This window comes from Dama dama, chromosome 14 (genome assembly GCF_033118175.1).
Source record: "Dama dama isolate Ldn47 chromosome 14, ASM3311817v1, whole genome shotgun sequence".
NCBI classification, from domain to species: Eukaryota; Metazoa; Chordata; class Mammalia; order Artiodactyla; family Cervidae; genus Dama; species Dama dama.
Genome location: NC_083694.1, coordinates 23,982,532 through 24,265,454, shown reverse-complemented (window position 1 = coordinate 24,265,454; position 282,923 = coordinate 23,982,532). Strand labels below are relative to the sequence as shown.

The 282,923-nt window shown below is 39.4% G+C and overlaps 1 protein-coding gene across 11 annotated transcripts; it reads right to left on the bottom strand.

The window, feature by feature from the left end:
* Nucleotides 1-44,285: 44,285 nt before the first annotated feature.
* DISP1 (dispatched RND transporter family member 1) lies at nucleotides 44,286-272,029 on the bottom strand. 11 transcript variants are annotated; one of them, XM_061160103.1, is made up of 15 exons: nucleotides 271,133-271,247; nucleotides 257,782-257,853; nucleotides 255,576-255,632; nucleotides 254,710-254,804; nucleotides 252,733-252,794; nucleotides 252,269-252,378; nucleotides 242,824-242,967; nucleotides 231,284-231,346; nucleotides 112,978-113,503; nucleotides 68,377-68,406; nucleotides 59,261-59,384; nucleotides 58,301-58,428; nucleotides 57,847-57,944; nucleotides 55,729-55,826; nucleotides 44,286-47,916 (listed from the first exon to the last, which is right to left on the bottom strand). In XM_061160103.1, exons 7-15 carry the CDS (start codon nucleotides 242,909-242,911, stop codon nucleotides 44,305-44,307), a joined length of 4,767 nt encoding a protein of 1,588 aa, XP_061016086.1. In that variant the 5' UTR covers nucleotides 242,912-242,967; nucleotides 252,269-252,378; nucleotides 252,733-252,794; nucleotides 254,710-254,804; nucleotides 255,576-255,632; nucleotides 257,782-257,853; nucleotides 271,133-271,247; the 3' UTR covers nucleotides 44,286-44,304. The 11 variants fall into 11 exon arrangements, with proteins under 11 accessions (XP_061016086.1, XP_061016089.1, XP_061016088.1 ...); XM_061160106.1 differs by lacking the exons at nucleotides 252,269-252,378; nucleotides 252,733-252,794; nucleotides 254,710-254,804; ... (1 more) ...; nucleotides 257,782-257,853; nucleotides 271,133-271,247 and adding an exon at nucleotides 271,414-272,029; XM_061160105.1 differs by lacking the exons at nucleotides 252,269-252,378; nucleotides 252,733-252,794; nucleotides 254,710-254,804; nucleotides 255,576-255,632; nucleotides 257,782-257,853 and having other exon boundaries at nucleotides 271,133-271,228.
* Between the last annotated feature and the right edge of the window lie 10,894 nt (nucleotides 272,030-282,923).

The window sequence follows — 282,923 nt, the reverse complement described above, 5'->3', positions numbered from 1 at the left end:
GTGGGGCAGAGCTGACCGTTGGTGGTGACTCACGTAGCTGAGGGGTTGCAGTTAGGGTAGGGGGTCAAGGACCAGCTCCGCTTCCAGTTTCAGTTTCAAGAGTTCTAGCCCAGAGGTGAAGGCCAGATCAGAGTGAAGGTCTAAATTCTACAAGACAGCTCTGGAGATAAACTGGAGCCAGTGTCAGGGGAGGCAGTGAGTGTAGGCGCGTCCCCAGGAGCTCTGGGGTATGTCACAAGGCGAGGAGCGGGAAGGGCAGGCAGCCTGGTCCTACTGCTTTATGGCTCAGGTGGGAAGTAGCCCTGGGCCTGGGCCTCGTATGACACAAGCCAGAGCCAGATTCTACATCTACAGCCGTCCAGATGTGCGCCTCTGTACACAGCTGCCCCTCTCCCTGGAAAGCCAGTGTCATCCTCCATTTCCCTCCTGTTCATAGTCAAGTAGTAGATGCCTGTGTTTCTTCTCAACTAGATTCTGCCTCCAAACAGCAGAGAGCATGTTTTATTCATCTTCGTATCAGCCACTCATCATTAACCTTTGTCATGCATTAATAATTACATTAATAACAAGACAAAGATGAACAAGTTCTGAGTGCCAGGCCTTGGCTAGGTGTTTTACATTAAGGATCACATTGACTGCTCAGAACCATCCTGGGCCAGAGGAATCAACACATCCGTTTCAAAGATGAGACGACTGAGGGGGGAAGAGGTTTAGCAAGGTGACCTAGTCCTCCATCTGGTAAGTGGCAGACCCTGGCTTCAAACCAAACACAGTCAGTACTTAAAATAGGGCTGACTCCACAAAGCAATCTTATTTCCAACTCTGGGCAAAAGGATGAGAATCTGGCTGCCTGGGGAGGTGTGAGGGGGAAGCCAAAGGGACTACGAGGTTTGATTGGAGAGTCAGAGGAAGTAAGACACAAATATTCTCCTTCTCTGAGAAATATCCAGACACAGCATTCATTAGTGAGAGGACAGGCCTCCTCCTGCCTCCAGACCTCCTGGAACTGCCTGCTGTGGGTCCCCCATGATTCTCTCAGAGCCCACAAAATTGCCCTTGACCTTCCTTGGAGAAGCCTAGTGCCTGAGAAGCAGGGGTGGAGATGCCCAGGCCACACACCTCAGTCGGCCCCAGCCTTGTGAAAAGGGCTCAACCATCTCTACTGAGCCTGGTGAGCTCTAAAAGGGGGGTGGCCCTTTAGTTCTCAGGAATCCCTTGTGAAAATACAAACAGACAGGATAACATGCAAGGTGAGCCTCCAGCTTGCCTTTTTAAAATAGGGATGCCTCTTTATTATTATTATTTATCTTTTGGCCATGCCAAAGGGTATGTGGGATTAGTTTTCTGACCAGGGATCGAACTCATGCCCCCTGCATTGGCAGAATAGTCTTAACCATTGGACTGCCAGCTTGTTTGACTCCTACACAGAAACCCAGCCAGACTCCTGACACGTGAACCAGGTCGAGGGACAGATGCCCGTACAGCTCATGACAGGGTTCACAAGCTGCCCTTCCAGTATTTTGCACACACTACACAGCAGCCCTACATGCTCAGATCACTTGTAGATTTGCATCCCTGGGTCACAGAGGAAGAAAATCAGATTCAGAGACCTTCCCAAGGTCATACAGCACATATCTGACGCAAGTCCAAGTCCACCAGTCACCCCAGCACTTTGCTGGGACAAAGCAAGGAAGGGTGTGGACTCCGTGTTGGGATTAGAAAGGTTCTCTGAGGCCATGTCATCCACCCGCTCCCAGGCTGGAGTCTCCCGGGCTCTGGGCCGAGAGGCATCGCCCAGCGCCCGTTGCTCCAGGGTGCTCGGCCGGCAGAGTCAGCATCCAACGGGACAACCCACAGCATCGCGGACGGCACACGTTGTCACAGTGCTCGTCCGCATTTATTCATTTGGAGCAGAGCTCTACTTGAGGCTCAGTTGACTGAGTCACTCAGAGCTCAGGTTGGACTGCAAAGCTCTGGGAGAACAAGAGGACAGGCCACCCAGGATTCTGACAAATAGGCCACAAAGACACCCATATTAGTCTCTTGTTGAGGGCAGGCTCACTGGTTTGCTCCCTAATCCAGGATCCCTACTCCTTGGCCTCTTTGTGATGATGGGCAGTGAGGGGCAGACCTAGTTCTACTGTAGATGGAAAATATCTACCATGTGTATAACAGGAGCATATGAATACCCAGAAGACAGGAAGTGCTCTACAAAATCAGTGTGAGAAAGCCAATCCAGTAGCATAAAAACAAAGGATGTGAATAGGTGAGCACAGAAGAGGCCATACAAATGGCTGATTAATACACAAAAATATGTACAACACAAAAGGAGTTTAATCTCCCAGTTACATGTTATTATTCATCAGTTGACAAAGGTTAAAAAGTGTTGGTGACAGCAACCTAAATGTCCACCGGCACAGGAATGGATAAAGAAAATGCGGCACATACATGCAATGGAATATTACTCAGACATAAAAGGAACAAAACTGTGCCATTTGCAGGACGTGGATGGACCTAGAGACTGTCATACAGAGGGAGGTAAGTCAGAAAGAGAAAAACAAATATCGGAAATTAATGTGTACATGTGGAATCTAGAAAAACGGTACAGATGAACCTATTGCAAAGCAGAAATAGAGACACAGATATAGAGAGCAAACGTGTGGATGCCAAGTGGGGAGAGAAAGGGTGGGGTGAGTTGGGAGACTGGGACTGACAGACATACACTACTATGTCTCAAAGAGATAAGTAGTGAGAACTCACTGCAGGGCACAGGGGCCTCTGCTCAATGCTCTGTGTGACCTCAGTGAGAAGTAAACCCAAAAAGGTGGGAGGATCAGGATGGCTGATTCACTTTGCTGCACAGCAGAAAATAATGCAACATTGTAAAGCAACTGTACTTCAACAGGCTTTTTTTAATAAAAAGTTTTGGTGAGGCTGTCAGAAAACAGGCACTGTTTGTAAGAACGTGTGCTCACACAGACCTCTTGGAGAACAGTTTGATTGAATTTACTGAAATTTAAGGCATATGCTGGCTTAGACCTATGTTATCCAACATACAAAAGCCACTAGCTATGTGTGCTTGTCTAAATTTAAATGTTAATTAATTAACATCCAATCCCAAAGAAAGGCAGTGCCAAAGAATGTTCAAACTACCCAGCAATTACACTCATGTCACACGCTAGCAAAGTAATGCTCAAAATTCTCCAAACTAGCCTTCAACAGTACATGAATCGAGAACTTCCAGATGTTCAAGCTGGATTTAGAAAAGGCAGAGGAACCAGAGATCAAATTGCCAACATCCGCTGGATCATAGAAAAAGCAAAAGAATTCCAGAAAAACATCTACTTCTGCTTCATTGACTACACTAAAGCCTTTGACTGTGTGGATCACAACGAACTGTGGAAAATTCTTAAAGAGATGGAATTACCAGACCACCTTACCTGCCTCCTAAGAAATCTGTATGCAGATCAAGAAGCAACAGTTAGAACTGGACATGGAACAACAAATTGGTTCCAAATTGGGGAAGGAGTACGTCAAGGCTGTATATTGTCACCCTGCTTATTTAACTTATATACAGAGTACATCATGCAAATTTCCAGCCTGGATGAAGCACAAGCTGGAATCAAGATTGTTGGGAGAAACAGCAATAACCTCAGATATGCAGACGACACCCCCTTATGGCAGAAAGCGAAGGGGAACTAAAGAGCCTCTTGATGAAGGTGAAAGAGGAGAGTGAAAAAGCCGGCTTAAAACTTAACATTCAAAAAACTAAGATCATGGCATCCAGTTCCATCGTGCTAAGTCACTTCAGTCATGTCCAATTCTGTGTGACTCTATGGACTGTAGCCTGCCAGGCTATTCTGTCCATGGGGATTCTTTGAACATGAAGACTGGAGTGGGTTGCTGTGCCCTCCTCCAGGGGATCTTCCCCACCTAGGGATCAAACCCACATCTCTTATGTCTCCTGCATTGGCAGGCAGGTTCTTTACCATTAGCACCACCTGGGAAGCCCAACACTTCATTGCAAATAGATGGAGAAATAATGGAAACAGTGACAGACTTTATTTTCTTGAACTCCAAAAGCACTACAGATGCTGACTGAAGCCATGAAATTAAAAGACACTTGCTCCTTGGAAGAAAAGCTGTGACAAACCTAGACAGCATATTAAAAAAGCAGAGACATTACTTTGCCAACAAAGGTCTGTCTAGTCAAAGCTATGGTTTTTCCAATAGTCATGTATGGATGACCATAAAGAAGGCTCAGCACCAAAAATTGATGCTTTTGAACTGTGGTGTTGGAGAAGACTCTTGAGATTCCCTTGGACTGCAAAGAGATCAAACCAGTTAATGTTAAAGGAAATCAGTCCTGAATATTCATTGGAAGGACTGATGCTGAAGCTGAAGCTCCAGAACTTTGGCCACCTGATGTGAAAAGTTGACTCACTGGAAAAGACCCTGATGCTGGGAAAGATTGAAGGCAATAGGATAAGGGAATGAAGAGGATGAGACGGTTGGATGGCATCGCTGACTCAATGGACATGAGTTTGAGCAAACTCCAGGAGATGGTGAAGGACAGGGAGGCCTGGCATGTTGCAGTCCATGCGGTCACAAAGAGTTGGACATGATTGAGTGACTGCACAACAACAAACACAATTACAATTTCACTTCCTCAGTTGCACTAACTACATGTCAAGTGCTCAAGAGTTAGATGTTAGCAACCATCTTGGATAACATGGAATAGAACAGTTATATCACTGTAGAATATTCTATTAGCCAGCACTACTTAGATGCAGAAATTTCACTTGAATGTGTGAAATCTTAAAGAAATAATAATGCATGAACCCACATGCAAAATTGTTTCCTGAAACATTGTTTGCAATAAGAGAAACTAGAAAAACTGGAAACAAGGACCACTAAAAGAAAAGGAATGGTTAAATCATGGTACATCCATACTATCCTTAGTAATTTTCCATTTTACTAACATGAAAATACCTCTTAAGTATAGTGTTATGTAACAGAAAGCCAATTATAAAATAATGGTAGTACCTATTTGCATTAAAACTCTTATAAACCAAAATTGCAGGGCTTCCCTGGTGGCTCAGTGGTAAAGAATCCACCTGCCAATCCTGAGAAGATCACACAGGCCACAGAGCAACTAAGCCCATGCATCACAACTACTGAGCCTGTGCTCTAGAACCCAGGAGCCACAACTACTGGATCCACGTGCTGCAACTACTGAAGCCCAAGTACCCTAGAATCTGAGCTCCCCAACAACAGAGGCCACCACAATGAGAAGCCCATGCACCACAACTAGAGAGAAGCCCACCCAGCAATGAAGACCCTGTGCAGCCAAAAATAAATACATTTTTAAAAATTGTACATTTCTGTTAGGTGTGTGACTGAATACAGAGAAAAAGATCTAACTACAGTGAGTCTCCCTAGGAAGAAGGTAGGGTTGGTAGAGGTCAAAGGAAGGAGGGGGGGACTTTAGCTTTATCTGTCATATTTGAATGTTTTTAAACAAGGACAAAATTTTAAAAACTGACAAAGAATATCAGTGACCCAGGATTGGAGGAGAAGGTTGGATCTGCCTTCAGCACAGAATGTGGTGCTCCCTGGGCTCTGTCCTGGCCCCATGGAATCACCTTGGGGTCTAGGCCAGGTCCCCCACATATGAGGCACCTAAGTGTAAAAGCACCAGTGTGCTTGATGGCGACACCAATGGCCTTGGCAATCACCAGCCATCACCAACATGACAGCAGCAAAGGTCAGCTGTGTCAGACCCTCCCCACTGGCACCAGCAGCCCGCAGCCAGGCCTGCTGAGCGATGGGGTGGCGGCAGCAGCCTGGCCAGTCTCTTCAATTCACGCGGCTTCAAGGTCGGCTGAGATGTGAAACATCACAACAGGTAGGAGGGTGGATGGCCATCGGCTCAGGAGGTGAGATCAGGGGGAGACATCTGTTTAGACTCCAGAGAGATCTGGGCAACTGAAGGACAATTTGGGGTGGGAATGAATGTGGAGAAATTATGCTTTGTGACTGTGAACTATTTTATTCTCAGACTGGTGTGTTAGTCTGCTCGGGCTGCCACAACCAAACACAGCAGACTGGGTACGGTGAACAACAGAAATACATTCTCTCACGGTTTTGGAGGCCAGCGTCCATGAGATCAAGGTGTCAACAGGGCTGGATCCTTCTGAGACCTCCTTGGCTTGTAGACGACTGTCTTCTCCTTGTGTCTTTTTATTTTTTTAAGGATGTGAACTCTTTTTTTTTTTTTAGTATTTATTCATTTGGCTGTGTTGGGTCTGAGTCTCAGTGCGTGGACTTAGTTGCACATGGGGTCTTAGCTCTCTGACCAGGGATGAAACCCATGTCCCCTGCATTTGAAGGTAAATTCTTAACCACTGGACCACCAGGGTAGGCCCTCCTTGTGTCTTCACACAGTCTTCCCTCTGTACATATCTATGTCCTAATTTCATTATAAGGACATCGGTCATCATGGATTAGGGTCCACCCTAATTACTGCATTTTACTTTAATCACCTCTGTACATGCCCTGTCTCCAAACACAGCCACATTCTGAAGAACTAGGGGTTAGGAATTCAACCACGGGTTTGGGGGAGGGTGGCGCAATTCATTCCACAAGACTGGTATTTCTCAGGAAACACCAGTTGCTCATTCAGTCAATCTTTTGTTCACTCAAGAAATATTTATGGAGCATCCTCTCTGTGGCAGGCACTGTAATTTGGTGCTGAGGATAAAAAGATGAACAAAACATAGGCTTGGTCCTCAAGAAACTTGTAATAAGGAGACAAGTGTGCAACTAACTCAGTACAATACAGATCTGCCTTCCTGAGTCCGGCTACCAGCTGTCTGCTGACCTCATTTTCCAAGCCACCAACCACCGTGGAGCCTCCTAGGCTCAGCTCTGCTTCCTGGCTGGGACATCTGCCACTTGATCTCCTTTAACACAAACTCCTTGCCTGAACCAGGACCAGAAATTGCCAGCATGGAACATCATCCATGATTCATCATCCATTCATTCAAGACTCATTATCAAGCACTTATAATAAGCCCTGTTCTGAATACTCAGAGTTACAATCAAGCAGACACATCCCTAACCTCAAGGAGTGAGTGAGTGAAAGTCATTCAGTCATGTCCACCTGTCTGTGACCCCATGGACTCTACAGTCCACGAAATTCTCCAGGCCAGAATATTGGAGTGAGTAGCCTTTCCCTTCTCCAGGGGATCTTTCCAACCCAGGGATCGAACCCAGGTCCCTCGCACTGCAGGCGGATTCTTTACCAACTGAGCTATCAGGGAAGCCTGACCTCAAGGAGTATATAATCTAAAATAGGACAACATATGGTGATCAATAAAACAAGTAAGCATACTCACTGTGATGAAAATAAACTCGTAAAACATAGATATTTATATAGAGTGATTAGAAGGGTTATTTTAAATAAGGTGGTGATGAGGTGACTGTTGAGCAGACAGACCTGGGAAGGTGAGCCTTTTGGGTGGGTGTCTGGGAAGAGTGTTGAATCGGGCAGATAAAACAGCAAGTGCTCAGGATGGGAGCATGGACTATTTGGGGGAGAGCAGAGAGGTCAGCGGGCTGTCACTGCATGGGGAGATGTGATCTGGCACAGAACAGAGGAGGCACTTTCCTGCAGGACCTGGGAGGAAGTTGTGCTCACTCTGTCTGTGGTGGGAGACAATCCCAGGATTTTGAGATTGATTGCTCACACTGGCTGTGTGGAGGGGAAATGACAGCAAATGTTGGGCAGCTCTACAAGCACCCTGGGGAGAGAAGACAGGGTCTAGCCCTGGGGGTGGTAAGAAGCAATGAGATCAAAGGTAGAGCCAAAAGATGATAAGGTGAAAGATTCAAACTTGCTCTCGATTTAGTCTAGAAATGAACAGAGGATATAAAAGCAGGGTCAGTCTTGATCCTAGCTCAACTTGCTAGTCCAAAATCAACAGTCAGCATCATGAGTGGGGCCAGTGGTGATACTCAAGAAAGGCAGACTGTTATTAAATATTGTGAGCAAAGTGATGGAATCACATGGAAACAAAGGTATGGGCACCATCACAGTACAAACGAATTTGCTCTGAGTTCAGCCAAAGACCAGTCTGAAGCCCTTTTTTGGATCTGATGGCCAAAATCACTGTGAAAGACTCAAGCCAAGGACTGATGTGCCCGTCCTACAAATGGGGCCAGAGGGGCAGAGCTGTGTTTGCATTCTTCCCGGTCCTGCTGGACAGAGTGCTGGGTTTTGAGAGTCTCTGAAACGGTGACTGTCAAAGAAAACAAAACCATTTCAACTCAAAATTTCTGATCACAAAACTGAACATTTAGGCCTGAGGTCAAGCACTAGCCCAGCCTGGTTCTACCCACTCATGTCTCCGGGCCGCCTGGCCCAGGGGACTGGGCAATGGTAGGCAGCACAGATTCTGGCCGTAGCTTTGCTTTGATTTAATGCTGTGACCCAATTTCTCCATTTATACAGTAGTAACAGTATCTTCCTTTTCCTTCCTTGCTGAGAGATGAAGGCCCTAGCTATATCCAAGAGGCTAATGCAGTGTTTGGCAAGACCTAACAATGCTGATTGGATTGCTCTCTCAGTGCAGGGAAGATGGGATTGTGTGAGGTTGAACACAATTACTTTACCTTACACAATAATAGTGCTTTTATCATCAAAGCACTTTCTACCATTATTCTGGAGAAAAAGACAAGGAAGCCCACTGTCACCACTTCCATTTAACTTTATGCCATAAGGCAAAAGAAAGAAAAATGAAGAGACTGTTCAGAAAAGAAGTAAAACTACCTCTGTTAGCAGCTGTGATTGTATATGTCAAAAGTTCAAAACAATCTACAATTAGAATTAGAAGTTCAAAACAATCCACAATTAGAATTAGAATTAATTAGAGCTAGATTAAAAAGAATTAATAAGTGGATTTAACATCACTGCATAGAAAGTCAATATAAAAATTTAATCATATTTCCAAATATATGCTAGCAACAAAGAATTGGAAAAGAAAATTTTTTACGGAGATATAGTTGACTTACAATATTATATTAGTTTCAGATGTACAACATCACTCAAAATTTTTATAGATTATACACCATTTAAAGTTATTATAAAATGTTGGTTATATTCCCTTTGTTGTGCAATATATCCTTGTAGCCTAATTATTTTATACATAGCAGTTTGTAATCCTTAATCCCTTACCCCTATCTTGCTCTTCCTCCCTGATAATTACTAGTGTTTTCTCTATATCTGTGAGTCTGTTTCTGTTATGTTCATTCATTTTTCTTTCATATTCCACATATGTGATATCATGCAGTATTTCTTTTTCTTTGATTCATTTCACTTAACATAATTCCCTCCAAGTCCATCCATGTAGCTGCAAATGACAAGATTTCATTCTTTTTTTGTGACTGAGTAGTATTCCTTATGTATATATATACCACCTCTTTGTTACCCATTCATCTGGTGATGAACCTGAAGTTGCTCTTATATCTTGACTACTATAAATAATCTGCTATGAACATGAGTTTCCCTGGTCACTCAGCTGGTAAAGAATCTGCCTGCAATGCAGGAGACCTGGGTTCAGTCCCTGGGTCAGGAAGATCCCCTGGAGAGGGGAATGGCAACCCACTCTAGTATTCTTGCCTGGAGAATCCCATGGATTCTCCCTGGCAGGCTACAGTCCATAGGATGGCAGAGAGTTGGACACAACTGAAGCAACTTGGCACACACGCATGTATGAACATGGGGTGTTGTGTATCTTTTCAAATTAGTCTTTTTGTTTTCTTCCTATATAGACCCAGGAGTGGAGTTGTCAGATCACATGGTAGTTCTATTTTTAGTTTTTTGAGCAACTTCTAAACAGTTTTCCACAGTGGCTTCACCATTAGCTCGAGTAAAACGTTGTTCTGCAAAACACAGTCTCAGAGGTGCTGACTTGGAATGATATGCTTAAAAGTATAATTAGTGGGACTTTCTTGGTAGTCCAGTGGTTAGGAATCTGCCTTGCAATGCCTTGCAATGACACAGGGATGGTGATACAGGTTCGATCTCTGGTTGGGGAACTAAGATCCCACATGCTGTGCAGCAAGTAAGCCCACACTCTGCAACTCCTGCGCCCACATCGCCACATTCAGAGAGCCCACGCATCTCAGCAACAGATCCTACCTGATGCAGAGAAGATCCTTCATGCCGCGACTAAGGCCCAACACAGCCAAATAAATCAATAAATGTAAATATTTTCTAAAGTATAACTCAGTTCAGTTCAGTTCAGTCACTCAGTTGTGTCCAACTCTTGCGACCCCATGAACTGCAGCATGCCAGGCTTCCCTGTCCATCACCAACTCCCAGAGCCTATTCAAACTCATGTCCATTGAGTCAGTGATGCCACCCAACCATCTCATCTTCTGTCGTCCCCTTCTCCTCCCTCCTTCAACCTTTCCCAGCATCAGGATCTTTTCAAATGAGTCAGTTCTTCGCATCAGGTGGCCAAAGTATTGGAGTTTAACTAGATTCCAAGAAATTACAGAAGTCATGATTTTGTCAGTGTGTCCGTTGGATCATTCTGGGAAGCAGACTCTAAGATGGAGTTAGAAGTGCAAGAGGTTTATTGGGAGTGATGCTTGTGAAAGGCACAGGGAGGAAGGAGCAGGCGTAAGCCTCCCCAGTGTGAGGGCTGTCATAGGGAGAGGACCGGGGAGGAAGAAGAAAGGGGTAGGAAATGCCTTCAGCTGCTGCGCAGCTCCAAGGAAATCTTGGCCAGTCCAAAGGGGAGCTCTGGCAAAAAAGTGTCGTTAGTAGAGTCCCAGGTTGGACACAAAGAGTCATTCCCTGGGACCCTCACCTTTCTCTGTTATTGCCTGGGGGCTGCTTGGGAAGCGTGTGGCGTTAGCTCAAACATTGCCACCAGAGGCTGACAGCTGGCTGCACACCTCAGAGCTGACTGGCAAGTCCTTTCTGAGAGGGAGATCCAAGTGGCATATTTCCAAGGTTGTCACAGGAAGCCTACAAGGTCTTTAGGAAGGATGAAACTTCCTACTGCTAAATTCAAGAAGAAAGTATGATACAAGCCTTTTATAAGGGACGGTGAAAATATAACAGATACAGGAGACATGAGCAGGGCATTATTTGGTGGTTTACGAGAGAATTTGTTTTCAGCTTTTAAATCCATCTTGTCAAGAACTGTATTACTTTGATTGAAGGATTCCCTTACTATTGGCTAGGGCAGCGGTCCCCAACCTTCTCAGCAGTAGGGACTGGTTTCATGGAAGACAACTTTTCCCTGGACGGCAGGGGTGGGGGAAGTTTAGATAGTACTGCAGGCCTGAACTCAGGAGCCACAGAAGCTTCTTTCTTTGCTTACCCGCTGCCCACCTCCTGCTATGCAGCCAGGTTCCTAACAGGCTGTGGACTGGTGTGGGCACACAACCCAGGGGATATATTCTGGGTATATCCTGTAAATGTAGTCCTGGACATTAACTTGGAAAATTTGATCCTTCCACTGATCCGTTAGCACCTCCAAACTCTCCTGCAAGTACAAAGAGGACTTAAATGACAAGACCCTTGGCCACATAGAGTCTGAGACCAACATTGGCTTCCTGACATCACAGCTGGGAGTTAATAAGTCCATGGGAGCCTCGTGGGTTCTCCAACTCCTGTCCAATCTCCAGAGTCTCCATTATGTATTCACACATGACTGCTCACTGTTTCTAGCTTCTGAAAGAAAACCTCTGGAGTCCAACCCTCCCACTCACAGTTTCCATCCTCTATCTAATGAAACCTTTCTTTTTCTCCAGGAACATTGTCTCTTCTCCGCCTTCTCTTATGTCCCCAAACCATTTTATTGCTCAGAGTAACACCCATGTTTTATGTGGAATGAGTCCTGGGTATGTGAGATTAGAATGTCTAATGTAACTGATAAAAAAGGAGCCTATTAAAAGAAGCACAAAATAAAAAGAATGCTACAAAAACAGGGAAACAAATGAATACTTGACAAATAAATAGAGCATTTGGAATGGTAAGACATTATGCTGAATGGAACTTAATTACAGAGGAAAGGGTGTGAAAGTTTTAGGAAAATTTATTCTGTTACATGTGGAAGTAATGAACCATGAATCAAAGAACATGTGATTTCCATTTCAACACCTAATTTCCTAAGTATATCCCCCAAATAATATGGTTTGCTTATTAGATTTCAAGAATTAATCCAAGTTGGGCTTCCAAATGCACGTTTTGGAAAAAGTGAATAATAAGAAAAATGCAATAAAATGCAAGCGTTCCTTTGCTGGCTCAGACAACAGGAAAACATGTCCACTGCTGAAAGGCACAGAGTTAACTAAAGTCCCGAAGGGTTCCACCACCCACAAGTGCTCTTCAGAGTTCTCATGTGGGTGTCTTTCCCTTGAGGTCCATCCTTATACACATCCATGCACTCTAGGACTTCCCCCTCACTCCAGGAGACTTCCTCTTTTATGTGGAAATATTCCCAGACTACATGATTTCTTGTCTCTGGACAGGTGGTCATCTTCTGCATAAGCAGGACACCAGCTGACCACCTAAGATGATGACACCAACCCTGAAGTTTTAGTCTGGAGTCCAGAGGAGTCATTTCCCCTCGGAGGTGCGGCTGGAGGCTGAGCTGCAGGTATTGACTGGGAAGGGGCCTGAGGGAGCCTTCGTGGGAGCTGGAAATTGCATGCCTTGATTTGGGTGGTGATTGTATCTGTACAGTGTCACTGGACTGTACACTTTAAGATTCATACGCTTAAGATATGTGACTATCTCAAAAAAAAATCAGAAAAGAAAAAAGAAAAAGAATGGGATGAGATGAAGGGGGGATGGCAAAGAAAGACTTGGGAAAAGTTTTGCTGTAACAGGAAGCAAAGAAACGGGTCAGTAGCTGGAAGCAGATATAGATAGGGTTAAAGGAGAGTTGTTTAAAGTGAAAGATATTATGGCCTGTTGCAATGCAATTGTAAGGATCCAAGAGGGAGGGGAGGTTGATAACAAAAAACAGAGTGGGTTCAGTTGCTGAGCAGGGAATCTAGTACAGAAATGCTCCACTCCTAGGGTCTGGCCTAGGAAGCCCACCTCACCTTTACCCCTGCCAGGGCTTGGGTAGACCCTCAGGCCCACTAGGTCATCAATGTAGACACTGCACCCCAACCCCCGCCTTCCTGCAGCTCTTGGGAAAAGCCATGCTGTCTTCCCTTGCCAGGTCTTGAACAACAGCCTGCTTTTCCTGCGGTGGAAGACCAGGAGCCTGACATAGTCAGTATCTACTCTTATCATCAGCCCCCCACCACTACCACCATCCCAGGATAGAGGCCAAGGGTGAATGACTCCTAAAAGGCCCTCGAAGGAAGCAGACTGCATCGCCCAAGGCCTCTGAGGTTGGTTAGCAGAAAACCAACAGGAAACTGGCATTAAATCCTTGTTTGAGGTATGATCTTGGGCAACTCACTTCTGTTTCCTTCTTTGTAAGATCAGCTGGCTCCCAAGGTCCTTTCAGTTCTGACTCTCTGAGTCAGTGAGTCTAGGTGCAGAAGGGTCTGGGTGCCATGGGGGAGACAGCCAGAGGCAGCTGATACCCCATTCCTTGCCTCTCAGGGTCTCTTTTCCTTTTGTTTGCCACACAAAGGATGGTAAGCCAGTGCTTCTCAGAGGCTCCCTCAGGGCCTCCCAGGAGCAGAATCAGAACCCACAGTCTACCAAGCATAATAACTAGTTGATAAATTAAGAGCAGGGAACTCACAAGCATTTATGAACAAGGCAGGACGCTTGACTGAATGTTGATGAACGGGTCAGAGGCCAAAGCTGTGGGTGGAGAAAGCCAGACACACGACAGCAGAGGCCCAGGAAGGACCGGCCTGCGCTCAGGTAAACACGCTGACAGCCTCAGTGCCTGAGCCTGCCAGGTGGGGAAGAAATGTGAGGAGGAACTAAATGGGGACTTTATTGGGTGTTGGGCTTAGGGACTGTTTTTGTTTGGGGTCTAGTCATAAATTAATCCTACATGTAAGTGTTCCCAGAAAGAGAACCCAGAAAAAATATTTCAGTTTTAGTCGATGGAATAAATCTTTGGGTCTCCAAGGCCCAACCAAGCTCTCCTCCCTCTCAGGCTCCCCCTCACCCACTCACCCTCTGGTGAGACGCCTGGAGTGTGAAGACAGGACCCTTTCTTCTTGGAGAGAGAGGAGGCTGAGACAGGAAGATAAGCAGTGATTAAGGCTGAGGGAGGCAGATAAAGCTCTGTTTAATTTGGCTCTCCTTGCTCAGCCCTGGTTCCTGCCCAGATTCTCAAAAATAGAACTGCCAGCCCGGTAGAAGGAAAAGGACAAACAGCAGAAATGCATGTAAACAGATTTAAGGAAAATCCGAGAGAGAAGAAATGGGCTGGGCTGGGCTGGGCTGTGTGGAGAGTCCTCCTCCCACAAGGCCGGAGGGCACAGAGCCCAGGAGCCTCTCTGGGGTGTCCCAGATCCCACCTCAGGCCCCATAGTGAGGAGCTGAGCCGAGCCGTGGGAGGTAGAAGCCAAAGTTCTACAAGTGACAGAGGTCCCCAACCAGGGCTTCCATCCTGTCTCCAAGTGCAAACCCTCTGCGGGGACCATGAGCCACTGCCCACTTCACAGCCACTTTGTCCTTGGGCCAAATGAAGCCTGGTATCCCTGCCACCTCAGACAAGAAGTCTTCCTGCCCTGAAACCCATGCTGTAGAGGACCCTTCCCAGGGCTTCCTCGGACCACAGCCCCCTGCCTGGAGGCAGAGTCAGTGTGACCAGTGGGATGGCCCTGCCCAGAGCCAGGCTCTGCCTTTCGAATTTAGAACATTCTCGGTGGACCCAGGGCCCCCATATGTCCTATCCAAATGGTCCTGAGCTGCTTCTAGAACCATCACTGGACTCTGCCTCTGGCCCATCTCTCACAAGGGATGGCCAAAAAGCAGTCATCTGTGGGAGACAGAAACAAGGTAAGACCCTGGGGTGGAGGTGGGGGCACATTATGCCTGAAAGGCCCTCCACAATGCAGGACAGGATGAGGCTGAGAAGGGAAGGGGTGGGCTTGGTGGGTTCTCTGAGCATCTCTTCCTTCTGGCACAAATGCCAAAGAATTCAAAATTCGTAAAACCTGGCCATCCAGTTGTTACGAAGGTATATTTATCAAGGTTCGAAAATAAATAAAAAATAAAATACATTATAGTTTATGGTTTGTTGGCTTCTTAGAACTTTAAAATATTTAGACCTATGGTATATGGGACTCTTGCCCTGAGTCCCACAAACACAAGAGTAAATCTGCCTAAAAATGAGTAAAAGGTTTGTCTCTAGAGTCAGGTGCACCCTTTTGTGTGGTTCCTCCTCCTGCTGGTTCAAAGTGTCAGATTAAGACAAAGGAGATTCTTCAAGAATGAGTTTATGTGCCCAGAGAGACCTGAATCTGATCATGTTGTGGCATGCTTACGAGCCTCCAGTGCCCCTGGATTCCAGAAAAAATTCTTTGGAGCAGCATTCAGGCCTCTTTGTGCCTTCTGCCTCCTCACACTCACCCCTCAGCTTCCTCTACACACCCCCTAACTCCCCCACCCTCTGCGTCCAACGCCCTGTTTCCTCCTCCTTCCACGATCCCAGGATCTCCTCCTGCTTCGTGGCCAGGCCACCTTCACTTTGCCCTTCCTCACTCAGCTGAATTGTCACCTCCTCCAGAATGCCTTCCTGGATTTGGTGCCCTCTGGTTCCTATAGCATTTCTCTCCTGATCCCCCAGCAGTTTCTCGGTTTCTCTCTCCCAAGATGGGAGCACCTGGAGAAGATATGGGGTTATTCCTGTGCACCAGGCCAGAGCTGAACACTTGTAATCCAATGCCTGCTTGAAAGCGAATGCACACATATCTGAACGAAAGTCTGGATAGCACACGCACAGAGAGACTAGGGGTGGTGGGAGTTCAGTCCTAGACTCCACAAAGCTAGAGGAGAGTGTTATCTTACAGGGCTTGATTTTCATCTTTAAAACAACCATAATAACATGAATGCACCTAACATCACAGAGTACAGGACTGTTCTTGCCATCTTGATAAGCACTTAGCCATCTTCCTTTCACCCAGAACTGGAGCAGCTGGGATAGGGTGGTAAAAACCAGAAGACATCAAACCAACAAATCGAAAATTCCACAGAATGGTCCCAAATGACAAGGATCTGTGTGTGGAAAGCCTAGAGTCTGAACCCCCGCCCCACGTCCCACCACCCACCGTGAGTAACATCATTTATCCCACAGCATTTAAGAACTAGGAGTCCCCAGGGAACAAAAGTCACCTTTCCAGTGAACAGGAGGAAGCTGCCTCACCAAGAAGCGGGGGCTCTGGCATGTCCTTGGGAGTTCATCTGTGAGAACTTAGAGTTGGACGCAGTTCCAAAATCCCCTCTTCCAGAGAGAAAGAAAGAAAGTGTTAGTTGCTCTGTCCTGTCCAACTCTTTGTGACCCTATGAACAGCAGCCCACCAGGCTTTTCTGTCCATGGAATTCTCCAGGCAAGAATAACACTGGAGAGGGTTGCCATGCCCTTCTCCAAGGGATCTCCCCAACCAATGAACACATGTCTCTGCATTGCAGACAGATTCTTTACCATCTGAGCCATCAGGGAAGAGGGGAGAAATCCCAAATATTCAAGCCCAGTTGTGGGAAATGTATGAAACAGGTAGGAATGCAGAAAAATGGAAGAAAGCAATGCCAAAGATTTCCAGGAAAAACCAGGAGTCACAGGACTCCTCCAAAGTCCCAGTGGCTCAAGGGCTCCCAATGGCCTTGACAAGCCTACCTTAGACTGCACAAGGTCAAGGACACGTCCACCCAACTTGCCTTCCACTCCTCTTCACTCATGGTCACACTTGCATTGTTGCCTGAAGACTCTTCCAGCCTTCTCAGTCCCCTCCTTATTTTCTCTCAAAGGCATTTCCCTTAATAAAATATATGCACAGTTAATCCCATCTTGTTACATGGTTTTTGGAGAACCCAGACAAACACTCTGACCTTTGGTGAGGGGCTATCTCAGGACCCATAGATCTCATTTGCTGTGTTAAGACATGTCAGACATTTTTATTTAGTGCACCAACTGATGAAGGAACCCATATGATGTTACTGGTTGAGTATACATGGCCAGATAAAAGATGCTGAAACGAATTTACAAATAGACCCAAAGCAAGTCAATAATCAATTGCATCCTACTATATACAACTAATTTCCTTTTTTTTTTTCCCGAGGGGGGAGAGAAAAATCATTTGCATTATTAAGCTTTCTACAATTTACAGAGCTGTAGCAGGCGCACTAAATAGGACACTCAGTAATCACTTGTTTACCCATTTCAGGCTTTCATATTTTTTCCTGACTGGAAAGAACAGGATTGGATGAGATGATCTCTGGAGTTTTCCATAGCCCATATAACTGTGCTCACTTGTCATAACTGAAATCTGGTCCTTTTGCACACTGCTGGAGCCTCCCACCCTGGAAAAATCAACCAGTAGCCTTTCTCTGAGCAGGGCCCCCTGATTAGGAATTGGCATTCTGTGGGTTCTGGATTGAATATTAATTGGTAATTAGGAATAAAAACTGTGGTGCTGAAGAAGACTCTCGAGAGTCCCTTGGATAGCAAGGAGATCAAACCAGGCAATCTTAAAGGAAATCAGTTCTGAATATTCATTGCAAGGACTGATGCTGAAGCTGAATCTCCAATATTTGGCCACCTGATGTGAGGAACCAACTCATTGGAAAAGATCCTTATTCTGGGAAAGATTGAGGGCAGGAGGAGAAGAAGGTGACGGAGCATGAGATGGTTGGATGGCATCACCGATTCAATGGACATGAGTTTGAGCAACCTCTAGGAGATACCAAAGGACAGGGAAGCCTAGCGTGCTGCAGTCCCTGGGGTCGCAAACAGTCAGACATGACTTTGAACAACAACAGAGATAAAAAATTATGGAGAGTAGTCATCCTTTAAAATTGAAAGGAAACTTACAGGATGAAAAACACTCATCAGTGTTTTACATTTTAAACAATAGAAATGGTCTCTAATTAAGCAGAGAAGGACCAGTAGCTCACAGAATTATGGGAAGCCTGGGGCATATGTCTGACCAGGAAATGAGGGGAGGGGGGCATCCAGCCCAGGGCCATTATAATCACCTCTGCATGCTTGACCTTAACACGAGCAGCAGTTGCTGAGCCATGAAACTCTCCACAGCCACCATTAAAAAGAACTCTCTAGGACCTCCCTGTGGTCCAGTGGTTAAGAAATTGGCCTGTCAAGGCAGGGGACATGGGTTCAATCCCTTCCCCTCAGGAAGATTACATCTGCTGTGGGGCAACTAAGCCCATGCACCCCAACTACTGAACTCACACTCAGTAGTGCAAACCATTGAGTCCAGGGGCTGCAACTATTGAGCCCACACACCTAGAACCTGTGCTCTGCAACAAGAGAAGCCACCGCACTGAGAAGCTCTTGCACCACGACCAGAGGGTAATCCCCGCTAGTCGCAACTAGAGAAAGCCTGTGTGCACCATTGAAGATCCAGTGCAGCCAAAAATAAATAATTTTTAAAAAAATCTCTAATTGATCTGGAGTCTTTATTTATTTCTTCAAAATGCAGAAACAGCAGCAGGAGTCTATGATTGACTGTCCTTAGGGAATATCTCCATGGTCAGCCCTTTCTTAATTTCTGGTGGTGGGCAAGTAATATTTGATGTTCCTTGGGTTATAGATGCATCAGTCCAATCCTCCATCCTCCCATGGTTCTCCTTCTGTCTCACTCACTCCTCACATGGCCATCTTATTAGGACACCAGTCACACTGGATTTTGTTGGGGGCTCAGCCTACTCCAGTGTGACTTCACCTCAACATAACTGAGTGGAGTGGAGTCTTTATTTCACTTTTCAACTTTATGTGTTTTTGTATGTGTTCATTGATATGGTTCTCACAACATCAAAGAACTGGAAATGATCTAACAATCCATTGTAGGAGACTAGTTAAAACTATAAATTGTGGTTTATCCACTGGGTAGAGTACTATTCAGTCACAGAAAAGCGAGATAGATCTATAGACGTTGATATAGAACTTGCTAAAAAGCTATGTGAGGAAAACAAACAAGATGCAGAAGAGCCTTATAGTTCGCTGACATTTACATTTCAGAATTATATTACAATGTTATGTATTATATAAATGTTCCATATATGTGTGTATATATATATATATATATATATATTGCTCATGCATGAAAATTTCTAGAAGAATGCTTTTGCTACTAGTAATTAACTGAGTAAGGAGGCTGATTAGTTCTGGGACCTTTGAACTGACTGCTTTTTAGAAATGAGAATATATATTTTTTGATGTAGGGATTTTTGTTCATTTTGCTTATTTGTGTCTTTAAAGATGAAAGGATGAGAGGAGAAATGTCAAAAGAGAAAGCAGACCTATTTCACAGCCATATTATGTGGTCGCTTCAGTCCCACATTCAAGGCCAGTGATGAAGTATAGGAGCTGGCACCAAAGGAACAATCATAACCTATCTCGACAGAACACCTGTTACCTGTACCCCCACCTCAGCCCTGCACCACCTCAACATCTTATGCAATGGTTTTATTACTTCTCTAATCTTCCTCTCCACAAGATATTGAGTAATAGGAGTAAGAACTAGTATTCTTACTAGTTTTTTTCCCTTATTAGAATACTAGTAAGAACTAGTATTCTCCCTCCTGGGGGGAGGGGAAGCTGAGTCCAGGACAAGCCCTGAATCCTTAGGGAGCCAACCAGGCACAGATACCACACTTGTCTGCAGCTCCACCTGGACAAATAGCTCACTTGGGGCCTTAGGAACTTCTAGAGCAGGAGTTCTCCTGTCAGTCATCTCACGTCCCACGACTTGGAGAGCAGAGCAAGTCCGATTTCCAGTGTAGCCTTGAGCACGCTTCTACTCGACGCTGGACATCAGAGAGTTCTCAACATACTCTACATTCTTGTGCAGATGCCAGGCATAATGCCTGCCTTCAGGGTGAAATTAACCCCTAACCTCCTCAAGCTCGATCAGATGCCAGTCAAGACTCACATCAAAACCAGCAGTAATAAACCACAGCCTCTGGGCACGTGGCAGGAAGTGGACAGATGAACCGCCTCCTTCTCAAGATTCACTGCATTCACGTTCACTCCTCCAGATGAAGACAAAAGAGTGTGAAAGGGACGCAGACCTCAGCCCGCACCTGGCTTCGTTAAGAATGACCTCTTAGCAAAACTGCTGAGGAAATTTAAAGATCTCTTGTTATTTCCATTTGGAGATATTGCTCTCTGAGTTTTAGTTGCGTTTGGACCTTCTTAAGGTAGAAGCTCCGGAGTCATCCTCCATGTCTTTGTGTCTTACCTCCTATATTTGATTCATCTGCAGTCTCATCAGTTCTGTGCTCAAAGGCCTCCCCAAGTACATGTGCTGCTCCCCGGGCTCACTGCCACCACCTGAGTCAAGGTTACCACTCCCTCTCTCGTTTCCCCCTACAATGAAGTTTTCTACCAACAGCCCAAGAAGGTAAGCCAAGGTGAGTTGGAGCAGGTCACGCTCAGAGTGTAAGCGCTTCTAAGAGCTTCCCAACAACACTTAGAGTCACATCCCACAAGCTGCTCTTGATGCCTCCCTCAGCCTTGTCCTCCTCCCAACCTGGCCCTTGTTTGCCAGCAACACACCAGACCCTTCCTGTCCCTTGAGCATGAGAAATGTGTTCCAGAGCCTGGGGTCCTCTTTCTGGTGTCTTTCCATGGCTGGATTTCTTTCCTGGCTCCTCAGTTCAGGTCACTTCCTCAAGAAAAACCCTTCTTGGTCACACTTCTGGTCTTTTGCTGCCCCTATACACCCAGTGTCTGGTTTTCTCTTCCTCAAAGCACTTAGCATGGTCTGCAATTAATGCATTATTTTTTAAAATAATTTTATTTATTTATTTATTTACTTTTGGCTGTGCTGGGTCTTCATTGCTGCGTGAGCTCTTCCCTAGTTGCAGTGGCAAGCGGGGACTACTCTCTAGTTGTGGTGCTTGGGTTTCCCATTCCAGGGGCTTCTCTTGTTGTGGAGCACGGGCTCTAGAGCGCTTGGGCTTCAGTAGTTGTGGCACATGGGCTCAGTAGGTGTGGCTCCCAGACTCTAGGGCACAGGCTCAATAGTTGGGGTGCACAGGCTTAACTGCTCTGTAGCATGTGGGATCTTTCTGGATTAGGGACTGAATCCTTGTCTTCTGCATTGGCAGGCAGATTCTTTACCACTGAGCCACCAGGGAAGCCCTAATGCGTGATTACTTTTTAAAAAATATTTATTCTATGTATTATTTATCTGGCTGTGCTGGGTCTTAGTGCGGCACTCAGGATCCTTAGCTGTGGCACTTGGGTCTTCGTTTTGTCATGCAGCATTCAAACTTGTTAGTTGCAGCATGTGGGATCCACTTTCCCAACCAGGGGTCAAACCTGGGTCCCCTGCAACGGGAGCATGGAGTTTTAGCTGCTGACCACCAGCAAAGTCCCTGCATTATTTTATTTAGCCTCTGTGTCCTGGTCCCCACAAAGGTAGGCTCTGGGACAGTGGGAGCCTGCCCTTTGTCGGCTTACTCACCTTTGTGTCCTGGAAAGCCAGATAGCACCTGGTCTCACCTTCGGGATTGGTTCAATGAATGGGTCATCTTTCCAGAGGGGAAATGGCATGAATGGAACCATCCACATTCTCCTGCTGCTGGGCCAGGACTGGTGTCTCCCCTGAGATGGGATGACTCTTGTATGAAGCTAACATGTCAAGGCAGGAGGCTGATCAGGAGATGTGGCCTGATTACCCTCCGTCCAGACCACTTTCACCAGCGAGATTTCTTATCTATGTCAGACACATACATACCCTCCAAGCGGCAGAAAGAGAACATGGAAAATCAAGCACTGGCTCTGGAAGTTTCTGCCTGATATAACACAAGTCACCTCCACTGACAGCTTATGGGCCAAAGTAAGTCATGTGACCAGAGCTTCATGGGGACCAAAAGAACTAATCCTCCTCTTTGCATTTTTCTGTACTTCACTGTGTTCCCCATTTATTATGTTTATAGTCTGAAAACAACACTCTATTGGATAAAGAATTGTTGGAAACCCTCCCTGACAAAGAGTGCTTTGTCCTTTCCTTTAGATTTCAAGCTTCCCTCATAGCTCAGTTGGTAAAGAATCTGCCCGCAATGCAGGAGACCCTGGTTTGATTTCTGGGTTGGGAAGATCCCTTGGAGAAGGGAAAGGCTACTCACTCCAGTATTCTGGCCTGGAGAATTCCATGGATACAGTCTATGGGGTCGCAAAGAGTCAGACACGACTGAGCAACTTTCACTTCACTTTAGCTTTCAAGCAGAAGTGGTGGGGAGATGCCAGATTTGGGATTTAGAAAGTTCTCCCTGCTGATTGGAGGGAGTGAAGGGGAGTGAGTGGGACTGGAGAGCAGGAGATCAATCAGGAACTGAGACAGCTATTCAGGTGAGAAGGAAGGAAAATGAGTCCCAGCATCTGTTTCGATCCATTGGGTGAGTGGATATTGCCCTTCCCTGAGATGGGGACACGGGGAAGTCACCACTGTGGGCCCATGGAGCTGTCCCATCGGGACAGGTGCATAAAACCAGGGCAAAGACTCCACCTGGCCCCAGAGGCCATGACACACCCCACCCATGCTGTCACTTGGAGCCAAAGGAGTGGCCGCTGGGTCACCCAAGACAGCCAGCAGGGCCAAGGTTGGGAGGAGATGAGTGAGGCACAAGTTTCAGGAGGTGCTCACTCCTAGGTCTTGAGACCCTGCGAGAGCAGGGTCGGTCCTGAGCGTGATGCTTCCTTAAATTTTATACCCTTAAACCTCCCCCACCTCTCCCTAATCTCTACCCAGACCAGAGGACATGGTCTCAGACACCCTTCCCAGGACCCTGTGAGCACCATGTTCTAGCCTCCACAGGGCCCCCTGTCTGCTGAACACTGACCCAGCCTTTCTGGTCCCCACCACCACCCCTTCCAGGGCCCTATTTCATCTAACTCTGACGTCTTGTGGATTCCCATGTCCACATGCCTGGTCCTTACTGAGCCACCTGGACATTATCGGTCTCTACTGGACGCCACATGCACCTCTGGGCCCCATAGGCCCAGCCTTGCTGCTGCTGGCCAAGGATCACAGTCCTGTGGAGGCCGCTCATCGCACAAAGGCCGTCTGTGAGCCGCGCAGGAAATGCTCAGGGGCAGCCGACCAGCATTGGGCCCTGGGGGGCCCGTCCTCCACACACAGCGGAGGCGTTTACACAGGCGGGCTGCCCCCCTTTCCTGAATCTGGAAATAGGTCTGCCTGGTTACAGGAATCCCACAAACATAGCAACGCAGAGAGAGGCGGGACCGGAGAGGTAGAAGCCACCCAATTTTGTCTGAAAGCAGAAACACCCAGTTGAAAAAGCCACAGGGTGAAACGTGCAATCACCCCTTAAGAAGCTGCAGAGACTATGTTTGTAGGAGATGGAGGAGCCAGGGGAACTTTAGGAAGATTCGAGGGTAGAAGCTGAATGCCCTGAGCCAGCCTTGCACAGTCCTGCTCCAGAGGCTGTTCTTGCTCAGACAAGGGCTGAAAGCCCCAGGCCGTCACCTCTAGTCCAGAGGGGATGAGATGGGGACACAAGCTCAACACTCCTTCCCTGGCCCTGCTCCGTCCCTGGAATTGCTTCTCTGGAAGGAGTTGTGAGCAGACATAACTGTTGGCTCTCCCATTGGGTGGCACTCATCCCAGTCTCATCCAGGGTGCAGACCCCAGAGGTCTCCCACCGGGACCCCCTTCTCCATCCTCTCTCCGAGAAAGCAACCACCTCAGGGCTTCAGGGGGCAGAGGCAGCAGCATTGTGTTTCACCCCAGCCCTGCCAACCGTGGGATCTCAGCCCCCAGCCCTCCTCACCTGCGCCTGTGGATAGACAGGGACCAGGCTGGGCGAGTTGGGGGGCCTCCCTCCCCCTCCTCTCTCATTCCTCTCTTTCCTCCTGCACCCCCCAACCCCATCTCTCCTTTCCCTGCCCGAACCTCCAGTTCGCCTCCCTGCTATGACTCTGGGCAGGGCCAGGCAGCCAGGCAAATAGCAGGACTCCTAGTCAAATTTGAATGTCAGATAAATAATGGATTTGAGGGGCTACAAGTAGGGCCCACATTGTATTAGCTAGGTGGCCGCCAGTGGGGAGCCCCAGGGCCCCCGGCCCCTCTGCCCCTGCTGGTGACAGGGGCTGGATGATGTCTGACTTGCTATGGTCCTTCCCAGGCAGCTCATTGTGCTCTTCCCAGAGAGGAGTGAGCACAGAAAATGGGAGTAAGATGGGGAGGGGGAGAGGAGAGGAGCCCCTAATGGCTTCAATATGGGAGCGAGTGAGTGGAAACCAGATGAGCTGTGCACACAAATCCAGGTGCAAAGCCCAGCTCCAACTCTCATTGTTTCTGTCCTTAAGGAAGTTGTTTAACCTCTGAGAGCCCCAATTTCCTCATCTGGAGATGGAAATTCTATTGCCCTAGTTGAATAATTAGGAGCCACGGATATAAAGCGCCAGGTAGGCAGAGACTCTGAACAAATAGTAGCTGCAGTCATGTTGCTTGTTCACTCGTTAGTGGTTGCCTTGTGATGAACGGGGTGTCCAAGACCCAGCATTGCCCCTTCTCTCAAGGAGTTGATGGGCATCAAGCAAGTCCTGCTCCATGAAGGCCCTTGCTGGGCAAGCAGGCCTAGAGCCTGGCCCTGGGGGCAGAGGGTGAGCAGGCCTGGCTCCGGGTCTGGCCAAGCGTGGGGAAGCGACCCAGAGCCACCGTGGTTGCCTGGGAGACCCTGGGAGGTGTGGGTGTGGTGCTTTCGTGTCATCCACATGGCAGGTGCTGCCCTGACACCCTCATACCTCATCTCCCCGACCACGTGTTGGTCTGGTCACTGGAGAATTCCAGAACCACAGGAGCTCCTAGCAGGCCTGAGAAGCCAGCCTCGGGCTCAGAGACGGAGCCTGCTGGGGGCAGAGCTGACCTGAGTGTGTCTCCTAGCCCAGAGGCCTCTGGGAAGGCAATTCCACAACCTGGGGTCTTAGGGAGAAGGAGGGGAAATATTTGTGCTGGCGAATGCCTCTCAATGGGGTCCTGGTTCCACTTGGTATGGGGAGGGCTGGGTCTGGAGGTGAAATGTCAGGCCAGCCTGCCCCACACCCCCAAGCCTGGGACTTCTGAGAGGTGGAGGCGAGGTTCCAGTTGCCTTTGGCTCTGTTTGACCCAGGACCGGATGTGGAATTCGCAACAGTGCTGAGAAGGGCCTGCGCAACCCCCCGAGGGTCCACAGTGCTCTTGTTCCTGCTTCTGCGGTATGTGACCTCTCTCCCCACCAACCCTGCCTGTTCTCATTTCCTTCTCCAGGGGATCTTCCCCACCCAGGAATAGAACTCTGGTCTCCTGCACTGCAGGCAGATTCTTTATCGACTGAGCTACAAGGGAAGCCCCCTCTTGGCAGCAGCCGCTGTTATTTCCCGATAGAGCATCCAGCCTAAACTTAGACAAGCATCCGCCCTTCACAACGCTTAGTTATTACGTTCTTTTGAAATGGGGAGGAAAATCTTCCCAACCATCTGAAGTTCCTCGGAGGAAGAGAGGACAGACCAGCGATTACTGCCATGAACTTGACTCCTGGAAAGTCTCTGAGGGGCCTGGGAGTGTTCAGCCCAGGACTCCAGCTGGGAGAGTAGGGCACCCAGAAACCGCAGGCAGGCTGGCACGGAGGATGACATGGTGCAGGTCTGCGAAGCACCGGAACTTGTTTGCCCCTGGGCAACCTGCTCCTGGGCCACCAGCACAGGCAGCCCCATCTCCCTGCACTCACCCCCACCCGCCCCTGCCAGACCCAGGACTGAGCTTGACTTTCACTTTCCACAATAGGGTGAGAGCGTTTCTTTCCAGGAAGGAAGGGCCACTAGGATATGAGGTTTAAAAACACAACTTTCCTCCCATCCCCAGGAAGGAAGACAATTACAAGGAAGTTGCAGGAAATAAGGTGACCAGACTCTGGCGGCCTCTTGGATTTTTCCAACATCTGTCTGTGACAGGCCTGCCTCCAGGCCCTGGAGTCCTGAGCATGGGGGATTCTGCAGGGAAGGGCAGAGAGAGGCAGCGCTCTGCAGTGGCCACAACAGTAATGCGAGGCCCCACTGCCCACGTCACGGGCTGAGGACACACCAGATAGTCTCAGGCTTGCTGAGTCCGTAGGAGGAGGCCGACCAGTCTGAGGGGATGCTGAACCCTTCTCTGATGCTTGTTGCCAAGGAGACAGAACATCTTGGGTGTGGAAGGGGGAACTCCCTGACCCCCTCTGCCAGAGGAGTGAGCCCTGCTCCATTTAGTCCAGGGCAGCTCTCGAGTTCTTCCCTACTGGGCAGTTTCACTCTGGTGCCCATTCGCCATCCACTACAGCCCAGAAGAAGCAGATCCTGTTCCCTGCCCCCGCCCCCAGCCTCCCAGATCCCAAACCCACAACTGTGCCCATGACCCTGGCCTGGAGACCCAGTGCACCCCAACTTTCCTCCTGACCACCGCTACCCTCGGGGGTCACTGCATTGCCTTGGGGGCTTTAAAAAGCTTTCTGCAAATTGAAATTGCAGAAGAAGGTAAGCTTCCAAACTCATTCTATGAGGCCACCATCACCCTAATTCCAAAACCAGACAAAGATGCCACAAAAAAAGAAAACTACAGGCCAATATCACTGATGAACATAGATGCAAAAATCCTTAACAAAATTCTAGCAAACAGAATCCAACAACATATTAAAAAAATCATACACCATGACCAAGTGGGCTTTATCCCAGGAATGCAAGGATTCTTTAATATCCGCAAATCAATCAATGTAACACACCACATTAACAAATTGAAAGATAAAAACCATATGATTATCTCAATAGATGCAGAGAAAGCCTTTGACAAAATTCAACACTCATTTATGATTAAAACTCTCCAAAAAGCAGGAATAGAAGGAACATACCTCAACATAATAAAAGCTATATATGACAAACCCACAGCAAGCATCACCCTCAATGGTGAAAAATTGAAGGCATTTCCCCTGAAATCAGGAACAAGACAAGGGTGCCCACTCTCACCACTACTATTCAACATAGTGTTGGAAGTTCTGGCCACAGCAATCAGAGCAGAAAAAGAAGTAAAAGGAATCCAGATAGGAAAAGAAGAAGTGAAACTCTCACTGTTTGCAGATGACATGATCCTCTACATAGAAAACCCTAAAGACTCTACCAGAAAATTACTAGAGCTAATCAATGAATATAGTAAAGTTGCAGGATATAAAATTAACACACAGAAATCCCTTGCATTCCTATATACTAACAATGAAAAAACAGAAAGAGAAATTAAGGAAACAATACCATTCACCATTGCAACAAAAAGAATAAAATACTTAGGAGTATATCTACCTAAAGAAACAAAAGACCTATACATAGAAAACTATAAAACACTGATGAAAGAAATCAAAGAGGACACAAACAGATGGAGAAACATACCGTGTTCATGGATTGGAAGAATTAATATTGTCAAAATGGCTATTCTACCCAAAGCAGTCTATAGATTCAATGCAATCCCTATCAAGCTACCAACGGTATTTTTCACAGAACTAGACCAAAGAATTTCACAATTTGTATGGAAATACAAAAAACCGCGAATAGCCAAAGTAATCTTGAGAAAGAAGAATGGAGCTGGAGGAATCAACCTGCCTGACTTCAGACTCTACTACAAAGCCACAGTCATCAAGACAGTATGGTACTGGCACAAAGACAGAAATATAGATCAATGGAACAGAATAGAAAGCCCAGAGATAAATCCACGAACCTATGGACACCTTATCTTTGACAAAGGAGGCAAGGATATACAATGGAAAAAAGACAACCTCTTTAACAAGTGGTGCTGGGAAAACTGGTCAACCACTTGTAAAAGAATGAAACTAGAACACTTTCTAACACCATACACAAAAATAAATTCAAAATGGATTAAAGATCTAAATGTAAGACCAGAAACTATAAAACTCCTAGAGGAGAACACAGGCAAAACACTCTCCGACATAAATCAAAGCAAGATCCTCTATGACCCACCTCCCAGAATATTGGAAATAAAAGCAAAACTAAACAAATGGGACCTAATGAAACTTAAAAGCTTTTGCACTACAAAGGAAACTATAAGTAAGGTGAAAAGACAGCCCTCAGATTGGGAGAAAATAATAGCAAATGAAGAAACAGACAAAGGATTAATCTCAAAAATATACAAGCAACTCCTGCAGCTCAATTCCAGACAAATAAATGACCCAATCAAAAAATGGGCCAAAGAACTAAACAGACATTTCTCCAAAGAAGACATACAGATAGCTAACAAACACATGAAAAGATGCTCAACATCACTCATTATTAGAGAAATGCAAATCAAAACCACAATGAGGTACCATTACACGCCAGTCAGGATGGCTGCTATCCAAAAGTCTACAAGCAATAAATGCTGGAGAGGGTGTGGAGAAAAGGGAACCCTCTTACACTGTTGGTGGGAATGCAAACTAGTACAGCCGCTATGGAAAACAGTGTGGAGATTTCTTAAAAAACTGGAAATAGAACTGCCATATGACCCAGCAATCCCACTTCTGGGCATACACACTGAGGAAACCAGATCTGAAAGAGACACGTGCACCCCAATGTTCATCGCAGCACTGTTTATAATAGCCAGGACATGGAAGCAACCTAGATGCCCATCAGCAGATGAATGGATAAGGAAGCTGTGGTACACATACACCATGGAATATTACTCAGCCATTAAAAAGAATTCATTTGAACCAGTCCTAATGAGATGGATGAAGCTGGAGCCCATTATACAGAGTGAAGTAAGCCAGAAAGATAAAGAACATTACAGCATACTGACACATGTATATGGAATTTAGAAAGGTGATAACGATAACCCTATATGCAGAACAGAAAAAGAGACACAGAAATACAGAACAGACTTTTGAACTTTGTGGGAGAATGTGAGGGTGGGATATTTCAAAAGAACAGCATGTATACTATCTATGGTGAAACAGATCACCAGCCCAGGTGGGATGCACGAGACAAGTGCTCCGGCCTGGTGCACTGGGAAGACCCAGAGGAATCGGGTGGAGAGGGAGGTGGGAGGGGGGATCGGGATTGGGAATACATGTAAATCCATGGCTGATTCATATCAATGTATGACAAAACCCACTGGAAAAAAAAAAATAAAAATAATAAAAAAATAAATAAATAAAATAAAATAAAAAGCTTTCTGCAAATTGTGCCCTTGCTCCTTGCTCTCTAGTTTTTCTGCTGTTGCCTGTGTTCCGCTCATGAGCTATGAAGGATTGGAGTGTTCTGATTCCTCTTCACCCTCTTGAAGCTGAATCAGTGGTATTGTTCAGACGAAGGACTGAGAGAGGGTATGAGTGAGTCAGTGAGCTTGCATGTCATTTCCTCCAGAAGGATTTTCCTCTAGACCAGTGGTTCTCATCTTAGCTGTGTATTAGAATCACCGTGGGATCTTTTAAACACCCTGGTGCCAGCCACATCCTGATCAATTCAATCAGAATCTATGGGGAGGGACCCAGCCACTTGTATGTTTCCAAGCTTCAGGGCAGGATGAAGAACCCGTGTATCAGGCTGGAACTTCACAAACATTACAGCATGTGTGAGAATCCTGTGGGGATCTTGTTGAAAGGAAGAGTCTGAATCAGTATGGAGAAAATAGGGCTTGAGATTCTACACTCCAAACAGGCACCAAAGTGGCCTGCTCCGGCTGGGTCCACAGGCTCACTTTGAATAACAAGACACTAGACCAGTGGTCCCCAACCTTTTTGGCACCAGGGACCGGTTTTGAGGAAGACAATTTTTCCATGGATTGAGGTGGAGGGGGGTTGATATCTGGATGATTCAAGTGCATTACATTCATTGTGCACTTTATTTTCTATTGTTACATCAGGTCCACTTCAGTTCATCAGGCATTAGATCCCGGAGGCTGGGGGATCCCTGCACTAGATTGCACTTGGAACTTTGGGGAACTGTCCTGTGTATAGCCCCAGCTGGACACTCTTACACTCTGATTGCCCATTACCTTCTCACTAGACTGCAGGCAAGGCCACAGCCTCTCTCGCCACTGTGTCCCCACTCCCCCACCACAACGGTTCAATCACTGTGTGCATGCGTACATCAAGTAATTAACTGAACAGAATGAGTTTCAAAGTGCGCAGATCCACAGTCCTAGCAGACCCAGGTGCTTCTTGCTTGTTGGAAGCATCCAACATCCTCTCCATGGACAGCCCAGAGCCCACCTGGTTGCCTGAACCCACTGGCCACATGGGGCCAGAGCTTCGAGGCTACTAGACTCACAAAGCATGTCCTGTGGCCTAAAACGCACACCAGCTGCAGCCGTCCTGTGTTCCCTAAGGAAGGGTGGGCCCAGCAGAGAGGAGAGGAGCCGGAAGAAGGAAAGGGCAGGGCTGAGGGCTGGCCCCGGGGGAGATAAGCCTCTAATGACGGCAGCATCTGATCTGCCTCTCCTTCCTGCTAATCCTAAATCACAACAGTGTGAAATCTGAGCAAGTGTGAATGCCTTGGGCTCCAGCTGTTTTTCATGTCAGGCCTCCATCCTAGCCTGTCACAGCAAGAAGCCTGAGGATGCAGTGGTGAGATGCTGTGGGGCGGGGGCCCCATCCCTGCAGGAGGGGAGGGGGGACACTCCAGGCTGGGGTGCACTGTGGGAACCCCCGCCTGGTCTCTGCTGCCTGGCTGCCCCCGAGGCTCTGGGTCAGCCCCCAGTTACTGTTCCCCCCTCTCTCTCTGCACTGCCTCCTTCTGCCCCCAGGGACCCCTCTTCGGCCTTCCTTCCCCTTGTGAGTTTCATGGGGCCTCTGGGATGGAAACCAGGGACCGATGGATGGACGGGGGCAGCTGTCTCCCTGGGCAGCGGGGACCCGGGGAGACAGCCAGCCCCAGCAACTGGGAGCTTGGAGACGGACCCCGACCAGGCCAGGCGACAGACCAGGGAATCTGGTGCAGAAGGAGGCTCAGCGGCAGGGGCCTTGATTAGGGAGCGATGACAACCATGGCGACTTCAGGCGGTCTTCAGCACCCAGATGGGCTGGTCCCTGAACACAACCTGAGCAACCCTCCGGAGGAAGTGCTGGGGTCAGAACCCGGGGATGGGAGAGCTGGGGGCCGATGACCTGTGGGTGGAATTCACTCCTCGAATAGCGGCTGGTGGGAATAAGGGAGCCACAGGCCAGAGCAGTGGGCTTCCTGCTGCCAGAAAAGCGAGGCCCGGCAGGACCATCCGCCCCACCGCTCTGCTGGTCTTCCAGGCCTCTCTGGGCCTAGCCAGCCTCCTGACAGGTAAATGTAGGTAATAGCTCTGCGGTGTCAGAGCTGAAAGGGTGTTGGAAGCTGCTGGCAACCGGCTTCACAGAGTTGCCTTCACAACACTCCTGCCCCTGCCAAGCTTGCACATGCTGCCCGGGGAGACCAAAGCCATGTCCTGGTGGCCTTCCTCCCCGCAAGCTGACCGAACAGGGGGTTTGCAGGCTGTCAGGTTTGCCGTTTGCCACCAAGACTCCAGGAACCCAGGGCAGGGAGCAGCTGGAGCTGTGGGCTCAGGGAAGAAGGCCCACTTTGGAGCAGCCCCGACGGGCCTGGGCAAAGGGCAGAGGGAGCGGATTCACACTGAGGGAGAGGAGAAATGGAGAGAGGCCGGTGCACAGACAGGCGATCCTGTCGCCCCAGAGAAGTAGCCATAGAGCCTGGGGAGAGCCTGGCTGCCAGGTCCTCTTGGAAGCCTGCCCTAGGTTGCCATTTGGTCCCCCAAGTCCTCTCACAAAAATCTTTCCACTGAATTTGAAAGAGATCAAACTGGTCTGTGCAAGCCGGTCATTCATGTAAGGTCAGGTTGCAGGAGAAGGCCAGGCCAGGCCAGGCCAGGCGGTTCCACAGCCCTGATCCCAGAGGTCAGGCCAGCTCCAGGGGTGCACAGCCTTCTTCACCTGGAGGAGGCCTCTCAACTCACTCCACGAGGGTCCTGGGAGCTGAGAGGAGCCCAAGGATCACAGGCTGACCTGATTTTGGTCCTAGCTCCAGGGCGGCGTCTGGATCCCCTTAGGTCTGCTGGCTGCCTCCTTCCTCAGGAATCCCAGGCCTCCTTTGGCCCCCTGACCTCAGCACACCCACCACCCTGGGCCATCAGACAGCTCAGAGCAGCTAGTCAGAGGTGAGGCTGCCGGCCGCCTCCCTGGCTCCTTCACCACATCAGGGAACAATTGTGCTTGGGCCCTGGAATAGCCCAATATCCAGTTTCCAGGAAGGTGGACTGCATTATTTGAACCTGAAACACACCAGGGGTAATAAGATCACTCTGAGAAAGCTGAGAAGCCTATAATTTATTGAGAAGAGCTTGGCAGACAGAAACCACCAGCCTCCACTGTGACCCTGGGGAGGGGGTGGTGCTGGGATTAAAGAGTCATCTCCTCACTGCAAAGTGATTCCCTCTCACTCGGGAAGCAGGGACCTGGGGGCCCTGGAGCAGGGGACGGATGGTTGCCAGACTTCACGACGGGGCCCAGACTGACACCTCCCCCTGGGCAGTTGCCAAGACACAGTGGCTGTTGCTGAGGTCCTGGGGCTTCAGAGAGCTGCTGCCAGGTTCTGCGGACAGCCTGTCATTCCCCACTTTACCCTCGTCGAATGCCTGGGCCATTGGGATGTTTCTGACTCCCTTGATCTACCATCATGGGGGGATTCCCCACCTCCTGGAGATAGTCCAAGGCAGGACTCTCCCCAGCCCAATCCTCAGTTGACCTGCTAAGCCCTTTCTTATGAAAACCCCAAAAGTTTAGAATTCAAAGATGTTGAAGGGCACGTAAAGGCAGTATTCACAGTGGGGAAAAGAGGATGCTGGCTGGTGGGTCTGTGATCAGACTAGGTGAGAGGTATGAGGTGAGATGCTGAATTTACAGGGGTGCTAGTTTACCAGAAGGGGCCAGAGGAGAGCGAGGGACAGCTGGATGCTGATATGAACCCGCTCTTTTTGGATTCCACTGTGTGCCACTGAACGCTTGCAGATGTTTTGGATTGTACCACTGTTTTTCAGCCGCCCAGTCAAGTCCTACTCTTTGCGACCCCATGGACTGCAGCATGCCAGGCCTCCCTGAGTTTGCCCTTACCATCTCCCAGAGTTTGCCCAAGTTCATGTCCACTGCACTGGTGATGCCATCCAGCCATCTCATCCTCTGATGCCCTCTTCTCCTTCTGACCTCAATCTTTCCCAGCATCAGGGACTTTTCCAATGAGTTGGCTCTTTGCATCAGGTTGCCGAAGTATTGGAGCTTCAGCATCAGTTCTTCCATTGGGTATTCAGGGTTGATTTTCTTTAAGACTGACTGGTTTGATCTCCTCGCTGTCCAAGTGACTCTCAGGAGTCATTTCTAGCACCACAGTTCGAAGGCATCAATTCTTTGGTGCTCTGCCTTTTTTATGCTCCAGCTCTCACAACTGTACATGACCACTGGGAAGACCATAGCCTTGACTATATGGCCCTTTGTTGGCAGAGTTATGTCTCTGCTTTTCAACACACTGTCTAGGTTTGTCATTGCTTTCCTGCCAAGTAGCAATCGTCTTCTGATTTCATGGCTGCAGTCATCATCCACAGTGATTTTAGAGCACAAGAAGAGGAAATCTATCACTGCTTCCACCTTTTCCCCTTCTATTTGCCATGAAGTGATGGGACCAGATGCCATGATCTTAGTTTTTTTAATACTGAGTTTTAAGCCAGATTTTTCACTGTCCTCCTTCACCCTCATTAAGAGATTCTTTAGATCCTCTTCGCTTTCTGCCATTAGAGCCATATCATCTTCATATTTGAAGTGGTTGACATTTCGGATGAAGACACTGAGACTCAGAGAATTAGTGTCCATGCTCACAAGTCTGTCTAGCTTCCCCCACTCAGGCTGAGTGACCACAGTCTGGCCTCCCCACCCCAGCCCTCCACCATCAAGCCTGCATCACAGTCCTTTAGCACGCATTCGTCTATTCAGTTAGATTTGCAGAGAAGAATGGAAACTAAGCGATGGAGGGAAAGGAGAAAGAAGAGGATGACAGAGAAGGCTGAGACCTGGGGAGAAAGGAAGGAGGGGGAGGGGAGAATGGACAGAGGTTGAGTCAGTTGGGATGACTCACGCCCCTCAGGGCCTCTCTCCCTACCTGCGACCTGCGGAAACCCAGCCCCTTCTCACTGAGCTGCTCAGGTGATGCTTGTTTTTATGCAAGTTTGAGAACCGGTGATGCCTAGGCTGGATTGTCCACCGTGGCAGCCGCTAGCCTTTTGGGAGGAATTAAATTAAAATTCAACATTCAGCTCCTCAATCACCTGAGGTTGGTTTCCAGCTCTGCCCCGTTGCCCAGACACAGAAGAGGTTCATGTCCCCTCCTCAGGGATCCGGTGCCAGGCGGTCCTTCCTGCATCCTCAGAGGGCCCCCCTGCAGCCTTGATGGGGATCTGTGTGTATCTCACAGGGACCAGTGACACTGGCTCACTCCCAGCTGGTATCCCCAGCTCCACTCAGGCTCCAGCCCAGACCTGCATCTCCTGGTCACCAAGTGGCCACCATGTCCCCTTAGGCTTTGTCCTCCAGGGTCTCAGCAGAAGAGGGACCAGTGTTGAAAGACCAGGTGCCTTGGGACAGGTGGTCCCCCATTCATGTCTCTGCCCTCATAGTCAAGCCATTGCTTCTGAATGATGAGAGAACAAGCCCATAGTTGCCTCAGAGAATGTCCATTTGGGGCCAAGGTGACACACAGCCCGAGGAGGCCAGGGGTGCTATTCCCACTCACCACCCAGACCCAGGCAGGTGAAGCGATGGGCTTCAGGTGTCACCAGTGAGGGGTGGGGGCCGGCCTTGCTCTCGGGCCAGGGCTCTCGGGCCCTTGGACTTGCTCTGCTCCCTTCACGCCTGGCCCGGGAGTGTCCTGGCCTTCAGTTCACAGGACACAGCCCGTGTCCCGGCCCTTCCTCCTGTGGGTCTGGAAAAGATGCCGAGCAAGGCCCATCTCACCGATCAATGTCAGGATATCCCTTCTTTTCAGTTAAAAAGGAATACCGAGCTCAGGAATTTCCAGGGCTGGACGGCCTCCTGTTTATTCCTCTCAACCTGCTCCAGCCGCAGATAAGGAAGAGCAGCCCATTCTCTGCCTGTGTCCTGCGTGCTTCCTGCCGACTGCAGGCAGCCACTTCCCAGTAGGCTTTTTCCCAAGGGGTGGGGTGGGTGTCACAAGACCTTTAGCATGAGAAGGCAGGGGACAGGGAGCCCGAGGGAAGTGGCAGCAAGCAGGACGGTGGCAAGAAAGGGCCCAGCTGACCTGGCCCCAGGCATCCTGTAAGAACGAACACATGGGAAACCATTTCACTTTCTGCAGAAGACAGGCCCCTTCTCCCCACCCAGGGCCCCCTCAGCTCTGCACTTGATGGCAGCTGAGATGAGAAACCAACTAACCCACTGGCCACCCAGTCAGTTGACACTGTGACAGAGAAGAACGAAGCTGACTCCATACTGGATTTATTTTTTAGTTCTAATCTGGTGCTCTGTAGCCTGTGCTTAGTCATGGTGGCTCTGCATCTTTTGTATTAATAAAAGAATGTTGCCTATAGCCTGAAATATACAGGATAACCCATTCTCAAGGCTCTGACCTTTAAAGGTATAACATGTTTCCATTCATAAAGAGATAAAAAGTTGCAGAACAGAGAATAACAATTGTCTTGATGGAGGTTTATAGGAACATTATGACCAGCTCCACCTGAACAGCTGCAAGAAAAAAAGGATTCCTTTGCCAAGAAGTTTGCAACAACCAACCACACTCCCTTCCTTTTAGTAAAAAAGAAGCCTAAATTTTAACTTCAGTAAGATGGTTCTTTAGGACACTAGTCCACCATCTTCTTGGTCTGCTGCTACTGCTACTGCTAAGTCACTTCAGTGGTGTCCAACTCTGTGTGACCCCATAGACGGCAGCCCACCAGGCCTCCCCGTCCCTGGGATTCTCCAGGCAAGAACACTGGAGTGGGTTGCCATTTCCTTCTCCAATGCATGAAAGTGAAAAGTGAAAGTGAAGTCACTCAGTCGTGTCCGACTCTTAGCGACCCCATGGACTGCAGCATACTAGGCTCCTCTGTCCATGGGATTTTCCAGGCAAGAGTACTGGAGTGGGTTGCCATTGCTAGCTTTCAAAATAAAGTGATTGTTCCTTACCCCAACAAATTGTGTCTCAATTTATTGGCTTATGGTGCAGCTCACAGTACAGGCTTGGACTCAGTAACAGTATCAGGCAGACCTGGCCAGGCAGTGGTCTCCCTGGCTGGTGCCTCCTGGATGCAGCAGAGACAGATCCCTGGTGCTCCAATAGGGCACTGCAGTTCTCTGCCTTTTCCTGCCAGCCCAGTGTCTGTACCTTAGGGAAGCTGGTGACCCCAGTCTCTGCTTTCTGAATGTGGTAAAGAGAGAGGTCACACACTCTTGGCTCAAAGGATCTACCCCATTTCTTGTCCTCCAGAGCTTCAGCTGTTCGCATTCTCCTTTTTCAGATGGGTAAACTTCATGGGGAAGTTGCTGGGGGAATTAGGCATAGCCCTGCAGTTACCCATTTGGGTGGAGTTGTTTCCACTATGAGCATTTGCTGGAGAAGTGGATGTTTCAGAGGTTATGAGGGCCAAACATTATTATTAGAATATTGAGCATACTTGTAAATATGTAAAATACGCAATGGCTTCTGGGTAGAACTTAAAACACCAGAGTAAATCCTAAACATGAACTCACTGACCTCAGGGATGTGAAGACCACTGTTGGCAGAGAGGCCAGTGCCCCTTATGTTTATTTCACTTCTGGTTCATTCCTTGTATGAAGCTGAAACTGATGAGATTGAAAGAAACCTCTTTCTCTCTCCTTAGAGTTCACGTTATTGATCAGAGTTCTGAGTTGCAGGCAACAGAATCTACTCTAGTAGTCTACAAGTGATATTTTTACCAGGTCTCCTCTCATTTCATACTTGCAATCCTATGAGGTAGGTATCATCAGCTTTATAGATGGGGAAGCTGAGGTATTAGACAGTGATTGGCTTCACTCTTCAACCTAAGTCTTTGGATTTTAAAATTCAAATCCCTCAGGATGTTTTAAGGCCTTGTTGCTTCACACCAGGATGACTCTAAAATGATTGAGACTACTTAGATCCTAGTTTCAACATTTTTCATATCTCCCACTTAAAAGAAGTCTTACTTGTGGAGTTGCTTGTAAATTCCTTTCTCTTGGAGGGTATCCATTTTGCTTTTTAAGGATGGTAGCTATCTTGAAAGCAGAGGTTCTTCATCATTAGAGGCCCACCACTGTGTCCCAAATCCAGTGGACTTTGGGTGAAGTTTTGTTACTTCAGCACAGCAAGGTGCTGAAGAGTGCCTGCTCTTAAGGGCTTAGACTAGTGAGAGAGGCAGGTAACCAGACAATGAAAACAGTAGGTGATGGATGATGGTGGTGAACCTCGGTGTCAGAGAGACTCCCTACTCTAACAGAAATGTGGAGTTTGAGCAAGTGAGGTTACCTGCAGTTCTCTTCAGAATGGCCCAAACTGCTTAAAAAGATTCATTAGGCTGATTCTCTCAAGACCCACATAATGACATCACAACACAGAGAAAATGAAACTTTCCCTCCATCTCTGAAGGGGCTCAAGATGAGTTCCTCCAGCCCAGAGGGTTTTTAAAGAATCAACCCACAGATGAAAAAAATCACAGTTTTTGTTTCCAAGGCAGGATTTGTGCCTAAATTAGTTTTCTAAATCATAGTGATTTAGAGGAAGGATTGAATTTTGTCTCAAAATGGGCTTTTCTAACCTCTGCTTACTCTCTGGTAACGTGTAGATATTTACCAAAGTGCTGTATAATTTGTCATGATTGGCAGGGAAGTCATTCACTGAAGGAAATTTACTGCACCTGTCAATCACAGCCTAGGGTTCTTTTCAGGGTAGGGCAAAGAAATTCAAGAAGGGATCTGTGAAAGAATTATTAAAACAATTCAAGATTATTCAGTGTCTATCTCTCCCGCCTGCTATATGTGACTAATAACACATACACTCTTCAGAACACTGAAGGTAAAGAGATCAAATTGTAGAAAAGGACAAACATCAGTGGACTTAAGTCTGAGGGAGGGTGTTGCCAGAGATTTGCGTGTTTCTCACAGCCTTTCCTCAGATCTCTGCAGGAAAGGAAATTTTGCCAGAGGGAGGATAAAGCTTGTGGCTTTACAGATCCCATCCTTTAAGGCTACATTGATTTAAGCACTTCCTTACTGCCAAAATGCAGAGAACTAGGTCACCCTGCAGACCAGAGAGTTTCCCAAGGTAGAACAATGGTTCTCACGGGAGTGGGGAGCATCCAACAAAGATCACATTTAAGACATTTAAAAATAGATATTATTTAATACTCTCAACTAGTATTGAAAACATCTGGTAAAGTTTTGCCTAGAGATAGTCCCACTAGACCTTTTTTTTTTTTTCAAATCAAAGAGATTTGTAAATGACCATGTTATATTGCAAAGGCAGTAACACTACAGTAGTTTTTTAAACTCTTAGAGGTTTGTTTTCCTAAGCAGGATGAACAGGTTCTTTGTAATCTTATTTAGATTATTGATTTACATAGTAAATCCTTTCCCCTTTAAATAGTGGAAGTCTCAAGTCCAGTTCATTAATCAAAAGCGTCCAACTAGTGGATAGAGGTTGAACAAATTTCATTCTTTTTGTTACTTTGTTGCAGGTTAAAATCAGCTCTTATAAGAGCTGGTTCCAAAAGAAAACATATCTTCCTGTAAAGAGTCTACCCTTCACTTTTTAGGAAGGTGTAGATTACACTGCAGAGTTACATGGAAAATGTTTGATTAGAAGGGTAAATGTCATAGTATAGGTATTCCAGTTGATCTGATGACATCAAGTGTAACTCCAATTTCACTGCACTAGTCACAGGGTCAGGGATACCACAGAGCTATTTATAATAAGCACAAGATCATGAAATTATCCAATTTTAGGTGTCAGGTGAGAAGAGTGGAGGGGTTGACCACTGTTTCAAACCTTTGCTTAAAACCCCTAAGAAGAGGGTACATGCTCTACAGAATTCCTGTCAACAACTTAGGCCACTGACTTATCTTCTTACTCAAAATTAAAAGTATATGGTTCCTCTCCTACACTGTTGGTGGGAATGTAAATTGGTGCAGCCACTCTAGAGAACAGTAAGCGGTTCCTTAAAAAACTAAAAATAGTATGATCCTGCAATCCCACTCCTGGGCATATATCTGTAGAAAAACTTGATCCAAAAGGATACATGCACCCCAGTGTTCATTGTAGCATTGTTTACAATGGCCAATACATGGAAACAACCTGTATGTCCATTGACAGAGGAATGAATAAAGAAGATGTGGTACATGTATACTTTGGAATATTACACAGCCATTAAAAAAAAGAAGTGCCACTTGCAGCAACATGGATGGACCTAGGGATTGTCATACTGACTGAAGTCAGTCAGACAGAGAAAGAGAAATATTGGTGTGACTTCCCTTATATGTGGCATCTAAAAAGAAATGAAACAAATGAACTTATGAAATAGAGACTCACGGACTTAGAGAACAAACTTAAGGTTGCTGGGGGGAAGGGTGAGGATGACCCACTATACAGCACAGGAGAACATAGCTCAGTTATGTGACGCCTGAACGGAGGGGGAGTTTGAGGGAGAACGGATACGTGTGCATGTATGGCTGCGTTCACTTTTCGCCTGAAACAATCACAACACTGTCTGTTAATTGGCTACACCCCAATACAAAATAACACATTTGAAAAAAGGTATATGGTTCCCAAGTTTTCCTGAAAGAAAACCCTAGAGGAATATCCAGGCTTGGAGGGGCCATTCCTTGTACTATGCTTTCTCAACTCAGAATATCATTGCTTTATTTCTTGCCCCCAACTTAACACAGCACTCTCATGCCTCAGACATTAGAATGTCAGACTTATGGGCAACAAATATCCATCAGGCTTTGCTGAGTTAGGAAATCGTGTCCTAGTTGACACTTGTGTTGTCAGGTTCATGTTCTAACTGATGGACTATGGGAGTTGACAGAAACTGTGTTGATCTCGGCTACTTAATGATTTGTTTTTAAGTGTGCATGCTGTGGTTTCTACAGCTGATGAAAAGAGAAATGACACTTTTCTCCCCATGAAAAATCCAAAATGAGGGCCCTTATAACATTGTTAAGAACAAAAGGCACAAGATTCCACTAGTCAGCCATGAATATTCATTGCTCATCTTTTTTTGTATATATTTAATGAAAAGATAGGAAACCTCTTAGTGCACAAAATCAAACATTAATTAAAGTGGCTGTCTCACAAAAAACATTGTAGATTAATATAACAACTGGAGATAAACAAACTAAACACTAGCAAACATTTTGGAAAAATCCACTAGGGTATAAAGGGTATTTGAACATGATAGTTCTTTCTGCATTAAAAAAAAAAAAAATCCCCTCATGAGTCAACAAATTTCTCCTTTCATGGCCACGTCTGAATCTTATGAAGAAAACCCAATGGAATCTTCAGATTTTTTTTTAACATAGGCTTAACTTTTTTTTCTAAAATGACTCTCATTAAAAAGATGCAGCTGTTTTCAAAGTCATTGTTTCCTCATATTTCCTTCAGAATCTGTCCTAAACTGCTGGCAGAAAGATGGTTTCCATGTGAGACAATGTGAGTAAGGAACATTTCCTAATCTCCTGTAAGACCACATTTGTAAAACTACTCTTCAAATCACCCGTTGCAAAAGTTTTAACATTGGGAATGATTAAGGCTGGGGCATAGATTATCATCATGAAATTTAATATAATAACAGCTTAGCAAAACTTCAAAGAACATTGTTTTAGGAGGATGTGCATTTTATAACAATGATACACAAATGAATATCCGCAGACAAGGCTGTGCAGTTTATTTCAAACAATATAGCGCTTCTCTGTGAAAAACTGTGTTCTTGGCCTATTCCACTTTTCCATCAAGTAGGGATTTAAAACCCTGGAGAAGGAAATAGCAACCCACTCCAGTATTTTTGCCTGGGAAATCCCATGGACAGAGGAGTCTGGTGGGCTACAGTCCTTGGGGTTCAACAGTTGGACATGGTGACTACACCACTACAAGAGGGATTTAAAAGTGACCTTGCAAGGAAGAAGTCAGGGACAAATTTGGTAACATGGAATCAAATCTCAGAGGTGTGTTCTGTTGCACAAGAGAGTAAGAACATCCTTTTCATAAGCAAATACCCTCCAAGTTACAAATATTTTTCACAGTAAAAGGGCTCTTTCCCCCTATGTACGAATTAGCCTCCTCTCTGTTTTGCAGTCCCTCTAGAAGAGGACAGTGGACAAAATGTCTTTGCGAAACGTAGCTACAAACAGTGATTCTTTGCTGCCCAGAATGAGGAATAATTAAAAATAAAACAACTTTCTAGTCCCAGCTAACAAATTCTCTAGAAAATTCTTGCATAAAAAATACAGTCAATTCACAGTTCATAGTCTGTAGATGAAATCAATGTGAAAAATTTCTGACAGCATCCAAGGTTGAGGGTGATGAAGCAGAGGGGGTAGTGTGGGAGGGAAGAGAGGCCGCTCCAGCCCCCCGAAACCAGAGCAGGTGCAGGGGCAGATCAAGAGCAGAGCTGGACCAAGGCCCAAGGGAAAAGACAAAGGACTTCTCTCCTCCTCCTAAGTCCCTTTCGTTCCAGTTTTTAATTTTTACATGAAACAGCACTTAGCTCACAGGAGTCTTGTGGGTTGGACTCCCGGTAAAGAAGTTTGCTTCTCTTGCCCTTTAATTCAATCTGTGTCCCTGCTCAGCATACAAAAAAAAAAAAGTGCCTTCAGATCACTACATTTTCAGTGGCCAACTTTATATTTATACGTTTCAGAAGGAAAACAAAGGATATAGTGTTGGGGATTGTGAGTTCTGTTTTTCAGTGTTCCCTTATCTTCCTTGGATTTTTCTAAGGCAGCTTGAGTGCACTGGGTATGCACATATGATCCCTAATATCAGGGTCAGAAAGGAACTGGTCTGAAGGGGCAGCTTGGCAGCAATACAGGAGAGAGACTTAGTGGGCTGAGGTTCCTCAAAGCTGCAACGTGAGGCAGCTGTCAGGCCTGAGCCAGAAGTTATTTCCATCTCTAAGTGAGCTACCAGAAGCACCATCCTGTCTCCCTGGGGTTGGCCCTCCTTCCTGTGCTCTATTGGAGTCTGTTTGGGTCTGGTATTTGGGCAAGGAGTTCAACAACTTTACTTATCCAGAGACGGTAATTACTCAATCACTTAAGACCTGGTCATGAGAAGAACAGTGGAGTGAACTTGGGATGTGAGTGGGAGGACAGGACTACTGTTTTCAAATCTCTTTAGGGATGCCATCTGGCAGAAAGAGGAGAGCCATGTGTTTCCACTTCAGAGAACAGAATGAGAACCAAATAGTGCAGAAAAACTATGGGACAACAGATTTGGGTTCAATCAAGGTAGTCAGGTGGGGCTTCCCAGGTGGTGCTAGTAATAAAGAACCACCTGGCCAATGCAGGAGATGTAAGAGACACAGGTTCAATCCCTGGGTTGGGAAGATCCCCTGGAAGAAGGCACAGCAACCCACTCCAGGGTTCTTGCCTGGAGAATCCCATAGACAGAGGAGCCTGGTGGACTACAGTTCATAGAGTCGCAAAGAGTCAGACACGACTGAAGTGACTGAGCAGGCACGCAAGGTAGTCAGGTAGTAAGTTTCTTGTCACTGAAGTATTCAAGCAAAAGCTGGAAAGTTACTTCACAGAAAGGTGGTTTGGAGGAGGTGGAGTGGAGTCAATGAACCATAAGACCCTTTCCAACTCTTGACAGCTTTTTCAGGTCCTGAATATCATGCAGATCTAAGATGGAAAACCATTCTGAGAAAATAACAGAATTTTTGGAAAGAACATTGTACTTAGAAATATTCCCTACAGTTTTCTTCAGAGGATCAAACTGGAGGCCGAATCCAGAAGGAAGAATGCAGTGGAAGGCTCCCTGCCTGGGACAGGAATGCGTACTGTGTCAGGTGACAGCATGAAAGGAGGTTCTGTCCTCTGAAGAATTACCCAGAAAGCATGCTCCGACAGCTCACGGACTGGAGCTTGATCTAACACAAGATACGTGAGTGTCAGTTAAGATGCTGCCTGCAGGTTCAGCATTTCTGGGTGTTAGTTGCACAATGAAATCATCCATGCATATCCCAAGACACCTTAGCCTGGGAGAACGCAGCCCTCTGAACACATCCCCTGGGGTCTGGGCAGAGATTGAAACAAAACTGCATGGAACAAGTTCTCCTACCCTGACTGTTTCATCTGACCTGGGGCTCTCTTGGTCAAGATGAAACTTATCATTTCAGGTGATCACCTCTCTATATCTGTGCTCTTCCTTCTGTGGCCCTAATATTGTCACCAGACACAAGATGATGCCCATGACTCCTGAGTGAACAGGTGTAACCATGGAATGACTGTACATTTTGGCTAATGTGGAAAGAAAGACACCAGTTGGATATACATGGATCATTGGCTTTATGGACAGTCTACCCATGCAGACAGGTGGAAGGCACTATTTAAATGCTTGGCAATTCATTTCTGAATGAGGTCTCATCAAAATTAGAAATTTTAAAGTTGTTTAGTTCCTGAATCCCAACTGAAGTAGCTTTCTTAAAAATCAGTATTTATCTTAAGTCATCAAAAGCCCTAAATACTGACAACCAAAGGCACCAGAATAAGGGTTATCAGGTAAATACAACTGCCAGGGAGAAATGAAAGTTCTAGATAATTCAGACTCTAAATCTTTGACTCACTGCTATGAGAGGGTAGAGAAGCAGGCAATAACTGTTCAAGTTGAGTATAAATGTCAAAAAACAACTGTACTTTTTGAAAATATAAAACCCCAAACGGCTAACACTCTTAACACTCATTAGATATATGCATTTGTTGACTGTTCATATGGAATCTAAAATTACTTCATGATTTTTGACAAAGTGAAACATGCCTGTTCCTGTATTTTCAGACTCTGTTTCTAAACTTCCAGATTTCTATTTCAAAGGAACGACTGAGGCGCTGGTTTAACACTATATTTATTAAAGTGTTTTTATTAACAAACTTTCGCCAGAAAGTTCCGAGGGTGTTAATAGAGCAGGCACATTGGCTTCAATGTTTGGTATTGGACAGTCCACAGAATTGCACTTCACTCTCACAAGTCTGCCACGGCTCTGTGGGTTGTTTGGGCAGGACATATAACCGGCCTCCCCTATTAAATGGTTAAATAGAAATTTGGGTTCATTCTGATTTAAATGTTCCGAGCTCACAATGACATCAGTCTGTGATGGGCTCGGCTCCACCTGCCTTTCTGCATTGTTGGTCTGACTCACTGAAACGGAGTCCTTGGCGGCGGCCCCGCCACTTCCCTCCATGGTCCCGAGGTCTCTGTTTTTACAGAGTCCCCTTGGGTGAGTCTCAGGACCACAGCAGGCTTTGTGTAAGGCTCCGGCACTTCTGCAAACCAAAGATGATGGCTCTACCATCTTTGGAAGATGCTCTTCGAGGCTCTGAAGACTGTGTACACTGGTCTTAGTGATTTTTTCTTGGGCCTGAATGTGCTGCACTGGGTGGAGGAAGAAACTCCTGGGCAGAGCATTCTGGGCTCCAGGCGGTTTTGCCCTGCACTGTCGGCCAGGACAGGGGTGGATGCGAGGGACCGGATGCACGAAGCCCTCGGGGGCTTGGTGTGCGGTCTTCAGAGGCGCCAGGCCGTTCTGGACGTGCACAAAGCTGCTGGCAGTGGGAGCGCACTGGTGGCACAAACAGTCGCCCATCTGCTGGCAGCAGGGTGGGCTGTATTTCAAATGTTTGTAGGCATTTGGGCAGCTGCATCTCTGATTCAGAGAGAAGAAGTGACACATGGTGTGCTGTTCAAGAGAGGCCTGCAACAAGGCAGGGCTCATTTCATTTTTGGTGCTTTTGTTGGGTTCACTGTTGTAAGCTGCATGGACAGGCAGCCCTAAATGCCTCGCCTGGCTGCTGAAAAATTCAGAGCAGATGTGGGTCTCTTCGTAAGTGGTCTTCTCAGATGCTGCACAGCTGTGGGCTGCCAGAGGTTCCAATTCATAAAACTCATGTTCCATTTCTGATGTCTGGCCCCTGGGATCTAAATGATAAGCATTCAGGGTGTGTGTCTTGCTTGGTCCCTTGTCACTGGGACTTGCAGACAAGGCGTGGGAGAAGGCACTGCATTGGAGTTTTTTAGGTAAAGGGATCTGACCGCAGGTCCCCTGCGGCCCAAGGCACCGGCACATGCACTGGAAAAAGAAGGTGGCGAAAGCCCAGCTAATACACATGATGAGCATCATGAAGGTGCCTAGCTGGGTGTAAGCCAGAACCGTAGAGGGCATCATCATGGCCCCAGCCACAAAGGTGGTCAGTGCGGCCATGGCGATGGCAGAGCCCATGCGACTCAGAGAGAAGATCACCTTCCCTTCTCGGTCAGCGTCTGGGGCCAAGCGATAAGCCACCCCATAATGGACAGCAAAGTCTACAGACAGGCCCACCGCCACCGAAATGGTGACTGACTCCAAAACGTTCAGCTCCCAGCCCAGTAGGACGAGGGAACCCACAGTGACAAATATAGTTCCGGCAATCGAAATGATGGCGTAAAGGCTGATGATTATGTTCCAAGTGGTCAGCAGCATCACACTGAAGGCCACGGCCACGGACAGCCCCATGGCAATGAGGGTGCCATCGGAGAGGCTGTCCTGGAGGTCATAGAACTCCAGATTGCTGACAAACCAGCCATGGCTGAGGCCCTCAGGGGCAGAACTCAGCTCGTTGGAAATCCATGAGTCCACCTCTTTATAAAACTGATGCATTTTTTCATAAGCCAGGGTGAAGAGGTAGGTACTCTGGAACTCTAGCACAACTGCCCTGATGGTGTCATTGATGTCAAACCTCGGCCCCGGGGTCTTGCTGTCTAAGTGGTAGCCTGTGCTCCTCTCCAGCTCCATGATGGCTCTCTTGATGCACAGTTCGAAAATCTCCTGCTTGTAGGGGAAGCTCCAGTGGCTGCAGCAGGGGTATAAGGCAGGCTCATCGCAGTCCTGGTTTTCCATCCACTGCTTAAATGTCTCGATGAAGCAGCTGGTGAAGTCCTGTTCATCGGTCTGGTAAAAGAAGGTCTGATTTCTCAGTTTTTGACAGAAGTGCAAAATCCAGACCTGTGAAGCCGGACTAGCGATGTTGAAGGCGCTGTCCAAGGTCAGCTTCCCTTTGCTCTTAGGGTTTAGGGGGTTGCCGTTGTCCTCTGGGGATACACCCCAGATGACCGTGATGGGCATGTGGAGCTCCTCTCCGTGGTGGACGCGCTCGAACATGAACAGCTTTTTGTACTCGGCGTCGTAACGTTCAAAAGGGTGAGACGACCTGAACACCTGAAACTCGGAGAGCTCCAAGGAGGGCAGCTTCATCTTTGGGTTTATGCAGACGATGTAGGCCCCGCCCACCGTTAAGGCCAGGAACCAGAATACCCAGAGGTAGCGAAACTTAATAACGATGCACGGCAAGACTTTTTCAAAAAAAATTCGAGATGCTTCTGAAATGGCAAAAAGGACTTTGTGGCACTTCTGACAGGCCACCGTCCAGCAGCTTTTGTTGTCGTAAATCTGCTGCTGGGGCTTCTTGAAACAGCTGAAGATATTAAGCAGATACCGCTCGTGCAGGACAACCACCGCCGGAAGCCACGTGACCATCAGCACGTAATTGACGAGGATGGCTGTCCCCGCATACACCCCGAAGCATCTGATGGCCGTGATGTTGCTCACGTAGTTGGCGTAAAAGGCAGCTGCCGTGGTAAAACTGGTGACAAACATGGACAGGGCAGCGTGCTGCAGCGTGATGCTCACTGTCTCTGATGTTTCCGCGTGAGGCTTGTCAAATTTGGTGTAGTTCCAGACGTCACATAGGACGAAAGCATCGTCTGCTCCAATGCCCACCAGAATAATAAGCGCGGTGAGGTTCATAAAAGGGAAAAATTCAAAGTTAAACACCACGCGGTAGAGAAAATAGGCCACGATCAAAGAACTGATAATGGCAAACATCGTCATCAGGGTGATGAACATGGACCTGGTGTAGAGGCACATGACTAAAAGGACGATCACCATGGCGATGGCGGGATACACGGTATCCATCAGAAGATAATCCTGAAACAAGCTGTGCTTGATACCAAACTCAATGCCGGTGACAGTGGTGACGCCGTCGGATGCGTTCCAGTTTTCGAAGTTGTCCAGGTAGATGTTCATCATGCTCTCGCCTTTCTCGGTGGGCGAAAAGAGCATGCTGTATTTCAGAGTGGGCGTGGAATCGGCTGTCTTCGGGGCCATGAAGTCCTTGTCCACCAAGTAGTGGAGGATCTGGTACACGGCGTTGTACTTGGTGCATTTCCGTGGCACGTTGGTGCACTTGAGCTGGTCCTTCCTCCGGGCTGCCATATCCCAGCAGTCTGGCTCCAGGGTGCCGTTCTGGTAGTGTTTGGCGCAGGTGCGGAGAAGCTTCAAGGTATGAGAAACATCGCGCTCCACGATTTTCTGACAGGATGATCTGTTGTTCAGAATAGCGATGTAGTTCCCCAGCGTCCAGCTGGGGCAGCAGGAAGCAGCCGTGGTCCTCTGGCAGAGATCGCCAAACTGCGGATGCGATCGGATCTGCGGAGACAGAGACAGGTGGAAGGACTGCCATTTAAAATCGGTTCATGGAAAGGTCTGAAGGACGGTGGCCTTGAGGGGCAGGAAAGTTACCGGAGTAACAGAATCATCCTCTGGAGCTGTCAGTTTGACTACAAGGTGAGATTCCCTCCCCGACCCCACCCGACCCCGGTGCCCAGTCTGCTTTCTTCAGCTACAGAAGGTTCACTTTGTTGTTCCCTTGCTCAGTCTGACTCTTGGTGACCCCATGGACTGCAGCACATCAGGCTTTCCTGCTAGGTTACTTCATTTTGAACAGTAAACTACTATTTGGGGATGACATCCAAGTGTGAAACAATTTCAATCAATGCCAGTTTGGGTTCAAACAGGAGGTAAAATTAACACCTCTTTGGTAAACAAGCCCTTTCAAAGTCACTTTAAAAAGCAATTAAATGGATAGGCTGTGAAGCATATGTATAAACACCTACTGGATTAATTAAGAGAACAATTGCCCAATTGATATATGAAATGAATTTGTGGCTTCACCTAAAATTTCTGGTGATCAGCATGAAATATTTGGTGACAGAGGTACTATATTTCAATCATCTTAGGTGGAGGCAAAGGTGATATTCTCTAGGAAACTGTCAGTGAATCAAAAAGTGATCCTGGTAATATCAGAAGCAGATGCTAAAGATACATGAAAAACCTGGAATAAAATGGTTTCCTGATATATAAGTAGAAAGGGGAAATGTTTCTAAATTAAAATGATATATGTATGATTTTAAATAAACATATACAGGTAATAAAATACTTAAGTGGGAATTTATTTCTTCCACAGCCTTCAAAGTTTATTCAAGTTGGCTAACCACCCCTCCCGCTTTGGGGAACTTTCTGTTTGGTAAACAGAGGTCTGCTGCATATTAGTAAGTCTAACAACTCTGGATTTAATGTGGACAGTATTTCATTTGGAACACTATTCCTGGAGAAGGCTTTTCTTCTTATGGCTCTTCTTCTTATAGAAAATTGAAATCTGTTCCAATGCCAAAGGTGGCATTGGTAAGGTTAGAATGAAGCCTGCACAATCCTATTGCTTTAAAAATCTATAAATTACATGAATGTCCCCTCTACCCTGAGGCTGAGAGTATGAAATATCCCCCTGCTCTCGAGCCTGTCCAGAGACTTCTCTGGAAGCACCAGGGCTAAAGACGACCCACTTCTATCACTTTCCTCATTTCTATCTACCAAATGTTGTTCCAGGGAAGAAACTCCAAAGTTCAAGAAGGGCTCATGGTATTTTTTTTTCTAATGAGATTAAAACTACCCTTTCCCTTTTATTGAAGTATGTGTGTATGCTCAGTCATATCCGACTCTTTGCGACCCCTTGGACTGTAGGCCGCCAGGTTCCTCTGTCCTTGGGATTTTCCTGGTAAGAATACTGGAGTGGGTTGCTATTTTATCAATCATGCACTGAAATATTTTCTCAAAGTAGAGATGTTGGCACAAATCATCTTTAGAACTCAGACTTATCCAAGAACCAAGTTACTTGTAACTCACTAAGCCCTGGTGATCAGCATACTTTACTGGGACTTATCTTGCAAGGGCCAAAGAGTAGATGAAAGGAGATTGGCCATATACTGGGAACTGCTGAAGTTTGGTGACCTGCACATAGGGATTCATTCTACTATTCTACTTTTACATCTGTTTGATAATTTCCATACTAAAAAGTTATTTTTTTTTTTAAGATACTCTATTGGGAGTTAAAAAAATGAATCAAAGGGTTGTTATACAATATACTAAAATAATGCTGATTTTAACAAAGGCTTGATTTTCAAGCTCGTTTTTAGAGAGTGATAATTACTGGGCATTTCATAAAACAGGATGATTAACATTTAATTGTTTCTATGTAAAAACATTCACATAAGCTCACTCGGGGGAACTGAATCACCTAATAAATAACAGGAAATCCTGGAATAGCATCTCTCAGATAACCAGTTTTATCCCATAAAGAAATAATAGGCAAGTCCCTGGGCTCAGCCTACTGAATTGAAAGAAAGGTAATGCATGGTGTCTGACAGTTTTCAAATGGAAGAAAATGAACCGTATCCATTAAAAAACCCACTATCAGCTAGAAAGAACATATCTGTACTTGTCCAAATAACCAAATGCCAAAGATAAAGGAAACAGGGTTGCCAGCTAAAACTGGGGGAAAAGGCACAGAATTCTGTCCTTGACTAACCTTTTAAAAGAATTGCAGAGGGTTTTTTATGTGTGTATCTGACCAGAGATTAAAAAGTTGGACATGACAAACACAGACCAAATACTACTTTGATGGCTGCTATCAAAAATAAATGCTAATGAGCCTCTGGAGGGCCAATCCTCACATTCAAAGGTGATGCTGGCTGATGTACAACCTTTGGAAAACAGTTTTTGAGGACTGTTTTAGAGGGTAAAAAATAAGGACAGAAAACAGACATTTATCCTGAGTTGGATGCCAGTGCCCTGGCATGGAGCTCAAGGGTCATTTAGGCTTTCAGGGAGTGATGCTGTATGTCCCCATCCATCCATCCATCCATCCATCCATCCAAAAGAAAAAATATTTATTGAGCACCCATGCAAGACAAATAAGGCAAATTGGTCCTGCCCTCAAGTTGCTCATGGTGAGGTGGGGAAATCAGACAAGAAAAGCAACAATGACAATTCGCATGAGAAGCAACATATTATGTTTATGAGTCTATGTGAACCTGTGAACAGAGTGCCAAAGTCTGTAACTGCAATGAGAGAGAAGCACGGCTTAGTCATCTGGGACGGAGACAGCGCGATACAGAGTGATATGTTACACTGTGGGGCTGAAAGGGCTTGGCAAGCAGGTGTATCTTCATGCAGAAGGCAGCTGCAGCTTTGCATATTTTTGCCATCATAGGAATGATTTTGAAATCTTTGAAGTTTATAAAAATAAGGATGGAGTTTCTGAGAGCCATTTCTTGCAGCTCTCATGAGGGAACGCCCTTTTCATTCTAGGTATTCACAGATGGGAGTTTTAGGAAATCATTTTGCTTGTGTGGTAATAACACGCCTTTGCACACTTCCCTGGTCAGATGGGAGCAGGGGTGGAGCTGTCTTCACATAGAGAAAAAGAAGAAACCAGCAGAGTTTAAATGATACCTTAACTTTCAAATCTAATGGCCAAGTTGGAGACATGGTAAGACGTGGAGAAAACAATAAAGGCAAGAAAATTAAGTCCTTAATACCAGGTTCAATCAACGGCTGGACTCTCACTCCCCACGTGACTAAGTTCCTCACGTATAAAAGTTGAAGGGAGCCTAGAGATGAAAGAAAATGCAAGGGCTCCAGAGCTTTCTTTAAAACAAGCATCAGGGAACTTCCCTGGCAATCCAGTGGTTAAGACTCTGAGCTTCCACTGCAGAGGGCTTGTGTTCAATCCCTGGTTGAGGAACTCAGACCCCCATTACATGCTGCATGGTGTGGCCAAAAAATAAAACCAAACAAACAAAATCTCCAAGCATCAGGAAACACATTTCTAGAGTCTTCTAAGCTTCGGAGGAGGGAGGTGCATTCCAGCTGTCCACAAAAGCTACGTAAGTAAAAAGGGTACCAAATTTCAAATCCCTACTACAAGCTGATTCCTCTGAGCACCAACTTCTACAGTGCACAAAGATTAAAAACAGGGTAAAGAGTTTCCAGCAGTCAAGATTAGACATACAAACGTCTTTGTTACTAATGACTCTCTGCCAGCATGCCCTACAGGAATGCAAAAGCGCAATAAAAAGTAATGGAGACAGTCGGAGGAAGCAACTGAGTCCCCTTTTGAGAGAGTCTAAGAAACCAAGCATTCTGTGACGAGACAGACACAGCATCAGAAACAGAAGCTCTACACTCTAGAAACCAACACCCATTTAAACTGTGAGTACAAGTGGTATGTAATTTAAATGGGAACTGGTGTTTGAACTCAATGTGCTATCAACACAGGCAGGCAACAACCAAAACACCTGGTCTCATGGTGACATTACACTGATTACCAGATGCTTTCTGGAGTCAACTGACCAACGATGAAGCTCTTCTGCTCTGTATCATTTCATATGTGTCTCATTCAACTTGATCATTGTTAATAATCAAGTGCTTAGGTATGATAGTGAGGATTTGAGGGGGGGAAAAAGGAAAGACTGTCAAGTAGCCTCAGGACACTGTTTGCTCAAAGCACCATAACAAATAAAAATCCCCGAAGGGTCTTGGGCTGGGAGATTCAAAAAGGTACAGTAATAATCTGAAATCTGAATCGTTAACCACTAGATATTATTCCCTGATGGCTCAAGCAGTAAAGAAGCTGCCTTTAATGGAGGAAACAAAGAAGGCGTGGGTTTGATCCCTGAGTTGGGAAGATCCTCTGGAGGAGGAAATGGCAGCCCACTCCAGTATTCTTCCCTGGGAAATCCCATGGACAGAGGAACCTGAAGGGCTACAGTTCATGGAGTCAAACAGAGTCAGACACAACTGAGTGGGCACAAGACATCACTAAATATATTATCTCTGTGAGAAACACATTGTTCTAGGTTCACAGCAAGAGTTTGAGGCTAGAATACAAGGGTATTTGCAATTGGCAAAAATAGCATTTAATTTAAAAAGCTCAAATTACAACCATACTCCTTGAGGCAGAATTTCAGGGCCTTGGTTATGTTTACTCATTTACTGGTATGCATCTGTAAGTGGCTTGACCATTCATTCAGATGTGTCTTTGGGTCTGTTCCTCACATTTTCACAAAAGTACTACAGATTGTTACATTCTTTCAAGGAAGTGAGTATAGGCTTGAACTCACAGCTAACCATTGTTATTATGAGCTCAGTAGAGAAAAAACGACAAGCAAAGTACATCTACTTTTTTCAGTAGTTTAAATTTTGCAGATGCTTCAAGCCAAACCATTAGAAACCATGGTATTGAGATTTCATTGCTTTATCCCTTGTAGAAAATCTTCTGGTATATCTCAAGTACCAACCTACTTGAGATATGGTTTACAAACCAAGTAAGAATCAGCACTGTACCTCTCATAAACCTGCTAAACCTGCTGTTAAGAACTTTCTTCAGAACATCATACTTCTTTTGGAAGTATGGGAACAATCTTTTCCGGTCTTAGTATGAAGGCAAGATGGGTTTCTTCTAAAAAACAAATCTGTAGCTCTATTTAAGTGACTTTTGTCTCTGACCATGAATTCCTCTGCGCTGGTTGCCAGGGAAGTTAAAGACAAATTTGAAGCTCACCACCATGCAAATACACAGAATTGTGGGGTATGCATTATTGTATGTCCAATCTCATCCTTAGCTTTATTTTCCACCCACTATTGTCCCTTCAAGTAATTCATTCAATTATTTATCCTTTCTGTATGCCTTTTTGTAAGGTTCCTACTGGTGCTGATATTTTATCATCTGAAATATACACATATATGTATATATAATATACTCTTCACTTATGAAAGCTATAATGGCACAGTACTGCTTACTGGTTTTAGAGTTTTTGAGTTCATTAAAAATCTAAGATGTACTCATAGAATAAATTGCTAGCTTTTTAAAAGGTACTTTTTCTATTCTAGGCCATGATGATTCTTTGAGGTTCACTTGAGTGGGAAATGGTATATATAGCAAAACAACGCAAAACATAAATGGGAGAGGGAACAGTAATCTGCATTATGGAAGCATAAAGAATGGAGGGTAAAGGCACAGACTCTAGAATTAGACTTTTGTTGTTGTTTAGTTGCTCAGTCATATCTGACTCTTTGAGACCCCACAGACTGTAGCTTGCCAGGCTCCTCAGTCCATGGGATTTCCCAGGCAAGAATACTGGAGTGGGTTGCCATTTTCTCCTCCAGAGGACATTCCCGACCCAGGGATCGAACCCACACTGCTTCTATTGGCAGGTGAATTATTTACCACCGAGCCACCTGGGAGGCTCTGGAATTAAGACTTGGCTGGGTTCAAATCCTGCATCTGTCACTTGCCACCTGTGTGAACTTTCTCATCTGCAAAACAGGCAAAATAACAGTGTTTCATTCCTAAACTGTTGTTAGAATTAAATGAAATAATTCATTAAAGTATTTAGAATACTTCCTGACAAATATCAGTAACACTCAAAAAACATCAGCTGTTAATCAATTGAGTGAATTCAATCACTTTAGTGTCTTCAAGGGAGGGAAGGTCTAAAGATTAACTGCAAGGGTAGGAATAACAGGGTCTAAGAGGTTAATGAACTGTTTTCATCCAAGGTGTGATTATAAAGTAACCAGACTGGCTTAACTTCTCTAAGCTTAACTGCTCATCCATTAAAAGGTATTATTCCAAGGTCACAGGTCTACTGTGAGAGATGTAAAATACCCAGCATAAAGCCTTGCACACAGCAAGTGCTCTCTAAAGTTAACTTTAGAGTCAACTTTCTGTATGAGAACGGTTGTAACCCATAACAAGGAGAAATATGCTCATAGTAGCTTTCAAAAATCCACTGATCATTGTAGAACAGAACAAAATATGACCAAAATGGCTCACTGATGAAGAAACTGTAGGCTGTTTACAGATGGTTTGTGACTTTGGTCTATTTGGAGTTGCAGAGAGACAAGATGGCACTCACAGAAAATCCTGATATCCTCATCCATGCAAAAGTTATTTTCAAAATATGTAAATGGCCTCTCCGAATGAAGAATGAAGTCAGAAGATCTGGGACCAACTAACTAGGTGACCTGGGTAAGGCACTCAGTTCTCAGAAGGTCCTTTTATCAGCACAGGGACAGTGCTGGTCTGAGGGTGACCTCAAAGGGTCCTTTCTACCTCCTATGCAGTAAAGAATCCTGTTAGTAGAACAGGTGATTTATTTCCCTGGATTGTCAGTCTAGCTCTTAGAGCATGTGATTAGATTTTCAACTGACAAGTGATTTTACATTTTATTGGGTTTCATGCTGGAGTTTCTCACTTGACAATGCTCCACGGTCAGGTAGACCAGCTGAAGTTGGTAGTGATCAAGTCGAGACATTAATTGAGAATGGAATTATGCCCAGAATACAAGTTCCTCTTCTGCCTTGTTACTGTGCTTGGATGAGGCCATTAGTGATCTTAGTGACCAGCAGTTTCTACTTGGAGAAACTACGTCTGAACACATGAAATAGACTGCTCTTCCAAGCCTGGTAGTTGACTTTATATTTTCTGGTGCTCTACAGAAGATTAGGAGTGGAAGTACCTGTCTTCTTATATCCTTATGTCTTGTTAAAGCATCAAGGTGTTCAGAATTCAGAACAATCTGGATTGGATTACTCAGGCCATTTCCATAGATATTGTATTTATGCTCTTTGATGTCCTCTTTCCTAGCCTGTGCCCTAAGTTTTCCTTTGAGGTCACCGGCCAAAAGGATCCATTGATTGCCAGAAAGGTGAGCATTTCATTGCATAATTAAGATGCTGACAATTGCCTCAGGGGGAAAAATGGAGTGAACAATGAAACTAGGAAAGAGAAAATACAACAAAAGAAGAAAAAAAGGCTTAACTATTATCCTGAAAGGAAATAAGCTGTGAAATAACACAAAAGACTATGAAGGACAAAGAACATGAGTGGGAAAGAAAGAGATCTTTATTAAGGAAGATGGTATGTTTTAAAGGTGGGGAAACAGAAACACTTTGATCCTGGGGTCGAAAGAATGCAAAGCCATTCTCCTGGTGTTTATTCTTCAGTAGGTAAGCCACTTAAGTGCTTTCATCTGATCAGGCACCAGGCTCAGCAGTAAAAGGAGTTTCAGAAATACAACCTTATTTGTGCTGAACAGATTTCAGTTTTACTTTACATACCCTTGAATTATCTACATTGCACATTGATTTAATTGCAGGTAAATTCCACAATGTCTCCCCTCCAGCTGAAGTAAATACTACTCTGGAATATCGGTCACCTGGTGACAGGGGAAAAAAAAAGAAAAAGGTTTATAAATTATTAATTTATTTCAGAAGACTAAGCATTCAGAAATAATTCAAACTGGGAAACCACATGGGCAATTCATTAGCAGTGGGGAATCCTGTCTTTCATTAAATTCCAGGAGAAAAATGTAAAAAAAAAAAAAAAAAAAAAAAAGATTTTTTTTTACATATTGCTTTAGCTCAAAGCCTTTGTCGACTCACTGTATCTTAAAAATTGTAGCAGTTATGTGACATATCTAGTTCTGATCAGACTGTAATTAGGAAGAACAATCCATAAGAACTTTTGGCAGAAAATCAATTGAATGCCTCCCTCTTAATTTCACAACATATCACCACAGTGGTATATAAAATCAAAGAATGAGGCACCAGGGCATATCAAGAATGGATTATAAGGGTGTTCTCAAAAAAAAAAAAAAAAAAAAAAAGGGTGTTCTCTGTGGCAGCTAACTAGAGAGCAAAGATGGCAAATGATCAATGTTAAAGCACTAACTAAAGTCAACTAAACACAGAATGCTGGCCAGGATCACAGACTCACTCCTCATTCTTGCTGAGTGTTCAGAGTTCTAGAAAAAATATTTTGAAAATCATACTGTTACAAAATATATTTCCGAACAAGGGAGGCTGTGTGATATCCTGGAAAGAACATGGTCTTTAAAGTGAAAACTGGGTTGTAACCAGCTTCTGTCATTTACTAGCGAGGTGATCTTAGGCAACTAACAGCTTTCCTGAGCCTCAGATCCTCATCTGTAAAATAAAGACAGCAACACCTTCTCAAGTAAGTGTTGAGAATTAAATGAGATACTGAAAAATAGGTGCTCAATAAGTACTGTTTCTGCTCCCTTACCCATTAAAAAATTAACATAAGTGAACGGAAACAAAGTAGGTTAATTTTATATGATCGAAATGCCAAATGGTACAAAGAAAATCATTTTGCAAATTTATGAATAAAGCTTTATTACATGAGCATTTATTAATGGTCACAAAGTTTTCTTTAGTAAACTTCTGTCTTCAAGACAAAGACCCTCAAGTTTGAATAGATATAGAAACACCTAAGACCCAATCAGGTAGGTTCCCTAGTGATCTAAGAAGATAAGAAAAAAACACATCTTAGAAGGATTTTCAACAACAAAAAAAGCTGAAACCAAAGAAGCTTCACTGTTAATATTCACTTAATCAGAGATTGAAGTTATCACAATTCCCCACTTGTAACCATGAGGGCTAATCAGTGACACGCAAAGTTAAACATGTTTCTCTGAGGCCCTGAACTCTTCTTTCCTGGCAGCTACAGAGGAACCAGGCTGACTCTAGGCCACAGCCGATTCTGTTTAGTGAATTTGCTGCCAACATTTAGAGATCTGTGATGCCATACTGAAATCAGGATTCCTGGCCTCTGGGAATTTCTTACAATATTTGGGCCCTCATTTTTTCAAGGCCATATTCTGCCATATACTCTTCAATCACCATCACTTCCTGCTGTCTTAACTCAGTTCACTTATCTCATCCATACATGAGCTGGGTCATTGAGGCATGCAAGCTTTGAACCTCTGGACTTTAATTGTTCGTCTTTCTTCCTCTAATGCCTAATGACAAGGCAGGCACAAGAAGGCTATTAATACAGGTGTTTTGACAGTAGATTATTTCAGGGTTCAATCTAAAAATATGTGCAAGGAGTTTTTTTAAATGACTTAAAATATTGAGCAAGGTCAATAATTTTATTAGATTTATATCTTTCTTAAAACCGGCTATAACTCAATCCTCTCTTATTATTTTTTTCTTTTTTGTTCATTGTTTTTTTTAATTATAGGTAAATAAATTCAGATTAGTGGTTGACTAACCTAGAGAAGTAAAATTACAAGTTAATTAAACAAAATCTCTTGAAGCATGACAGAAACAGTAAAGCTGTGTGACCAGTCACATATACCCAACAGTCTAGGTTATCAATCTCGTTCAATCTCAGGAAACTCTGAGAGGTTTGTCATCTATGATGCCACTCACTTGGAACGTCACAGAAAAAGCTGTCCTTGTGGAAGTTCCAGTCAACTTCTCTCTTCTCTCTTTCATAATGATCGTCTGACCATCTATCATCCCGATGGCTGAAATGGAACACAATTTGATCTTCAGTCAAGTCCTCACCATTCCAAGGATGAGAAACCTACCGGTTACAGTACTGCCTCGAAGTCATGACCTATTTAGTGCTTGGTATTAAGTTGGATGGATGGGCATAAGCAACCGCCATTAATTTTCTCACTTCTGAAAAAGGAAAAAAAAAAAAACCCAAACCCAAACCTTTACTAACAGACAACACAATCTTAAAAGACAATGACAATTTTAACACGTTCAGTGGTAAAGATTTTGAGCCACACATTTCAGATGGAATTGCTTTGCTCAGGCAGTGTTTAGAAGTGGAATTCATTAGCAGTGTTTTGTCTAAAAGTTAATAAATGGTTACCTTTTGGCTTGTTCATCTGCATATTTAAAGGGGTAATTTGCTAATGTTGCCTTGTATCCTGTATTTTTCACCATGTTATTCCATGTGACCAGTCTCTGGCCTATTGCAGTCCCTCTTGGTTCAAAACCCTAAGGCAAAATATTACAAATTCCCATTAGTGTACTTCATTTCAGGCTAAGTATAGTTATAACAGCTTGGGAAGGCAATGTCAAGGTGATGGATAGCTTTCAACAGAAAATAAATACGTTCCTCACAGCTACTCCAGAGGTGAACTGCATTAAAACAAGATGATTCGACATAATAATGATCACCTATTTACTGTGACAAATCAGCCTGATTCTTTGGTATGTTACATATCTCAGGAAAAAGGAGGATAAAAAACTTATCTGAAGCTTCTCTTCTATATGCATCCCTAGCATTTAGTAAATACCTATTTTTATGTTATAAAACATCATGGTCAAATTAAATTATGTTATGCATGTTTTACAAAGAGTTTATCGTTATAATTATCCTCATTCATATTTTCCTCCCTATTCCACACCCGAGGGACATCTATCAATCCTTAAAAACAGACCCTGCTCTCTCTTAGTAACACTGAAATTCCTTTAACTTCCTCAGGAAAAAAAAAGTGACATTTTGGTTTTAAAGATTTTGTGAAAATGTTTTTATAGTCTGCAGATTCTCCAATTTACAGCTCTTTAGGTTAACATGGAGACCAAGAAACAGGTTTCCAGATTTTTGATGGTGAGCAAGTTCCTTGACCCCCTTTGAGAACCTGAGAATGCAGACAAGTCTTCCCTCTTTCAGAAAATGACTGTACTTACTGATGGCTTGAGAAGGTTTCAAAAGAGAGGGTACTAGATAACATAAGACAAAGTGTCTTAAAGTGCTTATTTTTTTGAGATGATCGAAGGCTAAATAAAATAGACCAGCAGATTCTATTGGCTCAGTTTTCCTTACCAGCAATGGATCAGAGAAATCGGGAAGCTCTGGCACTAATACTCCAACCAAGGCACAGACCACGATGAACACCGTGCACAGGCCCAAGACGACCACAGGCCAGTCTGCTATCAGGGCTGCGTAACTACAAGAGCAGAGAGGGATCACAGAGAAAGCCGCTTAGAAGCAGAGTAAAGTTTTTTCACTACCTAACAGAGCAATTTGTTCATTCTTCCTACTTCAGACCTGGTACAGGTATTTGTCAATGAAAGATCTAATGAGATTATAAACTGTTGTTTCTCAGTTGCTAAGTCATGTCTGACTCTTTGTGACTCCATGGGCTGCAATATGCCAGGCTTCCCTGTCTTTCACTAGCTCCTGGAGTTTGCTCAAATTCATGTCTGTTGAGTCGGTGATGCTATCTAACCATCTGAAAGTGAGCATAATGTCCATTTCTGACAAGTAATATTTCATTGTTAAATCTGTGCCTGGGAAAAAGATCTTGAATCTACACTTTCTATGTGGAAAGAAATATATTTTAACAGAGGCTCCATCCTTTTTGCAGTCTCTTCCAGAACTTTTGTTTCTCCAGTTACTCCTTTCTCCCTACTTTCACTCCATCACCTCTTGAAAAAGAACCCAGCCCATAAACAGGTTCAGGTAAAGCTTTAAGAATTGTTGTTTTAGATGCTAAGTCAAGTCCAACTCTTTGTGACCCCATGGACTGTAGCCTACCAGCCGCCTCTGTCCATGGAATTCTTCAGGCAAGAATACTAGAGTGGGTTGCCATTTCCTTCTCCAGGGGATCTTCCTGGCCCAAGGAACAAACCTGCGTCTCCTGCATTGGCAGACAGATTCTTTACTGCTGAGCCACCCAGGAAAGCCTGTAAGTCTTAAGAATAACCAAACCAAATTGAAACCTCCCCATAAACCTATTAACCTTCCTTTTAGTTAAAACAAAAAGTTGGACACGGAACAACAATAATGAACTTATCCACTGGACTGTGAGCTACATGAGGGCAGAGACTTTTGATTGATTGAGTGGTTGATTTAGTACAGTATTAGTGCCACGTTCTTTTTGCTAAACACTTATATACTTTCTTTTTTGAAAATTATTTTTTATTGGAGTATAGTTTTTTACAATGCTGTGTTTGTTTCTACTGTCCAGCAAAGTGAATCAGCCATACAGATACACACATTATATCCCCTCCCCTGGGAATCCTTCCCGTTTCAGGCCACCACAGTACATTAAGTAGAGTTCCCTGTATGTTCTCATTGGTCCTCTAGTTTACACAAAGCATCAGTACTATGTACATGTCAATCCCAATCTCCCAATCCCTCCCACCCCCTCTTCCCCCTTGATACCCACACAGCTATTCTCTGCATCTGTGTCTCTATTTCTGCTGTGCAAATACAAAAATGATACAGAAGATCCTGTCTGCAAAACAGTGCCTTTTAAAAGGTGCTTGGTCACTGTCTATTGATTAGATGAACAAACACCCATGTGTCTATCTTCCCTCAATTCTCTAATCACCATGGCCTGGCTGTGTTTTCTTACTACACCTCAGAAACTCCTGTTACCAAACCCACAGTCAAGTCATTTCTCATGATACCCTTCCCATACCCTCATTCACTATCTTCCACTGAAAGACCTGTTTCTGGGCCCTTCCATCAGATCCTGGACCAGGCCTTCCTAACTTGATGCTTGCAGATCTAGCTAACAACTTAGTGCTTAATTGAAGTTGACTAAATTGAACTCTTCTAAAATTCAAAATGTATTCTGCCAACTTCAGGTTTCTTGAATTTTTATTAGAGAAGAAAAGAAACATCTAACTTCTGGACAACTACTCTTCAAGTCTCAATAGTGTTAGCTCATTGGGCTGCTGTGATGGCTATTTCTGGCTCATTTGAAATAGACTTCTTGCTCAGATATTTTTAGTTTTTTCTTCAAAATCATGCTGGCAGTTCAAGGAAGCTTGTGGCTCTACAATTCTGAAAAAAGCTACAAGATGTCTCTAAGAATAGATGGCTGATTTTTATATTCTGATCGCTAAACTTCATAGATCTGGCTTCATGGAGATTTTCACATTAAATTTTAATAAGAAAGTTAAAATATAACATAATTATGTTTTAAGGGTGTACTTGCACAGGCATTTTTCATTATTTTTCTTTTAAAAGCAACCTTAGGAGAATAAAGAATAGCTTGCACCCACTAAGAATTCCAGTTGCTCTCATGCTTTACATAGATTATCTCACAGAATTCTCACAACAACTTTATGAGATGAAACTGAGGCATGGTCAGGTTGAATAACTTGTTCAAAGTCACAAGCTGGCCCTGGTCATGAAACAAGTATGTCCTGGGGATGTAATGTACAACACAGTAACTATAGTTAATAATACTATACTGTATATTTGAAAGCTGCTAAGGGAGTAGATTTTAAAAGTTCTCACTACAAGAAAGAAAAAAAAATTTGTAACTGTGTGTAGTGATGAATATTAACTAGACTTATTGTGGTGATTGTTTCACAATACATATGAATATCAAATTATTATGTTATACACCTGAAACTAATATAATGTTACATATCAACTATATCTTTAAAAAAAAAGTCACAAAGCTAGGAAGCCAGGTAGTCTGGTTTAAGAGTCTGGCTTCTTAGTCACTATGATATCATCTCTTGATTCGAATACAAGAGAGACAAAAGACATCAAGAATAAGTCAACTTGCCACAAACAGATGCTTTCCAAAACTGTCATTTAGAATTAAATTCCTAAGCCACACTCTTAATTTCTCTGTGCAAAATCATGTAGACCCAAAGGACTTAGAGTTTGAACATGATTCACTAGACTGTAAATTCTGCATTTAAAAACTCATTAAGGAAAAATTATCCTAGATAAGGTGGAATAATTTAAGAATAATTCTGAATGTATTGAAAACACATAAATCACAATATGCTGATTGTAGTTGTTCAAATGTAAACACCAAGTGGTCAGAATCGTTCATATTTCCAGAACACACCCAATGCTTATATTTTCTATACTTTATTTCCTTCTCCACCAAATGCAAACCAAGATGAAAGTAACTGGTCTGAAGCAATAAAATCCTTTGTCAATAGTGCATTTGAGACTTTCTGTTCATTGCTTCAGGCTTAAAAAAAAAGTCCTTTACATTTTAGACCTTTAAAATATCAGCCCTATGAAGTGAAAAGGGCTCCAGGCTTACACAATTACTCATTATACTTTATATTAAATGGATCAATTTTCTTTCAAATAAACCAAAAGTTATGCATTTTTACCTACAAACATGTTATCAATAGAAGGCCATGGGCCCCAAATTGCTTAGTTTTCATACTGTGGTTTAATTTACCTATATAATGACTTTTTGTTTGTGTTCTTGAAAAATGTGCACACATGCACAGCAATCTTAAAAAACTCATTCAATAATTGCTTTTTCTTGCCTTTGAAAACATTTGGTTTTGATTTTACAGCACTGCTCTCTACCATATCCGTGTACTGACTACATATGGAAACTTTACGGCATTAGTGATTTCAGCACATTTCTTCCAAACATGTTTAACCTTACCCTATTACAAGTCCACTTCTTCACACAGCACATGTTTCACATGCTAACCTTTCCTAGAGACAACTGTTCACACTTAAGAAATGGAATCACTATCCTGAGGACATAAAGCACCATGGGGGGAAAGCCCTAACTCTTTTGAGTAAATATCACTCAGACAGTGGTTTCTCCTAAATATCACTCAATGACTGAGGCTATTTCTGCTTCCTGCTGTCTATGCTACGATGTTGTGTAGCTATGGGCACCATGTGGGAAACAAAAGTTTCATGTATAATATGAAACCCAGACAATGGTTGTAATATTATGACAAAAATCTAATAAAGCAGGAAAACTGGAGAAGTAAAGGAAATTAAAAATGACCTATAAATCTTTCAGCTATATTTTTCTAGCTAATTCCCTTCATGATGCATCTGAGTTCAAGGTACATATTCTAAGTTTAAATTTGAATAAAGGACCTGCACATTCTTTTCTCTGAAAAGTCAACTACACATGCATTGGAAGAATTTTCCAAAGGACCACTCTTTTACTATAATATGTTCCTCTGTATACCATGTAGTAATTGTCTTTCATCTGCCTGATCTAATTTTGTACATCTTTAGACCACGCTACAACATAATTGTACATGCCACCCACTCCTCCAACTCCTGGATGACAGCAGGCAGTCATTTCTTAATGACTCACTGACCAGGTGACGGTTTTCCTCAAGGCCCTACTGCTGTATCAGCTGCTTAGGTTAGGCCCGCAGCACTACCCATGGCACTGTTGTATTGGGTTGGCCAGAGTTTGTTTGGGTTTTTCTATATGACGGTATGGCTAAACCTGAATGAACTTTTTAACTAACCCAATATAAAAGAGCACATCATCATCTCAACAGGTCACATATCAAACAGTACAGATATGAAGGATTCATTCTCCTTCTATAAAATGACAGATAACAGGAGCAGGGTGAATGGATTGCATTTGTGGGTAAACTGCAGATCTAAGTGAGTGGGCAGGCTGCCTAGCACCCTGATCCAGGCTGTTCCTGCCCTGCTAAAGTTTTCAAGAGGTATGGACCTTGATGGCTCAAGTGGTAAAGAATCCTCCTTGCAGTGCAGGAGACCCGGATTTGATCCCTGGGTCGGAAAGATCCCTAGGGGAGAACATGGCAACCCACTCCAGTATTCTTGCCTGGAAAATCCCATGGACAGACGAGGCTGGTGGGCTACAGAGAATGGGGTTGCAGAGAGTCGGACATGACTAAGCACACACGCATACATGGCAAGTCCCTCAACAAACATACTCACAGATTCTCAATCACCTTATTATTGGGTTTACTCTGGAAAAAGATCAGCAATAACTATTAAAACAAATAAATTAAGTTCTTACAGGGCGAACTTATGCTCATGTGACATGGGGGACCTGTTTTAAATGGACCATTTGTATTACAATAAGACCCTCTGTAGTAAACTTTCCTCTCTTAGTTTACAAAGATTTTTTTTCTTTTGACCTTTGCTGCCTTTCTGGAAACCCTCTCTTCTTTCTCCCCTTCCTTTCTGAGCAGAGAGCTAGGCTGTAGAGAGTATGAGTACCTCGGACCTCAGGCCTCTTTTCCTGACCAACTACCCAGTCCTTAACCCCTGAGAGCCTGGCTTTTGCTCTGGTGAGTCTTCTGAAACTGCCAATATCAACTAACTGTCTTGGTTTTCATCTTCTTTTACCTAAGCAATATTTAACACTTTAGCTATTGCTTGCTTCCTAAAAAAAATCTCTTCCTCCTATGTTTCTTCCCTTGTTTCCTTTAATATATTTTCCTTATCCCTCTTCTCTTTTAAGGGTAAGCATTTCTAAATGTTATTAATCCTAACTTTTCTAGTGGCATCAACTATCAATTTAGTGGAATATTTGAAGCTTATGGAATTTCACAGAAGAAAACAGTATCGAACTCTTTCTTGTGAAGTAATAAACTCATTCAACAGTTAGCATTACATAGTAAGTATGCAGGTTTTCTGGGAATCAAATCATAGCAGATAACCACTGTCTGAGTGATATATAAAATCATAGTAGATATCGTAGAGGATATGAGTAACTATCCTCAAGGAAGTTAGAGCCTAATTCAGAAAATCAGACAGGTACACAAATACCTACAGAACTAGGTCAACAGAGGTGTATTTTTACAGGGATACAGATTAAAAAATGTTGTGAATTCTATGAAGGAAAAGATTACTTCCAGCTAGGGTGGGAAAGGGGAATCAGAAAAGGCTAATTTTAGGAAGAAGTTGTATTTACATGTGCATCTATTGAAAAGAAGAAATTAAGACTTTTAAAAATACAAATCTTTTAATAGAGAAAAATACATATGACTCTTTCAAAATATAAAACTTTTGGTCATTTAAGAAGACCCTATTATTTCTAGAAAAATGGAAATTCATTTTCTTCATGTGTCATATTTACTTGTATAACCTCTTTCCTTCATCTTTTTTCCATAATTTTTTTTTTTTTAATTTTTATTATTATTTTTTTTTTTCCAGTGGGTTTTGTCATACATTGCTATGAATCAGCCATGGATTTACATGTATTCCCAATCCCGATCCCCCCTCCCACCTCCCTCTCCACCCGATTCCTCTGGGTCTTCCCAGTGCACCAGGCCGGAGCACTTGTCTCGTGCATCCCACCTGGGCTGGTGATCTGTTTCACCATAGATAGTATACATGCTGTTCTTTTGAAATATCCCACCCCCACATTCTCCCAGAGAGTTCAAAAGTCTGTTCTGTATTTCTGTGTCTCTTTTTCTGTTCTGCATATAGGGTTATCGTTATCACCTTTCTAAATTCCATATACATGTGTCAGTATGCTGTAATGTTCTTTATCTTTCTGGCTTACTTCACTCTGTATAATGGGCTCCAGCTTCATCCATCTCATTAGAACTGATTCAAATGAATTCTTTTTAATGGCTGAGTAATATTCCATGGTGCATATGTACCACAGCTTTCTTATCCATTCATCTGCTGATGGACATCTAGGTTGCTTCCATGTCCTGGCTATTTTTTTTTTTTTTTTTAATTTTTATTATTATTATTATTTTTTTTTCCAGTGGGTTTTGTCATACATTGATATGAATCAGCCATGGATTTACATGTATTCCCAATCCCGATCCCCCCTCCCACCTCCCTCTCCACCCGATTCCTCTGGGTCTTCCCAGTACACCAGGCCGGAGCACTTGTCTCGTGCATCCCACCTGGGCTGGTGATCTGTTTCACCATAGATAGTATACATGCTGTTCTTTTGAAATATCCCACCCTCACATTCTCCCACAAAGTTCAAAACTCTCCGACATAAATCAAAGCAAGATCCTCTATGACCCACCTCCCAGAATACTGGAAATAAAAGCAAAACTAAACAAATGGGACCTAATGAAACTTAAAAGCTTTTGCACTACAAAGGAAACTATAAGTAAGGTGAAAAGACAGCCCTCAGATTGGGAGAAAATAATAGCAAATGAAGAAACAGACAAAGGATTAATCTCAAAAATATACAAGCAACTCCTGCAGCTCAATTCCAGAAAAATAAATGACCCAATCAAAAAATGGGCCAAAGAACTAAACAGACATTTCTCCAAAGAAGACATACAGATGGCTAACAAACACATGAAAAGATGCTCAACATCACTCATTATTAGAGAAATGCAAATCAAAACCACAATGAGGTACCATTACACGCCAGTCAGGATGGCCGCTATCCAAAAGTCTACAAGCAATAAATGCTGGAGAGGGTGTGGAGAAAAGGGAACCCTCTTACACTGTTGGTGGGAATGCAAACTAGTACAGCCGCTATGGAAAACAGTGTGGAGATTTCTTAAAAAACTGGAAATAGAACTGCCATATGACCCAGCAATCCCACTTCTGGGCATACACACTGAGGAAACCAGATCTGAAAGAGACACGTGCACTCCAATGTTCATCGCAGCACTGTTTATAATAGCCAGGACATGGAAGCAACCTAGATGCCCATCAGCAGATGAATGGATAAGGAAGCTGTGGTACATATACACCATGGAATATTACTCAGCCATTAAAAAGAATTCATTCGAACCAGTCCTAATGAGATGGATGAAGCTGGAGCCCATTATACAGAGTGAAGTAAGCCAGAAAGATAAAGAACATTACAGCATACTGACACATGTATATGGAATTTAGAAAGGTGATAACGATAACCCTATATGCAGAACAGAAAAAGAGACACAGAAATCCATAATTTTTTTTGTTGCAAAATTGGGTAAAAAAATGTAGTATATGCATACCATGGAATATTGTTCAGTCTTAAAAAGGAAGGAAATTCTGACGCATGCTACAACATGGATGACACTTGAGGACAACATGCTAAGTGAAATCAGAGAGTCACAAAAGGACAAATGCTGTGCTTTTCCACTCATATGAGATGTTAGAGTAACAGAATTCATAGAGACGGGAGCATAGTGGTTGCCAGAAGCTGGGAGGAGGAAGAAATGAGCTATTACTATTTAATAAGAACAGAGGTTCAGTTTTGCAGGTTGAAAAAAGTTCTGGAGACGGATGGTGGTGATGCTTGTACAATAATGTGAATGTACTTAGTGCCACAGAAGTGTACACTTTAAAATGGTTAAGATGGTAAATTTTATGCTATGTCTATTTTATTACAATTTAAAAATTAATATTTTTAAATATAAAAGAAATTTACTAATTAAAATTTATGTAGCAATCTTACTCCAAAGAGAGAATAACTCTCCTGAGGAAGGCTTCAGAGCTATCAGCATCTGAGCTTCCTTAGCAAATGAATTTCAAATATCATGAAGAATTTCTTAATAACCTCATATCTGGAATCACCATGCACAAGGACATCTGATGAGACAATGCTTTTTTTTCGGAAACACTTGTCCATTTAAAACTTTGATTTTCTATTAAAAAAAGAAAACTTAAAAATTTCCACATAAAAGAGTACCTCCATCTTAACATGATAACAAAATTTTTATAAAGAGACATGGACAAGTCATCTGAAATAACTGCTGTGAGCTCAAGTCATGGCAGTTGACTGGATGGTTTCTCTCTCATCAATAAGTAGGACATTGAGAAGCCAAGCCTTACAGGAAAGAATTCAAAATAATCATGAAAATATAAATGCTCAAAGTGAAAGTGAATGTTGCTCAGTCGTGTCAGACTCTTTGTGACCCCATGGTGTACAGTCCATGGAATTATCCAGGCCAGAATACTGGAGTGGGTAGCCTTTCCCTTCTCCAGGGGATTTTCCCAACCCAGGGATAAAACCCAGGTCTCCCGCATTGCAGACAGATTCTTTACCAGCTGAGCCACAGGGAAGCCCATAAGTGATCAAACCCAACTAGAATTTAAAGGCTAAAAGACTCCCTTGGGATTAAAACCACTTTTGGGAGTTGAGGATTCCTCAAGCAGCCAAATCTGAGGAAATATAATTTTCCTTCACAAAAATACAAATGAGGAAGGCAAAAACAGCAGCAAAATGTAAAGAAAATACTAAAATGGGAAAAGCACATACTTATTTCATAAGATGATCCAGACTACTTTACCTTTTTGGTAACTTGAAAGGTCTGGATGGTCTGGAAAAAAGCAAAGGAAAAACAATCAGAAACAAGGCATCATAATATAAACAAATGCTTTATACATTTAACATTTCACTTATTATCTCTCCTTATGAAAGAATCCTTGAAGAGTTAAAAAAGACATTTCTATTTGAGAGATTTTGGATTTAATAATGAATGTTGAACACTTTGTATGCCAGTAGGTGGCATATTCTCAGATGTTCATCACAACCTCCTAGGGGAATCATAGTCATACCAGACATTCTCCAAACCTATAGCTACAGATTCCCTCATCTCTCTCACAACAGGAAGCCACATACCTGTCTCCAATCCGAGCTGCTTCTTACTTATCAAGGATCCCCCAACATCTTTTTCTTTTAACTTGGACATCAACACCTTCTTCAGCTAGAAACATCATATCGCCTCTGCAGTTACAAAATTCACTGCTCATGTTTCACCATTCTGGAAGACAATGGTTCTCCCCGTGTGGGATGAAGACCCCTGGGAGTTCCTCATATCCTTCACAGGGTTTTTGAGGGCCTCCCTTTTCCAACCCCATATCTCTTTAAGGCTGGGTTTCCTCCATAATATATATTTCAACCAAATAGCAGACTGCAATAGACTGACTGCAGAAGCAAGTATGAGAAGCCTGCTGTCTCCTATTAAACCACACATCAAAGAGACTTACAAAAATGTGAAACAGTGCTAATCACCTCACTAAAGTTTTTTTTCATTTTGGAAATTATTTTTCATAACTTATGTTAACATGTAAAGGGCTTACAGTCATTATTTTAAAAGAATTAAATCAAAAAATTTTAATTTCTCAGTTTCAATTCCAATGTGGTACATATCAGATATAACACATAAAATATTAATACCTCTGGATCCTTAATAATTTTGAAAGTGTGAAAAGGTTGTAATTCAAAAGGTTTGATAACCACTATAATAATACTGAGAGGATACTTAAATATTTGCTTAGTAAATGAGTAATTTCCTACCGTGGTGTACTCTCTCCTAATCTGAAATCTGCCACCAGGCTGTCCCATACTTTGAGGAAACAAAGCCAAATGAAACATCTATTTTTGGTTTTTCTACTTCAGTCTATTACTCTTTTAGTAGTTAGACCTCTGTTAGGAAAAGACCCTGATGCTGGGAGGGATTGGGGGGCAGGAGGAGAAGGGGACGACAGAGGATGAGATGGCTGGATGGCATCACCGACTCGATGGACATGAGTTTGAGTAAACTCCGGGAGTTGGTGATGGACAGGGAGGCCTGGCATGCTGCGATTCACAGGGTCGCAAAGAGTCGGACACGACTGAGCGACTGAACTGAAATCTAAAGTTTCCTTTCTTATTTTTCCCTCTCTATTTATATGTCTCACTAATATATATGTGTTCATTCTGAAAAAAAAAATTTATTTAACTCCTGGTATTGCCATGAATGAGACCAACAGGGTCTCAAACTTCATGGAACTCACATTCCCGAAAGTACTTTGTATTTATCTGCTTACAGAAAAGATGCATATGTTCTAAATTTCATGTTTTTTGTACATGTCCTCATTGATGACTTTAAGCCCCTTAAAAATATTATATTCAAGGAGATGAAAGAACCCCAGAGATTGCAAGCACTGGAAACAGTCTTAGAGAAGACATATCCCAATTTCCATTCCAGTCCTATTTTTAGAGATGAGCCTCTGTTTGCCTTTGGTCATTCAGGGTCTTAGGAACAGAGCTGCAGAGAGAATTCATGTTTCCTGATCCCCAATTTGCTGTTCTTAGCCTTGTGTGTGTCAATCTGTAATACCAAGGGGGAAAAATGACATAGGGATAATCATAAAGTATTCATCTGTCATATATGAAAATAAGTAGTATTTCTTTGGGGAGATATGGAATTTAGAGTTTCCAGTAAGAAGAGCATAAGAGACCTTGTTGCCTCACAAATAAATATGAGACTAAATATCTGTGAATATTCTTTAGCATTACTAAAGAAATTAACCCTAAAATATATTCTTTTTAAATATATATACAATAAAGAGAATTCCCTTTAAAAGATAAAAACTGACATTAAAAGCATACACAGGGACCTATCTTATTTGTGCTCACATCTTCATAATCTAGTATAATGCAAGGTCCCTTGTAGATGTCAGATCAGAGTTTTCTGGATTAATGAATTAGTTAATTAATGAATCTTTTATTAATGAAAATTGATGAATCTTTCATTACTTTTCTCAGGTTCAACAGATGTGAAATCAGTAGTCAATGGACAGCAAAAAGATGAAGACATAAATATCAACACAAGTAAATTTAGCTCTATTTTCTATTTGTTTATCTACCTGTTAAACATACACATAGACACAAACACACCCTCTGTAACTTCAACACATTCATATCTGCAAATCCTAAGCTCCTTCACCACTTTACTACATTTTGCAAGTTTTCACTTGTGTCTCTGAATCTTATAATAGAGGCCCTTTTATTTGATGCTGCAAGAATCATTAATTTGGTGGCTAATCAGAAAGGTTAAAGTAAAAACTTCTTTAATGGTGCCATAGACATTCCTTACATATCTAATTGTAACTTATGCTCAGTCATCTCTGACTCTTTGTGACCCCATGAACTGTAGCCCATCAGGCTTCTCTGACCATGGAATTCCCTAGGTAAGAACACTGGAGTGGGTAGCCATTTCCTTCTCCAGGGGATCTTCCCAACCCAGGGATCGAATCCAGGTCTCCTGCACTGCAGCCAGATTCTTTACTGTCTGAGCCACCAGGGAAACCCAAATGCATACACAGGTGCCAAGGGAAATCTACCAAGGGAAAAATCCCTCAATCTTCTCAAATATAATTATATATTGATATTTTAAAAATATGTTTTACTGAGATATAGTTCACATTTGTTGCTGTTCAGTTGCTAAGTCATGCTGATGCCTTGCAACCCCATGGACAGGAGCACATCAGGCTCCTCTGTCCTCTACTATCTCCTGGAGTTTGCTCAACTCATGTCTGTTGGGTCAGTGATGCTATCTAACTGTCTCATCCTCTGCTGTCCTCTTCTCCTTTTGCCTTCAGTCTTTCCAAGCATCAAAGTCTTTTCCAAAGAATTGGCTCTTCCCATCAAGTGGCCAAATTATTGGAGCTTCAGGTTCAGCATCAGGCTTTCCAATGAATATTCAGGGTTGATTTCCTGTAGGATTGACTGACTTGATCTCCTAGGTGTCCAAGGGATTCTCAAGAGTCTTCTCTAGCACCACAATTCGAAAGCATCAATTCTTTGGCGCTCAGCCTTCTTTATGGTCCAACTCTCACATACATGACTACTGAAAAAACCATAGCTTTGACTATATAGACCTTTGTAGGCAAAGTGATGTCTCTGCTTTTTAATACACTCTCTAGGTCTGTTACAGTTTTCCTTCCAAGGATAATTATTCCATTTAAAGTGTACAAGTTAATGGGTCTTAGTCCTTCCACAGAATTGTGTGACCATCACCACAACCACACACTGCTTTTTAAAGAACATGCTACCTGAACACCAATGATGAAGCTATCAATGAGCTTTGCAAGAAAATTTATTTTTACAGAGACTAAGACAATGACCAAAGAAGCCAGTCACTTAACCTGTACACAAAACCTTAATTTGTCACTCTCATTTTTCAAGTTATACATTCTCAAAACTACCCCTTGAATTTCCACAAGAAATTAACAGATTTTGCTGTCTTTAGACTGAAGGTGATCCCCAGAGCCACAGCTCTGGGCTGGATTATACCCAGCAGTTGCAAAAAGAAAAGATATTTTATTATATACATTTTGGGTTGTTACAAATATAAATATTTCTTTCCCTCCTATTCACCCCCATTAACTTTTTTTTTTAAACTGAGAAATTCATGGATCTACAACTAATTTATTCCCAAGGGACAGAAACAACTATATATTCATCACATTCTTTCTGCTTGAGTAAAAAATAAAAACTTCATTTTATGTTAAAGTTGAGACAATAAGAAGAGATTGTTGACATCAGTTGAGAAAGAAAAATTGAGGTTACTGCAAAGATACCTCCTGGGAAAACATTAGATCCCTTTGAAGTTTTTATACTAATGGACATGACAAACAGATGTTTGAAACACCAAAACCACAACTGCAGGTAAAACATGAAACTTGTTTGATTTACGGTTTAAGGTGTTGCCATCTTGAATTCTGCCCTACAATCTCTTACCAGAACATAGCTGCTTAAGGAGGCAGGGAGGGAATCCACCACATACTTTCATGGTCAAAAACAGTCTTTCTTCATTTGTACCATCTTTCTGATTTGCTACTTTTAATAGCTATCTAATAAAATCTGCAGAATAAATTTTTTCCTCCTAACCTCAGTCTTGTGTTGCTAAATAACAACTGGTAAAAACAAAAAGACAGAAACAATGTTTTTCCAAGGTTCACTCACCTTTTAATAGCATCTGGTCAAAACACATGCCAAAAAAACAAATAAAAAATAATAATCTTAGGTGGAAACATCTGCTTGTTCTTTGGTTAGGGTTGCAGACATTTTCTTTTCTGCTGAGAAAAAGCCCCAAGGTGGATGACATTTGCAGGCTCCACAACGCAACTCCTACAGGCTGTAGGGTAAATAAGCTTGGGTTGTGCACAATCCCCAGATGACTAGCTGGAGTGTCATTCTCTCTCCCACTCAAGAAAACATTTCTGTATGTGACTGGGTAACAGTGACATGACTGTAGAGCTAAATTCAACTCTTCTTTCAAAAAAAAAAAGAAATAAAGCACTTGCAAACTCAGTACTCATACTAAGTAATTAATTGCCTCTGGCACTTCACATTTGAGAACTGTATAATAGCAGTTGAGAACCTTGGCTCCAGCTCAGATGACCAGTGAACTGTGGTATGTGCACATATATTGGTCAAGGGACCAACTAACGAGAGTGTAAAGTTCTCAGGAGAAGGGAGGGTGGGGGGTACAAAGAAGGGTAATCAGGACAATGGGGGTTGGGAGAAACACAGAAAAAAGGAAGATCTTTTAAAAAGGTCATAAAAAAAGTATGGGAGAGAAAAAGCTAACAGGAAACAGGAAGGAATGTAGAAAAGCTACAAATGGTCTATTTCTTGGTTTCCCTCACCTTTCCTCTTTCTTTTGGTAATTTTTGGGAAAAGAATGGCAGATTGTAAGGTGAGGGTAATGGGGGCTGCTAAAACATGAAAACATTCCACCCATCTAGAGAGCTCAATTGTTGAGGTAACTGCAAAATTAATGTAACAAGTTAGAAAGGGACAGTATCAAGTTTCATAAATTCCAAATAGCTCTTCCTAGCATTCAGGAAAACCAAAGCTATGGGAAAAAAAAAGAGTTCTGTATATTTCTGAACAACTAAAATGCTGTGAAGGAAATACATTTTCCACTTCATGGTAGTAACCAAATTTAAACAAGAAAACGCTTAAAGTAGCATATTTTAGTCTCAGTAGTCCCATATTTTAGTCCCACAGGATTGTGCCACATTGCCTTTTTGTAAAAGGGGTATTCTGCAATTAATAACTTCAGTTCAATGCTGGCATGTTACAAAGAAAGTATCTGAAAAGAAAGAATCCACACTTTCATAAGCATTCTTTAAAAGATTTCCAACAAAAACAAAACCAATCTTTATCACTAAGTATTTCCATGAATCATCAGTGGCATGCTTGGGGTCTAACGTGAAGATGAAACAGATACCCTGTAGACAAGCTAAGCTTGGCCTCTAATTTATCTTCATGCACCAGAGCTAAATGTTTATGGTCTGTGTCAAGTGATTTGAAAGATAACAATAACCACAACTACTTGCATAATGCATGTCCTGACTGCTCAAGAAATGTTGACTCAAAAGTACTGGTCACTTTGACATCTCAAACTACTGTAACTGACCAGAGTCCCACTACCATCAAAAATATAAACTAGGAGAGGGACTTCCCTGGCAGTCCAGTGGTTAAGACTCTGCTCCCTAAGCAGGGAGTTTGAGTTTGATCCCTCCTCAGGGAGCTAAAATCCCACATGCCTGGGGGCCAAAAAACCAAAACATAAAAGTAATATTGTAACCAATTCAATAAAAACCTTAAAAATGGTCTACATCAAAAAAATGTTTAGAAAATAAACTAGGAGAGCAAGGAAAAGGTTGGATGTGGACTAATATTTAGAGAGCATGTAACAAATACACATCTCTTTATAAATGTTAAAAAAGAAATTGAGCAGAAATTAAATATTTGAGTATGAGGCAACTGTCTTTAAGAAAACAGGTGAACTTAGTAATCAAAAAATGTGAGTTAAAACTGATAAATAACTAGGTCCTACTGGATAGCACAGGGGACTATATTCAATGTCTTATCACAATAAACTGTGGAAAATTCTTAAAGAGATGGAAATACCAGACCATCTGACCTGCCTCTTGAGAAACCTGTATGCAGGTCAGGAAGCAACAGTTAGAACTGGACATGGAACAACAGACTGGTTCCAAATAGGAAAAGGAGTACGTCAAGGCTGTATATTGTCACCCTGCTTATTTAACTTATATGCAGAGTACATCATAGGAAACGCTGGGCTGGAGGAAGCACAAGCTGGAATCAAGATTGCTGGGAGTAATATCAATAACCTCAGATATGCAGATGACACCACCCTTATAGCAGAGAGTGAAGAGGAACTAAAAAGCCTCTTGATGAAAGTGAAAAAGGAGAGTGAAAAAGTTGGCTTAAAGCTCAACATTCAGAAAACAAAGATCATGGTATCTGGTCCCATCACTTCATGCCAAATAGATGGGAAACAGTGGAAACAGTGTCAGACTTTATTTTGGGGGGCTCCAAAATCACTGCAGATGGTAATTGCAGCCATGAAATTAAAAGACACTTACTCCTTGGAAGGAAAGTTATGACCAACCTAGATAGCATATTAAAAAGCAGAGACATTACTTTGCCAACAAAGGTCCATCTAGTCAAGGCTGTGGTTTTTCCGGTGGTCATGTATGGATGTGAGAGTTGGACTGTGAAGAAAGTTGAGTGCCAAAGAATTTATGCTTTTGAACTGTGGTGTTGGAGAAGACTCTTGAGAGCCCCTTGGACTGCAAGGAGATCCAACCAGTCCATCCTAAAGGAGATCAGTCCTGGGTGTTCATTGGAAGGACTGATGCTGAAGCTGAAACTCCAGTACTTTGGCCACCTCATGCAAAGAGTTGACTCATTGGAAAAGACCCTGATGCTGGGAGGGATTGGGGGCAGGAGGAGAAGGGGGCGACAGAGGATTAGATGGCTGGATGGCATCACCAACTCTATGGACATGAGTTTGAGTAAACTCCGGGAGGTGGTGATGGACAAGGAGGCCTGATGTGCTGCGATTCGTGGGGTCACAAAGAGTCAGACACAACTGAGTGACTGAAGTGAACTGAACTGAACTGAAGGAAGTAATGCAGAAGACTAATGAGGACTAAAGTGTAATGCCCTTTTGTTCATAAGCATAGTGAACCTTTATGATTTACTTTACAAGATTCAAATGGCACTTGCTACTAGCTGAATATAATAAAAATAAATGGTATCATACCCACAAGCCTAATTAAAACAAGAAAATTGCTGGAACTGTAGGAAACTCTGAAAGTCTTCCTTCTAATCTTTGTTTTCCAATAACAAAGGAGAAAAAGGTACAAGGTTACAGAGAAAGTCAATGAAGAGCCAGGTCTAGAATGTGAATTTTCTGCCTTGATCCTATACTTTTGGCCACAACCTGGAAAAGAGTACACTGATGGAGGTTATGAGATACTACTTGTGAACCAGAAATGGAAAGGAGGGTAGAACAAGATCTTATTTAAGAGCAAATGGTATATGTTCATAAGCGTGCATCTCACTGAGGTGTGGTTTACAGTAAGGAAAAAAGTGACAGCAATGTAAAGGCCCATTTATTAAAGAAGGATGCTTATTAATGGTAGTACATCTATACTGTGGAATACTGCACAGAACAAATTCTCAGAGGTACACTTACACAGATGTATACTGATACAGAAAGGGCGCCAAGACAAAGTGAGAAAGTTCAATATAATTTCATGTGGCATTTTTGAGAAAAACTATATAAAATATGTAAATGTACATTAAAAATTCAGAAGGGAATATGGCAAATCAATAGCCTTGTTTACCATGAGAGAAGGAATCCAGAGTGAGTTTTACTTTATATTTTTGAATCCTTCATGAGAATGTATTCATATATTCATTGTACAGTTACAAAGAAGTGGAAAAGAACTTTACAGAGAGAAATTGCATACTTATTCATTTAGGTACACATGACTGAAGTATTTTATTTGAAAATTTCTCTCATTGACATAGACTTTAGGAAGAATGAAAACATCCCAGCTAACTATATACTAGATGAAAATAGCTAACACTATACATAGATCACAAATTATCAAAGAACTTAAAACAAAATACATTTAATACAAAATCTACAGTTAATTTTGTTCAATTCAAGTATTAACTGCACAGTTTAAATGACACCATGTAATCTGATCTTCACTGGAATCACCTGGGTAGCTTATTTAAGAAAGAGATTTCCAGTGTCCTCAGGGATCTGGTTCAGTAGGTCTTGGAATAGAGCCTACACAGAGTTTGAACCACTGCTTAGGACAATCTGCCAGGAAAATGTGACTTCCAGACAAGAAGCAATTAGAGAATAGTACAAGAAAATAATAAAAACTTAAAGGTATAGTACAAAATATTGAGTAGGGGAGATAATATTGGAACAGAGTACTCCACAAAGAATAGCAACTGAACTCGACACAAGTAGAATTTGAACTAGGTCTTCAAGGATAGTTAAGATTTCAGACAGATAAATGGGAGGCACAGTTTCCTTGAAACAAACAGTACTAAGTCCTGTGCCAGACCCCTTCCCACAGCAGCATGAGCAATGGCAACTGGACTTAATGAGGGAACAGTACGGAGCTAGTGCAGTGTTCTAGGTGTACAGTGTGGAGCGGAAAAGAAACGACGAAGAGTTTAATCTTCCTTTAATGATTCAGAAAGCCTCTAAGAACCTTATACATACATATGTGAACCAAAATGTGAGTATCTCTTGTCATAAATATATTATTATATAATATATAATAAGATTGGGATTGACATATACACACTACTATATAGAAAATGGATAGCTAATAAGAATCTACTATATAGCACAGGGAATTCTACTTAATGCTCTAATGACCTAAATGGGAACAGAATCTAAAAAAGAGTGGATATTATGGGCTGCCCTGGTGGCTCAGACAGTAAAGAATCCGCCTGCAATGCGGGAGACCTGTGTTCAGTCTCGGCTGGGAAGATGCCCTGGAGAAGGGCATGGCAACCCACTCCAGAATTCTTGCCTGGAGAATCCCCACAGACAGGGGAGCCTGGTGGGCTACAGGCCATGGGGTTGCAAAGAGTCGGACATAACTGAGTGACTAAGCATGCATGCACGCACGCACATGCACACACACACACACACATATATGTATAACTGATTCACTTTTCTGTACAGCAGAAACCAACACAACATTGTAAATCAACTATACTTCAATAAAATTAATTAAAAATAAATAAAAATTGAAAAAATAAAATAAATGATTATATAATTGTTATTAATTACATATTCATTATCTATCATGTTATGAATATAAAATATATAGATATGGCTAATATGTAATTATATAATCAATAATATTAAAATGTATATATATTACATGAAAAAAACTCTGGTGAGCTTTTGGATACATTTATATATTCTATGTACAACACACTTTCATACTCTCAGTTATTTAGAACCCAGTTCTCCTGCACTGCAGGTGGTTTCTTTCCCATCTGAGCCACCAGGGAAGCCCGTTAATATTTATTCAATATACATAATGATGAACTTTAAGTACAATTAGAAATGCCTAAAACTTCACTTATCTCTACATAAGGAATTAAAAATTGCTGCAGTACCTACTGAAATGAAGCTAGAGATAATTTGAATTACAGCACAAAGGGGTTGTCCAAAAGGTTAGTCTAGAAGTTGAGGGTATAGTTCTTTAAGTATATTTGAGAAGTTTACATTAAACCTGATTCAACAAATACACTTCATTACTTTCATTAAGGTAAGATACACAAACATTTCACCACTTTCAAAATTTTATGGATCTTGGCTTCCCTGGTAGCTCAGATGGTAAAGAATTCACCTGCAATGCAGGAGACCTTTGTCTGATCCCTGAGTGGGAAGATCCCCTGGAGAAGGGAATGGCTACCCACTCCAGTATTCTGGCATGGAGAATTCCATGGACAGAGGAGCCTGGCATGCTACAGTCCATGGGGTTGCAAAAAGTCAAACACAACTGAGTGACTTTCACATTCACTATCTGTAAAAAAGTAAAAATATTTGGCATTTTAATTACAAAGTATACAAATAAGAGTTTGTATGTTAATTAAAACCTCAGTGAGGTCTATTTGCATTCCTGAAAATAAGTTATCTATTAATATTTTATTACTAGGACAAGACCTTCATCAATTAGACTGGAGATCAAAAGTATAAACATAACCATAATCCACAAACTTGCCAATTATTTTCTCCAATACTGCTGGTTTTCAATTTTTAGTGTAACACATCTGCATTTTGTTCAATGTAAGAACTAAATATCTTACAATGAGCAAAATGTATTCAAACTCCACGTTAGAAGATTATTAATCTTTCTTAAATTCATTTCCCACATATTCTGGATTATTTTGGCCCCCACAAAATTAATCAAACAAGTTTGAGTTTGGAAGGTTAAAAGTCACACCTGCTATCAAAAACTTTGGGGGGAGGGTGGGGAAGTTTAAAAAAATAATAAAAATCCACTGTATCAAAATGAATTCCAACGGTGTAACCAATACCTTGCAGCTGTTGTGATATCTTCATTTTACTGGCCAGAAGAATAGACTATTCCCTCAACTACTATAGAAATTCTTTAGTTATGCTTTTCAGAACAACATATAGTGAAATTGATTTTTCTTCCTGAACTAAATTCTCTCATATTTATCCTTTAACTTAAAAAGTTACATTTATATAACTCAACAGTCTAGAAGCTTTACTAAAAGAGATCAAAGCAAAACTCTAACACAGTTTTTATAAAAATAATACTGACAGGAAAAGAGTCTTGTTAGCCAAAGTCGAGGTAAAAAAAAACACACACACACAACTCCGCTTAAAAGAATTAGACTGAGAAGAAATGAGAATTTTTGAAGAAATGAGGAAAACCCCAGGATGACGGGACCTTGTGCCCTCAGGCTGTGCTGAGGGCCTCTTTCCACTCCGGTGTTAGGGTGATCAGGCGCTGTATTCAGTTCATAATGGTTCAGATTCTGTCTGCAACCCCAAAACCTATCATACCAAAGACCATGAAAACAAGTTGAGGAACTTATTCTGAGAATAATGTATTAAGAAGACCACAGCGAGAAGTAAGAAGACCTGTTACTAACTTGGGGGATTAATCTTGAGCTTTAACTTCTCTGGCTTCAATTTCCTCATCTTTGAAAGAGAGTTGGATTTAAGTTACTTCTAAGGTCCTTTCCTGCTGTGAAATTCTATTGTACTCTCACGTGGAATTTCAGAGAATCCAAGTTATCACCTAAGTATTTCAATACACTAACATGCCAAAAGTTGGGAAGCCAAGTTACCCTCATGAAAATTCCCATGTTGAAATACTTCATGTGAATAATCAATTTAAAAAACAACACCCCTCCCCATAAGGTAGGTAAGAATGAACTTAGGTTTTAAAATGAATGCTGGCTCCTTACGTGAGTAGCTCGAGAGACTGGCCTTCTAAATAACTAGATAAATGGTTTAAGAAAAAAGGGTGTAGGTAGGAGGATGGGGCAGGGTGCTCTGGGTTAATGAACATGAAGACTGATGAGCTGTGATGCCAGTAATACATTTTTGCTAGTATGTGTCAAAGGAAGAAGAAAACACTGTAGGGAATCATGCCAGGTTATCAAAGATGCTGGTGGTTAAGAAGTGGTGAGGAATCACCTAGTTCACCAGCCTAATACATTTTACCAGAAGAACAAACATGACAAAGTGCTCACGTTAAAAGGGCTATTCTGAGGAGACATATCTTCTGCTTTAATGTTAGTTTTGTTTTCTGATTATAAAACACACACACACTTTTTCAAAAAATTCTGAAAAATGCAGAAAATTATGAAGGGACGAAAATCAGCCATATTCTTACTACACCAATCTAACCTCTGTAATTCTTTTTTATCTATTTCCTTCCAGTATTTTTTTCCTTTGTGCCTAAATATACACCTTAACTATGCACACAGTTAGGATCATACTAGATGCATGAAGTGTTACCACTTTTGATTATGAGTCTTTCCCATGTATCAATAATTAAAACCTTCTAAAAACAGGAAAAACATGATTTTAGTAGATGTATAATGTTTCATTCCCCAAATTCATATAACATATGCATATAGCTATAATCACATTAACATATTATTTTATGTCTCTTTTGCTTATATTAATATGTACCTTTCCTACTTATTTATAAAAGAGTATAAAAGCTCCAAAACATCAAAATTTTCCTAGTTTGTGATATGTTTTTTAACAAGATTTTTGATGTTTGTTCTAAAAATTTCAATGGCTGTATTTTCCTTTGTAATTTGGGTGACTACTTGTACAATTATAGAATTATTCTTAATTCAGATGTCAGTTTTTTCCAATTCCACTTAATGATAATCTAGGCCAGGCCTATTATTTTGTGATGCTTCAATTTTCATTTTCTACATGGTCTCACTTTAAGGGGAAAAGTAGAATCCAAAAATTCATTTTTATAAAATATATGGCATTTGATATTGTGAGAATAAGCTGATCATGGTACACCTGTTCAGCTAGGAGACTGAAATTTCCATGGTCTGGCTGAACCATCCATATCCATCCTAGTACATGGTTTGGTGCCATCTAGTAACAGTTGTTCTCTTGGGTTTAATTATCGGTGGGGACAAATATGGATTTGGAGCTTGACTGGTCCTTCCAGGACTATCATAGTGGTAATAGAAATCTCCCAGTTAGTTGGTGCTCATTTTGTTAGCTAGATGTGGGGAAACTGGGCTGAGAGAGAAACACAAATATAGAGATCTTTCACTTCCTGAAAGAGGGTTGCCTATGATCAGATGACAAGAATTTGAGTCTGGCCCTGTTTGAGAATAGGGGTTAGGTGGAAGTCAGGAGCTCACTGAGTTTCTAAGGAGTTTTACTTTATTAAAGTTTTACACATACTAGGGTCCATTTGGTCCAATTATTTCCATAGAATCACAATGTTTTAGTTACTCTGGTTTCAAGATACCCAAGTCCCAGGATGGAATATATTTAGGAAATCCTAATTTCCTTTGAAGAGCTAATAGATTCATAGTATTATTCTTGCATTGGTAATTTGAAAACAATTTCAGTTAGTGAAAGATCAAAAAAGATTTTTAAATGGGTCCCCAACCAAACACAGGAAACTTAACCCTACGATGACATACACATGCTAAATGATAGTCTAGAACAAAGATTCTAAAGGAAATTTCAGCTCATTTGGAACAACTTCATAACAAGACAATTGCATGAACCTCAAGGGCAGTATTACAGCAAGTTTCCCCTATGCTTTCCTTGGGCACAGGTTATTTCTTACAAAGTAAACTCACATTCAATTTTAAGTCAACTGAGCACAGTAAGTTTTCCCAGAACCTGACTTATGTCATAGGTTGAAGTATTTTGGAGGAAAAGGCTTACGTATGTAGAATCCAAGGGCTCTCTCTTGTCATAAATGTTAAAAACACCCTTTCTTTTCCTTCTTCCTGGCCCCAAATCTGTCTCTTCCACATGGAAAACAAATCTTTTTATAATCATGGCTTACCTCTATCATGAAATGTTTGGCAGAAGGCTGGGAAAGATGCTTTATTACCTTCCCTAAGGAAGACTGTCCAAGGACAGCCCTTGATTTTCTCAGCATTATTAAATCATTCATTTTGTTATCTTTTCTCCACCCTAGAAATTCCAGTCTGCTAAGCACTTTTGAGCAGTAAAAAATAAAAATGCAATTTATACTTTCAAATACCAAAATAGGAAGATGGAAGGCTGACAGAAGATACAAATGGGAAGCAAATAAGGCAAGGTGTGTGCAAGAACGTGATCATGTCAAAAAGACTCCATTTTTCAGATTCTGAAATAAAAATGCAGCTCATAGATTCAAAATAGATAACCAACAAGGACCTAGTGTATAGCACAGGGAACACTGCTCAATACTCTGTAATAACCTACACAGGAAAAGAATTTTAGAAAGAATAGATACATGTATAATTGAATCACTTTGCTGTATACCTGAAACTAACATAACATGGTTAATACTCCACTATAAAATAAAATTTTAAAAATAAAATAAGTATGTGAAAGTTCAAAAGTGCAGCTTAACTTTACTATCTTCAAATCAAGAGGAAAGAACATACATATTTAAACAGCAAGGTGGCAGCTCAGAGTGGAGCTTGGTTTATTAAGAAACTGCTGGGAGGAGGTGAGTATGGTAGCTGTTATTAAGCCTTCCTCCTAACCTCCAACCTCTCTCCCACTGCATAATCAGGAATATAAAATTTAAGAGAATGTTATCTCTGCTTCCAAGTGTATATATGGACTGGCCAAGAATGTGAAAGGATATTTTAGAATTAAAGGGGAGAGATTCTTAAATCCCTTATGTCATTCTTTTAAGCCCTTCCTATTTTACCAACTCTATTTTCAATAAGAGACACAAAGTTTAAGTGTTCAGTATGATGGATTTTACATCCATGGAACCACCACTCAGATCAAGACATAGAACATTTCCCAGAAACCCAAAAGGCTCTCATGTGCCCCTTCCAATCAATAATCGCAATCAGAAGTAGCCAACATGCAGGCTTGTATCACCACAGATAAGTTTGCCTAAAGTATCACCCTTTTCAAGACAGCCAAAGACAAAAGTTTAAGTAGAACCTTAGATAGCTAAGATTCAGCTTGGCTCAAGTTTGGGGAAACATATAAAAAGGAAGTTCCAATAACATTTTAAATGGGTAACTCCTGGATGAGTCATAAGTCAATTTCTTTTGAAGTTTTAGAAATATCTGTCCCAATGACTTATACGGTACAGACCTTAGATTACCTATAAATGGCCTTTGATGAGCAACAGAACTTCACTGATCTACAGCAAACTAGTCCTATACTAGTATCTGACGTTATGTTACTTTCGAGTAGATTATTTTTTCAAAACCCCTATTGCTCTGCTTCCTTACATTTTAGCTTCTTCCAAAGTTCAAGATCTTTCCTGAGTCAACAATATCTAGTTACAGTAAATGGCTATGCTTACTTAGGGTGCAAGTGCTTCAACTGAAGGATTATAAAGTACTCATCCTCGGACACTTTGGCAGGATATTTAAATAAAGATGTCTTACACGCTACTGTGAATTATGGGAATATCCATTACAGTGAGAACTCAGACAGGAAATGGGGATCTGAAATTTTTAAGTTGATAGTGGATGAAAAAACAGTGAGCAAGATATGGAAATGACAGTCATGTGAAAGAGTGGAAAAGGAGTCTCCATCAATAGTGAGAGAGGTCAGGATGGTCATAGTACATTGGATAAGAAGGGAAAGCATACAGTGATAGAGTGCAAAAAAGAGGACAGTTGAAGGAGGGATGGTAAATGGGAATTTCATGCTATTGAAGAAAGGAGGATAAGAAATGAATTTGTCAAAAGAGGTCACTGACCCCAGGACTGCCAGGAAAGGAGTGATGGCAAAAATTAGACTGCAAGGCATTAAAAAGGAAAGAGGTAATACAAAGTAAAAGCATTAAATATACTAATATTTAAAAAAAAAATAATAGTCAACATTTATAGAACTTCACTATGTGCCAAACACTCTCCTAAACACTTGACATATATTGAAGTGAAAGTGGCTCAGCTGTGTCCGACCCTTTGTGGGCCCATGGACTGTAGCCTGCCAGGCTCCTCTGTCCATGGAATTCTCCAGGCCAGAATACCGGAGTGGGTAGCTGTTCCCTTCTCCAGAGGATCTTCCCAACCCAGGGATTGAATCCAGGTCTCCTGCATTGCATGCGGATTCTTCACTGTCTGAGCCACCAGGGAAGCCTTGACATATATTGAAACATTTTTTAATTCTAAAAACAATCCTAGGCAGTAGATTTTAGAGATGAGGAAGTGGAGCACAGAAAGGTTAAATAAGTTGCCCAAACTCACACAGTAAGTGTTAGAGGCAGGATTCAGACCCAGGCAACTGACTTCAAGGCTCCCCCGTTTAATCTCAAAGGTGCACTCCACAGAAGTTTCCACTGTTTTCATAATGTAGTGGTCGGTGACGCTGCCCGTGGATCAGGGGCGGAGAGAGTCAACTATGGTTCGAGTAAATGACAGACAGAGGAGCATATGGAAAATGCTGCTGGAGAAAGTATATTTAGGAGTTAGCAGTGAAGACTGAGTTATTCCAGACTACATGAAGTCATAATTAGGAAGGGCTACAGTTTCCATCTTGTCTTAGCGAACACTGTTTGGCAGTCTGGGAGCCAGAGCAAAGGCATCCAAAATCCTGAAAATGATAGCATGGAGTGTGACATTTAGACTAGAAAATATGATTTAGGCACAAAGAAAATGTTACACCTAAAATGTGGGAAATCTATTTCTTACTACTAGCCTGTCCAAGTACCTGCTGTGTGTCCCCCTGAAAGTGTATGCTCAATTGCTCAGTCGTGTCTGACTCTTTGCGATCCCATGGACTGTAGCCCACCAGGCTCCTCTGTCCACAGAATTTTCCAGGCAAGAATACTGGAGTGGGTTGCCATTTCTTCCTCCAGGGAATATTCCTATCCCAGGGATCAAACACACATCTCCTGTATCCCCCTCATTGGCAGGCAGATTCCTTTACCACTGCGCCATCTGGGTGTCCCCCTATGAGTGGACCAGTAACAAACAGATGGGAGAAATCAAGTGGGATTCTTCCTTGGGGTCTGCATAAGGTACTGCTGTGAATATGTCCTTTCTGTGATCTAAAAAGGACTTGGAAAGCCCGGGGCAAGTCATCTGTGCTTCTCATGACTGGGATCTAAGATCTGTGCCATCTTAGCTCTGTGGTTTCAAGGATGAATCTGCACAGTGCTTACTATATAGCTCAGTTCAGTTCAGTCGCTCAGTCATGTCTGACTCTTTGTGACCCCGTGGACGCCAAGCTTCCCTGTCCATCACCAGCTCCCGAAGCTTGCTCAAACTCATGTCCATTGAGTCAGTGATGCCATCCAACTGTATAGCTAGCACTCAGTAACTGTTTCTTGAAGTACTGCTAAAAAAAATCAGTAAAAACAAAAACAAAATTCTCTCTTACATTTGAGCAGCACATAGATGTGACTAAGAAGACAGGCTTCACAATCAGACACACCAGACTCAATTCCAGGCTCTACTGCTTATCACTAACTATTTAACTGATCTTTTAAACACTATTTAATTTTTTCTAACCATAGTTTCTTCATCTATAAAATGGAAATAACAATAATGGCTCTGAATTCCTTGCGTTGTTTTCAGGATTAAATCAGAGAGTACGTGTAAAATATAGCACCATGTCTGATGTATAGTAAGGGTTCAGTAAAAGCATTAATACTGTTACTGTAAATTTAATTGAGACTTTATGCTATTAATGTCCATTTTTCTTCACCAAATACAGGTACAACACATGACCAGGTTAGTTCCAATTCACAATTAAAAAAAAAATTATTTACATTCAGAGACTATTATTCATTATTTTGGAATGTTTTACAATATTTGTAATAATAATAAAACTTACTATTAAAAATTCTTTGAACGATTATTTTATAAAATTACACAAAAGAGACACTCACGTGATAGCAGAATAAGAAATTAAGTGTAAGTGCTCGGGCCTGGTGCACTGGGAAGACTCAGAGGGATTGGGTAGAGAGGGAGGTGGGAGGGGGGATCGGAATGGGGAATACATGTAAATCCATGGCTGATTCATGTCAATGTATGATAAAACCCACTACAATATTGTAAAGTAATTAGCCTCCAACTAATAAAAATAAATGAAAAAAAAAAGAAATTAAGTGTAATCTAAATTGCAATACTGATAGAGAACTAAATATTCTTTAGTTGCTTACATGACCAGTCAGATACAGTCAAGTACTCCAGTAATATAGAAACAACTTACAGGTGATTATATTTCCATGCAAAACCTACATCTGTAGGTGAGAAAAGGAGATATACCTCTTCAAAATGTTCTTCGTCTCTCCCATTTTGAAACTGTGATGAAACACATATAATGTTCGGTTTAGGTGTACTCTATAATTTAAATTACAGACTTTATTCAGTGATGAATTGTTTTTCTTTTAAATCACGGTTTTTAAACAGAACATCTGAGATTAGTTTATTTTAAATAATGAAAAAAAATTTAATTTCTAAACTATGCAATACTAAAATCAGACTTACACCCATGTTGAATTTCTCTCTCAAGATATATCTAGACCCCTGACTATGACCATTCCTACCTTCAATAATAAATGTCTACACTTTGAATATAAAAATGTATGTCCTTTTGATAACTGACAGGAAAATGCCAGCCAAAGGCAGAAAACTGCTGAAATGTCCATGGATCATAGGCAATCCTACAGCTGAATTTCCTTTGTCATCTTTCACCTCCTTCTATTGCTTAAGCCATTGGTGGCTACTGATTAGCTAAGAAAAACTCACCTCCAATTTAGCTGTTAAATAATTTTCAATTTTCTCCCTAGAGACATTAGGAATACCTCAGAGATGTGATAAAAGATTGCTGTGAACAATGATAAAAACGTGCATTTCCACATACTTATAAATCCACATGCCAACTTTACTAAACTTGCTGGCAAAGACAATTATCTGATATTTAAGGAAGTTGGTCCAATGGGATCACTGACAGGCAAAACTGCCCTCTCACTGGATCTACTAGACGTCACTTCAATTAGTGATTGAGACTGGTAGCCCACACAGGCATTTCTGTGTGATGTTCCATAAGAAAAATATGCTTTGTACATAATGTACAATATTCCCTGTCTGTCCCACTCAGACTCAAAACCCTATAAAGCTGGAATGAATCAGACTTTCATGTAACAGCTTGAGTTCCAATTTAAGTTAAAAAGAAATTTTTCTCTTATTAGTAGAGCCTGGCCCTAATAAGCAAGAAAGAAATTATGTTATTTTTTCCCCGGTTATTGCAATAAATAAGAAAAGAATTGTGTTATATGGATCTGGGTGAGAACAGGGAGGGGGGTAATTTCCTCTTATATAATTAAATAATTATTTCTTCTTAAAAAGGTGGAGTTTTAGGCCTGGCAGATCAGTCATCAAAGGGCAGCTATTCTGTCGTTCACTGAAAGAAGAGGGAAGCATGGGAAATTCATTTTCAGACACATTTTGCCCTTGCCATTTTCAAATACATTTTGCCCCTGTAGTACTGGAGGCCAGAATTTCACATGGTTCTGGTCCTATGCAATGCACACCCCAAAACAGAAATCTAAGAATGATTTTAAAAGAAACAGTTTAAAACAATGAGCATTCTGAAAAAGACAACCGGTTAATTAAAAATATTTTTTAACGGTTGAAAAGTATCTTTGCTTAAAAGAAACATTCTTCCTCAGCCCATGAAGTTAAATTTGCATAGTTTAGCTGGAGTTATAAACTGAACAGCCCCATGTGTTACATTTTAAAGTTATACTAAATTATAAAGCACTTGCCCTTAAACTCAAGCCTTTCCATGCCAGACTTGCTGTAAGCCCTGAAACAAAACATGCTAAATGAGAGTATAGTATATACTTTTCTTAATAAGATGTGAATAATAATCACTAATAGCAGATCCAAGAAAAGCTCATAAGAAAGCCAGAAAAATCTTATTAAATTTAACTAACTTAAGAGGTTGGAATGCTGGAATGAAGTTTAAAATCCTCAAGCCAAAATACTCACCAGATACTAATGCTGCTCACTCAGAATTCTGAGCTTTGGGAGATGGAGGTCACGGGTAAGGAGGTTAAAAAAAAATTAATACAATTTGGAGCTCAAGGTAGGGTTTAATTCTGCATTAGAGGGAGACCTTTTAACAATCAAATAATGCATTTAAATAAATCTCTCCTGGGGACTGCTTTACAATGAAGTAGTTTCCGTTTCTAGTAGACAATAAGAGCAGCCAATGACAGAGAGCTAAAAACAAAGATCCAGAATATTTAGTGTTGACCAGGACCAAAAAAATTATCTGAGTCTAGTTCTCAACTACATATTAATATAAATGGAAATGGAGATACAATCATTGATCAGATTTCTGTTTACACTTCTAAAGTGCAGGGGGGAAGATATGATATAGTAATCTCATTCACTGAGATCTGTCACCTTCTTCCTGACCAGGGCTAGAAGATTCCTCCTCCCTGAGCTACCCTTCCTTCCCCCACAGAACACACTCCATCCCTTTAAAGGGACTTTCAGTGTCAAGCCAAGGAGTTTGGGGAAACTATGGAAGATTTCTGAGCAGAGCGGTGACATAATGAAAGCAGTGTTTCAGGGAGAGGGAGGTGGGCAGATCCAAGTGACCACAGGCACAGAAAGAGGGTCTGGAGGAATGAATGTGTTAACTGTCCATCCTTGCTTCTCAGTAGACACACAAAATAGTGTTTAGAAACAGTAAATTGCTCACATTCCGGTAGCAAGCATCATGCTTGAATCTCAAGCTATTTGATAACCATCAGAGAGCCCTGTACTGTTTAAATGGGGAAAATAAATTGATTTAACTAAACCAACAACTTAGCAAATTCACAGAGACTAAGGCATCAAATCTGGCCCTGTACCCTCTCATTTTATTCTAAGTCATAAAATACCTATGGACCAAAAAAAGCCCAAACTATTATTTAGGATTTTATGTTTCATCCATCAGTTCTATAATCTGCTGATTGCTTATAAAGTCACTTTTACAAGATTTGCAAATATCCTGAAGGTGGCTAGAGCTGAGCAAACAGAAAGGTTATTCTGGGCTGATGCTGACTCTCCCTGGGTACAGAGTCTCCTGGCACCACCCTGTCTTTCTCAAAAGGGCTCTAGAATCATTTATGAAAGAGGCTTAGGAGCTGTGTGTGGGAGTGAACTGGGTCTCTACCTTTCCTTTCTTTTTTTAAAAATTAATTTATTTTTTTACTGAAGGGATAATTGCTTTACAGAATTTTGTTGTTTTCTGTTGAACCTCAACATGAATCAGCCACAAGTGTACATATATCCCTTCCTTTTTCAACTTCCCTCCTATCTCTCTCCCCGTCCCACCCCTCTAGATTGATACAGAGCCCCTGTTTGAGTTTCCTTAGCCATATAGCAAATTCCCATTGGCTATCTATTTAGGGTCTTTCCTCATAGCTCAGTCAGTAAAGAATATGCCTGCAATGCAAGAGACCCGGGTTCGATTCCTGGGACGGGAAGATCCTCTGGAGAAGGAAATGGCTACCCACTCCAGTATTCTTGCCTGGAGAATCCCATGGACAGAGAAGCCTGGCATGCTACAATCCACGGGATTGCAAGAGTTGGACACGACTTAGTGACTAAACCATCTATTTCACATACGGTAATGTAAATTTCCATGTTACTCTTTCCATATGTTTCACCCTCTCCTCCCCTCTCCCCATGTCCACAAGTCTGTTCTCTGTTTCTCCATTCCTGCCCTGTAAGTAAATTCTTCAGTTCCAATTTTCTAGATTCTGTATATATGCATTAGAATACAATATTTATCTTTCTCTTTCTGACTTACTTCACTCAGTATAATAGGTTCTAGGTTCATCCACCTCATTAGAACTGACTCAAAGGCACTCCTTTCTATGGCTGAGTAATATTCCATCATGTATATGTACCACAACTTCTTTACCCATTTATCAGTCAATGGACATCTAGGTTGCTTCCATGTTCTAGCTATTGTAAATAGTGCTGCAATGAACAGTGGGATACATGTGTCTTTTTCAATTTTGGTTTCCTCAGGGTATATGCCTAGGAGTGGGATTGCTGTGTCATATGGTGGTTTTATTCCTAGTTTTTAAGGAATCTCCATACCATCTTCCATAGTGGCTGTATCAATTTACATTCCCACCAACAGTGCAAAAGCATTCCCTTTTCTCCACACCCTCTCCAGCATTTATTGTTTGTAGACTTTTTGATGATGGCCATTTTGACTGGTGTGAGGTGATAGCTCACTGTAGTTTTTGATTTGCATTTCTCTAATGATGAGAAAGGTTGAGCATCTTTTCATGTGTTTGCTAGCCATCTGTATGTCTTCTTTGGAGAAATGTCTGTTTAGGGCTTTTTCCCACTTTTTGATTGGGTTGTTTGTTTTTCTGGTATTTAGTTGTATGAGCTGCTTATATATTCTGGAAATTAATCCTTTGTTAGTTGTTTCATTTGCTACTATTTTAGCCCATTCTGAGGATTGTCTTTTCACCTCGCATATAGTTTCCTTTGCTGTGCAAAAAGCTTTTAAGCTTAATCAGGTCCCACTTGTTTACTTTTGTTTTCATTTCTGTTACTCTAGGAGGCGGGTCATAGAGGATCTGCTTTGATTTATGTCATTGAGTGTTCTGCCTATGTTTTCCTCTAAGAGTTTTATGGTTTCTGGTCTTACATTTTGGTCTTTAATCCATTTTGAGCTTATCTTTGTGTATTGTGTTAGGAAGTGTTCTAATTTCATTCTTTTACATGTAGCTGTCCAGTTTTCCCAAAACCATTTATTGAAGAGGCTGTCTTTGCCCCATTGTATCTTCTTGCCTTTTTTTTTTTTTTTAATAAAAAGTAGGGTACCCATAAGTGCATGGGTTTGTTTCTGGGCTTTCTGTCTTGTTCCATTTGTCTATATTTCTGTTTTTGTGCCAGTGCCATACTGTCTTGATGACTGTAGCTTTGTAGTGTAATCTGAAGTCAGGCAGGTTGATTCCTCCAGCTCCATTTTTCTTTCTCAAGACTGCTTTGGCTATTTGGGGTCTTTTGTGTTTCCATATGAATTGTGAAATTTTTTGTTCTAGTTCTGTGAAAAATGCCATTGGTAATTTGATAGGGATTGCATTAAATCTGCAGATTGCATTTGGAAGTATAGTCATTTTTACAATATTGATTCTTCCTACCCAGGAACATGGAATATCTCTCCATCTGTTTATGTCATCTTTGATTTCTTTCATTAGTGTTTTAAATAGAGGTAGATGAAGAAGATCTATATACATTAAAGATTAACTGCAAGGGGAAAAGAACAGTAGGAAAAGCAAACAAAGGAATAAATGCAGAAAAAATAATAACAGGTTTAAAAAATTAAAAATTAAAATTAAAAAAAGAGAAAAGTAAAAAAAAAAAACAGACAACTCCACAGAACTACAAAAGCCCAATGTAGAGGCAGAGGTTTATAATAGCAATAAAAAATGTGGTTGAAAAAAAAAAAGAAAGAAAAAAACAAGATTCAAAAGCTTAATTAGATTTCATAGTGCCAATAACATCGACAAGTAAAACAGAGGGCGGGGGGGGGGGGGGAGGGAGGAAAAACAAAAAGAAAAAAAAATCCAAAAGAATCTACAGAACAAGTTAAAACATAAGAATAATAAGTGTTTTTCTTGAGTCACTGCTGTCAGAGTCCTTTCCCTCACTGGGAGTTACAGGCCACCTCTCCTCACAGGCCAGCCCTCCAACACTGTGCTGATCTCTGGACCTGCTGTGGGGGCAGCTCAGTTTCTAATCTGGTCCTACTCCTGTGTGTTCTTGCCTCCAATGTCCACAGCCCTCAGAACTAGTGTGTTTTCTTTTGTGGGAGCTCTCAATGGCCTTTTATATATTCCATAGAGTCTGCCTAGCTGATTGTGTGGATTTAATCTGCAGCTTGTACAGCTGGTGGGAAGGTTTTGGGTCTTCTCTCTAAGCCACACTGTCCCTGAGTTTCAATTGTGGTTTTATTTCCACCTCTGCATGTGAGTCATCCACTGGGGTTTGCTCCTGAGTCTGCCTTGGAGGACTTGGGTTTGCCCCTGTGAGGGCCAGGTGTGGAGGTGGTGCAGCTGCTTGGGTCACAGGGGTTCTGGCAGCACCAGGACTCAGGGGAGTTGGCGGCTAGGGCAGCAGGAAATATAGTGCTCTAGAAGGGTAAGGCAACCAGTATTGGCCAATACACTCCAGTATGCTTGCCTGCAGAACCCCCTTCCCTGACAGAGAAGCCAGGCAGGCCACAGTCTATAGGGTTGCAAAGAGTTGGACACGACCGAAGTGATCCTGCATGCATAGAGGCAAGATTTTTTTTGCCTGTGGCAGCTCTGCCCCAGTGAGAGTTGAGCATGAAGGTGGTGCAGCTGCTTGGCTTTCAGGGATCCTGGCGGCGCCCAAGTGTGTAGGGACATGGACTGCCTCCACCCCAGGAGTTATGACCCTATTAAGAGTCTTTTTTCGAGCCTCCTGTAGCTGGCAAACAGAAGTCCTCTTTGGCTAGTCTTTCTCCGTAGCTCTGACCATTCAGGCACTTAGGGGTCCTTAGGGGTCCTTCTCCATTGTTTGGCAAGCCAGGCACATAGAAGGATCCCCCTGGCTGGGGTCCTACTCTGTAGATCTGCAGTGCATCACTCACTTAAAGGGGCACCCTGGGTGGGGTCCTGCTCTGTAGTTTGGTGAGTCAAGCCTTCGATGGGCCAGCCTCTCTATTGTTCAGCTTCAGATGCTGGTATATGGGGAAAGAGAGGCTATGGTGATGGCTCCACCACCTACACGTGACTCAGCAGTATCACCTTGCTTCCATGGCTACCTGGCTTTTCTCCACAGGCATTTCCCACCACAATCTCCTCCCTCACATCCCCTCCATCCCTCTCTGCAGTCAGCAGCAGCCCTCGCCCTTGGATTGCTCCACAGTCCCTAAACTCCAGCTCCCAGTTGCTGCGCCTTTCAGGGGACCTGCATCCCTGCCCTGGGTATGTTTGGCTGCAGCAAGGACTGTCTGATTCTCATTCCATTTAGGCTGCCACAGATCAGCTGTTTCACTCTCATCCTTAAATGTTTCTCCTGTGACTCAGACAGTTCCCTGATGTGGGGATAGGACCCATGCTTCAGTTCCCCCACCTGCTGAGGGCAGGTCAAGTCCTACTAGCACTCCTGTTTTCCCCTCTAGTTCCTTCGTCCTACCGAGCTTTATGTGGTTCTATAGGTTCTTTTCCACTAGTCAGGTACTCCTGTCCGCTCTCAGCTGGTGTTCTGCGTGCACTTCTGGGTCTGAAGGTGTATTCCTGATGTATCCGTGGAGAGAGATGTACTCCATATCTACCTACTTCTCCGCCATCTTGTTCTACCTTTCTTTCTTACTTCTTCATGAATGAGGCTATAATCTTTTTTAAAGTTAGAAACCAATGCATTGAGGGGGGATTTAAAGGACAGGAGGTGATATCCCCCTAAAGAAACTTAAAAATTAATAAAATAGGGTCTTTAAGGGAATGAAACGTTTTTAAACCTTTTGCTGCTGTGTGGGAAATACCTTACTCCAGGAGACCAACGTGTCTGGTTTTTCATTATCAAAGTAAAACATCATAAAATCAAGCTCCACATAAGAAGGACTTGCCTAGTGTTCAATTATTTATTCATTTCACTCAACAATTTCCAAGTCTTCACTAAATGCTAGGCATCTTGGTAGATGGTACTCAAAAGCAGTACTAAACAAATAGTTCAAGAAGCGAGCCTAAGGAAATAGGGCATCAAAGATATCGGTACTACAGACATCACTGCACATAAAGTACTCAGATACTTCCCAAGTCCTTTATGTTGACTCCACAACATTTAGAATCCACTGTTTCAGGAGAGCAGTCTTTGACAAACTATAGCCTATTGTTATTCAAAGGTCAAATGAAATAAACCCAATGGTCACAATGTGCCGCCCGCTCTGGGCTCTTCCCCAGACAGAGGACGCTGCTTGCCAGGCTGCCCTCACACTCTCATCTCCTCCCAGCCTCCTTTCCCATATTTTGGACAACTGGTCTCCTGTCTTATTTTTGAAAGACTTTGCATCTCCCAAGGCTGCTTCTCTAAGCTATCTTATGACTCCACCTTCCTCTTTGGGACTCACATAACCCTCTAAACTCTGATTCTGTTTTTCAAAGACTGTGGTTTTTTGTTGCTGCTGTTGTTGTTTAGCTGTTCAGTTGTGTCTGACTCTTTGTGACCCTATGGACTGTAGCCCACCAGGCATGGGATTTTCCAGGCAAAAATACTGGAGTGGGTTGCCATTTCCTCCTCCAGGGGATCTTCCTGACCCAGGGATTGAACCCCACTCTCTGCGTCTCCTGCATAGCAGGCGGTTTCTTTACTGCTGAACCACTGGGGAAGCCAGTGGTTACTTTTGCCCCAATCGCTCTCCTATTAGATAATAAATGGCTTGATGGCAGTGACCAATCTGGCTTTGTGAGGTTTTTAAAAAATTTAAGCTTTGTCAATTTTTCACAATTAAAAAGAAGATGCCCTGAGAATTGGGGGCAGGGGGGAGACAGTAATAAGTCATTCAATAAATATTTGACTTCCAAATATGTCCCAGACTAGGCTGTATTTCAAACTCTAAAAGACTAAGCAGCTGACTCTGGTTTGTGTTTCTTAAGATACAATTTTGTAGAATCAATTTTGCTGAAAAGACCACAACATAGTATAGCAATGAAAACTTTTCCTATAAATGTTAAGTTCTTTCCTTTTTAAGATGTTTTCTACATCTTTCTTTTTAATATTTACTTATTTATGGGGGCTACTCTTCATTGTGGTGTGTGAGTGTCTCACTGCAGCAGTTTCTCTTGTGGTGGAGCTTGGGCTCTAGGGATGAGAGCTTCAGCAGCTGCAGTACATGGGCTCAGCAGTCGAGGATCGTGGGTTCTACAGCACTGGCTCAGAGTTGTGACACATGGATTTAATTGCTCTGTGGCAGCAGTGTCTTCCCAGGCCAGGGGTCAAACCAGGGTGCCCTGCATTGCAGGATGGACTCCCACCCACTGGACCACCAGGGGAGCCCTAGAAAGTCTCTTAAATTACACCTAACAATCCACTTAAGTTTGGAAAGAAGATTCAGTAGTACAGTTGGTTCTTTCCTGCAATTAGAGATATAACTGATTCATAACAATATTTTTTATGTTTTCAGTTTAGTTCAGTTCATTTCAGTCACTCAGTCGTGTCTGACTCTTTGCGACCCCATGAACCGCAGCTCGTCAGGCCTCCCTGTCCATCACCAACTCCCGGAGCCCACCCAAACCCATGTCCATCGAGTCGGTGACGCCATCCAACCATCTCATCCTCTGTCGTCCCCTTCTCCTCCTGCCCCCAATCTTTCCCAGCATCAGGGTCTTTTCTAATGAGTCAGCTCTTGGCATCAGGTGGCCAAAGCTTTGGAGTTTCAGCTACAACATCAGTCCTTCCAATGAACACCCAGGACTGATCTCCTTTAGGATGGACTGGTTGGATCTCCTTGCAGTCCAAGGGGCTCTCAAGAGTCTTCTCCAACACCATGTTCAAAAGCATCAATTTTTCGGCGCACAGCTTTCTTTACAGTCCAACTCTCACATCCATAAAATGACCACTGGAAAAACCATAGCCTTGAGCAGATGGACCTTTGTTGGCAAAGTAATGTCTCTGCTTTTTAATATGCTATCTAGGTTGGTCATAACTTTCCTTTCAAAGAGTAAGCGTCTTTTAATTTCATGGCTGCAATCACCATCTGCAGTGATTTTGGAGCCCCAAAAAATAAAGTCAGCCACTGTTTCCCCATCTATTTGCCATGAAGTGATGGGTCTGGATGCCATGATCTTTGTTTTCTGAATGTTGAGCTTTAAGCCAACTTTTTCACTCTCCTCTTTCACTTTCATCAAGAGGCTCTTTAGTGCTTCTTTACTTTCTGCCATAAGGCTGGTATTGTCTGCATATCTGAGGTTATTGATATTTCTCCTGGCAATCTTGATTCTAGCTTGTGCTTCCTCCAGCCCAGCATTTCTCATGATGTACTCTGCATATAAGTTAAATAAGCAGGGTGAGAATATACAGCTTTGACGTATTCCTTTTCCTATTTGGAACCAGTCTGTTGTTCCATGTCCAGTTCTAACCGTTGCTTCCTGACCTGCATACAGGTTTCTCAAGAGGCAGGTCAGGTGGTCTGGTTATTCCCATCTCTTTCAGAATTTTCCACAGTTTATTGTGATCCACACAGTCGAAGGCTTTGGCATAGTCAATAAAGCAGAAATAGATGTTTTTCTGGAACTCTCTTGCTTTCCTGATGATCCAGCGGATGTTGGCAATTTGATCTCTGGTTCCTCTGCCTTTTCTAAAACCAGCTTGAACATCTGGAAGTTCACAGTTTACATATTGCTGAACCCTAGCCTGGAGAATTTTAAGCATTACCTTAATAGCGTGTGAGATGAGTGCAATTGTGCGGTAGTTTGAGCATTCTTTGGGATTGTCTTTCTTTGGGATTGGAATGAAAATTGACCTTTTCCAGTCCTGTGGCCACTGCTGAGTTTTCCAAATTTGCTGGCATATTGAGTGCAACACTTTCACAACGTCATCTTTCAGGATTTCAAATAGCTCAATTGGAATCCTTCACCTCCACTAGCTTTGTTTGTAGTGATGTTTTCTAAGGCCCACTTGACTACACATTCCAGGATATCTGGCTGTAGGTGAGTGGTCACACCATCATGATTATCTGGGTCGTGAAGATCTTTTTTGTACAGTTCTTCTGGGTATTCTTGCCACCTCTTCTTAATATCTTCTGCTTCTGTTAGGTCCCTACCATTTCTGTCCTTGATTGTGCCCATCTTTGCATGAAATGTTCCCTTGGTATCTCTAATTTTCTTGAAGAGATCTATAGTCTTCCCATTCTATTGTTTCCCTCTATTTCTTTGCATTGATTGCTGAGGAAGGCTTTCTTATCTCTCTTTACTATTCTTTGGAACTCTGCATTCAAATGGGAATATCTTTCCTTTTCTCCTTTGCTTTTTGCTTCCCTTCTTTTCATAGCTATTTGTAAGGCCTCCTCAGATAGCCATTTTGCTTTTTTGCATTTCTTTTTCTTGGGGATGGTTTTGATTTCTGTCTTCTGTACAATGTCATGAACCTCCGTCCATAGTTCATCAGGCTCTCTGTCTATCAGATCTAGTCCCTTAAATCTATTTCTCACTTCCACTGTATAGTCAAAGGGATTTGATTTAGGTCATACCTGAATGGTCTGGTGGTTTTCTCCACTTTCTTCAATTTCAGTCTGAATTTGGCAATAAGGAGTTCATGATCTGAGCCACAGTCAGCTCCCAGTCTTGTTTTTGCTGACTGTTATAGAGCTTCTCCATCTTTGGCTGCAAAGAATATAATCAATCTGATTTCGGCATCAGCCATCCGATGATGTCTCCGATGAAGTCCGATGAAGACTCCGATGTAGAGTCTTCTCTTGTGTTGTTGGAAGAGGGTGTTTGCTATGACCAGTGCGTTCTCTTTTAGGTTTTGCTGTTTGCTAAGTATTTTACCTTTTTACCGAAAAAGAAAAAATTGAACCATTCCTCTTCTTCTTCACTCTCTAGAATCTGCTAAACAAGTAGGAATACTATAGAAAGGGGACAATTGAAGAATACATTTGCTTCATTCCAAAATGTTATATTAATTAATTTTAAGAAATAAAGAGGGTATTGTTTCCTGACATTTATTATTAAAGTAAAAGATGACCAAGGCTCATATTTTGAAATGTATTACAGACTGTGCAATTCATTCCGTGAGGCATAGCACACTCTAAAATCGGTTCATTTATAGTATATAGACGTCTCTAAAGGACGTCCTACTAATAAAATAGGCCTTTACTCAATTTGACTGCCAAACTGACTTACTTTGGCAAGCAAGCTTGGAACATTTTAAATTTTACAAACATTAGCCTGTTTTAAAAAGTTAATTTTGACTACTTTAAGGAATGTAAAAATAAACCTTGGTTTCAGTGAAATCAAGATTAAATCCTACCAGACTTCTAAAATTAACTGTCATAATCAGATTATACAATTAGTATAAACTATAAAGGCTCTGAGTCTTGGGGTTGGAGAGGCCCATTTATTCTCAACAACTCGCTTTTCCTCTTCCAAATGGCAACTTAGTGACCATCTTTCCCATTTACTCTTTCCTGTAGGTTGATGGGGTAAAAAAATACACAATTTATAAATGAGAGTGAAAAGCAACACATCAGGTATTTATTTAAATTGAGATTCAATACTAACTTGATTTCTGAAACAATATTAACAAAAATAAGTGCACAAAGCAAAGAACAATGACGACAAAAACTTAAGGGAAGAAAATGAAAGGAACAAAAGCAGAAAGAGAAGAGAAAGGAGATTAATAATCTGGTTCTAAGCACTATGCTTGGTTCTAGGGCTTCCCTGATGGCTCAACTTTAAAGAATCTACCTGCAATGCAGGACACACAGGAGACGCAGGTTCCATCCCTGGGTTGGGAAGACCCCTTGGAGGAAATAGCAACCCACCCCAATATTCTTGCCTGGAGCATTCCATGGACAGAGGAGCCTGGTGGGCTACAGTCCATGGGGTCACAACGAATCAGACACGACTGAGTGATTAAGCACACAGGAACTGTTACTCCCATTTTTATAGAGACAGAAACAAAGGCTGAGAGAGACGCAGTATTTACCCAAGAGCACAAAGCTATTCAGTGGTAGAGCCAGGATTCAAACACAGGGCATCTCTTCTAAAGTCCATGCTCTTCCCACCTCACGTTGTACAGGAAGGAAAGGAAGAAGGATTGAACAAAAAAAAAAAAATGAGAGCTGTAAGTAGTACCAGTGATTACTCCTAGAAGCTAGCTATACTTACTTATCTACCTTTCAGGAAAACTTTGTTTTAACATTTGTATTTTAGATCCATGAATAGAAAGTGCAGGCAACTATAAATTCAATATATTGGCACTTTTGCCTCCAGATCAATCTGGAGTCTAGTAGTTTAGACATTAACTGTGGCCTCTAGTTGGAGAAGGCAATGGCACCCCACTCCAGTACTCTTGCCTGGAAAACCCCATGGACAAAGGAGCCTGGTAGGCTGCAGTCCATGGGGTTGCTAAGAGTCGGACACGACTGAGAGACTTCACTTTCACTTTTCACTTTCATGCGGTGGAGAAGGAAATGGCAACCCACTCCAGTGTTCTTGCCTGGAGAATCCCAGGAACGGGGTAGCCTGGTGGGCTGCCGTCTATGGGGTCGACTGAAGTGACTTAGCAGCAGCAGCGTGGCCTCTAAAATATGTTGAAGGATATTGCTGACCTGCTACATTTAAAAAAATAATAATAATATGGAGCTTTAGACTTTCAGATTTTTGGAGAAGGCGAATTTTATCTTTCATCATTTCCTTGTTATAAACAAAATACAAGCAACCATACTCCAATGAATTAGAGTTATGTTGACCAAAAAGGGTATTCACTGTCAAATACTGCTGTTACTCTACATCATACATGATCCACATGCTGCCACAGAGATTAAAAAGGGATTCCAGTTGCTTTAACAGAGTCAAGAAAGATAGTTTTCCAATAAAAGTTCTCTGCAATGATGGATGTGTTCTATATCTGTGCTGTCTGATATGGTAGCCACTAGTCACATGTGGCTGCTGAGCACTTGCAAGGTGCCCAGTGTGATTGAACAGCTGAATTTTTAATTTTATTGGATGATCCTGAACAAAGACACCTGCCTTGCAGTCCTGGCCAGGTTACAATTTATAGCAATTGTATATAAAGACAAATGATTTTTTAGCTATTAGTGGTGCTAGTGGTAAAGAACCCACCTGCCAATGCAAGAGCCATAAGAGATGAGGATTTGATCCCTGGATTGGGAAGATCCCCTGGAGAAGGGCATGGCAATCCACTCCAGTATTCTTGCCTAGAGACTCCCATGGACAGAGGAACCTGGTGGACTACAGTCCATAGGGTCACAAAGACTCAGACACCACTGAAGCAACTTAGCACACATGCGTACAACCTTCCAATGGTAAGAAAGGAAAAGAGGGGGAAATGAATTTATAAAACAGTAGACAGTCTGGTTCTCTTTTTTTTGTTAATATATAAGCCCTGCTTGTGTCTCTGTAAAAGCATTGATACTTAACTTCTGTGCTCCAGAGAACAGAGCAGCTCTGCAGTCAATATTTGTTGATCAAAGAGGGCTGTCTATCTGAGGTCAACTCATGCTCAATTCTGAGCATCTTACCCTGTCCACATTATCTCTACATCTTGGAAATTGGGACCCATGCTTGCAGTTTTTACCTCTGTCTCCAGCAATTAACACTAAGTATTTATTAAATACTTAGTAAATAAGTGAGTAACTAACCTTGAAATTTCTCCACTCATTGCTTCAACATCTCAGAAAAGCCATTTGAGTTGAGTCTGGTGATCTGGGCAAATCAGAGACTCCACAGGATCTGTGTCAATGCCAAGTTCATGCTACACTGCTGATGAAGTGTTCAGAGGGACTTTCGGTTCAAATTTCCTAACTAACTAAAATAACATCATTGGCAGGCTTAGGGAAGGGGGAGGGTGGAGTGTTGCAGGCCAGGTGCGGCAAAGTAAGACCCTTCGGAAAATGGTGCTCAGGTCTATAATTTAACCCCTGGACATTATAATACAACATACACAAAGGAACCAGATTCCAAGTGGTAGATTCTATCTCTTTTAACCAAATGCAAGAATTCTCAGGTCTTACTTTTTAGGAAAAATTGTTCCCTTCAGAGAAAGTAACTAGTATCCTAAGGGGAAACAAAAAGAAAACCTCTGAGAAAAGCGAGTCTGAAATTGGAAAACTAATAAAGAACTCAAGGAGAAAGGAAATATAGGTTACAAAAATTATATAGTCACAATGCATGCAGAGGTAGGGACAATGTTTGTTTAACCTTTCAGGGGCTGAACTAATGGTAGGGTTCCACGGTCCCCTTCTGTGCCAAGTCTTCTTAACTCGGTATAGCCCTAATTCCTCCAGAGTGCCATGGGGAACATTCAAAGTGACCATCTGTCTATGAAATCACCCTCAGAGAAATAAAAATGCATTTGGCAGGCACCCAAAACTATCACAGGTTCCCTACCATGATAACGAGTTTATTGGTCATTGCCAAGTATCCTTTATGCAGCCCTCTGCGAATATCAGGAACATTTTTTGCAACACCAAATTAAAAGGTAAGTATAATTTAAATTAGAAATCTTGTATGCTATTTTTGGATGCAGAACTCCTTATTAATTGTCATAATACCATTACCCTTTCACTTTAATATGGGCAATAAGAAGATTCCCAAATGAATCATTCAAAACTTTGCTTCAATGAGCACACATGGAATGTGACTGGCTCCTGAGAGGTTTTTCCAGAGCTCTGAGGATAAAGAGCAGATCATTACCATGCAGCCTTTTAGAGGACCTGACTGTACTCAGGATGTAAAATTAGGAAAAGCTGTCTCTCCTGACTGTACAAATGATCCCTTCACCCTGGCCATCCTGTCCTCCTTACTCTTCCTTAAGTAGGCTTCTATTTTTGTGCGCTTTCCCCTTCCAGTCTTCCCCACCACCTTCTGCGTTCTGTGTTGTGCAGGCCATCCCTTTATCATTCCCGGTCACCCTTTAAGGGTCACTCAAGTTCTCTCTTATCAGACTGTCCCTAACTTTATCAACCGACAGGGATCCTTCCCACTTCTGAACTCCTAAGTGCTTTATCGTTTCTATTGCAAGCTAAACTTCTCATTATTATCAAACTTATCTTATTCTTTAATTCCCCTGGTGGATACTGATAATCAACTAGGTTTAGGACTTGTGGATATAGGCTCTGTCTCATGGTAGGAAGAGACTACTATCTGCCTTTTAAAAATTCTTACTGTTCTCTGATAGAGGAATGGATGAAGAAGATGTGGTACATACATACAATGGAATATTACTCAGCCATTAAAAATGAAATAATACCATTTGCAGCAACATGGATGGACCTAGAGATAAGCATACTGAGTGAAGTAAGTCAGACAGAGAAGGAGAAATATCATATGACATCCCTTATATGTAGACTCTAAAAAGAAATCATACAAATGAACTTCTTTACAAAACAGAAATAGGCTCACAGACTTTGAGAATGAAATTATGGTTGCCAGGAGGCAAGGATGGTGCATAGTTAAGGAAATTGGTATAAACCTGTACACACTGCTATATTTAAAAGAGATAATCAATAAGGACATACTGTGTAGCACATGGAACTCTGCTCAATATTATGGATGGGAGGGGAGTTTGGGGGAGAATGGATACATGTGTATGTATGGCTGAGTCCCTTCGGTGTCCACCTGAAACTATCACAGCACTGTTAATCAATACTCCAATACAAGATAAAAAGTTTAAAAAAAATAATCCTTAGTGTTTCCAATTAATTATCAGCTGATTGATGGGCATGAGGATAGGAATCTATAAATGAAAAAGCCAGAAGCTTTAAAATGACATCAAGTTGAACTACTTGATATGTGGTGATAAATAGAATCAAAAGAGAATATACTAAATGTGACCCTTGCAATGATCTTAATCAGTCAGATGATTAACAGATAATTTTAAAAACAGCAAAAAAACACACATGAGTGATTGACTATAATGAATATTTTTATTACAGCTTAAAGAGTCAAGAAACAATGAAAGATAACCTACTGTAGTACAGACGGTGGGGAAAAGAGAAATGAGAATATGAACAACTGAAAGGAGGTGGCAAATGAGCTGGGATAAAATTATGTTTTCTATTTGATTGGCTTTTTAAGACATTCTATGTGGCTTAAGTACTTTATAAACAAACAACAACTTTAAAATACCAACCAGGTGGGTGCATTTGTAGGTGCAAAAAGGAATAGCAATTTATTTATTTATTTTCAGTTTCTCCACCTGTTTATTTATTTATTTTTTTTATTAGTTAGAGGCTAATTACTTCAAAACATTTCAGTGGGTTTTGTCATACATTGATATGAATCAACCATAGATTTACACGTATGCCCCATCCCGATCCCCCCTCCCCCTTCCCTCTCCCGATTCCTCTGGGTCTTCCCAGTGCACCAGGCCCAAGCACTTGTCTCATGCATCCCACCTGGGCTGGTGAGCTGTTTCACCATAGATAATATATATGCTGTTCTTTTGAAACATCCCACCCTCACATTCTCCCACAGAGTTCAAAAGTCTGTTCTGTACTTCTGTGTCTCTTTTTCTGTTTTGCATATAGGGTTATCGTTACCATCTTTCTAGATTCCATATATATGTGTTAGTATGCGTAATGTTCTTTATCTTTCTGGCTTACTTCACTCTGTATAATGGGCTCCAGTTTCATCCATCTCATTAGAACTGATTCAAATGAATTCTTTTTAACGGCTGAGTAATATTCCATGGTGTATATGTACCACAGCTTCCTTATCCATTCATCTGCTGATGGGCATCTAGGTTGCTTCCATGTCCTGGCTATTATAAACAGTGCTGCAATGAACATTGGGGTGCACGTGTCTCTTTCAGATCTGGTTTCCTCAGTGAGTATGCCCAGAAGTGGGATTGCTGGGTCATATGGCAGTTGTATTTCCAGTTTTTTAAGAAATCTCCACACTGTTCTCCATAGTGGCTGTACTAGTTTGCATTCCCACCAACAGTTTTCTCCACACCCTCTCCACACTGTTCTCCATAGTGGCTGTACTAGTTTTTTCCCACCACCCTTTTCTCCACACCCTCTCCAGCATTTATTGCTTGTAGACTTTTGGATAGCAGCCATCCTGACTGGCGTGTAATGGTACCTCATTGTGGTTTTGATTTGCATTTCTCTGATAATGAGTGATGTTGAGCATCTTTTCATGTGTTTGTTAGCCATCTGTATGTCTTCTTTGGAGAAATGTCTGTTTAGTTCTTTGGCCCATTTTTTGATTGGGTCATTTATTTTTCTGGAATTGAGCTGCAGGAGTTGCTTGTATATTTTTGAGATTAATCCTTTGTCTGTTTCTTCATTTGCTATTATTTTCTCCCAATCTGAGGGCTGTCTTTTCACCTTACTTATAGTTTCCTTTGTAGTACAAAAGCTTTTAAGTTTCATTAGGTCCCATTTGTTTAGTTTTGCTTTTATTTCCAGTATTCTGGGAGGTGGGTCATAGAGGATCTTGCTTTGATTTATGTCGGAGAGTGTTTTGCCTATGTTCTCCTCTAGGAGTTTTATAGTTTCTGGTCTTACATTTAGATCTTTAATCCATTTTGAGTTTATTTTTGTGTATGGTGTTAGAAAGTGTTCTAGTTTCATTCTTTTACAAGTGGTTGACCAGCTTTCCCAGCACCACTTGTTAAAGAGGTTGTCTTTTTTCCATTGTATATCTTTGCTTCCTTTGTCAAAGATAAGGTGTCCATAGGTTCGTGGATTTATCTCTGGGCTTTCTATTCTGTTCCATTGATCTATATTTCTGTCTTTGTGCCAGTACCATTCTGTCTTGATGACTGTGGCTTTGTAGTAGAGTCTGAAGTCAGGCAGGTTGATTCCTCCAGTTCCATTCTTCTTTCTCAAGATTACTTTGGCTATTTGAGGTTTTTTGTATTTCCATACAAAATTATGAAATTATTTGTTCTAGTTCTGTGAAAAATACCATTGGTAGCTTGATAGGGATTGCATTGAATCTATAGATTGCTTTGGGTAGAATAGCCATTTTGACAATATTGATTCTTCCAATCCACGAATATGGTATGTTTCTCCATCTGTTTGTGTCCTCTTTGATTTCTTTCATCAGTGTTTTATAGTTTTCTATGTATAGGTCTTTTGTTTCTTTAGGTATATATACTCCTAAGTATTTTATTCTTTTTGTTGCAATGGTGAATGGTATTGTTTCCTTAATTTCTCTTTCTGTTTTTTCATTGTTAGTATATAGGAATGCAAGGGATTTCTGTGAGTTAATTTTATATCCTGCAACTTTACTATATTCATTGATTAGCTCTAGTAATTTTCTGGAAGAGTCTTTAGGATTTTCTATATAGAGGATCATGTCATCTGCAAACAGTGAGAGTTTCACTTCTTCTCCTATCTGGATTCCTTTTACTTCTTTTTCTGCTCTGATTGCTGTGGCCAAAACTTCCAACACTATGTTGAATAGTAGTGGTGAGAGTGGGCACCCTTGTCTTGTTCCTGATTTCAGGGGAAATGCTTTCAATTTTTCACCATTGAGGGTGATGCTTGCTGTGGGTTTGTCATATATAGCTTTTATTATGTTGAGGTATGTTCCTTCTATTCCTGCTTTCTGGAGAGTTTTAATCATAAATGAGTGTTGAATTTTGTCAACAGCTTTCTCTGCATCTATTGAGATAATCATATGGTTTTTATCTTTCAATTTGTTAATGTGGTGTATTACATTGATTGATTTGCGGATATTAAAGAATCCTTGCATTCCTGGGATAAAGCCCACTTGGTCATGGTGTATGATTTTTTTAATATGTTGTTGGATTCTGTTTGCTAGAATTTTGTTAAGGATTTTTGCATCTATGTTCATCAGTGATATTGGCCTGTAGTTTTCTTTTTTTGTGGCATCTTTGTCTGGTTTTGGAATTAGGGTGATAGTGGCCTCATAGAATGAGTTTGGAAGTTTACCTTCATCTGCAATTTTCTGGAAGAGTTTGAGTAAGATAGGTGATAGCTCTTCTCTAAATTTTTGGTAGAATTCAGCTGTGAAGCCATCTGGTCCTGGGCTTTTGTTTGCTGGAAGATTTTTGATTACAGTTTCGATTTCCTTGCTTGTGATGGGTCTGTTAAGATCTTCTATTTCTTCCTGGTTCAGTTTTGGAAAGTTATACTTTTCTAAGAATTTGTCCATTTCATCCAAGTTGTCCATTTTATTGGCATAGAGCTGCTGGTAGTAGTCTCTTATGATCCTTTGTATTTCAGTGTTGTCTGTTGTGATCTCTCCATTTTCATTTCTAATTTTGTTAATTTGGTTCTTCTCTCTTTGTTTCTTAATGAGTCTGAACATGAAAAATGCCCACCAAGTCAAACAAAAGAGGAGGAGATAGGGAATCTACCAAAAAAGAATTTAGAATAATGACAATAAAAATGATCCAAAATCTTGAAAACAAAATGGAGTTACAGATAAATAGCCTGGAGACAAAGATTGAAAAGATGCAAGAAATGTTTAATAAAGACCTAGAAAAAATAAAAAAGAGTCAATTAAAAATGAATAATGCAATGAATGAGATCAAAAACACTCTGGAGGGAACCAAGAGTAGAATAACAGAGGCAGAAGATAGGATAAGTGAGGTAGAAGATAAAATGGTAGAAATAAATGAAGCAGAGAGGAAAAAAGAAAAAAGGATCAAAAGAAATGAGGACAACCTCAGGGACCTCTGGGACAATGTGAAATGCCCCAACATTCGAATCATAGGAGTCCCAGAAGAAGAAGACAAAAAGAAAGGCCATGAGAAAATACTCGCGGAGATAATAGCTGAAAACTTCCCTAAAATGGGGAAGGAAATAGCCACCCAAGTCCAAGAAACCCAGAGAGTCCCAAACAGGATAAACCCAAGGCAAAATACCCCAAGACACATATTAATCAAATTAACAAAGATCAAACACAAAAAACAAATACTAAAAGCAGCAAGGGAGAAACAACAAATAACACACAAAGGGATTCCCATAAGGATAACAGCTGATCTATCAATAGAAACCCTCCAGGCCAGAAGGGAATGGCAGGAGATACTGAAAGTGATGAAAGAGAATAACCTACAACCTAGATTACTGTACCCAGCAAGGATCTCATTCAGATATGAAGGAGAATTCAAAAGCTTTACAGACAAGCAAAAGCTGAGAGAATTCAGCACCACCAAACCAGCTCTTCAACAAATGTTAAAGGATCTTCTCTAGACAGGAAATGCAGAAAGGTTGTATAAACGTGAACCCAAAACAACAAAGTAAATGGCAATAGGACCACACCTATGAATAATTACCTTAAATGTAAATGGGTTGAATGCCCCAACCAAAAGACAAAGATTGGCTGAATGGATACAAAAACAAGACCCCTATATATGCTGTCTACAAGAGACCCACCTCAAAGCAAGAGACACATACAGACTAAAAGTGAAGGGCTGGAAAAAAAATATTTCATGCAAACGGAGACCAAAAGAAAGCAGGAGTCGCAATATTCATATCAGATAAAATAGACTTTCAAATAAAGGATGTGAAAAGAGACAAAGAAGGACACTATATAATGATCAAAGGATCAATCCAAGAAGAAGATATAACAATTATAAATATATATGCACCCAACATAGGAGCACCGCAATATGTACGGCAAACTCAACGAGTATGAAAGAGGAAATTAATAGTAACACAATAATAGTGGGAGACTTTAATACCCCACTCACAACTATGGATAGATCAACTAAACAGAAAATTAACAAGGAAACACAAACCTTAAATGACACAATGGACCAGCTAGACCTTATTGATATCTATAGGACATTTCACCCCAAAACAATCAACTTCATCTTTTTCTCAAGTGCACACGGAACCTTCTCCAGAATAGATCACATCCTGGGCCATAAATCTGGTCTTGGAAAATTCAAAAAAATTGAAATCATTCCAGTCATCTTTTCTGACCACAGTGCAGTAAGATTAGGTCTCAATTACAGGAAAAAAATTGTTAAAGATTCAAACATATGGAGGCTAAATAACACGCTTCTGAATAACCAACAAATCATAGAAGAAATTAAAAAAGAAATCAAAATATGTATAGAAATGAATGAAAATGAAAACACAACAACCCAAAACCTATGGGACACTGTAAAAGCAGTGCTAAGGGGAAGGTTCATAGCATTACAGGCTTACATCAAGAAACAAGAAAAAAGCCAAATAAATAACCTAACTCTACACCTAAAGCAATTAGAGAAGAAAGAAATGAAGAACCCCAGGGTTAGCAGAAGGAAAGAAATCTTAAAAATTAGGGCAGAAATAAATGCAAAAGAAACTAAAGAGACCATAGCAAAAATCAACAAAGCTAAAAGCTGGTTTTTTGAAAAAAGGAATAGCAATTTAAAGTGTCTGGGATCTTCCATCTATACATAATTTTACTACAAGGCTGTTAACCTTTAAGATAATCTTACAGTGATGTGCACATTCTATACTATTATCAAGTCAGAGGTACATCTTAAACATTAGTTGAATATTTCATTAAGTATCAGTTGAGAGTATCAATTTTTTAAAAAGCAACATGCAAGAAATCACAAAAAGAAAATAAAAAGACTTAGAGAATCAGCGTTCCCGGTAAAGGAACAGCCTCTAGAATCTTTCTTCTAATAACTGTCCTACAGGTGTTGGGAAGAGTAACTAATAAAAGGCAGCAAAGCATCACACAACATCCTCACATTCAGCATTTCCTAGTGAGACCATCCTGTGTATTCTATCCCAAACTGTCCTGCTCTCACACGGTAGCTATATCCACATCCACATTTGTTTCAGTGGATGTCTTCCTGACTTGGGAAAGACAGACACAGCACCTGGCTTAGTGCCTTGTCCATAGTACAATGCTGCAAATACATGCACGCTGGGCTGAATCTAAATGCTCCAGTTTTCATCCTATGATCACCTCCAACAGTATCGTTACCCTCAGTGTAACTGTCATGTATAACTCAGCATTCTTATTCGTTCAAGAAAGCTCAAAGGACAGCACTCTTCCATTGTTACTACCCACCCCCAGCCCCAGAAGCTCTGCTTGCTAAGCCTTCTTCTATCCTCCCGATTTTAGTGACTGGCATCCCCATCTACCTGCTTAGTTGCTCAAACCAGAAAACTGCAAGTCAGCTGTGATTCTCCTTCTCTTCCTCCCCCATAATCAGTAGTTCACCAAACCTACTAGATTCTACCTCATAAATCTTTCTCACGTGAAATTATTTCTAAATCCTGGATCAAGTCATCACCTTCTCTCACCTGCATCAAGGCTCCTAAAGGTCTTTCTCTTTATGACAGTCCTGACCCAGTTCAATCTACTCTCCACAATGCAGGTTACAGACCTCTCTAAAATATGAATCTGAATTACTTTCTGCTTAAAAATCTATAATGTCACACCATTAGGATGGCTATTATAAAACAACTTAAAAAAACAAACAGAAAAGAACAAGTGTTGGCAAGGATGTACACAGCAGCTGTGGAAACAGTGTGGTGGATTCTCAAGAAGTTAAACATAGAATTACCACATAATCCAGTAATTAACTTCTGGGTATGTAACCAAAAGAAGTGAAAGCAGGAACTCAAACAGGTATCTGTAACACCCATGGTCAGAGCAGCACGGTTCACAATATCCAAGTGTCCACTGACAGATAAGTGGATGAAAATAATGTGGTATATATATACAATGGGGTATTAATCAGCCTTTCTAAGGGAGAAAATTTTGATACATGCTATGACTAGGATGAACCTTGAAGACATTATGCTAAGTGAAATTAGTCACAAAGGAACAAATACTGTATGATTCCATTCATATGAGGTACCTAGAGTGGCCAAATTCATGGAGATAGAAAGTTGAATGGTTGTTGCCAAGGGCTGGGGAGGGAAGAATGGGAAATTATTGTTTAATGGGTATGGAGTTTCAGTTTGGGAAGATGATGGATGCACTGGAGAAGGGATGGTGGTGATGGTTGCACAACAATGCGAACGTACTTAATGCTACTGAACTGTACTCACAGGAATGATTCAAATGATACATTTTATGTTCTGCATATTTTTTTCACAATAAAAAAGTCATGCACACACAAACATCCACACTGCCTCTCACTGGCTCAGGATACTGTCCAGAAACCTCAGGTGATTCACATGCCTCTCAGGATTTAGTCCCAGTACCTCTCCCCTTGCTAGTACACCTTCTTCTCCAGCGCCTAGTCGTACTCAACCATGCTGGAGTTGGGTTCACACCACTTTGTAAGTCTTTACACAGACCATTCCCACTGTCAACCAGACCACCTCTTCTCCATTTGTAACATTTTTCATTTTCACCCCTTCTTGGTATCTCTTATCACAAAAAGAGATAAGAGCTGTCTGTAGCAGTCTGTTTGCTTTTCTGTCTCCCTCCCTACTAGCTTACAGTTTTATGAAGGAAAAAAAAAAGTCTCAACTCACTTGGAATTATATCTTTGGTGCCTGGCACACATAAATATTCAGTAAATACTACTGATTATATAAATGTTAAATACATAATTGTAGCAGATAGGGAAGAATTTCTGGAAGCACATATTTTACAATAAAGTGTGTAATATAGACAACTGGACACATACCATTCCTTCACAGGCATCTTTAAAAAATTCTATGTCTGTTACAAATGGTTCATCAAAAGGTTCAAATTCTTGAGATAAAATTCTAATATGAAAAATTTCTCACATAATATTCCAGTTTCTTCTACAGTTTTTCCTGATGGGCAAATATGGTACTTTTAAAAAATCAGTTTGTCTTTTTAATACCATTCTATTTAAAGTCATATGCATATAGGACTCTCATTCCTTTAAAATTAGATCATTGAGAAATGTTAAGTCAGAATCCTGAAAGTACTGATATGTCTGTCATGTTGAAACAATTGGTCTCTTGCCCATTGTTCTACTATTTCCTGACAGTTTTTAAAGGAGGGATCACCTTCAAAATATCATCTCACATCCTGAAACCATATAATTTATGATTCTAAAATATCAATATTTACGACCATATAATTTTAAAATTAATCACTTATACTGTTTCATTCAAAGTGGAAAGAGTCTGAAACTAGCCATGCAGCACAATGCTGTCAGCACCAATCTTATAAGAAATGGCTTTGGTGAGTGCTCTTATCATAGTTCTATAAACTAAAAGATTCTCACATCTGATATAAAAAAGCTATTCAGCAACTGCAGAAACACGCTGCAGAGATCTCCATGCCCTCCCTCCCATCCCTTGTCCTTTCCCCCATCTTTCTTTTCCTATCTTTTCAAAGGACTGAAACCAGATAATCTAAGCAATATCTAAAACCTGATAAAGTGAAAAGTATTTATTACTTAATCCCTGTCTGGATGTGATTTTAAAAAAAAATTGAGATACAACTGACATATAACATTAGTTTCAGGTGTACAACATAATGATTCGATATTTGTATATACAGTCAAATGATCACCACATTATGTTTGCTTACCATCCATTACCACATATTTACAAATTAATTTTCTTGTGATGAGAACTTTTAAGATCTACTGTTTTAGCAACTTTCAACTGTACAATACGGTATTATTAACTATGGTCACCACACCGTACATTACATCCTCATGACTTACTTATTTTAGAACTGGAAGTTTGTACTCCTTTACTTACAAGTGAATTTGCCACCTGCAAACGATGAATTACTACTCAGCAATAAAAAGGGAAAGTAACACACATAGCAGTTAGATAGTCTCAAAAATGTTAAGAGTCAAAATTGTCAGATACAAAAGAGTACCTACTGTATGATTCTGTTCATATGAAGTTTTAAAGCAAACAAAAAAATCTATGATAACAGAACTCAGAACAGTGCTTCTGGTGAAGAGAGAAGGAATGGATAATCAGTGGCACAAAGGAACTCTCTGGGGTGACAGAAATATTTTACATCTGACCGAGGTATGCATTATACCACTGCATACATTTGTCAAAGCTGATCAAACCATACACTTAAGATATATGCATTTCCCTGTATAAAAATCATACCCTAATTTTAAAACAGAATGTCCTCTTCTAGCTCTTTTAAGACTTTTTATTACCAAAAAATATAATTCTTGGTCTCTGTTAAGTACTTAGGATTTTATAAAATATGTTATGATTGCTCACCTGCAGTATGTGTGACTTTAAACTTACTCATAGGAAAAAAACAGCTGGAAAGCACATATCAGAGAAGTCATCGCCTGAGATAGGAAGGAGAACTGGCAATGGCAGAGATTTTCTAGTATTTTTCAACCTATCAGATCTGAATATGCTTTATTTTACAAAACACATTTTTTTTTAACGTCCTATGCTACAGATTTATAGGTCCTACCTGCTATGAAACAAATTGTTGCTTTTGTATCATCTCAATATATTACATAGTCAGTCCAACCATTTGAATAGAAACTGTGAGTACAGCAGTAATGAAGCACTTGGTTTTACACTTCTTTTTCATAAATGTTGATCACTATCAATAGTAGCAAACAAAGACTCCTGTTTAGGCAGCCTCATCACAAATATATCCATCTCCCATGCTAATAACAGAAATTACTGACAATAAAACCTTTTACTGAACTTTATACTTCAAGTTCTAGCAGGACACCTGACCAGCTTACCAATAGGAAAAAAAGGAAGAGAGGGTTTAACTGACTAAGAAGTCAATGGATAAAACAGGTAAAATAATACTTCATTTGCATTTTAATAGCCTTCACACAATCAGTAAGCAGTTTCATTAATTCCCTTTTCCTGATATATTCTTCTCTCCTCCTTTTGGAGAAATCAACACAAGCCATCACATTCACATGGAATTAGCCGAATTCTAAAGTCCAGCAAACCCTGTGGACCACTCACCTGATGTTGGCTATGTGCTGCGGCACATGCTGATGCTGAAAATGGTCAGGCCACGGATGATGCAGGCAGAAGGATGGAGAGGGCTGAAGACAGCACGTTGTCTGATAAACAGGTGAATGGTTTGGACAGAGAGATGCAGAGTACTCTGAGTGTGGCTGCATGCAACACGAGGCCAAAGCGGGAGGTGCTGCAGGGCCAGCCTCGGGATGGCACTCTTGGTGACTGTCATGGGGAGTCAAAGGGTGATGGTATGGGCAAGGATGGCAGCACTGGGGTAACACCGGCGGCGTTCTTTGGTTGTCTAAAGGCAGAAAGGATGATTTAACTGTGCCATTAACTTGCAGGCATCCATTTGGACTCACTTTTGTTCTGGGTGCTTCTTTGGGTGCGAGCTGCTGGGCTGCAGGGTCTCCATCACCGGGGGTGAGGGGAGAAGGGGTGGTAGCACTGGTTGCGATGCTGCCATTGCTCAGAACCATAAAATCGCTGTTTCCGTTGCTCATAGCCATGCTCCAGTTTCCTAACCCTAAGAAAGAAAACGATATAAAATCAATGACTTACAGTCAGGTAGACAATTACGTAGAAAAGAAGGGAAAAATATTTTAAAACAGCTCTTTGAAAATAAGGTTTCTTGCAGGAGTTGTGAAAACATTAGGGGAAGCCCTGCCACTCGTGCAACAGAGCCAGCTGGTAAGTTAGCCCTCCTCTTCTCTGCTCCCAGCCACACCAGGCAGAGCCCTCTCCCGTCCCACTGACCACTTCCTCCGTGTGCTTAGTCACTCAGCCGTGTCTGGTTCTCTGCAACCCCGTGGACTGTAGCCCACCAGGCTTCTCTGTCCATGGGGATTCTCCAGGCTAGAATCCTGGAGTGGGCTGCCATGCCTTCCTCCCTTCCCCACCTCTATTTTCAGTATCTATATTCTCTCCTCATCCTAGATGTGAAAATCATCAGTTAAGAATTAGAACATCTGGGGACTTCCCTGGTGGTCCAGTGGTTGAGAAGCCACCTTGCAATGTAGGGGACATGGGTTCCATCACTGGTTGGGGAATTCACATGCCACAGGGCAACTAAATCCATGCGCCCCAACTACTGAGCAGGCTCTGGAGCCCATGAACCACAACTAAGACAAGATGCAGTCAAATAAATTAAAAAAAAAAAAAAAAAAAGAATTAGAATATTTTAGGATGGGGGTGGGGAGGTGGTAGAATAGAGAGGGGATACCAATATCATTCTTTAGCTTTTCAATAATATCATGCTTGAGATGTTCTGATACAGAAACAACAGGCAATATGAAGGGTGAGGGTGATTATTTGTGCGGGTAATTAGTTGTGTGGGTTAAGATAATGTGAATAATCTTAAGAACATCTTACATCTTTTAAAAATGTCAAGGAAATAAGATTTTCCGTCTAAGTCACTCAGGTCTTAGAATAAGAATAAACAAAAGAAAATAGAAACCAATCAGCTAAGCTAAGAATTGTGGCCACCAAGATATCAGATGCAAAAGTTTTATTCCCTAAACCAACAAATATAATGCTAAAAAAATAATAAACATAAGTTGTCATGATATTATTAACTTGTTTTCTGTTATGTCCTATAGGGTAGTATTGCTTGCACATAAGAAAAATAGTACTATGGCTGGGATTTGCGTCAAGTAAGATTTTTTTATTAATTTTTTCCCCTCTACTAAAAGGTCCAGGCCTTAAATATAAAGGAAAAATTAGTGTTCAAATTACTAGTTATAGTTTTTTCTGCCTGGTCAACAAACAAAAGCAAAACAACCTTCTTTCTTACTTTACCACCTTCTGACCAACACACATACAAAATCTGGAAATGCAGTAAGAAAAATGGGTTATCAAATGCTATTGGTTTATTTGACCTATACATGATGCCAAGAATAAAAAAAGAAAACCATTGTTTGGCTCACTAACCCTTCAGGCACAGCATTCTTCTGAGTAGACAAAACAACTTCAGGAGAAATCTCTCTCCAGTCCCTCCCCACCTCTGGCAGATACACAGGTACCAGAAGAAATCATCACCCATGAGGATGATTCCTATGCATATTTTCACCCAGATTACAAACTACTCAAAAGGTACCTTTCTGAGCAGAGAATGCCAGAGCAATGCATAATGTTTCAATCTGAATACTAATACCCAGAAGATACTCTTTGTTGTTGCGGTTGTTCAGTTGCTAAGTCATGTCCAACTCTTTGTGACCCCATGAACTGCAGTACACCAGGCTTCTCTGTCCTTCACCATTTCTCTGAGTTTCTTCAAACTCATGTCCATTGAGTCAGTGATGTCATCCAACCATCTCATCCTCTGTTGCCCCCTTCTCTTGCCCTCAATTTTTCTCAGCATCAGGGCCTTTTCCAATGAGTCAGCTCTTTGCATTAGATGGCCAAAGTACTGGAGCTTCAGCTTCAGCATAAGTTCTTCCAATGAATAGTCAGGGTTGATTTCCTTTAGGATTGACTGGTTTGATCTCCTTGCTGTCCAAGGGACTTTCAAGAGTCTTGTCCAGCACCACAGTTCGAAAGCGTCAATTCTTTGGTGCTCAGCCTTCTTTATGGTCCAACTCTCAATCCATACATGACTACTGGAAAAACATAGCTTTGACTAAACAGACCTTTGTTGGCAAAGTGATGTCTCTGCTTTATAAAACACTGTCTAAGTTTGACACAGCTATTCTTCCAAGGAACATCACTGTACCACAATGAAAATTTAGCATTTCTGACTTATTATCTTCATTTTTGGCTTTTTTGTTTTTGTTTTAGGTTTTTTTATGTGGACCATTTTTAAACTCTATTTAATTTTTTACAATATTATTTCTGTTTTCTGTTTTGGTTTTTGGGCCATGAGGCATACAGGATCTTAAGTCTCCAACCAAGGATCAAACCTGTACCTCCTCCTATACTGAAAAGCAAAGTCTTAACCACTAGACAGCCAGGGAAGTCCCAACTTATTTTTCTTTCAGACACAGCTCATCAAATACACACACACACACACACACACATACACACAAAGCTATATAAACATCAACACTATTAGAAATGGAAGAATAAATGTGGACATTAAAATTTTTCTTTATAAACCATTTTAGTGGAAAAGATAAGACATTTGTAAATACCAAACATATATAAATCAAGTAGATGCTACTTCTCTCATGAGCCTTACCCTCACTTTTGAAACTGGTCTGCCAGTCCCAAGTTCCTATTATAATGACCACTGAGAAAGATTTTCAATTGTAGCAAAACATTGCCCTGTCCTTCAGTTAAATCACTCCTGGGTATAAATACACACTACAAAACATTCACATGATATCCCCAACACAGAGCATTTATAGTTAAATGTATTATCCAACTAGTGGGAAGCCAGTGTAGATGAACTGGTTAAGAGCCCTAAACTGACCCAGGAGGCACAGACTCTAATTTTCTTTCTATCACTTTCTTAATCTGCCATCTCAGCAAGATCTGCTCCCTTAAGTTTCCATTTACTGAAGGATATATCCTTCCTTATGTTGTTAACAAAACAAAAAGCTGTGTGCAAATGTTCTAAAAATGATAAAACATACCAATCAGGGGCCATCTAAAAAGGCACCAGACTTTATAAAAAGTTAACTGAAATTTAAGATGTTTATTTTCACAGTTAAGTGAAAGACCATCTAGAAAATGTAAGAAGTAATTGCTTGATGAGATAAATGTAGTCATTTCTCAGCATCAGAAACTCTCGTTGTATAAATGCTCTAGAGAAATCATGGAAGGCACATGCTTTCTCTTGCCTTTACCCATGACTCATGTTCCCAAGACTTCTCTGCAGACCTCAGCCAAGCTACTGGAGCTGATGAGATCTGCTGAGAAAATCAGGACCTCCTCCTGACCCTTTCATCAAGACAAGACAGAATAGGAATACTCTTTTTCTGGTCTATTGGTTTGTTCTGGCCATACTAGGTGGGTTAATATCATTTCAGAGAGTCTATTTTGGCTTAATTCAATCAGTCCTACTGCCTCTAATCATAGGTATCAGGTAAGTTAGGCTAGTGAGAAGTATCTAACAAAAATCTTCAAGGTTTTCAAGTGAAAGTGACTTTCAGAGTGACCGCAACCTTGAATGCTTGTGAAATTACCCTGAGACCCCCTCTAGACACTCCAAAAAATCTGTTTCCCTGTCTTCTCATTGACTCTGTTTCTCATCAGGAAAAATAATTTCTCTTTTTCTGTGTAACAAGAATGACAACTATCATTCTCTCTTATTTTTATTGCCAAAGCATCATTTTGTAGTTACATAAGAGTTAAATATATTTTTGCAGGTCAGCCAAAGGACCTAATCATGATTTATAACATTTTTCCCCCGGTGTGATAAATTGCAGTTCAAGTGCCAAATAACTTACTTACAAATGAACTTTTGGAACGTAATTTGTTTGGTAACTTGGAGACTTCTTGTAATGAAGTAGGTACGAATGGATAGTAAAGAATAATTGAACTATGACTTTGGTTTGTATTTGAAGTAACTTATATGAGCTTTCTAAGATTCAGTTTCTTTAAGCATAAACTGGGAACAATCAAATTGACTTTATAAATAAGTTGCAGATTATAACTTAAAAATGATGAAAAAACAAAAGCTGGCACAAAATTGTTCTCAGAAATGTTTACAGATTAAGTTCAATTCATGTATCTGTGTAAGAATTCAGGTGACCAGGACAATGGCAAAATTTCCATCTAAAGTCAAGAGTTGACTTTAAGGCCACAAAGAGAAAGACCTTGTTTCTTTTGAACTTTCACTGAAGCTTTTTCACTGAAACAAGTGGGAAGGAAAAAAGTTGATCTGAGTCAGAGAGAACAGAGAAAGAGATGAGCAAGAAGAAGATTTAACATCATAAAAAGGAACTGTTGTGATAAATGTAATGCTATGTGATTACAAATGCAGTGACAGTTATTATTTACAGTGGAAGTTTAAAATAAGTCTTGGATCAAATATAATGAATGACTTTAGAAGAGCTATGTTGAAATCACCTGTTTTCCCCAGGGCCATAACACACAGGGATTGCCAAAAGAAAGCTATTCTTGAGGCGCTGGCTTGAGATGTGGTGAGGCCCCATGGCCAGTATTTTAGTGTATTTCCTGTTGCTCATGAGTATAACAAGCCAATATCAATATATCAAAAGCCACTAATCTCACACCTCCTATTTCAACCTTTCTACTAGCATTTTTATGCCCTGAGTGCTTTATCGGTTCTGAGGTTTATACGGCCTTGGGCCAAGGACCATCTTTTGATTACATTTTAAAATTTAAGATTTTTTTCCTTTGGGCCTCAGTTCTTCACAAGTGTAAATCAGGATACAAATCAATGTCCACCTCATATGATTACTCTGAGAATGTAAAAATATATTTAAAACCGTAAAGGGCTATGTATTTACAATGAAAGAATTATTATTATTGCTTAAGTGAGGAGAATATTTAAAAAATATGAAATGATGCTTCCTAGTTTCAAAGTCAAAACTATGTTTTAAAATGGCATCAGAGATATCTGTAGCTTAGAAGAAATGGCCTGGATGAGTCTAAATTTTAAAGCTGACTCTATTAGTTACTGAGAATCTGGGTCAAATTATTTACATTCTTAGAGTCTCAAAGTCTTGATTCTTTTTAGAGTTAAATTTGTTTGAAAAGCAAACAGACGTAACCTTCTCAAAGAGCAACATGGCATTACTATTCAAAATTTAAAATACCCTCATCCTCTGACTCACAATTCTACTAGGGTTTACACAGTTTGGATACACTTGAACAATGTGTAAAGATAAATGTCCAGAAAAAGATGTTGACTGCACCACTGCCTGTAACAGTGGAAACTGGAAATGATCTAAATTATCAATAAGGGACTTAAATTCTGTCATATCCATAAATTGGGTATACTGTACAGCAAAAAAGAGTGAGTTAAATCAGGATTACTTCTAGGGAAAGAAGTCCAAAGCAATACCTCTTCATGTGTGAATAAAATCGAGCTGCAGAAGAGTCAATGTGGTATGAACTCATTTCACTGAAAAAGTGGGGACGACTCACATATATGGTTAGTGTATATACGTAGATAGTTTCCAGAAGAATATGGGAAAATGCTAACATTGTTTCCTGCTAGAGTGTTGCACTGGGCCACTTGGAACTGTAGAGAAGACTTTCATATTTTACTTTTTGTACTGCTTGCAACTTTTACTGTAAATGTGCTCTCTTCATAGTACTAAAATATTAATGAAACAACATATAAAGTTTCTAGCATGGTGACTAAAAATGAACAGAAGATAATTATTATTAAAATGCAAGAATAGAAACAAAATTACTTTACCTTAAAGGATTAATAGTCATCTATTCACTAGATGCATTTTAAATTGTTTGTCTTCCAGTATATATCAGCTCTCTTATAATAACACCCTACAAAATATGTCAAATAATTGGATAAAGCAGGAAATCAAAACCTAGCAAAGGAGAAAGAACAGATGAATACAAACTTTTAGAAAATGGTTTGCAATCTCATAGCTTCCAAATTTGGGGAAACATAAATTATTATTTGTTGGACCAAAGCTATCTGTGAACCAAAATTACTATGACTAGTTTCATAAGCATGAAACAGAGAAACAGAGGAGAAATATAGAGGTGTTCCAATCATGTTGAAATGTAAAGAGAAAAGTCATCAGAGTTCACGTGATTAGAAGGTTCAATTAAATCCTACTCTGGCTTGGGGCTCAGGACACTAACACCTGCAAGATAAAAGGAAATTACCCTGCTTCTAAGACTAAAAGTAGTATCTCATTGAAAAATGCTATCATATAATCATAGTAGGAACTGAGGAAATTATGGAAATGTTATTCATCAACATATCATATATTAAAGTCTGTTAGTGACACACAACCTACCCAAAAGATGCAATCATACTACTAATATTAATAAAAGGGTTACAAAAACCTCACAGTAGCTCCTTGCAATTGGAAGCCAGAACTGCTGGTATGGCCAGAAAACTGTCAAGTTGAAATCTACATGTAATGTTGAAGAGAATACACAGACATGTTCCAATTACCACAGTAACCACTCAGCGGAGTCATCACCAGCCTTGACAAACAGGAAGCTCAGCTAGCCTGAAGGAACAACATCTTCATCCACATCAGCAGGTACAATGGCACACCTCCTTGGTATTGCCAAACACTTTCACACACATGATCTCACTCAAGCTGATCCTCCTAAGAGCCCTCAGAAAAACAGGTATGGCAGGCATTGCGGCTCTACTTTGCAAAAGAAAAACTTGAGGCACAGAGTCTCAAATGGTTACGGTCAGGAAGTCTGATGCTGAGGTTTTGAGGGGTTTCTGCTAAACTACATTCCATAAGCTCAGACAGTGTATTCCAGAACAACCCTTTGCTTCATTAGATTCATAACACCAAACTTAACAATAAATGGAAAGACTGTATCAAAAACAAGATTCCATATTATAGACAATCAGCTTTTTCAAGAAGAGTGATGTTCCCTATAACACAGTTTTATTAGACAAAATACACAACACTGATACGGTGTTTTTCAAACATCACTTGAGGATGCTGCTAAAATGTAGATTCTGATATAGTCCATTTGGAGTGGGGCGACAAGATCTTCCAATCTTCCATACTGTTGGTTCAAAAAAAACACTTTCTATAGCAAGGCAAAGACACAACTAGGCGGGGAGGCTTCAAGAGAATTAGGCCTAAGCAATGGCAAAATGATGCCTAATGAAAGCAGACAAGATAACAACTAACAGAGAAACAAAAGGTCCATTTTTCTAACTAAGAGAGAGAAGAGTAACAAACTTTAATAGTAGAAGTTCTAATTGATAACCAAGTTTAATTATGGCTTATTTCGGGCCCCTAAACTGTTGTGTACATTCAGAAAACTAAGATCATGGCATCTGGTCCCATCACTTCATGGGAAATAGATGGGGAAACAGTGGAAACAGTGGCTGACTTTATTTTTTTGGGCTTCAAAATCACTGCAGACGGTAATTGCAGCCATGAAATTAAAAGACGCTTACTCCTTGGAAGGAAAGTTATGACCAACCTAGGCAGCATATTAAAAAGCAGAGACATTACTTTGCCAACAAAGGTCCATCTAGTCAAGGTTATGGTTTTTCCAGCGGTAATGTATGGATGTGAGAGTTGGACTGTGAAGAAAGCTGAGTGCCGAAAAATTGATGCTTCTGAACAATGGTGTTGGAGAAGACTCTTGAGAGTCCCTTGGACTGCAAGGAGATCCAACCAGTCCATCCTAAAGGAGATCAGTCCTGGATGTTCACTGGAAGGACTGACGCTGAAGCTGAAACTCCAATACTCTGGCCACCTGATGCAAAGAGCTGACTCATTGGAAAAGACCCTGAGGCTGGGAGGGATTGAGGGCAGGAGGAGAAGGGAACAAGAGAGGATGAGATGCCTGGATGGCATCACTGACCCGATGGGCATAAGTTTGAGTAAACTCCGGGAGTTGGTGATAGACAGGGAGGCCTGGCGTGCTGCAATTCATGGGGTTGCAAAGAGTTGGACACGAACGAGCGACTGAACTGAACTGAACTGAAACTGTTGTGTGCATAGAAATAACAACCAATCAGATTTTAATCTTTTCAGTGTAATATATGTGAATTGAAGCACCTTGCCCAGGTAACTGCATGTGACAATCTTTTTCTTTCAAGTGTACTAGAAAATACAGTTGGAAAATAGGAATCCTTCCTTCCTAGAGAGGAAGACTGGATCTTCAGATATAAAGATACCTGAAGTCTTTTTTTTTTCCCCACACCAGGTATAAAGGCAGTTTAAGAGTACCTCTATTCATTATGCACCAAACCTGTTTTAATATGAAATCAGTCCCCTAAAATTGTTTTGATGGTCTCATTTCTTATCATTGGTACCAAAATGACCTATTAATATTTAGTGCTATGGCCAGAGAATAAACAGATTCTCTAAATGCACCAGAGAAATTGACAAAGAATATCCAACGTAACTTCTAGAGTGGAGCTATTAAAACTGGATGGTAGAAAGATACCACCCAGGTTTTATCTCTAACTATATATTACCCTTCAAAGGGCTATCCAAATGTGTGTGTGTGTGTGTGTGTGTGTGTGTGTGTGTGTTTAACATCTCACTGTGTCAGACACTTCCCTCACAATATCTCTACAAAGATCTTATTAAACCCATTTTAGAGAAAATCAAACGTCAAAAATATAGTGTAACTAATCCAAATCACATGCTGGGATTTAATCTCAGACCAGCATGTCTCTGAAAGTAAGGCTTCTCTAACAATCTCAAGATGCTTCTAGGGCAATGCTAAGTTCAACTAGCTTTATAGGACCACTGGAGGATAGTGATATAAAATTCAGTCTGAAGGTCCACATGAAAAATATCCTCTGAACTCAATATTTCCCAAGATAGCTTTAAACGGTACAATTCAGCATTCAAGAGTGTCAGAGACATATTTCACTGAATTAAAAGAAGTGCTATCCACCCATGTATCATAAAATGCAAACAGTGAAGAGCAAGGTGATGGACTGATTTTGGTTGTCATGTAGTATTTGGACTATTTTAAAATAGTGTAATTGTTACCTGGCAGCAAAATCTGTATCTTTAATCAATGAATCAGGTCCTTTTAGGGAACTAAAAAATATAGTTTTAAATAAAGAAACAATCTTCTCCCCTTCTGAGACAAATTAAATTTTCTTATTTTTCTTTGAGTTCATGAACTTTCTATGGTAAAACTCTCCTTCAATAAGAACACTTTAAATATCTTCATTTAATCACCTATAAGCATTTTATGTGTTGCAAAGAACTCTACAGAAATAAGGCATTATTGATATCATTTCCCTTAAACCATAAACTGCAATAAATTAGAAGCCATTTTCTCAAGGAAGCAATGTTATACATTTGAGAATCTACACTACTAAACGAACATTCTGTAAGAACCCATTAGGTACTACTATGCTTTCCATCACACCATGAGAAAGCAAACGGAGTTCCAGGCAGTCTGAAAGCAAGCAATCACTATTCTTTTACAACGAAAACTCAGTTTCCTGTAACTTTACATTATCAACTTAAAATAACAAACCACATCTTTGAAAATGAAACACACCTAACATTTTTATATAACCTCTTAAATAGGATTACACACAAGATACATATTGATAAAGGCACCGATAAATTCCTATATGCTTCATTTTTACAAAAACCATTCATAATACGTGTTGCTTTTGTTCAGTCTCCAAGTTGTGTCCAACTCTTTGTGACCCCATGAACTGAAGCATGCCAGGCTCTTCTGTCCTCCATTATCACCTGAAGTATATGCTCAAATTCATGTCAATTGACCAGTGACTCAGTGGTAAAGAATCTGCCTGCCAGCGCAGGAGACAGAATCGATCCCTGGGTCAGGAAGATTCCCTGGAGAAGGAAATGGAAACTCACTCCAGTACTCTTGCCCAGGAAATCCCATGGAAGAGGAGCCTGGTGGGCTGCAGTCCACGGGGTTGCACAAGAGTGGGACCCGACTTAGCAACTAAACAACAATCATAATATTTACAAACAGCTCAATGATAGAGAAGAAAAATTTAAATGAACACATACAGCTTTGCCCTTGCCCAGATTTACAAAACTGTATTGACAGGTAAGAGTTAAACAATGTGAGGAAGACACTATAGTGCCATAGCAAATCTGAAGACCCGGAATTTGGAAAACAGTCTTACTGCTAGATATGAGTTAGCTGAGCTTCATATTGTTGTAGAAACATTACTCTCATTTTTCTCATGTCTTATATTTAATGTAGCTTTGGTAGCAGGTCTATGTGAGAAGAGAAATGTGGGTATAAGAAAGTTTATCTTTTATAGTCTGGGATAAATGGTAGTCGAGAACATTCTCTTTCCAATATAAACACTTCTCTAAATATACATTTCAAGAGCCCTATCACTATACTGTAGGTATTAAAGCAGTTTTTAGAGCTCTCTTTTCCAAGTTCATCCACCAAAATCATCATTCCACAAAATACTCACCACTTCTCCCCACACTTAAAAATATTATATCCACAAGCATCAATGGTCTTAAAAAAGAGAAAGTATTCTTTTGTTTTCACATTCTTATTTCGGATGAGTTTCAATTCTATTATGCTGCAACAATTTAACCCTAAATCTGAAGATTTTACGTTCATTTGCATAACTAAGAATATACAAAATAAAACTAGAGAAGTTTCTATAATCAGATATGTGGAAGGAGTTTGGGGCTGGTAGATGCAAACTATCACATTTAGAATGGATAAACGAGGTCCTATTGTACAGTACAGGGAACCATACTGAATATCCTGTGATAAACCATAATGGGAAAGAACATTTAAGAAAAGAAAGTATATATGTGTATAACTGAGTCACTTTCCTGTACAGCAGAGGTTGGCACAACATTGTAAATCAACTATACTTCAATTTTTTAAAAAAATGTCAATCTCTGGTCTTTCAAGAAAACTCTAGAAAGCCCCCTAAAAAGTTGTTATCTAACTCAAGAACTAGCTGAGACATTCATTTGGACTCTGCTGCAAGTCTTGAAGGGAACATAATCAATATAACAAATACTCACAAAGTTACAAGTCTATTACAGCGATTTCAACTCCTTCTACATACTAGAGTCACTTCGATAATATGAAACAGACACAGGGCTCTGGCCCCAGAGGTTATGATTTAATTCATATTGTAAGGGGTACAGGCATTAGCATTATTTAAATACTCCCCAGATGATTCTAATGTGCAGCTAGGATTGAGAACTACTGATCTATACTTTATTTAATTAATGCTGATCAATTTATAAGAGCAAGCAACTAACTCTCAAAATATTCAATACTGTTTCAGAAAATATTGCTTGAAATGCAGACTGTTACTGTATATTCTAAAACATTTGGACCTGGTACTTCATGTTAGACATGTATTATAGTATTTGGATTAGTTTTACTTCTTTTGGGGTTACCCTTGAAGTTATAAGGGTGGGGACAAGGGTGCTGGGAAGAGAAATCCTCAGTAACACATTAGTTTGAGAGGCAACAGTGTGAAATTCATGTGGAACAATGTTGTGGAAATACAAAACAACTTGTCACATGGTCTCAATTATTGGGTTGGTCATAAGATGTTATGCAAAAACCTGAATGAACTCTTTGGCTACGCCCATACTTATGGATCATCTGAATAGAGTTTAGGATATAGCCAATTTGATTAACAAGTTTATTTAACCCTCAAGAAAAAAGTATCTCCCCAACCCCTGGTCAATCTCCAATGTGAAGTCCCAAGCCTCTCTATTAAAAGAGCATGCTCCCTAAAGCTTTGTGCCAAAAAGACAAGGAAAGAAAGGGAGAGAGAGAAAGAAGAAAGCAAGAAGGAAAAAAAAAAAAAAGGCAGGGGAGGAAGGAAGGAAAAGGAAAGGAAAAAGAAAGAAAAAGTATTCTGATTGCATTTTAAATGTTTCAATTCTAGAGTCAGACAGCCTCCAGACACCAGACCTCCTAATCTAGCCTCATATCCCACTAAAAACAACAACAACAACAACAATTAATCACAAGATGCTTTGGTAATAAACAGAACCCCCAAGATGTGATAGGTCTATCTTTAGGTCATAAGATTTCATCTGAAATTATTTTGCCCCAACTAAAATCACAAAGCATTGAGCAATCTGTCTCTATCACTACAGCTCTTCCCCAGTAGAAACAGAATCATATGACTGAGCTTGACTCATGTTGTTGAACAGAGATCACAAGCAAGTCTAAAGACACCATGAATGTTTAATATTTCACACATCTCAAAACCTCAAAATTTAGCAGCTCAAAGGAAAACACCATCATGGAGATAAATCAAAATAAGAAAATTCTACATCCACATTCTGTGAAGCAAAAGAATGTGAAGGAATTTTTAAAACGTCTTCCATAAAGCCAAAACCTGAGATTAATCACCATTAAGCGCTTGAAAGTTGTTTGATTTAAATGGTAACCTGTTGTTTCTTCATCCTACACTTAGAATTATCTAAGCTTTTCCCACCAATGCTAAGCATCTGACACCAGGCTCCGCTCCCTGCTGTTCCGTGAAGTTTGAGAAGTAGCAAATCAAATTTCCTCAAGCAGCTCCCCAAATGGGTTCTTCCCTGCAGAGCTCAGCATATCAAGTCTCAGGGGTATCCTTTAGTCTACTGAGCAACTTGTAAGACATATCTCAAGGTATTTGTATGAGACACAATTGAAGACAACTTTTTACTTAAATAAAGGACACTAAGATTTACTTTCAGCTTAGAATAACATCAAATTTTGATTGTTTTTCTTACTTGAATTGGATCAGTAAAGTAACCCTTAGCAAAAGCCTGGGTACACCTTTCATAAATCTTTTCCTATTCCTTACTTAAATTACCACTATAAATGCTTGTGAATTCTGCTGTTTTCTTTCCTGTATGTATTAGGTGAACTGAAATTCCATTTACATTGTTCAAGTGGGAATTTCATTTGCTCACAAAGGTAATTAAATTGTATTTTTCAGTTCAATAGGTGAGTGTCCTTATTTAGCAAGCATATAATAAGTACCTACCATGTTCCCTGTGAACAGTGTTTTTGGGATCTAATATGTGAGCCTGAAATAAGTGAGCCTGTTGAATAGTGATTAAAATGATAAAAGAATAGAAATTAAGGGAGAGGGAACAAAGGGCCACCCTGTTCCCCAAGTCTTGCTTCACTCATATATTTAGTTCTTTTGCTTTATATTTTTTCAAAAGGCTGAGAGGTTAAGCAGTTCATCTGTCTTGATCCTAAACACTCGGTTTTCTTTCCCGTGTTAGGATGTGATAAGGAACTGCAACTTGTGAAAAACTGGAAATCTTCACATAGTCAGGGTGTCAAGGCTTCCATCACCCATACTGAGCTGGAAGAGTCATACTGCTGAGGGTGGCTCTGATCCAACCCCAGAAATCCAAGTAGTTAGAACGAAAGGTAAAGAGCTGATGCATGGCAAACACTGAAAGGCAGATTCCCCCGTTACCTAAAAAGGATTGAGAGGTTTAACACACACTAAAAAGACAACTGGAACTAGACTGAAATTTTGAACGAATCCATTGTATAATACATATCATTTCCCGGGCTGAGGCAAGGTTAACATGTATGTTACTACATTGCTTTGTAGGTCAATCATTTCAGACACTTAGACATTACACACTTTTCATAATCAGTGCAAATAGCTCATGCTCATACTTCTATAATCCATGTCTAAGATGCAAGCTATATGAAACACAGAAGACACACGCAAAATACTCTGCCTGTCTTTGTATACTAAAACAAAAACTGACAAATGAAGTATAATCAACCAATAAAATATTCAAGATTTGGCAATGAAAGCATAAGATAGTTTATTAAGAGATGTAATTTTTAAAGTACAATAATTTTTAAAAATGATATTTTAAAAATACTGCCAAGACTGTTTAACACTTTGAAAAGCAGAAATGTGTCAGCAGACATTAAAACCATGGGAAGTGGTAAAGCCACTGTCTACCAGTGGAACATTCTAGAGTTTATTTACATAGTTTAGTGACTTCCCAGCCATCAAAGGGAACTGGAGTTTTCTTAAGTATAAATACTATTATCTAAGATAACCCTCTTGTGGGTAAACAGGACATATTCATTCTTTTCCTTTCAACAGATATACCTATTACAGAAAATTTTAGCAAACTGTAAAGTATGCTGTCCATTTTTTACATTATCCCTGAAAAAATCATTTATGTTCTGTCATTGATTTGCATGATATACTCTAGTTTCTGCAAATATTTTACCCACTTGGTTTAGAAAATTTTCACATTTCGCTACAAAACATAAAAATATTTCACAAGTTAATCTAGTTTGAAATTTTCTACCAGTCACAAATAAATCATCCACTTTAATTTTAAGCAAAAGTAAACATGACAAATACATTCTGCTTTCTACTATGGGTAATAAATCCAATTATAATGTAGCTATTATTGCCACCATTAAAATGAACATAATACATGAAACATTTAATCATCTCAAAAACAACTTGAGAGTGTAGAGCAAGCTCTGTGTTTAAAACGAACATTGATAAAAATTAAACTTGCTATGGAAGCTTGGCTCCCAAGCTTAGCTCCCAACTTCTCTTTTTAAAAGCTAATTTTTTAAAAGATGCTAGTATTTTACTATTTTCTTACAACATTTAATTCACAAAAAGTGATTTAAAGCACTTCCTACAATTCTACATCTATTTTTTGACCAACTGGCAATAAGAGAAGCATTTATTTTCTGACTTTTCTGATTAGAAAGTGACTAAAAAAGAACCTCAAAGCAGGAAACAGCTAAACGACTTGACACCTGAGGCTTCTTCCCAACTTCGTAAAGAAAGCACATTAGAACAAACCTTAAGAAACAGCTTACCTTACCCTACTGTGCTAGACTAACATTCAAAACACTTCATGAGGGATTTTAATGCATTCAGATGCCGTTCAAAGCTTACACCGAAAGAAAACTGTGAGCTGGAATTTTAAATTCAATCTGAGAAGCACACAGCAAAGTTCAGCTTTAAAAGAAATTCTCCCCAAATACATTCACAGAAGCATGAATAAATGTATTACCTTTCTGCTAAGAGAAGCAGCGTTCCTGGTTCGGTCTGGTCTGCAAGTGACTACAGCAGCCACAGCCGAGAGTGGCCGCAGGACCCAGCACAGCAGAGGGCGACCAGGGAGCCGCGGGAGCAGCTCCTCGGAGCAGCGGACAGACGAATGACAAGCACATGCAGACTGCCTTGAATTAGGCATGTCAGGGGCTGGAACTTTCCGAGTTTGCTCTCCTATAGGACAGGAGAGGTTTTCTCCTACTTAACCCCTGGGGGCAAGGTCTCCGTAATGGTAACAGCTGGCATACAGAGGGGCTTGATCTGAGCGCAAGGTCAGCAAGCCAGGATATGAAGCTGACATGTAATTTCTAGCCTTTTCCTGCTTCTACAGGGAAATTGCACGAAGGACTGTTTTTAGTTATAACTTCCTTTGATCTTTTGGACTTAAAGTTACTTAGTAGATTAAAGCCATGTTAGCTGACATTATTTGCTTGCTTAGCCTAACTTAAGTGTTGCAGATTCAGTTTTCTGACACATAGGGCTACTGCATTTAAACTAACACAAATAAACACCAATTCGTGTTTATTTCCAAGTTCCGGGGATTCTTGTGTTCTCTCACAAATGGCTCTTGAGACTCTGCTTTTAAGGCAAAAAGTTCATAGTTTTTCAAAGAGGCAGGCTTCTTTATTAAAACAGAAAGTATTATTTAAAGCAGTTTTAAGTGTTTCTCTTCAATTGTCCTTAACAAAAACAGTTAAATGAATTTAACACTGCTTTTTATAAATTTGTGGTCCTGTTGATGCCAGTATTTAAAATTCCACAGTCACAACAACATAAAAACCTTGCAAATACCTGCAAATAAATGCTTTAAAATTACATATGACAGCTATTGACAAATAAGTGATAATTTACTGAATCCATGAAATCTAACTTTTTAGGATTTCTTTAATAAAAATGTGTAAACAACTCTTACAACGGGCTGTATTGATAGCAATTTCAAAATTAAAGAAGGTAATACAAGTAGTCAAAGAAAAAAATAGATGAAATTGGGCTTCATCAATATAAAAAACTTATATATCGAAGAACATTATCAAGAAAGTGAAAAAACCTTTTGAGTGGGAGAAAATATTTGCAAACCACATATCTAAGGGGCTAGTAATTATAATATATAAAACTTACGACTCAACAATAAAAAGACAAATAATCCAATTTAAAAACAGGCAAAGTTTTAGAATAGAGACTTTTCTAAAGAAAATATACAGATGGCTAATATGCACTCAGCATCACTAGTTATTAAGGAAATGCAAATTAAAACCACAATGAGAGACCACTTGACAGCCACAAGGATACCTAGGGCTTCCCTGGTGGCTCAGAGGTAAAGAACCTGTCTACAATGCAGGAGCCACAGGAGACTCGGGTTTCATCCCTGGATCAGGAAGATCCTCTGGCAGAGGGCACGGCAACCCACTCCAGTATCCTTGCCTGGAGAATCTCAAAGGTAGAGGAAGCTGAGTCGCAAAGAGTTCGACATGAAGTGACTTACCACAAGATAGCTATAGTCAAAAAAAGAGAGGAAGGAATAAGGGAGGGAGGGAAGAAAGGAAGGAAGGGAAGGAAGAAGAGTGGGAAGGAAGGAAGGGGAGAGGAAAGGAAGGAAGGGAGAAGGGAAGGAGGGAGAGAAGAAGAGTTGGCAAGGAAAAACTGGAATGTCATACAACATTGGTGGGAATGTAAAACAGTATAGCCACTAGGGAAAACAGTCCAGCAGTTTCTCAAAAAAATAAACACAGAGTTACCATATGACACAGCAATTTTACTCCCAGGTACAGTTGATCCATATTATTTGTGGATTCTGTATTTGCAAATATGCCTACATGCTAAAATTTATTTGTAATCCCCAAATAATCTTCATGGTGTTTCTCAGTCCTTGAACATGAACACACACAGAATACGGGAAAATTTGAGTCCTCTAACACACAAGTTCCCAGGTGAGCTTTAGCAAGGTGACATACTGCCTTCTTGTTTCAGCTCTCACCCTGAAAACAAGTGATCCTTTTGCAGTCTATTCCGGTGCCGCATTTTTCACATTTTCATGCTTTTTGTTGGCAATTTCACTGTTTAAAATGGTCCTGAAGTGTCATGTACAGTGCTGTCTGGAGTTTCAAAGCTCAAGAAGGCTGTGACGTGCCTTAGAGAGAAAATACATGTGCTCAATAAGCTTTATTTAGGAGTGGGTTATAGTGCTGCTGGCTATGAGTTCAATATTAATGAGTCAACAATATATATTAGACATGTGCTCAGTCATGTTCAACTCTGCAACCCCATAGACTGTTGTCCACCAGGCTCCTCTGCCATGGAATTTTCCAGTGCTCTAGGATGGAGTGGCTTGCCATTTTCTGCTCTAGGGAATCCTCCTGGCCCAGGGATTGAACCCATGTCTCTTGTGTCTCCTGCACTGTCAGGCAGATTCTTTACCAACTGCACCACTGAGGGAGCCCCATATATTTGGTAAGATACCTTTAAACAGAAACACACACAAAACAAGGGAATGTACTGATTGGATGTCACAAATGTGACCAGAGGCTTGAAGGAACCTAAGCCTGTATTTACCTGCAGAGCAGTGACTTAGTATGCGTTAATGCAGTGTTTGCAGAGACTTTAAAGAATATAACTACCATAAATAAGGTGAATCAATTGTATATACCCAGGAGAATTGAAAATGTTATGTTCGTGAAAGAACTCATAGCTAATGTTCACAGTAGCATTATTCACAACAACTAAGGAATCAACTCAATTCAAATGTCCATCAAGTGTTGCATGGATGAACAAAATGTAGTGCATGTATACATGGAATATTATTAGCCATAAGAGAAATAAAAGCACTGATACATATTACAACACGGATGAACCTTGCAAACACTATGCTAAGTGAAAGCCACACACAAAAAGTCACATGTCGTATGATTCCATTTACATGAAATATCCAGAACAGTCAAATCCACAGAGATAAAATCTATCTGTAGATTAGTGGTTGCCAGGGGCTGGGGGGCAGAGACAGAGGACAGAGGGAGTGACTGATAACAGATATTGAGTTTCTTTCGAGGTGATAGAAATGTTCTAGAATTAGGCAGTGCTGATGGTTTTATAACTTTGTAAATACACTAAAATTCACTAAACTGTACACTTTAAAATAGTGAATTTTATGATATGTGGATTTTACCTTGATAGAGAAATGCTTGTGTACAACAATGCTAAGTTGTTTCAGTCATGACCAACTCTTTGTGACCCCATGGACTGCAGCCCACCAGGCTCCTCTGTTCATGAGATTCTCCAGGCGAGAATTCTGGAATGGGTTGCCATTTCCTCCTCCAGGGGATCTTCCTGACCCAGGGATCAAACCCGCATTTCTTATGTCTCCTGCATTGGCTGGCGAGTTCTTTACCACCAGCACCACCTGGGAAGTCCCTGATAGAAAAATAAGAAAGGTATAAAATTCTAGTCATTAGACTGGGAGAAGGCAGATGGCTACAGCTCGTCCCCAAAGATTCTGATTCTGAGGATCTGGGATGGGGCCTGAGAATTTGCTTTTCTGAAAGACCACAGGTGATGCTGACTCTGCTGGTCTGAAACCCACATTTTGAAAACCAGTGTGTTAAAGACAACGTATAAGCTGCTGGAGGGCAGGAAAGGTAACTTTCGCCTCTGCATCTTCTAAATTTCCCTTAAAAAGAGCCGATCTTGGGGAAGAAAAAGAGGGAGAGAGGGATAAGAAATAGTTAATCAAGTAAATATATTGAAAGAGTCAGTCCTTGCAATCTTACGGTATGCTGACTTCATGCCTTATGTATTGCAAAGGCTGTGACACCTAAAAATCTACCCCAGAGAATTAAAGAATTAAAATCCAAATCAAAACTATAATGGCCATCATAAAAACATCTACAAACAATAAATGCCAGAAAGGATATGGAAAAAAGGGAACCCTCTTGCAGTTGGTAGGAATGTAAATTGATACAGCCACCGTGGAGATTTCTTTAAAAACTAGGAATAAAACTACCATATGACTCAGCAATCCCACTACTGGGCATATACCCTGAGAAAACCATAATTCAAAAAGACACATGTACCCCAATATTGATTGCAGCACTATTGATAACAGCTAGGTCATGGAAGCAACCTAGATGTCCATCGACAGATGAATGGATAAAGAAACTGTGGTACATATATACAAAAGAATATTACTCAGCCACAAAAAGGAATGAATTTGAGTAAGTTCTAGTGAGGTGGATGAACTCACAGACTGTTATAGAGTGAAGTAAATCAGAACGAGAAAAAACAAATATTGTATATAACACACAAATATGGAATCTAGAAAAGTGATACTGATGAGACTATTCGTAGGGCAGAAACAGAGACGCAGACATAAAGAACAGACTTGTGGACAGGTGGGCAAGGAGAGGGTGGGACAAACTGAGAAAGTATCACTGAAATATACACATTACCGTGCGTAAAACAGAGAGCTAGTGGGGAGAACTGTGTAACACAAGGAGCTCAACCTCGCGCTCTGTGACAGCCTAGAGGGGCGGGATGGGGCTGGGCGATGGGAGGGAGGCCCAGGAGGGAGGGAACATATGTGTGCTTACGGCTGATTCACAGTGTCGTATGGCAGAAACCAACACAACACTGTAAAGCAATTATCCTCTAATTAAAAATTTAAAAAATGAAAATGAAGGTATTTAACCATTCTTTGGTCATCTGAATAGTACTTTGGTTTAGTTTAGTAAAAAAACGAACCCCATTTCACTATGCTCATCGTTCCAAGAGATGGAAACAAAGGTTCTAGAGTGTGGATCCCATTAATTACTCCAGGAAACCTCTTAAATTAGTTAAGGTGTCACAGAAACCAAAGACTTGAACTCCCCAACTCATAAACATGCAAACTCTTATTTCTGCTTTTACCAAAGGCACTAACTTGTACATTTAATCACTTTATTTAAAATGGTCTATGTTATATTGTATGACATCCCTTATACGTGAATTTAAAAAGAAATGATGCAAATAAGCTTACAAAACAGAAACAGATTCACAGTCTTAGAGAATGCACTTATGGTTGTCAGGGGTGGTTAGGGAGTTTGGGATAGACATAAAAACACTGCTATATTTAAAATGGATAACCAACAAGGACCTACTATATAGCACCAGCACTCTGCTCAATGTTATGTGCCAGCCTGGATGGGAGGGGAATTGAGGGATTATGGATATAGGTATATGTATGGCTGGGTCCCTTTGCTGTTCACCTGAAACTTTTACACCATTGTTACCTGGCTATATCCCAATTCAAAGTAAAAAGTTTTTTAAAAATGGGTCTGTGTCAAAGGAAACCCAAAAAAGAGGGGATCTGTGTATATGTGTAGCTGATTCACTTTGCTCTACAGTAGAAACTAACAACACTGTAAAGCAACTTTACTTCAGTAAAAGTTAATTTTTAAAAATGGGTCTACATTAAAATACAGTTACAATTTAAAGTACACTTTTTGTGCTGACATGTGAAATCCATTATTTTATAGATAATAATCAGGATTATTTCCAATCGGTTTGTATGTTTCCCAACATGTTAGAATGAAAAAGAAAACACTAATAACCTTATAAAGTTCTGATATTTTCTGAAAACAAAATCCTAGTTTTTCTCAGATCACATTACTTAGGTATCTTTCCTCATTAGTAGGAAGACAGAAGAGCACAGGAGAGGGACAGAGAGACAAGAACTGGCCGGAGAGGCACAACAGGTGGTACTTTTTAAAAAGTGAAAAAAACACCCACTGGGTAACAAACTCTTTCACATCTGAACTCAGTCCAAAATGTGATTCCAGATGTTGTTATATTTATTGACATTTAAAAGTCCCACCTATTAATCTTTGTGTGTGTGTTAAACTTCAAAATAGTTAGCTGTGAATAAACTGCGGTCTAAGGTAGATGGTAGGGTTCTGCTTCAGCCAGACTTCTATTTCAGTATGGTCAAGTCAACAGCTTTGTAACTGGAAAGTACAGTGCAGAAAAAGTAATGACAGGAAAGTTCTTCAGATAACATCCTACCTTGTATTTTACTGTCTTTAGAGTACAGACTGTTAGGTACACCAAAGACCTCTGCCCAGAACATTATGCTGCTCACGTCAGAGTCAGAACTGGGAACTCAACAGAGTCCTGAGGTGCAGTGTCAGCTCTGCCACTCACCAGCTCTGTACCCACAAACTAGTCACTTGATCCAGAGTTTAGGACCTCCTGTTTATAAAAAGTCAATGGGGGCCTCCCCAGTGGCTCAGAAGGTAAAGAACCTGCCTGCAACGCAGGAGACTGAGGTTCAATCCCTGGGGTCAGGAAGATCCCCTGGAGAAGGGAATAGCAACCCACTCCAGTATGTTTGCCTGGAGAAAATCTATGGACAGAGGAGCCTGGCGGACAACAGTCCATGGGTTCGCAAAGAGTCGGGCATGACTGAGCAACCAACATGTTCACTTTGATACCTTAGATGAAATGATCTCCCCCGCCGACTATGAATTCAGTTTTTATGAATTTGCATGTCACTCAAATGGATAAAATGAACCACAGTTTTACTGTTCAAATTTGGATTAAGAAAAAAACCTATATAGTCAAAGTTGAATCAGCGAGTTTGGAGTAAAGACTATAAAGCAAGCAAATTGGAACAGAAACAAAGTAACCATGATGCTAAAATTCCTTTCCATCAGGATGGAAATATGTGCATCAGTCTTACACATTCCTCTCACCTGATAATTCACATTTTAAAATCTTACACCTTCTTTCCACATCTTATTTCCTGTTAAAAACACTATCTTCAAAAACTACAATGCTTACAAATGAAAATGTGATGATCCTGCTTATGTTCCACGGTCTGACTTCTAAGGAACTTGAGGGTGAACCTCTTCACCCTTCTTTTGCTCTTCACTCCAGCCCTGGAATCCTTACCAGGGCCTCTTCTGTCTTCCTTGCTGTGCACTTCCTTGATTCAGATTTTATGGTCAGCATTTGTTTACTTTACGAGCATTCTACTGTGCCGGCCCTTCGAAGGTCTCCCCTCAACTTGCTTTCCCACTATCTTTTCTTCCTTCCAGGTTTGGGAATGCTACTGAAAAAAGTCATCAGACAGGAAGGCGGAGACCTAAACCAAATGCAGACTCTCACCTCTGGAGGTTTCCCCGAGCTGCTGAGATTCATCTCATTTATCACAGATTCTTCACCGAAATCCCCACAGCGACTGCTAGAAATCTTTCCCATGCTCCCTATCTTAACCTTCTCCATGAAAAATGCTATCTATTTTATGAAAAAGAAATGACCATGAGTGCCTGCAAGTATTATCATCTCTACCTCACACTTCTTCTGGAACTCATCCCTTATCTCTCACGATGTCCATGCCTCTTTCCTAAATTAACTACTTACATACTAGGTCTGTGCTACCCAATGTGGTAGCCAGTAGCCACATGTGCTACTTATATTTAAAGTAATTAAAATCAAATGCAATTAAAATGTTCATGCTTCGAGTGCACTTGCCGAATTTTCACGTGCTCAGGGCTACACGCGGCTCATGGCTGTTGCACTGGACAGAGCAGACAGAGAAGAAGATGCCCATCGCTGCGAAGGCTCACTGAACTGCTCTCCTCTAGACCCACATGCTCCAGATTGCCATGTTTCTTTAACCTGTCTCACCCTCCCTCCCCAAGTCCATCTACAACTTTTCTTCCCCAGAAACTTAACTTTATTTCCTTAGAAAAAAAATATTTAGTTTTTCCTACAGTCTAACAAAGTCATCCTTCTCTCAGCCTGCTGGTGCTCAAGTCTCTCTCTTCCTTTCCTGTCACTGTCAGGCAATACTCAAGCCTCGCTTTCTCTCATTCCGTAACTTCTAACAGTCTTGCGTGAGTGCATGCTCAGTCACTTCAGGTGTGTCTGACTCTTTGTGACCCCGTGGACTGTAGCCCACCAGGCTCCTCTGTCCTGGGATTCTCCAGAATACTGGAGTGGGTTGCCACGCCCTCCTCCAGGGGATCTTCCCAATCCAGGGATCGAACCCAGGTCGCCTGCCTTGCAGCTGATTCTTTCTCCACTGAACTACCTGAGAAGCCAAAGTGAAAGTCGCTCAGCAGTGTCTGACTCTTTGCGACCCCATGGACTGCAGCCCACCAGGCTCCTCTGTCCATGTAATTCTCTAGGCAAGAATACTGGAGTGGGTTGCCATTCCCTTCTCCAGGGGATCTTCCCAACCCAGGGATGGAACCATGTCTCTTGTATCCCCTGCCCTGCAGACATATTCTTTACCATCTGAGCCACTAGGGAAGCCCCTAACAATCTTACTCACCATCTAATAGAATTGTTTCTTCAAAAACAAAATTCCTTTCTCAATACTCATTTTCTTTACTGTTTTCATTTCCCAACCCCACTGGCAATCTCCTTTTCTCCTTGCTCAGTTTCCATCATTCTAACACTCATGACTTCTTTAACATCGATTGCATTTTCTTAGCAGATCCTCTGAACTCTTATTTTAAATCTCAGGCACTGTCCAAGCCTTCTGTCACTTGTCCTTTCTGTTCTATGCTTCCTGCCTATGTCAGCCCATTCAACTTCTTTTCTAAGTTCCATTTTTGCAGCTTTTTGCTATCTAAGGACATTTCAATATGTATGACTTGCCAACAGTTCAAACTCAGTAATGTCCACTACAAATTATATTATCATCTTCAAACAGTTTCTTGATTTTCCTATTTCTGTTTACTCAGTCACTTAAGCCCCAAATTTTAACTTAAATATTTATTCATTCAACACCTGACCTGTACCTTTGACCTTTATACCACTCTCTACCCTTATTTATTTGTTCTCAAGATCTAGCCATTGTCACATAAACCCTCATTTCCTCTCCCTTTCCTCTCCTACCTTCTATGTCCTGTGCCCTGCAATTACTGCAACGGCCTACTTGTTTAGGCACTCAGTCATGTCCAACTCTGTGTGACCCCGTGGACTGTAGCCCGCCAAGCTCCTCTGTCCATGGGACTTCCCAGGCAAGAATACTGGAGTGGGTTGCCATCTTCTTTTCCAGGGAATCTTTCTGGATCAAGGACCGAAACCTCATCTCCTGCACCGCAGATGGATTCTTTACCACTGAGCCACCAGAGAAACCTGCAACAGCCTACCAGATGTGATCTAATCTATGGTACCTTAAAATTCCAATCTAAGCAACATAGAATGTTCAGATTTCTCACCATAACAGAGAGATCTGATCAAGATGCTCCTCAGTACAGAAAACACTAATGGCTCCAGCATGCCACTAAGTAAAGTTTAAACATGTTACTTAGCTGGCATGCAAGACCCTCCAATATCTGGGTCCTTTCCCTTGCTATTCAGTGCCCTTGTCAAACAGAATGTGCTTCAGTCCAAAGAAACTGGCACACAACCGCTCAGTGCTCATGCTCTTCCTTCTATCTGCAGTGCTCTTTGTTCACATTTCCAACTTCCACCATCCCCTCCATTCTTTACAACACATGACAAATAATGTATCTTCCATGAAGCCTTCTCCGCTTGCCTGAGACAGGAATTCTTTCATCCTCTTCTAAGTTACATGACCCTGGGAGCATTCTTGTGGCACTCAAAACACGTTAACTTGTTATCACGGTCATTTGTATACCTCTCTACCCTCTTAATCTACACATAACAGCACAAGCTCTATTATTATAATTTTTACATCCTTCAGGAAGATCTAGTAGCTGGCAAGAACTTGACAGATACTCATTGAAGAAGTGATTTTTGTTTGTTTGTTTTTACAATTTGTTACTATTACCTCTATCATTTATTAAACAGAATAAATGTACCTTTGGAATGTAGTCTGCAAAGTAAAATTCAGTACACAAAAATCCCATTTTTCCTGCTGATTTATATGAGCCCCAAGGACCACGTCCACTGTGGCTGTAGGAAAGAAACAACAGCCAAGATTCAATATATTTTAGTATGACTGCGAGAGGCTGCACTGTTCTCTACTTCTAAACTCTTGAGTACTAAACCTCTGCTAAACACTCAGAGATGTCAGTAACTGGCTTCTCACCCTGTTCTCCACACCAGTAGAGGTCACTCCAAAAGCTAAGATGCAAGCTTATTCCTGGACAGGTTTTAAATTCTTTTTTGTCTTGTTTCTAAGGTAAGATTCTCCTTGACGTTAGCAAAAAATATTTTTAAGGAATGAAAATAAATGAGTTTTCCCCTGCTGCGAGCCATTCAATTTAATGGACAGTAGACTTTCTGTTTAACTGCAGACTGATCTTACTGTAGCAAATACAACTTCTGTGATAAAACCCCTTGGAAACAAGCATTAATTAATTTGAGAAATCTTTGTATTCATTACGTCCTTTGCTTAATTGGATTAGAAACTAGGTAATCATATGCATTTTCTCAACAATCCAGAAAGCATTTTGGTCATCCAGAATGAAACTTACTTATTAATCCATTAACTACCAAAATTTTTAATGAAGATCAGAAGCTGGAAAATCTATTTTAAGCAAAAAGCACAGAGATTAGTAACTTTCAGAGAAAATGTAGGCCTTTGTTCTGTGAAGAAAAAAAAATCTTACTATGCAATACAAAAAAAAAAAAATTGGCAAACATTTCAGCTCTCCTAAGATAAAAAAAAATTACTATTAAAAAGAACTTTTTAAATGTGAAAAATAACTCAAGCAGGTTAGTTTATTGTAGGTTTCACGTTGGTATTCTGGTGAATATCTTGTCTTGACATGAGCAGCATAAACAGCATGCTGCCTGAGAGCCTTTCTCCCACACAAGGCATAAAGAATGTTTCATATTTTAGAGGAGGAGAGGAGGCTCAGATTTGATAGTTTTATATAAAAAACAAGCTGGATCATTTCAGCCATAACAAAATAACTAGACTGTAGATCATCTGAGAATATAATCTTGTGATGTGTGATGATTTAGAAGCAAAGCACAGAGCAGTCACGGGCTCTGGAGAGGTTCCAAAATATTTTTGGTTTGCAATATAGGATTTCAAAATAAGATATTTTACTTTTACCATAGACGCCCCTAACATGAAATATACTCCAGAATGAAGATTAGTGTGTCTTAACTCTAATCTAATTATAACACTATTATAATTGTTACAGCTGTATTGTTACTAAACCTGAAGTGAATCTAAAAATGAATGCAATATGCACATGTTAAGAAGAATTACGACCAATAAATTGAAATTTTTCTGTAAGTTAGACTTCTAATATTGATGGAGAACATGACACTAACTTTCCCTATGTCATGAAATAAAAATACAGGCAAGTTAATTTTCCAAAAGTCAAGAGTTTATTGGAAAATATGCGTCACTTGCGTACAAATACCTATCGTCATTACTAAAGGCTTTGATCAAGTAACACTATGACACTCTGCATTCTCTGATATAAAATGAAATTGTATGGGAGAAAGTAAATGAAAATTCTAATCCTATTTTATTTATTTATACTTTTTGTAACATGTGGCAATATTATTTTTGGCAAGGAAAGAACCCTGAACTACCCAAACTCTAAGACAGAAGATATTTATTAGGGTTAGATATTTCACAAAAGTAGCAGGAGTTGTTTTATAGGATGAAAGCACACACACTAGTTATTCAGTTCAAGTAGCTCAAAATTATGAAACTCAGGCTATGTGTGGCTTCAAAAAGTCGTCTATATGAAATAAAATTCTGTGAGATGACTAAAAAAAATAGAAATAATGTAATAACAAGTGGGAAAGGAGAAAGAATACTTTATTTCTATAAGACTGTAAGAATATGAGACATATACTAGAATACTAAAATACCCCATATAGCAGTGCAGTCAGATTCAAAATACAGATCTGGCTGAAAGAACACATTTATAAGTGGGATATATTAGAATCTAGAATTAGTTACTATGGACAATAAAAGGTTATCTCTTTTTCCCATGTTATTTTTTATTTCTAGTGTTATTAACATGCATAACATCTACAGTGTTTTGTAACATATACAGCAACACTGATGTAAGTACTGAAAGGTAATTCATCTTGTAAACAGACAATGTAAATTTACAGCATCAATAAATATAGTACTGTAGGAAAATGGATTTTCCTCATGATTTTCCTTAGTAACATTTTCTTTTCTCTAGCTGACTTAATTGTAAGAATATGAATATAATACAAATAACATACTAAATGAGTGTTAACTGACTCTTCATGTTACCCATCCATAAGGCTTCCAGTCAACTGTACTCTGTCACTGGTTAAGTTTGGGGGAAGTCAAGTTATACCTGAATTTCCACTCACAGGGTGTTGGGGCTCCTAAACCCCATGTTGTTCAAGGGTCAACTGTAATTCTCTACACTATTGGATTTAATTTGCTAATAATTCATTGAGTTTTGTTTTTTTTCCCATCTATGTCAACAAGAGATACTGATCTGTAGTTTTCTTCTTGTAATGTCTTCGTAAGGTTTCGGTATTAAAATAATGCTTGCCTCATAGAATGAGTTAGGAAATATTCCCTCTGTCTCTATCCTAGTAAAAGGTTATCTTAATGTATTTAACATAGTAACTCACTGACAGCATGACAAATGCCACTTTAAAAACATTAAAACAAAAATCATCACCATGACTGGCGCTCCTCAAAAACAAGGCATCTTTGGCACATTCATATAACCACAAATGAAGAAAGTATAAGCACGCTCTAGGTGGTCATTACCATCCCTGAATGGTAGACCTTTCGGGGCAGTCAGCCAGAATGGACCTCCTGGGTATGTACTGGTAAACTCTCCAGCTCCAGTGTTGGGAAGTGTGGACACAAGACAACTGTCCAATGCCCATGCCAAACCACCATGTGTGGGCTGTGACATGTATCATTAGATTCCGGCATCCCCCAAAACTTAAGATACTATAACGGGATGGATAAAACAAGCCAGTTGAGGTATCCTTAACCTTAAACATCTTTAGAGAAGACAAGCCCACAACTTTCTTTGCTAACTTGTTCCAGGTACTCGAATAATCCAAGATCACAAAACTTCTGACAAAAACATAGGGAGAAAATATTTAAGGAGAATTTAAATATTTCTATTCTTTTATAATAAAATGTAAAACCTAATTATATATTAAAAATTACCATGACAGATATGTAACAAGCATAGTTTCAAGCACTGCCTTTACAAAGAAACACCAAAGGAGATAGGAATTTCATTACTCTGAATACAAAGCAACAGCAACAATGAAGTAAACTTAACACAACTACTGACATCAAGAAAGTAGATTATTTATTAAGCAGATCACTGTATCTGAGTTTCAAATTATGTAAACAACAGAATACCACCGAAACAACCTCTGCCTTAAAAAGAAACAGAAAAAGTGTTATTTATCAATATTAACCAATTTATCAATGTTATTATTCAGTATTTAGACTTCACAAAGAACTGTCAACAAAAATGTCATACTACAGGAGAATGAAGGATGAAAAAAACTGGGGAGTCAGTTAAATAGTTCTTTGTTTTATTTCTAAATTATGGCATCCACCTTGTTTAGTCACCCAACAGTCTGCTTTCCTGGATATCTCAGTCAATGACCAAGAATTCCTCAGTATGTGTTTCACTTAATAGCCTCAAGTCACATTTCCTTACATAGTACACTGTCAACACAGCCGTCAGTCACAGTGAAGGAACATTACACACTCCCCCTCACCATCCCTTTGGGATATTAGGCCATGCCGTGTTCATGCCTTTCTCTGCCAAGTGGAATGCCTTAGTAATATGCATCCACACCCTGCTGGCTTTGCAACAAGTCAAACCCAGTATCAAGGATCCAACTCAGATCCTCTATAGAGCAACAAGTATAACAGTCACAAATTTCTAAAATGATCCCTAATCTTGCATAAAGCTAAGATACATCTTTTGCTTAGATCAAAAAAGCCCAACTTTTGGAAATAATTGCTTTTCTTAATCTCTGATTATATTTGCAATGACGGTTACTATTGATACATACTTGACAACTAGTACTCAAACAGTATCCAGGACAGCTAGAGCTAAACTCAGATTTTATATATCCAGGAGTATATGAAAGATACTCAGTCTTTGCAACTATGATCTAAACTTCCTTATACTTTTTTTTTTGACACTGTCAGAGATTAAATTTTACAAGCTCTGTCACTGTACCTTCTAAGAGGGGAACAATATTGGTGGTGCTTATTCTCACAGTGATAAATAACTCTGTATCCTTGCCAAGAGGGTGAGTGAAAAAAAGGGGGGAGGTGAGAAGATTGAAAAAGGATGTAAAAAAAAAAAAAGAAAAAGGACGTAAGGTCCTAGTGTTCATGTTATCTTATCTGTGAGGGCAAAGCCCCTTGAACTAGTCCAAAGGAAACTCAAATCCAAATTAATAATAATGCACAGATTTCACCAGGTCACAAGAAAAATACTTATTTTCTGATCCCAACTTCAGAGCATAAAACTAATATCTCATTGGTGTAATACATTTTGAAATCAATTAAGTTTGTATATAGAAACACACATTTATTCCTGTTTTCTGGTACTAGTATACATGAAAGGTTTCACTGTGGATATGCACAAGTCTCCCTAAATACTGGTCCCTTTGATCAAAACTAACTTCAAATAGAAGAGCAAGGAATTTTATAATAGCCCAAAGATTTTAATGATTTTCTCTGGATCAGCTGGCATCAGAGTAAGCCTATATTGACGTGGGTAAGAGAAACATGTAACAGTATTAGTTATACGAGCAGACCATATCCATTTTTTTGTTTAGAATTTTTTTAAAATAAACTACTCCCATTTCAAGTATGAATTTGAGAATAAAACAAGTTATCTCTCCTTGGCTCTGGAGTGTTTGAATCTCAAATTTCATAAAAGTTATCTCTAACATGAATGCTAAGAAAATATTCCTATTCTATTTTTCATCTACTTTTATACTAAATGTTTAATGCTAACATCTTGTCACTTTTTTTTTTAAGACAAGTGATTTTTTTTTTTTTTTTTTAAATAAAAGTAGAGGAAAAGAGGCAAAAGAAGACCAGCTAGGGTAAAATCTTGTGCTAAGCAAATAAAAAGAATATAGTTCAGGTAGTTTTAAAATGCTATGAACCAACTTCTTTTTCAAATAAGCTAACATGGAAGTTCAATTTTTAGATAATATGGATATAAGAGTAACATCTCCGCTCTCTCTGCTCTTTACAGATACATACAAGCTAACATGCGAAAGCAAATTATCTCATCCACAAAAAACAAATTTAATCCATTAATGTATTTGCTTGATTCTTTAATGTTTTATAAAATGATTCAGTCTTAATTTTATATTTCACTTCAAACCATTTCATAACTAAGTTTTTAAAGAGAATACAAGTGATCAAGAATCAAGGAGAAAGGGTGGAGGGCAGTATTTTTTACGACATCAAAATAAATCTTAACATTCTAAGTTCCAGTCAGTTATTTTTCACTTTATTCTAAAACTCTGAAGTATGGTTGGAAGTTTTTTAAAGTACAGTTGTGTTTCTGTTTTTAGCATTCCTGCTTATAAAAATCTAGTTCTGTGGGCTGGGTCCTGCACACTGTGTCGTATCCCAAGATCACGTCACTGCATATGGCGGCGATACTTCATTCTCGCTCCCACTACCTCATATGTCAATACTCAGACATGAAAGCACTTTCCTATCACTCTGCTATTTTTCTAGCTCACATTCTTTAGTGAAACCTCAAATAACCAAATAAGTTCAACAGAAGTTTACTGAAGCTTAGGAATATAGTATGATTGCCTTTTATTTTCTACTAAGTTAAAAGGAACAATTTGATTAATACATGAGTCAACCCCCTTATAATTAACTTTATGAAATCCCTTGTACAGAAAGAGAGTTCAACATATGAGGAAACTAAAGTCTATGGACAGTAAAGAGAGGAGTAACAGAAGGCAAATGGTAAAAGGAACATGGGAAATTGAAAATGGCTGTAGTATTGGGGTGATACATTCAAGACACACACAAGTAATGGGGATGAAAAGAAGCAAGGCAGAAATGGAGGCAATGAGAGAGGAAAATTGATAACTGAAGGAAGAAGAGAAAATACAACACCAAAAATAGATAGGGCAGAAGAAAAGTTAGGTGTTTCATGCTGTAATCTAACACAGAGTGGTAATCTTTGCTCTTATAAATAAAAACAATTTATTTGCTTTGCTTAATAAATAAAACCAATTTATTAGGAGAAAAAAATACAAATGAAGAAACTACAACATTCCACATATCTACAGTTACTGCAGAGGTATAATTAAGCACTCCTGTACACTATGGTTCCTCTTGAAATTCCAGCCGACTTTTTGTATAACCCTGTAACATTCATTGTAATTGTGAACACAGAGAAACTTGATTAAAGCACATTAGTAAGAGCTTATGAAAAACGCAGGACTACTGGACTACCAGAGACGGTAGTCAGCCTCCTCTGACCTATGGACAAGGATCATATAAGTGCTCACTCCTGTCTGCCACCATGCACTCACTCCTCACTATTTCTTGAGTTGGCAGTCACCACCTCACTCCTTCATTAAAATAATCTCTTTCATCTGCCAAAGAAATAAAAAGGCACCAGATAATGGCACCCTTCCTTTTAAGAGTTCCTTAGCTTTGCTCTACACAGTCTCATAATACTTGAAACAGAGTAAATCCACATTCTCCCAGTCCTTTTGTTGCAGGTTCCTTTGTCTGCTAGACAATTCAAACTAAAAACAGCAGGAGATTTTGGTTTAGAGAAGACATTCTCTGATACTATGATACCCTTACTGATACCTACAGAGCATTTATTCAGTCTAAAGATCAACTTTGGGACAAAATAAAAAATAGGTTTAACTGTACATTAAAATAACATAAGAGAGATGGAGGCTTTCAAATAACCTAATCATCAGGAAAAAGGAAAACACAGCTTGAGAAAAAAGAACTTACCAGGAAAAAAAAAGGAAAGCCACTAAAACAATTACTATTAAATCTTAAAGAAATGTATATAGATCATTTATAGAATACAAATACTAGATTTTTTTTTTCAAATACTAGATTTTTGACTAGAAAAAGTCAACTTTTTAAAAACGATGCCATCCCATTACTCTCGATACAGAGATTCCCCCTTGCCTACCAGAAGGGCTCCAAAAGGTTAAAAAGAACCTTCCCAATCACGCTCTTAGAAAAATTCTCAAGCCCAGCCAAACTATCCTCAAAATGAGTCTTGAACTTTATCACTTATATAAAATTTGCTCATATTGCTCCTTCTCTCTCCCTACCCACCTCCATGACATTGACAAAGCTGAATTCTACCTATTTCTTCAAGGTACAGGTAAATTTCCTTTTCTCTTTTTAGACTGCTCTGCCTCACACAGATCATTCTATCTTCTGTCTACCAAACAACTGGTTTCTGTAACATGTATTGGATATTTACAGTGTTATAATAGCACATTTTTTTGAGGTGAGAATAATTAACGTTCTTGTTTAATATATCATGTACACACATTCTCAAAGACAGGATTCCTACACCTTGCTGACATATTTAATCAACTTCAGTATTATTTTGTATTTGTGCCCACACCTTCCCTCTGGGATAACTTTTCTTATTGTTGAGTGCACCTTTAATTTAGTATTTCTTCTGGGGAGGTTAGGTGAATAGTAAACACTCATATACACTTGAAATTTTCTTAATTTTGCTATCATTCTGGAATAATACTTTAGCAGAATACAAAACTCTATATATTCTAACAGAACTTTGAAGCTGTTAGTTCTCTGTCTTCTGCCATCTATGTTGCCAGTGAGAAATCTAGTATAGGTCAAAGTCCCTTTAGGTAAAGCCTTTTTCTCCCAACTGTTTTCATATTTTCTCCTTTGTTTGCTGCAGTTCTACTATATTGTTTCTTGATGTGGATTTAGCTTTATTTACTCTGTTTAGTGTGGGGGGAAGGGGTGCTTCCCTGGTGGCTTAGGGGTAAAGAATCCAGCTGCAATGCAGGAGACTTGGGTTTAATTCCTGGGTCGGGAGGATCCCCTGGAGAAGGAGATGGCAATCCACCCCAGTATTCTTGCCTGGGAAATCCCGTGAACTTTCCAGAAATCCCATGGACAGGAGAAGCCTGGAGGGCTACAATCCATGGGGTCACAAAGAGTCGGACATGACTTAGTGACTCAACAACAACCCTATTTAGTACCCGGGTGCACTTTCGATGTGATGACTCATGGCATTCATCAATTCTGGAAAATTTGAGATATTACCTCCTCTGCTCTTTGAACATACTTATTTTACAACCGTCATTAAAATTGCATAGTAGTGAATTCAATTTTAATTTAAAAAATTTTTTGGCAGAGGGGGAGTTTTTAAACTTGTATTTTTGGTAACTGCAGGCTCATTTTTTAATGGAAGTATTTTTTATCTTGTTTTAACCCAGTTTTTCTTTCTTCCCCTCTCCTGACAATTGTTTTTGCAGTTGCTTGCACTTGCTCCCTCTCCTAGCCAGGTTTTGTACAATTCTTAGCTCTAAACAGTCCAGACGATAACATTTAAAAACTATACCTCTACGGTGATATTAGGGATATATAGAGCCAGCAGACAAAATAACTCAGTTTCTAATCATTAAACTGTGCTTTTATCCTACTTTCTCCATTTAACTCACAGCTTCTAATAACACTATGGTTTCCCAAAGTTGGCAGTGCTGGCAACTTTTCACGCTTCAGACACTATAATGGAAATCAGGCTGGGGAGAAAGGGTTCTCCTCACTCCACTCCTTCCTTTAAGCAGTAAGTTTGGCTCCTTTCCCATTTTCTGAGAAGCAGCTGAGCAACCTTCTGCCTTCTGGCCAGGAGCTTGGCAGGCTAACAGTTCCGGTCATACCAACAACTTTCTATTTCTGATCACTTTCAGGTCATCTGAGATATTTGTTTTGATTTTGAGTCAGCTATGACATTTTTGTTCTCTTTTTATATTCAGCCATTGCCATGTGGAGGATGGTGTTGAAACAAGTCCTTTTGGACCAAGCCTGACCATAACTCTCCTGTATCTCCTGTCTGAACCTCAGTGCCCAGTATGGTGCCAAACACAGCAGAGATTCTCAATAAGTAACTTTCACACAAAAAGTGCAAGTAAATGTGTATATATGAAAACATGTCAACAGAATCTTGAATCACAACAGAAGAGCACTAACACATTCGTAAACAATCATAGTAGAATATGTTTTATTTGCTCTGATTAAAAATAACCGTACTGTGCAAGTCAATCACATGAACGTGGTAATTGCCTGTGTAATTCATAATGAGCTTGAAATAGTTATAATTTTAAGAAAATGAGTGTGCTAATTGTCATAAAACACTAACCACAGTGTCTGATTTATCTCTTCCTGAATCCCTTTGTTCTCTACATGCAATATTCTAATGGTGATATTATTCTAAGAAAAGTTTATCTTGAATCAGAAACAGAAATTAACATGCATCAATCCATATTCATTTAGCAAATTCATTCACATATCATTCCCAGAAGTAACCCACCCCAAGAAGCTTTTATGTAGGAGGAGTATACTCTAAGAAGAAGGTATTTAAAGCACATCAAGAAAGAACAGGATACAATACACTTACAGAGTGTAGTATAACAACATCACAGAGAGTAGAGCTATAATCCCTAGGTATCCTTTTAAAAGAAAAAAAAAGGAGGGGAAGAAAGAAAGAAAAAGAAAAGGTCAAAGAATAAAAAAAAAATCCATCCAGGGTCTTCAGCACTGGCCAAGAGAAAATGGTCTTTGATTTTGGAAATGGTCTTCTGATTTTATTTTTCACTGACATATTCTTGGTACAGAGAAAGCAAATTCATTACTGATTTCAAAAGAAATAATGTTTAAAAATATCCAATTACCAGCAATCCCCGGTGGCTCAGACAGTAAAGCGTCTGCCTGTAATATGGGAGACCCGGGTTCAATCCCTGGGTCAGGAAGATCCCCTGGAGAAGGAAATGGTAACCCACTCCAGTACTCTTGCCTGGAAAATTCCATGGGTGGAGGAGCCTGGTGGGCAATACTCCATTGGGCTGCAAAGAGTCAGACACACTGAGCAACTTCACTTTCACTTTCTTTTCACTTTCAATTGCCTTTAATTCTCTCTCCATCATGGGACCTCTCTGACTTAGAAGTTTACCTTTTAGGAGAATAAACACATCAAATGGAAGTGTATTATTCCGCTCTGAGCTAGTTGGGTTCCCACCATAACATAAAAAAAATTGACATTATACTTTACAAACAAGTCTTCCGTTACTACTGGCTAAACTGCCACCGGCAATGCTGAAAGTCCGAAGTTACTGCACCAAAGTACAAACATCTCTACCTCATTTAAAACTCTGTACATACAGTGATTAGTAATTTCAGCACAGCTACACTAAGTCATCAAATTGTTATATCATTCAGTTTGCAGTTGGAAATGACCTTAGTAGTCATCTCTTTTATAGAATTCCTAATCTCATGACTGTTAGCTATTACCTGATGAGCCTACTGATATCAGAATTCTCTAGAAGGTCTGTTAAAACACAGATCACTGGGTCTTCCCCTTCCCCACTCCCCACCAGATCCTGATTTGTTAGTTTCAGGCTAGGGCCCTGAGATTTACATTTCTAACAAGCTCCTAGAGGATGCTGAAACTGCTAGTTGAGGTGCCAACTTTGAGAAGCACTGCTCTAGCTTCTTTCCCTTTTTACTGTATCCTACAAAGCCTAATCAAATGAATTCTCCTCAGACCAGACATTCATGTAATATCTACCACTCTCTTACTAAAGGTACTCTCTTTAATGTCAGCTCCTCTATAAATCAGATTCCTCATTCACTCTGACCTCATCTCTTGTCCAACCATGCAAGCCCTTTCACAATTCTGCCACTTCTGTTCATCCTCTGCAAGGAGGTTCTCTTTTTCTGCCAATAAATTTTTACTATTTTCTTAATCAATGGTTATTTATTCATTCACTAGTTCAATAAATATTTGTGAAGTACCACCATACTGGGTACTATGGGTTAGTCACTATGCTTGGTGCTGTGAAAAAAGCTGAGGTCAAATCTTCCATAATTAACCTCGAATCAACACCAAACACCCCATGACTCTAAATCTATCTTAGAAACTAGATTGCTTAAACAATCAAAAACTTCTGACCCCGCCAAAAGCATTTCGAACTGGTTTTTCCAGAAGTGGAAATGGATATACAATGAACATACTATACTCTCTTTCCTGATCCTCTTATAAGGGCTTCCCTGGTAGCTCAGCTGGTAAAGAATCCACCTGCAATCAGGAGACCCCTGTTCAATTCCTGGGTCAGGAAGATCTGCTGGAGAAGGGATAGGGGATCCTCTTATAAATTAGAATCCACTGTAAAAAGAGTTAAGGGTTTAATAAAAGATGCCATTATGTATAAGCTGAATAGATTTGCAATATCTTCTTCTCACATAATAGGCTTTAAAAAAGTAAGTGCTAGTAATTAAAAGTTGATGCTTGGTATTCTCTACAGATAAAAGAAAACTGAAATATTTGAGGGCAGAATATAAACCTTACATCTTTTTGTCTCTGGAGTTTCACAGATCACACAACAAATGCTCAGAAGTTAGACAAAAGGATGAAACCACTCAATGCCCCTTCAATTTTTCATATAAAATATTTTTATAGATAACACTATAGCAATACATATTTAATGGTAACATTTTACTCACTCTTTTGAATCAAATATTTCTTAAATCCTCAAAGTCCTATGAGTACATTTTAAAATTTGCTTTTACTCATGCTTACTTAATTTTTAAATAATATTTATTCATATTCTAGCACAAATCTGAATGAAGTCATACAAGTTATCCAAAACTAATAACCCCATGGAATAAATGGAATTATTAATGCTAAAAGAAGCTTTCACACAGACCCAATTAAATCAATGTTATAATTTTATTAAGGCATGACAGAAGAGTCCATGTAAGTGCAATAAAGTTTAATGGAAACTCAGTCTGGTACTAAGAGTAGGCATTATATTCAATGAAAACATAAATTATAAATAAGACAGTCTTACAAAAGTCTGTAATGTCTCAGAAATTAGCTAACATATACTTATAATCAAACCTATGCATTCAGAGTTTGCAGATAGCTACAGTGATGCTAGATACTGCTTATATAGTCTGCATCTGAAAAACGAAGTTATTCTTTAATTAGCTATTTCTATGCCAAAGTTAATGGTTGTTTGAAAATGAGTCTCATTACATGATTCTGTAAATGTACTCTGTAATAACTAACATTACCACACAGCTGTATAAACATATTTACTATGACATATTCTTCTACCACAGGTGTATATTTTCCATTCTGAGCATTACTAACATGTATTTCATACTAGCCTGATTTGGAATTAACATTGAAGGGGAGAAATTTTTCTTAAATCATTCAACTAATAGTCAAATAAAATGTTAACCCAACAGAACACTTACTATGTCATAATCCATTTTTGCATTTTTATGCTCCAACTTGTCCCTAAAAGGTTTATGGCAGCTATTTAATTTCTTTATTTTAGAAATATTAACAATTAAATCCTCATCTAAAATGTCAATAAGATCAGCCTCAACATAAATTAGGATTTGCATTTACCAGCATACATCACTTGCAGCATGAGTATACTTTATATTTTTCTAGTAACATAGTAAAATATAGTTTAATAAGGTTAATAAACTACTCCAATAATATAATAAGTAGAAATCACTTTATTAGGACACGAGCCCCTGAATAAATTAAAGATAAATTATTCTTTCTAAATTTAATATAAGTATCATAATAAGAGAAAAGATTTCAGAAATGAACTCTTAGCCTCTTTTGAACATCAAGAATGCTAGTATTGGGCTTCCCTGGTGGTCCAGTGGTTAAGAATCGCCTTGCAACGCAGGGGACATTGGTTCAATCCCTGGTCTGGGAAATTCCCAGATGCCACAGGGCAACTAAGCCCATGGGCCACAACTACTGAGCCCTCATGCTGCAACTACTGAAGTTGGCGCACCTAAAGACTGTGCTCCACAGTAAGAGAAGACACCGCAATTAGAAGCCTGCACACCTCAACTACAGAGTAAGCCCCTGCTCACCACATCTAGAGAAACCCCACACACGGCAACAAAGACCCAGCACAGCCAAAAATAAAAATCAATTCATTAATTTAAAAAGAATGCTAATGTTAAGTGATAATGAAAAAGTCTAAAAATATGTTAGTATATAAATAACAATAAATGGCTCAGTAATGACTTACAATATAACAGACCAAAGACTAAATGATCACTTAGGAGCAGAGGCTTAGGAAGGCTCCCATAAATATATTTTGGAGATAACTTTTTAACTTTGGAAAAATAAAACAAATGAAAAACTTCACAATGGCAGGTAATCAAACACCTTCCACGTTTCAAGTGATTTCTAAGGATGTGTAGGCCTTTACATAAAGGACATAAGAATATTTTTCAGCCACTGTCCAACAACTATTAACTTCATCTTCCCTGATTAGGGAAAGGAATAAGCAGATTCTTTATCTTTTCCAGGCTAAATAACACAAGATCTTTAAAACCAGCATATGGAGCTTTTGTTTTCTCTCTCATCCTAAAGGGAAAACACAATAACTTATGTACTTGATAAAATAAAACCTATGTTCCAAATTCTTCACATTATTGTATGAGTGGATATATTTAAATATACAACTTTACATTTTAAAACTTACTTTTTACAATTAATGCTTACTTAGACACAGCAACATATTTACCCATTTTTCTATGCTCATATTGAGTCTTACATTTCATACTTTCCATCTGGGTTCACTTTCTTTCCAGTTGAAGCATATGCTTTTGTAGCTCTTTTGGCAAAAATCTATGAATAGTATACATCTTCAATCTTTCCACATTTCAAAATGCCTTCTTTTCACTCATACTCTTAAATATTTCCCTCAGTACTTTGAAGACATTATTCCACAGCCTTTTGGCATCTATTAAGAAGTCTGAAGTGACGTGAAGTGAAGTGAAGTCGCTCAGTTGTGTCTGACTCTTTGCATCCCCATGGACTGTAGCCTACCAGGCTCCTCCATCCATGGGATTTTCCAGGCAAGGGTACTGGACTGGGTTGCCATTTCCTTCTCCAGGGGATCTTCCCGGCCCAGGGATCCAATCCGGGTCTCCCACAGTGTAGGCAGCTGCTTTTACCATCTGAGCCACCAGAAGTATGCGGTCAATCTTAATTTTCATTCTTGGTACGAAACCTATCTTTTGTCTCTGGTCACTGTTAGTATTTTCTCTTAGAGATGACTATTTCACACCTTTTCTTGGCCCTTCATCCCTCTGACAAATCCTTCTCTACCCTCATGTTGGGCTCATGACCTGGGTATCTATTTCACTACACAAACAATCAGAAGATAACTTCCAAGGCTGCCTGTCATCACAGCTACTCACCTACACATTAATTATCTGCCATCTCCTCTGTTTCTAGAGGTAAATTGTTCTCATATCTAGAGCTAACCACGACATCTGTGTATGAGACACCATTCCTTTCATCTACTAAAGAACACTGTCAAGCAATTTTCATTTTCCTCATAAAATTTTCTCTTTCTACTGGACCATTCCCATCAGTTTACAAACATGCTTTTACTTTTCCCATTTTAAAATAACAAAACAAACCAAAACCTCTCTTGGTCCACATCTCCCTTGAGCTATTGCCCAGATCTCCAGACAAAGCACCGAACTTCAGCTCCCCCTCAGTTCTCTGTTTATATAATTAGTTGAGATAGTAGCTTATTTACAATGAGATCATAGTTAACCTAATTGGAATTATATTGAGATCAATTGAGATCATAGTTCACTAATTTTAGTGATCTCCTTTCTCTAATTTTTCAGGTGAGTTATTTTAATGCACTAAAAGTACATTCTGGAAGGAACCAAAATGTCTTTCAGCAGATGAGTAGATAAACGAACTGCTATACATCCAGACATTGGAGTATTATTAAGCCCTAAAAACTAACGAGATGCCTGGCCATGAAAATACAGGAAAGGGACCTTAAATTCATATTAGCAAGTAAAAGGAGGTGATCTGACTGATCCCAACTATATGACATTCTGGAAAAACACAAATCTTTGGAGATGGTAAAACGTGGTTGCCAGGGGTTGAGTGAGGAGGGAAAGATGAAAAGGCAAAGCACAGAGGTTTTTAGAGCAGAGAAAATACTCTATATAATACTATTATGATGAATACTTGTCATTATACATTGGTCCAAACCCATGGAATGTAAACACCAAGAGTGAACTGCAATGTAAGCTCTGGACTTCAGGTGATTATGATGTATCAACATAGGTTCATCATTTTGTAACAACATACTACTCTGGTTGGGGGTACTGAAAGTGGAGGGAGCTGTGCATGTGTGGGGAAAGGGGTTGTATGATAAATCCCTGTATCTTCCTCTCAGTTTTGCTGTTAATTTAAAAATTTGCTCTAAAAATAGAGTCTGTTTTTTTTTTTTTTTTTTTAAAAAAAAAACCATAGGTTCTTGGTTATTTTGGGTGTTGCTATCCAGTTATGTGTAATCCAGTTTGCTAATCTGTTGAGAGTCACTACTTTTCCATATTCTGACTAATCCATTACTAGGATCTCCAACAGAAGAAAGAAAACAGAAGTACTGAAAAACAACAAATTTAAGAGTGCAGTAAAGTCAAAACCACTCATCAACTAGATTTCCTTTTTAGGTATCTCATGTATCATAGACAATAAGCCACATTAACTGTACCATGTTGAGTTTGAATGTATGATATAAATTCTTCACATGTATTATCTCATTTAATCCTCATTGTTACCTGTAGAGGCGAGTACTATGACTAACCTCATTTCCCAATGAGAAAAATAAAACTTATCTCAAGTTATACAGTGAGAAAGTGGCAGAATTGACCCCCAAACCTAGGCAGTTTGAATCCTGAGCTTAAACTCTTAACCATTGTATTACTGATCTCAATCTCAGGATTGATATTAATAAGGAAATGTATACTATCCAACACATGAATCCTATTTGTACTTTTAGGAAGTAAGCTACTTGAATTTTACTTATTTTAATTAATTTTAGTGAATTCCTAATTATACAGTATATATTATACTTCTATTAAACTTCATAATAAAATTATTTGAATTCAAAGTCAGAAATCTTTGAGGGTGTTAAACAATTGCTTTTTGAGATTTTTTCTTAAGGCAAAAGACAGCTTTATGCAGTGTATAACACTGAATTTCCTCTTGCTTTAATTAAATACCCTCATTCCTTCAAGGCAGACAATATAATACAAGGCCCTCACCCTTTGCAGTGAACACATAATTAAAATGGAGATTTTATTTTGCATACTTGGCCCATATAAAACTTGGAATTGATGCTCATAATTATTCTCAACCATTTTTTAATTACTATTGACCATTTCACAACTTGAAAATCACAGATAATTCCTCAACTTAGAAGACATGTTCTAACTTTCTTAGGCAGATACTGAAAGCAAATCATCTTAAAAAGTATCTTAAACTTTTTCTTAGTATTAGAATCTCAGACACTTTTTTCTTGACTTCCCCCCTAAAATCAACAGGTTGAAATTTTGGGGAGAGAGCACAATGACATAGAAAGACTGTGTTAAACTTAATTTCTGTGAACTTTGGTTTTTTCATGGCCTTATTGTCGGAATCAACTAAAAAAGGCTATATTCATATAAAGCGCTATTTTATATAGAAGCTGCTTTGAAAGGTATTTACAATTTATTTACTAAGAAAACATTTAAGTCTTTTCTCCAGAAACATTAAAGACTAAACAGTACAAGAGTTAAACTAACTCAGTGTTAAGTGTGTGCTTAGAAAAACCAGAAGAAGGACCCAAGTACACTAACTGGATAATTTAATTTAAGCTAGTCAAAAGCTGAGCTCAGATATATAGGAGACAGATGTAAGGGTATGAGAGTAATGTAATATAGCCAAACCTGATGCAACCTCACACATTATCTGTTAAAAATGAAAACCACATCTTTCACAGAGAGCTGCTCTGATGTGTAGGTCATATGAGATGACGCATTTGAAATGTTTTAAGCCATTAGGCATTTTTAATTGAAAAAGATTATTACTGCTATTATTAAACTAAAAATTCAGCAGGAGGAGAGTTATAAATTATGAAGTTATAAATTATCTAAGACTTTTCCATTTGTTTTTCAACAGAATCACTTTTACTCTTTAAAGAACACTCTATGCCACATTCTTAAAAATAAAGGTGAAACTTCAAAAATTGTGTTTCCTTCTCTGCTGCATGACCTCAGTCTTAAAAAAAAAAAAAAAAAAATTCTCTTTACTACCTCTGAAAAAGAAACTTTGATACTGGTTTAAACTTTTATAATAAAATCAGCTAGTGTGGACTTTTTCCATTCAAAACAAAGTTTATGTCCCTGCAGTTAAATATCTTCCATCTACTAAGAGCTATAATCCCTGAGAAAGTGACCAGAACTTTACAAATAAGATTTAATAAGAAAGCTTATGCTTTTTCTCAAAGAACACGGCTAGTGAAAATCAGATGTCAACAATTCATCTGTAGGACATCAAGACACAAAGCAGAAGAAAAAAATGACAGTAAAAATGCACCACTGACTGAAGATTTAAGACTTGGATTAAAAAAGACATATTCTTATGATTCAGATTAGATATAGAATGTTTTTGAAAGTAAATAAAAAATGGTATACTCTTATTTTTAAGGCATGTATATAGTTTGACTAAAACTCCCAAAAACTTTAGCCTCTGAAAATACAATAGAGTAAATATAATAAAACTGGTACATATTTTTAAGATATAAAAACATTCAAATCAAAGTGAAAGCTATGGATGTTAAGAAATGTTTCCTCAAGGGAATGGGGTCTACTTCATTATTTCTGGATTTAACTATAACTACTAGGTGCAAAATTAAATTATTCATGACAGGATCACTGAACTGCCTCTCAGAAAGTTTAATAAAGCATCCTAGAAATACAGACCAACTCCCCATAAATTTAAGTGACAGATGCTTTTTCAAAAATACACAAAACTAGATGCTAGCAATATTTTAAATATTTTTAAAAGTTTCGTCTTCTTATTTTTAAACAACTTTACTGAAATATAATTCACACACAATAGAAAGAACAGATTTTAAGTATATAGTATAATGAGTTTTCACAAATGGATAGATACATCCACGTTCCTACAAACCCAGTCAAACTACAGAATATTTCCACCACCACATAAAGTTTTTTTGTACCTTCTTATAGTCAGTCTCCCCAGTGTATCCCACTCAAGGCTACCAATGATCTCATTTCTGCACTCAACAATACTTATGCCTGTTTTAGAACTCTGTAAATGGAACCACATACTATACTTGCGAGCATGTGAGCTCAGCCACTCAGTCGTGTCTGACTCTTTGTAACCCCATGGACTGTAGCCCGCTAGGCTCCTCTGTCCGTGGGATTCCCAGGCAAGCATACTGGACCGGGTAGCTGTTTCCTGCTCCAGGCGATCTTCCCGAGCCAAGCCTGTGTCTCTTGTGCCCGCTGCATTGGCAGGCAGATTCTTTACCACTAGCGCCACCTGGTAAGTGATACTATGCTATGTGAGAGTGAAGTTGCTCAGTCGTGTCCAACTCTTTGCAACTCCTTGGACTGTAGCCTATCAGGCTCAACCGCCCATGGGATTTTCCAGGCAAGAGTACTGGAGTGGGTTGCCATTTCCTTCCCCAGGGGATCTTCCTGACCCAGGGATCAAACCTGGCTCTCCCGCACTGTAGGCAGACACTTTACCGTCTGAGCCATATAGTGCTTTGCTAATTCAGATGACACATCAGATTCTGATATCATGGTGAAGTATTACATGGCCACATTCACATTTCTTTGCATTTGTTCTGTTAATGTATTTAAAATAATCGTAGCCTGTGGCAAATACCAAACACTGGAAACCCCTAAACGTTATTAGATAGTATGGGAAGTACATAATGTTCGGATCCCCTAGCAGGTTAACAACACAACATAGAAACACATGTCTGAATTGCCAATTTAAGAACTTATTTTGCTACTGAAACTTGTTATTTCTTGGGACATCACTCACCAGAATTATACAAAGTGGACTATGTGGCTAAACTTATTAACATTTATGTTGTTTGCAAGAATGATTCACAATAAGCAGTACACAGGACTAGGAATACACACTAACACATGGCAAGAGCCACAAGCAAGACTGATTGTGAACCCTTTTCTCCTCTGTGCTCCTATCCAGGTTCTCAGAAATGTTCATCTTAACCTGTGACCCCCTGGGTCAATGGTTCCTGCTTTTGCTTTGGACTCAGTATCAATGAACTCCTTTCAATCCACAATCTCTGCCTTGATCCCTAAACCTTAATTCTAACAGGAGCATTGTAACTTTCTCCATTTTTCTGATTTCTCCACTATTTGGGGTCTGATAAAAACAAAGCAAACCCCACATGGAAACACTTCTCCTTAGTTCCCTATCGATAACCCCCACCCCAACCCCTACCCCCACTCCCACTGATTTTCTGCTCTTGGCTCCCAATCATGTGATTGGTTGACACCCACATGATTTTATGCCCCGCTACTTATCCCCTTTGTTTCACTGCCAATTCTTAATAAATGTATGATTACAGTTTAAGTATATAAATAGAGTGTATAAATATATTTTTTATTTTTACTCCTCTGCTTTCTCATTTGCCTTTCACTACTCAACATACAAAACCCTAGTTTCCACTTTGACCATTCTGCAGGGTCTGGTCTTACTAAAGGTTGCTAATGACCTCAAATTGGCAAATGAGACCTCTTTTCAGTGGCAAATGAGACCTCTTTTCAGTTCTTACTCTACTTGATCTTTGTATAGAATTTAATGCCCAAACTAGTCTTTCTCAAAACTCCCTTCTAACTTGGTTTTCTAAATAGTATTTCATCCAGGTTTTTTTGTTTTGTTTTGTTACTGCATATTGCTTTTTGTTCTGGCCTCCCCTTTAAAATATGGGGTTTTTTCAAGGTTCTAAGTAAGTCCCAGCCCTTTCATCTAGAACACTCTTCCTGAGTCATTTTAGCTAACTTTGCTCTAAATGCAATGTGGGAGACCAGGTTTGATCCCTGGGTGGGGAAGATCCCCTGGATAAGGGCATGGCAACCCACTCCAGTATTCTTCCCTGGGAAATCCCATGGACAGAGGAGCCTGGAGGGCTACAGTCCATAGTGTCACACAGAGTCAGACACCCACTGAAGCGACTTAGCAAGCAAGCGAGTCACTCAGGCTGCCCTGGTGGCTCAGTGACAAAGAACCCGCCTGCCAATGCAGGAGATGTGGGTTCGATCCCTGATCCAGGAAGATGCCCTGGAGAAGGAAATGGCACTCCACTCCAGTATTCTTGCCTAGAGAATTCCATAGACAGAGCCTGGTGGGCTACCAACCATGGGGTCACAAAGAGTTGGACACGACTGAGCAACTAAGTTCAGTTGACTTCCAAATCCTTATCTGTAACCTCAGCTCTCTCTTGACCTGCAGATACAAATTTATGTCTCCTGGGTATCTTTACCTGGAAATGGCAATAGCACTTTAACTCAACAAGACTAGAGATGCAGGAAGTTATATTTGATTATCTGTTCCTTCACACCACATTCAGTGGGCCATGATATCCTACCTATCTACTCTACCTTCAAAATATTTCTGGAATTATCTCACTCCACCTTTGCTCTGAAGTTTCTATGCTTCAGCTACAGACTGTTCCCTGAATGAGCCATGCTTCTGTCTAATGTAAGACCTTCAAAGAGGCGTTCTCACTTCCTAAAAAGGCGATTTCCCCTCCCCTCATCCTCACTTTGCTAACTCCTGCTGCTATGGGTTGAGTTGTATTCCCCTCAAATGTATATGTTGAGATCCTAATCCCTAGTACCTCAGAGTGGGACCTCATATGGAAATAGGGCTGATGCAGAATAATTCGTTACATTGAGGTCATATGGAGGAGCGTGGGCCTCTAATCCAATATGGCTGGTGTCCTTATGAAACAAGAAAGTGTGGACATAGACATGCACACAGCGAGACTGTCATGTGAAAATGAAGGCAGAGGTCAAGGTGATGTGTCTACAAGGCAAGGAACACTAAGGACTGCCAGCAAATCAGCAGAAGCTGGGAGAGAGGCATGGGACCCATTCTCCCCCAAAGCCCTCAGAAGCAACCAACCATGGGGACACCTTGATCTCAGACTTCCAGTCTCCAGAATTGTGAAACAGTTTCTATTGTTTAAGCCATGCAGTCTGTGGCACTTGTTATGACAGCCCTTGGAAACTAACACATGCAGACATCACTCAGATCTTAGTTCAAATGTCACTTCCTCCAGAGAGTTTTCCCTGACTCCCTCAAAATGCACATGGTCTCACAGCGCTCTTTACTCTTCCTTTATGGCATTCATCAGACTTGTCTGCATGACTCACTGTACTGATTTTTATCTCCTTGACTAGTCTATCAAATAGATCAGCACATGTACATGATTAGTTTTCCCTGCTTTACTATCTTTGAAGCATTGATCCCCACCTGAAATGATCATAATCATTTATTTACATCCTTATTTATCACGTGTTTCTTCCTCTATAGAGCATAACTCCAGCTTGTAGAACAGTGCCTGGTACATGGTTGGTGTTCCAATAGTTATCTATTAAATGAACTAAGGCATAAATAAACTCTAAGATGAAAACTTGTGGCAGTTTTGCTCACTAGTGACTGTGTCTCCAATGCTCAACATATAGGAAGCTGTATGGTCATATAAAAGCACTCAATAATTATATATGTTCAGACAACAATGGTAACCTTTGCTCCAAATGGAAGCAATATGTCCATGAAAAGACATGAATAATTCAAAACTTAACCTTTTATTCCCAGGATGCCCTCCCTGTTCTTAAGTTATGAGCTATGTCATTTCCCACTCTGACAGGTTATCGTTCTCATAATTCATGATAGATAAGTTTCATCTACCATTCAATTTTAAAATATCCCATTTTCAATCATTCTAGATAATGTATCATCTTCCTTTTTACATTGATATAGAGATATTAACTCTGGAAAATAGCTTTACCAAGCTATATTAGAATGCCTAAAGTAACAAATATATATAATATTAAACTTATAAGTTACAAATAAAAATAATAATTATATATGTTGAATAAATGAATGAATGAACCTAGTTAATAATGACAAGTATATCATTATCAGGAAGTTTAAATATACTAAAAGTTTGGAGACTGTAACCTTCCATATAATATAGTAAATCTTTTACAGTAAGAAAATTTTATTCATCAATTTGCCTCTGCTTTCCACTTGATATTTAATATTTAAGAATATTTGCCAACAAAAGAACTCAGAAGGCCCAGCTATGGCTCTCAGTTATGGCTAATCTCAAAATGATTTAAATTCATGGAATGAAGATATAAAACTTACCATTTTCTTTGTGAAGATTTCTTTTCTAAAACAGCAAAATGGAAAAGGCTCTAAAAAAGTTTTTTCAAGATTTTCAAAAACATAAATTGTCTTCCTTTGAATGCTATGTATTGCTGAGGTAATACCAGCAACACTAAGACATTTTTAAAAATTACTTTCAGCCATTATCCTGTGTCTCTAATGCAATAGGTATTTTCCTTTTTCTATGTTTCTTGTAGACTTTGCCCCAAAGCGTATATATTTCATGTAGCTGAAGAGCATGTGACTACAACTATAAGAAAAATCGTCATATGCAGAAAATGATAAACCAACTAAAAACTACATTTGGAAGAAAAACGGTACTACAAAAGCCAAGAGATAGTGTCCAAATGCTACTGTTTGTATTCTGTCACCTCTAATCTGAAGATCTCTTGAAACTGTTCCTTTTAAACACGAATCTTTAGAAATTGCAGAAAAGCACTTATTCGGGGGAAAACAGATTACCCTATCATTATTCAATTCAACAGACAAACCATACAAGGTAACTGGATACCAAACAAAACCCTGGCTTTCAATAGATTAAACATCAATTTATTTAATACTAGCTTCCTTAGATTTTGAAAGTTTTTCCTTCTCTCACTCTTAACCTTAAACATTTTTGACCTCACAAAGATCCCAACACCTTTTCCCCAAATCACATAATCAGAAATATAAAGCAGATGCTACTCAAAGTATAACATGTATTTTTTTCAGAATCTCAGGAAAAAACATTTATATTACATGTTTTAAGATTAAAAAGAAGCAAACAACCAAAGAAACTAAGAAATTTCTTAAAAGTCTTGCAAACAGGGGGAAAAAAAACAAAAACCAGTCACTCAAGATAAGGTAGTTAACAAAATGATATAAAAGGAAATCTTAAAAATTTCATAGTTCTGATAAAAGTTAACACTGGTGATGTTTAGGAAGATCTAGTTGCTCTCTCCCAGTTGTGGGAGAAAACAAGGATTACCAAAACACTTCCTGGTTTATCTGCTATCTTCAATGTGCCGCATAATTTATTCTGTTATCAGAATATACTCTGATAAAAACACTGAAAAACTCAAAATTTAAAATACTCTCCCATTACTGAAATTCTAATTTCTTCATTTTATACTGCCACACCCTCAGCATTCCCTTGCTCCAGAAAAAAATTTACTGAAAGTAGAACTTTTAACTCTTTTCATTCAACAAAAAATCACAAAAAATTCTGCTTTAAAGATTCTTTCCTTCTTAAGATTGGCTTGTCCAACACACATAATAGCTTGACATGTTTACTTTTTAAAAGGTGGTTTGTTTAATATATATTATATATGTTTGCATGTAGAGATGTGCTTCAACTCATTCATGTCCTACAGGTAGTAGTCAGCCTGTATGTCACAAGTGATGCTTATTATGATTGGCTAGTACAACTAGCTAGTATAAAGCTAAAAATTACTAGTGGGCCTTTCTCTCCACTGCACATCCATCACTTAGCAGTGAATGGGGGAACTCACGTAGGGCCATGTTGTGACTATTGTGGGTAACTCTATAAAACCATCTCCTAGAAAAGCTCTTTGTCGTCGTTCAGTCGCTCAATCATGTTCTTCTTTGTGACCCCACTGCAGCACGCCAGGCTTCCCTGTCCTTCACCATCTCCCATAGCTTGCTCAAACGTACGTCCACTGAGTTAGTGATGCCAGAGAAAGGCTCTTAAAGGATACAAATGGTATGAAATGCCAACCTCTTCCTAACATTCAGGTAGAGCCACTTTGCAAACCCACCCAAAACTGTGAACTCCTTGAAGTCCCACAGTCAACAGTATTCCAAGGATTTGTAGCCAAGGACTCAGAAGTGTCCCAATCTGAATGCAGGGTCAATAACTCAGATTAGTAACTGACACAATCGAATGATAACGGGTCAGCAGTGTTACTTCTCTGCTACTATGACCTCTACACCCTGTTTTGACCTGCTAAATTAGGACAAAAGCTGTTTCCATTCTCAAACACATCATTATTTTAAAAATGAAAATATTAAAAATAAAACAAATATCATATTTATAAATAATTATCTAGTTCAGGAAATTTTTATGTCTGAAACTAACAAGTATTTTAAACCATGAATTTCAGCATAATGAAGAAGAAAATACTTTGACAAGTTTCTTTTAATCTCAACTGTCCCCAAAATATCTAGATGCTCTGGCTATGATCAGAACAGCCAATAAGAAGGATGACAAACAAGCAGGAAAATAAGGGCTTGTACTTCAGGTATTCAAACAAGTATTTTAAAAATGTGCCTGTCTTAACAAGCAACATTTTAAGGTGGAAGAGGATAACACACACCAGCTTTCAGTTTCCAGTTTCCCATTAACCTGACGTTAGGAAGAAACCTGATCACTTGGTATCTCTGAAACTGGAACTTCAGCTTCTGTGATTTTTTTTTTCCCATTTAAAAAGCCCTTTTTAGCTGACTTTTAAAAATATCTCAACTACATACTCTGTGTTTATGTAGAGCTGTGCATTTATCAATAAACTGGCCCTTCCCAAAAATGTCTGATGTTAAACGCATTGGTGCCTGAGAATTCTGAGAGACGGATTACATCGAACTATAAATTCCCATAAGGAATCATTTTGAACAACTAATCCTCTACCTTTAGGTAAATCAGATTAACTCCAAATGATCTCTCTGGAAACTCTTTAAGTAAACATGATGTTTCAAATCACTTGTAGCTATTTTCAACTCCCTTTTGGCAAAGGATTTTTTCTTTTTAGGCTTTCTAGGTCAAATGATTGGCCCTATGTAAGCAAAGATTGCCTTGAGTCACTCTGCTTCAAAGGAAACGCAACAGAAGATGGTCTCTCAAAACTGTTCTGACATCAAAGTACACTCCAGCTTCCTATACCTTTGGAATTGACAGGGTTAGTCTGTGCAAGTTAAGGAACTTCAAAGAGCTGGCCCCCAGCCAGCCACACATTTGTGCTCAGTAGCTTCCAATACTGAATTAATCCTCCCTAGGGAAGAAATGCAGGTATTATTTACCAGAAAGGTCTAAACTTTGTCTTTTTAGAGTCAGTGGAGATTTGTCTGAAAATAAATTTGGGGTCTTTGTAGACTTTTTCAATGTAATCTTAAAGCACATAGTAAGTACTCAATAAACATTTCATGAATGGCAGACAAAGCAAGTGCAAACTAATGGGTGTGGCAGCTGTTCCTATCATCTGGATCCCATGGAATTCTCCAGGCCAGAATACTGGAGTAGGTAGCCTTTCCCTTCTCCAGGGGATCTTCCCAACCCAGGGATCGAACCAGGATCCCCTGCACTGCAGGCAGATTCTTTACCGGCTGAGCTACCAGGAGAAGCCCCCATCATCTGGAGTGTCACCTACTAAACCTCAGCATGTTGCTCTGCTTCCTGTCCCAGGTGATCTCTCAGCAATCACCAAGTCACATGGGCCACTGCCTAGCAAGTTCTCTTTGTCATCTGCATCAGAAAAAAGTGCATCAGCACCATTATCCAATGAGAGGTATCACTGACTTATCTTTCCCTTCATCCCTCTATCTCCCTATACTGGAGATGGTGATGGCAGGACTCTATATGCTATATTAAATACACTGGTTGAAGCTTATACGTCTCCTTCCAAGTTGCCTTCTACAAGGGTTTTCTTACTTATAGGGTATGGCGCCAGAAAATCATGATGCTATTTATGAGATAACATGCTGACTCTCGGTGAGAGATTATAAAACAGGGTATGTTTAATTCAGCCATACAAATCAGGGATGATTTCAAAGCAAACAATATTACTGCATATATATATTTTTAATAAAACTCAACCAAGGGTTCATACATCACAATACAAAATAAGCTTATAAATTTTACATGATCATCAAGGATAATATGATTTAACTGTTCATTTGTCTTACCATTTAATGTTTACTAACAGAAAGTAGTAACATGAAAACTTATGAGAAAATTGAAAACTGAGCAAATTCTATCCACTTGTCATTTTCAGCCAACTTGGAAAAGACCACCATTACTGTACTTGTTGTTCAGTCACTAAGTTGTGTCCGATTCTCTGTGACTCCATGAACTGCAGCACGCAAGGCTCCCTTTCCTTCACTATCTCCCTGAGTCTGCTCAAACTCAATGTCCACTGAGTCAGTGATACTCATGTCATGTTTCTGTACTTAGCAGAAACATAAACCAGGAGCTTGTGAGACATCAGAATGCTTGAGAATGAAGTTATGACATAATAAGGGAGAGTAAAATAGAGGGGATGGCTGCACCTCCAAAGCATCCCCTAATTATGCCCCTGACAAATCTCTTCAGAAAAGTAGATCGAGCCTTTTGGAGGTCCTGGGCAGCCATGGCAACCCCCTCTTAGCTTAGGGAGAAAGGCAACACCTGTGGGTCTCAGAGACCCTTTTAGGGGATCTAGAGATCAAAACTATTTTAATGCAACAATATGAAGTCATTATGTGCCTTCTTCACTCTTACTCTCTTGAGTGGCCAATGAAGTTTTCTAGAGGCCACATGATGTGCAATATTGCAACAAAGGGAATGTAAAAGCAGCTAGGAAAACCCAGATGTCTTCTATTAAGCCACATCATAAAGATATTTGTAAACAGTGTAAAACAATGCCACTACTCTAATTTTTTGAGAAATAGTTATTTTACATGAAATATGTTATTTATGTAAACATGTAACAGGTTTAATGACTTACTGAATACTTTTAAATTGTTTTTATTTCTATCATGGCAAAGATTGATAGATATAACTCACATAAACAAAAGCTCCTTGAGATCCTCAACCAATTTTAATAGTATAAAGGGTTCTACAGATCAAAACTTGTGACAGCCTCTGGTTTAGAGAGTAGGAAATGACTAGGTAAAGACTGAAAGGACAGTGCTAAGGAAAAGAAATATATCAGAGATGACTTAGATGTGGGCGTTGAATAAATAAAACCTAAGCAACTTGCATTTTCACAGTGTCTGTGTGAGTTAATTTATTTATATTTATAGCCCTATAATGTCCCTATAATAATTATTTTGTGTTTTGAGGATCCCATTAGTCTCATTAATTGGGACTAGGACAAATTAATTTAACTAATGTAACACACTAATTCATCACTTAAAGATCCATTATCCTCTGTTGGGGGGGGGTAGTATGGGGGGAGGGATTCTGTATTGCCATAAATATTTAGTTCTGAATGACAAACACCAAATTCAAGCTAAACCACATGGGGTGGCCATAAAGAATGTCTCAGTATCAGACACCTTGAAAACACCCTAATGAGATTTTTATTTAGTAAGGTGGCAAGCTGTTAACATCTGCCCTCAGTTTGTTTTTTTCCAAAAGAAAGTCATCTTTTCTATGCTACACAGCAGTAGACTCTCAACTTTTTTCTTCCACCCCACCATGAGCAAAGTATTCTTGTGCACATACCCCCAGTTTAGAATGTAAATTACAGAGGTGAACTTCTATACCAAGAAATTAGATAAACTTAAACACATACAAATTAGAAGATTTTAAAGGAAAGACGAAGGAAATAACACATTAAAGTAAGCATTCTATTTATTAATGGCTCCAAAACTGTTTCACAAAACATTGCTTTATTATTTATATGTTAATACAGTGGTAGAGTGTGCCTTTTTAAAGAAAATCTTGATTTAACCCTTTGTGATAAAGGGATTTGTAAGTCAGCTTCCAATTTCAGTTTATTAATTACTCCTAGTGGCTGTCACAGTGGGGAATAAAATCTCACAAATGATACACAGATCCAAATGGAAGAAGCACACATCTTTAGCTGCATTACCAAATGTTGGCACTTATTTTTCAATTCTACCCATTAGCTCTTAGAGGTTTGTCTTCATGTACCAAGTGTTAATTTAAAATCTTAAAACATTGTAAGTGGTAACTTCAATAGCTAATAACTCAAAGTACAATATGTACATAGAGTGAAATTAATCCTTAATAAATGCATGTATCTAAGAAACTGAAGAACTGAGTTTCAAGGCCAGAAAGTATATGATTTCAAGCCAGTGCAATAAACTCTTGTTATCCAAAGTGTAACCCTTACCACTGAATCTGCAGCTTGTAAATGCATATTCTCAGTCCCTCCACCAGATCTGCTAACTTGAAATCTTTCAAATTAGACCTTCAGATGATCTGTACGCATATTAAAATTGGGAAGCACTGGGTGTGCAGCCAAAATGGTAGAGCAGGAAGATCCTGAGCACACTTTCTCCCAGGGGCACATCAAAGATCTCCTACAACTAAAGACACGAAGAGAGGTAAGAGAGGTGGAGACAGATAGTCAAGATCCACACCCCCATGGAGGTGACCCACAAATCGGAGAACTATAGATGTTATCCCCTAGAAGCAAGAAGTCCAAGCCTCACATCAGCTTCAAGCTACCTGGCCTGGGGGTCCTGAGACTGGAATATGAGTCCTGAGAATGTCTGGCTTTGAAGGCTGAAGGCCTTGCTTTTGGGAAAGGCAGAGGGCTGTGAGAAACACATTCCACTTTAAATGAGTGCACACAAAATCCCACATGCTCTGACATCAGGGCAGAAGCAATAATTTGAAAGGAGCCTGGATCAGACCTACTTTCAGATCTAGGAGAGCCTCTCAGAGAAGCAGCAGGCAGCTGTTCAGGCAAAGACTCACTCTAAAGACACAGGCACCGGCAACAGCCATTTGGGGAGCTCAGTCTACCAGGAGGGCCCTGGTGCTGGCAAGGGTCATTTTAGAGCACTCCCTCTATCTTATTAGTGCCAAGACCCAAACTCACCCAGCAGCTGGTCAGCACCAGTCCTAAAGCCCCTAGGTCAAGCAGCTGGCTGCACAGGAACACAGCCTTAATCACTAGCAAATCAGCAGAAGCAGGAGACACTCAGGAGTCCCTCAGCAGCTGGAATCTAGTCTTGCCCATTTGCAGGCTGACACTAGCTTTCAAAACCCCAAGCCTGCAGCCAGAGACCCTGAGACAGCTCTGTCCACCGGTGGGTTGGCACTCAGACCAGAACTCCCCAGGCTGTGCAGGCAGGCACACTGGAACATGGCCCCACCGCCCAAGAGTCTGCACCAGGATCAGTACTCCCCAGAACCCAGCCCTGGCCACCAGTGGGTGGCACGAGCCCTCGGACAACCCCAACCAGAGACCCATCCACCAGCTGGCCAACACCAGCTCTGGGACCCAGACTGATAGCCAGTCACCTCAGACTGGCTCCACTCATGAGCAGACCAGTCCCGAGACCCAGCTCTGCCCTCCGGTAGTCAGCAGCCTTCACACTCGGCAGGGCCTGGACAACAAATGGGTTGGGAGCCAGTCACAACTACCAGCATTCCCATAGTAGTCAACCCTGCCACAATAGAAGGACCCACACAGCCACACGGGGGCACCCCTAGAGAACACAGCTCTGGTGAACAGAATGCCACAGGACATCACCTACCTGAGTCCACTTCTCCAGGATGGGGAACATAACCAACCTACCTAATATATTCAGATAAAACCAGAGAATCGGGGGAAAAAATAAGGCAATACAGGATTCTTTTTTAAAAGAAGGAACAACAATAAAACCTCAAAAGAAAAACTAGCATAGGTGAGTTAACAATCTACCTGATAAAGATTTCCAGCTCATGATCATCAAGAAGCTCAATGAACCTGGGAGTAGAATGGAAGAGTACAGTGAAAACTTTAACAAAGAGTTCGAAAATATAAAGAATAACCCAACAGAACTAAAGAACACACTAGCTGAAATAAAAAATACAGTGGAAGGAATCAACAGTAAATTAGATGATACAGAGGAACAGATGATTAAACTGGAAGACACAGCAGTGGAAATGACTCAAGCTGAGACAGAAAAGAAAAAAGAATGGAAAACATTGAGGACAGTTTAGGAGACGTCTGGGACAACAGAGAGTATATTAACGTTTGCATTACAGAGGTCCCAGAAGGAGGAGAGAGACAGAGAAAAGGGCAGAGCACATATCTGAAGACATAATGGTTAACAGCTTTCCTAACCTGGTAAAGAAAACCGACATCCAGGTCAGGAGGCAAACAGAATCATACACAAGATCAAATTATAAGATAAATAAGTATCAGGAATGTAATGTACAACATGATAAATACCATTAACACTGTTCTATGATATACATGAAACTTGTTAAGAAAGCTAATCCTGAATTTTCATCACAAGGAAAAAATTTTTTTCATTTTCTTTTATTTTGTATCTATGTGAGGTAATGGAAGTTCACTAAACTTATTGGAGTAATCACTTTGTGATGTATGTACACCAAATCATTATGCTATACACCTTAAATTTATACAATGTGTTATGTGCGTGTGTGTGTGTGCACGCACGTGCGCTCAGTTGTGTCCGACTCTTTGTGATCCCATGGACTATAACCCGCCAGGCTCCTTTGTCCATGTAATTTTCCAGAATACTGAAGCAGGTTGCATTTCCGACTCCAGGGATCTTCTCAACTCAGGGATCAAACCTGTGTCTCTTGCATCTCCTGCATTGGCAAGTGGATGCTTTAGCACTGCACCACCTGGGAAGCTTATGTATGTCAATTATATCTCAATATAAAACTGGAAGTTAAAAAAAAATTAAGTTTGGAAAAAAAAGTCAGAGGAGAAATGTTGTTAAAAAATAATAAAAACACTGCTCTAAAACAAGGACATATTTATCACTTGAAAGTCTAGTACCTAAGAATGTTTACCACCTGTCTACAGGCACTCACTAGAAAATTCAACTTCAAACGGTCTGATATCTATACATTTTTAAAATCCTAAAAGGATTTGTATTTGAGAATCAGAGATGCATAACTATGTGTTTCTCTAGACATTTTTAAACCATGATACTTAGTCTTTCTAGAGAAAAGTTTCCATAAGATCATGACTTAATTATTACCTTAGCCTCTTACACTGCATATCAGTGTAAAAAACAGTCATTGTATTTTTGAAAAACTGCTATGAGCCCCCTAAAATGTGAACTACTCAAAGGCCATGAACCATGTCTTAGTATTTTGTATCACTGGGAAATAGTATAGTGCCTCAGTACTTAGCAGCATTGCAATTAATATTTGCTAACTGGATGTATGAGAGAATAAATACAACTATTATGTGGGTTCCCACTCTCTGCTGGCATTGTCATAAACATTTCATGTATATTTTTATATCCTCACAACAACCCACAGAAGTAGGAATCAGAAGCTCAGACAGGGAAAGTAACTTACCCCCGTTACCTACCTGAGAGAAAGTGCATTTAAATTCAGATCTGACTTCAAAAGCCTATGGGCTAAACCAGTGGTTCTGAAAACAGCTGAATAACAGAATCATCTGGGGGACTTTTTAAAAATAAGACTCACACTTCTCAGAGTGTACTGTTTTGTACTGCTCTGACTCAGGATGTCCAAGATGTTTCACCATAATCACAAAACAAAAAACAAAAACCCCAAACTGAATACAAATAGCAACAAATGATCCTGAGCGAAAGGTCAGTGGAAACTCTGTAAAGTCTCTGAAGGTTTTAAATTATTTCAAAAATGAAAGGTTAAAAAAAAAGCCTCTGGGCTTAGGTGAATGAGTAAGAATTCCAGAGGCAGAAGACCTAAGAATCTGCATCTTTAAATAACCCAAGTGACTGTGATGCAGTCACCCAGTAGGGCTTTGGGAACCTAATTAGGGACCAGGATTTTGAGGGGAAAAAAAACAACAAAAGGACAGATCCAAATAGTAATCATTTACTGCTAGTCAACTAACTACTCTCCAGGTGAGTAGTCTTACTCCAGATGAGTAAGATAAGATGGGTTCCTGTCATCAAAGAGCTGCCAGTCTGGTAGCTTTTCCTACAGTCAGAGGACCTCTCAGCTTTCACTGTAAGAGCCCTCCATTTAAGTACAGAAGATGTATTTTGCATTTTGTCTACCTGTAAGCAAATGTAGCATACTGTCCAGTTTCCTTGTTTAAGGACAGAAATGTAACATGACACATTGTATATTTCCAGTCTCATATATATTTATGAGACACAATAAACCTTTTGCAAGCACATTTATAATTACATGTGTATAATTAACTGGTGTATGCTTATACCTATACAACTATTTCTTGTAACCCTTGCATAGTCTGTCTCTAAACACAATGTATGACCTTTATCATGAAACATATGGAAACTAAAAAAAGTAATGCTTCTGTAAAAAACTTTGTACATATGTACACCCTTGGTTGTTGCTGCTTTCCTCTTTGTCATCTTTTAAATTATTTTCTTAGCATAAATTTTCATGCTTGGAATCACTGGGTCAGAGGATATGAACATATTTATAGAGCTTAAATTGCACTGTCAAATTGCATTTGGCATCCAATAATCTGATAGATACCAGGCCTTATCACCTTCTTTAAAGAACAAAAAAAAATTTAGTTTAAAAGATATGAAATTATTCTACCTTATTTTAACTGGCATTTCTTTAAGTAATGATGCCGTTCCACAAGCTTCTTTGCTATGTGGAGATATATATTTTTTCTATATTTACATATATTCTGTATTTTTTTCTATGTTAACATATATATACATATGTGTTCTAAAGCCTGGGCCAATCATAGTCTTACCTATTTCACTTAAGTTTTATATGTGACAGACTTCAGAATCGTTCCTGAAAAATTTCTTGACAAAAATTTACATTTTTGTTTTTACAATATTCAATTTTTTCACTATATTAGTTTCTAAATACTCACATAGATGCACTATTCTGATGTTTAAAGATATTCTTAATTATCATCATCATCATTTATTTTCAGTAGGTTTAGCCTGTCATAAGATAAGGAATTCATATAATTCCATCATAAAGTGCTTTCTCTGCTGTCAAATTCTATAGAAAACCAAGTCAGAGACATGAGAAATAGCCTAAAAGTCAAACACATAACATAGTGATTTTTGAAATTGGAACAAAAGAAAACATACAGAGAATACTTTTCTCCATTCATTCATAAATTACAAAGAGAAAAAAATTAATTCCTTTATATTAACCTGCAAATTTGCAATATTTCTTCTTCTCTCCCTAGACAAAGATGCTTTTAAATGTTGTGTAGACAAGACAAGATCCCACCACACTTCAATTTCCCTCTCCTCTGCCATTGTATTGGAGTTCTTCTAAATATTTGCCATTCCCAGATTACTAAAATAGAATGAGAATCTGCTCCTTTGTAGTGCAGATGATGGAACAGACCTCTAGAAGTAAAGCAAAATTCACACGCCTTCAAGGAGGAATTAAATTTACAGGGTAAATTTTAAAAGATGAGATGAAATTATTTTAAAAATTAAATTATTATTTTTATTTGCAATGTACATTTTAAAATTATTTGCAGTGTACAGTAGTTTATTCTTGATTACCTCATAACATGGAATACATATAGTAAATAAAGCACAATAAAAAATTAAGAAAATCTGAAACTTCATGTCAACCTCAGATATAAATTTTCTCTAAATGTTAAGATGAAAATCCATAACCCTCTCCACCCACCTTAAAATTTTCCTTTTGTTGGTTCAGTCTTGTTAACTGTCTTTATAAATGTTTTAATTTAGTGCAACAATATTACTTTATGTGTACATGTCAGATATACAAACACACATGAATACATATGAAGTACTCAAAAAAGTGTTCCAGCCCACTCTCATTGAAGTATCTTTTGTGTCCCTTCCAAAAATCTAGAATTAAAAATAGTCAAAGCAGTATTTTTCCTTTAAACCAAACTAAGATATAAATGACCTGTAAAAACCTTTGAGCATAACAACTGAAAATAAATGTTGCTAATTTTACAAGTTTGAACAATCTCTAATGTCAGCAGGCTTTTGTCAATAAATCCATTATGAAGCCGCAAACACAGCTCTTACTTCAACATTGTAAAGAGAACTGCAAGAAGGAAGGAAAAATAAAAGCACTTGTGTGACCATCTTGTTCCTTTATTAAAATCCATTAATGTGAACTGAAATGTTTCTTTATCAACAACTCAAGGAAACTGACAAGTTCTGCTTTAGAAGGATAAAGCAGGCCTCTCAGTTTTCCCAAACAAGTTAAAACCAATTTTCCTATATATAACACTTCTCTAGAACTCTTCTAGACATTACATTTTAGGATGACTATCCACCAAGTTACATGTGGCTTTCTCTCTCCACACTCAGCACAGTCACACTTTCCACAGAAATATATTTATTCTTGAGTGGTTCAATCAAAGAGGAAAATGTTGCCCTCTCTTTAAAAAAACAAAGTTCTCCCTTGTGATAAATAGCCTACCCCATGGAAAAAGAATCTGCTACAAAAGCCTGGGCTGACTGAATTCCCTAGCATGGAATGTCATCACACAAATAAGTGATTTTGAGAAAATAATGTCTATTCTCTCTATAATTAGATACGTAGTACATGCAAACTGAAGAAAAACTGGACCACACAGAAAAGCGCAAACAGTGAATTAAGCATCCGTGATCCTAATGCCTGAATACCTTCTGAACATTTTGGCATCTTTAGTCTTTTTTAATATACCATGTCTTTTTAAAATATAACTGAGATTGTGCTTTATGCTTTCTCCCCACTTAACATCACAACACTTTTTCAAGTTAATTTAAATTTTATAAATCTAAACTGCAACAGTTGTATATCTCATCATATAGACACTTCATAATTGATTCAAACATTCCCTGCTATGAATGAACATTAAGATCACTTCTGACTTTTGTTATAATAAAAAAATACCTCAGTGAATACTTTATACATGACCTTTTTGCATATTTATTATTGTTTCCTTAAAACTCCTAGAAGTGGAGTCTTGATACATATTCATTTCAAAAATCTTCAACAATATAGAGTGTTAAAATATATTTTGTTAATCTTACTAGGTAAAAACAGTATCTTATTAAAAATATACATTTCTTTGATCACTAGGAAAACCAAATCTTTTCCATTATACACTAGTAATATATATGTCCTCTTTTGTGAATTGCATTTCTGTCTATTGAGATTTTAGTCTTCTTATCAATCTGTATTTTTAACAGTTTATAGTTCATAGATATAAATCTTGTCATTTTTGACGCAACGATAGCATTACTAGCTAGCTTTCTGTCTTCTCTGTTTATAATTTTATGTCCTAAAAAATGACTTTAAATTTAAAATACATTCTTCATAATCTATTCAGGAAAATGTAGACAACTGCATTTTACAGAAACTGAAAATTCTATTATATAGATATTCCTTATAAAACTTCAAAAATTTCCTCAGTTCAAGTCATCATGATATCATATGAGGTTTAAAAAAATAAGTAAACAGAACATAGTTCACTCTTTTCATCATTACCACCTCCTTCACCAACATAGTTATTCCCCACTTAACAACCACGCTAAACCTACTCAAGTGTGATAAACAGGCACCAAATTTCTTGCTTGGGTTTAAAACACATCAATATATTTTATATGGCAAAGTAAAAATACTGCACATAGGTCTTAAACAACTAAGCCTGGTGTCTTATCACCAGTGAGGAGACGGTCCCTTAAGATATTAAACAATTCTGTTTTTAAAACAAATGTTACACTAACAAGTACAAATTAAAAACTAAAGTCAAGAGTCCATCCTTAAAAACACAAAGAAAAGACATACATAAAATAAACCCAAAACAATAAGGAAAATCCTCGTAGGATCATACATATGTGTAATTACTCTAAATGTAAGTGAATTAAATGCACCAACCAAAAGACACAGACTGGCTGGCGGGATGAAAACATGTGCATGTATGCCCCTCCACTTAACTGTATCACTCTACTTAGCCCTTCAAATCATATGTCATTATTTTATATTGTTAGGTTACTCATGTTTCCATTACAGCTTGCAATTGTCATTATCTTTCATTTTTTTGTCTATTGATTGTGAAACCTGATAAATATATTTTACTTTTGTGACTAGGTTACTATTATTCACTTAATACTATTGTATCATAATTGGTCAAGAGAAATTAACAGAATTCGGTATCACTAAAACGACCATTTAATAGAAAAACCTGTAATAACTTTCTAAATCCAGATGCACATCAGAATTATCTTGGAATTTTTTGAAAAATACAAATACCTAGGTATTGCTTTTTTTCCTCCAGAGCTCCAGATGTGTTTCTAATGAGCAGTCATGTTTAGCAACAACTGGGCTATATAATGATCTTTTACTTTTATCTAGTTTGTTTCACTTTCTCTATTTCATATTTAGTGCTCCCATTTCATTTAGCTTATATTTTCCAATTTCTCCATCTCTTCTTTTTCACTTGATGTTCTTTCTCAAGCCTTTATCAAGCATAGTAGAAAAGCTTTTGTATACATATATATAAATACTATGTAAAATATAATACATATATTTTTGAAAATTTATAAATTTCTTACCTAGCTAAAAAATTGATGACATTTTGATTCCACTTGTTTGAATTAGTATGAAAAGAATGCTAGATTTCTAATTAAAAAAAAAAAGGTACACAACAGGCAACAAAGGTTTACTGTATAGCACAGGGAACAATAGTATCCCATAATAACCTAAAATGGAAAATAATATGAAAAACTATATATGTGTATAACTGAATCATCTTACTGTGTACCTGAAACACTGTAAACCAACTATATTTCAATAAAATATATATACTAAAAAAAAAAGTCCTTTCTTGAGAGTGTCAATTTCAGTATAAAGTAAAACTACTAGGGCCCCTCGTCTATTACAGGGCAGAGTCTTTAACTGCTCAAAAGAAGAGACGAAAAAAATCAAAAGACCAAGCTGCCACATAAGCAAACATCAATTATCAATAAAATGCTGCTTTCAGTTATACCCCCAAAGCAGGTATTTATATTTAGTCTCCTTACACATAAAATCTTAGTGTATTAAAGTCACTTCAGTCATGTCCGACTCTTGGTGACCTCATGGATTGTAACCCGTCAGGCTCCTCTGTCCATGGGATTCTCCAAGCAAGAATACTGAAGTGGGTTGCCATTTCCTCCTCCAGGGGGTCTTCCCAATGCAGGGATCAAACCTGGATCTAGGTCTCTCGCATTGGCAGGTGGGTCTGCTAGCACCACCTAGGAAGCCCCGTATTAAAGGACAGATCTCTGCTTTCCTGAAATTAACTTTTTAAGATTACAGAAGCTTCCTTAAAGATCTCTTAAGAATTAAACAGAACATCTGAAGATTTTTATTTTCAAAGTAAATAAACTTAGGAAAAATGTAACACGTCATACTTCCATGCTACGTTGGGGTTTACAAAAATGCATTTGCCATAAGATGCTGTAGTTGATCATTATAATCCCTATCTTTCACAGAGGGCACCTACGCTGACAACAGCACATGATTCCCCATAGAGCTAATCACAGACCAAACCTCCTACCCTCAAGATCTTTCTGAAACACCCACTGTGCCTGCTTATAAAGTCCAGTGTCTGGGAGCATAATGAAAGCTGCTGACCACTCAGAGCCAACCTAAGCATTAAACCTAAGGACTCCTGGTTAGACATGAAAAATGAGAAGCACTACCTAAATAATGTGAACAATTGGCCAAAAATTAATAATAAAGTAAACTTAACTTACTCATAACTACAGTACACTCAAATCAAAACATTCAGATGCTACGTTTTCTTGTCACACAGGCTAAATTTAAGTTTGCTGATAGCTCACACTGGCAGAGGTGTGGGAAAATGTACACCATTCTGCCTGCGGGAGGTAATGTAAGCTAGTGCAACCTTTCTAGAGGACACACAGCAATTGTTGCTAACAGTTTAAAAATACACCTTTAAAAATACCTGCAACCCAGAAATCCCATTACCACAGGAGTTTACCCTATGACTAACTTAAAAGTTCATCAAAATAACAGATACAAGATTGTTTCTGGTACTATTCTTTATTTAGCAAAGGAGAAAAAGAAGAAAAAAGAAGGAAAAGGAGAAAGAAAAGAAAGAAATTATCCATCAACAAGGAGGTAGTTAAATAAATTAAGGTCCATTCCTGTAAAAGAATTGTATGTAGCCATGAAAAAAATATTTATCTTCATATTTCTCTGTTTAAGTTTATACTTTAAATCCTTTATTCTTTCTTTTCCTGTAGCCACCAGTTTTCAGAATAAGTTGGATTCTTAGCATCCTCTAAATTTGACGAATGAGGCAGAAGATTTTTTCTTTTTCTAAGATAATTTTAAAAACCAACCCACCCACTCCCTCCTTCCTTCTCTCTTCCAATTTCTGATCACCTCTTTATTGCTGGAGGCAACATGGAAATGCTGCAGGAACAAGGGGAGCAGCTCCAAGGCAGCGGAAGGGAAGCGAATACCCTTTCAGAGAAACAAAACACCAACAAACTCATTTATCGATCACCTGCCATGTGACACAGACATCATAAACCCTCAGCAAGTATTTATCTAATTCATTAATGTATGGAAAACATTTTAAACATTAATGTATTAAGCATGTCAGCTGATGGAGGGATAAGCATATCTTTGGCCATTTTGGTAACAGTGGTTCCACACAATGGAATCATCTTGAATACTGTTAAATTCCTTGGTATTGGTTGTATTTATTTATTTACATTTAAGACTCTAACTTTGTGTTTGTACAACACAGCATAAATTCAGAATCTGTACAACTAAGGACTCTATTATATTTAAAGAAGATGGCCAATAAGGTGAGCAATTATTAGTTAAAAAAAAAAAAGGATTATTGGGTGACCTATACCCTTCCCAATTGCATAGAAGTTAAAACAAACTACCCATTGGTTTGTATATGCAACTTCAGCTTCTTAATTCTTGTCCTCTAATAGGCCATCAACACTAGCTCTGATTGTTCTGGACCAGTTCAGCTGACCACCTTCTAGAACCTCCTAACAATGTCGCATTGTTTCAAGTGGTTTCCAAACTGTCCTCCAAGCATTTCTTCCATTGGCCCTGATTCATGAAACTCCAGCTTAACAGTGTCTTCTAATCGCTCTTTTCACATTCTTAATTACCCAATGGGGGCCTACAGAGTTCGTAGACCCCGCCTTCCTACTTTTCCAGCACTACAGGGCACATCTGTTCTCCCCCTAGACCTCTCTGCTCCATCCCCCGTGCCTCCTTTCAGCTCCTTCTAATGGCTATGCTCCCTCCTACAACATTTCAGGCCGCTCCCTCAGGCTGGACCACGCTACTCTCTCCTCTGCACTGAGGTTCCTGTTCTTCTTCGAGACCCAGCTCTAAGGCACTTCTCAGGGAGCCCTTTCATGACTTCCCCTTGCCAGTCAGTTGGAGCTGTTACAATAAGAATACCATCAAAGGGATGTCATAAACCACCAGCACTGACTCCTCACAGCTCTGGAGGCTGAAGCCCTGGATAAGGGTGCCAGCATGACTGGCTTCACCTGAGAGCCCCCATGCTGGTTTCCTTGCGCGGCAGCTGGGAGACAGGAAGCAAGCTCTCTAGATTCTCTTCTAAGAGCATCAATCCCATCAAGAGTGCTCCACATTCAGACTTAAGTACTTATTTCCCAAAGGCCCCACCTCCAAATATCATCACATTGGGAATTAGGGTTTCAACATATGAATTTGGGCCAGGGGACACAAACACACAATCCATAATACTCCCTATTAGAAGAACTCATAGTACATTGCACTTGCCCTTGAAGAGACAGATCACAGACACCATTTACCTTTACTTGGGTGATCAACTGATCATTTACTTCCCCATCTAGACTCTAAAGCTATGTAAGGGTGGCATGACAATGCCTATTGTCATTCATACTGTATTCCTGACACTTCTGCAACTCAAGAGCTAAAAAAGGCACTTCAGATGTGTAATCCATTTCTCACAATAAACTGGGATGGAAGTATTTTTATATTCATTTTATAGATGAGGTAACAATCTTAGAGAGATACAGCAACTTGTCCAAGGCTACAGAGGCAAGCAGGGACAGAAGACAAACCTGTGCCTCTCTGACTCCAGAGGCCAGCTTCTTTCTCTCTCTCTGTACTGCTTGTAGAACATCTTCACATATCCATCTTAATTTGCATGCATGTGAAATACTTCAACAAAGAGAAATAAAAAGCCTAATACAATAAATATCCATGTACTTGTTTCCCAGATTCATAAAAATCTTAAAATTTTGACTTCAAGAATGCTTTTCTTTCTTTAAGTAAAACATTACAAGCAAAACAGAGACCTTGTGGATGGTTCTAGAATTCTATTTCCTTTCTTCCTTCCAAAGAGGTAACCACTATCCTAAATTCAGAGTTTTCATTCCATGCCTATTTTATACTAGGATTCCCAGGTGGTGCTAATGGTAAACAACCCACCTGCCAATGCAAGAGACACTAAGAGACATGGGTTCAGTCTCTGGGTCGGGAAGATCCCCGGGAGAAGGGCACAGCAACCCACCCCAGTGTTCTTGCCTGGAGAATCCCACAGACAAAGCAGCATGGTGGGCTACAGTCCATAGGATTGCAAAGAGATAGACACAGCTGAAGCGACTTAGTGTGCACAGAAGCCTATCTTATATTACTATTATTACTACATATGTATCTGTAAGTAATACATGTATTTTGCATGTGTTCAAACTTTATACCATACTATCATATGGTATCTATCACTCTGCAACTTTATTACTCAATGCTGGCTTTGAGATTTATGTTCATACAGCTCTATTTCATCCTTTTTAACTGTGTAACTATATAAAGACATCAAAATTTATTTGTTCTTTTTTTATGAACATGTAGGTAGTTTTGATATTTTACAAGTACAGACAGTGCTGTAAAAAATCTGTTTATGTACGTCTCCCATACATATGCAGGAATTTCTCTAGCGTATTTCATTAAGAAGTGAAACTGCTGGTAGGAAGGAATAAAAAATGTGCACAGAAAAGGCAAAACTGCTCACCAAAGTGTTGGTACTCTACTTCCATTTTTAACCTACTTATTAAAGATTAAAGACAAATCACATTACATACTCCAGACGCTGAATCTTACTCTCTTCTCCCCTCACCGTGACTGATCAGTCATACCTCTTCCCCATACACACACTGCAAGCAATGAATTTTTATGAAATAAAATGAATATCTAAATCAGGTAAGAATAGAAGCTAAAATTTTATTAAACATTTTTACTATGTCAGACACTACTCTGAACATGTTAAATAAGTAATACCCCATTTAATTTTCATGAAAACCCTAATAAGTAAATACTGCTGTTACTGCATTTTGTTATCTGATAGATCAAATTTCCCTTCATAACTCTCTTTTTCAAAATTTTCCTGGCTGCTTTCATACTTTTTTCTTCCAGGTAAACTTTAGAATCATGTGCATATCTTAAAATGCATTTAAAAAATGTTTTCTGATGTTATTCCCTATCCAAAAATACTCTTTGCTCCTCTACAAGATCAAGAGAGGCTCTGGCCTTTCCACTCTTCTTAGGCTCCTGGTACATGGAAAAGGAAAAAAAAAAGGCAAAATAGAGTTCAAATAATTTATACTATATTCTACAATGTAATGTTTTTAAAACAGAGACAAAACACATGTAATTATATATCATGGACCTTATTTGGGGATAATATAAAAAACTTAAATTTAAGGCCCTCCAAGAATATTAACTAAGGCCCAAACTCAATGACCCACAAGCCCCACCCCATTACCAGCCCAGAATTCACTCTCATTTTCTATTTTCACCTTACCCCTTCCAAAAAATTAGTATATTAAAGTAATGACTTCCTTTGACCTGACAATTATCTAATTTTCACTTGGAGTTATAAAAATAGTAAGTATAAGAGATGGTCAGAATTCATGAAGGGTTAATTTTAAAGTTTCACTAGAAATGGAAACTATGCAAATTTATAATTTATAAAACTAATCTATGCAAATTTAGATGCCTATAAGTTACATCTCAAAAAAGTGGAAAAGATCAAGAAGACCAGATCGCCTATTTTTCTTTATAACTGTTTCATCATGTGCAATTTATTTTGTTCCTTTGTAGCCTGAATCAACTAATCCTTAAAGCTATCAAGAGCTTTTAGATCAGATGCCCATGGTTTCTGCAAGTTTTACTAGCTCCTCAGAGAAAAAGAATTCCCTTGTTAAAAATGTAGTGCTTGAATCAGATCTGGGTTACATTCTTATGGTCTTCTAAAGATATTCATTTGGATGGAGCTACTTCAGTGAAAAAAAAAGCTCGCTACAAGAGCAACTCAAAACACACACCTTAACCAAGGAAAAGATTAGTATTTTGTTTTCTCCATCCCAAATACACTGAAATTGTTACTGGTATTTTTCTTATAGTTTTAAAATCTTATGTGAAGAACTGCTTTGTTAGTATTACATGAAACCTATGACTAACAGACTCCTAGTAAATATTTACATTCAAAAATATTCTTCTTTTATTAGCACCTGTCATTTAAAACAAACAAACAACCACTTAGGACCTGAGACATCTCTAATAGTGGAAAAGTACAAGGGATTTACACTTATTTAGAGTTACTGAAGGCTCAAAGACTTAGAATTTATGAAAATTCTCAAGACGCAAAGAGTTTATTTTGCCCCCTCTTTAAATAAAAACTTTAATTACACTGCATATATATATACCTTTCTTGACAAAGGGAAGGTTTGAGTCTTAATTGAATCAAGAGCATTATGAGGATATTTTAGCCTTGATTTCACATGGAAACAATATTCACCTTTCATTAGTGAATATACTAATTTAATCAGTTCACTGTTAAACACAAAAGATTTCTAAAATAAAATAAGTTGAAAAATACTTACATTATGTAAATCAAGAATACTACCATTAGAAAAGTTTGATTATAGAAAAAGGATAACTAAAAATTATTTTTCAGATGCTTCTTTCTGTATATACGTTATTACTGAAGAACTTAAGTGTATCAGAAACTACCAGAGTTCAGCAGTCCAGTGGCCAGATAATCTGTATGTTGTCTCCTGTGGGAAATTCTATTAACTAACTTCACTATTATAAGCTCATTTAAAAAATAACGTACACAAAAAGCTATAGATTGCTTTTAATTTTTGTCTGTTAGATCTCTTTAATAGCAAAAGTAATAGATGCTTCTTGTAGCAAGTTAAACAATAAATGAAGAAATAGTTAATCATTCCTCTACCAAATCTGACTCCATAAAACAGTAACTGCTAATAGCCTGGTTATTCTTCCATGTTCATTCAAATATATACAATCACCTCATATACAGACACACACACACACACATATAATATACACACATGCACATATATATATATGGTTTTGCTTTAGTTTTAATGAAATAATATTTATTACACTAGAACTTGCTTTTGCATTACAATCACAGCTATGCCTTCCATCAGAAAACATACAGCTAACCCAGTCTTTTTAATACCTACAAAAACACTGCACTCTATGGATGTACCATAACTTATTCTCCTCATAATCATCCTCTCTCCTCTTGATAGATATAGCAAATGTACAGACAATTTCCAAGCGTTTGCCACAAACTTATCATAAAAGTCTGCTTTCCCTTTAGGTCTCCCTCTTATTTACTTCCTCTGCAATCAACATACTGGCCTAAGCACCATGGAGGAGAGAAAAGCTTCCTTTTCAAAATCAATTTTACATGTTAGGCTATCCCACGGTGGCTTGTATTTTAACATATATCACTGCCTAGATTAATCTGTACCAAAAGACACTGACTTCTTATATGGTAGTCAGAAATCTATTATTTACAACAAAAGATACACTGGACAGAGAACCATAAAACCTGGGCCCTACTTACAGCTTTGCTCCGCATGACTGATGTGACACTGACAAGTAATTTAACTACTTAGAGGTCCATCTCCTCCTCCAAAGAATGAATCGCTTGAACTAGAAAATTTCCAAAGTCTCTTCACACTAAAGTCAATAATAATGGTACTGTTCCAACAAATACAGACTTTATTATAGCCCGGAGAAAGAAGTTTACTAAAGGAAACTCTATATAACTTCCACAAAGGGTTTACTAACAAATTAACAGTACAAACAATACTCAAAAGAAAAAAATATTGTAATTAAACAAGAAAGCAAAGTTTAAGAATCTCCACAAGAACATAATTACATATTTACAGACAAATAATATGCTAATCACAATGGCCAATTCATTGAAAGAGCAGGCCAAGAAATCTTATGTTATTATATATGCTTGGTTTGGTTCCCATTATTACAGACCTTAAAAATAAAATTAATTTCTTTTAAAAATGTAGCCAGTACTGAATGGTCATCAGGAGACTTGGGCTCGACTTCTGCCTCAGCTATTCAGTTTCTAGATTAAGTTTTTTTCATCTGTAAAATTAAAAAGTATCTCCAAAGCTTTTAGGATTCACTTATTCATTCAACAGATCTTTACCAAGCATCGACGATGTTCCAGGCAGATATTCTGCGGCTGTACTAAGAATACAGTTGTGGGAAAAAAAAACATGGCCACCCTAACTATTCCCAGTGCTAAGATGGTATCATTCTATGATTCTGCACTTCAGACTATCTTCTGATTCAAACTGGCCCTTGCTTTCAACTTCATTTAAAATTTAATATATATCTATTAAAATATTCATGTATCATTTTCTTGCAAACATTCCACTGCACTGTTAAAGAACAACAACAAAAAAATTAGTTATCACTTCAAATAGCAGAAACGTTTAGCAAACTTACAGGAAAGAGGTGGGAATTAGTAATTTAATATCCATAACTATATTTAACTCATAAGCAGTATTAAAAACCTGGATTTTTACTTTGCTTGATATCTGACTTAAAAACACATGTAGAAGAAGAAAATACAAAAATATCCTAGAATATCATGCACTGATCATATTTCTGAGGCACCATTCTTCTGTGAAAGAAAGAAGTAAAAATAAAAAAGGAGGTAAGAGTAAAGAGAGTGAAGGAGAGAAAATGCTATTTGCTCCAGACAAAATGACTAACCAATCAAAAAAGACAAGAGAGCTCTTATATAAAAATTCAAGGAGAAAACAAAAACATAACTTTGGCTAAAGGTGCAGAGATACTTTTGGAAATAAGCCAAGAATACCAGACTCTAATAGTACTGTGTACATGTGTGGTATGAAAATCATTAATATTAGGTTGTATAAAGTTTATTAACACTAAACTGATGCTGGAGCTATTTCTATTTATAGAGATAACCAAAACAGGCAACAAGGAATCAATGACATGACAATAACACCCACTCCCAAATACTTCTTAAGCAACGATTTTAGGATATTAGCTTTATATCCCTATATTTAAAAGACATAAAACCAGAGGCGAACCCAAGATGGCAGAATAGAAATCACTGAGCTCACCATCTCCCATGGGCACACCAAATTTACAACTATTTACAGAGCAGCTATTGATGAGAAAAACCTGGAGACTAGCAGAAAAGTTCTTCTGCAACTAAAGATATAAAATAGGAACAACAATGAAATTGGTAGGAGGGATACAAACATGGTGCAATATCTGCAAAAATGTGATGAATGGCATTAACAAATTAAAAGATAAAAATCCTATGAACATCTCAAGAGATATGCAGAAAGAGCTTTTGACAAAATTTAACATCCATTTATGGTAAAAACTTTGCAAAGTACATGTGGAGAAAATATTATCTCAACATTATAAAGATCATATATAATAAGCCTATAGCTAACATCATACTCAGTGGTGAAAAGTTGAAAGCATGTCCTCTGAGATAAGGAGTAAAACAAAGATAGCCACAGTTATCAGACAAGAAAAAGAAATAAAATGAAACAAAACTGGAAAAGAAGTAAAATTGTCACTGTTTATAGACAACATGATACTACACATAGAAAATCATAAAGACACCATCAAAAACTGCTAGAACTCATCAATGTATTCGGTAAGGCTGCAGGATACAAAATTGCCCTATCAAATGCCAATAGCATATTTCACACTATTAAAACAAATAACTCTAAAATTTATATGTAACCACAGAAGATATCGACTAACTAAAACAATTGTGAGAAAGAGGAATAAAGCTGGAGGTATTTGGCTCCCTAATTTCAAACTATACTACAAAGCTACAGTACTCGAAACAGTATGGAACTGATATAAAAACAGATACATAGATCAATAAACATGAACAGAGAGCCCAGAAATGAACCCGCACCTCTGTGGGCAATTAATCTATGACACAGGAGGCCAAAATATACAATGCAAAAATGAGAAATCTCTTAAATAAATGGTATTACTAAAACTGGACAGCTACATGCAAATGAATCAAATCAGACTACTTTCTCACACCTTATACAAAAATAAACTCAAAATGAATTAAATACTTAAATATAAGACCTGAAATCATAAAACTTCTACAAGAAAACATAGGCAGTACATTTCTTCACATAGGTCTTAGAAATTTTTTTTTTTTTTTTTTTTTTTGGGGTCTATGCCCCTCCAGGCAAGGGAAACAAAAGCAAAAAATAAACAAATGGGACAACACCAAACTAAAAAGCTTCTGCAAAGTGAAGGATGTCAATAAAACAAAAAGGCCACTTATTAAATGGAAGAAGATATTTACAAATGATACATATGACAAGGGATTAATATCCAAAATATACCAAGAACTCATCCATTCAAAAAGCAAACGATCCTTAATTTCTCTTTCTGTTTTTTCATTGTTAGTATATAGGAATGCAAGGGATTTTTGTGTGTTAATTTTATATCCTGCAACTTTACTATATTCATTGATTAGCTCTAGTAATTTTCTGGAAGAGTCTTTAGGGTTTTCTATGTAGAGGATCATGTCATCTGCAAACAGCGAGAGTTTCACTTCTTCTTTTCCTATCTGGATTCCTTTTACTTCTTTTTCTGCTCTGATTGCTGTGGCCAAAACTTCCAACACTATGTTGAATAGTAGTGGTGAGAGTGGGCACCCTTGTCTTGTTCTTGATTTCAGGGGAAATGCTTTCAATTTTTCACCATTGAGGGTGATACTTGCTGTGGGTTTGTCATATATAGCTTTACCATTCACCATTGCAACAAAAAGAATAAGATACTTAGGAGTATATCTACCTAAAGAAACAAAAGACCTATACATAGAAAACTATAAAACACTGATGAAAGAAATCAAAGAGGACACAAACAGATGGAGAAACATACCATATTCATGGATTGGAAGAATCAATATTGTCAAAATGGCTATTCTACCCAAAGCAATCTATAGATTGAATGCAACCCCTATCAAGCTACCAACGGTATTTTTCACAGAACTAGACCAAAGAATTTCACAATTTGTATGGAAATACAAAAAACCTCGAATAGCCAAAGTAATCTTGAGAAAGAAGAATGGAACTGGAGGAATCAACCTGCCTGACTTCAGACTCTACTACAAAGCCACAGTCATCAAGACAGTATGGTACTGGCACAAAGACAGAAATATAGATCAATGGAACAGAATAGAAAGCCCAGAGATAAATCCACGAACCTATGGACACCTTATCTTTGACAAAGGAGGCAAGGATATATAATGGAAAAAAGGCAATCTCTTTAACAAGTGGTGCTGGGAAAGCTGGTCAACCACTTGTAAAAGAATGAAACGAGAACACTTTCTAACACCATACACAAAAATAAACTCAAAATGGATTAAAGATCTAAATGTAAGACCAGAAACTATAAAACTCCTAGAGGAGAACATAGGCAAAACACTCTCCGACATAAACCACAGCAAGATCCTCTATGACCCACCTCCCAGAATATTGGAAATAAAAGCAAAACTAAACAAATGGGACCTAATGAAACTTAAAAACTTTTGCACAACAAAGGAAACTATAAGTAAGGTGAAAAGACAGCGCTCAGATTGGGAGAAAATAATAGCAAATGAAGAAACAGACAAAGAATTAATCTCAAAAATATACAAGCAGCTCCTGCAGCTCAATTCCAGAAAAATAAATGACCCAATCAAAAAATGGGCCAAAGAACTAAACAGACATTTCTCCAAAGAAGACATACAGATAGCTAACAAACACATGAAAAGATGCTCAACATCACTCATTATCAGAGACATGCAAATCAAAACCACAATGAGGTACCATTACACGCCAGTCAGGATGGCTGCTATCCAAAAGTCTACAAGCAATAAATGCTGGAGAGGGTGTGGAGAAAAGGGAACCCTCTTACACTGTTGGTGGGAATGCAAACTAGTACAGCCGCTATGGAAAACAGTGTGGAGACTCCTTAAAAAACTGGAAATAGAACTGCCATATGACCCAGCAATCCCACTTCTGGGCATACACACTGAGGAAACCAGATCTGAAAGAGACACGTGCACCCCAATGTTCATTGCAGCACTGTTTATAATAGCCAGGACATGGAAGCAACCTAGATGCCCATCAGCAGATGAATGGATAAGGAAGCTGTGGTACATATACACCATGGAATATTACTCAGCCGTTAAAAAGAATTCATTTGAACCAGTTCTAATGAGATGGATGAAACTGGAGCCCATTATACAGAGTGAAGTAAGCCAGAAAGATAAAGAACATTACAGCATACTAACACATATATATGGAATTTAGAAAGATGGTAACGACAACCCTATATGCAAAACGGAAAAAGAGACACAGAAGTACAGAACAGACTTTTGAACTCTGTGGGAGAAGGTGAGGGTGGGATGTTTCGAAAGAACAGCATGTATACTATCTAGGGTGAAACAGATCACCAGCCCAGGTGGGATGCATGAGACAAGTGCTTGGGCCTGGTGCACTGGGAAGACCCAGAGGAATTGGGTGGAGAGGGAGGTGGGAGGGGGGATCGGGATGGGGAATATGTGTAAATCTATGGCTGACTCATATCAATGTATGACAAAACCCACTGAAAAAATAAATAAATAAATAAATAAAAACGCAAACGATCCAATTTAAAAATGTGCAGAAGACCTGAACAGACATTTCTTCAAATGTGACATAAAGATGGCCATGAAAAGATGTTCAACACCATGAATCCTCAGGGAAATGCAAATAAAAAGCACAATGAAAAATCACCTTATACCTGCTACAATTATCAAACCAACAACAATAACCAGGGTTGACAAGGATTTGGAGAAAAGGAAACCCTCATGCATCATTGGTGGGAATGTAAATTTGTGTGGTCACTATATAAAACAGTACTGAGAATCCTCAAAAATTAAAAATAAAACTATCATACAATCCAGCAATTCCACTCTTGGGTACTTATCTAAAGAAAACGAAAGCACTCATTTGAAATGATATATGCACCCCTATGTTCATAACAATAGTATTTAAAATAGCCAAGATATGAAAGCATCCTAAGTGTCCATCAACAGATGAATGGATAAAGAAGTTGTGTTTACATGTACGATGGAGTATTGCTGAACTGTAAAAAGAATGAAAGCTTGCCTTTTGCAACAACATAGATTAAACTAGAGAATATTACGCTATGTGAAATAAGCCAGAGAAAGACAAATGCCATATAATTTCACTTAGATGTGGGATATAAAAAAACAACACAAATGAATAACTAAACAGAAACAGTCACAGATACAGAAAACAAACAGGTATGTGCCAGACTAGAGGGGGGTAGGGGTAAGAAAGATACGTGAAGGAGATTAAAAAGAGGTAAAAATTTTCAGTTACAAAATAAATGAGGCACAATTATGAAATGCACAGTGTAGGGAACTTTGTGTTGTTCAGTCGCTCAGTTGCATCCAACTCTTTGCAACCCCATGAACTGCAGCACACAGGCTCTTCTGTCCTCCAGTTTCTCCCAGAGTTTGATCAAACTCACGTCTATTGAGTCGATGATGCCATCCAACCATCTCATCCTCTGTTGCCCCCTCTCCTCCCGCTCTCAATCTTTCCCAGCATCAGGGTCTTTTCCAATGAGTTGGCTCTTTTCAGTCAGTGGCCAAAATATTGGAGCTTCAGGCTTCAGTTTAAGTCCTTCCAATGAATATTCAGGACTGATTTCCTTTCAGAGTGACTAGCTTGATATCCTTGCTGTCCAAGGGACTCTCAAGCATCTTCTCCAGCACCACAGTTTGAAAGCATCAATTCTTTGGCACTCAGCCTTCTCTGTGGTCCAACTCTCACATCCACACATGATTACTGGAAAAACCATAGCTTTGACTAGACAGACCTTTATAGGCAAAGTAATGTCTCTGCTTTTTAATATGCTATCTAGATTTGTCATAGCTTTTCTTCCATGGAGCAAGCATCTTTGAATTTCATGGCTGCAGTCACCGTCTGAAATGGTTTTGGAACCCGAGAAAATAAACTCTGTCACTGTTTCCATTTTTCCCCATCTATTTTCCATGAAGTGATGGGACCAGATGCCAAGATCTTCATTTTCTGAATGTCAAGTTTAAAGCCATCTTTTTCACTGTCCTCTTTCATCTTCAGCTGTTCAGTTCCTCTTCGCTTTCTGCCATAAGGGTAGTGTTATCTGCATATCTGAGGTTGTTGATATTTCTCCTGGCAATCTTGATTCCAGCTTGAGCTTCACCCAGCCCAACATTTTATATGATGTACTCTGAACATAAGTTAAATAAGCAGGGTGACAGTATAGAGCCCTGATGTACTCCTTTTCCAATTTGAAACCAGTTCATTGTTCTATGCCTAGTTCTAACTGTCGCTTCTTGACCTGCATACAGGATTCTCAGGAGGCAGGTAAGGTGGTCTGATATTCCCATCGCTTTAAGAATTTTCCACAGTTTGCTGTGATTCACACAAACGTTTTGGCATAGTCAATGAAGCAGAAGTAGATATTTGTCTGAAATTCTCTTGCTTTATCTATGATCCAATGGATGTAGATCATAGGCAATTTGATCTCTGGGTCCTCTGCCTTGTCTAAACCCAGTTTGAAAATCTGGATGTTCTCGGTTCATGTACTATTGAGGCCTAGGTTGGAGAATTTTGAGCATTACCTTGCTAGCATGTGAAAGGAGTGCAATTGTGCGGTAGTTGGGACATTCTTTGGCAATGCCCTTCTTTGGGATTGAAATGAAAACTGACCTTTTCCAGTCCTGTGGCCACTGATAAGTTTTTCAAATCTGCTGGTATACTGGGTGCAGCATTTTAACAGCATCATATTTTAGGATTTCAAATAGCTCAGCTGGAATTCCATCACCTCTACTAGCATTGTCTGTAGTAACACTTCCTAAGGCCCACTAGACTTCACACTCTAGGATGTCTGGCTCTAGGTGGTTGTCCAGGTCATTAAAGCCTTTTTTGTATAGTTCTTCTGTGTATTCTTGCAACCTCTTAATATCTTCTGCTTCTGTAAGGTCCATACCGTTTCTGTCCTTTATTGTGCCCATCTTTGCATGAAATGTTCCCTTGTATCTCTAACTTTCTTGAAGAGATCTTTAGTCTTTCCCATTCTATTGTTTTCCTCTATTTCTTTGCATTGATCACTTAGGAAGGTTTTCTTGTCTCTCCTTGCTATTCTGTGGAATTCTGCATTCAGATGGGTCTACCTTTCCTTTTCTCCTTTGCCTTTGCTTCTCTTCTCTTTTTTTCTTGGGAATGGTTTTGATCACCGCCTCCTGTACAGTGTTACAAACCTCCATCCATAGTTCTTCAGGCATTCTGTCTATCAGATCTAATCTCTTGAATCTGTTTGTCACTTTCACTGTGTAATCACAGTGTAGGGAATACAAGTCAATAATAACGTAGTATCTTTGCACGGTGAGAAATAATAACGAGACTTCTTGAGATGATCAGTCTGTAATGTATAGAAATATTAAATCACTATGTTGTACACCAAGAACTAACATAATGATGTATATCAATTATACTTCCAAAACAAACTCATAGAAAAAAGAGATCAGATTTGTGGTTACCAGTGGTGGGAGGTAGAGACAGGGAGGGAGAATTGTATGATAACAATCAAAAGGTACAAACTTTCAGTTATTAGATAAATAAGTACTAGGGATGGAAAGTATAACATAATAAATATAATTAACCCTGCTTTATGTTATATATGAAAGTTAAGACAGTAAATCTTAAGAGTTCTTATCAGGAGGGAAAAATGTCTTTTCATTTTCTTTTTTTGTTTCTATATGATAATAGGTGTTTACTAAACTTATTGTGGCAATCACTTCATGATTTACATAAGTCAAAACAATATTCTCTACCTTAAACTCATACAACGCTGTATGTCAATTATATCTCAATAAAACTGGATGGGAAAAAAAGGCCTGAAACAACAACAAATAAGATAACCTTTAGACTGCAACAAAACACTATCACAAATTTAAAAAAAGAAAAGATGAATCCATAGAAACTTTAAAACCCTGCCTTCAACAATTCAATCTTGGGAAAGAAGACTTTATATACACTGCTATAGTTTTTCTTTATAGAAGGTTTTCAAGACTGAAATGTTTTAAGTGTTGTAATTTTTCTTTTTACAGGAAACTTGCTATTTCCCCTTATATGCACGGGGGAAATTTTTTAAAACAAATGTTTCTATAAAGAGTTAAAGAAGCTATGTTGGAGAAAAACTTCTTTAAAACAAAAATAATCAATTCCCAGTCAACCTGATAGAAAAGTCACTCTTAACACAGAACTAACTCTCTTTTTTCTTTCCTACTTTTCTGGTAGTGTGACATGAGAAATTATACACTGTGAATTCTACAGTATAGATTACCTTGCATATGCTACATCTAATATACTTTAGTTAAACAGAAAAATTAAATATAGAGTAATTTTTAAGCAACCTTTTAGGGATAAACAGAGTTTATGTGCAAGGAGCTGTTAGTTTTAATTACATCAGAGAGAGAAATAGACCACATTTCCTGAGGTTTAAGGGAGAAAAAATTCCACTTCAAGAGGTACCATCACTAATGGCTGTCCTAAATTGTAAATCTATAAGTTTGAGGGCAGAGGTGAATGAAACCCTACTGTTTTCCCCAGATTATTCACAGAGTTAGTAATATAATTTGGCAATGAGTCTTAAGGTTATCAGAAATTTCAAGTCCCTTGCTCATAAGTTATCGTCAAGCATTCTTGTTTATAGCAGTTTAATGACAAGCAGCAGTGAAATGTAAATTCTTTTTGCCTGACGGCAGGGGGTATAGGAAGAGAATTCAGATGAAGAACATATTTTACATCACCAGAGTTGACAAATGTGAAAAATGTGCCAGACGGATTCCACAAGCTACAATTTTTGTAACTAGAAATGCTGAAACTTTTCAATGGCAAAGGTCACATTTGAGGTTTTTTAAACAAAAGAAAGGAACTATTTTTCTTATAGAGCAATTTTGTTTTTATTTATGACTTTTTCCTATTGGAAAAAGGACTGATTATTCATTGAGTAATCTATCTAGATTCATGCTGTATATAGTAGAAAACAAGAATATTCTTATGGAGTCATATCTCACCTTCTTTGAAAGTTAAAAATGAAGATACTGGAGAGTAAAGAACCATTTGTTCAACAAAGTTTTAATCAACATCTACCTCATGCCAAGCACCAGTCACAATCATGAGGATATACAGAGTTAACAGCAGGGCTATTTTATTTACTGATTCATTTATTCAAATACTTAAAAGGTATATTCATCACTTAATGTCAAGGCCTGAACAAGATATTTGAGATATAAAACAATACCACACAGCCAACTGTCTAACTGCTGGAGATGAGAGTTATAAATATGGGGAGAGATTAGAATGAATCTTAGGGTGTTGGATTTCAATGGAATAACTAATACGAACTCTTAATTAGATACAGAACTTCAACTTAGACACAGACATAGATATATGCATACACACATATTTTCTAGCTCAGTCTATGAGATCTGAAACTTGAGAAGATCTAGAACCAAATGACACATTAGTAGCAATGAGCAAACCAATAACCCAGATTTTAGTTTTTAAATACCATTCTCCATTAAAAGGAACAGGGTAACTTAGAAAAAGGCTGAGTCCAGGGCTGGAAACATAAGGGCACAAAGAACTTAGAAATCTTGCTATACCAGAAAGTAAAAATTCTCGAAGAACAATAAAGACATACTAAAAGGAGAGAGGAGTGGTATGTCTCATTGATGATTCAACCATCAAAATAATTAATGACAGTAATGTAATATAACTCCTTGAGTAAAATAAGAATCTATAAGTTTGAAATAATATAATTTAAAAATAAATAAGATAAAAAGAAGCTCTTCCTTAGAGCAGAATGCCAATTAATAAATATGAAAGGATGGAATGATGGATGCTTACAGCTATTGGGTGAAAGTTTGATGAACAATAAGATTATTTACAGTTTCAAAGTACCTCCCACAAGTTACATATTAACTACAAATGAAAAACAGCAGTTTTACAGTGGAGAAACCTAGTGGATAGAATTTAAACAAGTGAAAATTAGTAATATTTGTACAAACTGGTATCATGTGCCTACTGATACTGAGAGGGGTGCAACCTACCTTCTACTGCTTTCCTGACAAAACTGTAAAACCTCAGTCGACTCATGAGGATACATTAGACAAATCCAAATTGAGGGATATTCTACAACATAATTGACCTCTACTCTCTTAGGTTAAGGTCAAAAAAGGAAAACAAAGGCTAAAGAACTGTTCCATACTGATGGAAGTTGATGAGACATGAAAACTACAGCTGACCCTTGAACAAAGCAAATGTTAATCTGCATATCACAATAGTTGGCCCCTCATATCTGCGGTTTCTCTGCATGGATCATAGATTGTGCAGTCCTATAGCATTTGCTATTGAAATATACCTGGACCCGCAAAGTTCAAATCTACAAAAATGGAATGTTTAATCCTGGATTAAACACTTAATTGAGGAAAAATAGCTACAAAACTACCATTAAGACAATGGACATATTTGAATATGGACTAGAGATTAGAAAATAGTACTATGTCAAGGTTAAATTTCCTGATTTTGATAAGTGTACTGTACTTTATATAAGGGAAAGTTCTTCTCAGGAATTACATATTGAAGTATAATACTTAGGGGTAAAAGGTCACCATACTGGCAACATTTTCTCAAATAGTTCATAAAAACATGCACATATAAAAATTTTACAGTTAGAAAACAATTGGTAAAATTGGATAATAAACAGTATATGGGATTTCCTAATGCTCATTTTGTAACTCTTCTTTAAGTGTGAATTGACAGCAAAATAAAACGTTTCAACAAACACTAACAGCTAATTCATTCATTAATGCAGTCATGCAGTTAACAGTTATGATTGTACTATACGTCAGATAGTGGACAAAAGTAGAAAACAAGATTCCTACTCTTCAGGACATCTCAGTCCTAAAAAAGTTGCTCAACCTTTCAGAAAAACAGGTTGTAGAATTATCTTATTACTCAATTTTAATGCAGCCAAAATATCTCGTGAGGAAAATGTATTACAAAGGACTAGAACATTTTCTCCATTATGCTAGAAGTTATATAATAAACATTCCTGAAAATAAATAAGTCTATCTTCTGAGAATTTCTGCTTTAAAAAATATTTGTGTTGTAATGTAATCTACATTGCAATAACATTACTAAACAATTGGGGAGTAGAGCTTGCTTTATTAATGTCAAATATTATGTTTAAATGCCAAATTAATCATTCATTATGATTTGAAAGGACAATAACATAATTATCAGGAACAATAAATGACAAAAAAGTGAAAACATATTTGTGAAGTAGAGGGACTTTAGGTGTTAATTGGAAACAAAAAGTGATAATACTTAAGAAAGACAAGGGTGCAGACAGAATAAAAGGAGAGAACTGAAGAAATATACTCCAGTCAACACTTGTTGAACATTTACAAACAGAAGAATTCTTATTTCACAACCAGATGGGATTTTGGAAAAACTGAGCATATAGTAGTGACATCACTCAAAAATAAGGTAGAAATAATAATGAACATTTATTGGGCACTTAGTATATGATGAGGACTTTGTCTGCTTTATTTCACTTAATCCTCACAGCAACCCCCATTAGATAGGAACAATACCCCCTTACACAGATGAGGAGAACAGGTTTATGAAGAGAAGCTAAGCAACATGATAAGTAAGTGACAGAGATGGGATTCAAATCTAGGTCTGTCTAACGCAAAAGCCATGCTTTTAAACATTACATAATCCGCTTTTCAAAGAAGTATGATGATGATTTCAGTCAAAATATCTGAAAGCCTTCTATATGCACATACTATGATAGACACTGAGTAGACAGTGAACAAAAGCAACAACATAATCCTTGATTTCACAGAAGTTAGAGCCTACAATGTGTAACTCACTGGAACAACAGTGAAAAATTAGTAGCCTTCTTTACAGTGAAATGTGTTATCAGTACTTACAAATTACAATAAAAAAACCACCAATGACTTAAAAGTCTTGGGGAAAAGTATTCTCAGAATTAAATTCAGCATCACCATGAAATAAAGAGAACTTTGTGGCTCAGATGGTAAAGAATCTGCCTGTAATGCAGGAGACCTGGATTTGATCCCTGGGTTGGGAAGATCCCCTACAGAAGGAAATGGCAACCCACTCCAGTATTCTTGCCTGGAGAATCCCATGGACAGAGGAGCATGGCGAGTTACCGTCCATGGGGTTGCAAGGAGTTGGACACAACTGAGCAACTAACACACACATACACACAGGCAGAATATTCCCAGCCACTTGGCTATGATGTGACTGACTGTATTAATATGCAAGAAATACATTAATTCAGAAGAGAGGTGCATCAGTAAAGGAAGTAGAAATAAAACAGAAGGGCTGTCCAGAGACAGGGCTCCTTTACCCAAGGACAGCAATATCCTGTGGACAAGCATTCCTCAATGTGGAAGAGGCTGTAGCTCAGTGCCATATAAATATCTTAAATTTTTATTTTTATCAAAACAATCCATTTACAAAGTTTTGAAGTAGTTCTACAAGGCACATAATGGGAGAGAAAAAGTAGTCTCCTGCCCTCCTGCCCTACCTTTCACCACCGATCACTTTCTATTCTTTCCATGAGTATTTCTAGATAACACACTCATAACTGCTTTTTACAGTTTCATATTTCAAACATTACATACTGACTTCCTACTACAGATATGTGGATTTAGGTCTCTATAGCATTCCCCACCCTCTCTCTCAATATAATTATATCACAACTGTTGGTTAAATGAATATTGGATGTTTCTCATGATTATGACTAAATATTATTCCCAATTGAACCACTAAAATAATGACGATTGGATTTCCTTTCTTGAAAAAATGTTTCCTTCTAATTAGCTCCCTCTACTTTTGTCAATTTGCTCAATTCTCTATACATTATCTATGAGGATAATTTCAGCCAAAACTTCTGAGGATCTATTATGTACACATACTGTGACAATGAAAAGACCCTATACGATTCCCAACCTCACAGAATTTAAAGTCTAGAATATATAACCAACTAGGAAAAGATTGATTTATTTCAAACTCTTCCTGGAATTCCTCCTAAATTAGTCAAATATTAGACAGTTTGGTTTTCCTCTAACTGTATTTCTTTCATCTTCTATCTCCATTTTATTTTCTATCTCATAAGTCTTTTTAACTCACTTTTTTGGAAGTCTTAATTTTCTCTCTCAAACCTTCTAGTGAATTAATAATCTTTTAAATAGTCAAAAGTCTTTATTCTTTAAAGGATCCTTTCTAGAGTATCCTGTATGTTTACAGATACAATATCTTCTCCCACCTCTGAGATTTTAATTATTGGTTTTTGAAATGTCTTTTGCTCCTACATTGTTTCTGTTTCTGCCACACTCTTTTTTTAATTTTCCTATTTGTTTCGATCTCTTTTCATGTTAAAGACTTTTCCTCTAACATGTCTGTTCAAGGAAAGAGTGAGAGAATGAAGAGATGAGCAATACCTATACGTAGATAGTTGTTGTTCACTAAGTCGTGTCTGACTCTGTGAACCCATGAACTGCAGCATGCCAGGTTTCCTTGTCCTTCACTATCTCCTGGAGTTTGGTCAAACTCATGAATTTGCTATATGTAGATGGTAAAACTTAATGACTAGCAGATTTCACCAGAGCAAACCAGTTTTTCACTGGGGACCTCCAATGTCATTACAAGTAGCTCTTCTTTTTTTAGCTACTCCTTTTCCCTGGAGAGATAGCCTCCATTCTCCTGTGTGTTTGCTGGGGTAGAGGGGGAGACGTGGTAAGAAGCCAGGCAGCCTTCCATGTGCTAGTCAGAAGAGAGTGGGCAGTACGCTAACTCAGTAGGCAGACTCTTGATTTTTGATCTTATTAAAACCTAAATCAGTCGGTTACCCCAACTGATTCTGAGAACATCAAGTCCTTACAGTGGCCAAAAAGGCCCTACCTGATCTTACCACCCACACCGTGCTCCTCACCTCTCAGTTCGCTCCAACCAATGACCTTCCCTGTTGCTTTAGGCCTGCCTCTAATCAGGGCCTTTGCATTGGCCATTCCTTTGCCTGCAACACTCTCCCCCATGATCCCCATGATTTATTCCATCTTCCAAGTCACTGCTCAAATGACCCCTAACTATGCCACCTTATTTTAAAACTATAACCCCTCTCACCTTGCACTCACAACCTCCCTTACCCTATCTTATTTTCTTTTTCCATAAGTATTTGTCACCTTCTAACACACTATACAAATCACTATCGTGTCTACTATTATCTCCTTACAAAAACAATATTTGGTTAGTCTGCTTTTGATCACTAACACACCTCTAAAACCTATAACAGTGCCAAGCACATAATAGATATATGTGTCTGTTCTTAACTATGCCCAATTCAACAGTTCTAGAACATACATCTCTAGTTTTCTACTGGTGTGGGAAAGGGCAGTCACCTGGAGCATGTGGCAAAAACAGGAGCCCAAGAATCTTACTCTTCCTCATATTATTTTCAAACATGTCTCCTGTTTTCAATTCTACCAGCAGGCCTGCCTTCAGAAATGCCTGGTATCCTCAATTTCTGTAGTTTTCCAGGGATTTGCTCTTCAATTATTCTGTTTCTTATTTGCTTCCAACCTTCAAATGTTTAGGATTCTATACTCTCTGCTCTTCTGAATCAGGAAATACCAGTCCATCCACTTTCTATCTTCCAGAATTTTGTTCAACTTTCTTCTATTGTTGTCACCTAAAGTCATTTCAGTGGGGAGCAGAAAATGGAGCATGTGGTCAACCCACCATATTTACTTTTACTGCTAAATATCTATTTCCTATAACCAGCTCCATTCTTTACATCCCCTTGCTCTCTAAGAAATCTCCTGATGATGACGGTTCCTACATAGGTATGCTACCTAGAAAACGCATCCTATTTATTCCCTTGAAAAGTGAAAAGTGTTAGTCACTCACTTGTGTCCAGCTCTGCGATTCATGGACTGTAGCCCGCAAGGCTTTTCTGCTCGTGGAGTTCTCTAGGCAAGAATACGGGAGTGGGTCCCCTTCTCCAGGGGATCTTCCAGACCCAGGGATTAAACCTAGGTCTCCGGCATGGCAAGCAGATTTTTTACCATCTGAGCCACCAGGGAAGCCCAAGAGAAACTCCACGTACACTGGTCTATCTATACCTTGGGAGAGTCTCCTCAGGAGAAGCACCTACTTTTAGGATGCTGACACACCACCAGACCAAAGTCACAGTAATATAATACAACTCTGGAAGCCTCTTGGGAGACAGTCAGCAAACCTTTCATTTTTTTATTCATTTTTCCATTATGCTGATTATTTTCATATTTTAAATTTCAACAAACTACAGCCAGACTAACAAAAAAATGAGGCCTAAAAAAGCTGACTTAAAACTCAACGTTCAAAAAACTAAGATCATGGCATCCAGCCCCATCCCTTCATGGCAAATAGATGGGGAAAAAAATGGAAGCAGTGACAGACCCTATTTTCTTAGGCTCCAAAATCACTGCAGATGGTGATTGCAGCCACGAAATTCAAAGACACTTGTTTTTTGGAAGAAGAGCCATGACAAACCTAGTTCAGTTCAGTTCAGTCACTCAGTCGTGTTCGACTCTGCAAATCCATGAACTGCAGGCCTCCCTGTCCATCACCAACTCCCGGAGGCTACCCAAACTCATGTCCATTGAGTCGGTGATGCCATCCAACCATCTCATCCTCGGTCTACCCTTCTTCTCCTGCCCTCAATCTTTCCCAGCATCAGGGACTTTTCAAATGAGTCAGCTCTTCGCATCAGGTGGCCAAAGTACTGGAGTTTCAGCTTCAGCATCAGTCCTTCCAGTGAACACCCAGGACTGATCTCCTTCAGGATGGACTGGTTGGATCTCCTTGCAGTCCAAGGGACTCTCAAGAGTCTTCTCCAACACCATGGTTCAAAAGCATCAATTCTTCAGTGCTCAGCTTTCTTTATAGTCCAACTCTCACATCCATACATGACCACTGGAAAAGCCATAGCCTTGACTAGACAGACCTTTGTTGACAAAGTAATGTCTCTGCTTTTTAATATGCTATCTAGGTTGGTCATAACTTTTTTTCCAAGGAGTAAGCGTCTTTTAATTTCATGGCTGCAATCACCATCTGCAGTGATTTTGGAGCCCAAAAAAATAAAGTCAGCTACTGTTTCCACTGTTTCTCCATCTATTTGCCATGAAGTGATGGGACTAGATGCCATGATCTTAGTTTTCTGAATGTTGAGCTTTAAGCCAACTTTTTCACTCTCCTCTTTCACTTTCATCAAGAGGCTCTTTAGTTCTTCTTCACTTTCTATCAATAACCTCAGAAATGCAGATGACAAAGCTAGACAGCATATTAAAAAGCAAAGACATCACTCTGCCTACAAAGGTCTGTATAGTCTAAAGCTATGGTCTTTGCAGTAGTCATGTACAGATGTGAGAGTTGGACCATAAAGAAGGCTGAGCACCAAAGAACTGACACTTTCAAACGATGGTGCTGGAGAAGACTCTTGAGCACCTTGGACAGAAAGGAGATCAAACCAGTCAATCCTAAAGGAAATCAACCCTGAATATTCATTGGAAGGACTGCTGTTGAAGCTGCTAAAGCTCTAACACTTTGGCCACCTGATGTGAAGAAATGACTCATTGGAAAAGACCCTTACGCTGGAAAAGACTGAAGGCAGGAGGAGAAGGGGACGCCAGAGGATGAGATGGTTGGATGGCATCATTGACTCAATGGACATGAGTTTGAACAAACTCTGGGAAATGGTGAAGGACAGAGAAGTCTGGTGTGCTACAGTCCATGGGGTCGCAAAGAGTTGGACACAACTTAGTGACTGAACAACAACAAAAAAGAACTAGAAGATAAATATAAGTAGATAGGCACATGGGTGGACAGGTGAACAGACTGGACAGGTAATTTATAATAAATACATAATCTACCATGTGCTGAGTACCAAATATGCCCTAGGCCTTATATAGGGCATATTTTTATATCTACCATATTATTAATCCTCACACTAACTCTATAATCTATTATACCATTTTATAAACGAAAAATCAGACTCAGAGATCTTCTCTCACTGACTTAAGGTTACAGAGCCAGCTGAGATAAAGCCAGAAACTGTTCAGTTTCAAATTCTATGATCTTTATTTTGTACAAACTGTTTTTTCAGTATCAATTTGCTGTTGTTGTTAGTTAGTCACTTAGTTATGCCTGATTCTTTTGCGACCTCATGAACTGTAGCCCACCAGGGTCCTCTGTCCGTAGGATTTTTCTGGGCAAGTTTACTGGAGTAGGTTGCCATTTTCTCCTCCAGGGAATCTTTCCAATTCAGAGATGGGACCAGAATCTCTAATCTATTATCCCATTTTACAAATAAAAAAGTTGAGACTCAAAGACTTTCTATCATTGACCTAAGGACAGAGCCAGCTGAGATAAAGTCAGAACTGTCCAATTTCTATGATCTTTATTTTGTACACACTATTTTTCAGTATCAATTAAAACAGGTTAAAATGCAGTATGACTCTGATTTTAACAATATCGTAATGGTGATAACATTTTGAATGTTTCTGAAAGTTCTACTAATTTTACAACAAGAATTCTAAAAATCATGAAAACATATTGTCTATCCCAATTCAACATTCTGTCCCCAAATGGCAAGTGGCATCAAAGGATGTCTTGTGGTAGCAAACAGCTGCTTTCCACGACACCAACTTCAAAAACTTGGGGCAAATCCTTAATACATCCTTATTTTTCCTTAAAACCCTACTGTAAGTCTGTCTTCCATTGTATTATGTCTATCATCAAGTTCCTATCTGTACTAGCCCTAAAACAAAGCCCAGTTATGTCAGTGTGAAAAAGGCCCACTATCTCCAGTTGCTGGAATTTCAGGCACATTATCACCGGCTTCTCATGGGAAAAAGGCAAACACTGCCTTTAAGTTCTGAAAAAGAAAATTAAAAACAGTAAAGCAGCCATACCTGGATTAGTAATGAATGACAGCAACACAGCTTGGAACTATTAGTTTCATCTGGGCCGGAAGGAATCTCAGTGGAGGAATTTTTGGCTGGAGCTCTGCTATTTGCTGAGAATTTTGAAAATTAAACACTGATCCACTAAAAATGGAATGTGCCTATGCAGATCACAGTAACGTGTAGGCAGCTGCAGCCAAAGCTTTATATGAGATCTAATAAAGGGCTCCATGTCAGAACAGTTTTCAATTTTTCCAATTGAACGTGATAAAAAAAATAAATGACAGTGATGGGGCCCAAAATATTCACACCCTGGAGCTGCCAAGCTAAATAATTTAATATCTTTTTGTACAGAAAAGCCTTTTCCCCCAGGACATATTTTTCAAAATATTAAATGTTCTGTTAGTTTAGCTTTCCCCTCGCAAGCAGCTGCATTCTTTTGTTTGAAACTGGAGAATTACAGTCTCGCCTCTCCTCTAATTGGAGGAAAATTCCAAGCACATTAGACAGAAAGCATTCAAATCACATACTATTACAGCTTATAAATTATGGTATTCTAATACTATGCTGAATTTGAATAAGTCAAAATATCTTCAAAGGGTAGGGAGAAAAACATGTTTTGAAAATAAAAAGGAGGAAGCACTTCACACTGCAAAATTAAGTTAGTTATCTCTCTAAGTTTTGTTTCTTTAAGCATGGAAAGCACCTCACACCCAACTAAGATTCCGGGGGTACAGCGGGAAGCCCCGACACGCGGAGGACCTCACCCTCGGCAAGCACGGCGACATGGAGCTGTCTACCGGTACAGGACAATTTTTCCATGTGCTAATCCTGAGAAGGTTAGAACTCGTTATTGGCTAAAATATGTTGCTTTCTAAACAGTTCCGCGTGTTAGTTACTTCTACATATATTCTTAATGAAGATAATATATATTCCTATTTAATTAGATAATTTAAGAACATAACTTTCAGGGCTTTCAAATATCAATTGCTTACATCTGTCATCTCTAACCGATATTATACATCTCTCACAGTGTGGAAAGTTCAAATGTTGTGTTTCCTTTTCTTCTTTCCCTTTGCACAAAAGGGCTGCGTGAGGAGAGAGGCAGAGGAGGAATGGCAGAGAGAAAAGAAGATGGGAGTCCAGCTGAAAGGTCTTAATGAGGCTCCTTTTCATTTGGAATCCTCAAGAGTTGGTATACAAACCCTCTATCTCAGGAAGGTTCTATGCCAAAGAATTCGTTTACTGTTTTTAAGTTATTTGTTTGCTTTGCATCCGCCCCCTAGCTAAGGGTAGAGGGACACAGGCAGAGACTTCTCCCTTCTCAACAAACCTACTTCCACTGAGAGCCCCAAGAGTTCTCTAAGGGGTCCCTAAGCTTCAAAGCCAAGTCTGAAAATGATTTAGACTGAACTGCCTCAGTTCCCCAGGAAACAAATAGAATTGCTGGCATTCTAGAGAAGCCACTCTCCTATTGCCTCAAGTCTTGATTATCTCAAGAAGTTGGGTTTATTTCACCTCCTCAACACTCAGGTTTCAAAGCACAGTCTTCTGGGTAGCCATTTACAATGAAAAAAAAAGAAAACAATGGATCAGAATATTTAGGCTCCAATCCCCCTCTAATCAACTATTACAAAAGGAGAGCAATAAAGCACTTCACTTCACACCTGAAAAGTGAAAGGGTCAGACTGATTTTGGTGATGTTAAAATTATTCCTTAGAGCCCAGGGTTCAGAGCTACTTCTGAAACAGGAACTCTAGGATGTCAGCTTCTATGATTCAGCCTTGTTTAAAGGATCTACTAGTTACGGAAACACAGTGATGAAAAATAATAAAGCTCTTCCAGCCTTACTCCCTGCTATAGGCTGTGGCCAGCATCTCTTGAATGTGTATACACGTTTTCATTTCAGAGCAAATTTAATGTTTCAAGGTACAAAAATGTTTTGGATGACTAGAGTGCCTTCTTTGTGGTACAGCCACAAATCACGGCCTGCCATCAACTTTACTAAGACACAGAAAACAGATGAATCAAGACTAACGGATGAGCTCTACCTTTTCCATCAAATAACTGTCGGGAGGTGGCTTCATAAAGCCACACTGACGCCTTCTCAGGCCCTCTTCATTTCTTCACTGCACTTCTCACTGTTTGTATATAGAGACATACACACATATTCAGTTCAGTGCAGTTCAGTCGCTCAGTCGTGTCTGACTCTTTGCGACCCCATGAATCGCAGCGCGCCAGGCCTCCCTGTCCATCACCAACTCCCGGAGTTTACTCAAACTCATGTCCATCGAGTTGGTGATGCCATCCAACCATCTCATCCTCTGTCTACCCTTCTCCTCCTGCCCCCAATCCCTCCCAGAATCAGGGTCTTTTCCAATGAGTCAACTCTTCGCATGAGGTGGCCAAAGTATTGGAGTTTCAGCTTCAGCATCAGTCCTTCCAATGAATATTCAGGACTGATTTCCCTTAGGATGGACTGGCTGGATCCCCTTGCAGTCCAAGGGACTCTCAAGAGTCTTCTCCAACGCCACAGTTCAAAAGAATCAATTTTTCGGCGCTCAGCTTTCTTCACAGTCCAACTCTCACATCTATACATGACCACTGGAAAAACCATAGCCTTGATTAAACAGACCTTTGTTGGCAAAGTAATGTCTCTGTTTTTTAATTACATATATGTAAATATATATACATATACTTGTGTGTGTATATATATCATATACATATACATGTATTTGTTCTTCTCAAGGGCAAGAATCTTAGGTGCCATGTTTAGTATTGTACACCAATATCCTAGCACCTACTAGGCACTCAGTTTATTTTTGTTATGTATGTATATGGCACTGTGTTAGCTAAGTTCCACAAAATTATGACACTTAGGTATTAGCTAAGCCAGATTGGTCACCAGTAATTTTTTAAAGAGAGAGGGTGGGTGGGATAGGACATGGGGTTTGTGCTTGTTAATTTGGTTTGATTACTCCCCAGTACAATCAAAGCTCTTGAAAATGGGCATTTTATTTTTGAGGTTAGAATAATCATGAGAGAGATGAAAGAAGCACTGTTTTCAAAGGAATATTTTTCTTCTCTAGACTTTTACACACATGATAAGATATATGAAGAATGTGATACTTGGGTATCTCCTTTTCCTAGAGGAGTTCTAAAATTTTCAAGCTGTCGTGATGATTCATGTGAATGCCGATTTTAGTTAAAGAAACAATTTTGGCTCTTTGACCAACTAGAAAAAAATACTAAAAGTCTACATTACTGTTTTGTCAAGTTGACATGCCTTCCTTCAAAGGCTTAAAAGAAACCCCAAATGCTTGTCAATTTGGAATATTTTTCCTAATGAATTTATAACTGATTCCAAATATACTTTTTCACTGTACAATTGGCTTCAAAATATTGAGTTTCCAGAATACTGAGCTTTGATTCCAGAAATAGAAAATAAGAATAAATTGAGAAATATCTACTTTGTTTTAAATTAAGCTGGCCACTTGTTATGAATATTTGAAACAGGGAAAATAATTTTATGGGATACATGTTGTATTTCTAAAACCACTAACATTTTTTAAAATTAAGCTGATACATATAAATATGAAATCACAACATAGTAATGCAACAATTAATGAATCACCTGGGAATTAAGTTCCTTTATAATAATTACTATGGTACAAATCTCAGGTTCTCTCTGAGCACAGAAAATAGAGTAGTGAGCACTTTTCCATGTGTAGAGAGGTGCCCCAATACTGGTGAGGACAATGGTCAAAGGCCCAAGAAACCATCTGGAAGGGAGGATAGCTGCTATATTCCATGAAGCAATGGTTCTCAACCTCAGAGAAAGTGTGAAACTCTCTAAAACCCTGGTAAAGAACTACGGAAAAGTGAAAGTGAAGTCTCTCAGTCATGTCCGACTCTTTGCAACCCCATGGACTGTAGCCTACCAGGCTTCTCCATCCATGGGATTTTCCAGGCAAGAGTACCGGCATGGGTTGCCTTTTCCTTCTCCAGGGGATCTTCCTGACCCAGGGATCGAACCCAGGTCTCCCACATTGCAGGGAGACGCTTTACCCTCTGAGCCACCAGGGGCTATGGAAACTGCCCCTTAAAAATCACTTCTTCATAAGATTTTATATACAATTTCAGAGGTTCTTTAGGCCCTCTGAAGGGCATTCAAAGATCTCAGGTTTAAGAGCCCCCAAGGCAGAGATACAGGAAGACCTATGAAGGGTAAAAAGTGTAGCCACATCTGTCACACAAAGGAGTAGCAGCTGGGAAATTTCCAAAGTTAAAATCTTAGGGTAAAAAAAAAAAACAAAAAAACTTAGGGTAAAGTGGGAGAAAGCAGAGTTAAAAGAAAGACAGAAAGAGTGAACAACAAAGGAGGGAGTGGAGTAAAAAGCGAAGTGGGAAAATTAGAAAACTAAGAGAAAGGGAAAAACAAAATAAGAGTAAACTAAGGAGAGAAAAAAGCTGGAGCGAAAACACATGAGGGGAGAATGTCTGTTTACACTGAACTTTATTTCCAGCACTGACCAAGTGCCGCTCGAGTGCTAATAACACACTGAGCATTTTTCACGTATTCACTCACATAAATCTCACAACCACTTTAAGGGATTTATTTTATAAATTTCACAGCTCAAGAAACTGAAGCCCAGAAAGGTTAACTACACTGTTCAACAGACTAAAGACAGAGCTAGGATTTAAACAACCTGTTGTCTGCTCCCAAAGCCAGCCTCTACATTTTTTAGCAATACCCACAATACAACCTATTTTTCTGCCACTTGAAAGGCATTCCTAGACCTCTCATATTTGTATTCCTCTTGAAGAAATTTTCTAATAATGAAAGTGACACTTTGCTACATTACCTTTCTTAATAGACGCTGTGTGTGCGCTCTGTGCTTAGTTGCTCAGTGGTATCCCACTCTCTCGACCCCATGGACCGTAGCCCGCCAGGCTCCTCTGTCCATGGGGACTCTCCAGGCAAGAACACTGGAGTGGGTTGCCATGCCCTCCCCCAAGGGATCTTCCCAACCCAGGGATCGAACCCAGGGATGCTGCACTGCAGGCAGACTCTTTCCTGTCTGAGCCACCAGGGAAGCCCAAGAATACTGGAGCGGGTAGGGTAGCCTATCCCTTCTCCAGGGGAATCTTCCCAACTCAGAAATCAAACTGGGGTCTCCCATATACCAAAACCTAAATTACACTCTCATCAAAGTCTGAAACTGTCATGATTTTCTTTTTTATCCCAGCTTTATTAAGCTGTGTGTCATGATTTTCATTTCAACTGAAATGAAACTGTTATTTAGGTTTTTAATCTTAGAAAACTACATAATTCCACTTGTCAAAACACTTCAAATGCATTAAAAGGTTATAAAAAATGTACAGAAATATGGTCCACTAATATTGACCTGAATACTCACCTCAGTGGTTTGAACCCCAACTTCCTGGCATGGTCCATGTTTGTCAGATTGGCTGCCAGCTGTTTCACTTTAGTTGTTTTTCACAATACTGTTTTGTTAAAGCTGCCTTCCCAAATCATGGATTTTTTTTTAGCTACATTGATCCTGAAAGTTTTATGTTATACAGATTTGGTCTATTGCATCTTGGTATGGTTTTGATTTAGAGGCCTTTTTTGTATGAATACTAGGTTTACAAGTAACTTCATTCTTCTCAGAGTTGAAATAATTGGTATTTTTCACATGGTTACCAAGCAAAAAATAGAACGTAGGCATCAAAGCTGGGGGACCCTTTCCTAAAAATGTGTTTCTCTTTTATAAGTGAATGGTGAAAATCATCTTGTCACAGGTGTGGAACATATACAGAACAGATGCTTGGATTTTAAAATTCATTAACTTGATCTTATAAAAACAGAAATCAATTACATGATTTTAGTCACAGAACTAGAGGAAGCATTCATAGAAAATAATATTAGAATGATTACTGAAATCACCATCATTTTGTTAACACATAGTAAGTATATGCATTCACTATTCAGGATTAAACGTGCAGTAAATAGAGTTAAGATCTTTAAAAGCAGAAAATATACAAAAGAAGCATTCCAAATGTGACTTTTTGTCTTCTTTGTGACATAATATATAAGGTTGAGGGGGTAGGGGATCGAGGGTCAAATAACCACTTTGAGAAACAGTTCACAGGAAGGCAGCATAAGAACACTGTTTAAATATTCTCATTATCCCATCCTTATGTTTAGGAAAATGTGTGACTGAATGTGTGCAGTTCTGATATAAATATTTCCACATTAGTGGAAGGCAATTAAAAACATCCGTGTGTGTGTGTGTGTTTGTATTTATTTGTTTACGTGTCTGTTTCCCCAACTAGACTGTGAGCTGCTCAAGACTGACGGATGTTATATTTTGTTTTATGCTCAGGGCCTGGTACATTGAGGTACTCAATAAACATCTGTTAAATGAATTAAGACATACATAGTCTCTGCCCTCAAAGAGCTTATAATCTACAACACCTATAATCCTGAATAAATATCATTTAATCTCGGTTGCATTTTTTTAAATACAAGTTATCTGTATAAAAAGAATATGAGTTCTTGACATTCCTATAAGCACAGTATAAAAAATTAGGAGCTCTAAGTTTTTATGGGGGGAAAAAAGAGCTGTCTCTATCTCTTACTATACTTTTTCCTTTTGCAATTTACTCCTTTATTTTTTAAAAAATTAATTCCTTTTCCAATTTAGAAAGATGGTCCTGATGAAACTATTTGCAGGACAGAAATGGAGACACAGAGAAGAGACTCATGGACATGGGGGAGAGGGACAGGAAGCAGAAGGCGGGATCTGTAAAACAGACAGCCAATGGGAATTTGCCGTAGGACTCAGGAACTCAACCCAGGGCTTGGTAACAACCCAGAGGAGTGGGAGGGGGCAGGAGGAGGAAGGGAGGTCCAAGAGGGAGGGGACATATGTATACCTATGGCTGATTCATGTTGATGTTTGGCAGAAACCAACAAAATACTGTAAAGCAATTACTCTTCAATTAAAAATAAATAAATTAAAAATAACCCCCCCCAAAATTGATTCATTTTCTATTGAGATGATAATAATAATGGCTAATATGCGTTGACTACATTCTACTATATCACTGGTATCTATTCATTTTATGTGCAATTCTCATCTAATGCTCGCAGTCACCCTACAAGGTTACTATTACACTATCCCACTAGCAGGCATGCAATGGATGAAACAAACATGTAACAGAACATAAAAGTATAAAAACAGAACAACGTAAAACAGGATCCAATGGAGAGAGCATTTCACCTCATTGGGGAAAAGACAGATTAGTTAATATTAATGTTAGAATAACTATACATTTGGAAAAACAAAATACAATTAGGTCCTAAAATATCCCTCTAAAATCTTAGGTATATTAAAGATTAAAATGTTAAAAAGAAAAGGAAAAAAGTGAGATGGAAGAAAAAATATTTTTTAAAAGACAGATTTACTATTTTTAAGTTTAAAATTCTGTACGGTCCCTTTCTTTAGTTCTCTTAATCCAATGGAGTAATTGAGCCAAATTTCACGAGGAAGACCTTTCCCCACCCCCCTTCTCTTTCATCTTTTTCCCTATTCCCCTGGGCTGGACACAGCTGCTGGAGAGAGAACAGTCGGCATGTCCTGCAGGAAAAATTTGGCCATCTGTAGCGAGAAGATTTGCGATGTACAAGGGAACTGAGCAAATAAGCAAATATACCACAGTCAATGGAAGACAGGCTTCCTTACAAGGAAAGAGGAAAACCCAGGGGAAAAGCCCATGATATTAGACTACAATTAAAGATATAGGTATGAACTCATGATTATTTATATAGATAGGCAGATATAAAAGTAAACATATGTACATTCTATATATGTGTATGTGTATATACACCTAAATGTATATACACACATTTATACATAATTTCCAAGTTCTGTATGCTGACAGGACCTAAAAACAATGAGGCCTTAGTAGCAATGAATATAGTTAATATCTAGATCTTTGTTTCTAAGTGCCATTCTCCACTAAAAAGAACCAGAGATGCTTGGAGAAATGACTGTGTACAGGACTTAGGCAGGGAAAGTGCAAAATGAGCCGAGAATATGTCGTTATCAAAGAATATAAGAAAGTGTTCAAACAATCACAGGGACATGTCAAAAGGACACAAGTCAGCTTGAAGTAACCCATTTTCACAGGCCATTTCTAGGACAATTTGGAGAATCAAAATAAAAATAACACAATCTTACTTATGTGAAAAGTATATGTCTGCATATCTAGACAAAAACTGAAAGAATAATTTTATTAGAGTTATGCTGTGATGGATGTAGAGAAACACAGTGGAAACAATTTTTAACATCATTCTTTTATATTGCAAATATAGTAGCTTCACTATAAAACTTAAAAATTGCAAAGCCATAAAATTAACATAATGGAGACTATGTAACAACACAGAAAACTGGTTACAGTGAGTTAAAGAAAGAAATGTTCTAAGAATCTGGCTACGCTCCAACATGTGTGCATGTGAACATGGACTAAAGATCTAGCTATCACATAATTCAATAGTGTGAAAACAGGACCCTTCTCCATTCATCATAAATCTTTTCCTTATCCTATATTCCAGTCCTGGTTACAGGCCATACTATTTCCTGGAACCATAAGCTTAGCCTCATCTTTCCTCCCTATCCAATGTTATCTCTAAAATGCCACATGCATGACTGGTGTTCTAGTTCAGGTCATCATTAACTGACACCATTCACCTTTTCACCCTTTCATTGCAACCTTTACACTGTCATTAAAGTTATCTCCGTATACAACCATTTTCAACAGGTTTCTACTGACTACACACACACACAAATTCATATTCAATCTATACAAAAATCAACTCAAAGTGGACTACAGACCTAAAATAAAAGCTAAAAACTTTAACAACATTTCCAAAAGAAAATCTGAAAGGCAATCTTCAAAACCCTACGCTGAACAAAGATCTCTTAAACAAGGTAAGAGAAGGTACAAAAAAATACAAACCATGTAAGAATAACAGATAAACTAAACTTCATCAAAATAAAATGTATACTTCAAAAAGAGCCTCTTGATGAAAGTGAAAGAGAGTGAAAAAGTTGGCTTAAAGCTCAGCATTCAGAAAACTAAGATCATGGCATCTGGTCCCATCACTTCATGGCAAATAGATGGGGAAACAGTGGAAACAGTGGCCGACTTTCTTTTTCTGGGCTCCAAAATCACTGCAGATGGTGACTGCAGCCGTGAAATTAAAAGACGCTTACTCCTTGAAAGGAAAGTTATGACCAACCTAGACAGCATATTAAAAAGCAGAGACATTACTTTGTCAACAAAGGTCCATCTAGTCAAGGCTATGGTTTTTCCAGTGGTCATGTATGGATGTAAGATTTGGACTATAAAGAAAGTTGAGCACAGAAGAATTGATGCTTTTGAACTGTGGTGTTGGAGAAGACTCCTGAGCGTCCCCTGGACTGCCAGGAGATCCAACCAGTCCATCCTAAAGGAGATCAGTCCTGAGTATTCATTGGTAGGACTGATTTTGAAGCTGAAGCTCCAATACTTTGGCCACCTGAAGCAAAGAGCTGACTCATTTGGAGAGACCCTGACGCTGGGAAAGATTGAAGGCAGGAGGAGAAGGGGACGACAGAGAATGAGATGGTTGGATGGCATCACCGACTCAATGCACATGGGTTTGGGCAGACTCCGGGAGTTGGTGATGGACAGGGAGGCCTGACGTGCTGCGGTTCATGGGGTCACAAAGATCGGACACAACTGAGCGAATGAACTGAACTGAACCTCAAAAACCACCATCAAGAAAATGAAAAGGCAGGGCGTAGACTGAAGAAAATATTCACAATACAAACATTCAACAAACTACTTGTATCCAGAATACATAAAGAACTCTTAAAAGTTCAATAACAAGAAGAAAACCCAAGTCAAAAACAGCAAAAGAAAAGACATTTCACAGAAGAAGCTATATGGATGGAAAATAAACACATGAAAAATACAGATTCAGACCAAGTAAGACACCACTACACAACCACCAAAATGGCTAAAATTAAAGACTAACACTATCATCAGTTGATAAGGATGTGAAGCCTCTAGAACTTTCATGTATAATTAGTGGGAATGTAAAACAGTACAACTCTGAAAACGATTTGATAGTTTCTCTTCAAGTTAAACATAAACTCACCATGTGACCCGGCAATTCTGAGTATTAACCCAAGAGACGTGAAAACTTGTTTCTACACAAAGAATTATACACAAATGTTCACAGAAGCTTCGTTCATAACGGCCAAAAAAACTAGAAATAACCCCAATGTCCATCAACAAACAAATGAATAAATGCATTGTGAGACATCCATAAAACGGAAACTACTCAGCAATAAACAGGAACAAACTACTTACACATACAACATGGATGACTCTCAAGAATATTATGCTGAGCAAGACAAGCCAGACACAAAAGCAGACATGTTGTATAGTGCCATTTGTTATAAATTTGTGACAAAAGTAGATGAGTGGTTGCCTGGGGACAGCAGCAGGAGGGGAAACTGAAGGGTACAAGTGTGCAGTGGAACTTTTTATGGGATAAAATATTCTGTATCTTGATTGCAGTGGTAGTTACATGGGTATCAAACACCTAAAGCTATACACTTAACATTTTATACACAAATTACATCTCAATAAAGTTAATTTTAAAAGAAAATAAAATTGAGAGACTCAAAAATGTTCATTCCACACTGGTTACTGAGATCCTGTAAGGTTTCTGATACTTCCCTGGCCCCCACACTGTTCAGGGTAAAGGTATTTGACCACCTGCAAAATTTTATTTGGTAGTACAAAGTTTAGATGCATATTATTAGTTCTCTTTTATAAGAATCATCCTGTTTCAACACTGTTCCAAATTATTTTTAAATTTTTCAAATAAGATTTGTACATTAAAAATGTACAAATTGTATTGTTCATATAAAAAAACCCAAGAATGAAAACAACTTAAAGGTCCATTAGAGGGGATTAAGTAAATAAACTCCATCCATCTATACAATGGAAAACAAGCAGCTCTTCATACACCGATATCTACAACCAATAATTCTCACTGCAGTCAGAATTATCTGTTAAAAACTTAAAGCAGATATCACAGTCTTGACAAAAACAAATGAGCAAATAAACAAACCTGTTAATGCCGTCTCATCACACCTAAAAATGAAATCCTTTACCTTGGCCCTACGCAGCCTAACTCTTGCCCATCTAATCCCCTTCACTTTCCATGCTCCATCTACACTAGCTTTCCTAAAGTCCTTGGAGCCTCTTTCCTCTGATCTTCATCTAGCCAGTCCCTTTGTGTCATTCCGGTCTCCATTTGGAGGTGGAAGGAAGGTTCAAGAGGGAGGGGATATATGTATACCTATGACTGATTCATGTTGATGTATAGTGGAAACCAAAACCATAATATAAAGCAATTGTTTGTTTTTTTACTGTTACACAATTACTGTTACATTTACTGCTTATACAATTTTTTATTGAGATAAAATTTACAGAACATAAATTTTGCCTGACCATTTAAAACTGTACAATTCAGTCGTTTTTAGTACATTTTGCAACCATCACCACTAACAGCAGAACATTTTCAACACCTAGAAAACAAACCCCAGATCCATTAAGGAATTTCTAATGGGCATGTCGCATGGTGGAGTGCATATCTCTTCCTGCTAAAATTGGAAGATCTCAGGCTCTGAAATCCATCAGGCTCTTCCAAGTGCCCCTCTCTCATAACTCATGATACAAGTACTACTTCACTCACCACTTGTTTTTCATAAATACAAGGAGATTAACAATAATATGAACTTCAGAAATATTCAGAATATTAGAACAGTTACTATACATTAAATAAATTTAATAATAAAATTTTTTTTTAAAGTCACCTCTTCAGAGGCCTTTCCTAAGCATCTAATCTAGTCATTTTTTTTCACCACAGAACCCGACTTTAGTATTCTCTCTCTCTCCCCTTCTATCTTCCTTACTTGAAGCTGAGCACCATAGGTGCAGAGACCGCATCTGTTTTGTTCACTGCTGTATTTCCAGGAGAGAGACTAGGCACTCAATTAACACCTCTCAAATAAATGATCTCCAAGATATGTTGTTAAATGGGGGAAAAGGAAAAAAAGGATATTACACTGTTTTTAGTTTACTATAATTTGAATAATAAACTGTAAAATAAAATATATGCACACATTACATATATGCTTCTACTCACATAAAATCTCTGGAAAGATATTTAAGAAACTGGTATTACTATTGCTTTTAAGGATAAGAACAGATGGGTTGAAGGGCAAAGTTAGAGAGACTGATACTCAACCTTTATTCTTTTTGAATTTTTCACCATATGCATATGGTATCTACTTTTAAAAGTAATCTAAAATATATATAAGCCATTACTCATAAAACAGCAATATTTACAATAATTAGAAAATGGGAGATGATCTCCTCTTACAGCTTTACAGATTTCCAGCTTTACTGCACCTTTGAATAGAAAGTGTCAGAAATTGACACCAGTTCTTAAACTCTCTATTTGTTACCTACACTTATTTATCATCATAAAAATGACACTTTTATTTTATTAGTCAGTATGTCAGTGTTTACATCATTGAAAATGCTTTCCAACAAACTGACTCACCTTCTATTTTTTTTCTCCCTGATGAACAAACATAGCTCTTACTCTGCACACAAATCATATTGACTAACACAGGAAAGATCAGAAGGTAACATTCACTCAAAAGAATAGACTCAAGAAACAACAGAAAATTACTGAAATATCATAAGGGTGATTTTAAAAATTACTCAAGCCTATTTGGATCTAATGACATTTTATGGTAACAGCAAGATTCTACCATGTGAACTGAGAACAAAATAAATAATAAACCAACACAAAAAACCATTAATAAACTAAAAATTATAACTTAATTTTTAACTGAGTTGAATTTTTTCAAAATTAAAGATAGAAAATGAATATTTTTTCAAAGTATGCTTAAATTCAACCTGACAAATTTACAGTTTACTTGAGTAAAAGTATCAAATAAAGGATACTGTTTAGCCACTGAAAATTCAACGTCACTATAAATTATTCTAAATACTGAAGCTCACCAAGTGATTTACACACTCCAAATACTACATCCTCAAACGTATTTCCAACCAAAAAGCTGTATATCAGAGAGGGAAAAAAAAGTGAAGAGTAAGGCTTCAAAATTATCTTCTGACAGAATTGGCATTAAACTATCTGAGATCTGGATAAAGCCAAAATATACAAATACACATATGAAAACAAATCAGTTCAGTCATAATAAAAATAATTCAAAACAACCTAAACATGTTCAAATAACCAGAAACTCATAAAGGACAGTGTTAGGAAATGTTTATTGTGATAATGTGAATAACACTGCAAATCTACATATGCTTCAAAAATATTTGTTGAAAACAGATCTAATAGTTATGTGATAGTTTTATCTTACATTGAAAAATTACACTAATGAAGACAACTCTGCATTAAAAAAATACACTGAGTTGTTACTTTTTTTTTTTTTTTTTAATGAGCTCTGGCAAGTAATACTGTCTATGGTTAAATGTCAAAACACACATGTAACTATTAGACTGTATTTACTATCAATCCAATTACTCTCTCTTCAGTTTCTTGTTTGCATTAGGATGGCAAATGAAGTACAAAATTTCCATTTCAAATGTGCACATAACATTAACTGTGCCTTTTTTTTTTTGGCACTTACCACAAATAAATTATTTGAGTATTCTTTAAAAGAAGAACTATTTTTGTCAAGAATAAGCAGTTAGCTACCTTCAGTGAAAATGCTACCTTTTTAATCACTAGATTACAGAAAGTCATTATTTTACCTTGCTAGATAAATGATAATCAGCAGTTTTTTTACAGCCAGGTCAATTAGATATAAATCCTAAACGCTGAGTCTGAAGTCTTAACCATTTATCCAACAATTCTCATTCTTCTTTATATTCAAAACACCTCTTTCAAACAAATAAAGTGACTGTTGAACAGGATGGGGAGTTATTCTAAACTCTGCTTCATTGTATCTTAAACTACTGACTCAGAAACACAATTATCGATACAAATCCCACTGTAATTGTTTCATTCTGTTTCCTTGCCACATGGCACAGTGCCACATAATGTACTTTTTGCAGTCTGACATACTCAATGTCTTAGAAACAGCTTTGAAAACTGGCTCATGGCCTATTTGCAACTGATACTAGAGCTTAAATACCTTTCCAGCAAAGTTATACTAACTTCAAAATACTCGGGGATCAACCATTAAAATGTTTTTGTTTCGGTCACAACACTAATGAACACCAAATGTTAGAATTTGTTTTAACGATCTAATACATCAAGGATTTTCTTAAAAGGAAAGGCTGGATCAGCTATCCATTATATAATGAAAGGCAGATTAGTTAGTACTGATACAGATAATACTTGAGAGATTTAATACTTTAGTGGAGAATCAAGCATTAAAAAGTTAAATTCATAAAGTCTGCTCAATTAGCCATAATATTCTTTCCCTATAAAAATACCAAACTCCTGTGCTCTCTTCAGCAGCACATATATTAAAAAATACCAAACTCCTGGCTTCTGAGTGACACTGGAAAGCCTCCTTCCCTCCATTCCTAAAAGAGTCAATTAACTTTTGCCTTGATTTCCCCATTTCTACAAAATGGGTGATACTACACCATGCTTTGCTAACCACAAAGGAATATACAATATCAAAGGAAGTAGAAAGGAGTTGGAGGAAATCTGAACACATTAGGTCTATTAAAGCCTGGTAAGAACACTGGTTTGACAAGATTTTAGGAAACAAATGCATAAATGCTATCTTTAAAACACAAAAATAAAGAGTAGAAAAATGTTGTTTTCAAATTGTGGTGCTAGAGAAGACCCCTGAGAGTTCCTTGGACAGCAAGGAGATCAAACCAGTCAATCCTAAAGGAAATCAACCCTGAACATTCATTGGAAGGACTGAAGCTGAAGCTCCAATACTTTGACTACCTGATGCAAAGAAATGACTCATCAGGAAAGACCCTGATGCTGGGAAGGATTGAAGGCAAAAGGAGAGGGGACAACAGAGGACGAGATGGTTGGAGGGCATCACTGACTCAATGTACTTGAGTTTGAGCAAGCTCCAGAAGATGAAGAAGAACAGGAAAGCATGGGCATGCTACAGTCCATGGGGTCACAAAGAGTCAGATATGACCAACTGACTGAACAACAATAAAGCAATTTCTGCCAGACACTATATGTGTGAGAGTACTAGTTATTTGGGTGAAAAGGGAAGGTATGAGGTTTAAAAAACAGCTACACCTGATAAGACAAATAGTGCTCTGTTCATATTTAAGCCTTCTGCTATAGCTATATTTGAATATAAAAGATGATTCCTTATTTTTTAAAAAGATGACAGGTTTTTGTTTAATAGATATCACAGTGAATTCAGACTTTTTAAAAATGTAACTATTTACAGACTTCAAACAACCAAGGTACTAAGAAATATCCCAAAAGGCTTTAAAGAATGGTTGCATATAACCATCAATATGAATTGAGTGTCTTGATTTGTGAAATAATCAAACTCAAACTTGACTAGACTTTGAATCTTTAGAACTCCTTCTTAGATCACAGAATTGGACAAACTGGGCAAGGAGTTTTCATGACCTACAGAGACCAGTACAAGGCATATGTAAGCACTATACAAATTTTTGTTAAATATACCATTAAATACACATTTGCAAATAAAGGTTGTTGTTATAGAATCCTATTACAAAAGAAAATTATTTTATAGAAAGTGTGGTAAATAAGCTTTCATTTTTATTTATTTATTTACTTACTGAAAGGTAGAGTGGCTTTATTAAAATGAGACAAAGTCGACTTGAGAATAAGGAATACTGTCAAGGGTAGACAGGAACACTACATAATGACAAAGGGGCTGATTCATCAAAAAGACATAGCAATTCTAAATATGCATGCCCATTCAAAAAAGAGATTCAAACTATACGAAGCAGAACTGGAGAGAATGAAAAAAGAAATAGACAAATTCACATTTCCAATTGCAACTTCAATACTTCTTTTACAGTAATTGATAGCATAAGTAGACACAGAATCCATAAGGGTGTATAGATCTGATGAGATCAATCATGGGAAGGCAAATGAAACATTATATTCATAAAATAAAGATTTATAGATGAAACTGGCATTTATTCCAATTCACAAATGAGTACATGTTCATTAATTTAGTCATTCATTCATTCAAACATTTACATAGCTTCTTATTTTCCTAGCACTGGGCTAGGTATTAAGAGATAAACATGATAAAGTAAGAGAGATAATTAAGATAAAATCTGTGACCCAAGACTAATCAGGTATTCTGCTCACTTTTGAATTTATTAAGAATTTAAAGAAAGTGTGACACTCACACAGTATTTAACTAAATGGTGTAACTATGCACAGTAATGTGGTTTTGTAGATGTCATCATTTTTTAAAGAACCCTTCTAAACATACTGCAAATAAAAGTTGAAGGCTGGTGAAACGGACAGACAAGTATATGCAAACACATTTTCTCCTTATTCTTCTCTCAGAACCCAGCAGTTAATTAAAGAACATTGGATATGAAAGCCTGGCTGTGGTGGTTAAACTTGAAAGAAACTAATATAGTTTTCTGTTATCAAATAATTTGATCACTCTGAGAAAAATTAACAAGAGTAATTTGAAGCATGCAATTTGCCTCTCTTCTCTGAAGCAGATTTATGGTTGCTCTTACATCCTCACATTTTTGTTGTGGGTAGGCTATACTTTTCAACCTGCATCTTAGCATTATGACACAGGAATCTTCTTTCTAACTTGGCCTTATATCTACTTAGCCTCATAACCTCTAGATTATATTATTTGACTCGGAGACACCATGAACACAAAACAATGGACACAAATAAATAGTCAAATAAATGGTCTCTAAAAGAAAACTCTCATACAGAAATTTTTAAAGCTTTAAGTCTATGTATCCTTTTAAGAAAAGACAATACTTACCAAACCAATCTTCTCCCTCTGCACCGTCATAGCAGTTTGAACCAGCAACATTTTCCCAAATATTTAGGAAATGAGATAGTACAGTCTTGGGAAAAGTCTCTCAAACAGCTAGACTTCTCTACTCCTTGTAGACTACTCCACTGGAAAAAATTAGTTTGTGTCTATCTTGAAACTGATTTTTTTAAATTTTTATTGTGGTAGAATATATATATAAAATTTACCATCTGAACCACTTCTAAGTGTACGGTTCAGTAGTGTTAAATACAAGCACACTGTGTACAACCAGTGTTCAGAACTTTTCATCCTGTAAAACTGAAAGTCTACATTCATTAATCAATAAATGAAACCACCATTTTACTTTCTATCTCCATGAATCTGACTACTCTAGCTACCTATATGAGTAGAATTATACAGTATTTGCCTTTTTGTGACTATTTTATTTCATTTAGAATAATGTCGTCAAGGTTGTATAGCATGTGTCAGAATTTCCTTCCTTCTTAAGGCTGTATAATATTCTATTGTATGCATATACTACATTTTGTTTAACCATTCATCCACTGATGGACACTTGGGTTGCTTCCTTTGTCTATCATGAATAATGTTGCTATGAATGTAAATTAAATGATTCATCAAAAGTACATATTACTAAATTATTCAATGATGAATATGAAAGGTAAGAAAAATACTGAAACAAATTATCACTTGGTTTTCTAATAAAGGGTGCTCATTTCCATTCAACAAACTGGTAATGCCTGCCAATGCAAGAGACACAGGTTCAATCCCTGATCTGGGAAGATCCCACATGCCACACAGCAACCGAGCCCATGTCCCACAACTACTGAAGCATGCAGGCTCCAGAGCTCATGTTCCACAACAAGAGAAGCCTCCTCAATGAGAAGACCCTGCACCACCACAACTGGAGAAAAGCCCATGCAGCAACAAAGACCCAGCAGAGCCAAACAATAAATAAATTTAAAAAATTATTTTTAAAAACTGGTAAACAGAAAATAGCAAAAGGCACACTTATGTATTTGAATTGTCACTAAGTTCTCTATCTTTCATAATTAGTTTTAAAAGTCCACCAGGTCAATTGAACAATGCCTAATTTTTATGTCTAAAGTTAACACATGTCAAGAATTTATCATGCAGGAGTATTCAGAAATCTTTTTTCCACAGCAAATATTCTTATAATTTTATGGGGAAGCTTAAAATGATGACTGAATTATTTTTTCCTGAAACATCCTTATAACCTCACTGAATGACATTTTTTTCAAATTCCATATTTCAAAGAGAAAACACAATACACTCTTTTGACAAGCATTTAATCATATAATCAATGAAAGTTATTTAAAGGTTTAAAATATCCAGAATGAGGAACTATTATTAAGTCTTGAATAATATGAAGTAAAAGCTTTTCTGTTTAGACAAAGGTACTCATGAAGTGAATGGAATACATGTATGCCTATATGTCAGAGCACTTCATCTTCCAGTTAATAATATGTTATTATGTGTTCAATAATCCTAAAACCATGAATATGTTATAACATTCAATTTTCATACCAAAGTGTCATTACTGGGCAGCATTCAGCTATGCTACCTTACGGTCTCGTTCTAAGAGCACTGCTCAAAGCAAATGCACTGTGGGCTTGGTCCCCACAGTCACCAAAAATTCCTCCAAGAGGGTCCAGAACGCTGACTCTGCTGCACTGGAAAATAGGTGGTATCTCCACACACTGTATGAAAAGAGGTCCAAAACTCATTGTTGCATTAGAAAGTCAAATTGCAAGACAATTCTGAAAATACAAGCAAGAAAATATTAACCGTAGTTTCTTAGAGTCAGACTGGAAAGGTGGATCAAAAAAAGGACTTCTTTTCATTTAACATTCATTTATCATTTTTAAGGCAGTAAAACTATTCTGTATGAAAACTACAATGAGGTATATATGACATAATGCATTCATCAAAACTCACAGACTTGTACATCACAAAAAGTTAATAATAGGAGAAACTGGTGGGGTGGGGATGGAAGTGGGAAAAGAATATGGGAATTTTCTGTATTTCCACTCAATTTTTCTACAAATCTAAAAATGCTGTAAAAAATAAGTATACTAAATAAAAAAGAAATCTGTACTTTTAATTTTAAATGACAAGTTCATGCAGGATAATAAAAAATTTTAAAACTTCTAAGAATGCTAAATATTTTAAATCACATGATTAATGTAGATTTGGGAGATGAAATCAACACATGCCATGTTATTGCAGGGCTTTCTATTCAATATTAGATATTTTGCTATTTAAAGCAGGTTAGCATCCAGAGTGTAAAAATGTAGATTTTTACATATAAATATGTACTAACATATTATAAAATATGCTATAGTAAATATAACATCATACATATTTTATATGTATATAAAATATACATATAAATACATATGAGGTCTGGTATAAGGACTTCCCTGGTGGCTCAGATGGTAAGGTATCTGCCTACAATGTGGGAGACCCGGGTTCAATCCCTGGGTCAGGAAGATCTCCTGGAGAAGGAAATGGCACCCCACTCCAGTATTCTTGCCTGGAAAATCCCATGGACGAAGAAGCCTGGTAGGCTACTGTCCATGGGGTCACAAAGAGTCAGACACAACTGAGAGACTTCACTTTCACTTTCTAATGTATATGTATATTTTATACACATATATATGTACATTTTATATACATATAAAATCATAGTATATAAAATAGTACATATTTTACATATAAACACATACTAACATGATATAAGAATGCACTAATATAAAAATGTCAGTATATATGAACTAAGAGATAATAACTACCCTATATAGGTGTGGGCTTCCCTGGCAACTCAGTGGTAAAGAATCCACCTGCCAATGCAGGATATACGGGTTTGATCCCTGGGTCGGGAAGATCCCCTGGAGAAGCAAATGCCAACCCACTTCAGAATTCTTGCCTGGGAAATCCCATGGACAGAGGAACCTGGCAGGCTACAGTCCATGGTGCTGCAAAAGAGTCGGACATGACTTAGCAACTGAACAACAATATATAATATGCTACAGGAGAACTTCTATACTCTAGATCATTGTTTCTATCATCTCCCTAAGGTGCCTTTTTAGACATTTTCCCCCAATCATGCTCACCCATGAAATTTTAATGCCACCAATATACTCTCTAACCTTTTATATTATTATGAAGTCACTCCACCCACCTCCTACCCCCCCGTGTCCACTGTATCATTAATTTCCTGTTTCTGTATCTTAAAGGCAAAAAGGATGCACTCAACTGTAATTACAGCCCCTTTAAAACTTTAACTGTGGTACTCCAAACTGCACATATTAAGGTCCAGAGAACAGGTACTAAAAGTTTGGATAAATACAGTCAAATTACTTACCAATGATTCTATTTTAAAACCTAATCTATTTAAAATATGTTTGAATTATTCTAGGAGGAGAAAAAGGAAGGACATGTCAATTTTTACAACTTTTTGATGTTTTTAGCACAAACATTTAGGGTTTGTTTAGCCTAGAAAGTTAGGGGAAAAGAACGAACATAAGGAAAACCTCTATGTTTTTTAATGAAATATTTCCTTATCAAAAAATTTGTATAAGAGGTAAAAAATGGAGAGGCACAAGAATGCATTCCAACATTCCAGAAAAGAGATTTCCTTAAGAAAACATTACTAAATATTAGAGCATGTACAAGTGTGCCAGGAAATCTACTGATTATAACCAGGATAATGGAGGGGGGGAAGTTGAGATTTAGGAAAGTGTAACTTGTACTCAGCAGGGAAGTGAGGAAGGGGAGAGGGCCTTCTTGTCATGAATATGCTAAGGGACCATGAGGTTTACAGATCCCAAGAGGAGCCAGTAAGCAGAGGAAACATTCTCCTGCACCTAGCACCTCTGAAAAGTATGCTTCTAATATTAATAGATATAGATCTCTACCTCTGAGCTTATCTTCCTCCAAGATGCCAAAGGCTACCTGAATTAAGGGAAAGAAACTATTAATAGATTAGAGCATGCCCTTCCCTATCTTCACCCTTAAAGGTGAATCAAGTTTTACCTTTGGGATATAACATATACCCAGTGCAATTTTTAATGCACAGCCACTTTAAAATAACTTCCTTCCACTTATCTGCTGATGATTAAAATGTCTTTGAGATGATAATTACTTTCTTATGATGATAACAAATAAAGAACATTTAAAATGAAACACAAATTCAAAGAAGAAAAAGGAATAAATATACCAAGAAAAAGGAATAAATATACATATAGCTTTAAGTGTTTCCCCCTTTATTATAGTGAATATGTTACTTCTCCAACGAAAAAAATTTATAAAAACTTTAATTGGTTTCATCTAGTATTACCTTTCAAATTTTTTGACTAAAAATACAATTAATATACAAGTATAAATAACACATCAGTTCTCCATTCCATCAAAATTAAAAAGACAAGACCAGCTGGGCCATAAAGAAGGCTTAGCACCAAAGAATTGATGCTGTCATGCTGTGGTACTGGAGAAGACTCTTGAGAGTCCCTTGGACAGAAAGGAGATCAAACCAGTCAATCCTAAAGGAAATCAACCCTAAATATTCACTGGAAGGACTGCTGCTGAAGTTGAAGCTTCAATACTTTGGCCACCTGACTCACTGGAAAAGACCCTGATGCTGGGAAAGACTTAGAGTAGGAGGAAAAGGGAGCAACAGAGGATCAGATGGTTGGATGACATCACTGACTCAATGGACATGAATCTGAGCAAACTCCGGGAGATAGTGAAAGACAGCCTGGCATGCTGCAGCTCACAGGGTTGCAAAGAGCTGGACACAACTTAGCAAATGAACAAGTGGTCTTGAAAGAAGACAGATTATCAATAAGTAGAAAGAGCATAGGAATGGAAAGAAAGACTAAGCTCACCAAAGACAAGTAAAAAGGACCGTTACCAACATCCAATGAGAGAGCCAGCATGGCACAGTGTGTTAAGACTGTGCTAACACACACTTTTCAAATTCCAGTGCTGTCTCTTTATACACAGATATAAACTTAGGGTACCAAAGGGAGGTATCTTAACTTCTCAAAGCTTTAGTTGCTTTATTTGGAAAAGGAGGACACCAGAAGTCACAGTCACATTAGTTGTTTTAAAGTTCAAATGAGACAATGCTTTCAGCATAGAGGCTGGCACATATAAACACCCAATAAATGTTAGCCTAAAACAAGCACTATTAACATGTGGCAATAAATTTGAACAAACAGCTCTCTAGGCACACTATTAAGAAGGAACACTGTTACTGAGCTCTAGGGCACACAACTATGGCGTTCCATGGGCCTTCATGAAGGTATCATTTGAATCATGACCAACACATTACACAGATGCTTTGTAGGGGCTAACGTTAATATTACAGACTTTAAAAGAATAATCAGAAAACAGCCATCTAGAAATGCATGAACACTCAAGCTGGCATAGATGTGAATCTAAACGGTATTCAATCTCTGAGTTTCATTTTTCCTATTTCTAATATGAAGATAATACCACTTAACTGACAAGGCTGTTAGAATAATACAGAGTAATTCAATGTGACATGCCTAGTACAGTGTCCAGCAGACTGCTCATAGCTGTCGGCTTATAAGCAGCCAACAAATGATATTAAGATTACAACTATGATGATGACAGGCACTTTTCTTCTCTTATAATCAGATAACAATAGAAGGGGAATTAAACTGTTCTAGTTCTCTAAAAGAAAAAAAATACTTGAGATGCTCCTTTTTAGGAAAAAAAAAGTCAAAACCACCACCCATTATTACTTGGAATGCAGTTCTTCATGAGAACAGGCTGAAATATATATGATACCTCATTCTTTTGCTTCCACAAAGCCAGTTTGAATGAATGAGTGAATCAATGAATCAATGAACAAATTAAGTAAATAAATAAATCTTTGAAATAACTTCATCCATTACTGCTTAATTTGTGAGACTGCTGAAATACAGCCACTTCAATGATATACTATGGTTGCTACCCATAACTAGAAACTTCTCACCAAGCCATAGCTGACGGAACAGTAGTGGCATAAAGCAGAGGTGGTATTAGAAGAGTTTCGGCTTTGGTGTGCAATATTCTCTCTCTTACTATAAGACAGAGAATTATTACTAGGATTAATCTACAGTGGAATAAAGAGGTACTGGTTTTAAGTGAAAGAAGTCAGTCACATATTGTATGATTCCATTTACATGAAATGTCCAGAAGAGGCAAATCCATAACAACAGGAAAGAGACTAATGATTTTCTAGTGCTGAGGTGAGGGAGGAAGGGCAAGGAGCAAGATAAGAAGTTACTGCTCACATTGGGATTTCTTTAGGGGTGTTAACATTTTTCAAAGCTTAGCTGTGATGGCTGCATAACCAAATGTGAATAAATGGGAAACCACTAGATGGTATGAGCATGTTTTCTAACTTCTTTTCCATGAATGTCAGTAATTAAAGCTATAGGAATAGATGCTGTAAAAAGTATTCTTTCAATAAGCTGGCAATGTGACACCCTATTATAAAACTTTCTAAGAAAAGAAATTATATCACCAAAAAGTAGTATCTACCCCTTAAAGTAATAAATCAATAATGCCTAGGTTTATCTCAAAATCATGATCTCTCATTTCAGTAATATGATTAATGATTTATACACTTTGAAAACGGAATTTCTGCTGAGGATTGAATGACTCAAAGAAATCATATCCAAACTTGTTACCTACTAAGAAAAATAGTCCACATAAGAATTTATGTTCTACATGTTTTAGATTTATGTTCTAGCTTTTATTTCTGGCTGTACTACATACTAAGATACCAGAAACCCTTCTGGAGTGAACATTATGGTTCATCTCCCAGGTCTTGCGCCTAAAGACTCAATTTCCCCAGCTGCCAAGAATGTTAGCTACTGTTGGTTCACTGCCAAGAGTCATTTCAGGAATTGCCCTCACCCAAAGACCCCCATCACTAGGAGGAGATGGAGTGCCATTAGCCCCTGGCAGGTGGCAGGACAGTTGTTAAAACTTTCACCACTAGTAATCTGGAATGAGACACCAGTATAAGATGAATGCACTGGTGGATATCACATTTCAGGGTCTGAGAAGTTAAGAGGAAAGCAGTAATTATAAGGACTGTGAAATCAGATGGCTCTTGCTAGGTGCTATTGGTGCTGTGGGCAACTGACTGATTAATCACCAACTGAACGTAAAGTGCAAAAGTCAGAGGGCCTCCTTGGCAGCATATAAAGAGCCTCTCATCTCCAACAACAACAACAAAAACAACAGAAAACCGAAGCTTCAGGCCAAGACTCAACACAAGGGTAGCTGAGCTCCAGGATGGATTTTCAATTCCCTCAAATCAACTACATCAAGGTCAGGGTTCTGATTAGAAAGGCATAGAACCCTAAGGCTTAGCATGAGGATATCTGAGTGATGCGCTTGAAAATCTTGAATCTCCAGGTTCCCAGGAACTATCTGATCCTGAGGAATTATTAATAATACTTTTTCTTGCCTGAAGATGATGCAAAGGTTTCTACTACACAAGACAACCTATGTCCTCCACGATCAACCTCCACTTCCCCTTCCAGCTCCAGAACAATCAGAAACAACTATGCTTGGGAAGTGCGGAATGTGCTAAGGTAGAACAGGACTATATGCTGAAGGAGCTGCAGGACTGACTTAGCCAACATTTACCCACAGCAGCTGGAAAAGTACATGCAGGGCTGGATCCTGAAAATGCTGATCAAGGGAGATGGAATATAAAGTTGGATAAAGGAGAGCTTAACTGAAAGGGCTTCCCAGGTGACTCCGTGGTAAAGAATCCACCTGACAATGCAGGAGACAAGAGACGTGGATTCACTTTGTTGGTCGGGAAGATCCCCTGGAGAAGTAAATGGCAACCCACTCTGTATTCTTGCCTGGAGGATCCCATGGATGGAGGAGCCTGGCAGGTTATAGTCCATAGGACCACAAAGAGTTGGACATGACTGAGCGACTGAGTACGTGTCTAGCTGAAAGCAGGTATTCTCCCATGATACAGAATTTAACACCTAGACAAGGACCCTGGAAATGATACCACTCTACTATTAAGATAGCTCTTAAAAGGTTGGATGATGTAAAGGTCTACAGTAAGTGACAGGAAAATGCCAGAATTGCTGTGGTAAATGGTAAAGTGAAGGAATAGTGGGACCCTGGAGAGCACATATCAGGTTAAGGCTGAAAAAAAGGTGCCTGCCAACCATACTCCACAGGAGGGCCCAGAAGACATTATATCCCCAAAGCAGTAAGGAACACCCTGGTGAGCATCGCTCAGCTCAGTGGTAGCTGTCTTCATAGGCCAGTTTGACCAAAGGAAATATTACTAGAGAGCAGGGTTCCCTGAGGTACAAAGACCTGGCCCCACGCCTGGATCTGAACTATCTCTGAACACTGATCCCTGCCCAGAGCTCCCCACAGAATTGAAATCCTGGTTGCAACTGCACTGTAGGTTAGCTTCTCCCTCTGCTTAATCCTGCTTCACAATCCTTCTCCTTCCTACAGATGCTGCTGCCAAGAGAACTGCCTCAAAAACCTCCTCCATGCAAATCTCTGCCTCAACTCTATTTCCTGAAGAACCAGACCTAAGACTATCTTAAACATTTCACAATGCTGGATGAAATAAATCAAACAATCCTTTAAACACATAGAAGGAAATTAAGCAGTGAGAGGCCAAAAGTAAGAGACAGGAACTGAGAAAACCAGACCCGTAAGCATGAATTGATTGTGGTTGCTGTGGGGAGACATGCCAGTTTCAATAACCAGAAGGCTTGAATTTTAACACCTATTAAGTAGCTGGAAATGGGGCCTTAACCATGAGAAACAGAGAGGTAGAATAAAATGCTCTCATAAAACCAAGTTACCCAGCTAAGAGGCTTAACTATCTTGGCCAGGGTTCTAATGGACAAAAACAGTCTACACTGAGAACTTGAGAGTTGTGGCCCAGCCTTTAGAAAGGTTTGAAGTTCAAATGTATATTAGCTGCTTGGTTCAAGAAATCCAAGGCTCAGAGACTTATTAAAAAAAGAAAACTCATCTCAGGCCAATAATACTCCTGGGATATCTAGCAAAAACAAATGCAAAACTACTCTGGACCTAGAGAATTTCTAAAGATAAAGCCTCACTAAAGGTGAGCTTACAATCCAAAGTTACAAAGCACTTGAAGAAATAACCCACCACATGGTAAACAGAAGACATAAAAGATAATAGAATTAGACAATAAAAACTTCAGTAAATAGTACAGATAGAACTTACAAAATAAGCATGCTTAATATTATTTAGAAAATATTATAAAACATATCAAAAATGTCACACAGATTTGGGAGGGGGAATAGGAGTTTTATAAGCATTGAAATTAAAAAATACATATATGTATACGTATATATTTTACTAAGGTGCAGGTTAGGCTTCTCTGGTAGCTCATCTGGTAAAGAATTCATCCATCTGCAATGAAGGAGACCCTGATTTGAATCCTGGGTCAGGAAGATCCCCTAGAGAAGGGACAGGCTAGCCACTCCAGTATTCTTGGGCTTCCCTTGTGGCTCAGACGGTAAAGAATCCACCTGCAATGCAGAAGACCCCAGTCCAATCCCTGGTGGAGACGGCAAACCACTCCAGCATTCTTGCCTGGAGAACCCCCATGGACAGAGGAATCTGACAGGCTACAGTCCATGGGGTCACAAAGAGTCAGACACAACTAAGCGACTAAGCACAGCATAGCAAGCTGCAGGTTAAGACACAGCTTAAGAAATCATTAAAAAAAGACAAAGAGCTAGAACTTCCCTGGTGGTTCAGGGGTTAGGAGTCAGCCTTGCAGGGCAGGGGACACAGGTGCGATCCCTGGTGGGGGAACTAAGATCCCACATGCTGTGGGGCAACTAGCCCAGACGCCACAGCTACCGAGTCCACGAGCTCTAGAGCCCATGTGCCACAACTAGAGAGCCCACGTATTGCAATGAATGATCCCACAGGACACAACAAAGGTCCTGCATGCTGCAACTAAGAGCCAGAGCAGCCAAATACATAAATGAATATTACGGGAAAAAAGAAAGAGCTTAGGAAATTACTCAGATACAAAACAGAGACATGGAAAATGAAAAATGGCATTAAGAAATACAGAGCATAGGAAAGAAGACCTAGTAACAACTTGCAGCAAATCAAGAAGAGAACAGAATGAGAAGCATATTTGAAGAAATAATAGGTGAGAATTTTCCAAAAATGATGAAAGGCATTAATCATCAGACTGAGAAACCTCCTACATACACATCTCACTAAGATGCATTGTCAACAAACTATACAAACACCAAAGACAGAGAGATTATCTCAAAAACAATCAGAGAACATGGTCTCAGGAGGAAGAAACTAAATGGTATACTGCAAACCAAAATTAAACACAGTAAGACATTAGGAAGGCTCTATGCTGATATTCCTGTCATTCCATAAGCACATCTAGAAAACAGAGGGAAAACAGGATCAAACAGCATGTGAAAGAAGGAACCACAGAACACTTCTTCCTCTCAGGAGAGAGCACTTGTCAAGCAGTAAAAATACAATTCTTTTTCTTTTTGGGCTTCAGTGAGATGAGAGAAAGAAGGTAAAGTAAAATGAAAGAAGGTAAGGAGGGAGAAGAAAAATTCTCTTTCCTAATAAGAGACTATCATAAGATAGAATAAAAAAGTCTCTAAAGACAAAAGAATTTGGGGGAGAATTTTTATGAAACAAATTTTCAGGGAAAGCCTCTAGGATGAAGACAAAAATGCTTTGTTTATGGGTAAGACTAATGAAATTTGGTTAATTAGGGGAAACTAGCTTATAAAAAGCATAATGATATAAAATATAAAAATGACGATACAGTGATAAAAGCAGAAATATTAAAACTAAACACTGTAATGGACACTGGTTGCAACCCCAGCAACCATGTCCCCTACTTTGCCTTTGGAGCTCTACTCTTGCCTCACACAGCCTTTATGTTTAGCGGGAAGGCAACCACATTCACTCCAGCAATAAGGCAGAGGACTCAGGTTCAAGGTGTTCAGTGTAACATCCCTTATTTCACCCTGACATCTGGAGAAGTTTCCTGGGAACTTTTGGAAAAGAACATCTCTCCTCTTCTGTATGATGGTGGTATGAAATATGATGCCTAGAACTCCTGCAGCCATTTTGCAATCATGAGGAAAGCCAGCCTAAAAACAAAATCAGCATGAAGATTTGAGCAAAGCCAAGAGAATTACAAAGAAACAGAGCCAGAGTCCTGCTCAAATAGCATCTGAAGACTGACCTATCTCTAAACTTTCCAATTAAGTAAATGAAACAAATTCCCTTTATTTTACTGAGTCAAGTTTTCGGTTATTTGTAACTAGAAATGTTATCTGATATATATGATACACGGTTAAAGCTCTATGTGATTCATCACTAAAATTTCCACTGATTTAGACTCAAAACAAATTTTAGACTAGAATTTATTAAGATACAATACAGAAACGGCTTAGGAAAAAAAATGAGAAAATGCTTGGTATGGGAGATTTTCACTAGTCATGAGAAAGTAATTTGCAGGAGCCAGGAAAACTGAGCATTCCAAACACCAGAGGCCCTGCACGTCCTAAGACAATTGTGCAGATGAGAGTTAAGATGCTGGAGCCAGAGAGAAAACAAGACATTCTTAAATGAGGTTTGCCTCTAAAGAAATCCAGAGAGTATCAAACTACTTCCTCTTGCCAGTCTTTTTGTTGTCATGCCATTTTGCTTAAACTTTGTTTACTATTTTTAAAAATTGAAAGATCTCTCATTATATATGCATAATATATGCACTTATCATCACTCACTCCCAAAACTCCACTAAAAAGACAGTAAAGGAAAAATTTTAAGTATTAAATACTTGGGATAAAGACTAGAGGAAATTAAAGACAAAAGAAGCTAATAAAATTTTGGAAGATGAAAAGCAAAGAGTTGAACAGTTTCTGACTTAACAGAACAGATAAAGTGGAAACTTAACCTGTAGTTAAGAGAGAACAATGCTGTATGTAGTTAAAAGAATGATGCCAACAAGAAAGTAATCCACAAATAAAGAATCCCAGAAAGGCACAGAATGAGGCAGAGTTATGAGTGGGACTAAAATCAGGGGGATGATGAAACTTTTCATAACGAACAACTACACACTGGACACTTCTTTCCACCTCTCCCACTAACACTCATTCCGGCAAGAGAAAAGCTGTTACTCTCTGGTAAAAACTGAATCTGACAGATTTGACTTAGGAACTAAAGACACTGAATGTGAGCATAAGATACTGTACTGAAAACAAGAAGCGTAAATACAAGTTTACTTACTAAGCAGTGAGATCACCCCCGACTCCCAAGCTTTCTTCTCTTACTCAAGTGTCAGACCAGCCTTTTACTGCCTAGTCAGGAGATAATGATTCCTCTTTGTGAAGAAAAATCAGTCCAAAAGAAAAGACTATAAGTTTTAAGAGTCAAGAGATATCTCAATAATATAAATCTTGCTTTCAACTAACAGTCCTAGAGTGCAATTCATAAGCACAGAGATTCCACTAAAATTTTCTGCATTAACTAAACATTTGAGGAACAACTGGGACATGATTCTATCATGAATAAAATAGAAACCAAATCAAATTAAAAAAACAATTATACAGTACACAAATAAACTGTTTTTTAAAAAATTAAAATTGATACCTTCAGCAAGATGAGATGAAACTGTATCCATAAAACAAGAATAGGGGATACATAAAGGAAAACCTAGAAAATAAGAAAAAAACTTTTGAAAAATTTAAATGAGAGCAGAAACTTTAAAATATATATATAACAATAAGGCTGAAAATAAAGCTGAGGAAATCACCCAGACCCTAGAAACTTGGAAGATCAAAATCTAGGATAGCCATTATTAGACTTCCAGAATTTCTGGAAGACAGAAATTCTGGAAGACAGAAAAAAGAAGAAGAAATTATCAAAGATATAATAAAAGAAAATTTCCCATAAATTTCAAGAAAAATAAGTTACAGAGAAAAGTGAGTATAATCATAATAATCACTTTGTGGCTCAGCTATGAATAATACATAATTATAATAATGAAGACAGTGACTAACCAAAAGCTGTACTAACTATTATGGAAGAAGAAAGTTGATGGGGAGAGGAAAGAATTAATAGAAAGCAGGTATAAAAGAGCTAAATCTTCATTTGTTTTATTAGAAAGTCAACATATAGTTGACTAAAATTGAAAAATTAAGAAATGAACTCATAAATAACAGTGAAAAATATGGAAGTATATACCAGAAGAAAATGCTAAAGAGAATTAAAAATAGTCGCCACTGGGATAATAACCCAAGGTTGAGAGAACTAGTCAAGGGTCAACATTTTTCATTACACACTTTACCTCATTATTTGAGCTTTTAACATTAATTAAACTCATAAACTAACCTCTGTAAGAGACATTTTATAACATTAAGTAGCATAAAACAATGGAAATATTTTATTAAATATTTTAATCTCTCTATTCATTTTTTAATTCTTTTAAATTTAAGTATTTTTCTGATACAGATCCTCTTGTCCAGTTAGCAGTTTTTGTCACAGGTATTATTATAATCTCTACTTTATAAATGCAGAAACCGAAAAATCAGAGCTGTTTGCCTAAAGGTCATGTGGCTAATAATAATTAAGCCAGGCCTCAACTCCATCTTGATCCTATACTATCTCTGCTGTGTATGCATACTACGTTGCTTCAGTAGTGTCTGACTCTGCAAACCAACAGACTGTGGTCCACCAGGCTCCTCTGTCTGTGGGATTCTCCAGGAAAGAATACTGGAGTGGGTTGCCACGCCCTCCTCCAGAGGATCTTCCCGACCCAGGGATCAAACCCGTATCTCTTATGTCTCCGGTATCATGTTAAATAACAATAGGAATGTATATATATATATATTTTGTTTGTTTGTTTGTTTGTTTGTTTAGGAATGTATATATATTATAAAATTTTTCACTAAATGTGGCAGAACTGGATTGATTCTAACCATAATCCTGGGTGTCCAGCAGTAGCAGCCACCCTACCCACACTGGTATCAGCCTTTCCCACCCTGAGGGAATTAACCCCACTCTGCCTAATGAAACAGCAATGGTCTCCCCAGTGGGAGCTGCCATGTAAGACAATGCTGACTTACCTCCACCACCCCTCTTTTCTTCTAGATTTATAACTAGACTCAAGTCCCAGCAGGTCCCTAAAAGTGAGGTACAAAGTAGGAGGTTTGCTACGTACACACCAAAAGAACTACTTGGGTTTTCAATTATAATTTATGCTTGCAGAAACTGAGGGAATGTTTCTGGAAATGAGTATTTAAAGGTATGGGATAATGGTACAGGAACATAAAGTTGAATCAGGCTGAATTTCTTGATAAGGGCTCATTAAGCAAAGATTCTGCCTTTCATGTTCCAGCTGGGGCCATTAGAAAGGGCTCTAACAGTTTGGCTGGTTGGGTGAAACATCAAAAGATGACACACCATGGGCAAATTTAAAATACCCCACCCCTGGTTCCCCTTTGGTCTAATGCAGAAGGGATTCAAAGGCTTAGGAAAACTGAAATGTTAAGAGTGAATTGTCAATTAAGACCTACTTGCCCACAGTGGAAGGATCCAGAAGAGTCTGAGAAATAAATCTGTGACAGGTGCCCCAACATCCTTGAAAAGCCTTCTGATTACTCTTCTCTGTAAGCTGGACCTTCCACTGGGAACTGCAACCATTCAACCAGAAAACCTAAACACAATGGGAGTAATTGGGTCCCAAGGTGGCAGGGGCCAACTGGCAGCATTTAGCTGCCAAAGCAAGGTGGGTATAGTCACCGTAATGAACAACAGAGTCAAAGCAGCAATTGGAAAAGTATGATTCATACAGACCTATGGTGTTGGCTAATCATGGTATTGCTAGAAATGAAATAGATAGGAAGCTTACTAACTTCTTATTTGATCTGAATAAGTGAAAAGTCTAGGTCAAAGGAACAAAATTCTAATTCAAATCATAAAAACAGAGAGTCATGGCCCCTCAAGATCACAAACTTGAGCCAGTTTACAGACCCAGAATCCCTTAAATGAAAAGGTCAGTTCCCTGAAGAAGGACCCCAGTAGACTACTGAAAATGTATGCTGTTAATCATTCTCCTAACCTTAGTAACTACGGGCTGGGGAAAAGAAAATAATGAGACCTTCCAGGGACTGATGAACACTGGCTCTGAACTGACACTGATTCCAGGAACCCAAAACAGCAGCCCTCCAATCAGAGTAGGAGTTTACGGAAGACAGGTTACCAATGGAGTTTTAGCTCAGGTCCATTCACAGTGGGCCCAGTGGGTCCCCAAACCCACTCCGTGGGTTCCCCAGTTCCAGGATACATAATTGTAACACACCTATTTAGCAGATGGCAGAACTTTCACACTGTCTCCTCCCTGACCTGTGGAGTGAGGGTTATCATATGGGGAAAGGCTGAGTGGAAGCTACTAAAACTGTTTCTACCAAGGAAAACCCAGTAAATCAAAAGCAATACCACATCCCTGGGAGGACTTCAGAAATCAGGCTATCAACAAGGACTTGAAAAATGCAAGAATTGAAATTCTCACCACTCTCCATTCAATCTTCTATTTGGCCTGTGCAGAAGACAGATGGATCTTAGAGAGTGATGGATTAACAGTAAGTTTAACCAAGTGGTGATTCCAATAGCAGGAGTTTTAATAGATGTGTTTTCATTGCTTAAGTAAATTAATACAATCCCTGGGACGTGGTATGCAGCTATTGATCTAACAAATGCCTTTTTCTCTATCCTGTTCCTAAGACCCAACAAAAGGAGTTTGCTTTCAGCCGGTAAGACCAGTAATACATCTCCACTGTCTTACTTAAGGGGTGTATCAACTCTTCAGCCCTGTGTCACAGTATACTTCACAGGGATCCTATTGTCTTCCCCTTCCACAAGACATTACATTGTTCCATTATACCCATGACATGACGCTAACTGTAGGGCAGCAGCAGCTACTCTAGACTAACTGGTCACACATCTGTATACCAGAAGACAAGAGACCAATCTGACTAAACTTCAGGGTCTTTTACCTCAGTGAAATTTTTAGGGGCCACTGGTATGAGGCAGGTCTAGACATCCCTCCTGAGGTAAAGGATAGGTTGCTGCATCTGGCCTCTCCCACAACCAAGAAAGAGGCACAATGCTTAGGGGACCACGATGGATTCTGGAGGCAACATAGTCCTCATGTGGCTGTGTTTCTCCAGCCCATTTATCAAGTGATCAGAAGAGCTGCCAGTTTGAGGGGGTCCCAGAATTACAGAAGGTTTACAACAGGTTTCAGCTGCTGGGCAAGCTGCTCTGCACTGGGGCCACATGATGCAGCAGATCTGACAGTGCCTGAAAGATCACTGGCAGACAGGGATGCTGTGTGAGCCTTTGGCAGGCCCTCATGTTGAATCACAGTGCAGGACTTTAGGATATGGGAGCAAGACCCTACATCATCTCCAGACAATCATTCTCCCTTTAAGAGACAATTTTTGGCCTGCTACTGGGCTTCAAATCAAATGCTTAACCACGGGCTACCAAGTTACCATGAGACCTGAGCTGCCCATCACAAACTGAGTGTTATCTGACCCATCGAGCCCTGAAGTTGGGCATGCACAGCAACACACCACTGTCAAATGGAAGCAGTGTGCACCTGATCGGGCTCAGCAGGCCATGGAGGCGCAGGTAAGACATACGAAGCAGCAGCCCAGACGCTCATGGTCCCACTCCTGCTATGCTGCCTCTGTTTCCTGCCCCCGCCTGCACCTGCACCTATGAGGTCAGTCATCTGAGAGGAAGAGGAGGTTTGGGTCTGGTTGACAGACGGTTCTGCTGGATATACAAGGTAAGTAGACAGATTCGAGACGCCTGACTTCCATTCCAGTGGTCTTTTCACTATCCCATCTTCCAGTGAAGTAAGGTTTGTCTATCACAATTATAGTGATTCCCAGATGTTAAACAGTTTAAATGATAATTTTTTCTTCTAGGTGATAATAAAGGTCCGGTCCCAAATAAATCCTCAAGTTTGGCCACACATTACTACTTCTGTACATTTATTGAAAATTTATCAATGTTATTTTACCAACATGAAGCTAAAGGAGGAAACCTTCACAGTCAACAGTTTGTCTGTACAGATATTTCTAAAATCTAGTGTGCTCACTTATAAACATCATTAAAATAGAAGAACTGAAGTCTGATTTTTCTCTTAATTGTGTTTACCTTCAAGGTCACTGAAAGAGTCCAGTAACCAGTTTTCCCTCAGAGAATGAAACACCATATTCCTTCCATCTCAACAGTCAAAATTATTCACACTCTAACACAAGGTCTGTTTACTCTGTTTGATACTTTTTGCTACTGTCCTAAACACAAAACAGAAATCCAGAAAGTCTGCTAAATTAAGCTAAATTTCTCAACAGATGCCAAAGTTACCTAAAAGAAGGACCCAAACATTCCTTTTCAATATTTGTGTCCTCCAGATTCCCACCTACTATATTGCTCCTTTTTATCTGAGGCAGAGAACCTGCTGTTAAGATCGCGTCTCTTTACTCTTTACTCTTTGTGGATTAGTCCACAAAGAGTTAGCTTATCTCTCCAGCCATAGAATATGGTGCTATGCTCTGTTACACTATTTTCTCTATGATGTGCATGCCTGCTTAGTTGCTCAGTCATGTCCGAATCTTTGCAACCCCATGGACTGTAGCCTGCCAGGCTTCTCTGCCCATAGGGATTCTCCAGGCAAGAATACCGGAGTGGGTTGCCATATGTCCTCCTCCAGGGGATCTTCACAATCCAGGGATCGAACCCAGGTCTCCCGAACTGCAGGAGGATTCTTTACCGTCTGAGTCACAAGAAAAGCCCAGGAATACTGGAGTGGGCAGCCTGCCTACCCTTCTCTAGGGGATCTTCTCTAAGATGAAGAAGGGAAATCAAACTTCTGAGGAAATGGGAGAAACAACAACAACAAAAAAAAGAGTAAAAGTTTTAAAACTTAAAAATAGAGAACATGATATAAGTACAACCAAATTAAAACACTAGGTACATGGTGGTGCAACAAACAAGGTCCTGCCCTCACAGAGCTCACAAGATCAAGACCTGTGCCTTAGCATTGTGGGTACTCTTGACACATGCCTGCCTCCAAAGACTCACAATCTACCAATGACACTTCATGTTTAATTAGCTCTTTAGAATTTTATAAAATCCTCTCTTAGCATCCTATCTAAGCAACAACCTGCGATAGAAATGACTATCCCTCCCTTTATTCAAGAGAAAACAGATTAAGAAAAACAACATGTTTTGCAGAGTGACACAAATAGTAAGAACAGGAGCCAAGAAGCGGGTCCTCTGGCTCCAATTCTCCTTCACTAATGATCTCTGAAGAGAAGTCTGGTTTCTGTCAGGTGAATTTAGAGCCCAATTTATAATATCTGAAATGAATTCCTCGTAAACCACACATCATATCGTAGTTTCACACCATCATGGCAAGCCAGTGGTCATCTGAGGAAAGCAGTCAGCAACCAAAGGGACAGATTCTAAAGACTGAGGTATAGCAGTAGCCCCAAGCCTCTCTTACCCCCTTTCTCTTTGAACAAAACCCTGTTTACCACTGTCCATTACAAGTCTCTCCATGCAGTTTGAATATATAACTAAACTGTCCAACAGTCTCAGAGGTCAAAAGGTATAGTTTATGGTCACAAAAAGTAGGGTACAAAAGGGTAGTTGTGGATTACCCAAACATTACTGTCAACCCAAGATCAGAGCCCACAGAGTAGCCCTAGACCAGAAAGGAGACCGTCGGGAAGGACCTACTTAACCCACACTGTGGCCACTCTAACACAAGCTCCTGTGACGCTGTACTTGTGACTTATCTCAGCTATCCATACCACTTCATTAAATGTCTATTCTCAAAGACAGGGCTCTTTTCAAGCCCAGAACCCTCAGGGTTTCCATTCCATCCACAGGATGGGTACAAGACTGTTCTGATTAGCTCTGATTCCTTTGGGATGCTTTTAAACTTTAACTTATTTAAATTTAAACTTAAAATGTTAATCTAATTTAACTTATATTTACTTTCACCTTAACAAAGTTAACTCAAAATTAAATCAACAATATCCAAAAGAAAGCAAAACTATATAAAACAGTCCTTTATTTAAAAAATCCTCAACTAGAAAACTGCTAGGTAATAAAATTTTTGTTAGTGATGAGAAGATAATTTTCTATATATTTTATGATCAGTAACCCAAAATGCAGGGTCTTTCTTATAGGAACTATTATGACCTTACACATTAGAAACTTTGATAAAATCAATGACTTGGTGATTTGCAAATTTGTCATCTAGAACAAACCTAGCTCTGTCAGAAAGGGTCCAAACACTTGTACAAGATTACTAAGCCAGCAAGTAGTGAATCAGGACTCAGACCTGGAAGTTTAGGCCCTAAATCAGCCCAAAGTTTTATAAGACTTAAGAGTTTTCTCAGGATGGTATTCAGTGTCCTATATGCCCCAGCTCCAGTCTTATCTTCCCTATTCCCCTAACATGTATTTCATACCACTACAATCAACTTGGTCTCAAACACATCTGCAATGTCTCACCTTCACCTCAGCTCCCTCTACTGGGTACTTCCTCCTCTACACCCACACCTTCCAAATCCTATCTTCAGTGTCCAAAAAGTTTTCTCTAATCTCTTTGTCCTGTGATAATCTCTCATCAGAACTACTACAACGCTTACATTCACCAAGTACAGCTATAGGGTTTTTAAGGGTAAGGGATAAGAAGCTACAGCTGTTTATAAATTCTACCCAGTATCAAACAAGTTCTACATGGGCATTTAGCTTATATCTGTCAAATGAACTTAAGATGCCTTTATTATCAAAAAATAAACAATGCCTCTGATACAACTGTCCCATTTTTTTAATCTAACTTTAATTTGAAATTCCACATATGTATGTGTGTATGTAAATGCCAAAATATGTAATACTTAAAACAGAGTAATAGCTTTTATCAGATAATAATGTTGAAATTCTCAATCTTAAAATAACCTAGGGACTTCTCTGGCAGTCCAGTGATTAGGACTCTGCACTTTTACTAAAAGTGCATGGATTTGATCCCTGGATGCAGAACAAAGAACCCACAAGCCACGTGGCACAGTCAAAAAAATAAAAGAAGTAACTTAGTTTCTAAGAGGTCAGAGAATCATTTCACTTTAGCACAATTGAAGGTCAGCATATTAAAGATTCTATACAACCAATCTGAATATATATCTTGCAAAAGAAAGGACTTAGGAACAAATCTAATACTAAACATGTGCTGAAAACACTGAAGATATCTAAATCTAAAAGACTCACCAATCACATGTGCCACCACAACAACCTTGGCAGGTTCTTCACAAACTTAGATACCGTTCTTTATACTATAGAGATTAGACTTCTCCATTAACCATGAAACAAAAGCACAGAGAGCAGATTTAAATAAAATGCAGAGGTTGCAATCTCACAGATGCTGACTCAGATCTATAAAAATATAATGGCCTAGTAGCCCTAGCACAAAGCTAACTCTACTAATGGCAGGGATCATATGGGGAAGACCAACCAGAGAGTACTACAGAAATCTTTCCACTGAAACTTGCTTCAAAGAAAGAAGAAAGGATGAAAGGAAACTAGGAAGCATGTGTGCGTGGTAAGTCACTTCAGTCAGGTCCAACTCTTTGCGACTACGGGCCGTAGCCTGCCAGGCTCCTCTGTCCATGGGACCGACCCAGGGATCAAACCCACGTCTCTTACATCTCCTGCGCTGGCAGGTGGGTTCTTTACCACTAGTGCCACCTGGAAAGCCCCCTGATGGCTTAGACAGTAAAGAATCTGCCTGAAATGCGGGAGACCCACGTTCATTCCCTGGGTTGGGAAGATCTACTAGAGAAGGGAATGGCTACCAACTCCAGTATTTTTGCCTGGAGAATTCCACAGACAAAGGAGGGAAAGAGGGAGAGAAACAAAGTTCCAATATGCATACACAAATTGCACAATCTTCTTTTCACTGCAGTGGCCAAAAAATATTAAAAATAAAATCTACTTGTGAAGAGTCCTTTGAAACAGCTGCTTGATTTCATGGTCAAGTTATATGATTTGTAAGACTTGAAGATAATTCAAGTCAGTGATAAACACCAAATCACATGACCCACTTGTGGAAAAGACACGGAAATATCTGTCTGGAGTCTATACTGGCTGTGCAAATGAATGTACTTAGTCATTACTCAACATCACCACTCATAAAGCAAGCAACTGCTTCCCTTTGAATGCTCATCCTTTGTATTAGCACTCACAAAGTCACTGCTAAAAACACTAAATTAACACCTCCCGCTACAAAATAATAACTTGATAAAAACTTTAACCTTAACTATTAAAAAATATGGTTTAAGTATCTTTTCAATTAAAGTATTATTTTTACAGTGTTTATCTAGTGAGCAAAGAAAAACACATACATCTTATATAGAAACTAGGTCACAGGTTTATATGAAAGAAAGAAGAATAAAGAAAATACTCCTTTAAGGTTATTTCTACTTCTGGATATCCTCATAGTATTTATTAACAAATAAGGAGAACAAGTAAAAAGCAGTAGAGGCACTATTTTTCACAATGCATGATTTTTTCACTTGAAAATAAATTAAAACACATGAGAAAAGCTTGTCTTTTATAAATGTTTTTATAAAAAATGAAAAACTACTTTTGAGCCTAAAATTTAATGAGAACTGATAAAGCATGGTTATCTTCTCTTTGAAGATTACTGAGGCCCTTGAAGAAGATACAAACTCTGCAAAATTCCAATACAAATGCATTTTTACATGTTCATTGTAATTTCAGTGCTAGTCACTGAGTCGCTCAGTCGTGTCCAACACCTTTGTGACCTCATGGACTGTAGTCCACCAGGCTCCGCTGTCCACGGAATTCTCCAGGCAAGAATACTGGAGCAGGCAGCCATTCCCTTCTCCAAGGGATCTTCCCTACCCAGGGATCAAACCCTGGCCTTCTGCATGGCAGGCAGATTCTTTACCATCTGAACCACCATGGAATTTCAGCTTAAATAAATCTTAGAACATCTGCTTCTACCTGAGCTTTACAAGTGACAACCCATGCTCATATCAAGTAATCCTTAGCTCCTGTTTATTTCAGAATAAAATGCAAAAGAAAGAAATCATTAAAAGGTTTGTTTTCAAATATTTTTTTCTTCCTTCAGAGGGCAGTCAACCTAAGTCTCAAGTAGAGAGCTTTTAAGAAGTTTTTTGGAAAGTCCTTTGGTGGAAACCATCCGGTCCTGTAGGAGAGGAAAAGTATCTTTTCCTTCTACCCCTCTAAGTTCTCAGCTAGATCTCTATAACAAAAGACAGATTAACAAGAGAAAAGCACACAAATTTACTTGAATTTTATGTGACATAAGAACCTTCATAAAGAAATAAAGACCAAAACAATGGTTAAGCCTGAGGTTTTACATGACGTTTGATGCAGAGTAGAGAGTGATGGAAAAGTATCACAGGACAAAGGGGTATGAGCTCAGAGCTGTAAACGGGGAAACTTAGCGAGGCCAGTTTGCTCAAACCCTTCTTTTCCTCTGGGTATAGGCAGAGCATCTCTTACATGAGATCTCATGACACGCTTCAGGGAGAAGTCAGAGTCCTATACCCGTCATTTTTCGAATTCCTTCATCTTAAGACAGTCAACATGCCAAGATGCCATATTTGGGGGTAGCATGTCCGAAACCCTGTCACTCTCCCATATGGAACTTCCCGAAGAAGTTTCATTCCCAGAAACTGAGCTGGTAGACTATCCCATAACCCACTGAATCAATCTCAGTCCTGGAAAAATGGTCAGTCCATTCAAACAGTTGTGTCCCATTTCAGGAGGTAGTGGCATAGGTAGGAGTAAATGCCTACCTATTAGTTCTCTATACAGTATGAGCAATCAAGCATTTAATAAGGGATATTTCTATGAAAACAAACAGAAAAATACATAAAGGTTAATAGTTAGAGCAAACATGAACTCAGTTTTTGAATCCAGAGGGCAGTTAGTTAAGATTTCTTGATGTTGGGCTTAAAAGTACCTTTAGATGGTACAGTGAGGACAGGCAGTAGCAATCTGATGGATTTGCCTGGTTGGCTGTTTAAAATGTCTGTGGTAAGGTCATCAAATACTCCATGAACTTTCTGAGTAGCCCACACAGCAACAGGCATGAAGGCTGCCCATACATGATCTGCTGTCGTGATTTCTCTGAGGTTTAAATCAAGTCAGCCAGACCCAGATTCCAGGCTTCAGGAAAAAGGACAGTTTTAGTTCTCAATGATTCCATGTCAGAAGGGTGGGAGAAAACTGGAAATGCTAACTTGGAGAGTTGTAGCCAAACACTGCAGGCAACTAGAAGAATTCAGTCCAATTAACAGGTAGATAAAACCTTAAAAACAATGAACAGAACTAGAACTTACAACTCACAAGGGTGTGCTACAGTTTCCTACTGAAACATTATTTTTCTCTTGGTAGTCACCCCCCTTTCTAGCAAAGATAATAAATGACTAATCTGTTTGCAAAATCAGCCTCATCTTGTTAAATCTGGCCTGATATTTATATAGGTGCAGCAAGAATAGTGACAGACCATACAGACTCTTTTTAAGTTTGCTATAAGCAATCTCAAATGAGACTTTTAAAAGCCTCTCAAGGCTAGGACGTCAAACCAGAAACTTGCCACCAGACTTCCCTTCAAACGTGCAGATTTGGCTGAATGCATCGAAGAACTGATGCTTTTGAACTGTGGTGTTGGAGAAGACTCTTGAGAGTCTCTTGGACTGCAAGGAGATCCAACCAGTCCATCCTAAGGGAAATCAGTCCTGAATATTCATTGGAAGGACTGATGCTGAAGCTGAAACTCCAATATTCTGGTCACCTGATGCGAAGAACTGACTTATCTGAAAAGACCCTGATGCTGGGAAAGATTGAAGGCAGGAGGAGAAGGGGACAACAGAGGATGAGATGGTTGGATGGCATCATCGACTCAATGGACATGAGTTTGAGTAAACTTCGGGAGGTGGTGATGGACAGGGAGGCCTGGTCTGCTGCAGTCCATAGGGTCGCAAAGAGTTGGACATGACTGAGTGACTGAACTGACTGACTGAGTCTCCCTGGAAGTGCCATTCATCACTTACCTGTAATGCTGGGTACCCTGTAAGCCAGGTACCAGGCCAGTTTTTTGTTTTGTTTTTTTCCAAGATAGTTTATAAGCATTAGTTCCATAAAGACCACCTTAGTTCCTTAAAGCTGTCTGGTCATATTTGATTTTATACATCATTCTGAAATATAAAAATCCAGTTAAAGCCTTGGTAATACAACTGAGGTTTTTATTATGTCCTATTTCAAGGAAAACAGATTCTTATTGGACTTGTGCAAATAACTATATTGCCATGAAAATAAAAATACTCAATAAGTTTCTGAATTCTGGAGAAATCAGGTAGGGAGAAAACAAGTTGTTTCGTCTTTGTTCACAAATCTATATTTTACCAAATTGCTGTAACTTATAGACAGCTTAAGAGAAAAGAGAAAAACAAAACATTAAAGAATAAGCAATGTTTCAAACAAATGTCATTAAAAAATTATAATCATCCTCATCAGTTGATTCAGTCTCATGTAATTAATACTTTGTCTATTTGATCTCGGATTAGCAGTTTCGTGAATCCATGAACTTCTTCATTAGTTCAGAAAATTCTTACTCCACTGGCCTGGTCTCAGAGCTATTCAAGTGATGGCATCATGGAGCTGTCTCGCTTGCAGCTGACTGTAAACAATTTCAGAGAAGCATCAGGAGTAAAACAAAACTGTCTGGGAATGACAAAAGTCTTTGAAATGACTAAATGGTTAAAAATCTGATGTGAGGTCATTATAATTGACAAGGAACTAGGTTTATTTCAGTGACATACAATATATTAACATAATAACCAGAAATATGACGGACAACATAATACTGAACATATGAACACCAATACTGACAAATTGCTATGAACTTCATACCATTTCTGAAATACTTATATTAATAACATATGCCCACACAAATACAGCCTAAAGAAGGCACATCATCACTTCTTATTTGACAATGCTTCCTATGTAGCTTAATATATCAAATAAACCTAATTAGTTTAACATCTCTCCTTTAACAAGATGAGCAACACATCTTTTGAGATTTTCTGAGGACCCTCTGGGAAACCCCAAAGTTAAAGTGAGAAAAAAAAAAAAAAGACTTTAGTTAGAATTTGATTTGGGGAATTTTATCAAAATGTCAAAAGGTTTGAGCAGTTGATTAAATAAGAATGAAGATAATTATAAAATAATAATTATCTACTTAACCAAAGTGACAATAAAAAATCTTAAAGGCAGATACGGAAGATAATATAGTCAACAAACCCTTAGCTTTTTTAATCTTAAGTAATCAAAGATCTGAAAAAGACAACTGTGAAGTACAGGAAATCATTCTGATAAGACAGAAAAATTTGGTTCTTCAAACAGACCACTTAAAAGAAAAAGAAAACTTTTTTAACAATTTCTTAATAAGGGAAGACCAGTAATCCAAGAAAATGTTGTCATTCTAGTTACACCCAGTATACTTTTGATATTAAGGCTTATCTTTTTATTTTTAACTTATAAATAAATCTATTCAATCTTAGAAGCTTGACCGCACATAAAATTCCTTTCCCTCAAACCTTTTACATTCCTGCTTTTTTTCTATACATAAACTATGTTTTTGTCCCATGCTTTTCCTCTTTCTCATTGTGGAACAGCCAGTCATTCTATTTTAGGATAAGATTACTTTCCTTTCCCTTTAACAAAAACATTCTTCATACTGTGTATTTTTTTCCTTATCAGAAACACATCCTATTTTCCTTTTATACTTTGGCTACAGAGTTTTTTTTCCTTTGTCCTTATTATTCTTAGAAGTTTCATTAACATAATTGATAAAAATTTTTAATCCTTAGTCACTCTATTTTTCAGTGAAAACTTAATAAAAAAGCATGCATTTATGAACTACCTACCTCATACTAACATTCTGCTGTAGTTTTGAAAATTTATAAATATGCCATTTCACAATTTCTAGAGGCATATACTTCCTCTTAGTATAGTTTTTCCATGTGGCAAAGAACATGTTTGCTAATAGAATGAATTATCTTTGGCCTCTACAAAATTTAGGATCCCAAAAGAGGATAAGCTATGTCCAGCAATGAATGTTTCAGCATTTTGTCTTATGTGGAAATGATCAGATGTTCAATGAACACCCATCATTTGAACATAACTTAGTACACTCTAAGGTTTCAAGTTACCAAAAAGATTTTGGAAATTATTCTTAAGTAGACATACTATAAAGTATAATTATCACTGAAAATTTCATTTATAAACTTTTATCCTACTTACATTAACTCACTTATTTTTAACAATTATGCCTGAGTTGCTCATGAAAATTTCATGAGACATTAAACAAAGCTAGCCATCATTTTAAGTTATTTTTCTTGTTGATAAAACAGGCAAATATAAAAAATATCACAAACACAAAGACCCAAAAAGTTAAACATGATTCCCTTCAACTGTTCTTATTTTTAACCTGTTGTGCTAGACATACATCAAGTAATTTATTTTCATTACGTATTTTGCTGTTAGGTTGAACTTACAGTTTCATAATCTTAAATATCTAATACAGGTTTGTTTGACTAGTAAACCTAGGTAGAAAAAAAAAGTGTTCTTCTGCATTATATTTAATACTGAAAACTATGAGAACATACCTGTTCTAATTTACCAAGAATATTAAAACTAGCTTTATTTACCATAGGGTATCCTAGATAATGCAAACTTAAAAAAGTTTGGATTAATTTTTTTTTAAAGTTGGGGTCAATTTCTATACTCCTGAGAATTGTAGGAATACTTAGTTTATATAAATGTTCATTCATCTTTAAGCCAATGCGAACAGAACTTCTTTAAGGAATTTTATAAATTAATTTGGTAATATCTTCTAAAGAAAGAAAAATAGCACATATACATAATATCCAAGCATAGACATATATATACACACAGACAAATGCAAACAAAGATTTTATAACTTTTATTCTAAAATTTTAGCCATGTGTCAGTAAGACATAGTAATACAAAAACCACTGGATTTTATTCACTTTATATTTTTATTTCTGGCAAATGGGATCAGTTGAGGTAACTTACTCAGTATGAGGCTAATGTTTTTTACCAATATTTGTGGAGAAGACTTTTAAAATTTTCACCTTCTCTGATATACACTCTGATGCAGCCTGTGAACTACATTTTAGGCAGGTGATTGAGGAGACATTGAGCAGCTGTCTGGATGTCTCCAAAGCTTGTCTGACATAAAATACTTCATCCAATTAGCCTTCTTCCTTTTCAACCTCAGACAGTTACTCTGGGGGGGGGGGGGGGGGGGACCCTGTGTCCCCTGAGAGCAGGAGACCAGAGTTTAAGTAACTAAGGGGCTGGAATGGAAAATATCTGGCAGAGAAAAAATAAAGGGTGGAAGAGCTAGGGGCTTGAACAGGGGCCTATCAAAGGATTAAAGGAAATTGGAAGAGTGAAGGTGGAAAAAAGAGGCAATAGAATCATAAGCAAAGGAAGAAAGAGGTCTCAGAGGAGCCAGTTGGAGATCTTAAGTCTCCCAAAGAAGCCAGCAAAGTTCTAAATCATCCTCAGCAAAACTGTGCCAATCAGAAGTGAATTAGACAAAGCTGGTGGAACATATAGTCAGCAAGAGTTCCAAAAGGGAGTTTCACTCAATTTAGAAGTTCCCATGTGAAGAGCAGATCAAAGAGGAAGAACAGAAAGGACTTTAAAAAACAAACCAAAAAACTCCTATAAAGTGCTGAATATAAGCTTTCAGTTATCCCAACTTCTGGCAATAAAGCTTTTAAAAAAAAAAGTATCCTTTCAAATATCTTAAAATCAGGTATCACATGAGGCAAACAGTAAATATTTGGAAGTTTTGCACGTTTTTTGTTCTGTTTTGTTTTTAAAACCAAAAGTACGCCTATCTCAAGTGACCCAAAACTGTTAAGCCTTTCATGACTTAACACCAATGAGCCTGTTACGGCTCAATCATGGACACAAGAGGCTTTCTCAAAGAGGGTGCAGAAGATACAGCCCTCCCAAGATCCCAACCCCCGCTCTGCCTAAGAACTGGCAATGGTGGGGAGGACATTACCCACAAACGGGTGCATTCCGCACTTCTGTCCGGCCACATTCTGAAAGTGTTAGTCGCTCAGTCATGTCTGACTCTTCTCGACCCCATCCTCTGTCCATGGAATTCTCCCGGCAAGAATACTGGAGTGGGTAGCCATTCCCTTCTCCAGGGGATCTTCCCCGTCGAGGGATCGAACCCAGGTCTCCAGCATTATAGGCAGATTCTTTACCATCTGAGCCACCAGGGAAACCCATTCTAGATGCCATTCACATTCTAGGTGCCTCCAATCTGACAACTGATGCCCACTCACATAGGTTTAACAACCTGAATGTCCCAGCAGGAGGAAAGCCAAGCCAAGTTCTCAGGACACAAAAGGAGACAAGGAAGAGAACAACAGAGGTCCCAGAGAGGGACAGGATTAATAATCAGTAGCTACTAGAAGACAAATTCACAAGAGTCAAGCTTCAAAGAATGAATTGTTACAACTGTTTTTCTCCTGCTAATGTGAATCTGGAAAAGAATGGACAAAGCCATTTTTACCTTCCTCTCTTGACTGAACACTACAGATGCAGATCTGGGAGTGCTGACTGGTTAAGAATTGCTTTTTTTCTCTGACTTTCGTCAGTTTTCCCAAGATTCCATCTGCAGCTTCTGGAGCAAATAGGGTGCCCCAGTCATCCTTTCCTGGTCATCAGACTGTAGGGGAGGAAAACTATCTTTTCCCTCTACCATTCTAAATTCTCAGCTGGGTCTCTGTAACAAAAGACAGATTAACAAAAGAAAAAACATACAAATTAACTTTTATGTGACACAGGAGCCTTCACAAGGAAATCAAGACCAAAGAAATGGTTAAACCTGCACCTTTATACCAAGTTTGATGAAGAGAGGAGTCATGGAAAAATATGATACAGACAAAAAATTGTATGAGCTAAAAGTAGTGAACTGGGAAAAACCTAGCAAGGATTGTACATTTAGATTTCTCTGGTGTTCCTCTTAGAGGAGATCTTAGGAGATAAGGATGCTCTTTTCCTTAGTGTACATGGAGGACACCTCATACACTGAGGGGTCGTATGACTTGTCTAGGGGAAGGTTAGGACCTGCACCTTCCATTTCTCAAACCCCTTCAGCTTAAACTATTCAATATGTCAAGGTGCCACATTTGGGGGGTAGAATGTCCTGAATCCCATCATTCTCCCTCAAACAGTTTCTTTCTTATGCTCTCAATAAAATATTTTTGCCGGTTGCTAGGAATAGGTACGGAGAAGGCAATGGCAACCCGCTCCAGTACTCTTGCCTGGAAAATCCCATGGACGGAGGAGCCTGGTAGGCTGCAGTCCATGGGGTCGCGAAGAGTCGGACATGACTGAGCGACTTCACTTTCACTTTTCACTTTCATGCACTGGAGAAGGAAGTGGTAGCCCACTTCAGTGTTCTTGCCTGAAGAATCCCAGGGACGGGAGAGCCTGGTGGGCTGCTGTCTATGGGGTTGCACAGAGTCAGACACGACTGAAGCGACTTAGCAGCAGCAGCAGCAGCAGCTGGAATAGGTATGGTAGACTAAAATAAAGGTCCTCTCCCCACCTCCCAGGGTCAATGCAAAACATTCCAGTCAAGCACAATGGCAGTACAAACTTCTGTTTCTTGCACTGTAGACCTGATGGTTGGAAATCACCTAAAAATGCTAGAGTCAATTATTTTAAAATTCTTCTGATTGAGGAAACTAAGGAAGCCATATGAAATAGGGTAACAGGAGGCAGAATTCAAGGGCCTATGCAAGGTGGAGAGCTAGGGCCTTCCCACACTGAAGCCCAGGGAGCTGGGGGAACCCTGAATGGGAGGTGGCTAAAAACCAATTCATCTTCCAGCTAATATGCATGAAGAACAGGCATACGATCAGAAGGAAAAAGAAATGACAAATGCATACAGGTAAATCTAAACACTGTTATTCTGTTATTTCTGTGGTTAAAAGATAACCAGGACTATAACATCTAATAAAAATAATTTATATCAGAAGGAGGTTGATCTTACTGCTCAGTTCAGTCAGTTCAGTTCAGTTGCTTAGTACTGTCCAACTCTTTGTGACCCCATGGACTGCAGCACGCCAGGCATCCCTGTCCATCACCAGCTCCCAGAGTTTACTCAAACTCACACTCTGTCATCCCCTTCTCCTCCCGCCTTCAATCTTTCCCAGCAACAGGGTCTTTTCAAATGAGTCAGTTCTTCCTATCAGGTGTAACCTCAAAGTATTAGAGGTTCCGTTTCAGCATCAGTCCTTCCAATGAACACCCAGGACTGATCTCCTTTAGGATGGACTGGCTGGATCTCCTTGCAGTCCAAGGGACTCTCAAGAGTCTTCTCCAACACCACAGCTCAAAAGCAACAATTCTTCAGTGCTCAGGTTTCTTTATAGTTCAACTCTCACATCTATACATGACTACCGGAAAAACCAAACCATAGCTTTGACTAGACAGACCTTTGTTGGCAAAGTAATGACTCTGCTTTTTAATATGCTGTCTAGGTTGGTCATAACTTTTCTTCCAAGGAGCAATTGTCTTTTAATTTCATGGATGTAGTCGCCCTCTGCAGTGGTTTCGGAGCCCAAAAAAATAGTCTGTCACTGTTTCCACTGTTTCCCCATCTATTTGCCATGAAGTGATGGGACCAGATGCCATGATCTTAGTTTTCTGAATGTTGAGCTTTAAGCCAACTTTTTCACTCTCCTCTTTCACTTTCATCAAGAGGCTCTTTAGTTTTTTTGCTTTCTGCCATAAGGGTGGTATTATCTGCATATCTGAGGTTATTGATATTTCTCCCGGCAATCTTGATCCCATCTTGTGCTTCATTCAGTCCAGCATTTCTCATGATATACTCTGCATATAAATTAAATAAGCAGGGTGACAATATACAGCCTTGACATACTCCTTTCCCTATCTGGAACCAGTCCATTGTTCTATGGTCAGTTCTAACTGTTGCTTCCTGACCTGCATACAGATTTTTCAAGAGGCAGGTCAGGTGGTCTGGTATTCCCATCTCTTTCAGAATTTTCCACAGTTTATTGTAATCCACACAGTCAAAGGCTTTGGCACAGTCAATAAAGCAGAAACAGATGTTTGTCTGGAACTCTCTTGCTTTTTTTGATGATCCAGCAGATGTTGGCAATTTGATCTCTGGTTCCTCTGCCTTTTCTAAATCCAGCTTGAACACCTGGCAGTTCACGGTTCATGTACTGTTGAAGCCTGGCTTGGAGAATTTTGAACATTACTTTACTAGCGTGTGAGATGATTGCAACTGTGCGGTAGTTTGAGCATTCTTTGGCATTGCCTTTCTTTGAGATTGGAATGAAAACTGACCTTTTCCAGTCCTGTGGCCACTGTTGAGTTTTCCAAACTTGCTGGCATATTAAGTGCAGCACTTTCACAGCATCATCTTTTAGGACTTGAAATAGCTCAACTGGAATTCCATCACCTCCATTAGCTTTGTTCGTAGTGATGCTTCCTAAGGCCCACTTGACTTTGCATTCCAGGATGTCCAGCTCTAGGTGAGTGATCACACTATCGTGATTATCTGGGTTGTGAAGATCTTTTTTGTATAGTTCTTCTGTGTATTCTTGCCACCTCTTCTTAATATCTTCTGCTTCTGTTAGGTCCATACCATTTCTGTCCTTTATTGTGCCATCTTTGGATGAAATATTCCCTTAGTATCTCTCATTTTCTTAAAGAGATCTCTAGTCTTTCCCATTCTATTGTTTTCCTCTATTTCTTTGCACTGATCACTGAGGAAGGCTTTCTTATCTCTCCTTGCTATTCTTTGGAACTCTGCATTCAAATGGGTATATCTTTCCTTTTCTCTTTTGCCTTTCATTTCTCTTCTTTTTACAGCTATTTGGAAGGCCTCCTCAGACAACCATTTTGCCTTTTTGCACTTCTTTTACTTGGGAATGGTCTTGATCCTTGTCTCCTGTACAATGTCATTACCCTCTGTCCATAGCTCTTCAGACACTCTGTCAGATCCAATCCCTTGAATCTATTTCTCACTTCCACTATATAATCCTAAGGGATTTGATTTAGGTCATACCTGAATGATCTAGTGGTTTTCCCTACTTTCTTCAATTTAAGTCTGAATTTTGCAATAAGGAGTTCATGATCTGAGCCACAGTCAGCTCCCGGTCTTGTTTTTGCTGACTACATAGAGCTTCTCCATCTTTGGCTGCAAAAAATATAATCAATCTGATTTTGGTATTGACCATCTGGTGATGTCCATGTGTAGTCTTCTCTTGTGTTGTTGGAAGAGGGTGTTTGCTATGACCAGCGTGTTCTCTTGGCAAAATGCTGTTAGCCTTTGCCCTGCTTCATTCTGTATTCCAAGGCCAAACTTGCCTGTTGGCAAGAAATACTCCAGGTATTTCTTGACTTCCTACTTTGCATTCCAGTCCTCTATTATGAAAAGCACATCTTTTTTGGGTGTTAGTTCTAGAAGGTCTTTTAGGTCTTCATAGAACTGTTCAGCTTCAGCTTCTTCAGCATTACTGGTCAGGCTCAGGAACAGAGTAAAAATACTATCCACATTCAGAATTTGTTAAGCATACATATCAATATTTCTTAGGGTAACCACTAAAAGAAAAGAAATAAAACTGCAAACTTCCAACAGAGTTGAAGAGTAAAAATGGAATAAGAAAACAAGGGGGAACAAAAAAGACAGCATAGGATATGAATTCACGCCTTAGAGTAAGATATTCCTGAGTTCGAATCCCAACGCTGCCAAGTATTAGTTCTAACCACAGTCAAATCATCTATTTAAAATTCCATTCCCTCATCTTTAAAAAGAGATAAAAGCTAAAAGTTATTAAACCCAGGACCTGAGTTATTGTGCAAACATACAACAGTAGCACAGTGCCTGCCATAAAGATGCATAAATACCTTTTTCCTTTCCCTTCTTTTCATGACACTGAAGTACATTCACTAATAAGCAGGTCATTGTTTTAGACTAAATGAGACATTTTAATCATGAATTTCACAACTATTATATAGAACTGTCATCCTTGCTTCCTTGGCTTTCTGTTATACTCCCTCCTTATTCCAGACTAAAAAGCTTCCAAATAAAATCATATTATGTGTAAGTACCACCAGTTTATTATTGCTTCAAAACTATGCTTAAACATATTTAGGTTTTCAAAGAAAGATTAAGTTCAACCTGAAGCAAATACCTCTTTAATAGCAAAAGGCAAAGGTTAAAACTTCATATAAGACAAAGAAAATCCAGTGGCTGCTTTCTTAAATAGCTATCTACTCTTCCTATCCACAACTTGCTGGGAGAAAAAAAAAAATGTGTACCTCAAAGATGTGTAACTCACTTTCATTAATTACAATTTGTTGAAATTGAGAATGAGCATGTAATCCCAAAATAAAATAAAATACCTCATTGCATGAAGATTATTTCATGGATTAGATAGTGTGCTCCCAAAGTTAAAGTCTTCAGCAAAAGCTTAGTCAAGTATTTCCCAATAACAGTGTTACAAGGGTTGACACTAAGGACAAAAAAGTGAAAAACTTTTCATTCAACAATGAAATTGTTGTATGGATTATCCATACTCCCACTCACTTTTTAAATTCAGCATGACCAATTCTGAATTCTGAGGGGATTCTTTTTCTCTTTTGCATAAGGATGCTTCCAGAAGTTCCCCATCTGCACATTTACAGAATAAAAATGAACTTCTACATGTGTCTAAGATAAACTTAAAATGGCAAATCTACCCATTAAGTTTTCTAATTCAAAATAAAGTGTAAGTACTTTAACTGTTCATTTCTACTGAGACAAAGGATTGACTACCGCCAACTTTAAAGCACATATGTCAAACAGCAAGGTGACACAACCCTCTTACCTGGAATAAAAATGGTAAAAACTTTAAAAACTTTGCAGGAAACCAACTGGCAACCTCTAAAACTAAAGATGAAAGTTTTATGAGAATAGAAGTGGAAAATATGTATACACAAACTCTAATAGCAAACAACACAGGAGAACTTTACGAGTAGAAATCTTAATAATAGAGTTGTTATGTATAAAACAGAAGGCATCAACTTGCTATACAGTAGAGCAATTAAGGGCTAAAGCCCTGAAGTCAGGTTGCCCCCATTCAAATCCCACCTCTAATTCCTGTGTCACAAGCTATTTAGCCTCCATATAATGACTCAATTTCTGTATCTATGAAGTTGGCATAATAAGGGTCTTTAATAAAATTGCAATGAGGATTAAATTAGATAACAGGTGTAAAATACTGAGTACAATGATTGGCACATAGTAGATATTTATTATTAGCTAGTTGTATAACTACTATCCTCTATCCAAAACTGCTTTGTAACACCACACTAGCAGAGGTGTCAAAAAATCACCTGAAGGAGTTAAATTAAGAAATTATGTTCTCACTCCTTGATGGGAGTAGATAATCCTAATGCCCATCATACAACATTCAGCAAATATAATAACCTGGAAGTCAACACCAAAGAACCACAAATTAAATCATTAAAAATTAGTAAAGCATAAAGGTGACTACTAATCTACTCACTTGAGCCCAGAGATCTAATTACTAATAATTAGATTACAGTATTAAGTGACTAATGAATTTCTTCTACACTATACTGCTGCTTCTCAGGTGGCTCAGTGGTAAAGAATCCATCTGCAGTTCAGGAGACACGGGTTCCAAGATTCAATCCCTGGGTTGCAAAGATCCCCTGGATAAGGAAATGGCACCCCACTCCAGTATTCTTGCCTGGGAAATCCCATGGACAGAGGAGTCTGGTGGGCTACAGTGGAAGTGAAATAAAGTGAAAGTGTTAGGTCGCTGAGTCATGTCCGCTCACTTTGCGATCCCATGGACTGTACCCCAACAGGCTCCTCAGTCCACCAGATTTCCCAAGCAAGAATACTGGAGTGGGGTGCCAGTTCCTCCTCCAGGGGATCTTCCTGACTCAGGGATTAAATACGTTCTCCTGTACTGCAGGCAGATTCTTTACCATCTGAGCCACCATGGAAGCCCATGGGGTCACAAAAGAGTTGGGCAGAGTTGTTTAGCAACTAAACAACAACATATTGCTGCTAAAGTGATCTTGAGGGGCAACCATGATAAACCATACAATGTCTAAAAGAATCAAGAACCATCAAGTGTTCTGTAAACACACCAATTCAGTATGCCCCCCTAACCCCTGACAGCTCTAGTGGCTGGCGAGAAGGGCAATATATTCTAGTAGCTATTCAAAACAGCTTCATTCTCTCTTGTTCCAGTGAGGAAGATGATCTACTGCAGATAATTCTAAATGTTTGTTTTGCTTTTGACCTTGACAGCCTAAGAAATCCTAAGTAGTTCAGGGAAGGTAACACCTTTATCTAAAACCTCTCAATTGGGGATGAAAAGGAAAGCTTCTCAAGAATGCTTGAATGCTTATACTATCCCCAAGGGAGAAACTATTTGAGACAGAATTGTTAACTGGCAGCCGCCATCTTCAGTATCACCTGAACAGGCTTCCAGCACAGGAACGTAGTAACTACTTATTAGGTAGCCACTAATTTACTCTTCATTTCAAAGCAGCCTTTTTAATCTAGGTTTTAAAAAAATGAAACTGTCTAAATGTCGTTTTATTGTTTTTTTTGCAGCAGATGGAAATGTATTTCATCATTACTCTCTCCATTCTTTTTTTCAGCCTGCAAAAATCTGTGGTTGTAAAGCAAAGAAATAAAAGAGTTTGGATGATTTTAATCAAAGCTTGGATTCTAACCCTGCCCTACAGCATGCTGTAATATGAGGAATGTTCCTGCTCACATTCCAAAAGAAATGAATTTTTACGTGAATACCCCCTCATATTACCTGTCACTTCTCTTTTCGTTGTTGTTTCTATTCATGCAGCAAATATTAGGCATTTACTTCTTTATGCTAGATGCTACATTAATTATAGTACCATCCTTGAGGAACAACAACAAAAAAACACACATTTGTCAGTAATAAACTCATTGCATTAATAAAAGTTTAAAGTGGAACAAATGAATCATAAAACACTTTCAGGAGTAGATGGATATACAAAACAAAAAAATTCTAGACTCAACATGCTGCTCATACTCTCTAAAAAGTACTATAGGTATAGGCACCAAAATATTTAAGGTGCTTTTCAAATGCAGAGGAAAACAGTGTACAACCAAAAGCAGATGGGTTTTAAAATTAGTTCCACCATTTACAAGTAGTATGCTGCCGCTGCTGCTGCTAAGTCACTTCAGTCGTGTCTGACTCTGTACGACCCCATAGACGGCAGCCCACCAGGCTCCCCCGTCCCTGGGATTCTCCAGGCAAGAACACTGGAGTGGGTTGCCATTTCCTTCTCCAATGCAGGAAAGTGAAAAGTGAAAGTGAAGTCGCTCAGTCGTGTCCAACTCCTAGTGACCCCAGGGACTGCAGCCTACCAGGCTCCTCCGTCCATGGGATTTGCCAGGCAAGAGTACTGGAGTGGGGTGCCATTGCCTTCTCCATACAAGTAGTATAAACTTATACAAATGATTTACTTTCTCCAAACTTCCCTCATCTCTAAAAGGGAAATATATTTACCTTATATAAAGGTTGTTATAAGGATTGAATATAATATATATTAAATGCCCAGTGTAGCACCTGGCATATAGTATTGAATACATTATCAATGTATAGAGACTAATATTATTAGAGACATTTTCAACAACAGGACATACTTAGTAGTGACTTTTACTCCTTGATGGAAAAAATTCATCATGTCACTTAAAACTGTTCTGAAAAACAAAGTAAAATCGTAAGTTTCATAGACAAACACATAATTTGACAACATTTAAATAAGTAGAATTTCTTTTGACAAGCTGGAAGACAGGAACCTGAACTAAGAGATGAGTTATATTTCACAAGAAGAGGATCTAACTAAACAAACAAAAACATATAGTGACAGTACAGAGGGAAGGCCTGGAGAAGGAAAAGAGTCAAGAAGTAGCTATACCTATTTGTCAAACATCTTGTCTCTTCCTCTTATTCTTTTTCAATTTCTGGAGGGAAGAAATATGTTCTCACAGAAATTGGTAATCAAAAAAAAAAAGGAAGTCAGAAGTAATAAAGCAAACACGTCATCTCTAAATATGAAACCATCTGCTATTTCTCTGGGTTGACAGGTTTTTTTGCTTAGTTTCATAAATTTCACTTTAAAATACATCTAACTTACACAATATACCTTGTGATTAGGTCTATCAATCACTCCACTCCTACTCTGAATTAACTTAATCAAATAACTACACATTAGCTATCAGTTATGAGAGAAACGGAGATTTCATTTGGAGGAGAGATTTAAAGGACAAAAGAAAGAAAAACAAGTGTTATGAATGCATAGGGCACTTGTGAGATGAGAAAGCGTCGTTATCCAATGGAGGAAATTAACAGCCAGGAAAGGAAGAAACTGCAGGAGAGTCTGCATCAGAGAACAAACACTAATGATCAACACAGCACTTACTTTTTTGAGACAATAATTACCAGCATGTCTCACTGACCAAATGCTACTATAGACCACCAATACTTATCAACTGTAGGACTATGAAACAGAATACCATACAATTTGAAACACTGGGGCCTGAAAATAGGAAGCTGTTCTATCTTATGATCAAACTATAGAAAAATCAAAAATCACTAAAAAAGTAATGTTTATTTAGTTGCATCTTTGGGGGAAAAAATAGGGATCGCTAAAAAGAAAGAGTCAAATTCACTTCTCCTTAAAGGCCTCTTTCGAGCTTTTCTGAACTCCTTTGCTTATGAATGTACACATACAACAAATTTCTCAGTTTAAATTTAAAAGCCTAGCATACAAAATTGTGCACAGAACCTCTCTTTCACCTCTAAGGGTTCCAAGAAAGAACACTTCTTTAACAGATCTTCAAGCACTGCAAGGCTCCTTCGAATGATAACATACTAATTCACTCCGATTAAGTGTAAACTTTACCAACCTCTGAACACTAGTGCAATGGTTTCCAGGTCTGGTTCAGAAACAGTCGCAGTGAAGTTGAGATAGATACTCTAAGCCTCATATTTAGCCCATGGGACTTCCCTGATGGTCCAGTGATTATGACCTTATGCTTCCACTTTAGGGGGCACAAGTTCAATCCCTGGTCAAGGAACTAAGATCCTGTATGCCCTAAGACACAGCCAAAAAACAAACAAAAAAACCCAAAAGCCTACACACTGAAAAAAATCTGTCACTTGATTACCACTGAGTCCACATTCTTAAGTGTTTTTCTATCTTAACACACCATTAACATAGAAAATTCCTTTTTTTTTTTTTAACCAGTTACCTTTGGAGTTGACACCCATCAAGTAGTTCACTTTTTTCCCAAAATTAAATGAAATAACCCTCTGAAGAGGAAAGCGAGAAGTTACTCCAAAATCTTGTACTTTCCACTTCCCTTCCCAATCATATCTTCACAGTTAAATTCCAAAGAATGTTGGGCGGGGGAGAGGCAACAAAGTTAACTGGAGATAGTGCTGTTAGAAAAGTACATCCTTTTATTTTGATGAGATGGAATTTTGAAACTGAAATATGGTCCCCCCAAAAATGTGCACAGTTTATTCAAGAGAGAGCTAGCCTGAGGATCACAGCTAGAGAAGTACTAAACACAGAGACATGCACCTGCCCGGAAGCAAGAAAACTGAAACAAAAAGCATGCTGAAGAGTTCCCTAGTGCTTCATTTCTGTCTTTTAATATAATTTTCTCCTTTGTTGAAAGGATAATATCATATATTAATGCATATATATGGAATCTAGAAAGATGGTACTGATGAACCTATCTACAGGGCAGCAATGGAGATGCAGACAAAGAGAACAGACTTATGGACAGGGGAGGGAGGAGAGGGTGAGACAAACTGAGAGCGCAGCACTGAAGCACGTACATTACCGTATGTACAGCCAGTGGAAACTTGCCGTAGGATGCAGGGAGCTCAAATCTGGTGCTCTGCGACAACCTAGAGGGGTGTGATGGGGTGGGAGGTGCGAGGGGGGTTCAAGACGGAGGGAACACACATATACCTTTGACTGATTCATGCCAATATATGGCAGAAACCAACACAATATTGTAAAGCATTTATCCTCTAATTAAAAAATAAAGAAATTAAAAAATACTTGAGTGGGGGGAAAGGCACGATAAAGAGCTATGGAGGAGACATAAAGAATAAGGGAAGCTGGGAAAAAAGGATCTCACTCTAGACCCTCAGCCAATTGCTATGACATAATAAAATAAATGCTATTGTTTACCGAATACTATGTGCCAGACGTTATGCTAAGCACATTACACACAGTATCCCCTTTACTCCTTATAACAACTATTTGCATCAGGTATTATTATTTTACAGAAAAGGAAGCTCAGATTATACCTGAAACCTGGCAACCTTCTAAAGGATCCCTTTACATCCTACAACTTTTCTCTATGCTGCAAGGTCCTTAAAATTCCCTCCTGGAGGAATTCCAAACCCTTGCCCTGTGCGGGTTTATAGAGAGCACTAGAGTTTCAACAGCTATATGTTTCTCTGTTCTCAATCTCCTCAACAAAGAAAGCTTTCAGTAACTTATCTTGGTCCATGTGTTACCTACTCTTAAGATCCTTTGGAATATCCCCTGTGAATCATCCAATGGCTACCCTGGATTGTATTTCCTAGTAAAATCTCTTCAAGTCCCAGGGGTATCTCATGCCACTGTGTGCCCCAAGTGGGTGTGTTGTCCAATTGTAAATATCTTACAGTATCACACTTCTCTCTGCCCTTCCCCTCCTTTCAGTGTGACTGAATGGCATGAATTCCACCACTATTCTCTTAACTAGTAATTCATATTCACTCCCTTAAATAAGACTCAAAATCACTTTCTCTTCAGAAAACCTGCCCATGATTAGCATCATTTAACTGTAACCATTCTGGTGGCAGAAAAGGCCCTGGATTGGAAACCAGATCTGGATAGATCTGGCTTCTAATCTTGGTTCTTTTACAGTAGGATATGTTACCAGGGTAAATTACTCCACTTTTCCGGGACTAGTTTCTCAACTGTTAATGAAGGGAATTAGACTAAATAAGCTCAAGACTAATTCCTAGATCTATCTTTTTTTCCCCTATAAAAAGGCTACCAAAAACCATTAACTTGTAAAAACAGAAAAATTTATATGAAATGATTAAAATTACTTAAGGCATCTTACATTTAAAAAAATTAATATATAACATATTAAAACCACAAAAACAGAGAAAAACTTAAATTTCAAAGGGTGACAAGGTTGATTAAATTGTCCATTTTCCATTCTCTATTTGACACATCACTGAAAACCCAGGTAATCCTTTAAAGACTACTAGGCTAGGAACATACACACTCTCCTACTAACTAATCACTACTGCAACATTTCATATACCACATTATTTGTTTATTAATACACCAAAAGTATTCCAAATACTAACTGTGAAGATTAGTCTTATCTGTCAACTTCCCTAGGTTATAGTACCCAGTCACTTAATCAAACGTTAATTTAGGTGTTACTGTAAAGGTATTATGTAGATGTAGTTAATATCTACAGTAAGTTGACTTTAAGTAAAGAAGATTACCCTTGATAATGTGGGTGGGACACATCTAATCAGTCAAAGGGCTTAAGAGTAAAAACTGAGTTTTTCCAGAGAAAGAATCCTATCTCAATACTGAAGCATCAACTGACCTTAAATCTGGCGGTCTTTCCTACAAATTTTGAACTTGCCCCCCACCCCACAATGTCATGAGTCAATTCACAAAAACAAATCTCTTTTTAAAAACACACATATGTATGGTGTTAGAAAGTGTTCTAGTTTCATTCTTTTACAAGCACCTCCCAGAATATTGGAAATAAAAGCAAAAATAAACAAATGGGACCTAATGAAACTTAAAAGCTTTTGCACTACAAAGGAAACTATAAGTAAGGTGAAAAGACAGCCCTCAGATTGGGAGAAAATAATAGCAAATGAAGAAACAGACAAAGGATTAATCTCAAAAATATACAAGCAACTCCTGTAGCTCAATTCCAGAAAAATAAATGACCCAATCAAAAAATCGGCCAAAGAACTAAACAGACATTTCTCCAAAGAAGACTTACAGATGGCTAACAAACACACGAAAAGATGCTCAACATCACTCATTATTAGAGAAATGCAAATCAAAACCACAATGAGGTACCATTACACGCCAGTCAGGATGGCTGCTATCCAAAAGTCTACAAGCAATAAATGCTGGAGAGGGTGTGGAGAAAAGGGAACCCTCTTACACTGTTGGTGGGAATGCAAACTAGTACAGCCGCTATGGAAAACAGTGTGGAGACTCCTTAAAAAACTGGAAATAGAACTGCCATATGACCCAGCAATCCCACTTCTGGGCATACACACTGAGGAAACCAGATCTGAAAGAGACACGTGCACCCCAATGTTCATCGCAGCACTGTTTATAATAGCCAGGACATGGAAGCAACCTAGATGCCCATCAGCAGATGAATGGATAAGGAAGCTGTGGTACATATACACCATGGAATATCACTCAGCCGTTAAAAAGAATTCATTTGAATCAGTCCTAATGAGATGGATGAAACTGGAGCCCATTATACAGAGTGAAGTAAGCCAGAAAGATAAAGAACATTACAGCATACTAACACATATATATGGAATCTAGAAAGATGGTAACGATAACCCAATATGCAAAACAGAAAAAGAGACACAGAAGTACAGAACAGACTTTTGAACTCTGTGGGAGAAGGTGAGGGTGGGATGTTTCAAAAGAACAGCATGTATACTGTCTATGGTGAAATAGATCACCAGCCCAGGTGGGATGCATGAGACAAGTGCTCGGGCCTGGTGCACCGGGAAGACCCAGAGGAATCGGGTGGAGAGGGAGGTGGAAGGGGGGATCAGGATGGGGAATACGTGTAAATCTATGGCTGACTCATATCAATGTATGACAAAACCCACTGAAATGTTGTGAAGTAATTAGCCTCCAACTAATAAAAAAAATAAATAAATAAAACACGCATATGCACTGCAAATGAGAGTGGTTTTGTTTCTCTCGAGAACCCTGACTGCTATGCTAACATACTAAATACTCCAACTAGTATTTTCTGTTTTAAGTAAGAATTAACAGATGTCTGTTTCTTGTAACTTCTTTAAAATATTAAAGCATTTTAAATAAGTATTCAGAATGCTACTGCAATGATTATCTCACTGTCCTTTGTTTTATTAAAATACATAGGAAGAAAAAGAATGTGATGTTTTCCACATTGAACTGCTAAGTTCCGAAACTGATTTCAGAAAATTCTGAGATTCAATTTTTTTCCTCATTTTCATGGCCTTCAAAGAGTTTCATAACTAGCCATTATATAACATGACTGAAGAAAATCACTTACCAGCCCAATTTTAAAGACTAAGGAATCAGGCAAAGGGAAGTAGCAGACTTTGCAGTACTTTATTGAGGTATATTTGCAGAATCAAGCTGGGAATTTTCTAGCTCTAAGTTTTATTGTTGATCCATCAACTAGTTAGCCCGCCACGGTACACTGACATAGAAAAAGATTTTAGAATCCCAAGATACACAGAAACTACTAAAGACATAAGAATGACATATTTAGAAATATCAGTTCATATGCTGGTTCCATTCAAAAAGTGTTACTGATCTTAGGTACCTATAAACTTTTTTTCTATAAAAGGTCAGTAGTATTTAGGCCTTGCAGGCCATAAAGTCTCATTGGCAACTACTCAACTCTGCCATTGTAGCCCCACGGCAGCCAATGACAGTACATAAATGAATGAGTATGGCTGATATTCCAATAAAACTTGATTTACTAAAACAGGCCAGATTTGGCGTGTGGACCATAGTTTGCTAATCTCTGATTTATACACATGAAATCAAGGAGCTAGAAAAGACCCTGGAGATCACATGGCAAACTCCCATTCAATGCCAAGATATCTCTATATCCAACGCCAGTGACCATCTGGCTCAGAATAGGTTCTATAAATGAATTGTTTTCCAAGCTAGATGGTTACTCTTCAATAAAGTGACTTCATGCTTTTTGGATAGGATATTTTCCTACAGTGTAGAACTATCTAGAGCACTGTAGGTCATTTAGTATTCCTGGTTTCATGAACAGTCACAAATACACATCCATCACTATGACAACCAAAACCTTCCCCACATGTTCCCAAATCCCATAAGATGGGAGTACTGGTACCCAGTGGGTGAAGATATATTGAGCTATCTTGAGATGGGATATGTGGCAGCTGTCCATGCAGCCGTTTCCCCTTCTACCTAGGGCAGACATGACTAATCAATCACAATACTATTTCCTACTGAGGTTGGACTTTGCTTCAGAATGTTTAATACAATGCTCAAGGCAACCATCACCAATGAACCAGAACTGTGACGTTAAAACATATTTGTTATCCCTAATCTAAAAAGATAGTTCTATACACACACACACACACACACACACACACACACACACACACACTGAAAAGAAACTGGCTTCCTTTAAGCTTATGAAGCTAAAAAATAACATGGTTTAATTTTAAACCCTACAGGATGTTTCGAAAGTTTGCGTGAACATTTCTTGGTTTTGACACTGCCGGGGTCACTGAAGGCGCTTGGCGCGCTGAGGAATGAGGGGCACTGCTGTACCCCAAAGGTGATCCTGCACGCTCCTCGGCTTTTAATATCCCATAGAAAGAGATGTGGATGTGAAACCCGTTTAAATTACCTAAGTCTAGACTGTAACTCCATTGAACATACAAATAGGAATTCTCTTTTTCACATTTTTAATAATACATAGGCTCGCCCAAAATGTAACTGCTCTGAAAGTCAAGGCAAGACTGTATTTAATTCTTTTCTGAATTTTGCCAAGAGTTAATTCAACATTTTGGAAAATCATCTCAATGACTGCAATATAATTCAGTGTATGTAAGTGTGATTTATCTGAATAAACCTGAATTTTTACTTATTTCAGTCACAATAATTCCAGACACAGGTAACAAAGTTAACCACTTGCTATGTATAGAGCATATACGTTTTGAAAAATATATTTAATGACTTTATCTTTATTTCTCCTTTATATTACAGTTAGAACATTATGTTCATTTCTTTGCAGCCAGGTTTGCAAGTAGTTACAATATATCTATGAATTCACTTCAGCATAATAAAGGGGGGACTACAAAACATTTGTGTTAAAAACAGAGCATTGGCTCTGCCAGGTTAAGAACCACTGGTCTAAACTAATGAAATCTTTGTACCAAATTTCACTAACAAAGACACCAATCTTGCCCACAATTTTGAAACAAATCTAACGTGTTTCAAGAGTTTAAATACAACTTTCACTGGCTAACTGAAGTCATTTTTACAGAAAAACACAGACCTCTCAATGTAGGTGCAGTTTTTGTATCTCCTCTCCCCTGCTATATTAAATACACAAGAAACGTCTTAGGACCTCTAAGTGCTCCAGCACATTGGAGCTGTCACTGTGATTATTTCCAACCAATTGTGAAGAGAACTGGCAGTGTTACAGAGTCAATGAAAGAACCCAGTCATCACCGAGGCAACTGCCCTTGAGCATCAGACAGAAAGATTTTACTCTAAGCCAGTCCATTTTCCATTCAATTTTGTTATTGAGAGCTGTCTCTTGTTCTGCACAGAACAGCTCTAGAACAGCATTCAAGAGGGCAAAAACATTCAGTATCTGCACTGTCTGTGTAAGAGATTACTAGATTAAAAATTTAAAGGCTTGACATTGACTGAAAGTGGAAATAATCTCCATATAAGTCTACATATTATACACACACATATATAATGGACTAAGGCCAACTGCAAGCCTAGTTTCTAAGAATGTTAATTACTGTTTCCAAGTACAAGTCTCTCTTTAAAAACCTTTTTATAGTTCATGGCAGTTTTAAGTCTTAGAGTGTGAATCATGCTCATGCTCAGTGGCTAAGTCATGTCAGACTCTTTGCGACCGCATGGACTGCAGCCCACCAGGCTCCTCTGTCCATGGGATTTTTCCAGACAAGACTACTGGAGTGAGCTCGCACTCCTTCTCCAAGGGATATTCCCCACCCAGGGATGGAACCTGCATCTCCCACATTGGCAAGTGGATTCTTAACATTGAGCCACCAGGGAAGCCCTAGAGTGTAAGTAAGAGCCCATAGTCTTTAAGTACTTCAAAGACTAAATCTCAAAGCAACACAGTAAACATAAATAAGGGAGGGTCCCAGATACTTTCTTTAAACCAAGTTTCCAACTATTCTAAGTTAAGCAGTGACATTCAGTTTTGAGAGCTAAGAGAGACAGGCATGTTAGAACATAATTTCAATGATTTAGTTATTTTTCTATTCTTCAGAGACATGCATGTAAAAGTGAGTGGAAGGAAGAGGGAAAAAACAGCAAGGCTTTGAAATGGTCTGTAAGTAATTCTTGGGTCTCCCAGGGAATAAGGCAACCAGGTCCAGGGAACTAGCACTTCTCACATTTCTCTGCAGAAAACTTTCTATATGACCCACTTCTAAACCTACAAGGTGCATTAGCTACTTAGCCACAAACAGCCCAAAGCCAGCCCTGACTCAACACAATCTCTGAGGAATAAGTATTATAAATAGAGAGGACAAAGCTGAAAAGGATGGCTAATATGCAAACAAGAATATTGAGACCAATATACGTCTTTATAAGCCAAAATGCTGAATAGCTAAAACACAAGTAGGATAAAATTAAATAGAGAGTAAGTGTAAAGTCATGCATTTCAATTTAAAAATCAGCTCTACGGGTACAAGGACCACACTAACAGAGAGTTCCTCCTGCAGAAATCTAGGGGGCTTTGGCTTACCAAATGCTTAATATAAGAGCAAGATGTGTCTACTTGAATATTCACACAATTTTGGACAAAAAGAGTATGGTCCACTTTACAGGAAGTTAACTGTCCCACTATTTGCTGCCTTGATCAGACACCTAAACTAGTGCAGACAATGATGGAAGCTGAATTTTCAGAATACTGACAATCTACTGCATCCAGAATAAGACAATTGGGATAGTGAGAGATCTAGATATTGGCATTATTTAACCTGAAGAAGAGATAATAAGACATAGTTATTTTAAATATGTGACAAAACTTTATATAGCAAAGAGGAAATAGTTCTTCTGTGTTTCTCTACAACTAAAACCAACTAGATTTTAAAAAAACACACACAATAGGTAATTTGGATCTGTTGCATAAAAAGGAAGTGAACACCTACCTAGTCACTCTATGTATTCGGGCAAGGGCCTGAAGTCCTCTGGGATAAGAAGTGTTATCAGGGTACCCAAATCAGGTAGAAGAATGGATTAAGGGACTGTTACAGGTTCATCCAATTCTGCAATGATATTCTTTTAAGTGCAGAAGAAAAAGTACAAGCTGAGTCAACAGACGCTATTTATTTCCCTAGTAGCAAGTTATGTTAGAGAAAGGAGAGAAGAAATAAAGACAGCCAAGTGATTTTAAGGTACATTTTAAAATACATGGTATATAAGGACCTCAAAGTGAGATGCAGTGGAAAAGAGAACTGGATTTAGGGTTGGAAGACTTTTCATTTAAAATGGTGAATAACTGAAACACAGGCAGGATAAAATTTAACAGGAAGCAAGTGTAAAGTCACGCATCTCAATTTAAAAATCAGTTGTACAAGTGCAGTGTTTTCATTCAAAAATGTTGAATAGCTGCATCCCAGTTCCAGCCCAGCCTAGCTAGTCAGTGAACCTTTCTGTGGCTCAAGTTTTTCTACCTCTGAACTAAGGATACCACCTCTCCTGCCCCAAGGATCAAAGGACCAAATAAGAAAAGCACTATCTAATTTATACATAACTTATCATTGTTATTATTCTACATTAGTCAGACTCTTCTAAGCTCTGTTCACCTCACTTTAAAAAGGATATGAAAAACCTATTATCTTATAAAATCAACCAAGTTCAGACCTTATGATTTAACTAGAGAGACAAAAAGCATGTTCTGGGTAGAAACCTGAAGGAAAAGAGAGTCTTATCCAAAGAAAAGTAACAAGGTACTTATTATAGAATAAGTTTTGTGTTCTTCTAAAGAATGCAGTTCAGCTGTTTTCTATAGGAAAAGGAAATGAGATTCAGAAGAGGTGGACTTAATGGTTGCAAGCGAGACTACAGGCAGGTCTAGAGAATAACATTTTACATGCTTTTTCTGAGATCAAATGAAACGAATCCAACATGTCAGGATGATAAGGCCCTGGAAGAGGCTATAGAGGTTTAGAGCTCAAAACCTATTTGTCCTGGATTGGTTAACACTTAATACCCTTAAGGGAGTCAATCAGATTATTTCCCAAGGTCCTTTCCAGCTCTAGAACTCAGAGAGTTAGAACCAATAAATAACTTTATTAGGAAAAGAAATAAGTTAGCAGTTGTACTTGGGAGCATGTTTTATATGAGCTTTCTACTTTCATCAAAAGTGCTCTTATTTAAGTGATAAAGCAAATAAGGTAAAATGCTAAAAATAGGTGAATCTGAGTAAACAGTATACAGGTGGTTCCCTGTACTATTTCTATTTTTGCAACTTTATTCAATTACTATGAAATAGTCATCATTTAGGTTTAAAATATTAGGAGTTGACTAATTGACTGTTACTGCTTACCTTACTAGTTTTTGTGGGAAAGTCTGTAACTTGATTATGTGTCACTTCGTAGGGCCTGCCCTCCCTCCTCTGCTGTAATTAACACAAGTTCACTCATAAATAGTGCTTGGTCTTCTGGCATCTACAGTGTTCTCATCAATCCCAACGCTTACTTCCTCTCAATTTTGCAAATAAACCTCAATATTTGTTTTTTATTCACATGTCTTTTTAGTTTGTTTTTTAATTAGAGAATAATTGCTTTACAATGTTGTGTTGGTTTATGCCATATAACAATGCGAATCAAAATAGTGTGTGTGTGTGTGTGTGTGTGTGTGCGCGCGCATGTGCGCACGTGTATCTGGAGAAAAGAACGGCAACCCACTCCAGTTTTCTGGCCTGGAGAATTCCATGGACCGTATAGTCCATGGGGTCGCATAGAGTCAAATACTACTGAGTGACTTTCACACATACACACACATACATATATGTCGTCTCCCTCTTGTCTTGCCTGGAGAATCCCATGGACTAGCGGAGCCTGGTGGGCTACAGTCCATGGGATCACAAAGAGTTGGACAGGACTAAGCAACTGACACTTCTTGAACCTTCAACCCTTCCCTTAAACCTCTCCAACACTCCTAATTACCATATAAACTTTGACTTCCCAGCCTCTGCCAGGTCATTCTCACAGAGGTGGGAGAGATGGAAGGGATTTTTTTTCCCTGCCCGCTACAGGCAATGAGGGAGCACACTGTCTGCAGGGTATTTTAAAACAATAATAAATGCAACTAAAAGTCTTTCTGCTTCTTATCATCACCAGGCACTGGCAATATGAAACAATCTTAATGTTTAGACACTCCTTCCAACCACTGCAGACAGCTTCAAACATTACCCTTAACATGTCACCAGTAATAGTCAGCCTCTTCAACTTCTGCCCAAATCTTGTATCCAATAGTTTTTCTTTACCTTGGGATCTCAAAATAAAAACAAAAACTAATAATAAGATACAACAAATACTAAAAGCAATCAGTGTACTTTCCACAATATTTGTAACTGTGAGGCATATCATTATCACTTTAATAGAAAAGCTCATATAAAATCTAATGCGATGCCTCTCTCAAGCAGAACTAAGTAGAGTCTCTATATATCACCTCAATCAATTATGATTTAGCATTAAAACTATTTTTCAAACAACAATAATGTAAACAAGTGGTTCACAGCCATAACCTAATGCCTGGAGGCTGGAAAATTTGCCAAGATTTATGGGCTCAGACGCAGCAGAATGAACAAGGCTCTACTAACATAACTGCAGTCCTTTTGGCCACTCTGTTCCCCTTACATCATATGGAGGGCCATGTCATCTTAGTCACTATGAAAAAAAAGGTCTAACTCAGCGAAAGAAAAAGGACAGAAAGAGATTTTAAAAGGAGTCGACTATGCCTCAGTTAATCTTGCCAAGGGCCGGCATCAAAGGCAATGCACAGTGGGATGGTAAAAGCAGCAGATCAACACTCTGCTTGGTATCTCCCTGTTCAAAGCTATAACAAATCCTCCTGACTCCATCAAAAGGCAGGGAATGGCTGCCAACTAGGGTATGCAGATAACTGAGAATGGACTACATAATCATAAAATTGATAACGAGAGAGTTGTTGTTGTTGTTGTTTAGTCACTAAGTCGTGTCCAACTCTGCAACCCCATGCTGTAGCCCTCCAGGCTCCTCTGTTGATGGGATTTCCCAGGCAAGAATACTGGAATGGGTTGCCATTTCCTTCTGCAGGGGATCTTACCCACTCAGGGATCAAACCCACATCTTCTGCATTGGCAGACAGGTTCTTTAGCACTGAGCCACCAAGAAAGCCCAATCAGAGTACAGAATCAAAAAACTCAATATAACAAGCTACTTCACGTATTACAAACTGGTGATTAAAAAGAAACATGCCAGCATGTGTATATCAAGGGAGTTTTGATTATAGCTGTTTTAACAGTTCTTCCAATGCACAGATACATGTTTCAGTGTGGCAGAAATAAAAAACAGCAAATTCATAAGAATAATGAGTAATTTGCCACACCCTGATTTTTAAAAAATGCCACTACTGGTTAAACTGTAAAATACATCTAAATCCTACAAAATAATACTTAGAATTTATCTAGAGAAGGCTAAAAAATTTACTCAACATTAGAACAAAAGATAAAAATTCCAAAGATAATCCAGAACACAAAGCAATCAAATTTCAAACATACTATTCAGACATATAACTAGAAACTTGCTACAGAAGGCAGGTCTCTTGTGTTTCAAAAGTGAGCACTTCCTCTCCTATGAACTAATGTCTAAGAACCTACAGGCTTTCTCCTAAAAGCAAGGGAAAGGGGGAAAGAACACATTTTCAAATCAACAATATATGGAAAAATCAGAAAAGGCCTTTTCAGAAAAACAGTATTGTCTAAAGAAATAGGATTGAATTAAAACATATAGAAATCTACCTGACAGTTAATTCAATAGCTTTAAAGATCAGTATCATCTTTTCACTCTCTAATTTAAAAAATTATTCAATTTCCTTTCATGTTACAGCATTGTTTACCTAATGCTTTCCACTTGAAAGTTTCAGGTTTGCCCCTAAACACATGAAGTTATAACAATCTTGCTGCTGCTGCTAAAGTCGCTTCAGTTGTGTCTGACTCTGTGCGACCCCATAGACGGCAGCCCACCAGGCTCCTCCATCCCTGGGATTCTCCAGGCAGGAACACTGGAGTGGGTTGCCATTTCCTTCTCCAATGCAAGAAAGTGAAGAGTGAAAGTGAAGTCGATCAGTCGTCCAACTCTTCAGGACCCCATGGACTGCAGCCTACCAGGCTCCTCCGTCCATGGGATTTTCCAGACAAGAGTACTGGAGTGGGGTGCCCTTGCGTTCTCCAACAACAATCTTACACAAGCATAAATTTTCAAGGCCATCAAGAGTTTAGCTTAATAATACTATGTTGTACACTTCAAATTTATTAAAAGAGTACATCTTAAGTGTTCTTACCACAAAACGAAAGAGAGAAATAAGTAACTATGTGACGTGATGGTTTGTTAATTAGTTTGACTGTGATAATCATTTTGCAATATACATGCATATTAAGTTATCACGTTGTACACCTCAAGTATACGCAATTTTGATTTGTCAATTACACCTCATTAAAGCTAAGGAAAAGAGTTTACAAGCTAGCAAGACACCAAGCCATCAATAAACATAAACTGTTCAAGTTTACTTGAATTAGCGCAAGTAAAACCACTAAATCAGATCTAAAAGATCTACAAACCAATACTGTAGTTTTAAAAATTTTAAAAAAATGTTAACATTTGAAATATAAGCTGCTTGAAACAAGCAAAAGACTCAATCATCAGATATCACCCTCCACTAAGGACAACGCTCTCCCTAGGTACCTTGCCCAGTTTGTGACAAAAATACAAAATTTGCCATTACCTAAAGCTAAAACAGTCTTTGTAAGTACACAGAAGTGAGACACTATAATGATGTAGATTAGGAAGTACATACTAAGCGTAGTCAATAAAACATAAATAAAATGCAGCAATAACTAAAATTAATAATAATTACCTCTGGTAATGATAAAAGCAAGCCCACACACTACACAATCGCCAATAAGGAAAACTAAATAAGCTAATGTGTATATAACAACAGATCTTGGGTTATCAATACTTTTAAAAAATCTACCCATGGAAAATACATGTTTTCCTTGTAGCAGAAATAAAAAGTAACAGTAAATCCATGGGAATTGCTACTCAAAAACTAAACACAACAGGATAACTTTGAGTAAAAATACATTACAAAGTTATGCAGAGAAACAATGAACAGTAACTGACAACGTGACTGCACTGGCTTTCCATGTAATTATCACTGTAATTATCACTAAACGCATTTAGAAGCTGACTGCATGATAAAGGAAATAAGACAACCTAAACTCTGCAAGGTAGGAAAGATTCCAAAAGGAAAACTTTGGCTGGCGTGCTGGTATGAGGATAACTTTAAAGCACTATCTATTTGACAAAGAAATGCAACATAAGTTGAACCTGGGTGCGGAAGAGTTCAAGTTTTCCCTGGAAATGTAAATTCTTCCCCGAAATTCACAAGGGTTTAAAAAAAAAAAAAAAAAAAAAAAGCCGCATCAGTAAACCAGCATTAATTGCAAATGAGGCAACAGCAGTTCAGCATCCAATAGGCGGTCTGATCATCTTTCTGATCCGTTAGGTCAAGAGTCCTCCTCACCTATGACCCTCAGAGAGGGCTGACTCCTTGCTCTCAAGCCTTCTCAGCAAGACAACCTTTGCCAACTCATGCCACCCTCACAGACGGTCTGCCAAGTCCCGGGACACTCCCCCAAGGGGGACAGTCTTCCTCCGAGACGCCTCCAGCCCAGTGTCACCCGCCACTCCCCCTCCCCTTCTCAGGGCCTCTCCGGCCTCAGGGTCCCCAGTGCCTCCCTCCCCAGACCCTCACGGCTGCCCTCAGAGCTCCCCGCCCCCGGTCCCCGACCCCCAATTCTAGTCCCCTCCCTCAAACCTGGGGTCACCGTTCTCTCTCTGCCCGCGCGGGGAGTCCCGATTCTCCCGTCCCTACCCGGTCTCCGCGTCCCGCGACGCGGGGCGGCGGCGAAGGCGCCGAGAAGCATCCACTGAGGAGACAAGTGCCTGGGGACTCTCCGGCTCCGACCTGGACCGGAGCCGGGCTTCCGCCTCGCGCCGGAAGGCATTCGCGAGCGGGAGCGGAAGTCCCGCCCCACCCGCTCCCCGCCGGCCGGCGGGCAAAGACCGCACCGTGGGGTCTAGCCAGAACGTCAGGAGGATTCGCTGGGGGTTAACAGGGGTCGTAGGCACCCAGCTGAGAGAAAAAAGGCTTACCGTGAAGGGCCAAGGCGCCAAAAGTCTTTCTCCTTGCAGCTTCTCTTTACAGCCGATGAGCCAACGCACCTGCAATCTCCTGACCAAGGGGCTGTTCTTGCTGACGCCCCCAGAGGAACAAGATGACTCAGACCCTGACCCCTGACCCCACAATCTAGTTGAAAATTGACATAAATATAAACACAGATGAATAACACCACAAGGCAGCACTGCTTCATTCCTTAATCCAGATGTTTATCACCTGCTATATATCACTTATTGAACAACTAGGCTGTAAACAGATGCAAGCCCCTATCTTATGAAGCGAGGGAGGCTCTCAGGGCAATGAACTAGGCAGAGTAAATCAAACAGCGACCCATCCCTCGGGAAACTTAGGGTAGTATAGGGACAGATATATGGGCAAATAAGTGCAATGAAACCATCTAGCATTAGAGGAACTATGGCCGAGCTGAAGGCAATGGTGGCAGTAGGAAGGTGAGCAGACACAAGGCTCTAGAAATACTGGCTCCTCAGTGAGTCTGAAATGAATGATGAATAAGAATTAAAGGTCAAACAAGGTAGGGAAAGGCATGAAGAAGAGAAGGATGCCAGAGAGAGCTTGGTTTAATTAGGGATCTGGAGGAGGGTACAGCTAATTTAGCAAGGTCTGCGATCAGGAAGTCAGGAGGAAGCACAATGAGAGGAGCGAAGCCCAGATCTGGAAGACTGCTTTGTATTATACTAAGGAATTTAGACTTTAGACTCCAGGCAACAGGGAATCAGTGCATTATCTGTAGGGGAACAGACTAAACACTGAGTCATGGGTTGATTAGCATGATTGGCCTGCTCATCAAAGGAAAATAACTCGAAAGATCATGGATAGAACATTGTACCTGTGAGGGTGTTTTCTCAAGCTGTCATCAGTTCAGTCACTCAGTCGCGTCCAGCTATTTGTGACCCCATGGACTGCAGCAGACCAGGCTTCCCTGTCCATCACCATCTCCTGGAGTTTACTTAAACTCATGTCCGTAGAGTCGGTGATGCCATCCAACTATCTCATTCTCCATCGCCCCTTCTCGTCCTGCCTTCAGTCCTTTCCAGCATCAGGTGGTCAGTTTTCTGATGAGTCAGTTCTTCACATCAGGTGGCCAAAGTATTGGAGCCTCAGCTTCAGCATCAGTCCTTCCAATGAATATTCAGGACAGATTTCCTTTAGGGTTGACTGGTTTAATCTCCTTGCAGTCCAAGGGATTCTCAAGAGTCTTCTCCAATACCACAGTGCAAAAGCATCAATTTAAACTGTTATACCCAGATGTAAAAATGATGGATGACTACAACAACTCTACACAGGCAAGGCCACCAGAGCTCAGACCCTGGGGTTGTCTACTGGGCAAATCACCCCAACCAACTGAGTGGCCAGATGAAGCTGTGGCAACCGTGGGATGAAGGGGCTGAGAAGGAAGAAATTTCATTACCAGCTACAGTAATGAGGACTGTTGCCTCTATTCTCTTACTTGCTACTGTTTAATCAGTACCCTCTTGCACAACAAACCCCATTTTTCCTTTTTAGAAATAAATGGTATAGCAGTTTTTTCTAATTCTTTTCCTTTTGCCAACAACAAACTATGTTGCAATATATGGAGATAGAATTAGGTAATATAAAAGGAACACTGGACATCTTGTAGAACATCTGTACTTAGAGGGCATAGTATCACCTCTGAATGGAGTAGAAAGACACAGATTTGAGCTTAAAACTCAACATTGAGAAAACTAAGAGCATGGCATCTGGTGCTATCACTTCATGGCAAATAGATGGGGAAACAATGGAAACAGTGAGAGACTTTATTTTCTTGGGCTCCAAAATCACTGCAGATGGTGACTGCAGCCATGAAATTAAAAGACGCTTGCTTCTTGGAAGAAAAGCTATGACCAACCTAAACAGCATATTAAAAAGCAGAGACATTACTTTGCCAACAAAGGTCTGTCTACTCAAAGCTATGGTTTTTCCAGTAGTCATGAATGTGAGAGTTAGACTATAAAGAAAGCTGAGCGTGGAAGAATTGATGCTTTTGAACTGTGGTGTTGGAGAAGCTCTTGAGAGTCCCTTGGACTGCAAGGAGATCCAACCAGTCCACCCTAAAGGAAATCAGTCCCAAATATTCATTGGAAGGACTGATGCTGAAGCTGAAACTCCAATACTTTCGCCACCTGATGTGAAGAGCTGACTCACTGGAAAAGACCCTGATGCTGGGAAAGATTGAAGGTGGAAGGAGAAGGGGTCGACAGAGGATGAGATGATTGGATGGCATCACCAACTCGATGGACATGAGTTTGAGTAAGCTCTGATAGTTGGTGATGGACAGGGAAACCTGGTGTGCTGTGGTCCATGGGGTTGCAAAGAGTCAGTCAGGGCTGAGCAACTGAACTGAACTGAACTGAGGGAACAGAGAAAAGATGGCCATTAAAGCTGAGTCCCATGGCAGTGCCCTAAAGAAAAGATCTATTAACACCCCTTACCAAGGACCCAGTACCTGACCTGTTTTCTTTGATTACAGGAAATATCCCTGTGTACTTCTGAAACATTTTTTTTGTTGTTGTTTTGCTTGACTAGGCAAGAAAGATTTCTGCTATTTGCAACCAAAGTAATTTTGTTTAAGACAATCTACTCCCAGAGCTCCTGTTGAATAGGCACTGAGTCAAATGATCCACATTCATTGCCACAGCAAACTGAAATGGATGTAGCATATGTTCAGTCATGTCCAACTTTTTGCGACTCTATAGACTGTAATCCACCAGGCTCATCTGTCCATAGGATTTTCCAAGCAGGAATATTGGATTGAATTGCCATTTCCTCCTTCAGGGGATCTTTCTGACCCAGGGATCAAACTTGCTTCTCTTGTGTCTCCTGCATGGCAGGCAGATTCTTTACCACTGAGCTACCTAGAAAGCTGAAGTGGATGTTGACACAACCCAAATAGGCTAAGAAGTCTCTCATGCATGGATTTAAGCATTGACACATAGCCCTCCACTTGGTCTCCCTTTCATGTTGAAATAGAAATGTGACATAAACCCAGGATTGGGTTAGGCATGAGCAAGGTGTCCCACACTTATAGAAAAAAAATGAGTAGGGGAACCAGAGGGAAGAGGAGAGAGAAACGATAAGGAAGAGAGAAAGATGGGGAAAGAGAAGACATAATTATCTGAGAAATAATTAGGTCATCTTGGTTTCTATCTTTTCAGTTTTTTAATCCAAACCCCATGAGGTCCAGCTAAACTTTCTGTCCTTAAATTCTAAGGAAATTCTATGTCCTTCCAGTAAAGTTCCCATTTGACTTGGGTTAATGTTAGTAGGTTTTTATTCCTAGCAATGAAATACCAAGACATCAGTCCACAAGACACAAGGCTGTCTGTTCACTCTCTTTTCTGCATCACTGTCTTCTCCCCAGAACTTTGGAGTCAGCTTCTAGCCCCAGGCCCAACAGTAGGAGGAAGATTTTCACACCCCCACTGCTGCCTACAGGAAAACTGTCAGAGTTACCATGGTGTTGATGGGTGGAGCAAATCATACCACCATCAATATGTAAATATGTAGGAAGATTTTGGAAACCCACACTTCTTTTTTAGAACTTTTTATTTTGTATTGGAGTATAGCCAGTTAACAATGTTGTGATAGTGTCAGGTGAATAGCGAAGGGACTCAGCCATACATACACATGTGTCCATTCTCCCCCAAACTCCCCTCCCATCCAGGCTGCCACAAGGTATTAAGCAGAGTTCCATGTGCTATATAGGTTCTTGTTGGTATTTTAAATATAGCAGTGAGTGCATGACCATCCCAAACTCCCTAACTGTCCCCTCCTCCCAACAACCATAAGTTCATTTTCTAAGTCTATGAGTCTTTCTATAGAAACCAATATTTCAAATTCTTCATTATACAGAGGCGGGAGCTAAAGTCCAGCTAAACATAGCAGTTTCTCTAAGGTTGAATAGTTCAATAGTACCAGAGATAGGACTAGTTCAAAAAGCTCTCTCCCAGTCCACTTACCTGATTATTTGGTGTGGAAAGAGTCTAATACTCTCAAAAGGCTATTGTGAAAACCTTAAAAGTGTACTATAGGGATTTCTCTGGTGGTCCAGTGGCTAAGACTCTGCACTTTCAAAGCAGGGGGTCCAGGTTGGATCCCTGGTAAGGGAACTAGATCCCTTCTGCCACAACTAAGACCTGGTGCAGCCAAAATAATTAAATATACTTTTTAAAAAGTACACTACTATCCAGTCTCCTCTCTCCTGGCCTCTAGAGTTCACTCATATCTATATAATGGCATCAGTCTGACTGCAGAACCAGGACAACTGTTTAGAAGATACTTGTGAGTGTCAGCAGGTGATAGATAATTCCTCTGAACCAGGAAAGAACATCTTAAGGAATGTTTTCCTACTTTTTTTTCTTTTTCAGTATTCTCTGACTGGCTCAGACAGATAGACAGGTTAATTAACAGAGCTAATAAGACTAGATGTTTAAAAAGTTTACTCACAGATTCTCTATTCTCTTTAGTTCATACCTGATCATCTTTCTTATCTTTATTTGTTTCACCACCAGCATAAACAACAATGTCATTAAGAGGCACATCCAAAACCACGTCCTCTTCCCCTTGCACAAGCAGTAGTTTAGTAATCTATGGCAAAATAAACTAGTCTATGTGCATGCGTGCTAAGTCGCTTCAGTCGTGTCTGACTCCTTGCGACCCCATGGACTGTAGCCCGCCAGGCTCCTCTGTCCATGGGATTCTCCAGGCAAGAATACTGGAGTGGGTTGCCATGCCCTCCTCCAGGGGATCTTCCTGACCCAGGGATGGAACCCAGCTCTCTTGCATTGCCGGCACACTCTTTACCACCTGAGCCACCAGGGAAGCCCAAACTAGTCTATAGTTGGGAGCAATCACAATAGCAGGTTCTCTGATGTATAAATAAAATTGTATTAGTAAAAGATTATGAATTGAACAACAATTAAGGTCATCCAATGCTCTCCAATTAGTAATTCCCAACTCTACTACAAGGTATCAAATAAAGGTGTTTTCTGTGAAGATCTCAGTCTTCTGTGCTCAAATAATATCACTTAAAGTGAAAGCTAAGTCTTATTACATTGAGGGTGGTGTTTTCTTCCTAAAGGGGGAGCTGCCCCAGAAATGCTTCAGTTTAACTGAAATATTTTTGAAAACATGAACTTTTATATTTTGGTCTAGATTTTTTGTGGTAAAATATACAAAACATAAAATTGCTCATTTGAGCCATTTCAATTATGCATTTCTGTGGTATTAAGCGCATTCATAGTGTTGAATAACCATCACTCCCATCCATCTCCAGAACTTTTGCATCTTCCAAAACTGAAACTCTGTACCTGTTAAACAATAATTCCCCATTCTCCCCTCTTCTAAATCTAATTTTGGTCTAATTGTATAGGTTTGTATATTCCATTAAAATATTTTCAACACTAATTCACACCCTCTTGAAGTAAACATATTTACAAACAGGAAATAAAACAGTGCCTTATTCACGTCTTTTCCCCTGTGGAATTCAAATGTAACATATCATTTCCATGTGGACACATTGTACAATGATCAGGTATTTCTACTTCTTTAAAACCCACCCCAACGGGAATTCCACATGTAAAGGAGAAACACACCAGGGATGCTTGACATGATACTCATTAACTGAAAGTTTGGGTGGGTATGTTTGGAAGGACTTTTATACACGTTAATGATTTTAAACTGCAATCCTTGTTTTCCTTTCTGCAAAAGCCATGGACATTCCACACATCTGACTGGGACACAAACCTCACTTTGTTTTCTTTCCAGCAAAATCAAAACCAAACAGGAATGCTCCTGCCAGAAAAAGCTTCACCTGCTAAATTCCAACAAGTCTAGGAAAACAAGCCTTTCCTCTTCAATAAAGATTTCTCTCCCTGGCCTGGTTAACTGAAATAGACACACAGTTCTACTTCTACCTTAAAAATCTCACCACTAGGTAGAGTAATAGACTGAATTTTTAGCCCTGAATCTCAATTTCCTTGTTTAGTCACGAAGTTGTGTCCAACTCTTTGCAGCCCCATGGACTGTAGTCTGCCAGGCTCCTCTGCCGATGGGATTTTGCAGGCAAGAATACTGGAGTTGGTTGCCATTTTCTACTTCAGGGTCTCAATAATACAAACTTATTTCCCAAGAAGAAATTACCTACAGTCTGAGAAGATTGAGACAAGACTTTCCTTGTGAAAACAATAGGAGTATGTCTTAAAGAGGAATATGCCCTCTCTACAAAAGTATCACGATGAATTAGTAAGAAGTCACCTCCTTTTTTTCTTTTTTGGTTGTGCTGGGTCTTCATTGCAATGTGCAGGGTTTCTCTAGTTGCCATGCAAGGGGGCTTCTCTAATTGTGGCACACAGGTTCTCTAGTTGTGGGGCTCAGGCTTAGTCGCCCTGCAGCAAGTGGGATCTTAGTTCCTCAGCCAGGAATCAAAACTGAGTCCCCTTCATTGGAAGGATTCTTAACTGAACCACCAGGGAAGACTGCACCTCCTTTATTTTTCAGTTCAATTCAGTTCAGTCACTCAGTCGTGTCTGACTCTTTGTGACCCCATGCACACCAGGCCTCCCTGTCCATCACCAACTCCCAGAGTCCACACAAACCCATGTCCTTTGTATCTGTGATGCCATTCAACCATCTCATCCTCTGTCATCCCCTTCTTTTCCTGCCCTCAATCTTTCCCAGCATCAGGGTCTTTTCAAATGAGTCAGTTCTTCCTATAAGGTGGCCAAAGTATTGGAGTTTCAGCTTCAACATCAGTGCCTCTAATGAACACCCAGGACTGATCTCCTTTAGGATGGACTGGTTGGATCTCCTTGCAGTCCAAAGGACTCTCAAGAGTCTTCTCCAGCACCACAGTTCAAAAGCATCAATTCTTCGGTGCTCAGCTTTCTTTATAGTCCAACTCTCCCATCCATACATGACTACTGGAAAAACCATAGCCTTGACTAGACAGACCTTTGTTGGCCAAGTAATGTCTCTGCTTTTTAATATGCTATCTAGGTTGGTCATAACTTTCCTTCCAAGGGGCAATTGCCTTTTAATTTCATGGCTGCGGTGACCATCTGCAGTGGTTTTGGAGCCCAAAAAATTAGTCAGCCACTGTTTCCCCATCTATTTGCCATGAAGTGATGGGACCAGATGCCATGATCTTAGTTTTCTCAATGTTGAGCTTTAAGCCAACTTTTTCACCCTCCTCTTTCACTTTCTTTCATCAAGAAGCTCTTTAGTGCTTCTTAACTTTCTGCCATAAGGGTGGTATCATCTGCATATCTGACGTTATTGATATCTCTCCCGGCAATCTTGATTCCAGCTTGTGCTTCCTCTAGCCCAGCATTTCTCATGATGTACTCTGCATATAAGTTAAATAATCAGAGTGACAATATGTAGCCTTGACATACTCCTTTTCCTATTTGGAACCAGTCTGTTGTTCCATATCCAGTTCTAACTGTTGCTTCCTGAAATTTACAAATCAAACAATACCGTACATGTTGAATGTATCTGCCTTGAGTAGCCATGACAGAATCAGAGGGTTTTATTTTCTGAGTCCTCTTTTTTTTCATCCTGAAGTAGACTTTCTCCATGGCAAATACTCACTGCCCAGGAAAGTACCCTGAACACAGTGTCATCAGATAAAATACAGGACACCCACTTAAATTTGACTTTCAGATTATTTTTTCATGTAAGTATTAATATGTTCCCAGATATTGCATGGACATACTTCTAGCAAGAAATTATTATTGCTTATCTGAAATTCAAATTTAACTGAGAATCCTATATTTTTGCTTGCTAAATCTAGTACCCCTTTTGCACACAAGAAAATTTGTTAAACATTACTAAAGGAAAGATTTCTTAAATACGTCAAGGCCACTTTTCTCCCACAATAGTATGAACAGACTATTGAACTGTTAACACACTATATGACAACTGCCCACCTTTGTATCCATCTTAACATTTTACAATTAAAAAAGAAGAGAAGCAAGATCAAAGATCTGTGATAAATATTGTTAAGGATTAAATGGAAATTAAATAAGACTGAGTTAGAGAAACTGATCTGATTTCTGTTATTTAGTATGTGAGTCTAGTTTTTACCTAAGTACAGAGTGGACAAGTACTACTGAACGAGATTAGTCTTTTCACTGTAGTTACTTTTAAAGTATTTTTCTGTAGGGTGGATTTGGTTGGTTTTGTTTTGTTTTAAATTATGTTCTATATTTTTTGTTCTTTTTTTTCTTTTGGCAATCAAGCAGAAATTTGATATTAGAGGAGTATAGCCCAAAGAATGCTGGAGAAATTTATACGACATTTTTGGAAAATGGAGAAGTGAGATTACATTAAAAAATAGACATATACCTATGATTGATTCATGTTGATACATGGTAGAAAACAACATAATATTGTAAAGCAGTTATCCTCCAATTAAAAATAAATAAATTTTAGAAAATAAAATTTTAAAAAGCATTAACAAATAGATATGAACTTTGCTGACCTATCTGCCTCTACACTCTGTTTAGCATTCACTCCAACAGAGATAAACTGTACATAAAATAATTTCTGAGACATTGCTGTTGCCCTGGACCAAGGGACCTGTCTACATCTGTCATCTAAGATGCTAGACCTTGAGGCGCCCCTGTGGATGTACTTGCCAATGTCCTTTCCCCATTCAGGTCTTACTCTATCCCCTAAACACAAAGGAGCACTGCTGAAACCCATCTTAGCAAATATAGTTTGTCAAACACTGCCTTCATTTTTTCTTGCAACTGCTCTCTCTCCACAGAACAGAAATCAATATATCTAAGATACCATACTGTCCTTGTTAGTCTTTTTAAATCAGTCTTTTTTTTTTTTTGGCGGCCCTGCAGCAGGCGAGTTCTTGGTTTCCAGACCAGTGATCAAATGCACACCCTCTGCAGTGGAATCACAGAGCCCTAATCACTAGACCACCAGGGAAGTCCCCTTAAATCAGTCTTATTAGCCTTTTGCCCCATGCAACTTTCTTATTCCTCCTCAACCAAGCATGCATTGATTCATTTGTTCATTCAACAAATATCCAGAGAGCACACAGTTCTAGATCCATCGGTAAACAAGAGACAAAAGCTCCTTGTGAAATTTGCATTCTAATAGGAAGGGCAGGGGATAAGAGGAGAAGGAAATAAGCAATAAAGGAATAAATAAATACATTGCATTTGTTACAATTTAATATATTAATTTATTTAATATGATGATAAATGTTTATTATAATTTCATGTTTATTTCCCTGGTGATTCAGTGGTAAAGAATCTGCCTGCCAAGCAGGAAATGTGGGTTCCATCCCTGGGTCAGGAAGATCCTCTGGAGAAGGAAATGGCAACCCACTCCAGTATTCTTGCCTGGAGAATTCCATGGACAGAGGAACTTGGTGGGCTACAGTCTACAGGGTCACAAAAGAGGTGGACACGACTTAGCAACTAAACACAACATTTATGTGACATGGTGATAAATAATTTAGGGGGAAAGAGGGCACAGTAAAAGAGTAGGAGGTTGCAATTACAACCATCAAGAAGTGACACGGGGGCAGAGGGTTGAAAAAAGTGAAAAAAAGTCATGTCTGGGGAAAAGCGTGCCATGATAGAAAGAACAGACAGGGCAAAGACTCTGAGACAGGAGCATACAAATCAAATTCTGGAAATCCAGCTCTCAAGCTTGCAACATGCTCCAAGGTGTCTCAATTCCAGCTTAGACTCACCCTGGACTCCCTCCTAGAAGGACTGATTTGTTTGCATTTCTCTCTCCACTCTCAGCCCTGGCCGACATTTCTCCTTTGGCAGTTGCTTTCTGTTAGGTTTTGCCTGTAGGGGACATTAGGAAGAGACAAGGAAGGGACTTGTTCCTTCCTGTCTACTTCCTGTTTCCTGTCAGCATCGTTTATGGTGGCCCTTCCCCTTGGAAATGGCTGTTGCAATGAGTTACCACCTTTTACCCAACTTCCAGACCCAGCCTCATCAGGCCCCTCAGAGTATCCACTAGAGAAATGCAGCCTCACTTCCAAGTCCCAGACCCCCTTCCAGAGACTCTGTTCCTCCCTTTGTTTCCACAGCCCTAAAGTCTTGAGCTGCTTCCTGCATCCACTATCTTTCAATGCTCCCTTTTCTGTTTGCAGTGGTCTATCACTCATTTAACAAATTCCCAATACTAAATTCTCTCTGTTGAGATAACTAGTGTGGTTTCTTTCCCTTGACTGGAACTTGGCTGATAAGGAAGCTAGAATGTAACTGACCTGAAGTCACTAACTATGTTTTATTCATCTCTGACTCAAAGCACTGAGCAGAAAACCTAGTATACAACAGTGCTCATCAACATTTGTTGAAAGGATCTCAAACAAATATCATATCTACTCACAGGCAAAATAAATTGAGCCAATGCCTGGACAGTGACAGCCAACCCTAGCCATCTCCTTAAAGAACAGTCAGAAAATCGCCTTGGTTTGCCTCCTCAGAGTAGACCAACTGGAGGGTCCTAATGTGAGCAGCAACACTCACCTCCTCCCATTCCCATTCCCTACACAGAGGGAGTTTGTGCAGAATGAAGAAGGCACGGGCAGAGAATGTAGTCAGGAACAATCAGTCCTTAGGCAGGCTACCACTAGCCCAGGGAAATTTTGAAACAAGAAGAGAGTGTTTGGGCTAAAATTACTTACTAAAAGCATTAGTGTTTGGTCCACTGCCCACCAACACCCTGCCAAAACCCTAGTCTCTTACTGACAGGGATTCATAGCAAGACACTGAGCAGCTTATTTTAGTTTGGTCAGAAAGTATAAAAGAACATCTCTCTGGGAATACTTGTGCACTGAGAAAATACAGAGCCACATTTTAAATCTAAACTATATTCCTGCAAGGAAAATTAGTTGTAGTAAAAATGAAGCCAATGATACCTGAAAGTAAAGCAAAGTTGCCCAGGGCCTTGCATGTAGCAAGCATGTAATAAATTGTTGTTAAATTCTTCTAATGAGACTCTTTATCAAGATTGTAATCTATGATGAAATCATCCTAGAGAACTCAGAGTGCTTTGAATCCCATAACTAGCATGTGAGAGATAGAATTTTGGCACAGAATCCTTTTGATGTACTTTTCCATCTCAACCGCTGTCTCAGTATAAACTCCATTTTTTGGATTATTATAACAGCCTGCAGACTGGACTTCTCACCACTAACTCTGGATCACAGTCCCAATCGCTCTCAGTTCCAAAACTCCTTCACTTAGTTCGAATTTCAGCTTTGTCACATACTGGCTGTGTGGCCTTGCGTACCTCGCTTAACCTCTCTGTTCCTGGCTTCTTCATCTTAAAATGGGGATGATAACAGTACTTGCCTCATAGGTTTGTTATAAAGGTTAAATAAGTTAGTAGATCTAAAAGGCAATGCCTAGCATATTGAAACTGCAACATAGGTGATAGCAATGATTACTACACTTGAAAA

What these genes read in the sequence shown, in the direction of transcription:
- DISP1 (XM_061160106.1), bottom strand. Translation starts at nt 242,911, where the DNA reads ATGGAACTAATGCTTATAAACTATCTTGGAAAAAAACAAAACAAAAAA. An exon ending in CAGGGTACCCAGCATTACAG is followed by an intron (nt 231,347 to 242,823) that starts GTAAGTGATGAA and finishes CTTATTTTCTAG; the next exon opens with GTTTTCCTTTATGTATCCCC. An exon ending in CTTTTTCTGTGACGTTCCAA is followed by an intron (nt 55,827 to 57,846) that starts GTGAGTGGCATC and finishes CCCTGTCACCAG; the next exon opens with GTGACCGATATTCCAGAGTA.